This window comes from Myotis nattereri (assembly GCF_964212035.1).
Source record: "Myotis nattereri genome assembly, chromosome: 8".
NCBI lineage: Eukaryota > Metazoa > Chordata > Mammalia > Chiroptera > Vespertilionidae > Myotis > Myotis nattereri.
The window spans coordinates 32,946,296-33,177,319 of NC_138083.1; the positions used below are offsets into that span (position 1 = coordinate 32,946,296).

General features: G+C 47.0%; 5 protein-coding genes, 2 long non-coding RNA genes and 1 pseudogene across 11 annotated transcripts; 7 read left to right on the forward strand and 1 right to left on the reverse strand.

Annotated features, from left to right (window-relative positions):
• Positions 1-380: 380 nt before the first annotated feature.
• On the forward strand, positions 381-12,847 carry SCRT2 (scratch family transcriptional repressor 2; the record flags this gene model as incomplete). Its single annotated transcript, XM_081096423.1, has 2 exons — positions 381-513; positions 12,054-12,847. 2 exons carry the CDS (start codon positions 381-383, stop codon positions 12,845-12,847), a joined length of 927 nt encoding a protein of 308 aa, XP_080952549.1.
• Positions 12,848-19,999: 7,152 nt separating this feature from the next.
• On the forward strand, positions 20,000-26,203 carry SRXN1 (sulfiredoxin 1). The gene is made up of 2 exons (XM_081097989.1): positions 20,000-21,763; positions 24,956-26,203. The coding sequence occupies exons 1-2, from the start codon at positions 21,491-21,493 to the stop codon at positions 25,157-25,159; spliced, it is 477 nt and encodes a 158-aa protein (XP_080954115.1). The 5' UTR covers positions 20,000-21,490; the 3' UTR covers positions 25,160-26,203.
• Positions 26,204-60,870: 34,667 nt separating this feature from the next.
• On the forward strand, positions 60,871-66,581 carry TCF15 (transcription factor 15). Its single transcript, XM_081096852.1, has 2 exons — positions 60,871-61,455; positions 66,144-66,581. The coding sequence occupies exons 1-2, from the start codon at positions 60,937-60,939 to the stop codon at positions 66,216-66,218; spliced, it is 594 nt and encodes a 197-aa protein (XP_080952978.1). The 5' UTR covers positions 60,871-60,936; the 3' UTR covers positions 66,219-66,581.
• Positions 61,780-123,588, reverse strand: LOC308523154. Its single transcript, XR_013996302.1, has 4 exons — positions 122,990-123,588; positions 102,087-102,169; positions 68,594-68,678; positions 61,780-63,431 (listed from the first exon to the last, which is right to left on the reverse strand). It is a non-coding gene; the product is annotated as an uncharacterized lncRNA (long non-coding RNA).
• A 17-nt stretch (positions 123,589-123,605) lies between these two features.
• On the forward strand, positions 123,606-184,870 carry CSNK2A1 (casein kinase 2 alpha 1). 2 transcript variants are annotated; one of them, XM_081096859.1, is made up of 14 exons: positions 123,606-123,745; positions 151,887-151,948; positions 156,544-156,759; positions 159,939-160,050; positions 162,343-162,444; positions 162,959-163,009; positions 164,274-164,333; positions 166,017-166,100; positions 172,036-172,146; positions 175,222-175,323; positions 177,232-177,332; positions 178,536-178,684; positions 180,010-180,096; positions 181,965-184,870. In XM_081096859.1, the coding sequence occupies exons 3-14, from the start codon at positions 156,659-156,661 to the stop codon at positions 182,078-182,080; spliced, it is 1,176 nt and encodes a 391-aa protein (XP_080952985.1). In that variant the 5' UTR covers positions 123,606-123,745; positions 151,887-151,948; positions 156,544-156,658; the 3' UTR covers positions 182,081-184,870. The 2 variants fall into 2 exon arrangements, with proteins under 2 accessions (XP_080952985.1, XP_080952984.1); XM_081096858.1 differs by lacking the exon at positions 151,887-151,948 and having other exon boundaries at positions 123,654-123,745.
• Positions 184,871-186,384: 1,514 nt separating this feature from the next.
• On the forward strand, positions 186,385-190,482 carry LOC308523159. Its single transcript, XR_013996303.1, has 2 exons — positions 186,385-189,053; positions 189,238-190,482. It is a non-coding gene; the product is annotated as an uncharacterized lncRNA (long non-coding RNA).
• A 4,513-nt stretch (positions 190,483-194,995) lies between these two features.
• Positions 194,996-229,384, forward strand: TBC1D20 (TBC1 domain family member 20). 3 transcript variants are annotated; one of them, XM_081096855.1, is made up of 8 exons: positions 195,040-195,198; positions 202,056-202,241; positions 206,019-206,099; positions 221,689-221,875; positions 222,031-222,132; positions 223,903-224,044; positions 225,014-225,201; positions 225,475-229,384. In XM_081096855.1, the coding sequence occupies exons 1-8, from the start codon at positions 195,129-195,131 to the stop codon at positions 225,725-225,727; spliced, it is 1,209 nt and encodes a 402-aa protein (XP_080952981.1). In that variant the 5' UTR covers positions 195,040-195,128; the 3' UTR covers positions 225,728-229,384. The 3 variants fall into 3 exon arrangements, with proteins under 3 accessions (XP_080952982.1, XP_080952981.1, XP_080952983.1); XM_081096857.1 differs by having other exon boundaries at positions 195,057-195,655; XM_081096856.1 differs by lacking the exon at positions 206,019-206,099 and having other exon boundaries at positions 194,996-195,198.
• LOC308523615 (rho-related GTP-binding protein RhoN-like) lies at positions 207,039-207,829 on the forward strand (annotated as a pseudogene). The gene is made up of 2 exons: positions 207,039-207,060; positions 207,130-207,829. The product of its transcript is annotated as a rho-related GTP-binding protein RhoN-like (transcript).
• Positions 229,385-231,024: the final 1,640 nt, after the last annotated feature.

Below are 231,024 nucleotides of genomic sequence, written 5' to 3' on the forward strand. Positions count from 1 at the left end.
AGGGGAACGTGTGCGGAGCGATTGTCCTGGGGGACATTTGATGGATTAGAGCGCTGAACAGTTCCATTGCTAGGGGACCACCTGATCTCCTCCAGCTTGCGTCCCATATAAAGCCGGCCGCCGGAGTGCTGAGCACAGCTCCAGCACCGCCTGTCTCCGCGCCACCGCCGCCAAGCCCGAGCGGGAGCCCGAGCCGAGCCGAGCCGCGCCGCGCCGGGGCCGCCGCCACTGGGGCCGGCTCCGCGCTGCTGCCGGCCCGCCCGCCCGCTGGGAGCTGTCCAGTGCTGAAACCCTGCGCAGACAGCCAATCGCGCCCGGCTGGCCGCCTCCCCCACCCGGCCACCACGCAGGTGCCCCCGCCGAGCCCCGCCAGTCGAACCATGCCGCGTTCCTTCCTGGTAAAGAAGATCAAAGGGGACGGCTTCCAGTGCAGCGGGGTGCCGGCCCCCACTTACCACCCCTTGGAGACCGCCTACGTGCTGCCTGGAGCCCGGGGGCCGCCCGGGGACAACGGTGAGTGGGACCCGGCGGGGTTGGGGGGGGACGCGGGGGGGGGAAGGACGGTAGAGAGGAGGGGGTTCGGGCTCTCCCCAACTCGGGCTACAAGGAGGGTTGCGCGCAGAGGGGAACCCCGGGAGGAGACTTCCCGTGCGGTGTGCGCCTCTGGGGCTTCCAGAGGACCGGGGCGGGTGGGGCAGGAGCTAGGTCTGTACAAAGGGAAAGTCGCAGGGTCGGCCCATCCCCATGACACGCGCCAGACCGGACTTTGAAAGTTGTGGCCCTAGAAGGGGCGAGAGTGAGGGGTGGTGAGAGAAAGGAGAGAAAGGGACGCCCATGAAGGGCTAATGCTGGGGAGCTAATGCACAAGGCGGTCTGAGGTTCCCCTCTCCCTGGTTGAGTGAAGGAAACTGGCTGCCTGAGTGTGGTCCCCTCCGGGAAGGTAAGCTACCAGTCTCTGGGGTGATGGGGTTGGCTCCCTGGGGATAGCTGGGGGCGACCTCCTCTTCCCTTTAAACCTGCTCCCCCTGGCGATGCCAGACAAGTGTTCTCAGGCCCCTCTCTCAGCAACTCTTTTGTTACCCTCAGCCACATGCCTGCCAACGGGCAGGGCCTGTCCTGGGGACTGCAAAAAAGAGGGGATTTCTAGGAGGGGTTCCCCCAAAGTGGCTCCTGGGCCCCTGGGCAGCACTCCCTCCCCACTCCAGCTCCTCACCCTCCTCCAGAGGCAGCCCTGCTGCTCCTTGTAAGTCCCCCACCCCCAACACAGTCCATCTCTTCTCAGAGCAAGTTCCTGCAGGAACAAGGGTTTGGGGGACAAGAGAGGTCATTCAGGCTCAGAAGAGGGTGATCTCTGAAGGCTGTGGGGAAGAACCAGAGACTGCTTCTGTGGCCCCTATCCCCAATCAAGGGGATCACAAAACCGGTCTCTGCTGATGGCTCCACCAGGGCAGGTGTCTGAAGAAGAGGCAATCAGAAATCTGGCAATCAGAAATCTGACATCACATGTGGCATGAGCTTTGGTGTATCTGTGTGTGTGTGTGTGTGTGTGAGAGAGAGAGAGAGAGAGAGAGAGAGAGAGAGAGAGAGAGAGAGAAGAAAGGGCTGAGGATAAGGGGGGAAGCTGGTCCGGCAAAAGCAGGAGCCCAGGAGGGTGGGAGCTCCTGCTTTGGGGATTTCCAAGCACTTCACCCACATTCCATCACTATGCCAAGCCAGGTAGCAAGAGGGCGCTGGGTAAAGGGCTCTGTGACCTCATCAAGGTCAAAGAAATTAGGGAGTGTTCAGGAATATAGCGACAGTCCCTCAGCCCCTGGCCTCACTTAGACTGCCAAGAGAACCAACCCCCTTTCTTATTGCCCACATACTCCTTATTATACTGTCTTCTTTTCTTGACCCCAGGGCCTCTTGGGGTCCAGGACAGAAGCCAAGAGATGTGGCTGGGCTTGGCTGAGTGCTGGCAGGACAGAGGGTGGACCTGGGGCCATGCCAGGGCTAGGGAGTGTGTGTGCTGGGAGCTAGGTAGAAACTGAAATGTCTGCAAGACTGCAAGGTGGATCCCATGGGGGACTGACAAAAGCCCTGGGCTCCCATGGGAGGTGCCCTTGGTTCTGTCTCCAGGCCAGGCGAGGAAACCCAAAGAAGCCCAGAGAATTTCTCACGCACAGCCAAAACTGCAAGGTTGTTCCTCAGGAGGGAGGCAGGAGTGCCTTGCCTTGAATTCAGTCCTAAAGAGCTTACAATGAGCCCCTGAGTGAGTGGTGGAGAGCAGGATCAGGGCAAAGCCATCAGCAGCGGTGTTCCTGTGGCGGTTCTAGAACCACCTCTATCTTTGGCCCTTTCCCCAAAGGGCTCCAGACCACCTCCCTGGCCTGCAGGGAATCCCAAAACTGTCCTGATAGCCTGATACCTGGCCTGGAACTCTGGGAGGCCTGAGCTCTACTTCTCTGACTTGCTGTGTGACCTTGGGCAAGTGCCTTCCCTTCTCTGGTCCTCCATCTCCCCAGCAGTAAAAGAGTTTAGATAGCATGAACTAAGTATCCTTCCAAATTTGACAAGCTCAGCTTCTATGAAGGTCAAGTGTGGGAGGCACTGGAGACGCCGGGGTGAGGGTCTAACAGAATGCAGGGGGCCACTGTCAGGGATTGTATAAGGCTCTGTTTACCATCTGACGCCTGGCTGAGGGTGGCAGAGTTTTTGAGACCCGGCATTTTTCTTGGCCTCAGTCTCTGCAGCCTGCCCCATGGTGAGGACAGGCACCCTGGCCTGGCTGCCTTGGCAGTATCTGTATAGACAGTTGGTACCAGAGACCAGGGGGTAACCCCTCAAGCTGGTGCAGCCAAGGAAACACAGGGTCTACCTTATCCTGTTTTGAGGGGCCTCTCCCATCCCTGGGGTGTGGCCAGATGAGGCAGTTAGGGTTCTCTCACTCCACAGCTGGGGGTCCTTGGAGAGCCTGCCAGCTCCTAGTGGTCCGTTGTCTCAGCTCTGCCGGAAATAACCTTGCTGAGCGTTTGAGGGAAGTGTGAAAAATTGCTGAGCTGACGTTTTTCTCTCCCAGCGTGTGTAAGTGTGCTGGGTAAACAAGGAGAAAGAGAGGAGGGGGGGAGGTGAGGAGAATGAAGGAGGAAAGGAGGGAGGGAAAAGAAGGGGGGGAGAGAGAGGGAGGGAGGGAGGGAGGGAGGGAGGGGAGGGCCTGGGGCTGGAGATAGTTCCAGTTATAAGAAAGATCCTCTTACAAGCCATTCTTACAGCAAGGGCTGCAGGGTCAGGAGGAGGATGGTGGGAGGGGAATGGGGGGGAGGGGGCACTGAGGGAGGGAATGGCTATGAATGTGGAAGTCAAGGGAACCACAGCTCCTAACTGATGAAGATGCAAGACCCCAAATGAAAAAGGTGTACCCCCAGCGCCAGGAATGCCTGGGAGTGCTGGAGAATTCCTGGAGGACACACACACACACACACACACACACACACAACAATGCTCTTTTTTTGCCTTCCTGCTCCCTTCCTTTTCCGCTTCCATGGGCTAGACATAGGGTGCAGCAGGTGTCTGGTCTCCAGGCTCCCCCCAAACCACAGAACCCATAAATAGGGGAGAGGCAGCCCCCAAATGAAGAAAGCTCCAGGTTCCTCCGCAGAGCTCCCCGAAGAAGGAAGACCAGTTCTAATTTCATCATCCTCTCCAATATAATGCCTCTTTCCTCCTGCTCCTCTTGCTTCTCCACCGTTTTCTGCCTCTTTGGAGCCTTCCCTTCCCTTCCTCTCCCCTGGGTAATTCTGAGCACAGATTCATTCTGTGGGTGAGATGCCAACTCACATCCTCCTAACCCTCTCAGTACCTGTCCCTCCAGCTCCATCAAGCGCACTCCTTCACAGGCCCGGGCTCCTCTCCTGGGGGATGCTGGGGAGTCTCACCATCCCAGAAGAGACTGCTGCCTACCCTTTTGCACAGCAGCGGTCTCTGCGGACCCCAACTGAGTGTCTACCTTCCTTGGGCCTTAATTCTGCACTCCAGCTGGGCCCCAGGTCCCGTTTCCTCTGCACCCTGTCCTGGCCTTGCCGCCCCCCTCACCCCACCACACACACACACACACACTCCTTCAGAGTGCATCCGACCCAGGCAGATGAGGGATCAATGCCAATCCAATAACACAGCTGTCTGCCCTCTACAGCTACATTAAGCCTCCCCTGCTAGCAGGCTGAGGAAGCACTCCTACTTCTGTCCATGGGCTTATCTAGTTGACCGCATTACAACAGTGCCCACTTCCTCTCACTCCCTCTGATGGCGCCGGGAAGTCGCTCCAGGCAAGGCCTGGGAGCCCGGCTGAAAGGCCCCAACATGTACACCCCACACCTCAGAAAGTTCATCTGGGGAGCAGGGATACAAAAGAGCTGCCCCAATATTTTGGCAGAGGGAGCCCAGAAAAGGTTGAGGAGGTGCCCAATGACACAGAGCAGACCCATCTGGGTGTTCTTTAACCATGACTTTCCCAGGCATCTTAGTCTTGGTCCAGGTCCAAGAACCAGTCCAATGTCGAAGTCCAGATCTGAGGTCCAGATCCAATGTCCATATTCAACCTTAGGTCTAGGACTAGGCTCAAGGTCTAGGTCCAAGGTCAATGTCTAAGGTTAGAGGTCCAGTCCAAATCCATGTCCAAGTTCAAGTTTCAATGTCCAGGATCAGATCCAGGTCAATGTTCAGGGTCCAGAATCAAAATACAGGTCCAATTTTTAGCCCAAGGTCATGTCCAGGACCATTCTCAAGGCTAGCTAGGTTCAAGTCTTAGACCCATCATTAGCTTTTTCTGTGGCTTTGGACTAATCTTCCCTACCCCAGCCTCAGTTTCCCTCTCATGAAATCAAGCAGTTGAATTTGATTTGTCTCAGCTCTGACTTTCTGAGGATCCAGAAATCTGGTTTTCCTAAGAAATAGTCCGTGGGAGTGTGGAATAACAGGGCCCATGTGGGATATGAAATCTGGGGCTCATGGTTCCCCCTAAAGCAGTGGTTCTCAACCTTCCTAATGCCGCGACCCTTTAATACAGTTCCTCATCTTGTGGTGACCCCCAATTTCATTGTTACAAGTTGAACATAATTAAAGCATAGTGATTAATCACAAAAACAATATGTAATTATATATGTGTTTTCCAATGGTCTTAGGCGACCCCTGTGAAAGGGTCGTTCGACCCCCAAAAGGGTCGTGACCCACAGGTTGAGAACCACTGCCCTAAAGCCTAGGGCCAATAAGGGGTACATGAGGGGTCCATGCTGAGGCTCCCCTCTTGGAACAGTCTGTGGTTCCTGAGGGAGGGCAGGATAGTATACCAAGTCCCTATGTCAGCACAGCAATTTATACAGGGTGTCCTCAAAAAATGTATACACACTCTAACAGCTGATAGTTCAATTGAAAATGAAATTCCTTTTTATAAGCACTGCCTTTATAATTATTCAAAGTGTGTGTATACATTTTTGGGACACCCTATCTATCCCAAAGATTCCCCATGCACACACAAACACAGCGGACAAAAGACAATGAGCACACAGGAATATTAGCTCTGACCTACAGAGGCAAACCTAGAGCTAGAAGCGCCCATGACCTGCCCAAGGTCACAAGGGCATAAATGGTGGACCCTGCCACACCTCCCTGGTGGATGCTTCATCCACATTCCAGGGGCCCCACAGCCGGAAGGCCTCTCGGGGGCATGGTGAGACCGTGCTGAGAGAGATGATGCCCCCAGAACTCCTGGCCTCCTTCCCAGCTGTGGTCCCTCCTGGAGTGTCTACTGCCAGCCTTTGGGCAGGAAGGGAGGTTGGAATGGGCTCTCTGATTACACCCTTCTGGGCAGAGAGAGGGTAGGGCAGGAAGCAGGAGGCCTGGAGGGAGGGCACACATTGTGCAAGACACCTGTTCTCCAGACGGAGGCCCAGAAATGGCCTATCGGAGATTCCCTGAAGGAGCAGGAGGCTTCTCCACCAACCAGTACTGGGCAATTCAAGACCCTCAGCCACCCACTTCTATCTCCAGACCCCTTGAAAAATCTTTCCTATTGATTCCTACAGAGCTGTGGCCCTCCCTGTGGGCCACAGGAACTGGGTCACAGTAAGGAAAAAACAGAATATGGGGGATTTTGGGAGATGGAGTTGGTGGGAAGGGGCCCTGGAATCCTCTAGAAACTCCCTGGGTCTGGGTCAGGGGTCAGGGGTCAGGAGTCAGGAGCACCAGGCCCTACAGCCCTGGTCACAGTGGGCCAGACCTCACTCTGCCTCTGCTCATCTGGACTCAGAGACCCTTCCCCAATGGGCAGGTGTACCGGCTGCCAGGCCCTTGGAGGACATGGGTGTTGTATCTGGTCCAGTGCCCAGGGAACCGCTAACAAAGATGCTATAATAAGGGGAAGGGGAGGTACCAGCCCTTTGCCCAGCTCTGTGAGCAGACAGGAGAGACTATTTTTATCCCGCTTTGCTGCTGACAGACCTGGCTTTCTGCTCAGCTGGCTGGAGCTGATTCTCGAGGCCCGAGGCCCTGGCACAGCAAGAAGCAGCTCTAAATATACCCAGGCAGCAGCCCCTCCAGCCCCCTCCACCAAGCAGGGCTGGCTCTCCTCGGGAAAGCGGGCCACCTGGGAAGCTGGCCCACCACCTAGCCCTCTCTTTTTCTGCCCATCTCCAGACAGGCAAGCAGGGCTGGAAACTCCCTGGGAGAAGTTTGGGGCCCTGGGAATCTGGGAGAGACTGGGAAAAGGAGCTCTAGACCAGGAGGCAGGAGGCCAGCTTCACTCCGACTTGAATTTGCTTTGTGATCTGAGACGGGCCAAGGCCCCTCTCTGGGCCTGTTTCTGTAGAACTAGGGCACCAGAAGAAGTGACCATCATGCTCCCTAAGACACAGGCTAATTAAAGCACTGAATACAGTACCTTGAACACAGTAAGTGCTCAATAGTATTAGTCATTACTTTTATTAATTATTATTTACAAAAATTTACAAGGGGCTACAGCATTTTCTAGAACAATGGCTTCTCCTACCCCCATCACCCCAGCATCCCATCAGCCACAGGTCAACTGGTAGATATTGTTTTAAAGAATCTACCACCCCTTCTCCCCACTGATTGAAAATCTTTCCTCCCCCCAGCAGGTCTCCATGCCCACTCAGGTGTTTTGGGAAAACCACAGACTTTGAAGGGTTTCAACCCTAACACCTCCTCCAGTAACCTTGGGCAAATCCTCTCCCCTCTCTGGGCTTAATAGTGCAGTGGCCACAGGGAGGACTCAATGGGAGCTGGAATCGTAGCAGTCCTAGCCATACTTATCAGAGATTCCCCCACCCGCAGCTGGATGAGACAGTGTCTGCAGAGAATTTATTAATTCTCATAAAATTCCATTCCCACCACTCCTTTGGGTGCAGGATGTTTAAAAATGGATTCTGGACCTCCAATCTGAACTATCAAGACCCTTAGGCAGGGAAAACCAGAAGTCATTCTCAGGTGACATGCACAAGACCTCTCCACACCACCAAAGTGTTTCTGAGCCTTCCCTGCCACCCCACATGGCAGGGTGTCTCTAGTTCCAATCCCTCAAAGGGGAGAATCTGAGCCCAGCGAGGCTGCATGACATGCCCAAGGTCACAGATCTAGGGTATGAGTACACGGGCCAGGATGAACGCCAGGTCTCTTCTCCCTGGGTCCCCAGGCCCCGCTGCCTCTATAGGGACCCCAACAGGAGAGCCCTGTCTCTCCCTTTCAGCAGAGAAACCGCCAGCTCAGCCTTCTATAGTCACCTGTGGGACAGAGGAAGGCACCCCAAACCCATCCGGGCCCCCTGAACAGCGTTTAGAGCACGGCTTATAGTGTCCTAAAGAGTTCTCCAGGGTTGAGGCCCAGACAGGTGAGGTGCTTTGCCCAAGGCCACACATGTGCCCTGGGCATGTTATGTAACTACCTTGTACCTGAGACACCCATGTGTGTCTCCTCCTCTCTGGCAGATCGGAAGGATATCACCAGAAATTAAGGGATAATAATAATGAGAATAATAATAACGGTTTGAGAAGTTATTGTGTGCCAGGATTGTACTAAGGGCTTTATATGCATTAGTTCACTCAATCCTATTATGAGCTTCCTTATCCAGATGTGACATAAAAAGGTTAAATAACTTGCCAGAGATCACATAGTTAGGGAGAGGTCTGCGGATCTGAGAAGAATGAGATGGAGCTGATGGGGGTGAGGGACAGGACAATGGGCATCACTGACAGATCTATTCAGCACGATGCAGAAGATGTCTTTAGAGCATCCCAACCTTGATCCTTACAGATCAGATTCAGAGAGGTTAAACAACCTGGCCAAGGTCACAAAGCAAACCTCCTCTTACTATCTCCACCCTACCCCCACAGCCCATGCTAAACTCCATAGCTGCTGGGTGTCAGGTCTCGTCCCACAAATTCCTGTCCCAAAGGGAATTCCACATCTGTCTTTAGGCAGATGAGCAACCTTTGTTGGAGGTACCCCTATCCTCTATAATGAAAGGCTAATATGCAAATCAACCGAACAGCGGAACCACGGGTCACTATGATGCTCATTGACCACCAGGGGGCAGATGCAGGAGCTGCCCCTGGTGATCAGTGAGCTCCCACAGGGGGAGTGCCACTCAGCCAGAAGCCAGGCTCACAGCTGGAGAGCGCAGCGGCGGTAGTGGGAGCCTCTTCTGCCTCCGTGGCAGGGCTAAGGATGTCTGATGCCGGCAGTTGGACGTCCCCCGAGGGCTCCCAGACTGCAAGAGGGCGCAGGCCAGGCTGAAGGTCCCACCCCCAACAAACCCCAAGTGCACAAATTTCGTGCACCAGGCCTCTAGTTTCTATATATAAAGAGCCTCCAAGAGACAGGAGTAAGATGCTGCAGTGCTGCAGGCTGCCACCAGATGGCGATGCCTGCAGAGAGCCCAGCTTGGGTGAAAACTACTATCCATCAGTTTTCTCATCAGAACATGAGGTAGAAATCACACATCCTGGATGAGGAAACAGAGAGGAGCAGCAAGATTTATCCATGCAGATGCCAAGAAAACTGCAGCACAGAAACACCTCTGGGGAACTGTTATTATTTAACAATAATGGTCAACATGTATCGTGAGTTTACAATGTGCCAGGCACTGGGTTGGAATTCTAACTCTAAGTTACGAGCTGTGTGACCCTGGGAATGTTACTTAACTACCTGTGCCTCAGAGTCCTCATCTGTAAGATGGCAGCAACCTTAGAGTCATGAGGGTAGAATGCATTCATGTATGTAAGGCCCTTAAAATAGTGTCTGACACATAAGTACTCTAGGAGCACTGGTTATTATTTACTTTTCATTTATTGTTTACTCATGGACTGTATGAATTAGATGCCTTTATTACCCATCATTTTACAGCTAGGGAAACTGAGCACAGAGAGGTCAAGTAGTTTGTCCAAGATCACACAGCTGGGAATCGTAATGCTGAAACTCAACCCAGGCAGTCTGGCACTAAGTGTACACTTAACCAATATGCCCTCCTCCCTTCATAAGAAAACATGCAAAGCACTGGTCACATTGTCAGCAACCCCCTCCAAATAGTCTGTATTCTATCCCCATATCCAGAGAAAGGACCTAAGGCACAGAAAGATGCATGACTTACTCAAGGTAACCCAGCTAGAATCTATGCAGGGAATCAAGTCATCCCAAAACCTGGCAGACAGAACAGCCTGCAGCAGGCCCTGCTGGGCTGGCCTGGCAAACCTTTATCACCCATTCCGCAAATACTGCGTGTCCACTAGCTTTGGTCCCACTTATAGGAAGTGAACAATCCAGCCACAACCCCTTCCTCAGGGACCTCCCAAGGTATGGGAAACTGGGGAGCATGCAGTGAATTCTATTCCTTGCTCCACCCCTTAAGCAAGTACCATCACCACTCTGCACCTCAGTTTCCTTATCTGCAAAACAAGAATTTTTGTGATGATTCAATTGGTAGGTGATGGAAGTGAAGCACTTAGCCTAGATATATTAAGTGCTTAATAAATACAAGCAATTATTATTACCATCAGTAAGTACAATGGGAAAAATGCTGAAGGACAAGGGGATCTAGGAGTGCCCAACAGGTATTTAACCCAGTCTGAAACAATATTCCCTGAACATCTGGGGGCTTGATACCTGGAGTAGGAGAATCTCCAGACTGAAGGCATAAAAGAGGGGGGAATAGGATGCTGAGAGGCTATGCAAACCTCCCCCAATTAAAAAACTGCTACCACCACAGCCCTGTCTGCATCCGTCCACAGAGCCCCGCCCTACTGAGTCCACCCACACAACCCCCAATCACATCTGTGTGCAGAGGGTCATGTGCAAGCAGTTGAAGGGGACAGAGGAAACCATAAGGACACATTCTCCCTTCGGGGTTGGCAGACAGTCGGCACAGATTTCACCCTGTGACCATCCTAAATGCCAGGTGAGAGGCAAAGGGAGCTAAACTCCATTGTTCTCTGGAGTCAAAGGACAATGGAAACGTTTGGTAATTTAGTACTAGGATGACAAGTTTGTACATGTCTGCCAGAAACTCCCCTGGGAGCCCAAACCCCAGGGTCCTCGGGGAAAGTGCTAAGACCACGGTAGGCCCTGGAAGGCAGAGACAAATTGGGGTGGCCCATGCTCTTGGGACACTCCTGTGGAATCCCCTGGGAGAGCCCCAGCCTGCACACTCACCGGTCACTCAAACCCACATACACAGGATTTCCGGGACAACTCTAGAGAGGGGGGAGGAGGAGGCGGAGCTGAATTCTCACAGCGGGACATCAGATGGCCTCTAGTGGAGCAAAGTAGACTCTAGAGCAAATACAAGGAAGTCCCCTCCCTAGAGCACTTATGACAGACCATACACTTGACCCCTTAAATCCTCCAGCAACCCTGAGGTGGGGCTGGGGACTAACAGGATTGTGACTCATTCATACAACATCTACGTATCACACACCTCTTTGGAGCCAGGCACAGTCTGGGCACACAGATCCAGCCCTGGAAAGCTCATAGTCTGGTGGGGAAGGCAGACAATTAAACAGTCATCAGTGAAATCACTTTCTCAACCAAGTAAAATGCATACTTATAATAGCTAACATTTATATAGCAATTACTGTGTGCTCCCTTTCTCTCTTTCAATTTCCTTCCATGTACAATGGGGATTATAAGAGTTTCTACTTGGTAGGGTGTGTGACGATTAAATGGGTTGACATGGGTAAAGCATCAAGGCAGGACCTGGCACACAGTAAGAGCTTAATACATGTTTCTATTCATCATTTTACCCAGTACTTCCAAACCCTGGGAAGGAGTGTCCAATTATAAGCTCCACTTTGTAGATGAGGAAACAGACTCAGAGAAGCTATAGGACTGGAATGGCAAAATAATGTCAGAAGAGGGAAAGCATACACTCTTGGTTATCAGACTGCCACGGTCTGAATCTTGGCTCCATCATTTCCTAGTGGCGAGCTTGGGTGGGCAAACTTTTTGACTCGGGGGGGGGGGGGGGGGGGGCCACAATGGGTTCTTAAACTGGACCGGAGGGCCGGAACAAAAGCATGGATGGAGTGTTTGTGTGAACTAATATAATTCAAAGTAAACATCATTACATAAAAGGGTACGGTCTTTTTTTTTTTTTTTTTAGTTTTATTCATTTCAAACGGGCCGTAGTTTGCCCACGGCTGGTAGACTCTATGTGCCTCAGTTTCTCTATCTGTAAAGTGGGTGCAATAAAAAATAAGACCTTCCCTGTGTGGCTGTAAGCACTTAAGAAGCTAGTGAAAACAAAGCCAGTAGAACCGTGGGGGGCTCTGTGCTCCACGAGGGTGGGGTGGGGATTATTTTTACTGTGGCCTACACAAAAGGGTTCTGAACCTATGCAGCCTGACACCGAGGGCAAAGACGCCTGACAGCGACCACGGTCTTACCAGCCGCCACCATCTTTCCAGAGCAGTCAAGGAACGCGGAGCCGGAGAGCCTGGGCGGCGACCTGCCCCCAGGGAGAAACCCTCTTCAGCGCCTCACCTTCTCCCGCCACCTTCTCGCCCCTCCAGGTTACGCCCCGCACTGCCTTCCCCCCGCCAGCTATGATGTGGACCAGAAGCCGGGCCTGGAGCTGGCACCCGCGGAGCCTCCGTACCCGCCGGCGGCGGCGCCGGAAGAGTACAGCGACCCCGAGAGCCCGCAGTCCAGCCTGTCGGCGCGCTACTTCCGCGGGGAGGCGGCCGTGACCGACAGCTACTCCATGGACGCCTTCTTCATCTCGGACGGGCGCTCGAGGCGGCGGCGGGGCGGGGCCGGCGGGGACGCGGCGGGGCCGGGGGACACCGCGAGCGCCGGGGGGCGCGCGGGGCGCACCGGGGCGCCGGCGGGCGGCGGGCACCGGCACGCGTGCGCCGAGTGCGGCAAGACGTACGCCACGTCCTCGAACCTGAGCCGCCACAAGCAGACGCACCGCAGCCTGGACAGCCAGCAGGCGCGCAAGTGCCCGACGTGCGGCAAGGCGTACGTGTCCATGCCCGCGCTGGCCATGCACGTGCTCACGCACAACCTGCGCCACAAGTGCGGGGTGTGCGGCAAGGCCTTCTCGCGGCCCTGGCTGCTGCAGGGCCACATGCGCTCGCACACGGGCGAGAAGCCGTTCGGCTGCGCGCACTGCGGCAAGGCCTTCGCCGACCGCTCCAACCTGCGCGCGCACATGCAGACGCACTCGGCCTTCAAGCACTACCGCTGCCGCCAGTGCGACAAGAGCTTCGCGCTCAAGTCCTACCTCCACAAGCACTGCGAGGCCGCCTGCGTCAAGGGAGCCGAGCCGCCCCCGCCGCCCCCCGCCGGCCCCGCCTGCTGAGCTCCTGCCTCCTGCCCACGGCCGGAACTCGCTCTCCGCGCGCCCCGGGCCCCCCACCTGCGCCCTCTCCAACCCCCAGCTGCGTTCCCCTACCCGCGACTCTTGTGGGAACCGCGTCCCCCACCCCTCCCAGCCCGGAACTTTTCTCTCCAGCCCCAAACCCGTAACTGACTCCCGGCATTGTTTCCCCCAACGCCCACATAGTCCTTTCTGGCTTCCCAGACTCGGACCTTGACCCCCTGTCCATGCCCTCAAGGCTCCCAACTCAGGCACCAGGTCCGCGCCGCGCCTCTCCCGGGCCCCAGAGCCGGAATTTTCTCCCACCCGGACCCCAGACCCTGCACCTTTCCTCTTCTGACGTTCAGATCTTTCCTGTCGTTGCTCAGCAAAGTCCCTGTGACCATTCCTCTATTGGAGGCCCTAAGTTAAGGCCCAAACCTACCCTTGACTCACCCCTGCCGTCTGCCTTCGGTTTCCCTTCCACACTCCCAATGCCATGCGATGCGGGCCCTGCAGCCTCCAGACCACATTCAAACCCTGGGCCATTCCTCTGGCCTCTTTGCTGAGCTCCCTTGTATCCGGCCTGATCCCCTCCATACTCTGGCCTTAGGCCAGCCATTCACACACTACCACCACCCATCCACCCTCTTGGGCCTTCTAACCCCCCACCCCACCCCTACTGTCTCCAGACCCCCTCATCCCTCTAGCATCTCTCACCCCTCTGAATTCTCCTGACCTGGGGCAGACTTGAGGGTCAGTTCAGGCCCCACCCCCTCAAGTAGCCCCTCTCTTACCCCAGGACAGCCCCTCCCTGAGCTTCCAAACTCAAGCTGCCCTCTCCCCAGATTCTCTGAGCACTTTCCCCATCCCTAGGATGGCAGGTACCCCTCCTTATTTGTTGGGGGGGAGGTCTGGGGCACCTCACAAATGCCCTTCCCCTGTCTGGCTGGGCCTCTCCAGTTATTTGTGTATTTATTTATTTATCTATTTATTATTCTATTTAATCTCTTGTCCTCACCCAGGGATGGTCTGGCTTCCCCAGCTGGACTGGGAGGTCAGGGAGCCAGGCAGGGAGAGGACAGCAAAGGCCATAGAGGGCTGTCCCCCCCCCCCCCCCCCACACACACACACCCTCACCCCATCTCGGGGAGTGAGGGAGCAGCCCCACCCTCATCAGAGCCTGAACTTGCTGGGGAAGGGGACACGAAAATGGGGGGATTACGCCTGCTGACCCTCACTGGGGGTGGGAGGGGAGGTGTCAGGAGGTCCGGTCATGGGGCAGGTCCCCACCCTCCTGAGCCTTCCACTCCCACTCCAGGAGACTGGAGAGAGGAGCCTCCTCATTTGTTTCCTATTTACTCCTCTTCTCGAGGGACCCCAGGTTCCAGGGACCGACTGAGCCCCGGACCCCGCTGGGGCCTCGGTCTGCTTCGCTCCCCGGGAGGAGCGCTCCCTCCCAGCCACATCTATGCAACTCTCCCGGGCAGAGGGGCCAGGGCTGCCATTGCCCCGTTGGCCGCCACTACCTCCCCCGCCGCTCTTCGGCTTGCCCGGGTGAGGATCGAAGCACACACCTCCGCGCGCACGGGCCGGCCCGCTCTGCTTCAAGCACACACTCTGCCCCATCGCTAGGCGCCACCTCGGGGACAGCAGTCCTGGAGCCTCCAGCCCTCCGCCTCTCCCCCGAGCCTCAAGGGGGTGGTGGGGGGGGGGAACCCTGGAGCAGGGGCACTTCTCTATGGCTTCTCCACTCCCGGCCCACCCGGGAAGGGAGGCGGCAGGGATGGGGGAGGGAGAGGGTTCACAGAAGCAGTTACGGAGGGTGCTGACCCTGTAAATAGGAACTTCCGACAGCAATAATTTTCCATGCATGCTAAGCCTTTTGGCCATATTTTGTATGAGCGCTTGGCGCTCCCCCCCTCTCTCCTCCTCCCCGTCCCCTGCCCTAGACGCCCCATCCCCTCCTCACCTCCAGCAGTATTACTTGTAACGCAATTCAGGGATATTAAAGGGACTTTGGCCACTCTCCAGCGCCTCTAGCCCTTGTGATGGAGGGACAAAGGGTGGGGAGCGCTCCTGAGAGGAAACTGGGTTTTTTCCACTCCATTTCCCTCCCTGTAGCCTGACCAGCCAGTAGCTGCCACCAGGGGGCGCACACATCCAGGGGTCCCTTGACATCCTCAGTCCTAAATATTCCTCAAGTACTGGGGTCACAAACTCAGAGGGTTCAAGAACCACAATAATAACATAAGTGAATAAAGCAGGTTGCCTTAATGCGTTGTGGAATGGTGGAGCCTGTGACTAACAGGAAAGAATGTGTCTGCGCTTAAAGAAGCAATTCAAATGACACCTCCAAAACAAACTATGGGCCAGACTTGTCGCTTGACAGCCAGCTTACAGCCCCGACATTCTTCCCCACCACACGCTCTACTGCTCTGGTCAGGTTTCTGGCCAGCCCTACTGATCACACAAGCAGCAAGTGCATGCAGGCAAAAAAGCTGACTTTGGCTCAAAATTGTCCAAAAACAGTGAACTGCCCCTAGAGCTCATGAGCTACCTGTCATTAAAGGTGTTCGGGAAGATATCGGACAACCAATCCATCTTCCGTGCTGTCTTGGTGATCCTTCAAAACACAAATCTGTCCTTGCCTTAGTAGAAACTTCACTGGGGACCTCCAACACCACATCACTTAATTCCAACCCTCAACACAGACTCCTTGACAGGTGGGGCCTGTGTGCTTTGAGGGCTGGATGCCAGGCAAGCGAGTGGGGGCTGAAGGCTGGAACCCCGTCTCTCTTGAGGCTGCCTTTCAGTTTTCCTCCTTTTGTGGGCAGCGCCCTCAGTGTTAGCCCCTCATCCTGTCTGCCTTTAGTTCCTCGTGCCTATCCACCTTTCCCTTCACACACCTCTGGACAGGCAACTGCGCCCTGAGCTGCGTGCTAGGTGTCTCCAGCAGTGACAGCAGTGTGGGAACCCCCACAAAGTCTCCAATGGGATTTCGAGGGGCCCAGGCACTGCTGCCTTCCCTAGCCAACAACACACAGTCCTCTGTGGCTACTACACACACTGCTCCTGATTGGCTGTGGCATCCGTTACATCTGCTTCAGGCTCAGGGAGAAGAACCCACGCTAGATCAGCATATTATAAACATCTAATTCCTATGTCAAATCCCTTCGAAGTGGAAAGTGTTTAACGCAGGGAATTGGCTGCTGACAACGTTGTTGGAAGAGCTGAAGGCCCTCAGCTGGACCCCCGAACATCACCATAGTACTAGCCCAGCCACAACGCTGCTGCCTCTTTCACAGCCACACTGAGCCAGTCAGGAGGCTGCACAGCTGAGTTCAAGAACACAGCACAGCAGGTGAGACCCAGGGATCAAGAGGTCTCCGCCACTGCCCCTGTAACGGTCTGTCTCGCGTCTCCTACCGCCCTGGTGGCTCGACACTGGGACACTGTTAGAGGAAAGCTCAGCCCCTCCACAGCCATCCTGCCCGTAGTAACAGACAAGGCAACAAGAAAGGGTCCCTGCCCGCTCCTGCCATCCAGACCCCACAAAAGCGCACCTAACTGGCAGAACCTAACTCCCTGTCAGTACCCTTGCTGCAAGGAAGTCTGAGAAATATAGTTTTTCACTCTCCAACACAATTCACGCAGACAAGGGAGGATCTCCTTATACAGCAGCCCAAATCACTGAAGCTAAAGATTTACTAGAAGGTCAAGCTAAAAAAAAAAAAATAAAGTAAATGTACGATGAATTTTAAGTTCTTGTTAGTTATGTATATGAGAACCAGCTTTTTATAATAAAATGTCCCAAAGCTGCCCATTTTAAAAATGACTTAGCACAAACTAAGTCAAAGTCTTGGTATACATTTCTGGCTTAAATTATGAGGATTTTAAATCAAATTATAGAATATTTTTAGGTTAATGCTCAATTATGGGTACATATCATTGAAATAGAAATATTCATTACTCATTTAGTAAATAATTTGGTACTTACGTCAAGGCAAAGTCACTGCTCTCAAGTAACCCCAATCTGATGAGACCCATAAACTTGTAATTAAAATACAATGTGATACATATTATGATGGAATTAGTACAGATTGTTACAGCAGACTTATCTCTTTGGGAGGAAAGACTGTCAAGGTATAGAGAGCTGGCTCAGCTGCTTGGAACTGTGAATTTAAAAGCGAGTTTAGCCACAACTTTGACCTAAAAAGTTGATGATGCTATGTATCATGTCATTGACAGAATTCAGATTTCATACATTAAAAACTTGATTTTTAAAAAAGGTGAGAAGTTGCTTCAAGACCCCAAGGAGATGCTCAGCAGTCACTAAAGCTGCAGAAGAAAATGACAAACTTTCTGCCTAAAGTAAGTACAGGAACTTAGTGGTTGGTAGAGGGGACAAAGAGGAAATGGAGAAGAAAACAGACAGAATGGCACCAGGCAACATGGCAGAACCCTGTAAGCCAAGCTGTAGAAATGGACTTGAGCAATGAGGGGGTAGGAGAATGTGACATTCTAATGTTCCTTTTGTGGCACAGAAATTCTTTTGTCTCCCCAGAGAAGTCTTTTGCACACTCAAATGCTTGAGGTACTAGATTCTTTGTCAAAAATGAAAGAGAAGCCCTGGCCAGGTGGCTCAGTTGGTTGGAGCATCGTCCTGTACACCAAAAGGTTGCGGGTTGGAGTCCAGGTCAGGGACATACCTAGGTTGCAGGTTCAATCCCCAGTTGGGGTGTGTACGGGAGGCAACTGATCAATGTTTTCTCACATTGTTGTTTTTCTCTCTCTCTCTCTCTCTCTCTCTCTCTCTCTCTCTCTCTCTCTCTCTGTCTCTCTGTCTCTGTCTCTGTTTCTCTCTCTCCCCTTCCTCTCTCTCTAAAAATAAATAAAATTAAAGAGTAGGGGAGGGGCAGGGAACCCAGGAGAAGGATGGGGAGAATAGGTAGTTAGGGCCTTTGCTTGCAAACAACAAACAGGGACTCCAGCTGGTTTGGACAAAAAGAGAATGTATGATGTCCTGGCCCTTATTCCCTTAGTCCACCTCTGAGGTCACTATAAGCAGGCAGATTCAACCTCTGGGTCCCCAGACACTTGCTCAGTTGGAGTACAGTCAGCCCAGAAATGGCAGAGTTAACATCAGGCAACCAATGAGGGTCAGGAGTCAGTGAATAAATGCCCAGCCCTTATCCTCTGGCCCTCAGAGGGACAATGCTGATACATGATGCCTGCTGTTTCTTCTCAGAGCCCCCAGGTGTGAGCCCCAGTTTGCCCGCCAAGTTAACCTGCTCATCAGTGTGCCCTCTATTGCCACTTCTCCCTTCCCCAGTCCTTCCCGGGATCACCTCCTACAGCAGATGTGTCTTCTAAGATGGTCACAATACTTCCCACCCACAAGCTCTTTTAGCATCTTGCTACTCTACCATTAAGAAATGGAGTCTTGCCCTAGCTGGTTTGGCTCAGTGGATAGAGCATCAACCTGTGGACAGAGGGTTCCCGGGTTGGATTCCAGTCAAGGGCACATGCCCAGGTTTCAGGCTCAATCCCCAGTGGGGGGCATGCAGGAGGCAGCCAATCAATGATTCTCTCTCATCATTGATGTTTTTATCTCTCTCTCCCTCTCCTTTCCTCTCTGAAATCAATAAAAAATATATTAAAAACACCAACAACACCTGGTTTAAAGAAAGAAAAGAAAGAATGAAAGAAAGAAAGAAAGAAAGAAAGAAAGGAAGAAAGAAAGAAAGAAAGAAGAAAGAAAGAAAGAAAGAAAGAAAGAAAGAAAGAAAGAAAGAGAGTCTTTGTTCCTTCCCTTGAGCCTGGCTCATCTCCTGCAAATAGAATGCTGCAAAAATGATTCTATATGACTTCCAAGACTAGACTAGAAAGTCCATGAAGCTTCTGCCAGGTTCTCTTGAAGCAGTAGCTATTGGAAGCTAGCGCCATGCTATGAGGAAGTCCAGGCCGCATGGAGGTATTCTGGCTGACAGGCAGTACCATCTGCCAGGTGTGTAAATGAAGTCCCTTCCAGATGATTCCAGCCCCAGCTATCAAATCACCTCCCAGCTGATGGCTCAATAATTGTGGGGCTGAGGCATGGGTGTCAGTTGTACTTCCAGAGACAAAGTATGATTTGGGTACTCACAGGGGTTATATAAATATATTTTATTGATTTTTTACAGAGAGGAAGGGAGAGGGACAGAGAGCTAGAAACATCGATGAGAGAGAAACATCGATCAGCTGCCTCCTGCACACCCCCCACTGGGGATGTGCCCGCAACCAAGGTACATGCCCTTGACCGGAATCGAACCTGGGACCCTTCAGTCTGCAGGCCGACGCTCTATCTACTGAGCCAAACCGGTCAGGGCCACAGGGGTTATATTTTGATGGCCTCAGCGTTCTATGGTTTGCAAGAGACTAAGAACCCAAGATGAATGATCTTCAACAGTAAAATGGGTGTTACACAATTCACTGAGCACTTATTATGTGCATCCCCTCAATTCACACTCACAACTTTGAGTGATGGGCAGCATTACCCCACTTTGCAGAGAGTTCAGAAAGTGTCAGTAACTGGCCCATGTAGCAGCAGCCTGCCCCCCACCCCCCCACCGCCCCTCGAGTGGGTACCATTCCTACTTTTCTCCAGCTGAGAGGGGGACTGTGCATTCTCCATGCAGGTGCCAGTCAGGGTGAGAAGGACACCAAACCAGAGAAGCCTGCCTTCAACCAGATCTGGAACTGTCCCACTTCCCTGCTTTCGCTCAAGCTGATCCTGTGACTGGAATGTCCTTCATATCTACCTTTCATCCAGCAATTTCTAGTGCCAGGTACTTTTCTAAACACTTAATGTGTTATCCTCATGTACACTCCCTGGCAATCCAGGGAAGAAGCTGAGGCACAGAGAAGTGGAGTACCACCCCCACCCCCAGGCACCATAGCTAGTAGGTGGTGATAGAGCCAGGATTCAAATCCATGCCATTCAAGTGATTCCAGAGCCTACACTCTAAATCAGGGGTCCTCAAACTACGGCCCGCGGGCCACATGTAAATACAAATATTGTATTTGTTCCCGTTTTGTTTTTTTTACTTCAAAATAAGATATGTGCAGTGTGCATAGGAATTTGTTCATAGTTTTTTTTTTTTTTTTAACTATAGTCCGGCCCTCCAACGGTCTGAGGGACAGTGAACTGGCCCCCTGTTTAAAAAGTTTGAGGACCCCTGCTCTAAACCATCACCCACTTCTTCCCTCTCCCTCTCTAGGACCAAGCCAATTACCAGCCTGAATGCCCCTTGTCCAGGGAGCCTTTCCTGATACTCTCAAACTTAGCCATTCGGGATGCTCATGATAAAACCAGTCACCTTCCTTGGTTATCACTAAGTACTTGGCCGACCACTATGTACTGATTTACCCCCCACCTTGCCCTCCATCAGCCATTATCTCTGAATGCCCCCACAACCTCCCCACAACTACTTTACAGTAGAGAAGGCTGAGGATCAGAGAGGTTAAGCAACGTGCCGGAGACCACATAACTAGGGACTGGCCAGATGAGACCTGAACCCAGGCCAATCTGGCCCAAATCCTAATGTTGACAAAGATGCTGATAAATACCTGGAATTTAACCCAGGGGCCTCTGCCTACCTCTCTTTGGCCCCAGAGGACATTCGGTGCTGAACATGGGCACAAGGGGACAGAGGGCTTTAAACAGGAGAGTGGGGCTGGCAGTCAGCATGTCTGGACCTAAGTCATTATCATCGTCCTCTGAAGGCTCCGTGTCCACATCTGTAAGCAGGTGTTTGTGGCAAAGCCGCCCAGGGTTCTAGGCTCAGGTGACCTGACTTTCATTTTCACCTGCTGTACCTTGGACAAGCTGTTCAATAACCCCTAGAGGTGGGGTCAGGGTGAGATGAGACAGTGTGGAACTTCGGGGCAGTGCGCGCGCGCACACACTGTCAGCACGATCCCGGAAGGCTCCTGGTGACCCTTACTTTTGCTGAACGGAGGCAGCCAGCGGTGGGGTAGAGAGTGCACCCTACAGCCAGCCTGTCTGCATTTGAACCCTACTTCAGCCGCTTCCTAGACAAGTCACTGTGCCTCAGTTTCCTCATCTGTAAAAAGGGAATAATAATCAGACCTACCTTGCAGGATTGTTTTGAGGTTTAAGTAAGTTGTTATACATGCAAAGTGCTTAGAACAGTGTCTGACACAGCACCAGATTCGTCGTTTTACTGTTGTCTGTATTATTATCACTCGAGGGTTATAGGGTTCCGACCGCCAGACGGCCAAGTCCTGTGGGTTTTGCAGACTCATCCTTGTCCCACAGGTCCGGCCACCACTCCCCCTCGTCGCCGCCCCGGACCCCGCAGGCCTGAGTCACCGCGGGCTGTGAGTCACCCGCGCTCTCCCGCCCCACGACCTGCAGACTCACCCTGAGTCAGCCAGTCTGGGCGCTTCCACTCCCGGGACTCCGAAGGGCGGAGGGGAGCCGGCGAGGCGCCCCCAGGGGAGAGCCAGACCCCCCGCGGGTTCCACGGCGCTCAGCCAGCCGAGCCGGAGTCGGGTTTCGGGACGCCGGGACGGGACCGGACCACCGAGGGGCCGGGGGAGAAAGGCACCCTGGCCCGGGCCCCCCTCCCGCCCGCGGGAATGGTACGGACCGGCCGAGTTAAAGGTCTGGATGGGGGAGGCGGTCAGGCTGGCGGCGGTGCGATGGGGCTGCGCGCGGGAGGAGCGCTGGGTAGGGCCGGGGCGGACCGGGGGGCGCGCGAAGGACCCGAGCCCAGCGGCGGCGCGCAGGGTGGCAGTATCCACTCGGGCTGCATCGCCGCGGTGCACAACGTGCCACTGCGTGTGCTCATCCGGCCGCTGCCGTCTGTGCTGGACCCGGCCAAGGTACAGAGCCTGGTGGACACGATCCGGGTGAGGCCCCGGGGACACCGGCGGGAGGGAGGGCGCCGGTGGAGGCAGGTCGCACTGGACGCTAGAGGGGGCTGGTTCCCGGCTCCTTCCGAGCACTGCCTTGGCTGTGTGACCTTGAGCAACTGGCTGGGACTCCCTGAGCCTCGATCTCCCTTGAGCAAGTAGGGGTTGATGAAAGGATTAAAGTAACGATCGCCAGCAAATAGCACTGCGCAGGGGCCCAGGAGCAGTTGTAAGTGCCTGAGCTTCCTCATGCCAACAGCATGCGGTAGATACTTCTGTTGCCCCTCTTACAGATGAGGAAACTGAGGCACAGGAGGATGTAAGCACTTTATCAAGGTCAGAGCCTGGCCACCGCACTGTCTGTCCCCTTAAGCTGAGTTATTTCTCCACGAAGCACTTCTGTCCACCTGAGACTATATTATACATTTATTTGTGGGTGTTTTGTTGTCTGTCTGTTCCACCTCCTGTGAACTCCACAAGAGCAGGGACCATTCCCAGCACGGTGCCTGGCAGTTTATGAAGGATCTATCTAGCCCTGCGTGCTGTCACCCTGGGCCTTTGCACCGGCTTTGTACCTTGCTAGGAAAACTCTTCCGTCTCTCTTTATTATGTCTAACTCCTCCATCTTCCTGTCTCAGGGTCAGTGTCTTCCCTGACAGTCCCTGCTGGGTTAGAGGCCTCCCGTGGGCCCCTAGCCACCTGCATGCCCACCAGCAGAGTTCTGATCCCACTGGGTTTTAATGGGCTGTTTAGACACCTGTCTTCCTCGTCAGAACCATATGCTCTGTGAGGGCGAGAACCAGACCTGTCTTTGCTCACCATAGGTATTTTCTGCTATGGCTACTATACCAAAGTACCAGGAACTTAGTGGCTTAAAACAGTACAGATTTGTTCTTCTATAGTTGGAAGTCCAGAATGGGCCTCACTGGACTAAAATCAAGGTGTCAGCAGGGCTGCATTCCTTTCTGGAGTGTCTAGGGGAGATTCCATTTCCTTGCCTTCCCCAGCTTTTAGAGGCCACCACCTTCCCTGGCTCATGGCATCTTTGCTCCATCTTCAAAGCTAGCAACATCAGACCTCTTCTGCCAGAATAATCTCTCGTGTCAAGATCCTTAATTGCATCTGCCAAGACCCTTATGCCATATAAGGTAGCATATTGACAGGCTCCAGGGATTAGGATGTGGACACTTGGGGGAGCTGTTATTCTGCCCATCCACCCACCATCATGCCACTAGCACCCAGCATGGCTGCCCCTTGTTAGGGCCCCTCCACCAGGCAGGCTGTGCTTTGCGCTCTGGGTCAGCTTCTTGGCTTTCAGCAGCCCCATAGAGCAGCGGTTCTCAACCTGTGGGTCACGACCCCTTTGGCGGTCGAACGACCCTTTCACAGGGGTCGCCTAAGACCATCCTGCATATCAGATATTTACATTATGATTCATAACAGTAGCAACATTACAGTTATGAAGTAGCAAAGAAATAATTTTATGGTTGGGTCACAACATGAGGAACTGTATTTAAAGGGCCAGAACCACTGCTATAGAGTGTCTTACTCCCATTGTACCAATTAGGAACAATGCTCAGCTGCTCTTTGGAGGAGCTGAGATCCAAATTCAGGTCTGCCTGGTTCTAGAGCCCTAGCTTGTAATTGCTCGTAAGTTACTGCTTAATGATCATTTCTGGAATAAATGGATAAATGAATCCATCAAAATCTACACTAATAAGAGACAAAGATGCTAATTGACCATTCCTTTGCTATGCCCAAGCCATGCCCACCAGCCAGTCAGAGTGACTATATGCAAATTAACCCAACCAAGATGGCGGCCGGCAGCCACGGAGCTGGAGCATGCAGGAGGCTTGGTTGCCCAGGCAATGGAGGAAGCCAAGCTTCCCGCCTGCCCTGGCCGGCTGTGGCCTCCGCAAAAGGCAACAAAGTTTCAATTATAGAAGATAAATAAATCCCAGATACCTGCTTCCATCCAGCCTCCACTGGGAGCTTGGGTGGCTGGAGGCTGTGGCCAGCCTGCAAACAGCCATCAGCCCCTCACCCAGGCTGGCCAGGCACCCCAGTGGGGACCCCTACCCTGAAGGGGCTGTGGCCAGCCTGCAAACAGCCATCAGCCACTCACCCAGGCTGGCCAGGCACCCCAGCGGGACCCCCACCCTGATCCAGGACACCCTTCAGGGCAAACCAGCCAGCCCCCACCCATGCACCAGGCCTCTATCCTATATAATAAAAGGGTAATATGCAAATTGACCCTAACAGCAGAGCGACTGGGAATCACTGATCACTATGACACACACTGACCACCAGGGGGCAGACGCTCAATGCAGGAGCTGCCCCCTGGTGCCCCCTCTGCTCAGCCACAAGCCAGACTGACGGCTGCCAGTACAGCAGTGGTGGTGGGAGCCTCTCCCGCCTCCTCAGCAGCGCTAAGGATGTCCGACTGCAGCTAGGCCTGCTCCCTGCTGGCAATTGGACATCCTCTGAGGGCTCCTGGGCTGCCAGAGGGATGTCTGATTGCCAGCTTAGGCCCAATCCCCTGGGGAGCTGGCCTAAGCCAGCAGGTGGTCATCCCCCGAGGGGTCTCAGACTGCGAGAGGGCACAGGCCGGGCTGAGGGACCCTCCCAAGTGCTCAAATTTTTGTGCACCGGGCCTCTAGTAGCATAATAAGAGAGAAGCCATGGGGAGTGGTCTCCCCAGCGTGCTCTGCTCCCCACCCAGCCCTGCCTTAGGCTTTCCCCACTTAGAGGACCACCCACCCTTCAGCAGGCTGCAGGTCCATAACAGGAAGGCAAGGGCTGTGTCTGTCTCATTCCGGCTGTACCTTATTCCCAGAGTCTAGAACAGTGCCAGGTAGATATATAGTGTGTTTGTATGTATATGTAGGTATTTATGCATGTGGTGTGTTGATAAATGTTTAACAACCTGGTTTCTAGGGAGGAAAAGCCCTGCTTTGTAGTATCTGCCCATTTCCCTGGTGTAAATACTCTCACCATGGCTGAATTTCAAGTTACTAGGGTGATGACAACCAACACACAAACTTCCTGAATATTTGACAGTGTTTCTCACAAGCTAGCATGAACCAGTGTGCATACCCTGTAGGAACTCACCACAGGTTAACAAAGTCTGCTTTGCAAACTGTCAGGCATTGTTCCATGTTCACTTACCCTGTGCCCCTTTCTCTCCAGGAGAACCCAGACAGCGTCCCCCCCATTGATGTCCTCTGGATCAAAGGAGCCCAGGGTGGTGACTACTTCTACTCCTTCGGGGGCTGCCACCGTTACGCAGCTTACCAGCAGCTACAGCGAGAGACCATCCCTGCCAAGCTTGTCCAGTCCACTATCTCAGACCTAAGGGTGTACCTGGGCTCTTCCACGCCGGACTTGCAATAGCAGGCTCTTTGGCACCTGCCACCACCCCTAAAAGCCCAGAAGAAGATATACCTGGTTTCCAGTGGGCTGGGCTGTGCAGAAGGTGTAGCAGGGGAGCATTCTCTTTGCGCCTGGAGGGAGGAGGGTCTGACTGTAAGCACCCTCTTTGCTAGCTACAAGACCTTGGACTCACTACTGAATGGCAGGGGACCCAGCTCCCACTGCTGTGAAAATGGGTCATGCCTTTGCTTTTGAGGGATTATTAAGAGGATGAAATGAGAACGGAGATGGGTTTGGAGAACCGCGTGTGACTGGCTCCAGATTCCCAAGGGCAAGGATCCTTCTGCATTTTTGCCTTTGTACACCCTATTATGTGGAATACAGTTAGCTGTCAGTGAAGGAAATCAGAGGTTAACATAGAAAGGTTTGTTTTTCCACAGAGCTTCCATTTTGGAGACAGATGCCTAACGGTATTGCTTTAACAACTCAGCGAAGGTAGACCACACATCTCGGCGGTCCTTTGGTCTTTCCCTCATTGCTTGTGACTTCATGGTCACCAGATGGCTATATTCAAGGAGGAAAGTAGTGGGGGAGAAGGAAGGGCTGAGCCTGCTGGACCTGTCAACTTCTATCATTAAGTCAGACCTTTTTCAGAGGCCTTTGTCCTGCTCTCTGCCCTGCATAGTTCCACTGAGGTCTCCTGGGCCCAAACCAGCTGCCATTGTTACCCCAAGATGGGGTAAGCTAAGACAGCAGGAAACAGGATTGTCACAGTTGAGTAGACCAATCATATCCCATCTCCTGCGACTGGCACACTGCCTCTTGAAGTAAAATCAGAATCCCACTACAGCCGAAGCCGGTTTGGCTCAGTGGATAGAGCGTCGGCCTGCGGACTGAGGGGTCCCGGGTTCGATTCCGGTCAAGGGCATGTACCTGGGCTGCGGGCACATCCCCGGTGGGAGATGTGCAGGAGGCGGCTGATCGGTGTTTCTCTCCCGTCGATGTTTCTGACTCTCTGTCTCTCTCCCTTCCTCTCTGTAGAAAGATCAATAAAATATATATATTTAAAAAAAAAAAAAAAAAAAAAAAAAAAAAAAAAAAAAAGAATCCCACTACAAAGAGAGAAACGAGCAATTGTATCAGCTAGTCTTTGCTGTGTAACATACCATCCCCAAACTTAGTAGCTAAAGACAAGTCGTTTATTTACCCACAATTCTGAGGGTTGGCAGTTTGGACTGGGTGTAATCTGGACAATTCCGATGTCGCCTGGGGTCATTCCCAGGACTGTTTGCAATCAGCTGTCATCTCAGATGGATCTAGGATAGTCTAACTCACTTGTCTGTCAGTTGGCGGGCTGTTGCCTGGGTGACTAGCTCTCCTCCATGTGGCCTCTCCAGCAGGCTAGCTCAGGCTTAATCACCTGATGGCCTCAGGATTCCAAGAGAATGAGAATAGAAGCTGTGAGGCTTCTTCAGTTCTCTGCCCAGAATTGGTATAACATCACTTCTGCTAAGTTCTTTGGGTCAGAGCAAATCATAAGGCTAGCCCAGGTTCAAGGCGTGGGGAAACAGTCTATTCCTCTTAGAGAAACTGAAAATAATTTGTGGCATTTTTCATCTCTCACAAATTATTTGCATAGGCAAGTAGCAGTGTTTCTCTCTCACTCTCTTGCACAGGGCATCTCTCTGCCCTGGCTGAAGTCACTAAGACATTGTCCTGGGCCTCAAATCTCAGGGAAGAGGTGATAGGGCAGGGTGGATTTCTCCCAGGGCTGGGCTCCCTCTATGAAGGACATTTCATTATCTGCGCTGGTGGGATGGGGTAGGTCAGGTGGGACATTCCAAAGGGGCTCTGAAAGCCAAGAGTCCTGGGGGGATGGGAAGACATAGAGGAAGGGTGTAGAGTGAGGCAGGCCTTGCTCTCCCTGCCTGCCTTAGGGAGCTGGTTTGGGCCAACGGATCTTGGCCACTTGGCATTTTCAAGTCCCAGTTTCCCAAGCCCAGTAATGAAGACAATAGCTTTCCCACCCATTCCCTGTCCCAGGAAAGATGATGAAGGTGAGCAATAGAATTTAAAAAGAATGTAGTCCTAAGTGCAGTGTGATAGCCTGGATTGAATCTTGGAATAAAAAAAAGGACAGTAGTGGAAACCCTGGAACTCTAAACAAGGCCTGGATTTAGTTAATAACAACACACCAACGTCATCTCTTCACTGTAACAACTTAGTACCATGTAAGATGTTCATGTTGGGGTTGGCTGGGAACACTCTGTACTAACTTGGCAGCTTTTCTTTAAATCGAAAATCATTCCGAAATAAAAGTTTATTTAATAAAAAGAGGAGTGAATTGCTTTAGACTAATGGTTCAGTTCTCAAACTGGTTTATTAAAACAGAGTTTTTAATTCAGTAGGTCTGAGGTGGAACCTGGGAATTTGCTTTTCTTTTTATATATATATATATATATATTTTATTGATTTTTTACAGAGAGGAAGGGAGAGAGATAGAAACATCGATGAGAGAGAAACATCGATCAGCTGCCTCCTGCACATCTCCTACTGGGGATATGCCCGCAACCCAGGTACATGCCCTTGACCGGAATCGAACCTGGGACCTTTCAGTCCGCAGGCCGATGCTCTATCCTCTGAGCCAAACCGGTTTCGGCAAGGAATTTGCTTTTCTAATAAGTTCCCAGGTGCTGCTGCTGCTGCTGCTGTTCAGTGACCACAAGCTGGGAAGCACTGCTCTAGGCTGCATCAATTATTTTCAAACATGGTGACACCCCTTGTACCACCACTGGGCTGCCTCCTAGGGCATCTGTGTTCTAGGGCCAGCTTGTGCACACATTTCACTGTGACAGTGGACAAGCCCTTCCCTGGGGGCTTTTTCCAAGCTTTCAAATGGACTGTCTATCCCTAAGGTTGGTAGCAGGGTCAGGGATCTATAGACACGATTTGTAGACTATGCTGCCAGGAGGGTGCCACCATTTCAGGTGAGTAATGATCTCCTGCACCCACTGACTAGAGTGACAGAATGGTTGCCCCTTCCTGAAAGGGCTTTTCCGTCCTGCAGATAAGATTCAAGCAGGCAACGCTAGGGGCCCTGCCAGGCACTGTCTAGGGAGAGCAGAACAGTCTTGGAGTGGCAGGGGTTGGTCATTCTGAAGGAAGAGGAAGTGGGTTTTGAAGGGTGAAACCTAGTTGCTCAGTGGAGAGCGAGAGCTGCATTTCTCACTTGCGCCAGCAGGTGGCGTTGCTTTCCGGCCTGACGGAGCTAGGGAATGGGGTGGGTGGAGGAGCCTGCCTGAGAGGAGGCCCAGGGAAGCAGCGGTTCAGGCATGAGCAGGAGATTCAGCTGGGAGTTTGTAGGTTCAGATTCTCCTTATTCTGACCGCTCTTGCCTTGTGTCCTTGCACACACATCCTGATTTCTGGGGATCCTGAGCTAGCTGGTGGCTCAGCAAAGGTGGCTCCTCCTCCAAGAAGCTTCTGATTCTCTAGGCTGAGCTACATGGCTCTTTTGGGCTCCCCTGATCCAACAGTGTGTCCTCTCCCCAAACCAACCACTGCCCCCAGGAACTTGGGTTCAATGAAAGGCAGTGTGTAAGTCCCCTCACTGCCCTGGAACCAACCCTCTTCATCGTGGTGGATTTAAACACTTTTTAAAATTTTTACAAGTGACATGTGAGTATATTCACCTTTAAATCATTGAGATATTAAAATGCTAAGTAATTAAATATTTAAAAATCTAAATATTAGAGGGAACCTGAAGTCCACCATGAGGCCTAGTGTTGATTGTCCCTTGGCCCCCCTAGTTGGGACGATTACCTTCATTAATTTGGCATATACCCTTCCAGAACCTTTTCTAACTTTGTGGTAGTGCTAGTGTGTGCAAGTAAAGAATGCTTTTCTCTTATACATTGTTTTTCAGATTGCATTTTTTTCCCTGTCAGTGTGCCCTAGCCATCCACCTCACTGGGTCTTTGTTCTCCCTGAGTCTCTCTCATTCTGGTCACTTCCTCAGAGGGGCCTTCCCTGACCATAATGCCTAAAACAGCCCCTTCCCCATCTTTCTATCACCTTACTCAGTTTCATTTTCTTGGCCTTTATCACACTCCTTAAAATCACTTTCTTGTGTCTGTTTATGACTACCTCACCCACTCAGATGTAACTTCTTGAGACAGGACTTGATCTGTCTTATATATCCCTGTAGGCCCATTGCCAAAACCATGGGTAGTGCATAGTAAGTATTCAATATACACCCGTTGAATGAATAAATTCTATATAGGTTTAGCTTATTCTTTCCATTGATGCATGGCATCCCAGGGTCTGAACACAACAATGTATTAGTCATTGTCCTGTCGATGCACATTTAAGGGCTTACAGTTATTTTGCTGCTGTGAACACCTTCATCCATCACTCTCTGTGCTCTCTCACCCGTACACCTAGGAGTGGACAGTCTGGCCAACACACAGCTCAATTTGCAACTTCCAAGGTCTAGTCAATTGCTCACCAGACCGGCTGTTCCAAGTCCTCTCCCTCCAGCCGTTTGGGGGCTGCTTTCCTCCCCTACACTCCAGGCAGTACTTCTTCTTCACCTTTTTAGGGTCATGAAGACCTTTGAGAATCCTAGGAAAGCCATGAGCCCTTTCTCCAGAAATACACACACACACACACACACACACACACACACACACACACACACACTTGGGGCAATTTCTGGGGCTCCTGGACTTGATGGCCTCGCCCCACCCCCAGGGGGCCCTGTAGTGAGTGTTTAGAAGCCTAGTCATCTCATGATAAGGATGGGAACGCTGAGGCCTATGCTATGGGGTGTGAATGAATTAATAGATGGGACCTGGTTTTATGGGAGGTGGAGGAAAGTGTTCAGACCCAGGTCTGTCCCCAGTCAGAAAAAATCATCTATCAGGGGGGCAGGGAAAGGGGTTCTGGCCCTGCTGTACCCTGGAACAGCCCCCCACCCTCACCCCACCATGGTCTTCAAGGAATCCCAGGACGCAGGGCTGATAGCTCCACCTCTCAGCTCTGGCAAAAGGCAGCCCGCGGCTGGCATCCAGGGTCAGAGCAGGGAACCAGGGCGGGCTCTGACTCCCCTGGGCCAGGCACAGGGGTTCTGAGCTCCAAACCACAGGTGCTTCCTGGGTCCGACCCAGCCTTCGGGGCTCGAGTCCCGACTGTGGCGCTTCCACAGAACCGGAAGGTGGGGGCTGCTCCTTACAGAGACTCACCACCACCACCACCACCACCATCACCCTCATCGCGTCCATCCTTGACACCATCGTCTTGAGAGGCGGACAGGGCAGACATGACCTTTCCTGTGGGGCAGATGGACAAACCGCGGCCTCCAGCGGAGCAGCGCCCTGGCCCAGAGCCCCGGGGAGAGCAGCCTGGTTAATGGGCCCGCACACACCGACCCCGGCCCAGCCGCCCCGCCCGCCCTGGCGGCCCCTTCCCCGGGCCTGACCCCCGGCGCTGCCTGACAGATGACCTCAGCTGCCGCCAATCCATTGGTTCCAGCTCCCGGGGGGAGCGCAGAACAAAGCGCGCTTTGTGGCGGGGCCGTCCCCTCGGCCGGCGCGTCCGCCGCCGGGACCCCCTCCGGAACTGCGGGCGACGCCCCCGGCCGACAGCCGTGTAATGTCTTCCAGGCCGCGCAGCTCCTTGCAGAGCCCGCAGCCGCCGCCTCCCCCGGGGGCTCCCCGGCCGCCCAGGTCCCCGCGCGGCCCCCCAGGCGGCGGTGGCGCTGGCTGCCCACCTGCCCCGGCGGAGGAGGAAGCGAGAGGGCGGCGAGCACCGGCAGGTGCGGCCGCGGACAGCCTGATGCTAACCCCGGTGCCGCCCCATGGGGCGGAAAACGCTGTTGCTGCCGATGGTGCGGCTACTGTCACCGCTGTCTGTGCTGTGGCCGCTGCGATGAGTGCTGGTTTTGGGGGAGCGAGGGGGAGGCTCTTTCAGACAGACCTGGGTTTGAACGCTGGCGCTGCCCCCTGCTGGCTGCAGGCCCTGGGTCAGGGCGCCCCTGGGAACAGCCGCGTGGAAAGCAGCGTGTCCTGAGCCCCTGCTGCGTGCGGGACACCCGGTGCCTGCAGAGGGGAACTCGTCAGTCCCCGCAGCCTTAGCGGGCGGGTGTGCCCTCATGTCACAGAGGAGGGACCGCGCGCCAGCTGTCCTGAAGGCAGGTCCTCCTCTCCGGGCCTGTTTCCGTGCCTGTGAAATAGACACAAGCACAGAACTTCCCAAAGGCTGGCCACTCGCATTCAAAGTCTTATATCTTTCCAGAGGCGGACGCAGGGACTGGGAGCAGGTCCCAGGCTTGCCCAGGGACACCCAGCTGGTTCTGCCCCCAGGGGCCCCTGCCTTTTGAGGACTCTCCGAAGCTCCCATCAGGCTTGTAGGGGAGAGAGGAATAGGGGGAGGGCCTTCCCCCTGAGAGGGAAGTTTCACTATCCTGTGGTGCCTATTAGGGTTGATGGGGTGGGGGCAGGAGGAGAGAGAAGCCATGCCCAGAGAGGGGACCAAGGGGCCACAGAGAGGGCTGGGCAGGGCTGGGAGTGTCTGCCGCCACCACCCCGCCCTCCACACGCCCACACACCTCTCTTGATGTTCACTTTATAAACTGCTACCGGGCATCTGCTGTGTGCCAGGCACTGTACCAGACACCGGGCTATCAGCGTACAAAGCAGCTATAAAACTCCTATCTTCTTGACATTCACTCAGGGGCGATAGGCAGGAAGCACACACACAAAATATGTATAAAATGCAAAACACAATATCCCGTGATGAGTGCTCTTAGGGAAAAGCAGAGAAAGAGAGAGAATGAGATAGGAACTATCGATTTTGTTAAGGTGGTTGGGCCTCCCTGAGGAGAAAGCATTGATCTGAGCAGAGAGGAAAGAAGCCACATGGATTTTAGAAGGAAGTATGTTTCAAGCCGAAGGACTAGCTCATGCAAAAGCCCTGAGGTGGGAGCTGCTGGGAGTGTCCAAGAAACAGCAAAGAGGTCAGTGTGGTGGGGCAGCCCGGATAGGACAAGGGCCGGGGCTGGCAGGTGATAAGGCAGGAGAGGTGGGCACATCAACTTGGGAGGGCCTTGTAGGTGGTGAGGACTTGCCTTTTCCTCCAACTGACCTGGGAAACAGGTGAGGCTGCTGGGTGGAGAGGGACAGAGAGGGGGGAAGGGGGAGGCTGCTGGGTGGAGAGGGACAGAGAGGGGGGAAGGGGGAGGCTGCCGCTGTCGCCAAGGCCCAGGTGACGGTTGGTGGGTTGGGCCAGAGTGGCGAACAGTGATCAGAATCCAGGTGTAACTGAAGAGGAATCACGTCACCTCTTGCTCAAGGATCAAGTTTAGAAAACAATTCCAGGCTCCTCATCATCAATGCCCTGAATGACCTGCTCTTCCCCAGCTCATCCCACTCCAGCCAGGCTGGTTGCCTCTCAGATCCCAAGAGCTTTCTGACCTCAGGGCCTTTGCACTGGCTCTTGCCTCTGCTAGAACGCCCTTCCTCTGGTTCTTCTGGCTCCTTCACATTCTCCAGGACTCAGCTCAATGTCAATTCCTTAGGCTTCTCCTGCTTACCCTGTCTTTCCCTTCGTGGCTTATAATTGTATTCTTTTTTAAAAATATGTTTTATTGATTTCAGAGAGGAAGGGAGAGGGAGAGATAGAAACATCAATGACGAGAATCATTGATTGGCTGCCTCCTGCATGCCCCCTGCTAGGGATCGAGCCCACAACCTGGGCATGTGCCCTTGACCAGAATTGAAACCGGGGCCCTTCAGTTCGCAGGCCAACGCTCTATCTACTGAACCAAATCTGCTAGGGCATAATTGTATTCCTTATTTGCCTGTATACGTGTTCTTTGTCCTGCTGCCTCACCATGATGTAAGCTCTGTGTGTGCAGAACTTGGTGGACAGAGCAGCTAAGCATCTGGGATGAAGAGCCTGCAGAAGGCAGACTTGGAGAGGCAGCATTTGGGCTGTCCGCAGGTAGGGCCTGTCCCCAGGTAGGGGCTGTCCCCAGGTAGGGACTGTCCCCAGGTAGGGCCTGTCCCCAGGTAGAGGAGCACATGTGTCTGTGAAGCTGCAGAGGGCAGGGGGGCACGAGGAAACTGAACTTAATATGAGGAAGGGTCTTTCACACAGTCCTAGTGATCAGACAACGGAAGGACGATGTCATGGGGTGGTGAGGACCCTGTCACAGGTGCTTTGTAAGCTGAGATAGGACAACCCTTGATCAGGACCACCCCATGCGTTGGGCTGTGTGGGATGGACTCAGTACCATACATGCGGTAGCTACTCATTGACCTGCTCATTTACCCATTTGTTCATTCAATCTGTCTCCTGTCCGTCCATTTTTCATTAAGTCTGTGCTCCCCAAATTCACTGTGTAATAGACAACCTCATACTTTGGTCACACCCTCATGGCATCTGTACTTAATAACTTTTAAAAAAATTTTGTTTTATTGCTTAAAGTATTACAAACAGTATTACATATGTCTCCTTTTTTCCCCTCCTTGACCTTCCCCGGCCTCCCCTACCCCCAGTGTCTGTGTCCACTGGTTATGCTTATATGCATGCGTACAAGTCCTTCGGTTGATCTCTTACCCCCCTCCTCCCTGTACTTAATATCTTAAGTACATATATGTATATAACATCTTAAGTCAGCCTCGGGTGCTTGCATAACTTTATTGAGGTTTAATTAGCATACAATAAAATGCACCTATTTAAAGTGTACAGTGCAATATATTCTGACAAATATACACACCCACATAACGACCACCTCAATCAACACAGAGAGCATTTCCATCACCTGCCACAAGTGTCCTTGTGCCCCCTTTCAGTCAGCCCCCCATCACTACCCTAGTCCCCCCCAAAAAATCACTTTATCGGAAAGTGCCAAACACATATCCAGAGATTCTCCAGGACCAGTTTGCAACCCCCCAGCAATATCCAAACATACATGAAGAATCAGGATCTCTTATCACAACTAAAAAGGAGCTGACCAAGATAAAAAGTGGAAACAAAATCATATTCTCAGGATCTAGGTGGATACCATTGTCTATAGAAACTCTGAGCCCAAGACCAGCTTTTTCCAAATTAGAAAAAGAAAGAAGAGAAAGAGAAGCCCCCCAATATTAGAAAGGTGTTGTTGGCACCCCTGGGGACCTTCTGCTTAGCCCATTGGGAGGACTGGGCGATACTGAAAAAATAATGACTTTCTCACTTTGGATTTGCTGTTATTATACAGTCTCCCCCTCAGTATCCCCTACTGGTCCCAGGACCCCTGAAGACACCCAAATCCTCAGATGCCCAAGTCCTTTAAAGAAAATGGCATAGTATTTGCATGCAGCCTACAGACATCCTCCCATATCATCTCTGGATTACTTACAATTTCCTAATACAATGTAAATGCTACATAAATATGGGGTGTCCCCCAGAAGAATGTATACACACTTTAACAGCTGAGAGCTCTTACATTTTGGAAATGAGAGATATTTTAGTAAACACTGCCTTTATAATTATTCAAAGTGTGTATACGTTTTTGGGGACACCCTCCAGTTGTTATACCGTATTGTTAGGGATCAGCTTTCTTGGATTATTTTAAATCTGCATTTGGTCGAACCTGTGGATGCGGGACCCATGAATATAGACTGTTCCTTGTTGCTATTCACCCACATCCTCTTACGTCCACTTCCCACCCTCACCCAGTGACGCAGGTTCCACAGGGCAGCACCTCATCTCCTCTAACATCCACCCACTCATTCATTCATCCACATGGCAAGTGTTTATTAGCAGCTACTCTGGGCCAGCTGCTGGAGCCAGAGAGAAAAACTACATTCTGGACATTATGTCAGTTTTGAGAGGGGCATAGTGCCTGGCACACAGTAGACTCTGAACGAGAATCTGCTGAATGGGTTGCTGTGAAATGAAAGACACAAATGCCATTATCCTCCCTGATACTCTAAGCCAGGGGTGGGCAAACTTTTTGACTCGAGGGCCACAATGGGTTCTTAAACTGGACCGGAGGGCCGGAACAAAAGCATGGATGGAGTGTTTGTGTGAACTAATATAAATTCAAAGTAAACATCATTACATAAAAGGGTATGGTCTTTTATTTTTTAGTTTTATTCATTTCAAAGGGGCTGGATCCGGCCCGCGGGCCGTAGTTTGCCCACAGCTGCTCTAAGCTGTTGCTCTAACAAACTCTGCCTGGAGCAATGAAGGAAGGCTCCCCTGAGGAGGTGCCCTTTGAGCAGACACTTGACCACCCCCTTCCACTCATTCTTTTCCTCTCATTGGACAGATGGGGAAATGGAGGCATGCAGAAGTAAAGTGACTTTCTCAAGGCTGCACAGGAAAAAGAGAGGGAAATGAGAGACGGGTAGAACCCAGGACTTAGGGCCCCAGCTTGCCATTTCTCCAAGGGCTGGGCCAGGTCCAGACCAGCGGACAGCAGAGCCGGCCTGGGGCGCGAGCTCCTAGGCCCTGAGTCTGGAATCCATTTGCTCTGGCCAGCAATGTTTTCCCAGGGAGAAGCAGGAGGCCCTGGCCCTGCCCCTCCCGGCCCCACCCACCCGACCACCACCACCATCTGCTCCCTATTTATTTATTTATACTTAAGTCTCACCTCCCAACCCTGCCGGGGGCACCAAACAAACCGGCATCCCTGCAGAGAGGGAATGGGGGAGAGGGGCACCGCAGCCTGCAGCCAGGGAAGCCCAGGTCTGAGAGCTCCTTAGCACTCCTACCCCTGCAGGGCCCGCAGGGTGACTGGGCCCCTCCCCTAGGGGACCTCCTGGCCGTCGGCCTCTCTGTGCCTGTGCCTCCTCATCTGCAAAATGGGGTTAATAATAGTAGACACCTCCTGGGGTTGGTAGTGAGGATTTAGTAAAGTGCTTTGGACAGCGTCTGGCACAGACAAGTGTTTCTGTTGCACGGTGTGACCTTGAGCCACACACTCCCCTTCTCTGACTTGTTCCTTTGCTTCTGCAATGGGCAGCTAACCACAAAACCGAAGGGGCTCCAGGCCTGATGTCCTGATGCCCTGGCCGAGGGTGGACAATGGATGCCTGCCCCCTGCCTCCGGCCAATACTGCCCTCCTACAATCTCCTAATCTGCAGGGAAGGCCAAACTACACCCTCCCTGCCCCATAGGAGGCCTGGGAATCCCTCACCTCGGCCCCCTGAATTGTTGAATTGCCACCCCCTGGAAGGCTAGCGCTGGGAGGTGCTGATGTGCTGAGTGTCGCTGCCAAGACAAATCCCAGGGAACCGGCCCAGCTGCTCATTAATGATAATTAGCTCGGGTCCGTCAGCTGGGAAGGGGATGCAGGGCCCAGGCTGCTCCCGGGCCTTTGTTCTGGTGCCACCTCCACAGGCACAGCCCCCCTCCTCCCTGGCTGCAATGGATAGACCATGTGCACACACTGCTCCCCAAATTGACCCTTCCTCTGCCCCCAGCTCCCTCTGTCTGAGCCTTCACCCCCCTGGTCTGAATCTGCACCCTCTCCCATCTGAAACCCATCCTCCCTCTGTCCCTCCAGCTCCCTCTGCCCCAGCCTCTCAGAGGCACTGTCACCCTCACTAAGTCCGCCTATCTCACCGAATCCCTGTTCCCTTTGGTGCTCACCTCTCCTTTGAACCCCATTCCTCTACCCTCAACCCCTCTCTCTGCGCAGACTTCCACCCAGCCTGCCTCCCCTTCTGAGCCCATCCCACCCAACCCCCCACCCCCTCACACACCGCACGGTGCTCAGGTACCCACTGGAGATGCACATGCCATCTAAAGGCCTTAGGGATGGGGGTCACAGGGCATCCAGGCAGACCCCTGTATTTTGGGGACCATGCTGTCCTGCAGAAGCCTTTGGGAACAGATTTCTGGAAGGAGAAAGGAGGCAGAGCTGAGGGCTACCTCGAGAGGGAGTGAGCACCCATCAGCTGAGGCCTAGGGACAGCCCCGCCCCCTCCAAGATGTTAAGTTGAAGGTCTCTGCCAGCAGACAACTCAGCAGCCAGGTGCCTGTTCCAGGAGTCAGCAGGCCCGACCTGACCCCCGATTGCTTCTGAGGCGATGAGTTGGGGGCAACAGCGGGGCGGGGGGGGGGGTCCCTAACCAGAGAGGGACCCAGCAGTGGGAGTTTTAGGGGGCCACAGTGCAGACGCACCTCCCTGCCTGCTGGACCCACGTGAAGCGTGACCCCTCCTCATGTCCCAGGAACGGCTCAGGGGGAGCTCTCATCCGCCTGACGCACAGGCGGGCCGGTCTGTGCTCTCACCGAGCAGGGCTTACTGTATCCACCTTCTCTCTGCTACACCCGAGGCCTCCCAGGCCAGGGAGAGAGGAGAGGGCGGGTGAGCCCCACCCCCGTGAGAGGAAGCTGGGAGAGCAAAGGCTCCAGGGAGGGCGGGAGTGGCAGGAAAGGGGGAGAGGAGGCAGGTGTCTGTGGGATCCTCTATCCTCGCCCTCCTCAGCCCTCTATCCCCCACCCAAGTGGGCCCCTCACCCCGCCACCCCACTCTCATCTGGCCTCCATGTGCTGGGCCTGCACCTGAATACACACTCCCCAACGATCTGTCTTGGGTTGTCAGAGGATCAATGGGGCTCCCAAGGCCTGGCCCAGCAGGAAGCTGCAGGGAAGTCCCTAACAGGAGCTGGAGGGCTACGAAGAGGACCCGGGTGGGGGGGCAAGGAGAAGCCAGGCTGGGAGCAGAGCCATGAGCCTGGGTCTGGCATCTTGTTGGGGACGGTCCCAGGAAGGCCTGGATCCCCAGTGGTGAAATCTGGCGGGATCCCCAACTGGTTTCCAGGTCTGTTTGCCTTCTAAGTTTGGGGACCAGCTCCTTCCCCACTCTGGGCTCCTCAGTTGTGAATGTGAAGGGATTGCATCAGATAGATATAAGGTTCTCTAATCAGCAAGAGAGCGCTCTTTATGAGCACATAGAAAATGGTCTCTAAGCTGTTAAGTGTAAGGTGAAGGTCTTCTCCTCTATATCTTATAGTGGCCACCAAGACGCCTCTCGGAAGCTGAATCTGAAGTCACCCGGAATTGATCTAAAGGTTTTACCATGAAAATGGGAAGTGGAGGCCAAAGTAAGGAAGCTATTCTCAGCCATTCTTAATACAATTTTTTGTTGAGGGCTTACTGTGTTCCAGGCCCTCTGCTAGGTGTGTGGTGGGGGAGAGACTGGGGAGAAAACCCACTACTACCCCTGCCCTCATGGGACTTCTTCTCCAGCTCAAGAAAAGAAACAGATAACTAAATATTGACCAAGCATAGCAGGTGCTGGAAGGAAAAATAGAGGGAGTACCAATCGAGACCCACTTTGGGGGACCGTTAGGGACTGAAAGCCTGTTAGCTAGAAGGGGTGGTCAGTGATGGGATATGTGAGACTTCAAAAGAGGCTTTGTCCTGTAAAAAAACAAAACAAAACAAAATAAGAGTAGAGGGTGATTGGATGTTATCAGCACTGTTGTTTGTAATAGAAAACCCCGTAATAACCCAAATGTTCACCAACATGGAGTTCTAGATAATATACTGTGGCATCTTGATACGATGGAATACTATACAGCAGTGAAAAAGAACGGCAGCTGCATGCCTCGACACAGATGGATCTCCAAAGCACACTGTGAGAGGACAACAGCAAGTGAAATAGGATACAGAGTATAAACACAGCCATATGTAATATCTCGTGGGAATTTCTCTATGCTTTTAAGAATGAAAGACAGCCCTATATATTGTATAAGGATTTATAAGTGCATAGTAAAAGTTAAAAACATTCATGGGAATAATAAATATCAGGATAGTGGTTTCTTCAGCATAGAGAAGGGAACTGTTATTGGGGGGATACTAGGAGCCTCTGCATTAGCCATCTATCCTATGTAACAAGTAACCCCACAGCACGGTGTTTAAAAGCAACAGCAGTCATTCGTTATATCTCACCGTTTTTGAGGATCAGGAGTTGGGGAGTGGTTGAGCTGGTGGTTCTGGTCCTCAGGAGGTTACGTTCAGTGTCAGCTGGGGCTGCAGACATCTGAAGGCCTGACCAGCGCTGGAGGAGGCCTCTGCCTGCGGCCTGGATTCCATCACATGGTGACTGGATCCCGAATGTGAGCGCCGAGAGACAGACATCTGGGCAGAAGCTCCCTTCTCTTTAAGACCCGGCCTCGAGCCTCACGCCGCCACAGTCTCTTCACCAGAAGCGAGGCACTACGCCCCCAGCCCACCCTCAAAGGTGGAGGGGAGTAGACGCTGCCTTTTGAAGAAAGGAGTGTCAAAGGCTTTTTGGACATATTTTAAAACCACTACACCGTCCATTGGGTTTGAAAGGTTTTCTTTCTTCAAGTGGGTGTTGAGAACATAATATATTATTCTCTCTGTTTCTTTATGTGTTTAGAAGCACAGCAGGAGGAGGGAAGTGCAGAAGCTGAGCAGTGGTGAGTGCGGGGCAGCCGAGGAAGGCAGAGGGGTGGGCAGTGCCCAAATCACCCAAGGTCTTGTCGGCCGAGATCACATCGTGGGAAGAGCAGAGTCAGAACCCTGAGCGAGGCAGGGCGGGCGCTGCTTCCCCTCCGAGTCCCAGCGCCGGGCATCCGCCTGGCCTGGAGGAAGTCCCCAAGTGGGTGGCAATTCTTTCTCTGAACACCACTCCCAGGTACCCGCTCTTCTGAAGTCTCCCATCCACTCCTGTCCCCTGACACCTGGTTCATTTCCCCAGAAGTACCCACTTATATGAGTTCCAGGGACATTCCTCCATAGACATACCCCTTGTTCAGAAACTTACATGCAAATGCTACACTTTTATCAGACACACCCTTCTACACCACGTTCCCCCGTATCTGCACACTTCAGAGATTCTTTCATATCCGTACATGGCAAGCTTCTTCATGCTTTTTCATAGCTTCGTAGGACTTGAGCACGAGGGCATGCTGTAACTGTTTCCACCAACCCCCGATTTTTAGACATTTATCTTATTTGCCTTTGTAATTACTTTTTGAACTTCACATGTAGAGTTAAAAACAACTCCTCAGGTCATAGCAGATTATCATTGTTGACCCTGGTGTGTGCACGTGTGCTCTCTGTCTCTCTTAGGCATGTGCGCAAACACACACGCACACACACACACGCACACACACGCACACACATACACACTTTGTTTTAGTTTTCTCTCTCTGTTTCATTTATCTCATTTCCCCTTCCCATTTTATGTACCTCTGTAGACCCATTCTGATGGATTCCATGTGTGTTCTTTGATATGTTAGCTTTCTTGGAGAACATAATATGATTGTATTGTTGCTTTCTGTGTGTGCATCTTAAATTTAGTTTTGCTCTAGTGCTCATTTCCTGTTTGATGTGCATTGGGATTGTGGCCCCTAGAACTCCTTGGTTGCATCTACCTCGTTTTCCTCTCTAGTGCCCCAGCAATGGGCACCTGGGTGGTCTCTAAGTCTCTGCCACCACCACAGCACTGCCATGTCCTCCTCTGGGCCCTAGGAGAATTTTCCTGCACAAGTAGTCAAGAGTACAATTGCTGGGCCATGAGCTACATGCATTTTGCTTATATTTTGCACCACAATAAATTAACCTCAAGTTAGAGGTTAAAACAACCACTTTGTTTGTAATTTTGTAGTTAGGAATTCAGGAAGGGCTCAGCTGGGTGGCTCATCTCTGAACCATGTGGTGTCAGCTGAGACAGCCAAGGCTGGAGGTTCCCTTCCAAGATGGCTGGCTTCTTCATTCATATCTGCAGCCTTGACGCACTTAGGCCGCCCCACAACACACATACACACGCACACAGAGCATCTCATCCTAGAGGACATCTCCCCATGGCTAAAAGGACGTCTTCACAGCATGGCAGTCTCAGGATGGTTGGACTTCTTTCATGGCTAGCTTCTCCCAAGCCATCATTCAAAGAAAGAGGAAGTGGAAGCTGCTAGTCTGTTAAGACCTGGGCCTAGAAACTGACACAGCGTCACTTCTGCCGTAGTCATTGGTTAAAGCAGTCCCCGGGGTAGCCCAGATTCAGAGAACAGATACATAAACTCCCCTCTCAATGGGAGAAATGCCAGAGAATTGGCGGCCATGTTTTATACACTCTGATATATATATATTTTTTAACTTGACAGCTTGCTCTCCAGATGGCAGCTCCAATCCCCACTCCCCCAGCACTATCTCCACATCCCCACCCACACTTATCCCTATGCAGCCTGTTCAGTTCTCCCTTTACACAGAAATAAGCGTTCTTGTATATGGGTCATTCCACCCGTGTGCAAGTATAATGTAGGCTGCGTCCCGGAAGCAGACGTGCTAGGTCAAATGGTACACGCACTTGCAGTTTTGACAGATAGTGCCAACCCTTCAATAATCCCCGAGTTCCACCTCTTCATCCAGAATCTGAGTACTTCTCACCACCTCTACCCACATACCCCCTTACAAGCCACGCTCCTTCCTGGGTCCCCAGCTTCTGCCATAGTCCATTCTCCACATGCAGCCAGAGGGATCCCCTTAAAACCCAAGTCAGATTCTGTCACCCTCTGCTCAAGCCCATGATGATCTCTCATATTACTCAGTGTAAAGCTTTTTTTTGCGATGGCTCTGAAGCCCTATGTGTCGAACCTCAGTCCTTCTTCCCTCCCCTTCTCTGTCCCACCCTGGGCTCCCGGCAGGAGTTTAAACCCACCAGACACACTCCCATCTCAGGACCTGTACAGTTAACCCTTCCTCTTTCCGAAATGCTCTCTCCTGAGGTGTCTCCATGGCTTGTCCTTACTTCTTCTGTGCCTGAAATCAAACACCAGCCCTCCCCACTCGGGCTCTACTTCTGACGCTGCTTTGATTTCTTTATAACATTTCTTCTCCCCACATTCGATGTATCAAGTTGTACGTTTGCTTCTTGCATGTCTCCTCTCCAGGTTATACGCGCAGGGCGGAGGGACCCGGATGGACTTGTTTGTTGCAAATGCTCATCACCTCCATAGCACCTGGCATTAAGTAGAGGCTCTACAAATACATCTTGAATGTTTGTGGAATTCAGTCACCCACCATAGAGATGGTGCCAATCTGCACTGCCCCAGCAGTGTGTGTGGGGGCCTTGATAACGTGAATTAACCCCCACACACTGCCAGATTCCTATCCTGTAAGTTCACCCTTCCCCTGCTCAAAGACCTCAGGGACTCCCTCCTATCTTGTTTGGTACGTCTCAGCGGAACCCAAGACCTCTTCATACCAGGGCCAGGTGTTCCCCCAGCTCCGTGGAAAAAAATTTCATGGATGACATTTTCTCCATGTTAAGTTTTCCCCTATCCAGTTTTCTGAGATTATTGGTATGGACTCCCAGTTAACTAAAAAAATAAACATCATTAAGGGATAAAAGGGCTCCTGGGCTCCCAGATGATTTCTCAGTAACAATTCATTCTCTGCCATTATTAGAATAATTACCATCAATAACAGCTGACCACTATGGCAGGTTTGCTGGGTGCTACGAGTGTCCTCTGCATTCTAAATCTCTCAACAACCCTAGGAAGTCAGTGCCTCACATCAACCCCAGTTCACAGGCGCAGAGACCTAGCTCAGTGGCAGAGCTGGGATTTGGTCCTGTGCCTCCGCCCGCTAAGGGCTGGCTGGATCGCCTGTTAGACAAGGGCTTTCATGCCGTTAATTCATTCAACTTTACCGTCACACCTTGAAGCCCATACTCCTCTCATTACCATTTGCTGACAAGAAATTAAGGCGCAGTGCCCTGCTCAAGGCTGCACAAAGCTCTCTGCAGTAAATCTGCCGGCCTCACCTCCCCTGCGGTATCCAGGATGTCACAGCTTGAGCGACCGATTTACAGTGCAGGAAGGAGCAAGTCAAGGCCTCGGGGGCGCTGGGCAGGGTTCTCAGGCAGTTGCCCAGAGATCCTGTTTACTGGCAGGGCCGGAGGCAAACCAGACCAGGAAGGAGGGAGGCCCTGAGAGAGGCCCGCCCCACGTTTGCATCTTCAAAGCCTTGCCCTTGTGCTCTCCCATCCTCAGGACTCCCCAGAGGGGTAGCGAGCTGTCATTTCCATGGAATGTCCTCCAACCCTGGCTACAGTGGCTCAACCTAGCCTCTCCACTCCTGCCCTTTCCTGACCCTCATCTGCTTCCTCATCCAGACAGCCCCGTGCCTGGGCTCCTGCAGCTCATTCATTCACTCAGCAAATCAGCATTGAGTGGTTTTAGGCCCTGGGGATACAGTCAAGAATAAACATGATCCATGCCCTATTAGTTGATATTCTGGGGTCGGAAAAAGTCAATAAATAAAAACACACTGAGTAAAATGTATAGTATGTCAGGCAGTCATAAGGGCCATGGCAAAATAAAAAGTAGAGAAAGGTAAGTGGTTTGGGAGTGGGAAGGAAGGTCATGGTGTTACATAGGGTGGGCAGGCCTCAGTGGGAAGATGGCATTTGAGCAGATATGTGAACAAGATGAGGAAGTAAACCAGCAACACCTGGAAGAGGAGTGTTCCAGGCAATGGCGCACTGCCCACAGCACGTGCAAAGGTCCCGAGGCCACGTTGTGTCTGGTATATGAGGAGTAGCAAGGAAGCCAGTGTGGCTGGAGAGGAGTCAGCAGGGGAGAGGGTAGGAGACAGGAGAGAGGGGTAATGGGTGGGAGAGAAGGCAGATCACATAGGGCCTGGGGGTCATTGTAAGAATTTGGCTATTTCTCTGAGTGAGCTGGGAACCAAAGGAGGGTTTTGACTGAAGGAGGGACATGGTTTGGCCTGCACATTAGGGGGCCTCTCTGGTTGCTGTGGAGAGCACACGGCAGAGAGGAAAGCGGGGAGCTAGGGAGCCCTGTGAGGAGACGGTTGCAAGAATCCTGGCAAGAAATGAAGGTGATTTGCCCAGGTTGGTAGCACTGTTTCAGTTACTATTTGTGTGTCATAAACTCCCCCCCAAATTCAGTGGCTTAAAGGAACAACTATTTCATTATGCTCATGACCTCAGCCCCGGCATGGTGGGGCTGGCTTGCCTCTGCCGCCTGGTGTCTTGAGCCTCAGAGGGGAAGACTAGGCTGGATTTGGCTCCGTAGCTGAAGGCTAGAAGCATCCAGGCCCCTGGAGTGGGGTGACTTGAAGACTAGGGCTGCCAGCAGGAGCACCTACACATGACTCTAGAGCCCGTGTGGCCTAAGTAAGCGTCCTCAAGGCATGCAGCTCGGAGCACGTGGGCTCGTTACAGGGCAGCTCGGGGCTTCAGGAACCAGCGTCCCAGTGAACCAGGTGATGCTGCACCCCTCTATGACGCGGCCTCAGACGTCACAGAGCTGCTCTGCCATAAAGCAGTCACAGCCCACCCAGACTCCAGTGGGAGGAACGTGGCCACGTTCACAAACGGCCACAGCACTCAGCATCTTCAAGGCCAATTGAAAGTTCCTTGCATTGGCTGGCGCAGGAGGACCAGGGGGGAATCAGAAGCGGCCCTGCTCACCCCGGCTCACAGCCCAGTGACCAACACAGTTATCTCCCGGGGGTGTGGGCAGCCGAGAGGAGGCCCAGCCTGGCGTGGCCAGTCAGGGCCGGCTTCCTGGAGGGGGTCATGCTGAGCTGAGTCTTAAAGGGTGAGGGGTCAGTCAAGAGACGTGGAAGAGACCAGCCCAGGACAAGGAGAGTTAGGAATGCTCACACTGGGAGGCCGGGGAGTGAGTGCTTGCGAGGTGGATTCTGGCATCGACGGCCTGGGTTTGAATCCTGCCCTCCCCTGCCAGGGGCCGACATCGGGCAGCCGCCTCACCTCTGTGAGCCTCCGTTTATTGTAAAATAGGAGTGATAGTCATTGCACTATCACTGGAGGGAAGGCATGCCAGGTGCCTGCAAGATAGAAGGAACCTCAGACTTTCACCTCTGACTAGGAAATGACAGATGGTGGCCATCTCATGCAGGGTGCTCAGATGAGAAAACAGGCAGAGGCCTGCCCGGTGCCACCTAACACAGAAGGGGAGGACCTGAATCACACCCCATTCGCCTGCCTGCCCCATTGCCCCTCACCGTATTCTCTCCCACCTTGCCCCACAAGTTCATTTGGGGGAGGGGGTGTCACTTCTTCCTTGCCTGTGTCCCCATCCGAAAAATCCCATGAAGCCTCCAGAGGGGATCGCCTGGCCCAGAGGTGGGGCCTTGAAGACGGGGGTGGTCTGTGCCCGGACAAGGGCTCCCCGCTGCCTGCCTGCTCCATGTTCCGTTCAGCAGGAATTCCTCCGTTCAGCATGCAGTTCCGGTGGGTTTTATGGGCCAGCCGCAGCAGACACACGGAGAAGAAAAAACATCCCTCTGGAGCCCTGCGCAGCTCTCAGAACCTGATTTCCGCTCCGCCGGAAGGAGGCTGGGCTGCTTTAACCCTCTGCGGGAGGGACCAGGGGGTCTGACTGTAGATCCTCCGAGCTCCCTGTCCTGCCTGCCCACCACACAGGCTCCCTTCCTTCCCCAGTGGCGCCTACTCTGCCCCCACCCACCCCAGGGCTCAGCCTCCCCGTCCCTTTACTGCCTCAAAGGCTCCAGACCCTTTGGAACCATCAGCAGAGCATATGTGTATACTGTGTGACAGGCATCTTGTAAACCTGGGCTGGTGGGCAATCCTGGGAGCAAGGTGGGAAAAGACATGGGCATGAGAAGGAAAGCGGGGAGCCAGGGAGCCTGTGAGGAGACGGTTGCAAGAATCCTGGCAAGAAATGAGGGTGTTCTCAGACAGAAATGGGCCTGAGCCTGGTCAGTGTGGCTTAGTGGTTGAGCATCAACCTATGAACAGGGAGGTCATGATTCAATTCCCAGTCAGGGCACATGCCGGGGTTGATCCCCAGTAGGGAGCGCGCAGAGGCAGCCGATCAATGATTCTTTCTCATCATTGATGTTTCTATCTCTCTTTCTTTCTCTGAAATCAAATATATATATATATATATATATATATATATATATATATATATATATATATAATTTAAATGTTGTTTTAAAAAAAGAAAGAAATGAGCCTGAGATCCAGCTTTGCCTGCTCTAGTTTGTAAGATCTTGGGCAAAGTCTCTTAACCTGGCTGGGTCTGAGTTTCCTCATCTGTAAAATGGGCTTAATAATTGGCTCTATCCCATAGGATTGTTGTAGAGTCAACGAGATCAGATGTGTCAAGTGTTTAGTGTGTAGCCCTTGACAAATAATAGTTGTTGCTACTATTATTGCTATAGTAGCCCCCCCTTATCTGAGGGGGTACTTTTCAAGACCACCAGTGGATGCCGGAAACCGAGATAGTACTATTTTTCCCTGTACATATTTACCGCTTTACTTAAAGGAAGCACTTTGGTCTTCTCGGGCATATCCAAACTGCCGGCATCACTACTCTTGCACGCTGGGGCCACGTAAAATAAGATCCACGTGATCACAAGCACGATGAACCCGTGACAGTGGATCTGATCACCAAGACAGCTACTGAGTGACTAAAGGGTGGGGATGCATGGAGCATGGAGACGCCGGAGGGGGCCTGAGTCACGTCCCGGCTGGGACAAAGCCGGATATTGAGAATTTCATCACACTGTTCATAATGGGCTGCAATTTAAAACCTACAAATACTTGACTTCTGGAATTTTCCCTGTGTATTTTCAGACGGCAGTTGACTAGAGCAACTGAAACCGCAGGAGGTGAAACCGCAGATAAGGGGATGACTGTACAGTGGGGCCTTGACTTACGAGTGTCCCGACTAACGAGTTTTTCAAGATACAAGCCGTCTGTCGGCCGATTTTTTGCTTTGAGTTGCAAACTAAAATTCGGGTTACGAGCCAGCTTCAGATACCCCACCGCTAGTTGGCGCAGCGAACGTCACAGTGAACGCCACAACATCAGCCCAGCATCACGTGTCTCACTCATTCACTTTTTGATTTGACATACGAGTAATTTGAGTTACGAGCTCCGTCACGGAACGAATTAAACTCCTAAGTCGCCGAAACCGGTTTGGCTCAGCGGATAGAGCATCGGCCTGCGGACTGAAGGGTCCCAGGTTTGATTCTGGTCAAGGGCATGTACCTGGGTTGCGGGCACATCCCCAGTGGGGGGTGTGCAGGAGGCAGCTGATCGATGTTTCTCTCTCATCGATGTTTCTAACTCTCTATCTCTCTCCCTTCCTCTCTGTAAAAAATCAATAAAATATATTTAAAAAATAAAATAAACTCCTAAGTCAAGGCCCCACTGTATTCCTTCCCACCACAGACCTGACTGGGAAGGCGTCATCACCCACGTGTTACAAATGAGAAAAGCGAGGCTCTTGAACTGCTTTATGCCTTTACCTGCGTGTGCCTCCCTTTCTCCAATATTCATCAAGACTGTGAGACCTAAACTTATTAAATAATACAGCCAATTCTTATAACTCACAGATTCCATATTTGTGAATTTGCCTACTCGCTAAAATTTATTTGTAAGGCCAGATGAACGCTTGCCCGCGCTTCCACCGATTGGTGCAGTGATGAACATTTTGAGTCTCCGGACACGCATGTTCCCAGCTGAGGTGGATCGAGCTGACGTCCTGCCCTCTCATTGCTGCTCTCAGAGTGTCAACAAGGGTTCTTTTTGTGAACTATTTGGAGCCACACTTCAGAAATGTTTGTGCTTTTTGTTGGTTAAATGGCCCCCAGGCAGAGTGCCGAGTGCAGTCTAGTGTTCCTAAGCTCAGAAGCCTGGGATGCCCCGGCCAGGGTGGCTCCGTTGATTGGACATCGTCCTGCACACCTAAAGGCTGCCCTTTGGATTCCGGTCAGGACACATGCTGGGTTTCAGGCTCGATCCCCCGTAGGGGGCGTGCAGGAGGCAGCCAATCGATATTTTGCTCACACATCAATGTTTCTCTTTCCCTCCCTCTCCCTTCCTCTCTCTCTCTGAAAAATCAATAAAAAGATTTTTCAAAAAAGAAGACTGTGATGCACCAGATGGGGAAAATATGAGTGTCGAAAAGCTTTGTTCAGGTGTGTGTTGCCATCTTGTTGGCCATGAGCTCAATGTTAAAGAATCAACAGTTTATATCCAAACGGTATCTTTAAACAGAAACACACATTTAAAAAAAGGCTATGTATTGATCGGTTGACAAAAATGTTGTGACCAGAGGCTCACAGGAAACGAGTGCTGTCTTTTCCCCAGGAGTAATGGTTCGGTATTTGCTAATTCAATGTTTGCAGTGGCTTTACAGAACATAATTACAATGACTAATTTAAAAAACTCCATTTTCAGGGTTTTGGTACTTTCAGGTGGGAAGGTAATGTTTAGGAGGCATTGCAGTGAGCTACAGTTACAATTAGTGTAGCTGTGGGACAAATTACCCCACAAATTGGTGTCTTAAATGACCATTTTCTTAGGCTCCCAAATTCTATACTTCAGAAATCACAGTAACAGGCATAGCAGGGAAGGCTGTTCGATGCTCCCTGGTGTCTGAGGTTTCAACTGGGAACACTCAAAGGTGGGGGTGAGTTAACAGCTGGGGCAGGAATCAGATGAAGGCATCTTCACTCACTTATCTGTCTCCTGGGCTCGGAGAGGAAGAATAGTACAACCGATCCGAAGCACCTTCGCGTGGCCGGGGCCTCCTCACAGCATGGCGGCCTCAGGGCATTTGAACTTGTTACATGGCAACTCTGATCTCCAAGCAAGAGGATTCCAGTGAACAAGATAGACGCTACATCACTTTATTATTATTATTATTATTATCATCATCATCATTATTATTATTTTGGTTCATCTTCATCTGAGGATATTTCCTCCATTGATTTTTAGAGAGTGACAGGGAGAGAAGGAGGGGGGAGAAAGAGAAAGAGAGAGAAAGAAACATCAATGTGAGAAAGACACATCGACTGGCTGCCTCCTGCACATGCCCTGACCAGGGTCAGAAATTGAACCTGTGACTCCTCAGTGCATGGGCTGATGCTCTAACCACTGAGAACACCGGCCAGGGCTGCATCACCTTTTCTCATCCAGTTTCAGAAGTCACAGAGGGTCACTTCTGCCGAATTCAACAAGCCAAAGCAGCCACAAACCTGCCCAGACTCAAGGGGAGGGACATAGACCTCAGCTCTTAAAGGGAAGAATGGGGGTCATGTTTTTAAAGCACCATAGCTATTATTAACACAGACTTAGAAAAATTAGAGATTTTCTTTTATTAATTTGAGAGAGAGAGAGAGAGAGAGAGAGAGAGAAACATCACTTTGTTGTCCCACTTATTTATGCATTCATTGGTTGCTTCTAGTATGTACCCTGACTAGAGATTGAACCCACAACCTTGACTCTGCCCCTCTCCTAGCTTAACACCTCAGAGCCCTAATTTCCCTTTCTGCAACATGATGATAATCCTAGGATGGTGAGGCTGCAACGAGACAATGCGTGTGAGGCAATGTTAGTTCAGTGCCTGGCACACAGGGCACTACAGATGATAATGGTTCGAGCATTATTAGGAGGCCTGGATGTACTGATAACAGCTTGCATTTGACTGTATATAACAGAAACCCAATATGGCGGCTTCACCAAATAGGAGAGTCCTCCCCCCGCTCCCCCAAGAGATCAGGGGCCAGTGTGGCTGCTCAAGGAGAACATCGGATCGGGGACCCAGCTGCTCTGGCGTCTCACTCTGCCCTCCTGAGCATGTGATTTTTGTCCTCATGGCATCAAGATGGCTGCTACACCAGGAACTGCATCTCCACTGCAGGCAGAAAGAAAGTGAAGGTAAAGGGCAAAGCCTTCTCAGGAGACGGCCATTTCATCTGAGGAAGTGGACCCTCCATAGGAACTTCAATCTTCATCTCATTGGCCAGAATGAGCCACGTGGCTGCCCTCCCTGCAACGAAGGCTGAGAAGGGAAATGTTTACAGTTAGACCAACTGATCCCCTAGACCAGCGGTTCTCAACCTGTGGGTCGCGGCCCCTTTGGGGGTCGAACGACCCTTTCACAGGGGTTGCCTAAGACCATCAGAAAACACATATATAATTACATATTGTTTTTGTGATTAATCACTATGCTTTAATTATGTTCAATTTGTAACAATGAAAATACATCATGCATATCAGATATTTCCATTACGATTCATAACAGTAACAAAATTACAGTTATGAAGTAGCAACGAAAATAATTTTATGGTTGGGGTCAACACAACATGAGGAACTGTATTAAAGGGTCGCGGCATCAGGAAGGTTGAGAACCACTGCCCTAGACAAATTGGGGTTCTGTTGTTTGGGGGATATTGTGTAGATGAACAATAGGGTCTGATCTCACTCTTCTCTAAAATCCTATTGTCTGAGCTGAGCTCCAAACCAGGAACTGGGGGTAGCATGATCTGCCGATGTCTGGGTTCTCCGGGTTCCCAATTTGCACTCCCACACTGTCTAGTGTGCAGAGGGAGGAAAATTGCCCATGGGCACAAGGCAGCCGCTGAGCGTTAGATAGGGGCCCTACCCCTGACAGTCAACCTTAGAGATTTTCAACAGGACTTCTCCAAAGGACTCCTTAAACAGCAGTTTCATTTAGCATCATCTTGATCGTCTACATCATCTTGGTGACTCCGTATAACTGGTATTAGGGCCAACCTAAGCCAAGTGGGTACCAGGGCAGGCTTAACTATCTTAGCACTTCTTTCCATTTGATAGTCTTTAAGCATCAGCCCAGTGTTTCTTTAAAGCAGTGGTTCTCAACCTTCCTAATGCCGCGACCCTTTAATACAGTTCCTCATGCTGTGGTGACCCCCAATTTCATTGTTACAAATTGAACATAATTAAAGCATAGTGATTAATCACAAAAACAATACGTAATTATATATGTGTTTTCCGATGGTCTTAGGCAACCCCTGTGAAAGGGTCGTTCGACCCCCCGCAAAGGGGCCGCGACCCACAGGTTGAGAACCGCTGCTTTCGAGGGATGAAACTGAAGGAGGGCCCCCACGGCAGCATCAGCTTCCTCTCTATGGTGGAGCAATTCTGCGATGGCCCTGAACTTGCATCTCCTAGTGGGGCCAACCTGAGCCAAGTGGGTACTTGTGCAGGCTCAACAAAACCAGCACTGCAGCTACCAGGGGTGGGCAAACTTTTTGACTCGAGGGTCACAATGGGTTCTTAAACTGGACCGGAGGGCCGGAACAAAAGCATGGATGGAATGTTTGTGTGAACTAATATAAATTCAAAGTAAACATCATTACATAAAAGGGTACGGTCTTTTTTTTTTTTTTTTTTAGTTTTATTCATTTCAAACGGACCGGATCCGGCCCGCGGGCCGTAGTTTGCCCACGGCTGAGCTAGACTCATGCTCCCTGGAGCAGAGTTTTGGGAGCATGTAAGCTTAAACTATCATGGAAAGGCTCTTCCCTCTTCATACCCACCACAAGCAACTCATCAAAGAAGTCCCATCCATTCCCTAGCTGTGTGGCCTTAGGCAAGTTACTAAATCTCTCTGTTCCTTCATCTACTTAGCTCGTGGGGCTGCTCTGAGAGAAAATGCATACAAGTGCTTAGAAGAGTGCCTAGCACAGAGTAATCCCTTAATTATATTATTCTTTCCATTTACATTGCACTTCCCCTAATAGGAATGCCAGAAAACACATTTTATCCCAACTGTTACATTCCCAGTGATTTTTTAGAGTCCCTTAGACTGTAAGGCTTAGAGAGTGGGGCTCTGGGAAAATGCCTGGAAGTACCCCTCTTAGCCCAGCTCTGCCTGGTCACCAGCGCCCTCCTGCCCACTCCCCCCTCGCTCGTAGCAAACGTGCTGTCAAGAAAGAATGGAACCCACGCACACTGAGGTGGATGTCACTGATAACAGCTTGGAGAAATGTCTGCTCACCTGTTTTCTCTATTAGATGTCTGGACCAGGATGGGGGTGGGAGCTTGAGTGGGAGGATCTATGGTCAAAGAGCCTAGAATATGCAGATTGGAATAAAGCCTACGGAGTTGTTTTTTTTTGCTGCAGGATTCCTTTAACATGCTAATGTCCCTCAACTTTCTAGAAGGAGGGTGCAGAATGCAGCTTCCCAGGCTTTTTTGTTTTTATCCTGGGACCCTGGCCATCTCCCAGAACAAGAGTTCCCAGCAATTCAAAGACACCAGCCCCATGTGGTGGGAACCATGTGAGTGAAGTCAAGTCAATAGAGCTTTTCTCACTAACCTGAACAGAACAGAACACAAAACCTTTCTCTCTGTATGAAAGCTCTAAATGTTTACTTAACACACTCATCCAACAGATATTTCTGGGTGCTTATTATGTGCCGGGTGCTGACCTGGGTCGCGATCTTGTTCTCTAAGAACTGCTATGGGATGAGGCAAGTGGGGAAAATTGCTGTCAGGCCAACGTCTGCTTCCATCACTTTCTGGGTGTGCGACCTTGAGGAAAGCTCTGGTAAGGATTAGGTAAAGATAACAGCCAACGCTTAGACAGCACATAACATGTTCCTGAAGTCTTACAAACGGTAAGACTTCAATCTTCCCAATAACCCTATACAGGCTCTATTATGATCCCTGTTTTACAGACAAGGAAACTGAGGCACAGAGAAATTCAATAAATTTCCCAACATCACTTGGCTGGTAAGTGGCAGAGCTGAACCTAAGCTGTCTGGCTCCCGAATCTCTAACTGAGCCCTGTGACCCTGTGTTATGTCCAGAGATAACACCTGCGGTGGCTAGCAACATCGCCATTGTTTCCCGATACCCATTTTTCCTTCTGTGCTAATGGAAACCTAATGTTCGGCTGGTTGTGAGGCCGTGTGCGATGGAGACTACGTTTGTCAGCTTCCTTTCCAGGACAGCATAGTCAGAGGACACGGTCTGGCCCATGGGGCACGGGCAGACGTGAGACTGTAACTCGCAGACAGGTGTCCTCAAAGGGTGAAGTGGGCCCTTCCTTTTTCTGCCTCTTCCTCCTTTTGGCCAGTTGGAAGGCAGACCGGATGGCTCCAGCAGCCACATTGGTCCATGAGACAACCTAGGGAGTGGAAGCCACATATGGTGGAGCAAAAAGATAGACAGAGCCCGGGTCCCTGACACCACCTGCTTTCGTTACCTAATGTTGTTTGACAAAATACCCTAAACGTAGGGCCTTACAACACCAATGATATCTTTATCTTTCTTAGTTATTTTTCGCAGTTCCCGTGGGTCAGAAATTCAGGGTCCATATCCAAGGAGGCTTACTTACATGGTTGGTAGGTTGGTGCTGGCTGTAGGCTGGGGACCTCGGTTCCCCTTTCCATAGACCTCTCCACGGGACAACTTGAGTGTCCTCATGTCATGGTGGCTGCTATCCCCAGAGTGAGTGACTCAAGAGAACGGGCAGAAGCTCAATGCCTTTCTCAGTTGGGTTCGGGAGTCGCACGCTGTGACTGCTGCCATATTCTTTTGGTCACAGTCAGATCTGATTCAGAGGGGCCTATGCAGGGAGGTGAACACCAGGAGACAGGATCATTGAGGGCTACCTGGGAGGCTGGCTACCACACCAGATCGGCCATGCTTGCAAACACCTTGCATGTGAGCGAGAAATACTTATCTTGCTGAACTTAAGGTTATGATTACATATCTATGAGTCCTGGACAAAAAAAGTAGGCCTTCAATACGTTCTAACTATTTTGGTCTTTTTCTCCAAGTAGATTGAGGTGTAGGACTGATGTGTCCCCTCATCTGCACACACACATGCACACACGTACCACCACCATCTCGGTTTGGTACAAAGTAGGTGTAGGCGGCTGTGTATTAGCCTTTGAATTCAGTCAATCAGTCAGTCCACAAGTATTCATTATTGCCCACAGTGTGCCAGGCTCTGGTCTCGGGTTCTGGAATACATTCCCTACCTTTAGAGAATGCACAGTCTAGTGGAGGAGGCAACACAATGAGATGGAAAACAACCCATTTCTCTGTCACTAGAGAAATGCAGATTAAAACAGGAGATCAGATGATTCCAGTGCCAGGGATGATGTGGGGAAAGCGGTCTCTCATGCCCAGCTGTGGGCATGTGGGCTGCAGCAGTCACCCCAGCGTGCAGGCAGACGGCGCTTAGCCTAAGCATAAATCTTCTTCCTGCCCAGGAATCCTGCCCTTGGGTGCACATCCCAGAAACACACACAGGAGTCCATGAAAGTCACGAAGCAGAAGTTCACAGCTTTGCCTGGGGACGCGGGAGCTGGAAGTAGCCACAGTGTCCATCACTAAAGGAATGGAAAGAGGAGACATGGGGAATTTATGTGCGCGCGCCATGCACACTGAGCAACAGTTAGAAGCAATGGACTCCAGTTAGACTCAGCTCACTGAGCACAGTGTTGAGTAACCAAAATAACAAAAAAAAACAGGTCTATAGAAACGACCATTTGCACAAATTTATAAACCACTCACACAAATCAGCACTATATACAGTGGGGCCTTGACTTACAAGTGTCCTGACTAACGAGTTTTTCGAGATACGAGCCGTCTCTCAGCCAATTTTTTGCTTTGAGTTGCGAGCTAAAATTCGGGTTACAAGCCAGCTTCAGATACCCCACCGCTAGTTGGCACAGCGAACGTCACAGTGAACGCCAAAACATCAGCCCAGCATTTCAATTCATTGTAATGGTGAAAATTGATTTGACATACGAGTAATTTGAGTTACGAGCTCTGTCACGGAACGAATTAAACTCGTAAGTCAAGGCCCCACTGTATTTTATAAGGATACATATTAATTTAAAGACAGGTATCAAAAATATTTGAGTGAGCCCAAAATAGTCAACACAATATTAAAGGATATCAAAGTTACAGGACTAATGCTACCCAACCTCAAGAGGTACTGTAAAGCTATAATACTGGCGAGAAGATAAGCAAATAGGACAATGGCCTGGAACAGAAAGCCCAGAAATAGACCCCCATAAATATTGTCAACTGGCCTTTGACAAGGGAGTAAATGCAACACAATGGAGCAAAAATAGTCTCTTCAACAAATAGTGCTGGAGCAACTGGGCACCCATAAGCAGGCACATGAATCTAGACACAGACTTTACACCCTTCACGAAAATTAACTCAAAATGGGTCATAGACCTAAATGTAAAATGCAAAACTATAAAGTTCCTGAAAGATAACATAGGAGAGAAACTATGGTTTTGACTTTTAAGGTACATCAAAAACATGACCCATGAAAGAAATAATTGATAAGCTGGACTTCACTAAAATTTAAAACCTCTGTTCTGCATAAGACAATATAAAGAGAATTAGGCCCAGACAGCATGGCTCAGTGGTTGAGCAATGACCTATGAACCAGGAGGTCACGGTTCGATTCCCAGTTGGGGCACATGCCAAGGTTGCAGGCTCAGTCCCCAGTGTGGGGCGTGCAGGAGGCAGCCGATCAATGATTCTCTCTCATCGTTGATGTTTCTCTTTCTCCTTCTCCCTCTCTGAAATCAATTAAAATATATATATATTTTATATATATATATATATATATATATATATATAAATGTTTAAACAAAAATAAAGAGAATTAGAAGGCAAGCCACAGATTAGGAGAATATATTTGCAAAAGACACATCTGGTAAAGGACTGTTATCCAAAATAATCAAAGAACACTTAAAATGCAACAATAAGAAAACAAACAACCCAATTATAAAATAAGCCAGAGACCTTAACAGACACCTCACCAAAGGAGATATACAGATGGCAAATAAGCATTTGAAAAGATGCTCCACATCATACATCATCAGGGAAATGCAAATTAAGGAGAGATACCACCACACACCTATTAGAATGGCCAAAATCCGGAACATGACGACACCAAACCCCAGCGAGGATGTGGAGCAACAGGAGCTCTCCTCTATTGCTGGCGGGAATGTGAAATGGTACAGCCACTTTAGAAGACAATTTGTGATTTCTTAAAAATGAAACATACTCTGCCCTAGCCATTGTGGCTCAGTGGATAGAGTGTTGGCCCGTGGACTGAAGGGTCCCGGGTTCAATTCTGGTCAAGGACACATACCTCGGTTGCAGGCTCAAAACCCAGCCCCAGTCAGGGCACATGCGGGAGGCAACCAATCAATGTGTCTCTCTCACATCGATGTTTCTCTCTGTGTCTCCCCCTGTCTTCCACTCTCTCTAAAGAAATCAATGGAAAAAATATCCTCAGGTGAGGATTCACAAACAAAACAAATAAAATAAAATAAATAAAACTAAACATATTCTTATCACATGATCTAGCAATCACATGCCAAAGGAGTTATGTCCACACAAAAACCTGCATACAGACGTTTACTGCAGCCTTATTCATAACTGTCAAAACTTGGAAGCAACAAAGCTACGATCCAGTAGGTGAATGGATTAATAAGTTGTGGTACATCCAGTCAATGGAATATTACTTAGCACTAAAAATAAATGAGCTATCAAGCTCTGAAAAGACATAAAGGAAGCTTAAATACATATTACTAAGTGAAAGAAGTCAATCTGAAAAGGCTCCACACTATGATTTTAACTCTAGGATATTCTGGAAAAGGCAAGACTATGGAGACAAAACGATCAGTGGTTGCAGGGATGGGGGTACGTAAACAGGCAGAGCACAGAGGACTTTTAGGGTATTTGATGGGTATATGTCAGAATACATTTGTCCAAACCCATAGGATGTACAATATCTAGAGTGAACCATAATGCAAACTATGGATTCTGGGTGATAATGATGTGTCAAGGTAGGTTCATCAATCCTATATAGTAAAAGGCTAATATGCAAATTGACCTAACAGCAGAATGACCAGTTGCTGTCCTGTGCACTGACCACCAGGGGTCAGATGCTCAATGCAGGAGCTGCCCCCTGGTGGTCAGTGTGCTCCCACAGAGGGAGCGCTGCTCAGCCAGAAGCCAGGCTCCTGGCTGGCGAGCACAGTGGTGGTGGCAGGAGCCTCTCCCACCTCCACAGCAGCGCTAAGGATGTCTGGGAGCAGGCCTAAGCTGGCAGTTGGACATCCCCGGAGGGCTCCCGGACTGCGAGAGGGCTGGGCTGAAGCCCCCCCCCCCCCAGTACACAAATCTCGTGCACCAGGCCTCTAGTTGTAATATATGTATCACTCTGGTGAGTGAGTGATGTTAATACTGGAGAGGCTATTCATGTGTGGGGGCAGGAGGCATGTAGGACATCTCTGTACCTTCTCAATTTTGTTGTAAACCAAGCAGCTCTAAAAAAACAAAGTAGTAAAAATATTGGAGTGGGTACCCTGTAGGGGATAGAAAATGGAAGTGGGGAATCAGGGATGAAGGGAGAGAAGTCAAAATAAAATGAGATCAACACTACGAGACTGCACCAAAGTTGGAGAAGAGAAGCAAAATTGAGAGGTGGCACTGAACTTTGGCTGAGGAGGGTTGTCTGGTCAGACCTGAAGGGACAGGCACTGCAGGCAGGGAGGACAACTGGGCAAAGGCTCAGTGATGTGCAAAGCTGATGCCTCAGAGCAGCGGTTCTCAACCTGTGGGTCGCGACCCCTTTGGGGGTCGAATGACCCTTTCACAGGGGTCGCCTAAGACCATCCTGCATATCAGATATTTACATTACAAGTCATAACAGTAGCAACATTACAGTTATGAAGTAGCAATGAAAATAATTTTATGGTTGGGTCACAACATGAGAAATTGTATTTAAAGGGCCAGAAGGTTGAGAACCACTGCCTCAGAGGAACTCCAAATATTTCAGCGGGACTGAAGCCCAGGGTGCCCTGGTTAGAAAGGCAGGTCCTCCTCTTCCCTGATGGACTCCTACTCAGCCCTCACACACCTCTGGGCTGCCTGAGAGGTCATGGGGTTGGGGAAGGAGACCAACTGACCTGAGCTCCTCCACTGGCCCACTGTGTGACCTCAGGCAAGTCACTTTCCCTCTCGGAACCTCAGTTTCTTCATCTGTAAAATGGGCATAAAAACAATACCTACCTCAGAAGATTGTAATGGGAAGGGAGTAAGATGAGCAAAATACAAAGCCCTTGCCCCGTGAAGCTTGCATTCTAGTGAACAAATAAATTTGTAGTATGTTCACTTCCATAGTCCCAGAACCGAGAACTGTGCTGGGGAAATAGTAGGTGCTCAATTAATAGTTGTGAATGAATGAGTGAAAGCAGTGAAAAAACGCTCTAGAAAGAAGTAAAGCGGGGTAAAGGGGTGAAGGAGAGCCATAGGCAGGGTGCTGGGAGACGGAAGGGACAGTTGCTGTTTTAGTCCCAGTGGTCAGGGAAGGCCTCCCGAGGAGACGAGATTGGAGGGAAGACTGGAAAAAAGGGAATAAGATATGGAGTTATCTGGAAAAAGGGCATGCCAGGCAGAGGTGAGCTCCAGGGTCAGTGAGGAGGCCATTGTGCCTGGAGCAGAGGACAGGAGCTGAAGCCTCCTGTGTGGGTGAGCTGAGAATGTGACAGGACCCCCACCCCACTCCCAGGAACAAAGCCTACAACAGAGTCAAAGCTGCCCCTCAGCTGCCCTCACACACCACCACAAGCTCCTCTCAGACCGTGAGCGCTTGTGGGGGTCAGGCCCTGGCGTTTTTGGCAGAAACTCAGGGAGCCATCGCCAGCCCTACTAAAGGGTACCATTTTTCAGTTTTCAGAGCAGGAAACTGAGACTTTAAGAAGCAGCTAGCCTTGGGCCGGAACCGTCTCTCTGATGCCAGACCCTGGCTTGCTCCAACCACATTGTCCTGAAATTCTTTGTTTACAACTTGCCTTCCCCTCTGGGCTGCAGCAGGCCAGGCTCAGTCTCATTCATGATTTTATTTTACTCCCGGGGTCCCATGTGTCAAAACCTGCTGGTGGAGCAAATGAATGAATGAGCCTACCAAGTCTGCCCCCTCCCGCCTTCCTTCAGGGCCAAGTTCACGCCCTGTTTGGCTTCTCCCATCAAGCTGGAAAGAGAGGGGGCTGGACAGAGGAATTTCAAGCCACCTGAAGGCGAAGAACTGAAGAGAGGGGGCCAAGGGGGGAGAAAGCGAAAGTGAAGGGAGCCGGGAGCCCCTGTAAGGAGGCGCAGACAGGGAAGGAAATCTCCCGGTCATAATTCATGGCTCAGGAAGCAGCAGCCTGGCCTGGGGCTGCATGTGGGACTGGCCCTGTGGAGAGGGGGCTGTGCAACCTCCTTCTCCGCCTCAGTAAAGCCCAGCCTGGCCAAGGTCATGGTCAAACGAAGGGGTAGGGGGAGCCAGGTGTGGGAACAGACTTTTCTTCAGACACTGGAGCCTGAAGACTTCAGGGGCTGCTCTCCCAGCAGCCAAGGGACACCCTCCAGCCCCACCTCCCATGCTGGCCTGGGTCAAGGAAGTCGGTAAAGCACAAGGCAGGGCTGGGAGGCATCTTCAAGAAAGGAAGGAAAATGGAGCCAGAAAGTACCTTGAAGCCTTTCCACTCCACTCCCTGCACTCTCTCTGGCACGTGAGCTGCCATTAGAGCTGAAGAGAAAGTTATTGTCCAGGCCAAGTGGATGCAGTCTTGGCCAGTCCCCAGGACAGAGCTGGGAAGGGGGCATGAGTGACACAGGGACCTCAGACATCATCAGCTCAGTAACTCTTCCCAGCGTCTCTGAGGAGGAAGACGTGTCAGACTGGACAATCTAAGGTTTCCTGAAGGAAGGAAGGCAAGAGGGAAGATAGCGTGTGTGTGTGTGTGTGTGTGTGTGTGTGTGTGTGTGTGTGTGTGATGGGGGTGGGGGGCAGGAAATTGACATTCCAAGCAGATGAACCTGCCTGGGTTAAAGGTGGGAGGTATGTATACAAGTCAGGGGGGGGGGGGGTCTGCAGCTGTCCAAGGTGTGACTGTGAGGAGAGAGGGAGAGAAACTTGCATTTGATTCTAGGGATGGGTGGAAAGGTGGGGGATATAGGGCCCCCGTTCACCACTTGTAAGACTAAAGACCAGAGCTCTTATCTGGAAATCAGGGGTACTCACCCACGACCTCAGTGAGGAGCACAAAAGATCAGTAAAGTGGTGCCAGACACCAGTAGGACCTCAACCAAAATGTCACCTCTGTAAAAGGCAAAGAGTTTGTTTTGTGTAAATCTGTATCCTCAGACTTTAAACCATGCCTGACACATAGGAGGGACCTAAGACATATTTATTGAATGAATAAATGAATGAATGGAGCTACTGGTGGTTTTGTTCTTGCTTTGCTTTGGTTTTGTTGTTTTTCTGTCCTCGGGGATGTGACACCTTATTTGGAAAGATTATAGTGTTTCTCCACGTGTTCTCCACGACATCACCATCGTGGACGTACAGCAAATTCCTGGGCCCCGGTCCAGACCTGCTGGGTCAGAATGGGAGGAATCAGGCATCTGTACTGTCAAAATCCCTTCTCCCCTTTCCCAATTCTTACGCAAGGAAGTTTCAGAACCACAGAATTAGAATTTGAGGGCACAAAAACCTGCGTTGCTTTCTCCCAGCGCCCCTACCGAACGAGGAAACTGAAGCCCAGCGAGAAGGGGCCAGTTCGCAATCTCTGCAGGTTTAGGATGCGGATAACAAGTCCGTTTTGCGCACATGCCACCCGATCCATCCAGACTCCCGGCATTGGCCCGGCTCGCCCGCGGGGACCGGGAGCTTTCAGGGCGGGCCACCAGCTCCCGGGACGCTTTCAACCTGGGGAACGGGGGCGGCGGGCGAGTCGCCATTGGCCGGGGCACAGCGGGCGCGTCCTCATTGGCCAGGAAGGAGCCCACCCGCTCGGGCCGGGGCGGCCGCGTGGTTGGCCCCTCCCTCGGCTATAAGGCGGCGGCCGGCGGGGCCGTGGGAGCGCGCGGGAGCGCACGACGGGGCGCGGCCGAGGTTGGGACGCAGCGCTCGGAGGGACGCGGCCCGGTGCCCATGGCGTTCGCGCTGCTGCGCCCCGTCGGCGCGCACGTGCTGTACCCGGACGTGCGGCTGCTGAGCGAGGACGAGGAGAACCGCAGCGAGAGCGACGCCTCCGACCAGTCATTTGGCTGTTGCGAGGGCCTGGAGGCGGCGCGGCGCGGCCCGGGCCCCGGGGGCGGCCGGCGAGCGGGCGGCGGCGCGGGCCCGGTGGTGGTGGTGCGACAGCGGCAGGCAGCCAACGCGCGGGAGCGGGACCGCACGCAGAGCGTGAACACGGCCTTCACAGCGCTCCGCACGCTCATCCCCACTGAGCCGGTGGACCGCAAGTTGTCCAAGATCGAGACCTTGCGCCTGGCGTCCAGCTACATCGCGCACCTGGCCAACGTGCTGCTGCTGGGCGACGCGGCGGACGACGGGCAGCCCTGCTTCCGAGCGGCCGGCAGTGCCAAGAGCGCGGTCCCCGCCGGCTCCGACGGTGGCCGCCAGCCACGCTCCATCTGCACCTTCTGCCTCAGCAACCAGCGCAAGGGGGTGAGTGCGCGGCCAAGTGCGGGCGGGCGGTCATGGGGGTCAGGGCTTCTTACGGAGCAAAAGCGGGCCGGAGACCCCCGTGAACGTGGAGTTCGTGGGGCGTGTGGTCCTCCAAGCCCAGGGTTTGGTATGGAACAGAACCAACCACTTGCTTAATGTCTCCCGGTCAGAAGGGGTGCAGGAAAGCCCAGAGCACACGCAGGCTTGAGAACAGAGATCTTCAACATTTCCATCTCATGGCACACATAAGCTAATTACCAAAACATATATATTTTTTGTTGATCTGACCAAATTTTGATTCATTCACACCAGACAGCTATTGTTGTGTTGGCTGTTGTCATTTTAAAAATATTTTTGTTGTTGTTGACTTCAAAGAGGAAGGGAGAGGGAGAGAGAGAGAGGAATATCAGTAACGAGAGGGAATCATTGATTGGCCACCTCCTGCACGCACCACACTGGGGATGGAGCAACCTGGGTCTATGCCCTGACCAGGAATCTAACCATGACCTCCTGGTTCATAGGTCAGTGTTCAACCACTGAGCCACGCCAGCCAGGCCTGTTATTTTTTGACAATCTAAAAGGAAAGAGATCAGTGCCTCTGATTAATTAGTCAGGTATTGCATTAAAAATTCATCCAAGGACACCGCCCCCCCCCCGCCACCCAAAGGTGTGCTAGGAAGAGGGCATGAGGAAATAATAACAAAGGCCATCGTTTATTGAGCTCTTCCTATGTACCAGATGCTTTCCTGATTTATTTTTTTTACCTTCACAAGAACTTCATCAGGCTGGTAGTGATCCTGCCTGTGAGGCTGTGAGGCAGGGATGCCAGCACTTACGCAGCTGGGAAGCCAGAAGGCAGATTCTGAGCTTGCCTGAGCTGCCCTGACCTTGCAACAGTTGTCTCCTATCCAGAGACCTGATCCAGGGCAGGTGACTGAGAAGGGGATGCATACCTGCAACCAAGAGCCCGCGGTGCCCAGCTGATGAGCAGTAGCAGTGAAGACGGGGGTTTCCTGGGGGCACCCAACCCCAAAAGGGATGCACTGTTGGGCGAGGGCACTGTGGACTCGGCTTGGCCGAGCTGGAATTAAGTTCCTCTGCTCGGTCCTGGGTAAGGATGAGAAGCAGGCTGGTGGTGATGAATGGGGCTGGGTAGCAGCAGAGGTTGCCAGGGGGCTCTCATGGCTAAAAGCTAGTTCTCCTCCTGCCCAGGCCCCAAGGAGCCTGCTTCATCCCCAGCCTTTCCCCTTTCTGACCTGGGCTATTCTTGCATTAAGGACTCTGGTCTGTGTGACAAGTCTGGAGCCCCGCTGCTACCATGTACATCTGGGGAAATGGAGGCTGAGAATGGCCCATCGCCTTTTCAAAAGTGAAAGGGCAAGGAGTCAGGCCTCCGAGTTCCCCAGTCTTTGATTCTCATGGCTGCCCTACAGTGTCCTGGCCTCCAACCACCTCTTCTGGCTCACCAGACTCCCATTCTGGCCTCCAACCCCATGGCGGCCTCAGTTTCCCTGAGGGTCCCTGCTGCTCTCAGCTGTGGGCCCCAGTCAGTGCTTCCGACTGAGTTGGGAAGTTGGAGTGGGCCTTCAAAAGCCAGCCTGGGTGTGGAGGGCCCTCCGTGATACTCCCTGACTGCCTTTCACGCTGCTGTGTCCCGTCGTCGTTCAGCAAACCTTAACTACCCGACAGCCGCCTTTTGTCAGCTCTGAGAACATTCCCAAAGAGGCAGGCTGTGGACCCTCACTCACCAGTCAGGACTCCTGGTGTGGTGTCAGGGCCAAGGGCAAGGAGATGAGGACAGGGATGCTGCGGCCTGAGGGTGGGGAGGGGGAGAGACAACAGGACTGTCAGAGCCCAGAGGTAGCCCACAACCAGTGGGCTCCGTTCCTGGTGGACGCCTGGGAATGAAGTCAAGCAGATGAGGGAGTACGGACAGGTGTTCTGGAAGCAGGGCACAGCACGAGTTGGAGCCAGACCTAGAGAAGGAACAGGGAAGACGTTGAAGGTGGTGGAACAGAGAGGAGAGGCAGAGACTGGCCAGTGACAGCGGTCTTGCTGAGCATTGATCTGCTGTGCTAAGCACTTGTCACGGGTTATCACTCCTTGGCAGCCTGAAAAGGAGGTGCTCTGGTTATCCACACCTGCTTAGAGGTGCTGTCACTGGTTCATATACACGGCCCATGATGGAGCCAGGATTCGAACTCAGGCCTGGGTGATTGGGACGTGGAAAAAGTTAGTGTGGGAGGGCCTGTAACTGCAGGCCTAGGGGAAAAGGTGTGTCTATCATGCGCCCATCGTAGGTAAGTTGGTCTCAGGTCTGTCCCACAGGTCATGAACCCTTGCCTGGGTCTGGCTGCTTCCTTGGGATCTGTTACAGGACCAAGAACCCAGCCAAATTTGGCTACAGAAAGCATGCTCTCAACTCCACAGGCTCCTCTGGGAATAGGTGAAAGGGGCCATCCTGGCCAGCTTTGGCCCCTCAAAGATTTGATTGGAAGGAAACGGCCTGTCTTAGGGAACTCCTGGAGGCTCCCTACTGAGCTTTGGGGGGGGCCAGAGAGCTCTAAGACTCCAGACCCTATCCCTTCACTGGCTGGTCTGGTGTTGAGGTCACCATGGAAACAGTTCCAACAGTTCCCTGGAGGCCTTCTGTGGTAGAAGTAACAGTTGTGAGATAGAAAGGGAGTTCTTGTCTCTATGCTGTTTCCCCTTTTATCACCTAGGGGGTGAGGGTGGGATAGGACTGTCTTATAAGGCCCTCCCCAGTTGATGGTCTCAGCTATGGAGCAGAAGTGGCACCAAAGGCTTTAGGGTGAGGAGGTGCCATTACCAGCTGATGTTGATAATACTTGTGAACATTGAACACTTACTGTGTTCCTGACACTGCTTAGGGCTTTATCAGGGTTAATGTGTGTAGTCGGCACAGTAACTCCACTTTACACATGGGGAACAGAGGCTCAATGAGGTGAAGTCACTTGTCTGAGGTCCAACAGGTAGCCCAAGGCATAGCAGAGGTTGAAGCTCAGATCTGTCTCACTGGAACCCACTTCCTCACCACGGTGCTTCCCAGAGCCCTTGGCGCTGAGTTCCTAAGAGACACAGAAGCTAGGCCTAGTCAGGGCCTCTTCAAGTGCTTTTGGCAGTTCACGAGCTTCTTCCACAGCTGCATTGGCAAGTAGAGCAATTTTGTCCCCATTTCATAGATGAAGAAACTGAGGTTCAGTCCCAGCATTCTCATGGGACTGAGGTCTCTCGGTGACCACCAGACTCGGGGTGGAGGTGGCTCTTCCTGAAGACGTAGATGAAAGGGTGGGAGGCTGGTTTTCCATCCCCCATCCTCAACACTAAACCCTCCTACCCCATCCCCCCTTCTCCGACACTCCTGCCAGAGTTTGTCTGAGAAGCCCAAGCCCCAGGCTCTGCTGGGACTGTGGCCTCAGCCCTCAAAATAGCCCTGCCTGTGAATGAACACGCTGTCCCTGGGCCCAGAGAGCCTCAAGGGAGGCTTGGCTCACATCTGGATGGATCTGCCCCAACCTGGGCCCAAGGGCGGAGGGGAACAGGGGGCAGAGCTCCCAGATGGTCAGCTCTTTCTCTAGATGCCTGAGAAAGATGCCTGTCCCATCACCTCCTAGTGAAGCACAGAGGGTGAGAATGTACAGTGGGATTTCAGACACCATCACGTCCTGGAAACAAGACAGACTGTTGGACAACATGCATTTCCAGCCCAGCTCTTTTACCAACTGGCTGGGTGCCTCTGGGCCAGTCACTCAACAGCTGGGGACCTTTAATGTCCGTGATCTCGCTGGCTTTACAGTGAGGATGAAACCCACGTGTCAGACCTCAGGATATTGGGTAGAAAATGCCGCTGTGGGGTGAAGGGCTGGTGGCCCCAGTGCTGCTACCATTAGCTCGTCTCCCAATGGTTACCACTGATTCAAGCAACACCACTCGGCACCTGCTACATGCCAGGTCCTGGGCTGGAACTGGGGTCACAGAATGAAGAACATTCCCCGAGCTCCCAGCCTGATGGAGACAAAGAGAAACCCAGTCATCCCCCTTCTGAGATATCCTGGTGAAATGTCCCCGGAAAGGCAGGAAGTGCTAGCCAGTTGCAGGAATAGAGAAACCTTCCCAGGGAGACAGGAGCAGAGAGCATATTTCCTGGCAGAGGGAACACACTGAATGAAGGCTGGGAGGAGGAATCCATAGTCTCCTTTTGAGGTCAATGAGTAAGCCATTGGGCATATAGCCAGGCACTGGGGATAACATCACTGTGGGTTTTGTTTTGCCCTTTAATGTAAAATATTTAAATGTATTGGATTCTTTTTAAAAAGCAACTGACCACGTAGGGAAGAAATGAGGAAGGTAAAAATGCCTCTCCCATTCCGTCTCCCCACCATCAAATTCCTCTTCTCTGAGGAAATCTATTAGCAATTTCTTATGTGCCCTTCTCTCTCTTGACATTTCAGCACACAGGTTTCTGTGTGCTTTTGTCCTTAAATAATGTTATCTCGACATCATTCCACAGCAGTTCATAAAAAGTTTCTTCTGCCTTATGCTGCAGAAAACTTTATCGCGTGGCTGTGATGTATTTTTTAAGTCCCGTATTACTGGACGCAGAGGTTAGTTCCCGCGTTCATTGTGATCTGATCCAGCTTCCTAACACTTCTTTCTCCCTCCTGTAGAGCGGCCGTCGTGACCTGGGAGGCAGCTGCTTGAAGGTGAGGGGGGTGGCCCCCCTGCGAGTGCCACGGAGATGAGCCTGGACCCCGGTGGCATTTGCTCCAAGCAGGACCTGGAGAAGGAAGCCAGAGGCCAGCCACCGGTTGACCAGGGGAGAGGACCCCAGGAGCCGATCCTACCCCTGGATTGTATAGGGACCAGAGGACAATGGCTTGGGCCCGTGACCCTTTGGACAGGCCCCCTGGGACATCTCTACCCCCCCGTGGAGAGCTGTGAAGACCCATCCAGCTGGCTCCAGCCCTGGCTGGTCAAAGACAAGGCAGAACTTTTGGAAAAACAGATTGTTGGTGACAGAGGGTGTGTGCATGAGTGAGTATGTAAATGTGTGTGTGTGTGAGTGAGAGAGAGAGAATTGGTGCGTTTAAATAAAAGGTATTTTTAAATAAAGGATGTTCTGAAGTGAGGAAGGGAAGGGTCTGGGGACATCGGCGGTCAGAGGTGACCCTTCTCCTGGACCTTGGCAGAGGCACCGATGTCACCAGTGCTGCCCTGTGCCCTGGAGGGATGGGCTGGGAGAATGCAGGAAGACCCCAGAAGTCGGGGTAACTAAACTTTCCTCAGAGTCTTCTTGAATACCTGTTGTGGTTGGTAAAGAAATCTTAATTGTATTCATTTTTGAATAAGGAATATATTCATTCATATGGTTCAAAATTCAAAAGGTACAAGAAGGTATATAGTGAATACAAAGATTGTCAGTGCCAAAGGGTATCTCCAGCAGATACCTATCCACCTACCACTTCTCTCTGCAAGCAGCCTCAGCCACCAGTTGATACCCATTTCCCGTGAATAACCAAGCAAATGCAGGGAAAAAATACCTTTTTTCTTCCACTCTTTATACAAACGGTAGCATGTTACACATGCTTTCTGCTCCTTGCTTTTTTGTTTTGTTTTCATCTAACTTGGCTGTCATCTCAAATCAGATCACAGAGGTAAAGGGTCCCCTTATTCCTTTAGTGACTGCTTATTGCACTTTATGAATGTACGATGCAGGCATACCTCGGTGATATTGCACATTCGGTTCCAGACCACCACAATAAAGCAAGTATCGCGACAAAGCGCGTCGTCATCTTTTTGCTGGTGGAAGGTTTTTGCCTTAAAAAAACATCTGTGAAGCGCTATAAAGTGAGGTTAATACAGCGAGGTATGCCTGTACTTGAACCCATCTCCTATTCCTGTCTTGACAAACAGCTGTGTAGGCACGCAGTTTTCCACGTGTACTAAAAGGAGGTATTCTTACCCGTTTTGAGATTGGAGGAATTATGGTGCCTAAAGGTGCATGGCTGGCATGTGGCAGGGTGACAATGTGAGATCTGTCCACCTTTAAAGCCCCTCCCCTGCTGGAGACGCCCCAGATGCAGTGCCAGCTCCTGTGACCCCAGTTCTCCCAGCAGCCCCGGGAGGTGGAGGCTGGTGTTTCCCCATTTCACAGGTCCGGCTGAGACCGGGATGGGGACAGCTGGCCAGTGGAGCCCAGAGTTCTTGGCTCTCCAGCTGAGGCTCTGTCCCTGTGCGGCCAGGATCAGAGAAGCCAGGAGGCAGAGGAGCTGGGAGAGGCTGCAGAGCCAGGCAGCGCCCTCTCCTAAAGGTATGCTCATATGCCTATTGTTTATATTTATTTAGCAAACACTTTCATTGTTTACCCACTGAAGTCTGGCTCCAAAGTCCATGCTCATATCCTCTCTGCCACCCCCTACTTGCCCTCTCTGCCTGAGCCTGAAGTGAGCTGCCCTTTTTGTAGATCAACAAACACTACCCAGCACCCTCACTGTGCCAGACACCACAGGACAGCTGCCTCACAGACAAACCAAGACCCCAGGAGACCAAAGGGGTCGCTGGAGTTGCCAGTTCAGGCTGGAGGAGGCCACGAAACCACTACATGTAATCCCTTTGGTATAAGGAGTAGAGGAAGGAGGGCCCCAAGGGGCCTGCGTCCTGCCCAGGATAGCTTTCCAAGTGCCCTCTACCTTGCTTCCCCAGTGTTCCAGGGACACTAATGTTCCCATCCAGTTGCGCTTCCCCCTGCGGGAGCTAATTAGGAAAGCACATTGCACTCCCTGCGCATACCCGGGTCCAGGTCCAGGCAGCCCCTGGCAAAGCCACAGGAAAAGGACTGTGACCTCGTCAATGGCAGGAAACCTGGGAGTGGGGAGCAGAGCAGGCACTTGGGTGCTCTGGGCTGGAGGCCCACTGTTGCCACCAGATTTGCTGGGTGACCTCAGAAAAGTTGCTTGACCCCTCTGGGACTCCTTGGCCTGATCTCTAACCAGCAAAAAACAGATGGGACAAAATGATAAGTATTTGTTTTGCCTTGTCAGATAGTTTCAATAGACCATTTATACCCTGGGCAAATAATTCAAATTGTCCCTAATAATATGCAGTGAAAAGTACTTACTCCCTCAGGCTCCTTCCCAAAGGCAACTGCTCTCTGGCCGTTTCCTGTGTGTCCTTCCGGAAAGGCTCTATACCGATGACTGTTTCTGAAAGAGTATTTGTAGGTTTTTATTGTAAAAAGAAAAAAAAAATCAAATGCTACAAGACCCTAGAGCAGCGGTTCTCAACCTGTGGGTCGTGACCCCTTTGGCAGTCGAACGACCCTTTCACAGGGGTCGCCTAAGACCATCCTGCATATCAGATATTTACATTACGATTCATAACAGTAGCAACATTACAGTTATGAAGTAGCAACGAAAATAATTTTATGGTTGGGTCACAACATGAGGAACTGTATTTAAAGGGCCAGAAGGTTGAGAACCACCGCCCTAGAGCTATCACCCATCCCAAAGGTAAGCAGTTAACACTAATCCTGCAGAGTTTTTGTGAAACATACACAATCATTCACAGCATATTCAGTTAAAACTTTCTATCAAAGTGTATCATGCAGGCAGGAAAGTGCACATGCCATTAAAGATACAGTGCGGCGAGTTTTCACAAGCTGTGGCACCTGTACACCCAGCATGCACATCCAGGAATGCTGTCCACAGCATCCCAGGGGCCCCGCTTGCACTCCTCTGCTCAGACTGGGTTCTTTACATTGTATTTCCTTTGAAGTAGATAATACATTTGCGGAGTTCACAGTTCAGAAGACACAATAGAGAATGAACTTCCCTCCCACCCACTCAGTTCCAACTCTCAGGGGGAATTACTTAACCAGGGTCTTGGGGATTCCCGGCCAGATAGTCTTTACAGATACACCCAAGTCAAAATTTTTTTTTTCACACAAGTTACAACATTTTACACACTGTCCTACTTTTTTCTTAACAATACATCTTGGAGACGCTTCAGTGTTAAAAGGGCTGCTTCACACTTTTTCCCAGCTGCATACTGTTCCACTCTGCACATTGCGCAGCTTGCTATCTTCCTTGAGTTCCTGGGTAAGAGACAGTTAATGTCTACGAGCCTTTGTGTGCAGCAAGGCCAGCCCAACACATGTGGCTTGAGAGAGGACAGCTGCGGACCACGACCTCTGGGGGCCATTTGGCTAACACCCCTGCCCCCAACACACACTTTTTGCCTTCAGGATAGGCCAGCCCAGCCAGGCTCCTCCAGGCTCCCTGAGTGAGGGTATTTTAGAGCCAGAGGAATAAAGGAGCTCAGGGAAAAGAAACTCAGGGTGGAGGGAGTGGATGACCAACTTCAGCCACGTCAGTGGGACCCTGAAGAGGAGGCTGCAAATGCCAGGTCACATCTTCCACTCCGACGAGGGGCATTAGCATGAGCAAGAATGATCTAGAGTTCATCATTTTACAATGAGGAGACTTAGCCAAGACAGAGGAAGCAACCTGCTGGGCCTCCGGGAACTCGGGTCTCCCTCCTGTAAGGGAGTACACAGGGCTCCCTTCCCTAAGTCCACAACTGCACGTAGGAAGGCCTCACAGATCGCTCATGGCAATGGGGAAACCAAAGCCCAGAGAAGGACAGCAATGGGCCATGGTCACACAGCATTTGGAGCTGAGCAGAGCTAAGAATGCAGGGCCCCTTCCTCCAGACCAGGGCTTCTCCACCTCATTTAATTCCCCTCATTGGCCCAAGCCACTTCCATTTTATTAGGCTCCTATTAGATTAAACACACACACACACACACACACACACACACACACACACGCACACACGCAAAACAGAATTCTGAAAACTGGCATATTTGGCAAGTTAACTCTTAAACACCCATACACAGTCACAAGTACAATGCATTACCATGAGAACGTTAAGTCGAGGATTCACAAACACATTAGGACATCCATGTAAAGTTGTACGTCTTTATTCAATCCTGTCTGCGGGTTTTCCTTCATGTGGACATGACATCAAAAATCTAAACCTGGACAGCAAAATGCATTACATGCCCTGGACTAGATCCTGTACGGCAGCGAGAAATTGCTATAGAGAACATTATTGGGTAGTTGACAAAATTGAGATCAGAACAATAGATGAAAGTCTGTTCAATGTTACATTTTCTGAATTTGCTAATAGTATGACTATGTAAGAAGGTCTCCTTGTGCTTAGGAAATACACCCTGAAGTATTATGAAGGGGTAGAGGAACGTGATGGAGGTGACGTACTCTCAAATGGTTCAGAAAAAAAAAGGTGTAAGAGCAGGATAAAGCAAATATGACCCACGGTTAAAACTTGTTGAATCCAGGTAAAGAGTATATGGGAGTTCCCTGTATGACTTTTGTCACTTCTCTGTATGTGTATAAATGATTGCAGAATGAAGAGTTGAGGTCGAGATTTTGGCCCGAGCGGATGTAAGGCCTGCCAGATGGTGTCCTGGCCCCCTCTGACTCTTCCTCACCTCAGCTGCTCCAACAGAGGATGGAAAATACCCCCAGTGGACCCAGGCACCCCTGCCCATGACTCTCAGGCCCCTGTGCCCTTTGAGAGGCTAAGGTGTTCCCAGCCCCCAAGCCTCCTGCCACCATGATTTATGTCCCTGTGAGCCTCAGCAGCTGTGAGCCCGGGTCCCACCAGGCAGCCTGCTGAGGGGGGCCAACTTTTGCTTCTCAGCGTGTCTAATTCAGACCAGACTTACAGGCCCCATGGGCCTGGGATCAGGCTCCCAGGGGGCCAGGGTCAGAGGGCAGGCCAGCAGGGCTTGGAAACCCAGGAGGCACTGAGGGTGAACTGGCTGAAAGGCAGGAGACCTGGCCTGGTCTAGCTTGGCCTCTGCTCCTGTGTGACCTGGGGTGGGTGTCTGCCCATCTCTGGGCCTTGGGTTTCCTCATCTCGGTACAGCCTGCACATGGTGGACCAGAAGGACTTTGTAAACTGGGACAGACTGGCCTTGTAGGAGGGAAGGCTGGTAAAATTTAGGAGTTGATTTTTTTTTCCCCCCCTGAATGCCCAGATCCTCAAAGGGTGGAAAAATGCCTAACTTTTTGAGGGCCTCCTATGTGTCAGTCCTTGGTCTTCCCACTTTACTAAGTTAATTAATACAGGCTATTCAACAAGTTTGTACATTATTGCCCTATTTTATAGATGAGGAAACAGGCCCAGGGAGGTTAAAAAACATGCCGAGGGTCACTTGGTGGCTAATAAGCAAATGAATTTGAACCAGGTAATCTGGCTGCAGAGCCCTACTGGGCTCTCAACCACAGCCCTACACATCTTCATCTAGTCCTATAAGGGCCCGAGCAAACGTGCGCTTCCAGAACAAGACAGGAAAGGGCATCCTCAGCTTGGCTCTTTACCCCAATCCCTCGCCCAGAGGAGCCAGGACCCAGCTGCACCAAGGGCATCAGAGTCTGGGATGGTCCAGGAAGAGGCACCTCCCATGGGCTCCCCAGTATTGTGGACACTCCCAGGACTAGAGAGGCTCACACACAGGTTCTTAGAGAGTCTAAACGGAAGGGCCTCTGAAGTTTATCTCCTCAGAGCCCTTTAGTCACCGGTGGGGACACTGAGGCGCAGAGCAGGTGAGGGGGTATCCCCAACATCGCCCAGAGAGTCAGAGGAGAGCCAGAACCAGACTCCACTGTCCCAGTCATTGCCTGGTGACACGTCCCAGGGCAGCAATGAGGATGAGAGTAAGTGATCTTGATGTGACTCACTAGTCAGAGACATCGCTCTACGTACACACACAGTGGCCTCAATCTTGCAACAGAATGCTCATTTCACAGCCTCGAGAAACAAGCCCAAGCTAGGCTATGGCGAAGCTGTGATCGAACCCAGGGGGTCTGGTTCCAGATGCCATCACCTGAACCACAGCAGGAAGGCACAGGATAGAGTATGACTTCACAGAGCAACTTCAGGTGGTGGGTCAGCCTGTCAGTCAGTCAGTCAGTCAGTCAGTCAGTCAACAAACACATTGACCTGCTCGTGAACCATGCAAGGCTCTAAGGATGATCAGAGAATAAGACAGATGTGGTGCTTGCCCTGGGCAGGCCACACTCTCTCAGAAAATCAAGGTCTGAGCAGATAATAAAAATGTGATGGGTGCCCGGATACACCAAGGTTGCAGGTTGATTCCCCGTTCAGGGCACGTATAAGAAACAGCCAATGAATGCATAAATAAGAGGAAGAACAAATCTCTCTCTCTCTCTCTCTCTCTCTCTCTCTCTCTCTCTCTCTCTCTCTCTCTCATTAATTAAAAAAAAATTTAAAAACAAAAATAAATGTGACGGGTGCTTCCAATGCCCACGGGCATGTGTGAGCAGGAGCGAGGAAGCGGAGAAATTATGCTTCGGAGGCAAGAGAAGGGAGGCTTTGCCGAGTGTGAAAGGTTCTGCAAAGTTGTCCAGCCCACCCTGCATCAGATGGCCGATGGGACACCTGCGGGTCCCTGGATCTCCCTGGAATGTAACCTGATAATCCCTGGCATCTATCTATCCTCTGAGCAGCTCCGTGGAGCAGTCAAAGCAAGGCAAGCTTTGGAGAGTAGCAACAACCTCGCCTGACTGAGCACCGCCCCTGTGCCAGGCACTGTTTGAGCCCTGTCCCTCGGCTACCCCGCCCCAACCCAGTGAAACATGGCTCCCCAAGGTCCCACTGCCACTGCGTGACAAGCCTGGATGTGGACCAGGTACGCAGGTTCCAGAGTCCCCAGCCTCACCTCCCTCCTCTACTGCCCCCCTGCTACATGCCGAGGTTCCAAGGCAGGATGCAACTGTCCCAGATCACAGAGCCCCTGCCCACCACACCCTCTGGCTGCCATCATGCTGAGCATCCCCAGTGCCTCCCCCAGTGCCAGCACCGAGTGGGTGCTTCGCAGATACCTGCCAAAGGACCCAGAGGCATCATGCTGTCTCATCCTGCACACCACCCTGCAGAGTCGATTTTACCCATTTCACAGATGGGGATCAGAAAGGAGCAGTTAAACCTCGAACCCAGCTCTGCGGTTCCTCTGTCTGCAGAAAACCCACGCCGTCTGCAAGCTCAGAAGACACTGGCAACGGGCCTTTAACCATAGAGGAGAGAGGGATGGGCCCAGAGCTCAGGGAGGAAAATAGGCGCTGACCAGTTGGGAACTTCGTGGGAATGTCTCTCACCCCCCAACCCCATCCCACCCCAATCTGTCCCCCAGGCAGCAGCCAGGGCAGGGCGATGAAGGGGTCAGGGAGGCAGGCCATGGATTCCCAAGGAGGACATCCCCTCCTGCCCCTGTGGGATGGCCAAGGAGCCACCCAGGAGCTGGGCCTGTCTTGCTCTTGCTATCCTCATTCTTCTCCTGGAGGCAGCCTCCCCTCCACCCCTCGCCCACCCTCCCCCGCCTCTCCTCCCCACTCAGCCCAGGCCCACCACCTCCTCCGCCCCCGGCTCTCAGAAAGCCCTGGAAAGGCTGCTTTCTTTGAGACAGGAAGGTGTCCTCAAGTCTCAGGAAGGAAAAACAGTCAAGCTGAACCCACCAAGACCGTCTCCAAGGGGCCGGGGCTGGCGCCTGGCCAGGACTGACATCACCTGGGAACTGCCGGAGCCGCAGCTGCAACACGCCTCCTGGGGGGACGCGCTTTTGCTATTTAAAATAATAATAATAATAAAAAAAACATTTCCAGTCTGGTGTTTTTAAATGTGCTTTTTATAGTGGGCCCTGCAGTGTGGGTGTGTTGGTGTCCCCCCTCTTCTTTCTCCTCACGTCCTGACTTTCACACCACGGCAATGTAGCCTTTCACCAATTCCAGCGAATTCCTGGGAATTCGGGGTGGAACCTCCTGCCAGTGTCTGGCCCACCCCCTCAGATGATCTCTTATCTATCTATCTAGATATATTTAATTTTAATTTATAGAAAAATATCAAAACTATTTGCTCACGGTAGCTCACGGTAACAAATTCAAAAGGTACCTAAGAGCATCAGGCAAAAGTGCGTCTCTCCCTGCCTCTCAGGCAACCCTTCTTTTACCCAGTGCTTACTATGTGCCAGGCACTCTTCTAAGCAATTATCTAATATTAACTCATTTAATCTTCATAAAAAGCATATGAGTAGGGTTTCCATTGGCGGCTGTCTTGTGAATATTGCTTGAGATATTCTATGTATATAGAAGCAAATCTAGATCTATGGCCTTTCCCAATCTCTCGCTTTAAAAACACAAATAGATGCTTTTTATATACCCTGGTCTGCACTTTGCTTCTTCTTCTTCTTTTTTTTTTTTCTTTGTTAATCCTCACCCGAGGATATTTTTTTCATTGATTTTTGGAGAGCGTGAAAGGGAGGAAAGAGGCGGGGGAGAGAGAGAAACATTGATGTAAGAGAGACACAACTGGTTGCCTCCCGCACACACCCCGACCAGCACCAAGGATCGAACCTGCAACCCAGGTATGTGCCCTTAACCAGGAATCAAACCTAAGACCCTTTGGTGTGAGGACTGATGCTCTAAACACTTAGCATACTGGCCAGGACTGCTTCATTTTAAAAAATATAATGGAATGATTCCACGTTGGTGCATACAGAGGTCGCCCATTCACCTTCATAGCTGCATATTATTCCCTTATAAGGGAGGATGTACCATAACATAATTAAGGTGTCCACTATTGGTGGACATGAAGGATGCTTCCAATCATTTTTTTATTTTTATTGAATTTATTAGGGTGACATTGGTTAATAAAATTATATTACATTGTTTCAGGTGTACAATTCTGTAATACATAATTTATATATTGGATTGTGTGTTTACCACCCTAAGTAAAGTCTCCTTTCCCCCCTTTTACTCTTTTCTTCCTCCTCCCACCCCATTTCCCTCTGGTAATCACCATACTGTTGTTGTCTATGGCCAATGTTTTCTCTTAGGAATAATGCAGCAATGAATAGACAGAGTGATTTTCTAAAAGCATGGACCTCATCAGTCCACTATTTAAAAACTCTCCATCCTTCTCCTTTGTATGCAGAGGGGCATCTGAAATGGAGGGTATCAAGAATCCCTCCGAGACTCTGATGAAAGCTCCCCAAATGAACCTGCTCCCCAAAAGAAGCTCATGTACAATTGGCCTTCACGTGAGGTTCAGGGACCCCTGGGAACCCCACTCATGGAGGCAATAATGCCTATACACCTCCCCCAGCTGTAAGGTGTGGCCATGGCTTTGAACGGGGCAGTTTGGACTGACAGCTCTTCTGCTTCAGAGTTACAAGGCCTTGGGAAAATGGCTTAATCGCACCAGAGCTCAGTTTTCTCATCTCTAAAATGGGGCTAATTATGGCAGCTTCCTCCTAGGATTGTGAAAAATAGATTGGACTCAGACTCTGAAGTGTTTAGCCTGGCACACAGCAAGTCCTCAGCCTAGATTGGCTGGCGGTGATTCTGACTGTGGTGGTGGTGGTGGTGACCATAGTGGTAGTGGCAGTGGTGGTGGGATTATTCTTATAAGATAAATTCCAAACTCATTCATTTATTCAACAAACTAGTAGCCCGGTGCATGAAATTCATGCACATTAAAAGGGAATTAATTGCTCTAACCAGTTTGGCTCAGTGGATAGAGCATCGGCCTGCGGACTCAAGGGTCCCGGGTTCGATTCCAGTCAAGGGCATGTACCTTGGTTGCGGGCACATACCCAGTAGGGAGTGTGCAAGAGGCAGCTGATCGATGTTTCTCTCTCATTGATGTTTCTAACTCTCTATCCCTCTCCCTTCCTCTCTGTAAAAAATCAATAAAATATATTTTTTTTAAAAAAGGGAATTAATTAGCAGAGATATTTTAATATTGCTATTTGCTCTTTCTCTATAATAGAAGTGTGAGAGATGAAAGGAAATTAGTAAAATGTATATAAAAATAACATATAAATTTATTAATAAACAAACAGTAACAAAAGGATATAACAACAGAGGCATGATATAAAAACGACAAAAACATGATATGAAAACAACAAAAACATGATATAAAAACAACAGTGATGCAAACAATGACTGATAAAGTGATTAAACTTATTCTAATATCTCCCTGTACACCACATTAAGAGTGAAAACACTTTCAGAGTGCTTGACTAATTTCCCTTGTAATGAAGTACTTAGAACTTTAACTGTAACATCACATGCTCTTCAAACTTGAGAGAAAGCAACATGTGCAAAAACGGGTTCAGGTAGAAATATGCCTACTTTGTCTAGAGTTTGTCCTTGTGATTTATGAATAGTCATCACAAATGCTGGCATCACAGGAAACTGTCATCGAATCAATTTAAATGGGAGGCTAGTGTCAGATGGGGACAAATAAATTCTTGGAATCAGAACAGCCTCTCCCTCTGCAGATCCTGTTAATACTTCAGCTTCAATAATGTTAGGTCGTAATCTTTTGATAATAAATCTGGTACCATTACAAAGACCCCATTTACTATTGAGATCTCTCAATAGCATGATGATTGCATCTACTTTCAATTTTAATTTATGACACGGCATTCCCGAAGGAGTAATACTATTAAGAAATTCGATGGGAAAATTTTCCTTTTCAGCATCATCTGTGGAATCAATGGAATCATCACTCAAATATGTGTGAAAATCTCCATCGAGTATATCCAAATTTTCTTCATTTAATTTTGAACATGCTCATTTTTTGGACAAAGAATTGCACATTTAGATATATTTTTAATATCTATAGCAGTGGTTCTCAACCTTGGCTGCACATTAGAATCACCTGGGAATCTTTTTAAAATCCTGATTCCTGGGCCTCATCCTCCTGAAATTGTTTCTTTGTTATGGGGTGGGGCCACAACGTTAGTAACAAAGAAACAGAATTAAAACTTTATTGTGGGGAGTCGCTACAGTGTTTTGGACAGGTTCAAGCCTTGGACTGATGAGAGGGCACAGTCCTCTCATTGCCACATGCAAGTCCCAGCTTGGAGGGCAGGGCCCTCCTGGCACAATTATAGCCAACAGCTATAGTTGTAAGCTTGAACCTATGGTCCAAACACATGGCTCCACGTGCCTGAGTGATGTAGGCTTGATAGAGTTCAGGTGCATGTAGTTGAGTAGGATTGAAACCCAGGAGAATGTTGTAAACATCTTGGTCACACCCTTACTTTGCCTCGTGGCAAATCTGCAATAAAATAAAGACACGGCTGTGGGCATGGTCGCTGTCTCTCAGAGAAGCAGCATCCCACCGAGACCCGGATTTCATTCTCTTGTCTGTCTTTTCTAAGCCTTTCAGCTGCCCCTACTCAGGTTCACCCTTGGCCGTGCTGGCATGGCACACTTCATAAAGATATGCCTCCAGCTCCCAGGGCGGGTTCCTACCTCAAACCCCGCCCTTATAGGAAACAGCTCTGGGGAAACAGCTCGGGGGAGGGTGCAGCCATTGCCAAGATAACCCCTGCAGGACTGACTTCCTTCCACTTGGTCACGGCGGTTCTCGATGTGATGAACACCACCCAGGGTTTTTATAAAAGTAGATATTTATTGAGAACACACTGTAGACAGGGACTTGGGAAGGACTACTTCACTAAGGGAAGGACTACTCAGAGGTGCAGGTGGAAAGCCCCTGGTGACCAAGGTGAGGGCTGGCTGGGGGTTGGCCCAGAGGCTGGTTGGAGGCCACTCGGGTCATCCATGTAAAAATGATGACCTCAACTAGGTAACAGTCATGAAGGCAGGCAAAAGAGGGCAGCAGCCAGCAGAGATATACAGGAAGCAGAGGTGAAATAAATACCTCAGTGGAGTGTGGGAGAGAGGGAAGAGTTGAGTAAAAAGGGTCAGTTCATGTCCCTCCCCTGCTCAATCCTGCAAAGGCTTCCCATCACTCTTACAATAAAATGGAAGGTTCTCTCGTGGGGTGCCAATCTCTACTGCCCTTATCACCTCATCTCCCTCCCACTCCCCTTGCTTTCTGAGCTCCAGGCACACCAGCCTCCTAGCAGTTCCTGGAACACACCAGGCCCATTGCCATCTGCCTAGAATGCTCTCCCCTCACCTACCTTGCTAATTCCCTTCATTCAAATCTCTGCTCAAATACCACCTTCTCAAGGAGGCCTGCCCTGACCACCCAAGCTAGAACAACACTCCTCCACCAATCTTTTGTTTTGTGTGTGGTAACATATATGTAACATAAAATTTTAACCATTTTTAAGTGTACATTTCCATGGCATTAAGTACATCCACAATGTGGTGCAACCATTTTCATCATCCCAAACAGCTTTCCACCAATCTTCATCCCCTTGTCTTAGTTTTTCTTCATAAGTCATTACTGACTCTATGATACTTATTTATCTAGTTATCTTGTTTACTGCCTGTCTCCTTTGACTAGAATGGAAACTATAAGAGGACTAGGACTTTGCCTGTGTTGTCCACTGCTTTCTCACCAGCCCTTCAAGAGTGCCAGGCACATAGTAGGTGCTTCATAAATGATTGTGGATAACTTAACCGATGAAGGAAGGAGGATGCAGGCAAAGGAATAGACTGATTTTCTGCACAATTCAGGCACATCCCTCTCTGCCAGTCCCTTTCCCACCACTTCTCTACCCTCCCCCTCTTCCCAGCCACACTGACTGTGCCCGCCCTTGCAGGTTCCACTGCCAAGCCTTTGCCCAAGCTGCTCCCCTCACTGGAAATATTGTTTCTTCTTCATGCATCAAAATCTTCTTCATTTATCAATACCCTACTCAAGTCCTACCCCTATCAGAAAGGATTTCCAGCCAATTCTTCACCACCCCAACTACTTTCCTTTTCCAACATTCCCACGTGTTTCTACCTGGAATTGGCCAGTTCTCTTTTGGTTGTAAGTGACAGAAATCCAGCTCAAAGTGGCTAAAGGAGAGAAAAAAAAAAAGATAAGTGATTGGTTTCCAGAACTGACTTCAGGACACTGATTTTATGGCTGAACGCAGATGATCTTAGGACATCATTAGAACTGTCTCGATGTCAGCTTCATTCTCAGAGAGCCTCCCCTCTGTTAGAGACAACGATAGCTGCCACAACTCTGGATCACAGCTATCCTTTTAGAAACTCCTTTGGAGTGGGCCATCTTCCTAGGAGTTCCAGCAAAAGTCCTAGGGAAGGCCCCCATTGGCCTGACTTGGGCCATGTGTCCAACTTTATGCCAATCCCTATGGCCAGAGGAATGAAGCATTCTGATTGGCCAGGCCTGGTCATGTGGCCACCTTTGATGTGGATGTGGGGTTTGCCTGGCCTGAGCTACAACAAGCAAGAGTGGGGGAGGGATGGTTTCCCAAAAGAAAACAGGGAAATGAACACTCTGCAGGCAAAAACCCTAGATGTCATTAGCAATGTCTTTGTTGGAGCACTTGCCACACTGCCTCCAGGAACTTGAATTATTTGTGTAGGATGTGTCTTTCCCCTGAGTCCCCTTGGGGCAAAGTCCAGCACCCAGTGCAGGATCTAGCACATTCTCAGTGCTTGATGAAACCCAACGTGCTTCTCTCATCTCTGTCAGGGCCCAGGCCCTTTTTGCCCTCCGGCTGTGACTTGGCCAGCTTTGGAGGACCCAGTGGAGTGGCAAGGCCGATGAGAGTGCACACGATCTCTGGCCCTTGCCCAACCCCTCTGGCACAGGTTGTCCCCACCACAGAGGGACCAGGCAGTCCAGTTCTCAGTCCGTGTCATTAGTCTGCCCTTGAGAAAGTCCCTTCCCCTCAGTAAGCCTCAGTGGTCTCTTCTGTTAAGCAGGGGCTGGGAGAAGCATTTGATCTGAGAGGCATTTCATCCTTTTCAGCCCATCACATTTCTCTTTATTATTCTTTTCATGTCTGGGTACCACCTGTGCTGCCAGTTACATAACATGTTCTTCTTTAAACGGACCCTCTTTTAAAAACATAAAAATATTCATTTCAAAAGGGAACTTTAGATCCCTCCATAAATGGAAAACCAGTATCCCGTGCCATAAATAGAAGGTAACCATAAAAATAAGTACAATGAAAACAAAACAATGTCATTAAATTCTTGCCAAATCCGGCTGCCTGCAGAAGGCTCCGAGGTGGAGGCTGGCTCGCTGCTAAAAAGGGAAGTAAGTGTTAAGAGAGGTGTTAAAAACACACCAGCATTCAAGGGAGACTTTCTCCTTCAGAACAAGTTGAAGGAGAAATGGAAAGGGAGGAAGGCTCTCGCTCTGGGCTTTGCTGCTCTTTAGTTGGGTGGGGCTCCACCCAGCAGCAGCTCAGGCAGAGCCCATGGCACCAGCCCTCTCCTAGGAAACAGTGAGCCTTGCTGTCTCTTCCCATGGAGGGGCTGTGCCTCCCCTCCACGCAGGCCAGGTGGGAGGTCAGAGCCCCAGCCAGGATGAAGCCCAAGTCTGGGCCTCTGATTCAAGTTTCAGGATAAATGAGAGACGGATAGACAAATCCCTACCAGCTCAGTCCTAACTACCCTCACCAAGCACAGCCTTGGGCAATAACAATACATTTTTTTCATTTGCATAAATTTGCTTGAAGAAACTCTGGAACGATCAGAAACTAATAAAAGTGGTGGGAACCAGGAGTGAGAATGAGACTTTCATAATGTCTTTATTTATATATTTTAAACTGTATGAATATATATGGTTTAAATATACTCCATTTTTAAATAATAAAGATAAATATTTGTTAGTCTGTTGTGTAAGCAGACTTGATGTTAGGCACTGTGAGTTCATTCATTCATTCATTCCTTTCATTTATTTACTCTCTTATAAACTAATCGATTCAATGAGCATCAGCACAAACCACTGAGGTTTTATTTGTTCATTGTTCATTTACTCAGTCAACTAATGTTTATCAGACTCTCTGACTTTGTTCACTTTGTGGGGATACATTGGTGGTAACTCCTGTTCTCAAGGAACTAACAGTGTAAAGGGGGAAGCAGGGGGCCTGACAGACAAGTGAGCCCCACAACTTGTGCTGTAGAATCTTGTACATTCTTCTGGGTCGGGGGTAGGGTGCGGTGAGGGAAAGTCAGGAGTAGCAAGGGTGAGGCTGGACAGCTCATGGGGCCACATCAGGAAGCCTGGTCACCAGGGAGAGGAGTTCAGGCATTATGCAGCAGGAAATGGGAGGAGGGGGCTGTCTTTGATGCTGAGATAAATCCCACCTCATACCTGCCCACTCCCACAAAATGCCTCTCAGTCCAGCATTCTCTTCATTTCCAGGGCCATCTTTCTTTACATATATATATATATTTATTATTATTACTACTACTACTACTAGAGGCCCAGTGCATGAAATTCATGCATGGGAGGGGGGGTCCCTCAGCCTGGCCTGCACTGTCTCCAATCCAGGACCCCTCATGCAGTCGGACATCCCTCTCACAATCCGGGACCACTGGCTCCTAACCACTCACCTGCCTGCCTACCTGATTGCCCCTAACCACTCTGCATGCCTGCCTAATCACCCCTAACTACTCTCCCCTGCCGGCCTGATTGCCCCTAACTGCTCTCCCCTGACGGCCTGATCGCCCCTAACCGCCTCTGCCTCAGCCCCCGCCACCGTGGCTTTGTCCAGAAGAATGTCCAGAAGACGTCTGGTCTGATTAGCATATTACCCTTTTATTAGTATAGATTTGAGAGAGAGAGAGAGAAAGGAGAGGGAGAGAGGGAGAGAAACATCAATGAGAGAGAAACATCAATGGGCTGCCTCTTGCATGCCCACCACCAGGGATAGAGCCTACAACCCAGGCATGTGCCCCAACCAGGAATCGAACCAGCGACCTCTTGGTACATGGGACATCTCTCAACCAACTGAACTACACTGGCCAGAGCATCTGGGCCATCTTTCATGTCTGCTGTCAGCTTTTGCCCAAATAACTTCTATAGCCTACTTGCTAGTCTCATTCCTCTATTTTGTCCCCCTCCAGTTTACAGCTGTCAGAGTTCTCTTTTGAAACTTAAAATCTGACACAGTCACTCCACAGTTTAAACCCTGTAATATCTTGCTCCTAGAATAAAATCCAAACTCCTTACTGTGGCCCACAGTGTGTTGTATGAGCCAGCCCCTGTCAACATCGCTGGCCTCATCTACCAAACTCTCCCTCAGTCACTGTGCTTTGGTCACTGGCACCTTTACTGGTCCTTAGATACACCAAACTCTTCTCTGCCTTGGGGCCTTTGTGCATTCTGCCCTGTCTGCTTGGGATGCCAGCTTCTTCTCATTCTCCAGGTTTCGTCTTAAATATCACCTTCTCAGGAAAGTCTTGCATGATTTCAAACAGGGATCAGCAAACAATACCCATATCCCAAATCTAGCCTACCACCTGTTTTTATAAATAAAGTTTTATTGGAACACAGCCATGCCCATTCATTTCCATATTGCCTACTAGTATGGTTGCTATCCCACAATGGCAGAGCTGAGAGTGGTAACAGAGACTAGATATCCCTCAAAGCCTAAGATACTTACTGTCTGGTCCCTTACAAAGTTTGCTGACCCCTAATCTAAAGCAATTCTCTCTTCCCAAGTTTATTGTATCACTACACTTACTGATTTCATGGCACTTACAACAATCTGTAATCATTTTGGTTGCTGCTGTTGTTGTGTGTTGTCTCAAAGAAAATTCAGAGACAAAAGCATTTAGAAATCAAACAAAAATTTACCTGAAAAGGAGTTTCACAAGAGGATCCGGCTTTCAGAACAATAAATCACCAAATGAAAACTATAACAGATACTTCGAGGGGGAAAATTACTGAGGGTTAGCCTGTCCAAGGTAGGAGAGACAGCAATTTTCTCACCTGATTTTTATATCTGCAAAGGTAATTACATGTTTTCAGATTGGGTTTTGCAGACATGAAATAAAGTCGTTTTTGTTGGGGAGTGAGTAACTCACAGGAAAGGCCCAAGACTTCATTTATTTGGGGATTTAGAGCTAGACAGAAGAGCCCTGGTTTTTCTCAGGGTACAAAGTGCTTTTATAATCTGATTTTAGACAAAAATGGCAAAGACTCAGTTTGGCTTCCAGAAGTTGTGTGTTCCCCAGCCCTCCACCCCACTATTAGAACATAAGGCAACATTATAACCTTCCCCCTGAGGGAGATACTGTGTCTGTATGGCTTACCTCTGTGTTACCAATACCTAGCACAGGTCTGACTCATATCAGGGAAAATTGTAAAAGACTTGAAATAGGAAAAAAAGCCCACAAAGATCACCAGATATCCTATGGAATGCTATACCTTGTCATCACCACATCTCAGGTCGTCTGATTCTGTGACAATCATGCCTTTCTAATATATATTGTTTATTGATTTCAGTGAGTAAGGGAGAGGGAGAGAGAGATAGAAATGATGAGAGAAAAATCATTAATCGGCTGCCTCCTGCACACCCCACACTGAGGATCCAGCCTGAAACACTAGCCAGGAATCAAACTGTTCATAGGTTGATGCTCAACCACTGAGCCACAAAAGCCAGGAAATTATGCCTTTATCTTCGATGCATCATACATCTCCGTAGATTGTAACAAGGCTGATAGCAATACAAATAATTCTTGTCCATAGAGATGCAAATACATTTTATCTGCTTGAGGTGTAAGTGATTCTCCCCACCCCCGGTCCTCTTGAAAGGAAATCATTTTGCATCTTTAGCAAATTAATTTCAGCATTCTTCATTGTGTGTGTGTGTGTGTCTGTGTGATTCCCTTATAAGTTAATGATTTTAATAAAAACTCTGACACGTGTTCATTTTATATTTGAACAAGAGGCATGATTTAACTCTTAAAAAATGATCTTCTATCATCTCTCTTGTTAAATACTGGTGTAATGAATGCTGGAATTAATACTGAATATGCTCTCAGAGCATCCTGTGCTTCTTTGTAGGGCTGATTTAATAATTTAGTAATTATAGTTATTCATGCATTTATTTTTGTATATCTGTCTCTATTGACCATAAGCTTCCTGAGGGCAAGGACCTTGTCTGACTTGCTTGCCACTGTGCCTCCAGAGACTAGCATGGTAACTCCTGACACATATGATTATACATACGTAAGTATGTAAGTAGATTGTTCGCATGTATATATACACACACACACACATCCTATCTAATAAAAGAGAAACATGGTAATTAGCCATACATCCACTACCCTTCCCATTGGCTAATTAGGGCGATATGCAAATTAACTGCCAGCCAAGATGGCGGCCAGCAGCCAGGCAGCTTGAAGCGAACATGAGGCTTGCTTGCTTCAGTGACGGAGGACTCCAACGTTCCCCGCCTGCCTTGCCGGCCTCTGAACTTGCAGTTTGAAACATTGTTACAAATATAGAAGATAAACAAAATCCCAGAAACCTGCTTTCAGCCAGCCGGGATCCCAGAGCTGGAGTTGAAACAGTGTTTCGATTATAGAACCCAAACAAACCAGATACCTGATTTCAGCAGTGGAGGCCTAAGAGCTGGAGCCAAGCCTCAGAGCTAAAGCTGGCCCAGAGTGAAAAAAAATAAAAGAAAAAAAGGAACGGTTGGGAGCTTCAGTCACCCCCAGCCTGAAAACAGCCCTCAGCCCCTCACCCAGACTGGCCAGGCACCCCAGTGGGGACCCCCACACTGAAGGGTGTGTGACAAGCTGCAAACAGCCATCATCCCCTCATCCAGGCTGGCCAGGAACCCCAGTGGGGAACCCCACCCTGATCCAGGACACCCTTCAGGGAAAACCAGCCGGCCCCCACCCATGCACCAGGCCTCTATCCTATATAGTAAAAGGGTAATATGCCTCCCAGCACCAGGATCAGAGGAGCCACGAGGCCTCCCGGCACCGGGATCAGCGTGACAGGGGGCAGCGCCCAAACCCCCTGATCACCCTGCGGCTCTGTGTGTGACAGGGGGCGGGGCCACAACCTCCCTGTCGGCCCTGCTCTGTTCCTGACCACCGGGGAAGGCGCCCCAACCCTCTGATCAGCCCTGCTCTGTGCCTGATAGGGGGGAGCTCCCCAACCCGCTGATCGCCCTGCGGCTCTGTGTGTGACAGGGTGCGGCGCCCCAACCCCCTGATTGGCCCTGCTCTGTGTGTGACAGGGTAGAGCCATAACCTCCCCATCAGCCCTGCCTTGAGTGTGACAGGGTGCGGCGCCCCAACCCCCTGATCCACCCTGCTCTGTGTGTGACAGGGGGTGGTACCCCAACTCCCCTATTGGCCCTACTCTGTGAGTGACAGGGGGGAGCTCCTCAACCCCCTGATGGGCCCTGCTCTGTGCGTGACAGGGGGGAGCTCCCCAACCCCCTGATGGGCCCTGCTCTGTGAGTGACAGGGCGGAGTGCCCCAACGCCCTGATTGGCCCTGCTCTGTGCGTGACAGGGGGTGGCGCCGCAACCTCCCCATCGACCCTGCCTTGAGTGTGACAGGAGGCGGTGCCCCAACCCCCCAATCGGCCCTACCCTGAGCATGACTGAGGGTGGCATCATAACCTCCTGATCCGCCCTGCTCTGTGCATGACAGGGGGCGGTGCCCCAACTCCCCAATCAGCCCTGCTCTGAGCCCGACCAGGGGCTGCACCTAGGGATTGGGCCTGCCCTCTGCCACCCAGGGAGCAGGCCTAAGCCAGCAGGTCGTTATCTCCTGAGGGGTCCCAGACTGCAAGAGGGCACAGGCCAGGCTGAGGGACCCCCCTCCCCACCTGAGTGCACAAATTTTTGTGCACCAGGCCTCTAGTGTGTGTGTGTATATATATATATATATATATATATATATATACTAGAGACCCCGTGCATGGATTCATGCACTGGTGGGGGACGTGACCTGCGGGGATTGACCAGCTGTGGGAGCACCGCTCATCCCGGTCAGTCAAGCAGCTGTGGACCCACCCTCTGAGCAGCTGCAAATTATATATATATATTTTAGAGGCCCGGTGCACAAATTCATGCACTGGTGGGGTCCAGCTGGCCCACCCTGATGGGGGCCATTAGGGGTGGGCCAGCCGGGGCGAGGGGCCGTGGGCAGTTTGCTGGCCAGCCCCAACCCCCGATCAGGGTCCAGATGCCCGCTCAGGGGCGGGGCTGGCCAGGGGGAAGGGCTGCAGGCATTCCAGTCATTCCGCCTTTTGGTCAATTTGCATATTAACCTTTTATTATATAGGAGATAGAGAGGGAAGGAGCGGGCTATGTGTTGCCCAGTTTAGAACAGACCTGGACACCTCTTTGAAGCCCCCAGTACAAAACGAAATCCTTTCCGGAAAAAGGACTCAAATTATTCTGGGACAGATTGAATAATTAGAGGAGGAAGGAAGGGGAGAGAGAGAGAGAGAGAGAGAGAGAGAGAGAGAGAGAGAGAGAGAGAGAGAGAGAAGACGAGAGGTGGAAGGAAGAGAGAGAAGGAAGGAAAAAAGGAAGAGAGAGAGGGAAAGAGGGAGGGAGGGAGGAAGTAGGGAGAAAGGAAGTAGGGAGGGAAGGAAGGAAGGAAGGAAGGAAGGAAGGAAGGAAGGAAGGAAGGAAGGAAGGAAAGAAGGAAGGAAGGAAGGGAGGAAAGAAGGAAGGAAGGAAGGAAACCACTGATGGTTTTCTCTGACAGGAATGGGCCCATGGTGTTCAAAACAAACACCTCCCCATACCCCCCAACTTTAGGCACCATTTATCCTCACCAATGAGATAAGAGTGGGCTGTTCAGCATCCACTGAGGGAAGAGCTGTGGTTACTAAGCCATCCTCCCCCACCTCCATGCTGCTCCCGCCGTTCCAGGCTCCTCTATGCCCCTTTACCCAGTCCAGCCCTCTTGCCAGGCACCTTCCTGTGTCTCTCCAGTGAAGCTGGCTGCCTCCCAGAGGCCCGGCCTGACCTTCTATCCTCTCCGCTTTGGTCATCACCAGCAAAAGCCCTCTCACCCACTTGTTCTGATTCCATCAAATCATCAATCTGAGAAGTCCTCTCTGTAAGTCTGAGCTAGAAGCTGTCAGGGACATCAGGGTGATTAAAATAACCCCCTGCCCTCAGGGAACTTGCAGTCTAGTGGGAGAGAGGCTATCTTTCCCTATGGAGTCTTCACACTGTGGACACTACTGGTGCCCACACATCTTCTCGTCTCTGCCAGAGATCACTCGTTGCCTCTCATATTCATTCTCCCTTTCTCCTTTAGAAATAAAACTTCTGACTTTTATCCAAACACTTAGCCACATAGAATAAAGACTACATTTCCCAGCCTCCCCTTTGCATCTAGTTATAGCTATGTGACTAAATTCTGACCAGTGGTATGTGGACAGAAGTGATGTGAGCATCTTTTAATTCATGGCTGCCCCTTGCCTTTCCCCCTGCTCACAGGCGGCAGGTCTAGACATGGGGAGTCATCTGACCAGGGCAACACCCTAGAGGTGGCAGAACTATAAGAAAGAAGAAGCCTGGGACCCCAACTGTATCTTGCTAGTTCTGAATGATTTACACCCAAACTTGAGAAAAATAAAATTCTATCTTCTTTGTGCTATTATTACTTTGGATTTGGGTTAGAATATGTGAACTTATATATTTTTTTAATTGGTCACCCATTTTCTTTGCAACAGAATTTAAGCAAGAGCAAACTTTTTTGAGAGCCTACTATGTGCCAGGCACTGTTTAAGAGTCTGGGATACAGAAAAAACTCTCCAATGTGATGGAGAATACAACTTACTAAATGAATAAATGTATCTAAGTAATGTATGATTCTCTCTTTTCTTCTGCCTCTCCTCCTTCCCTATTCATGCTCCATGCTCAGTGACTAGCATAACCATATACAATGCCCAATGAATAATGAGAGAAAGGCATGAAAAAGATGTAGAATTTGTTGCCACATGAACTATATTTAAGTCCCAGCTTAACCTCACAGAAGCTCAGTTTCCTCATCTGGAAAATGGGGATAAAAGTAGTAACTACTTGGGTTTCTGGGGGGCAGGGCAATATGAGGTAATGCATGGAAGGCTTACAGACAGTGTTTAACACATAGTCAGTGCTCAATAAAACATGGCTGCTAGAGTAGTAACAATATTAATTACCTGAGTAAAGGTGACAAGCACATACTAGGGGTCTCTCTTTTGATCCAACGTTACCTAAGAAGCTAAACCTAAGTTTTTCTCACCTCACCCCTTCCCTATCTTTCTTCCCCCTCCCAAGGCCAGTCTCTCCTTCCCTTTGTCACATCCATGCCAGTCCTAGGGCTTCTGCTGTCACCTCCCCCTGAATGGAGAGCCAAAGTCTAGAAGAATCCCCTGCTCTACTCAATCTACAGCCAGATCCTGCAGCAGCAGCATTCTTCCACAGCTTCGAGGTGGGTTCTTTGGCTTACATGTACTCCCAGATTTGGGAAATGGAAACGGGGCTAGTCCAAGAGGCTGGAGGCCTGGTTGCAAGTCTCTGTCCCGTTGCTAACTCTCAGTATAGTTGTGCAGAGTCACTTCCCCATCTTAGGACTCAGTTTCCCCCTCCCCACACACAAAAACACCAGTGAAATTCTCCTCATCCCTCTAGACCCAGCTCAACTGCCACCCCTTTGTGAACCTTCCCCTGATTCCCAGGTAGGTGGTGGCTCTTTTCTCTGTGTTCTCCCCCACGGTACATGATGCAATCATTCCTCTATTATAGCAGCCATCACCTTGTATATAACTCTTGGCTTGTCTGTCTTTCCCTACTAGACTCTGAACCACTTGAGGACACATTGTAATTTATTTAGTCTGTATCCCTAGTACAGTTTACATAGCAGGTGATATGAAGCACATGAATGAATGACTGGATTGATACTTATAGACAGATGATAAAATGGCTAGATGAATTGTATGTGGTTATTTAGATAGATGTCAGATGCATAGACAATGATAGATGTGGCTAATAAATGATAGATATTTAGGGAAGAGGTGAATGAGGGATGGATAGTGAATGGAAGAGGAATGAATGAAGAAATTGGTGAATTGATGATTGGTTTGTGAATGATAGATATGAAAAAAATGAATGAGGAATATATGTTGGATGGATGGATGAGTGATAAATAGATGGATAGATGCATGAAGAATGAAAGGATAAAGATTAATGAATGCAGACAAGATGGTAAATGGCTATTAATGACTAGTGAATGGTAGACAGATGAATGATGGATAGATAATAAATAGATAGATGGAATAATGATGGCTGGGTGAGTGGCCTGCTGAATGGATGTATGGATTATAAATAGATTGATGAGGGATGAATATAGAATAGATGATAGGTAGATGGATAATGGTTTGGTGGTGAATGCATGATGATGGATAAGGAAGAGATGATGGGTGAAGAATGAATGGACATTTGGCTAGATGGATGGTGAATGAATGATGAATGAATTGTTGCTGTTTAAATTAATGTAAGAAAAATGGGTAGGTAATAGCTGGATAGATTGCTGGATGATATGTGAACAGTCGTGAATAGATGTGTGTGTTACTATAGATATTCTTTGAGGATCCTTCTAGCCCTGATATTTTGTGAGTCCACTCTCTAGGGAAAGAACTGACACTGATATTTGATGAGGTTCCAGAGCCAGGCATCTTCACATGTGCTTGACTTATGTCATCTCAATGCTCACTGCAACAACACTGCAAGCCTGGTCTTGTTATGCACACCTTACACATGAGGAAAATAAGGCTCCGGGGAGGAAGCGATCTTCCCAAGCCTGACTCCGCTTTGCTTCTTTGTCAGTTTTCTCCTTCTTCCTCTAGTGGTACCTCCTCCTCTCTGCTAACAGTTTTACACGTCCCTGCACCATTCATGGCTTGCCTCATCCAAGAGCCTCTCCACACGCTGGCCCTCAGGGATCTCTCTATTCCACACTTGAGACCTGCTAGTCTGCCCTTCTCTGCCTTTCACTTGGTTCCCACCATGATTCACAATCTTCAGCAAAACAAACATAACAGTGGTTTGGTGGTGAATGCATGGTGGTGATAACAACAGCCCTAAAGGTAGTTACTGTTATCCTCATTTTAAAGGTGAGGAAGTCAAGACTCAGAGATGTACAGTGACTTGACCAAGATCACCAGCTAGTTAGTGATGAAGATGGGGATGTAACGTTGGTCTGTTCAATCCCAAAGTCTGCATCTTAAATCTTAATGTCATATTTCCTCTTGGCTACTGTGATGTTGGGTTACCCATATTTGTTTAAGTGTGTATGCCCGTGTATCTGTGTCTCGTCTCTCCAGATTGGAATAGAGATGCTTTATCACGCTTTTCCTGAACTCCCTTCTGTGTCATAGACTGGGAAGAGCCACAGAATATCAGTGCAGAAAGAGGCACCATGGACATCCTGAAGTTCAACCCCTTCAGGGTCCCAGTGAGATCACCAGGGCTCAGAAAAGGGATACAAAATGCTCAAGGCCATTTGGAGGCTGGGCTAGGATCTGAACCTGAGCCTTGAGCCTTGGTGCTCAGCAAAAATTTATTTATGAAATTGTGGAACTGCTGGACTGGTGCTAAGAATAGTAATAATTAAAAAATGTGAAGCAGATATAACTGTCAGCCCACACCCAAAATAGCCTCCATTCAACTGGGTAGTAGAAACTTAACTTTGGTCACTTCCAAGTGCCTTCTTTCTCTTTACTCCCCTCAGGTCACTATTCTCCCCGCCCCCCCCCCCGCCCCCCGCCCCCTGCAACACACACACACACACACAAACACACTTCCTTATGTGTGCAGAAAGGTTCCTGGTCCAGGGGCCTGCACACCCACTCGGACATCTAGGTTTGTAGGTTCCTTAGTTTTGACCTGGAGTAAGGCCCTGGGTCTTGCTCTCCAATCCCTCAAGATGGTCCAAGGTTTCTGTATTCTCTCTTCAGGGCCACACATCAGTATCTACATGCTCCATAGCTTCCTATATCTGACCCTCTGTATTACTTGGGATGCTAATTCAATTCTTGTAACACAGGCCAAACTAACTGTGTTCTAAGAGATAGAAGTTGATTTCTCTCATTAACCAGTAGAGGGTAAGTAGTCCAACCTGATACAGTCCCATGGTGTCAGAAACCGAGGCTTTCTCCATTTTGTTGCTCTGACATCCTTCACATGTAGCTTGTGGACTTAGATGGCTTCCCAAGCCTCTACCACCATGTCAAATTCTAGCTGGCAGGAAGGGGAGAATTTCTGCCATTTAAAGAATGTCCCACCCTAGCCAGTTTGGCTCAGTGGATAGAGCGTCAGCCTGTGGACCAAAGAGTCCCAGATTCGATTCCAGTCAAGGGTATGTACCTTGGTTGCAGGCTCCTCCCCGGCCTGGGCCCTGGTAGAGGTTCTTGCAGGCGGCAACCAATCAACGTGTTTCTCTTACATCAATATTTCTTTTTGTCGTTCCCTCTCTCTTCTACTCTCTCTAAAAATCAATGGAAAAATAGCCTTGGGTGAAGATTAACCCTCCCCACCTCAAAAAAAAGAATGTCCCTTTTTCCTTTAAATACATGGCCCAGCCGAAGCCGGTTTGGCTCAGTGGAAAGAGCGTCGCCCTGCGGACTGAAAGGTCCCGGGTTTGATTCCGGTCAAGGGCATGTACCTTGGTTGCGGGCACATTCCCAGTGGGAGATGTGCAAGAGGCAGCTGATCCATGTTTCTCTCTCATCGATGTTTCTGACTCTCGATCTCTCTCCCTTCCTCTCTATAAAAAAATCAATAAAATATATTTGAGAAAAATAAATAAATAAATAGATGACCCATAAATTGCACGCACCATTGGGTTTATATACACATCCTTTGTCAGAACCTGGTCATGTGGCCACATATAACTGCAAGGGAGATGTAGTCTTCAGCTGTGTGGCCATCTGCAGCTACAGAAGGGGAAGTCAGATCATTGCATGACTACTAAATATCTCTGCTACACTTCCCTTATCCCCAGATAATTTTTATCTCATTTCCTAAACAGGAAAAACCAATTTGACTCATTTATTCTTCTTACTCTACTAGCTATGGCAGAAATTGCATACCCTCAAATTACTCAGGGCTTTGACTAAATTTTCATGACTTTGCAATCCAAAAGCTTTGGCCTTTGGGACTCAGAAAGTAATTTCTCCCATTTCTGTCCATTTCTGTCCTCTATAAGGTAAGGGAGGCCACTAACAAACAGGGGAGAGGTAAGGTGCACTGACAAACACAGGAGATGCCTTCAGTGTTACAAATATTTTACAGCTACAACTACAACTCAGACACCTCCCCTTCCTGCTAAGTCTTTTGGTGGTTTCCTTAGACTCTTAGTTTTGGCTTAAATTAAGACTCCTCAAAGAGGCATTCTCTGCTACCCTACTTTTTCCTTCATAACAGACATCACAATATGTAAGTGAATTCACATGAGCCTAGTGAGATTTAAAAAGTCTTTAAGGTCAAAGTATAGACTTGGGTGGGGCTTTTCCCAGTGGATGCCAATGAGGGGAGACATGCTGGAGGACCAGATGGGTGCTACAGCTTGACAAATACCAGTCACAGACTCCTCTCCCTTCCCCCAACCAATACTAAGATGTCCCCACCATCCAGGACTAAAAACCCAGAAAAAAAGGGAGGAAGGGGAAAGCTTGACTCATTCAATCATGTTCAAATCTGAAATGACTGGGTTGTTTTGTTTTGTTTTGTTTCTAGATTTGATTGAATTTTGCCTTTTCTGGCATCAGGAAAAATAGGAGCTCAGGAGAAGCAAAATTCAGTTATAAAAAATGGAATGTTACATTTCTTGCATATTTGAGTCATGGCTGATAGGTGTGTTTTGGCCATATTAGAATTCTGGAACCACAGATGGGTTAACTTATGAAAACTTGTAATCACAGAGTTAATATATTCAGTCTAAGAATCATAAACTCTATTCAGAAAGAACATTAGAGATTGTCTTAGTTTGGGTTCTCCTAAAAGTAGAGCCTGAGACCAGGATTTGGGTACTAGTAGCCCAGGAAGCCAGAGGAATCTGAGAGAGCGGGATAAGGAAAGGGAGGAAAAGCAATAAAGTAAGTTACCGAGCCAGTTTCCAATATGCCAACCAGTGCCCTATCTTTTCTAAAAATTGATTGATTGATGAGAGAGAGAGAGAGAGAGAGAGAGAGAGAGAGAGAGAGAGAGATCAATTTGTTGTTCCACTCACACCTATGCATTCATTAGTTGATCCTTATCTGTGCCCTAACCAGGGATAGAACCCACAACCTTGGCATATCAGGATGATGTGCTAACCAACTGAACTACCTGGCCAGGACTTAGTGCCCTATCTCATTCAGACTCCTGAGCTACCAATGGATAAAAAAAGACTGAGAAACTTATCCACCAACTCCCATCCTCCAGGGATTAAGGTTTTCCTAGGGTGGATCCTGGTTGAGAGAGTTCTCAAGGTTTCAGAGAAGCCAAAAGACTGCCAGGCACTTGAAATGAGACGCTGTCTGTGTGCTGGAAGTATCCACAGTAGCTCCAGCTAAAGTTAGCAGTGGGTTAAGGGAATGAGGAGTGGGACCAATAACAAGCAATGATCCAGTTTTACCCCAAATAAGAATTCCCTTCTAAAGGTCTGGACTAGAAGTCACAGGATGCATCAGTCTGTGTGGATTTATTTGGTTCCATTAGCACCTTGTTAAAATGAAATTGAAATCTAAAGGCCTTTAGGAGGCTCATGCAGTTTTCATTTTGTCCTAGGCCCCACCACTCCCTATTGCTCACATGCCTTCAGATTTCTGTTACCTGCCTGGCCCCCAGAAGCATTTGACTTTGAGGCCCCTGCACAGCACATCTCATTGGCTACAGGGTCCTTCAGATCTTTGTCTCACATCTGTATCTTCAGCTCCTGACACACAGCCTGGCCCATGATAAATGTTTCATAAATGTTTGCCAGAGAATGTAGCCTCTGCTTGCATTTTTCCCTGCCTGGGAGCTCACTCCTTTCAAAGCTGCCTGTTGTATTGTCTGCTACCTGCCCCCAACCCCCTACTGACCGGCCCCCAGGCATTCCCAGTAGGGACTGGGGGGGGTGAAACTCCCTGCTTGGGGTGAGCAGCAGGTTAATTTCCTCCTGGAGCTTCCCTCAGCAAACAATGAGACAATGGCCAGCCGGAGGTGGCCTGCGTAAGACTGCGGAGAAGGGGAAGTTGTAATCTGTGCTTGAAGCCAGCAGGCGGCAAAGGGGCGAGAAAAGCAGCCTGAGCCAGACCGGGCCCTCCACCCAGCCAGCCCCTGGGACTTCGGCAGGGCCCCAACCTGAAGGTCACCTGAGTCGCCCTTGAGGAAAACAGCCACAAACCACCATCCTCGAGGAGAAAACACGGATGGGTGGGGCTCACCCTACTACCCCCTCCCTGTCCAAATGGTCCTATTTCCTCTTCACATAACCCCATCTGCCTACCTTCTGGGCCCTGCTGGCAGGGAGATATCCCCAGACAAGACAGACACCATCTGATGCTGTCTGGCCTTGGGGCATGTTACTTAACTTCCCTGCACTTTATCTGTAAACAGGGAATAATACCACCTCCTTCCTCTGCTTATCAAGAGGATTGTCAAGCGGATTCCGGATTCCGTCCCTCCGTTTATGCGCATTTATTGAGCATCTGCTATGTGCAGGCGCTGGCTATGTTGGATGTTGTGGATACAATGTCCCTGCCCTCGTGGAACACCGTTGCAACATGGAGAGAGTCAATAACCAGGCAATTGCCCCAGGGCATGAAATCACACCAGTGACAGGTGTCAGAGGAGAGCAGGCAGCACCATTATGGCCAGGCAACACAGGACCCTAGGCTGCAGATTGATGTGGGCTTCCTCTAGGAAGAGGCAGCTAAACTGAGTTAAACAGGGAGTGGAAGTTGACTAGGCCAAGGGGAAAGGGCCCAGGGAGGCAACGCAAAGGCCTGGATGTCGGAGCAAAGAGTGACACCATCCCACTGGCTTTCCGATAATGCGTGGAGGTGCTCAGCACAGCGCCCAAGCCGGTGGGCTCCCACCTCAACAGAGGGGTCCTGTCTAAGTACCTCATGCACGACAAACTGCTGCTTCCCCAAACCTCCTCACACTGCAAGGGCTGAGACTTGCTATACCCACCTCACAGATGAGGAAACTGAGGCTCAAGGTAGGGGAGAGAGAGAGGTGAGTGAGCACAGCAGATGGGTCCCAGCTTCCTCTGGGGAAGGGTCAGCGATTGGCAGGACATTCTGAGATCACAGAGAAACTCAGGAGGACCCCCCTCCTCCCACACACACACACATCTCAGAGTAGTTTCTTGCCCCGCTCCCCATGCCCCATGGGCTCCCCTAAATCCAGCTCTGTACCCAGAAAGGAAAGAAAAGAGGACTACAGATAACTGAGAGATATACCCAACCCAGGACATAACCCCACATGTCCAAAAGAGCTGAGCAGCCTCGCCCAGAGCCATACCCACACCCGGGCTCAAAACCAGCCTGTGGCTCTGCGCCTCCCCCAAGAGACTGGCTGCACGCCACGGAGTCTCCCAGAAAGAGCAGCTCCCACCACGGAGAGCGGTAGCTGTGCCCTTCTGGGTCCTTCCTCTTAGCTACCCAGTGCTATGAGCCCCACCTTACTGAGGAGGAAACTGAGGGATGAAGAGGGAAGCCTCCTGCCCATGGTCCAAGAGCCGACAAGGAGCTGTGCCAGGTTCCAAGCTGATTGGCCTCACAGCTGGTGCTCCACATCCCCACCTCCTGCAGGAGCCCCTGGTGGCTCACTTTACAGACCGCGTCACTGCACGCTCAGAGCCCTCTGTGGCTTCCCGTGAGTCAAGGTAAGTCCTTGCCTTGGCTCAGCCTCTCTGCTCATCTCCCACTCGGCACAGCCTTCCCTTCTCTCACTCGCTCCCACCTCGTTGCACCCTGCTTTGTATTTCCCCACAGGCCTCATCTCTGCCTGACCACCTAGGCGGCATTTATTTGTCTGCTGTTTGTCTGTGAGCCCAAGAAGGCAGCGTGGACTTGGTTTCTTGTTCACAGCTAAGCCCCAGTGCTTGCCCAACGGTAAGTGCTCAACAGGTATTTGTCACATGAATGAATGAAGAAAGGCCGAAAGGTCTCCAGTCTCACTCCAGCCCCCACTACATCCGAAACCTGCATCCTCAACTCCCCCCAAACACCCCACTTGCTGATACCAGTCTTTTGGGTTCAGGAAAAGCCCAAGCACAGCCAGCTCCTCACTGACTGGCCAGCCACCAGCCTTGGCAGGTCCTGATCACAAGCCCCTCTAAGGATGGAGGAAGCCAGAGCTCAACGAGAACATGTGGCTTATCCAAGGTCACAGAGCCCCAAAGGTCACAGAGCCCCAATTCCCTGGGGGGAACATCTCACTCCCCCATCACTAGAGCGGGGGGGGGGGGCCTCTGCTCGGAGGCCCAAAGGAATGGGAATATGGAGGCTTCAGCTCACCCACTTGCTCCAGAGAACCCAGTTATGTTGGGGGGCAGGGTGTCACTCTGCTGCCAGCAGCTCCCTCCTTGCAGCACTGGGACTCCAGCTCCACGTGTTCCAGGAAATCCAGGCCACATTTCCCTCCAGGAGCCACCGCCCAAAGGGACCCTCTGGGGAGAGACAGAGCATTTTTAAGGAAAAGGGGGGGAAAGGTGGGAGGTCTGGGAGAAAGAGTCACCAAAAAAAAATAATAATAAGATACTGTGGCTGGGCCAGGAATGTGCCTGGGTGAACCAGAGCCAAGCCTCCTGTCACATCCACAGCTGTGCCGGCCAGGGTGGGGTGCAGGGCGCAGGCGGGGCCGGGTCACTCTCAGGACAGGACACCAGCTGCCAACCTGCTCCTGGCAGGCAGGCTGGCTCCCTGCCTCCCGCCTGGGGGGGGGGGTGGTAATGGGAGGAGAGCTGGGCAAGCACCTGGGACAGAAGTCAGGGCTCCGGGTTCTGCTACCCCAGCCCATTCACCAGCCTGGACCTCAGTTTCCCCATCTGTGCAATGACAAGATTTGGAGAAATGCTACAACAGGGTGACTTTTCAATAAGAGACCAGTTGAATAAAAGCAGGGAAAGGGACAGCTACACTTTTTAGCAGGGTTTGACCTGGGGTCCCAAACTCAGGGACTCTGTGAACTTGGATAGAAGAAATAACAACTTCATAGTCAGCAGCCTCTAACTGAAATTCAGCATTTCCTTCAAGTATGCATGTGGATCATGAGCCACAGCAGGGTTAGCAGTGGCCTTGTCACAACAGAAGCTGAAGGCGCTTTTGTATGATAACAGTGGTTGCAGACACCTCCACAAATCATTGATGCTCCCCAAGACCCGGGCCCTGCATCCATACCGTTTATTTTGTGTGCTATTAAAGGAATTCAGCTTTTACTGCATCACTAACCCTTGTTACTGTTGCAGTAATAGCATTTCAATATAGTGGGTTTCCTAAAATATAATCATACACTTTACTTTATGTGCTTAAAAAAAGGAATATAAGAAGGGGTCCAAAAAAAAAAAAAAAAGAAGGGGTCCAACCTGTCACCAGATGTCACCAGATGGCTCACTTTACAGACCGCGTCACTGCACGCTCAGAGCCCTCTGTGGCTTCCCGTGAGTCAAGGTAAGTCCTTGCCTTGGCTCAGCCTCTCTGCTCATCTCCCACTCGGCACAGCCTTCCCTTCTCTCACTTGCTCCCACCTCGTTGCACCCTGCTTTGTATTTCCCCACAGGCCTCATCTCTGCCTGAAAGGGGTATACGACACCAAAACCTAAAAATCCCCTCTTTATATGCAGCCATTTATATTTTTAAATGGGGAAGTTCTCTGTATACTGACTTGGAACAATGTCAAAACACAGTGCTAAGAGCAGTCAGAAAAGCAGGATACACCAGTGTCTGTGTAAGAACCAGGCGGGTGCCTAGGTTCACCTGATGCAGGGACCCCTAAACCATAGCAGTGGTCATCCCCAGGGCCTGAGCGCCCTCAATCCCTGCAGCTCTGCCTTTCTTCCATGCACGTATATATTCAGGGAGAGTCGAGATTCTGGAAGGTGGCTGTGCCTGAGAGGAAACAGATTTTGAATCTTCCCAAATTCCCACATCCAAACAGACAAAGCAACTAGGTTGCAAACCAAAACCAATGGACAAGATTTAGGACAAAACTAGGTGACAAGGTGTCCCCACAAATCCCAAAATCCATGTGGGTAGAGACAAACCTGCACATTATTAAGGTTTGTGTGGGAGAACACTCCCACCGTGAGCATTTATTTGTTTGGGGGACACACACAGTCTCTGCCCCAGGATCCAGGAGTAGTGGGGAACACAGACAATCACAGAAACATGTGAGAAGAGTAATTCTAAGAGTTTGAGACTCTGAACATGTATAAAGGAACCCATGTTTGAAATATTTCATTGCTAAAAAAAAAAAAAAAAAAGAGCAAAGGAAGAAAGAAGGTGAGAAAGAGGCCGGTAGACGTTAAACAGACATGCTGGTAACTCCTCCTCTGCAGGCCCAGACCAGTGGCATCTTAGGGCAGCTGTTCACACACACAGGCTCCAGGGGAGCTGCCCAGCCCCCAGTTCAGAACTCAATGCCCACTACCCAGCATCTTCCTTTTTGATGAATCATGTGTTTGTGGACTAAAAGGCAAGGTTATCCCAGCCAGGAAGTCCTTAGAGTCATCAGCGTGGAGGCAGCCCCTTAAAGCGGAAAAAACAGCCCTCAGAGGCTCGAAACACAGGTTCGAGTCCCAGACCGGTCACATAATTCACGGCGTGATCTCACACTGGTCTCAGAGGTGCAGAGAGAAGGCAGCTGCCAGGGCTCACCCATAAACCTGCAGATGCTTCTAGACACCCAGGTGGAGGAAATCAGAAGCCCCTGGCAGCCACTAAAGGTAGGGGTGAGGATGAAGCCAGGTCTGTGCCCTCTCTCCTTGGTTTCTCCAAATACTCAGGCAGCACCACCCTCCGGGCAGGACAAGAACAGTGCACTCGGGACCCAGCCACACTCCTGTTCACTCTAGAGCAACCCCAGCAGGAGGTATCCTTATCCCCGTTTTACAGATGAGGAAACTGAGGCTTAGAGAAGGGAGGAAGGCCCCAATGTGCTCTGACCTGGGTCTCTTGTGGGGGCCCTCACCCCTGGGACAGCTCTGTGCTGGCAATCCTGACCTCCACCAAGCCTGGAGGCCCACTCAGGGGTGTGGCTGTCTCCCTGTGAGCAGAGCTATTTTTAGTGTCGGCAGCAGGGGCTAAGGGCCAAAGCCAGGAGTGACAATGGGGGGAAGGGGGTGGGGCTGCTGGCGGCCGCCCCCGCACCCAAACAGCCGCCCCATTTCCTCGAGGAACCAGGCCATGCACAATACAAGGAAAGCCGAATGGGGAGCGGCTGGGGGTTCCTGGGGGAGGGGGGGCTGACCTGGCCCATCAGGGCAGCTGGGGGCTATGAGGGGGACTCCAAACCAGGGGGAAATGGACCATTAGTCCAGCTGCCTGGTCCCGACAGAAGTGATCGTTCATGCTCCACTCACTCCCATACACACACACTCACATTCATTCTCTTTCACACATACACACACTTTCTTAATCTCTCACTCAGTCATTCTCATACAATAATCATACTCATTCTCACACACTCATTCACCGACACTGACATATTCACATTCATTCTCTCTCACACTCACTCATTCTCACACACTCATCTCTTACATATATTCTCTCTCTCTCTCTCTCTCTCACACACACACACACATACACACACATACATGAGTCTTTTATTAATTCCTAGGCCAGGGCATGGTCTAATCCAGCCTAGAGGCTAAGAACTGGGCCCCGGGGACTCAATGAAATGAGATTCCCAAGCAGGAATTGATTTGGGGACCAGATGAGAAATGTTGTCATGAGCACCCCAGACATTTTACCAGGGTCCTGGCCTCTTTGGGGAGGGACGTCCCTGCTGGGGAGGTTCCAAGCCTGGGGCTGGGACTCTCAGACAAGGGAGGGCTATGTGACAGGAACAGGAAGGTGGTCCCCCATAGCCTGGTAGCAAGGGCTCCTTCCTTGCTCCTCTACAAGGGGAATTCCAGTTTTGCCTGGGCAAGAGCCCTGAACTGAACTTGATATCTGAGGTTCCCCTATGTTATCCCATGGCTTAGGGTAGGAGAAGGCTTCTCCCTCTTCCCCATCCCTGCTCTGCCAGCCACCGCAGGCTGAACTCTGGCTAATGCCTCCTCTCCATCCCACCTCTACACCCTTTTGTGTGCCATGCCCCATGCCAGGGTGCCCTCCTCTGTCTCCTGTTCTCCCACCACCATTAAAGCTCTGAGAACAAGAACAGTGATATTCTTGTTTGCCATCACATCCCCAAAACCAAGCAAGTGCCTGACACATAGTAGATGCTCAATAAATACCTGTGGCATGAAATCCTTGCCTCTTCCTGGAGGCCTCTTCTCCTCCCCAAACCATGGACAAATTATCTCATTGGGCCTTCTCAACTGCCCGGTGAGGCAGACATATTCATTCCCATTTTAGGGAGGAGGAAACTGAGACTGGAGAGGGAATGTGGCTGGCTGAGGATCACACAATGGGTAGCAGCCTAGGCAGGACTTATATCCTCAAACGCCCATACCCACCCCTGGCCCTCATCAGCTCTGGGAGTGAGTCCACAGAGGAGAGAAGATGGCAGAGCTTTACTAAGAGAGTAATCAAGGCTGGCAAGAGTGGGGTTTGCTTGTTTTAGGGTGGTCCACCCCAAGAGTGAGAGCTTCTTCCGCCCCCCCAGGACCCACTCAGAGCTGGGCTCTCCTTCGCATGGGTGAAGCTGTAGCCAAGGATCAGGAAGGAAAGGTAGAGGATTTTTGGACACGTACTGAAGGCAGACTCTGCACCACATAAAAAATTACCCATTGGAGGTGTTTAAGCAATATTTGGGGAATACTCCTAGGCAATAAAAAGAAGCAAACTACTGATACAACAACATGGGTGAATCTCAGAGACATTAAGACTAATGAAGAGCCAGGCACAAAACAGTACATGCTGTCTGATTCCATTTATATGAAATTCTAGGAGAGGCAAAACCAAGAGATAGTGACAGACATCAAATAAACGGTGGCCTGGGCCCAGGAGACGGGTTGGTGGGTGAGGGGCACAGGTATTTGGGAGTGATGGAAATGATCTGGTCCTGATTGGGTGGTGGTTACACAGGGTGTACATTTGTCAAAACCCATGGAAAGAGACACACTTAAGATGGATAACCTTAAGTACCTCTGATGTTATGTTAATAACATCCTGATACAATTGTTTTTAAAAATTAGCACCATGCTCTCAACTTTGAGAATCTATCATCACTTACCAGTCAGTCTGTGTTCTCTGGTAATGGAGGGTGCCTCCTTCCAGATGGTTTGTAAGTCCCAACATGTGAGGTTGCATTTAGAAACCTGCCAAACTTATTTCCAGGAGCAGAATGCTGCGAAGCAAACGCAGGCTGCTGTTTACTGAGCACATACTGTTCATGGATAACTCACTTCCCCCAGCACCCAATGAAGTGGGTGTTCATACTATCTCCCCTTCACAGAAAAGGAGAAAGGTGGAGGGAGAGGGGTCTTGCTCAAGATCACACAGCTGGCAGGTGGGAGAAAGGGGATTTGAACTCAGCCTGCCTCCAGGGGGTCACTGTTCCACCTTCCAGATGGTTCCCTCTTTTCTGGCCTCAAATGCTCCCCATCCCTTCCATAAACAAAATCCCAGCAGGGGCGCAGGCATGCCCTCCTTACCTGGGAATGCCGGAACTGTAGCCAGCTTGTTCCACTTCCTGGCTGTGTGATCTGGGACAAGTGCCTCTACCTGCCATGTTCATCTGTAAAATAAGGGGAAAACACTACTTACCTTTAATGGGTACGAGGTTTTCTTTTGGTGATAAAGTGTTTTGAAACCAGACAGAGGTGGTGGTTGTACATCGTGAATGCACTAAATGCCACTGAACTGTCAACTTTAAATGGTTAATTTGTGTTATTAAATTTTGACTCAATAAAAAAGAAAAAAGGGGAAAAGAGATCATCTGTGTAGATATCAATGGACAAGTACATTAAGAAAAAACTACCTACCTTAAAAGTTATAGTGAGGATTCAAAGAACAGCAAACATCAAGCATTTAGAATAATGCCAGACTAGCAATAAGCATGCAAGACATTGGTATTTTCTTTCATATTTAGTGGCCCCCAATTGTCGGCCAAGCTGCCACGGTGGATGCCCAGCGGCTGCACAAGCCCCCCGGGGCTCCCTGCCTCAGCCCATGTTCTCCTGTCTGCCCTCCATCTCCCATCACTCACTTCACTCACTTGTGCCCATCCACACTGGCCTCTCGGCCTTTCGCCCTCCCCCTTGCTGAGCAGGCTCCTGCTACAGGGCCTTTGCACTGGCTGTTTCCTCGGCCTGAACACTCTTCTCCAGACTCACACAGCTGCGTCCTCACTTCCTTCAGCTCTTTGCTGAAATGTCACCTCTTCAGCAAGGTCCTCCTTGACCACCCTCAGAAAACAGCTCTGCTCCAGCCACTCACCATCCCCTCACTGGCTTTACAGTCTCATGTGAGATGGTACACTGATTTGTTCATTGTGTTTTGTTCATCTCCCCATGAGATTGGCAGCTCCTTGAAGAGGGACGTTGTTTCCTGCTGGGAGCCCAGCCTGGCACATGGTGAGCCCTCCATAGATAGTTGTGGAAGGAAGGAAGGAGGAAGGAAGGAAGGAAGGAAGGAAGGAAGGAGCGAGGGAGGGAGGGAGGGAGGGAGGGAGGGAGGAAGGAAGGAAGGAAGGAAGGAAGGAGGGAGGGAGGGAGGGAGGGAGGGAGGGAGGAAGGAAGGAAGGAAGGAAGGAAGGGAGAAAGGAAGGAAGGGAGGGAGGGAGGAAGGAAGGAAGGAGGAAGGAAGGGAGGGAGGGAGGGAGGGAGGGAGGGAGGAAGGAAGAGAGGGAAGAAGGCCCCAGATAGTGGCCATCTGGTCATTCAGCTGGGCTCAAATGTGTGAGTCACCAAGGACAGGGACCCTGGGCTTGCCTCAGTATTGCTTAGCACATGGGGCATCTGTTGAGAAAAAAAGACCTCTACTCCGTTCAGGGTCCTGCCACCTGTAAGAGACTGGCCTGCCCCCACAACACCCCAGCCCTGTTTCAGTTTTACTTCCTCCCCTTACAGCTGTTCCTTCCACCTCCCAGCCTCTTCCATTCCTCCTCATCTGGTCCCTAGAACATCTCCTTGGGCCTTTGTCTTTCCCCTCAGCTGCTCTAGGGGGAAGTTAGATACCTTCCTTCATCCTCTCCTTCCCCACCTTTCTGGGCTGGATCGAAAGCCTCCCCCTCAGGCTCAGCACCCACTCCAGCCACTCCCCTCACCTCCAGCAATTTCCAGGGAACAGATGTGGAGAACAGTGGACAGGCAGATGTGGTCAGAGGAGCCTCAGGTCCCTCCCCAGGTCAGTTTGCTGTGTAACTCATATCTCCACTCAGAGGCCAGCTGTGGAACTAGGCTATTTGTGCTCCAAATCCAGCGCTACCACTTGCCAGCTGTGTAGCCTTAGGCAAGTCACTCAACCTCTCTGTGCCTCAGAATTTATCTTAGCACAAGGGTGCAAGGCAATAATGCAGAAGGGCTTTGTAAACTGCAAAGCCCTAAACACCACTGGCTGTGTATTTGTGCTATTTCTGACCCAAGGAGCCCAGAACTGAAGGACAACCTCCCAGTGGCCCTAAGCTATTGCAGATGTTATTTGCCATCATCCTTATTACATGATCGATAACATCCTCAGGTTTCACAAAGGCCACAGTCAAGGGTCCATTAACTTTAAGACAGGGGTAAAGTCCCAGAGAACACTCTAGAATAGCACACTTCCAGTGAAACTCACCATCCCGCAGGGGCCTCACAATAATCCCAAACAGGGAAGAGTCATTACTATTCCATTTTACAGATTTGTAAGCTCAGGCTGCCTCCCTTAAGCCCAAGCTTTATTGTTGTTCCTGCCTGGCAGACTGGAGTCCTTGTCCAGCCCCCCATACCTGCACCCACCCTACCGCCCTGGGGACTCCTTTGAGCTCCCCCCCAACTCCTGTTTAGCAATACCTCTCCCCGGTTTTCCCAGGCACTTGCCTATTCTCCCAGAATCCTTCTGATCCCAGCCAGCCTGGCAGTGGTCAATGCCAGATCAACCTCACTTTTCCTCCAGATTCCGAACAAGATCAACTGCATTTCCCCTCCTGGTTCCAAAATGAGGCAGGCTGGCAGCACTGAGCACTGCGGGGGAAGGGGCCGCGCAGGCCTAGATTTGTTTGTAAACATTAGCAACAGCTACTACATCCGATAGGTTCTTGTTCCTATCTTAAAATGCAGTGCAGAGGAATTGGGTGAGCAACTTGCCTGAGGTCACATAGCTAGGGAGAGTGAGAGCCAGAGTTGAAACTCAGGTCTATTTGACTCCAAAATGCTTGACATCAGCCTTCGAAGTCACTGACATTGGGTGACTTCATTTCCAGCTCTTCCCCTAAGACTCCTCATCTCTAACAGTGAAAGAGTAATACTTTATTGGATTTGTTGAGTTGAGAGAATTAACTTGGATGAGTTTGTAAAGTGCCCAGAATAGCACAGGGCACCTGGATGTGGCTGGGGGCTCTGTGGTCAGGCCAACCAAGGGTTAAGTCCCAGCTTTTGCCTGTGGAGACAATTACTCTACCTCTCTGAGCTTCACTAGACCCATGTGGACAACAGACACCATCAGCCCCTCTCTCAAAGATGGTGCTGGTCCCAAAAGCTAATTTTCTGAAAGTTAGAAACATGGCTCTCATACCAATAAGAAGTGAGCACATGCCAAAATCATATGTGATTCATTGGTATTACCCCGTCAGCAGTGAAGCTGCTTCTAAAAGTGTTAGAGAGTCTGAAAGGTTTATAGCTAACCGAAGACAAAATGCTGAAACAGGATTGCAAAGTGAAACTGGTTAATGTCCTGCAGGACCAAACAAATGTAACCTTTGGGGTGATCTTTTCTACTGGAGACAAATGATTTGCAACTTAAATCTACAAGTGAGCCCATAACTTTCCTGAGTTTGGGCCCCAATACATAAGGAAATGACAAGTCAAACAAATATCTGTCCCCCTAGAGAGTTACTTAACTAACCCTGGAGTGGGTCTGTTAGACAATGGTACTCAAAGAACATGCAGTTCTCCTTTTGTTTTATTTCCAAGTTTGGGATTTTTTTAAAACCTGAGAATGCAATGCAATAATGGAAGAACTTTAAAGTGCTGAATGCCTCTTGGCTTGTTATTTGGGTAGCATCTCTGCCCAACAACCCAGAACTTTGAGCAGCAATCCCTATGCTCATCAAATGAGGTGGACAGGGAGCTAGGAACACTCAAAAGAATGCAAAACAAACAAACAAAAAGAATGCAAAACTATTTGCAAGCATGGTCTCATTCATCTTGATTTCCTTCCAGAGAACTCTGAGTTCAGGCCTGGGATTAGCATGAGGTGATGCCTCACATCACACAATCCATAAGTCTCCTTTCCACGGAGTCCCTGCTCACCTAATGACATCGTATCTAATAAAAGAGAAACATGGTAATTGGTGTACGACCGCTACCCTTCCCATTGGCTAATCAGGGCGATATGCAAATTAGCTGCCAGCCAAGATGGCGGCTGGCAGCCAGGCAGCTTAAACTGAACATGAGGCTTGCTTGCTTCAGTGACTGAGGACTCCGACGTTCCCCACCTGCCTTGCTGGCCTCTGAGCCTGCAGTTTGAACATTGTAACAAATATAGAAGCTACACAAAACCCCAGAAACCTGCTTTCAGCAAGCAGGGATCTCAGAGCTGGAGTTGATACAGAGTTTTGATTATAGAACCTAAACAAACCAGATACCTACTTTCAGCAGCTGAGGCCTCAGAGCAGGAGCCAAGCCTCAGAGCTAAAGCTGGCCCAGAATAAAAAAAAAAAAAAGAAAAAAGAAAAAAGGAGCAGTTGGGAGCTTCAGTCCCAGCCTGAAAACAGCCCTCAGCCCCTCACCCAGACTGGCCAGGCACCCCAGTGGGGACCCCCACACTGATCCAGGACACCCTTCAGGGCAAACCAGCCAACCCCACCCATGCACCAGGCCTCTATCCTATATAGTAAAGGGGTAATATGCCTCCCAGCACCAGGATCAGCGGAGCCGCAAGGCCTCCCGGCACCGGGATCAGCATGACAGTGGGCAGCGCCCAAACCCCCTGATCGACCTGCGGCTCTGTGTGTGACAGGGGCCGGGGCCACAACCTCCCTATCGGCCCTCCTCTATTCCTGACAGGGAAAGCACCCCAACCCCCTGATCGGCCCTGCTCTGTGCCTGATAGGGGGGAGCTCCCCAACCCGCTGATCGCCCTGCGGCTCTGTGTGTGACAGGGTGCGGTGCCCCAACCTCCCCACCCCACGGGCCCTACTCTGTGTGTGACGGGGTAGAGCCATAACCTCCACATTGGCCCTGCCCTGAGTGTGAGAGTGGCGGCGCCCCAACCCCTTGATCCGCTCTGCTCTGTGCGTGACAGGGTGGAGCTCCCCAACCCCCTGATGGGCCCTGCTCTATGCATGACAGGGGGTGGCGCCGCAACCTCCCCATCGACCCTGCCTTGAGTGTGACAGGGGGCGGTGCCCCAACCCCCCAATCGGCCCTACCCTGAGCATGACTGAGGGTGGCAGCGCAACCTCCCAATCCGCCCTGCTCTGTGCATGACAGGGGGCGGCGCCCCAACTCCCCAATTGGCCCTGCTCTGAGCCCAACCAGGGGCTGCACCTAGGGATTAGGCCTGCTCTCTGCCACCCTGGAGCAGGCCTAAGCCAGCAGGTCGTTATCTCCCGAGGGGTCCCAGACTGCAAGAGGGCACAGGCCGGGCTGAGCGACTCCCCCCTCCCCCCCCAGTGCACAAATTTTTGTTCACCGGGCCTCTAGTTAGTTAATAAATTTTATAGGTTTCAGGTGTACAATTCCATAATCCATCATCTGTGTACTGTATTGTGTTCACCATCTCAAGTCTCCTTCCATCTCTATTTATTCCCCCTTTCCCCTCCTTTTTTTAACAATTTTTTTTTATTGATTTCAGAGAGGAAGGGAGAGGGAGAGAGAGAAACATCAATGAGAGAAAATCATTGATTGGCTGCCTCCTGCACGCCCCCTACTGGGGATGGAGCCCAAGACCCGGTAATGTGCACTGACGGAGAATTGAACCAGGACCTCCTGATTCATAGGTCGATGCTAAACCACAGAGCCGGTGGGCCCCCCTATACCCTCTTCTACTTCGCCCACCCCCTTTTCCCTCTGGCAATTACCATATTGTTATCTGTGTCAATGAGGTTTTTTGTTTGCTTAAGCCCTTCATCTTTTTTTGTCATTTATTCAACCATTATTTTCTGGGTGTCTACCTGCTGCCAAGCACTGTCCTGGGCATTTGGGGTAAAGCACAAAACAAGACAGACATAGTCACTGCCTTTAAGGGCCTAAAGTCTAAACAAGAGACAGATGATTGGTTAACTAAGGTAGAGGCTAAATAATCAAAATCACCACAAGCTCTAAGAAGGAAAAGAACAGGATGAACATGAGCAGGGCTGCCAGCCTCAGAGAGCGGCCGGAGAAGACTCCCTGAAGAGGTGACATTCCAGCTGAGACGTGAGGAATGAGAGGATGCCAGCCAATGGAAAAGCTGGGGGAAAGGCATCCCAGGTGGGAGGTCCAGCATATGCAAAGGTCCTGATGCAAGATGAGGCTTCAAGGAACGTTGTGGCCATAGTTTGGCAACTGGCAGGAGATGAGTTGAGGGAAGAAAGCAGGACCTGAATCATGGTGGGAATGAGGGGAAGGGATCTGCAAGAGACCTAGATGTAATTCTAAATATGATGGGAAGATATGGAGCATTTTGGTCAGACACCATTGTAACCCAACTGTGTTTCTACCCTGGGGTCTTTTACAGTGGGGTCCCTGCACCAGCAGCATCAACATCACCTGGAACTTTTTGTTAATGCAGATTCTTGGGCCCCGCCCCAGAACTACAGATCAGACCTTCTGAAGGTGGAGTCCATCCACTGGTGTTTTAACAAGCCCTCCCGATGATCTGATGATGTTTGGAAACCACCACTCTGGAATCAATAATCCACCAGTTAGTAACACAACCTAGAGTCGCCACCTGGTGGCACTTTATGGGAACTACAGCCTCACTGCTGCTTCCACCGCCAGCCCTTTTTGACACTTCCCACTGAAAGGACCCAGACCAGGGTCATGGACAGAAGGATGGCTTTAGAGCAGTGATGGCGAACCTATGACACGCGTGTCAGAGGTAACACGCGAACTCATTTTTTTGGTTGATTTTTCTTTGTTAAATGGCATTTAAATATATAAAATATCAAAAATATAAGTCTTTGTTTTACTATGGTTGCAAATATCAAAAAATTTCTATATGTGACATGGCACCAGAGTTAAGTTAGGGTTTTTCAAAATGCTGACACACCGAGCTCAAAAGGTTCGCCATCATTTCTTTAGAGTGTGTCTACTTTCTCACATGCAAGAACATACAACATGGGAGGGCTTCAATAACTTCAAGCTTCCTCCTGCTATGCTTAGAATAAAACCCAGATTCCTTACACAGTTGCTCTGTCCTAACTTCCTCTCTCCTCTCACACACTCCCTGTCAGCCACACTGGCATCCTTGCTGTTTCTCAGATACACCAAGCATGTTCTTACCTCAAGGTTTTGTTATTTGCTGTTCTTTCTGCCTGGAATGCTCTTACTCCACACTTGCATGGCTTGCTCCTTCTCTCATTCAGATTCCTTTCAAATGCCATCTCCTCTGGGAAGCCTTCCATGACTGCACTCACTATGGAGCTCTTGCCCTACTGTCTTTCTGTCTGTGACCCTGTTTTCTTTGTTTAAGCAGAATTTTTATTACAGAAAAGCTCTCTGCAGCAGGGAGGGACCTGAACTGATGGCCCCTTTTTCTTCATTCTTGGCATTATCTTATATATTTATTTGACTTTTGTCTATCCTCCTTATGAGACCATGAGTTTCAATAAGGCAGGGATGTTTACCTCTTTTGTTCACTGTTGTAACCCCAGTACAAACAGTAGGTGCTCAATAGATATTGTCTGAATGAATAAATATACTCAGTGAGGCAAGTATTACCACCCTCTTTCCCACCAGTGAGGAAACTGAAGCCCAGTGAAGTGATCTGACTCACTCAAGTTCACACAATGAGTAAGTGGCTGGGGTCCAGATTTGAAGTAGGGATTCTGGAAACGGAAGGGTGAGCCGTGTCCACACTGGCACCCTGAGGTTCCTGAGGCTGGGGAGAGTTTTCAATCAAGCAACCACATCACCGTCACCCAAGATCAGCAAGCAGGTGGCTGTGAGTTCTGAAGGATGTTCTTCATGTAAAGGGGCAGAGGGCAAGGTCTAGATCCTAAGTGGGGCAGTACCACCCGGAGCTGGGCAGTCCCCAGTGATTGCCCCAGGCATCCAGCGGGAGGGGAGCAGGGGTGCAGACATCCCCCAAATGAGTCCCAAGTCCTGTGTGGTATTCAGTTCCCTTTAGTAATTGGCATAGATGAAACCCTGTTTTTAGTTATCTGAGCCTGGGACCAAATTCTATTTCACACACAAACACTATGTGTGTGGGGGGTTTTGTTTTGTTCATTTTTACTAGACTTTATTTTTTATAACAGTTTTAGGTTTATAGAAAAATTATGCAGAAATGACAGAGTACCTCATTCTCCCTCTTCCCAACACACACAGTTTTTCCTATTACTAATACTTTAGGATACCTTTGTTACAAATGAAGGATAAATGCTGATGCATTATTAACTAAAATCCATAGTTTATATTAAGGCTCGCTCTTGGTGTTGCACAGCTCTATGGATTTTGAAAAATGCACAATGCGCCCGGCCAGTGTTGCTTAGTGGTTGAGTGTTGACCTATGAAGCATGAGGTCACGGTTTAATTCCTGGCCAGGACACAGGCCAGGGGTTGCAGCCTCAATCCCCAGTGGGGGGCGTGAAGGAGGCAGCTGATCAATGATTCTCTCATCATTGATGTTTCTCTCTCTCCCTCTTCCTTCCTCTCTGAAATCAATTAAAAAATATTTTTTTAAAAAATGCATGTCCTGTATTTATCATTACAGTATCACACAGAAGTCCACTGCCCAAAAAATGCCCTCTGCTCCATCTATTCATCCCTCCTCCCTCCCCAAATCCTTGGCAACCATTGCCTTTTTTATTGTCTCTATAATTTTGCCTTTCCCAGCATAGAGTGTATTTGCTTGGTTTTAATGTATAGTGACCCTCCCAGGAAAGTGACCTCCACATAAGTTGGAACCAGACCGGGTCACGTTTGGTTCAGGACTTTACCTAGAACTGCTCGCATTTTGGAGGATCACTGCCATGATGAGGTCGTGGTGTTTGAGTTACCAGAGCTCCTGATTCAGCCCGCAGATTCACGGTGATTCCACAAAAACCATAACCTCCCAACTACTTTGTAATGTTTCCTATGTATTTTGCTCAAATATTTACATAGTAATTTATTCTAAACTAATTTCACTTTTTCTTTTATATTACAAGTAGGATATTATTTATGTTGAAAATTATGTGTCAGTAGGTTATATCATCCAGGAATTTCATTTTGGAAAAGAAGCATTGCAACTGTTGTTAAAAGGAACAACTGGGAACGCTGGGTCCCCTGGGTTTCAACCCATAATTATACTGCATGACAATCACAATGGCAGCAAGCATTCAAAAGGCACTGTGCTGGGCCAGTGACTTCTGTGTACAACTCATTATATCCTTACAGTTCCCCGGCCAGGTGCTACATGGTGTGTAGTGTCATCCCATTTCACAGAGGGGAAAGCTGAGGCTCAGACAGAATAATGTCCCTGAGTGGGACTGGATATGGAATTCCAGCCCATGCTCCTAACAACCCAGCATCCAGCCCTGGATTTCCTGGGCCTCCTGGAAAGACCGTGTTGGGTGAGCTGAATCTCTCCAAGCCTGCAAGGCCCCCGGAAGAGCACATGGGGGAACTGAGAGATCAAGAGCACAGGTTCTGGCCTGGGTTCCAATCTTGGCTATGACACTTACTCTGAGTGACACTGGGACAGTAACGCCCCCTCTCTGAGGCTCAGTTTGCTCATCTGTAAAATAGGGGTGATGTCACCAAAGTGTGGTAGGTACTATCTTTTTCCATGTTACCAAGGCAGAAACTATGGCTCATAGAGGGGAAGTGGCCTGCCCAGTGTTAGATGGAGAGTGATTCAATGGTCCTCTAAGGACATGCCCCCTTCGCCGGGTAAGGTCCCCGTGGACCTTATCAATTCTATATCACAGGTCACCAGGAAAAGGTCAGGGGTCACCTTCCCTGGCCACCTATCCCCCAATCCAACCACCTACTTGTTACCCCACAGGGAAGAAGTCTCTGAGAGCCCCAAGACCGGGAGAGCTGGAAGAGGGGTGCTGTCCCTGGAAGCACTGGGACTCAGTTTCCCTGTGGTGAACTCCAAGTCCTAAAGTGATGCATTCCTCTTCATTGCCACCACTTCCTTCTCATGTAGACACTCCTTTCCTCCTCCCTTCCTACCCAGCAGCCAGAGATCTCTCATAAATGTAAACTCATATAAAGTCACTCCCTTGCTTAACCCTTCCATGGCTCCCTATTGTCCTTAAGCTACACTTCTCTACCTGGTGCACAGGAACGTGCCCACTCCTCCTATCTCATTTCCCACAATGCTGCCTCCACTCCTCACTCGCCACGTATGTTCAGGGCACATTGGGCTCTCCCATGGGCCCTTCATGCGCCAGCACGTTCCTGACTTACGACCTGTGCCCATGTGCTTCTCCTCCTTGGTCAGCTCATAAACAACTCACTCCTTCCCCTCACCAGGCCAACCCCTCCTCCCTCCCTCCACTAGGCCAGCTTTTCCTGTTATGCTCTCTCATACCCCACCCACTGGTCTCTCCTAGCAATAACCCCAGTTTCCAACGATAGATTCATCTAATTATCTTCTCCCCACTTGATTGAGCTGCACTGGGACCCTGCTCTGTTTCCTTCTGCATACTGAGAACCGTGAGAAGTGTCTGCCCCCAAGTAGGCACTCTGGAGAAACTACGGACTGGCAGACTAAAAGACCACACAGAGGAGAGATGGCCCATCTCCTCCACCAGGTGGACTAAGACATACAATACAACTTGAAAGAAAGGAAAAAATGGGAAAATGGAAGGCAGAGGTAATCCCAGGCACAATTCAATTCACTGTTCAGCATGCCTAGATGTGCCAGACGCCAGGCCATGCACTGGGAACAGTGTATGTGTGCCACACTACCTGGACTCAGAGCCCAACTCACTACTCACTAGCTGTGGAAGTTTAGGTAAGTCACTAAACCTCTCGGAACCTGGGGTCTCTAACTATCAAATGGAAGAAGTGGAGAAGTTGCTTCATTACAGAAAACCCATGCCTTAGGGCATTAGGACTTACTATGCCCTTGAAACCCCAGTGGAACCAGCAATTCTGTTTGGTTACTATTGCTGAATCACACACCACTCCAATACTTAGTGGCTTAAAACAACCACTTTTTCCTTCACTGGTGTGTGAATCAGAAACATTGGAAAGGACCAGTTGGGTAGGTCTTTGTTAGAGTCAGATGTTGGCCAGGCCTGTGATTATTTGAAGGCTCAATGGCTGGCTATTGACTGCGGGCACCAACCTGTCATATTCGTTACCTGCGCCCATCCACCCACCCCCGCCATTACCTGAATTTCTAGCCTATCACCTTCTATCTTTCCAGCTCACTCTCTCCAGTACCCCAATTCCCACAATCCTTCAGTCCCACTGAGACCTCTGATTCATTGAGCCTACCACCTTCCCCCTCATGTCCTCACCTCCCTCCTCCCTGCTTAAAGCCCCTGGGGTGTCATTATCCTCAAGCACTGCGCACTCCTAAGAGAGGCCCCTGCTCCCCTCTGGTGGAACACCCAATGGCTGATACCAACTCTCTGTCCTTCTGTGCTTATTCCCCCGCAGTGCAATGTGGTTGAAGAACAACACACCCCATGTGGACTGGTCTCACTTTACTTACCTGACTGCTAAGCCCAATGGGCCTTCAGTACACTGCAGTTCCCTTGGCCCATTTCTTCTCCCCAGGCAATTCCTTCCTATCTTCTCCTCAAACCTCCATCACCTTCTCTCCCATTCTTAGTCTGAGCTGAGGATCTTGCTTCCTATTTCACAGGGAAAATTCTAGCAATCAGAAAATACTTTCACAAGCTTTTATTTATAAACTAGGGGCCCGGTGCACAAAAATTTGTGCACTGGGGGGGGGGTGTCCCCTCAGCCCAGCCTGTGCCCTCTCTCAGTCTGGGACCCCTCAGGGTATGACCACCTGCTGGCTTAGGCCGGCTCCCCAGGGGATTGGGCCTAAGATGGCAATCAGACATCCTTCTGGCAGCCCGGCAGCCCTCGGGGGATGTCCACTTGCCAGTGGGGAGCAGACCTAAGCTGCAGTCAGACATCCTTAGCACTGCTGAGGAGGCAGGAGAGGCTCCCACCACCGCTGTACTGGCAGCCATCAGCCTGGCTTGTGGCTGAGCAGAGCTCCCCGATGTGGGAACACACTGACCACCAGAGGGCAGCTCCTGCATTGAGCGTCTGCCCCCCTGGTGGTCAGTGTGTGTCATAGTGACCAGTCATTCCCAGTCTTTTTGCTGTTAGGGTCAGTTTGCATATTACCCTTTTACTATATAGGATAGAGGCCTGGAGCACAGGTGGAGGCCAGCTGGTTTGGCTTGAAGGGTGTCCCGGATCAGGGTGGGGGTCCCGCTTGGGTGCCTGGGCAGCCTGGGTGAGGGGCTGATGGCTGTTTGCAGCTGGTCACACCCCCTTCAGGGTGGGGGTCCCCACTGGGGTGCCTGGCCAGTCTGGGTGAGGGGCTGAGGGCTGTTTTCAGGCTGGCAGGCGACTGAATCTCCCAGCCTCTCCTTTTTTTTTCTTAATTCTGGGATTTATTTACCTTCTATAATTGAAACATTGTTGCCGTCACTGGCACTCTCAGCTCTGAGGCCACAGCCGTCCGGCTGAAACCAGGTATTTGGGGTTTGTTTAGCTTCTATAATTGAAACTTTGTTGCTTCTGGAGCTCAGAGCCGGGCCTCGGCAGGCGGGGAACCTTGGCTTCCTCCATCACTGGAGCAAGCAAGCCCCTTGCTCGCTTCAGCTGCATGGCTGCTGGTCGCCATCTTTGTTGGCAGTTAATTTGCATATCGCCCTGATTAGCCAATGGGAAGTGTAGTGGAGGTATGGTTAATTACCCTTTTTGTCTTTTATTAGATAGGAAGGATACTCTGCCCCAAGCCGTGGTCCCATCTGTGTATAGCTCCCATCTTTCTCTGTCTTCTCCCTCTGGCATCATCATCATTTCCAATCTACTGAATCATTCTCATCAACATAAAAATAAACTATTATGTCTGCATTGAAGTAACTTCTCCTAACCCGACTCTGCTCTCCACCTACCACCCCATCCTCAGTCCTAAAGCAAAACCCCTCAAAAAGTTGTCTGTACCCACTGCCTCAGTGTCTCTACTTGCTCTCCTTCCATTACAGAAAAGGTACAAAAATAGTACAAAAAATACCCAAATATCAATCACCCAGATTTTACCATCTTTGGTTTATCCTTCTCTTTCTTCCCTCCTCCTCAACTCTTATAGAGTAAGTTGTAGACGTGAGTCCTTTATCCCTAAAACCAGTGTGTATTTCCTAAAAGCAGGGACATTCTCTTACAATAACCAAGATCAAGAATTTTTACACTGATACAATATTATTATCTAACTAGAGGCCCGGTGCACAAAAATTTGTGCACTCGGGGGGAATGGGAGTCCCTCAGCCTGGCCTGTGCCCTCTCGCAGTCTGGGACCCCTTGGGAGATAACGCCCTGCTAGCTTAGGCCTGCTCCCGGGTGGCAGAGGGCAGGCCCAATCCCTAGGTGCAGCCCCTGGTCAGGCTCAGAGCAGGGCCGATTGGGGAGTTGGGGCGCCACCCCTGTCATGCACAGAGCAGGGCGGATCGGGAGGCTGCGATGCCACCCTCAATCACGCTCAGGGTAGGGCCGATTGGGGGGTTGGGGCACCGCCCCGTCACACTCAAGGCAGGGTCAATGGGGAGGTTGCGGCGCCACCCCGTCACGCACAGAGCAGGGCCAATCCTGGGGTTGGGGCGCTGCCCCATGTCATGCACAGAACAGGGCACATCAGGGGGGTTGGGGCTCCTTACCCTGTCACGCACAGAGCAGGGTCGATCAGAGGGTTGGGGAGCTCCCCCCGTCACGCACAGAGCAGGGCCCATCAGGGGGGTTGGGGAGCTCCCCCCTGTCACGCACAGAGCAGGGTCGATCTGGGGGTGGGGGAGCTCTCCCCTGTCACACACAGAGCAGGGCCCATCAGGGGGTTGAGGAGCTCCCCCCTGTCACTCACAGAGTAGGGCCGATAGGGGAGTTGGGGCACTTCCCCCTGTCACACACAGAGCAGGGCGGATCAGGGGGTTGGAGCACCGCCCTCTATCACCCACAGAGCAGGGCCGATCAGGGGGTTGGGGCGCCGCCACTGTCACACTCAGGGCAGGGCTGATGGGGAAGTTATGGCTCTACCCCATCACACACAGAGTAGGGCCCATGGGGGGGGGGGGGGGTTGGGGCACCGTCCTCTATCATCCACAGAGCAGGGCTGATCAGGGGGTTGGGGCGCCTTCCCCTGTCACGAACAGAGCAGGGTGGATAGGGAGGTTGTGGCCCCAGCCCGTCACACACAGAGCCGCAGGGCGATCAGGGGGTTTGGGCACTGCCCCCTGTTACGCTGATCCCGGTGCCAGGAGGCCTCTCGGCTCCACTCATCTTGGTTCTGGGAGGCCTCGCGGCTCCACTGATCCCGGTGCTGGGAGGCATATTACCCTTTTACTATACAGGATAGAGGCCTGGTGCATGAGTGGGGCTGGCTGGTTTTCCCTGAAGGGTGTCCTGGATCAGGGTGGGGGTCCCCACTGGGGTGCCTGGCCAGCCTGGATGAGGGGATGATGGCTGTTTGTAGCTGGTCACACACCCTTCAGGGTGGGGGTCCCTACTGGGGTGCCTGGCCAGCCTGGGTGAGGGGATGATGGCTGTTTGTAGCTGGTCACACACCCTTCAGGATGGGGGTCCCCACTGGGGTGCCTGGCCAGTCTGGGTGAGGGGCTGAGGGCTGAAGCTCCCAACTGCTCCTTTTTTTCTTTTCTTTTTTTATTCTGGGCCAGCTTTAGCTCTGGCTCCATCTCTGAGGCCTCTGCTGCTGAAAGCAGGTATCTGGTTTGTTTGGGTTCTATAATCGAAACAATGTATAACTCCAGCTCTGAGATCCCGGCTTGCTAAAAGCAGGTTTCTGGGGTTTTGTTTAGCTTCTATATTTGTTACAATGTTTCAAACTGCAGGCTCAGAGGCCGGCAAGTCAGGCAGGGAACGTTGGTTTTCTCCGTCACTGAAGCAAGCAAGCCTCATGTTAGTTTCAAGCTGCCTGGCTGCCAGCCGCCATCTTGGCTGGCAGTTAATTTGCATATCGCCCTGATTAGCCAATGGGAAGGGTAGCGGTCGTACGCTAATTACCACGTTTCTCTTTTATTAGATAGGATATAGAGACCTTACTCAAATTTCACCAATCGTTCCACTACTATCCTTTATAGGCAATGAAAAACCAATGTTTCCTGGTCCAGGATCTCACACTGTATTAAGTTCTTGTGTCTCTTTGGTCTCCTTAATCTAGAACTGCTCCTCAGTCATTCTTTGTCATCCATGATCTCGACATTTTTGAAGAGTACAAGCCGGCTACCATTTTGTAGAAATACCCTTCAATTTGGGTTCATTAATCAGTTAAGCATTATCTGGCAGAAATACCACTGAAGGGATGCTGTGTCCTTCTCAGGAGGAACATGATGTCAACTTGCCCCATTAATGGTGAGGCTCCCTTTGACCAGTTGGTTGATTTGTCTGCTGGGTTTCTTCACTGTAAAGTTACCATTTTACTCTTTGTAATTAATAACTATCTTGTGTACAGAGGCAGAGCATCATCGAACATACTGTCAAACTACAGCAGGAATGCCGAGGAAGGTTGGGGGGCTGGGGGAGGGGAGGGTAAGAGGTCAACCGAAGGACTAGTATGCATGCATATAAGCATAACCAATGGACACAAGACACTGGGGGATAGGGGAGGCCAGGGAAATGTCAAGCAGGGGGAAAAAAGGAGATATATGTAATACTGTTTGTAATACTTTAAGCAATAAAACAAAATTTTTTAAAAAAGTAAAAGAAAAAAAAAAGAGAAACTAAAAAGAACTGTCCCATTTACCATTGCAACAAAAAAAATTAAGATACCTAGGAATAACCTTAACTAAAAAGTTAAAAGACCTGTACTCAGAAAACTACAGGATATTGAAAAAACAAATAGAGGAAGATATAAACAAATGGAAGAATATATCATGTTCTTGCATTGGTAGAATCAACATCATTAAAATGTTCATACTACCCAAAGCAATCTATAGATTCAATGCAATCCCTACTAAAATACCAATGGCACATTTCACAGATCTAGAACAAACTCTCCAAAAATTCATCTGGAATAAAAAAAGACACTGAATAGCCGCAGCAATCCTGAGAAAGAAGAACAAAGTTGGAGGGATCACAATATCAGATATCAAGCAATATTACAAAACCACTGTTCTCAAAACTGCTTGGTATTGGCACAAGAAACAACATATAGACCAATTGTATAGAATAGAGAAGCCAGAAATCACCCAAACCACTATGCTCAATTAATATTTGACAAGAGGCAAGAGCATGCAATGGAGTCAAGACAGTCTCTTCAATAAATGGTGCTGGGAAAATTGGACAGATATGTGCAAAAAAATGAAACTAGACCACCAACTGACACTACAAACAAAATAAACTCAAAATGGATAAAGGACTTAAACCTAATACAGAAAACCATAAAAATCTTAGAAGAATCCATAGACAGCAAAAAATATCAGACCTATGTCATAGCAATATCTTTACTGATACATTTCCTGGAAACTAAGGATAAAATTAACAAATGGCACTACTTCAAAATAAAAAGCTTCTGCACAGCAAAAGAAACCTTCAACCAAACAACAAGAAAGCCCACTGCATGGGAGAACATATTTGCCAATTATATCTCTGGTAAGGGTTTAATCTCCAAAATTTATAGGGAACTCATGCAACTTAACAAAAGGAAGATAAACAATCCAATCAAAAAATGGGCAAAGGACCTAAATAGACACTTTACAAAAGAGGACATACAGAAGGCCGAGAGACATATGAAAACATGCTCAAAGTCACTAATCATCTGAGAGATGCAGATCAAAAAGACAATGAGATACATCACACACCTATCTGAATGTCTATCATCAACAAATCAACAAATGACAAGTGCTGGCGAGAATGACAAGTGCTGGTGGGAATGCAGACTGGTGCAGCCACTGTGAAAAACAGTATGGAGATTCCTCAAAAATGTTATTCCCATTTGATCCAGCAAACCCACTTCTACGAAAATATCCCAAGAAATCTGAAACACCAATCAGGAAGGCTACATGCACCCCTACTTTCATAGCAGCACAATTTACAATAGTTAAGATTTGGAAACAGCCTAATCGCCTATCAGCAGATGAGTGATTTAAATCAGTGATACATTTACACAGTGGAATACTATGCAGCTGTATAAAAGAAGGAACTCTTACCATTTGCAACAGCATGGATGGACCTGGAGAGCATTATGCTAAGTGAAATAGGCCAGTTGGAGAAAGATACATATCACATGATCTCACTCATTTGTGGAATATAATGAACAACATAAAGTGATAAACAAAAATAGAGCCAGAGTCATAGAAGCATCGAACAGACCATCCAACGTAAGAGGGAAGACCGGGGAGATGGGGGTAAGAGATCAACCAAAGGACTTGAATGCATGCATATGAGCATAACCAATGGACACAGATAGTATGGGGGTGAAAGCATGTGCTGGGGCGTGGGAGTGGCTGGGGAGAGGACAATGGGGGGGGGGGGAGACTTATGTAATACTTTAAACAATAAAGAAGTTAAAAAATTTTAAAAAAGTAACTATCTTGTGAGAACTCTAAGACTATGCAAATATCCTGTTTCTCCTCAAAGTTTAATCTACTACTGATTGAAACATCTATGAATGAATCTCCCCTGAAACAATTATTACTATGGTGGCTGCTAAACAGTGATTTTCTAATTCTTACTCGTCTAGATTTTAGGTGACTTTATGCTCTTAAAAAGAGATTTCCTTTTCCTTTCTGTCTTTCTGTATTTAAATCCTCTACTCTCTCTTAACCCCACTCCAATCAGGCTTTTGCTCCCACCATTCTCCTTAAACTCTTTCCTTCCCAACAACGCCCTCCACTTTGCTAATTCAGTTTTCGATTCTCATCTTTTTCTTTTTTATTTTTATTCCTCACCCAAGGATATTTTTCCATTGATTTTTAGAGAAAGTGGGAGAAAGAGGGAAAGACAGAAACAGATTGCCTCCTGCATGCGCCCCGACCATGGCCCAGGCCAGGGAGAAGCCTGCAACTGAGGTATGTGCCCTTGACCAGAATCAAACCTGGGATCCTTCCACCCGCAGGCCAATGCTCTATCCACTGAGCCAAACTAGCTAGGGCAAGATTCTCATCTTCTTGACCTCTCAGCAGCATTTGACACAGATCACCAGCTCTCCCCCTTTGAACTGTTTTCCTTACTGGTCCCAAGGACACACTCCTAGCTGCTCTGCCTCAGACTCCTTTCTTATCTCTTAATGATGGAGTCTCAGTCCTTGGTCCTCTTCTCTTCTCTGTCTATGCTCACTCCCTTGGAGATCTTACCCAGTTGCATGGCTTTAAAAACCATTTCTACAACGAGGACTCCTGTGTTAATCTACTTGGGCTGCCAGAGCAGACTGGGTGGCTTAAAAACAGAAATTTAGCCCTAGCCAGTTGCTCAGTGGTTAGAACGTTGGCCCAAGGACCAAAGGGTCACGGGTTTGATCCCCATCCCCAGTCAGGGGGTAAGGGGGTAGGAAGGCAACCAATTGATGTTTCTCTCTCACATCGATGTTTCTCTCTCTCCTCTCCCCCCTCCCTCCACTCTCTCTGAAAAAAAAAAAAAAATCAATGGAAAAAATATCCTCACTCCTTGAGTGAAGACTAAAAATAGTAGTAACAATAATAAAACAAAACAAAAAATAATAAATACATTTTTTAAAATAATCCTATGGCACTTCTGAGCCTAGGCCTCAAGAGAGGCCTTGCTGCTTTTGTTCTCTCCCTTTTGGAGGTCATCCTGTAAGGAAGCCTGAGCTAGCTTGCTGAAGAAGCCACGCGAAGAACCAAGGCACTCCAGCCACAAACCCAGTGGCCAGATCTCTGAATGAGGCCATATATGACCAGCCAGCCTGTCACCTTGCTGACGGCAAGGGCAGGAGTAAGCCCAGACAAGACCATGTGCAACAGAAAAGAGCTATCCTAGTTGAGACATGTCCAAACTGCTAAACCATACAAATAAGCAAATAATGATTGTTGGCTTAAGCCACTCTGTTTTGGGATGATTTGTTAAGCAGCAATACGAAGCTGATACATTTAGGCTCTCAGTGCAGTGACCCAGGTTGAAATGCCAAGTTCCATCTCTGGCGTATGATCTTGGGCACGTCCTGTAATCTCGCTGAACCTGTTTCCTCATCTGTACAATGGGATACTTTTAGTTTCTACCTCCTCAGGCTGATGTGAGGATTAAATGAGATGATGAACATTCAGTGTATGGCATAGGGCAAGCACTGTCAACATTTTAACTGTGGTTGTTGCTGTTGTTGTTTGAAGGAAGTCTAGCTTGATACTTGCTATGGAGGCCGTCAGAAAGAGTAAATGTGAAAGATAACTGAGCTCGTCTTTAGAGGCTCCATAACTAGTGGATGTTGGAGACTGGGGGCTTCTTGGGACCAGAGACCTAGATCAGGCTAGCCTGGGAGATGGCAGGGGTTGGGTCTCAACTGTGTCCTACTTGGTACAAAGCGGCTGTATGTGTGTGCCTGGTGAGCCCTATGAGTGAGGTCACGGATGGAGGCTGGAATTGGGTGGAAGAATGAACAATAATGCGCTAGGAGGGGCTGAGATCATAGGAAGGTGTGAGGGCTAAATCTTGGGAATACCCACACTCTGTGAAATTACCTATTTAAAAAAAATATTTTTATTGATTTCAGAGAGGGAGAGCGAGAGATAGAAATATCAATGATGAGAGAGAATCATTGATCAGCTGCCTCCTGTACGCCTCCCACTGGGGATCGAGCCTACAACCCCGGCATGTGCCCTGACCTGCAAATGAAAGGTGACACTCAACCACTGAACCACATTGGCCAGGCTGAAATTACTTTTTTTATTCTTCTGTTTACCTGTGCATAATCTGTTTCTCACTTTAGAAGGTGTGCTCCATAAGGAACTGGTATCAGTCTTGCTCATGCACCTTACACAATGTCTGGTTCATAGCAAGTTGAGTAAGAGCTGAATAAATGTGAACGAAGGTGGGGAAAAGGGAGCCACGAAAGCCAAAAAGACGTGGTCGGAGAGCTAAGTGGAAGGCTAGTCATTTCCTGAAAGAGGGCTTCACAGGAACATTGGGATCAACTTCTCTAACCTCCTCAGTTCACAGTTGGGGAAGCAGAGGCCCAGAGAGGACGAATGACCAGCCTGAGGACACCCATGACTGCAGATTCCCCGCCAATGAGATCAAATGCCACAGACCTGCCTGACAATGAGGCACAGAAAAGTCACGGCCACCTCCCTGAGGCCATCACTGTAGGTCAGCAGCTGCCGCCACCCCCATCCCATCCCATCCCATCCCATCCCATCCCATCCCATTCCACGGGGGCGAAAATTGTCTCTCTGGGAGCAGAGGTGCCAGTAAGCTAAACTGCCAATGGAGGGCTGGAGCCGGCAGGCAGCTCCGGGTAACAGCTGGTAACACCAAAATAACCCGGCCTCATCGCCTTGCTCCAGCCCTCACACCTCTGCCCCCTCAGAGGCGAGCCGAACACGAATTCCTCAGTAACACTCCACACACCAGCTTTCAGCAGGGCCTGCAGGAGGCGGGGGTGGTCATGAGACGCAGCCCTGTCCACCGGGGGCTCACAGTCTATGATGGAGCAGGCAGCTGGGCACCCGTCGGGCTGCTAAATGATGGTGCCTAGGTCTTGGGGAGCTCAAGAGAGGGAAGATCCTCGGAGAAAAGGACCCCTGAATTACTTTAATGAATGTTAGCCAGTCCAGGAGGTAACAGTAACCGAAAGGACCTGCCAGTGAGAAGGGAGGGAAGCAAAACAGATACATTTCAGGAATGGGGGGGGGGGGGGCAGAAATGGAGGTACAAAGGGGGCTGGATGGGTTGTCCAAATGATGTTGGAACATGGACGTCAAGAGGAGAGATTTGCTGTTTTTGGTGTACAGAGAGCCTCGGGGATTTTTAACCCAGGTTGGCACTGCAGAAAGTGCCCTGTGGCTGCTTTGGGGAGGTGGCCCGGACAAGAACAGGGGTGGGGTGGGGTGAGGGTGTAGACCGACCCGAGAACGCACTACTCCGGATGGGCAGCTCAGCCAGGGCTCCTACGGGAAGCGGGATGAGGTCTCCGTGTCCAGAAGGCCGGCATCACCCCCTCCTCGGCTCCGGTGCCACACCATCCCGGGTCCAACTTCCGCTCGCTAGTTCCGGACTCGAAGTTGGAGCAGACAAAAATGTACCGCCGGAACCTTCCTCCCAGACGAGGGGCCCGAGCAGGAGACTTCAACTTCCAAAATGCCCCGCTCCTCAGCTCCGCAGGTCGCGCATGCTTCTTTCCAAGCGAGGCGGGCCGGCTGGCAGACGGACGGGCCGCGTCAGCGGGCGGAGTGCGGGAAACCCGGCGGCCGCCATCTTGGCTGGGTCAAACCAATTGGGCGCTCAGCGGGAGGCTCGCGTTGTCTCTCTCGCCAGTTCTTAGAGGTACTGGAATCAAACGCGCTAATCATTGCAAGTCCCTTTATCATGCTTTACCTTGAAAACTCCTTCCATTTTGCACCCCCGTCCGGAAAGGAACCCCAGGGTACAATAGGACAGCCCAGCACGGCGGCACTCGGCACGGTTCCGCTGGGGGCGGGGCCTGAAGCCGTCCCGCCCCGCCTCCTGGCAGAGCGGGTTTCCGCTTCCGGCGGTGGCGGGAGCAGCCTCGCTCTGGTCCCTGCGGCTGGCGGCCGAGCCGTGTGTCTCCTCCTCCGCCGCCGCCATATTGTCTGTGTGAGGAGAGGGGAGCGCGGCCGCGGGCGCTGCCGCTTCCACCACAGGTACAGTGGGAGCCGCCAGGCGAGGCTGCCGGGCGGGGGAGGTTGGCCCAGAAGAGGGCAGCCGGGCGCGGCCGCCCCTGGGGCCTCCAGCGGGCTCCAGAGTGCCCTTCGCCTTCCCCTGCCCCCCCTCTCCACACACACCAGCCGAGGCGCCTGCAACCCACCGGGGAGGCCCGGGGCCACCCCCCAACCCGGGGCGGGGGGGCGGGGGGGGCGAGACGTGAGGGCAGAGGCTGATGTGAAGGTGGGGACTAGCCTTCGGGAGCCCAGCTTATTCGGGGAAAGAGGACTTCACTGAGGCGGGGACTAGGGGTAACTTGGGAGGAGGGGGTCCCCCAGGAGGAAGGGAGCTTGCGGGGTGGGGCCGCAGGGGGATGCTGGGGCCGGTGCCTAGGGGAGTGGTGCCTCCGGGGAAGGGCGGAGCGGAGCAGCTGGGGAGCGGGGGGGCCTTCGCAGGGTCCCTGTGGGCGAGGCCGGGCTTCGCACCTGCAGGCTGGGCTGCAAGGCGGGGGGACCCCGGGCGCGGCCGCCGGGGAGAAAGGGGAGGGCGAGGACCGCGAAGCGGGCGGCCCGGGTTGGAGCTGGAGTGACGGGTAGTTGGGAGCCTGGTGGCAGCGGAGAGAGAAGCGGAGTGGAAGGCTGGCTGCGGGGATACCTATCCGTGTGTGACCTTTTGAAAGCGCAGGACTTTTCCTGCGTCCCCGTCCCTCCTTCCCCCTCCCCCGGCGTCGGAACATTTTTAGCCGAGGCAGGTGATGGGTGGAGCTTCTGTAGTTTGTTTTTGGGAAGCAAAGTCAGGGTCAGAAGTTGCTTCGAGGTGGCGGGCTCATGGGAGAAGACTCGGTTACCTTGCAGCCGCCGAGTTCTGGGAGGAGGGTGTGTGGGGCGCGGAGGGGGAAAGGAAGCTGGAAAGGGAAGGTGCTGCTTCGCGGCGGGCAGCCCCCGGTGGCGAGGGCCGAAGGCCCCGTGCCCGTGTCGGTGTGACAGCTGCGGACGGTGCTGCCGCCGTCCAGTCCTCTCCTATCGGTAAATTGGGGTGAGGATATTCTCTAGATCGCCAGTTTATGGTGAAGAGTGCCAAGTGCTTACCACAGTGCCAGTAAGTGCTGGATAGCTCTTTCCTGTCACTGTTATTAAAAAATAGCCCTTACTGTCACTGTTATTAAAAGGGACCAGCTGGTATATTTGGTTCCAAGTAAAACTTAATAGTCAGGAACCTTAACAGTAGGTAAGGCTTCAGAACATTACCTTTGTATTTGCTGCAGTGTTTTTGTTTCCTTGTAAGTCTTCTCGGTTAACGGAACGGGCTTGTTGGACCTGGGGATGAAAGGTCAGGACCAATACTAGTCCTCCCGCAGGTCATTTTATTTTTATTTTTTTAAATATATTGTATTGATTTTTGTTTTTACAGAGAGGAAGGGAGAGGAATAGAGAGTTAGAAACATAGATGGGAGAGAAACATTGATCAGCCGCCTCCTGCACTCTCCCTACTGGGAATGTGCCCGCAACCAAGGTACATGCCCTTGACCAGAATCGAATCTGGGACCCTTGAGTCCGCAGGCTGACGCTCTATCCATTGAGCCAAACCGGTCAGGGCTCCCGCAGGTCATTTTAAAAAGTTCACCTGCAGCCCAGCCAGCGTAGCTCAGTGGTTGAGTGGCAACCAATGGACCAGGAGGTCATGGTTCGATTCCCGGTCAGGGCACACGCCCGGGTTGGGCGCTCAGTCCCGTGTGGGGCCTGCAGGCGGCAGCCGATCAATGATTCCCTCATCATTGACGTTTCTATCTCTCTCCCTCTCCCTTCCTCTCAGAAATCAATTATATTTTTTTTTTTCCTAAAGTTCATCTGCAGTTTACCTGGGAAGGTTTGTCCTGTGACTTTGAAATCGATGAATTTTCATTTCTGTTGGAGGAGGGTATATGACTTGTAAAAGGAACAAAAGGATTGTAAGTTTCCTTAGATTGATTCATTAACTGATTACAAAGTTAGGTCACCCTGGGGCAACTATGCCTAGTTATGTCCTTTTGTACTGAATACAGTAGAGAAGAGAAGCACACATTTGGGGGTGGGGGGCGCATTGTGTTATTTTCTGCATAATGGGTTCATTAATTGCCTTGTATTGGGGATGAAGCAAGTGTCACTTTCTTTCCCACAGTGTATTTTTTAGCTTTCCTGTCATCTAGCCACCCTCTTCAGGGTGAGGCTTTGATTTTACTGTTGTCTCTGTCTCTGAACATACACCTTTACATACTCCTTTGGAGAAAGGAGAATTTTTCTTTAGGAATTGAGTTTAAAGCCTTACATAGGGTTTGAGTTTGTAGTAGGCAGAATGGCCCCTCCCCAAATAAGATGTTCATTCTGTAATCCCCAGAATCTTTACATATGTAACATGATAAAGGGGACTTTGCAGATGTAATTGGGGTTAAAATAGGAAGATTGTCCTAGATTTTGTGGGTAGGCCCAGTCTAAAAGCAGAGAACTTTCTGTAGCTGGGAGTTAAAAAAGAGGTGGGTCAGAAGCAAATTGGGAGAGGGACCCCATTTGCTGTTGCTAGAGGGGGCCACTGGGAAACCATGAGAAGGGATGTGGGTGGCCTCTAGTAGCAAAGACCAGCTCTGGCTGACAGCCAGCAAGGAAAGGAAACCTCAGTTGTACAGCCACAAGGAGCTGAAGTTAACAGTTCTACATGAGCTTTGAAATAGATTCTTCCCCAGAGTTTCGGGCAAGGAATACACCTTGATTTTGGCCTTGTGAGACCCTAAACAGGAAACAGCCAAGTTCATCCAACTTCTGACCTGCAGAAACGGTGAGATAATAAATTTCTGTTGTTTTAAGCCTCTACGTTTGTGGTAATTAGTTGTGGCAGCATTCTCACACTAGTATAGATTTTGGTACCAGGAGTTGGGGTACTGTTATCTAAAAATGTGGAAGGGGCAGTGGAGGCCAGAAATCAACCAACCTTCCTTCCTTCCTTCCTTCCTTCCTTCCTTCCTTCCTTCCTTCCTTCCTCCCTCCCTCCCTCCCTCCCTCCCTCCCTCCCTCCCTCCCTCCCTCCCTCTCTCCCTCCTTCCCTCCCTCCTTTTCAATAGAAACATCAATGATGAGAGAGAATCATTGATTGGCTGCATGCAGGAGGCAGCTATGCCCTCCTGCATACCCTCCATTGGGGATCAAGCCCGCAACCCAGGCATGTGCCCTTGAATGGAATTGAACCCGGGACGCTTCAGTCTGCAGGCTGATGATCTATCCACTAAGCCAAACTGGGCAGGACCAGAAAATTTTTGAGGAATATGGTAGAAAAGACTTAGAAGAATAGATTGTTGCTAGAAATATGGATGTAATGCCTTTGTTAATGAGGGCTCGGGTGGAAGTGGGATATGCGTTCATTGGAGACTGGAGGAAAAAGGATCCTTGTCACAAAGTGGCAAATATGCTTAAGAACTGTGTCCTGTGGTTATGTGGAAAAGACAACTTACTGTGATAAACATGGATATTTGGCTGAGGAGATTTCCACGGAAGAGTCTTAAACGTGCACCCTGGTTTGTTTGTGGATCTGAGTCTGACTAGTGGAGTGAACCTTTGTGAAATTCATGTAAAGCCTTCTGGGTTCTTGAGAATTTATACTAGCAGAAACAGCTTGGCTTGAAAGAGAGTAGGAAATTAAAGAGGACTGTGAACCCAATGCTACTAGCAAAAAGCAGGCTGGTAAAACTACTCAGGTATAAATGCTGGTTTTCATTAAAAAAAAAAAGAAGAAGGGCGCAGAGACCTGAATGCCACTGAGGATTTTTCTCTGGTTTGGAAATGGAATGAATGGAGTTAGCTCAGATTTTGAAACTGCTTTGGACCAATGGATCTGTTTTCTCTTATATTTTCCCTGTTCAGATAGAATGTCTATAACTGGTGCCCTATCCCTGACCCCCATTGCATGTTGGGAGCAGATAACTTTTTTTTAAGGAATTGTACACCAGGGATTGTAGTTAATGTATTATACCTAGAGCCTCATTATACCTAATTTAGATTATGAGTTTTGAGACTTTATGTTGGGAGGCAAGAGGGTGGGTGTAGTAGATAGAATGACACTCCCCTACCCCCAAAGATGTTCATAACCTCATCCCTGGATTCTGGATTACAGTAACATGTGGCAAAGGGACTTTGCAGAAAGGAAATTATTCTGTTGCAGATTATCCTGTTTTTTCTGGGTGGGGATTATTTTCTAGAGAACAAAGGCAGCAAAGATTATTCTATAAAGTGATTTGGTCCTGGAAGACTTTACAGAATAATGGGGTTGAGTGGAACCTATGCCTCTTTTTTTTTTTTTTTTTTTTTTAATCCTCACCAGAGGATATTTTTCCATTGATTTTTTTTTTTTTTTTTTTTAAGAGAGAGAGGGAAAGACAGAGAGAATTTCAATGTGAGAGAAACACATCGATCGGTTGCCTCCTGCATGTGCCTTGACCAGGGCCCAATCCAGGGAGGAGTCTGCAACCGAGGTAGTTGTCCTTGACTGGAATCAAACCCAGGACCCTTTGGTCCTCAGGCCAACTCTATCCACTGAGCCAAACTGGCTAGGGCTTTATGCTTCTTTCTTAATATTTAAGTGTCCTGTTACTGCCTTTATATGCAATTTGGAAGGACTACATGACGAGCTTGGTTAAATGTAGATTCTAGAGCTACAGGCCATTTTAGTAGGATTTCTATAAATTGGTGATTCTTCCATGCCTATAATAAACTTCTTGGGTAAATGGCACAATTTTGTCATTAATTTTTATTGGCTGAATAAAGCAATGAGTTTATGTGACAACCTTTTAAAGACTTAATTTCATATTTTTTAGAGGAGATAGAAATGGGTAATTGTTTTTATGAATTGATAGCCACCTATACGTACAGTGTCTGTTTGTTTTTTCACACCTCCCGTCCCAATCCAAAGATGTTGTAAGGTTGTTTCTCCCTGTCATTGTTATTTGAGTTTAAGAGTCAGAGTTGAGGATCATACTTGCAGAGTGGACTTACAGTTTTTAAGAAAAAGTACTGTTTTTTGCTCTTCAACAGTATCCTATTGATTAGATTCATAAAATGACTCTACTGAGGAAGACTTCAGAGGATGGAGGAATTTTGTTTTGTTTTGAGTTAGTTACCTAATTACAGTGTGATTACAAAATCAGCATTTCAGGGTATGAGTGACTTCTGAGATTATTTGTTGGACTTTTAGCTTTAGAAGAAAAGAAATTGGGCCACATGAAGGTTAAGTGGTTCAACCAAGTATCTTAGCCCTAGAGCTGGCCTAGGATCCTGGTCCAGGCAGTGGAGATTCATGGCTTCTGAACTACATCACGTCCTTGAATAATGTAGTGTTTTGTTTTGTTTTGTTTTGTTTTGTTTTGTTTTGTTTTGTTAGAAGCTTGATGAGATACCATAGGAATTTAACTCTTGTTTATATCGATTAGCCTGTGACAAAATTGGTTTCCTTATACTTATAAACGACATTAAGTGAAGACTTACTATATAGCTCTGTGCACCCCTCCCTGCATTGTACTTTTTCTAGATTTTACCTTGGAAAGGTTATCTCTGTGCCTCAGTTTCCCCATGGGGTCATTGTGAGTATTCAGATTATGCATGTAACACATCTATATATATAAAAGCCTAAGTGACCATTCTACTGGTAGCTATGACACGCACTGACCACCAGGGGGCAGGTGCTCAACACACAGGTATGGAAATGTGGAACAGACTGATGAATCTCAGGGGCGGGGAGGGTGGGAAGAGATTAACCAAAGATCTTATATGCATCCTAGAGGACTGGTGCTCAGATTTGTGTACCAGTGGGGTCCCTCAGCCTGGCCTGCGGGGATCAGGCTGAATCCGTGCGCCAGGCCTCTGACATCCCCTGAGGGGTCCCAGATTGCGAGAGGGCGCAGGCCAGGCTGAGGGACCCCACTGGTGCCTCTAGTTTAGCATAATACTTAACATAATAAGTGCCCAAAAGATATTGACTGTTAAAACACTTATGGTTCTTATTTTGACAACTATATGACATTTGCATAAATTACAGTACAAGCTGTATAAGTTCAAAAATTGATAACTGATATGATTTGCATTGGATTAGGTAAGGACTTAGAATTTTAAAGTAATAATGCTTGTGATACTTGATTTAAAGTGACAAACTGGATTTGATCCTTGGTCTAACACAATTCATTGGGTGAACTGGACCAAGTTCATTTCACAAGAGTATTAGTGTGTTTATACACCTAAATTACTTTGAACTCTTAAGGTGGATAATTTCAAAAGTAGAGTATCATTTAATTGTTTCTTAATAGAAATCTAGGCCACCTAGCTTTTCAAATGAAGAAATTCCTCTAGGATTATTAAGAAACTGCTGTCATTGTAACAAAGCATATATTTACATTGGGTTATAGGCCATTGGCAGTTTTTCTTAAATATTTGGTGTGCTCCAGGGTAGATATCAGCAGACTTAGTTGTTGACCAAAAATTTTTTTTTTTCATATTGTAGAAATTAAGGATTAAGTCTTTAAAAGTTTTAGGTAAATGAATTCACACTGTCATTCTAGGAGTGGCATTTCACTGGTTTCTACAAATTCTGTGTCTTAAACATAAGAAACCTACTTAGGAACCGTTACTATGGTAGGCAAGCTTTTTTTTTACATTAGTGATAATAGTGTTTTCTTGCATTGAAAATAATCGTGTTATCTGATGTGAGTGTTTTAAGGTTCAGTACCAGGGTATTCTTAGAATAATCTTTAAATACCTTTATATTGGCCACTGTTTGTCTTTTCACACTTTTTGATTTTGTGGATTTTTCTGACAGGTTTTTATTAGCTGAAACATTTTAATCTGCTTGAAAAAGTGAACACTAGAAATTTTTCTGAATTTATGACTAATACAGTAACAGGCATTTCTCAGTTTTAGTTATTTCATTAATGTTCTACAAAATTTAGGAAAGCAACCCTGTTAAAAATGAATGGGTAAATTATTTTCCTAAAGAAATGAACCATAGCATATTATAAAGTACAAAATAGTCATTTTGGGCTATTGACTTTATAACCAGTCAAAAGATGTTACTCATTCAACAGACCCTCAGTGCCTACTACATTTCAGATAGATGCTGTGCTAAGGATCTCTAGATTGTCTCTATCCTCAAGCTTACAACTGAGGACATTATGTAATGATGCATATATCATTCTGCAATTTAGTAGCTTTCTGAGATGTTTTCTTATGAAAATTTCTGTTGGCTTTCCTCAGACTTGGGGAAAGTTCAATTGTATAGTTTCTGAAATAGCTACAGAAATTTGGGGGTAGGGAGTTCAGACTTTCTCATTCTTGAACATTGCTTGTCGGGGAGCAACAGGATTGTTGGAATGAGACAGACCAAGTCTGGGGACTGTTACTTTACATCTCTCAAGCCTAGATTTTTGTCATCTAAACAATTTAGATAACTACCTTGAACAACTTAATTATTAACCTGTAAAATGGGGGTTAGTAGTACTTGTGAGGGTTAATAACTAAAGCAGCAGATAAATTTATCTCAGGGTTACTGTGAGGATTAAAGGAGATAATTTATGAAGTTCTGGGCACCTGACTAATATGAGTTCTTTCCCTTTTCTGTCAGTGAAATCAATGTGTTCAATGTCAGTGTTGCTACTCTTTATTCTTTATTTTCATTTTCTGCTGCCAGTAGTTCTTATTTTTTAATGAGGCCTTTTGACCTGTACTTCCTGTTTCTGGTCTGGCCAGCTTAATGGGTGAGGTACTGAATTGTTGCTGTTGATAGGTGGGCCGGTATGTAACTCAAGCTTGGTGTAGATGCCTCAGTTACTCATATACAGTGCAAATTGTGAGAATGGTTCTTTAGTCTTCATGAATATAGGATTCTCTTGCTTCTAGATAGAGAAGGGATGCCCATCTCAGACTTGGGGTACGTTCAAAGTTTGCTCGCCTTATAGACTTGTGAACCTGGATTAGAGGTCTTATTTGTCAGTGGTCCTTTGATTATAGTTTGGGAATTACTTATGCATTGTATGTTAGGGATATGTTTGAAGAATTGTATCCTGCATTGACATCTTCTGTATGCCCTGTTCTCTTAGGCTATGCGCTAATTTGCTTTCTTATTTGCTTTGTATTCTTAAATAATACACTCCTTAGATAGAGAAGGAACCTGTCTTTATCAGTAGTTTAAAGTAGTTAACATGTTCTATGTATTTATGACTATATAACATGAAAACAAATAGCCATCTGCCTTGGAATTTTTCTTCCTGAGCAGAGGGGTTCAGATCTGGCCTCAGCCACTTAGTAGTCCTATGACTTGGCAGGTTTAACCTCTGGACATGTTTATTTCTAAAATGGGAGTGTGTATCTCATACCAGGCCAGGCTACTAGAGGCATTTAAATGATAGCAGTAATTATTACATATGTAAATACTGGATTATATTTAAGTTACTCTGGGTCTCAAATGAAGTTTTCTTTTAGTTCCAGAGAGTTGTGGCCAGTGGAATAAAGTGTCAGTTGTGACTTTATTTTGTTTTTGTTGCCTGGTAAAAATAATACAGTGATATCTTTGCCCATCATCCTATATAATCCTATATAATAAAAGCCTAATATGCAAATTGACTGAAAGGCAGAGTGACCAGGGGCGGGGCCAGCCAAGGTGGGTGCCAGCAGGCAGAGGGAGGGGACAGTGATGGGGGGGGGGGGGGCAGGGGCGGCCTCTTGCTGGCCAGCGCCATCCCCCTATCAGCCCGCAGGTCGCCTCCCACAGAGGGATGCCAGACTGTGGCTTAGGCCTGCGCCCGCCCCCCCGCAGCCATCAGTCGGACATCCCCCGAGAGCTCCTAGTCTGTGAGAGGGCACAGGCTGGGCTGAAGAACACAACACCCCCACCCCCACCCCCACCATCACCCACATGAAATTCATGCACGGGTATGGTTCCTAGGCCTGGCTTGCGATCAGGGCCATCTTCCCCAGCAGCTGGCCCCGCCCCCCACCACTACCCACCCTGGAACCGCTCGCCATCAGGCAATCAGAGCCTGCTGGCCTGGAGGAGGGATCGAGAGGTTGGCTGTTCCTGCCCGCTTGCTGGCCCCACCTCCCCGCCATGGGTTGCCCTCTGTGTGCGGGGCGGGGGCCTTGGCCTGGCACCACCGGAGTCCGTCTCTACTCACCCCGGTTCCCCAGTTGCCATTGGGCAATCGGAGCCTGCCATCCAGGGTAAGGGACCGAGAGGTTGGCCAGTAGACCCCAATCAGGGCCTGCAGGCTGGGGGCAGCTCCTGCATTAAGCATCTGTCCCCTGGTGGTCAGTGCATGTCATAGCAACTGGTCCTTCCAACATTTGATCAATTTGCATATTACCCTTTTATTTTATAGGATTATTGGAGACAATACTGGACTTTAGACTTTTGTCAAGTGTTTGAGTTAGAACTATATTAATTCATATCAAACTGCTTGGGTTTCCTTACAATACTTCCCTTCATTGGAAGACTTGCCACTGTTCCTATGTTATTTATGTTACATTGGCTCTTTGATCCTTTTCTGGTTTAAAGGTGGAGAAATAAAATTCACAGAGGGCTTGAATGTTATTTGTTACTCCATACACGCTGGTCGTTTTATAGAAATGCTTGAGTGTTTTGCCTCTTAAAATAAGAATGTTGTAAATTTTGTAGATGGGAATAAAAACAGAATCCTCAGTGATATGTTAGGATTATAATGTCTTAAAAATCCTGTAATTTTACACAAGCAGTAGCTTAATGAGTTACCAGGTCTTACTGTGAATGCTTATATTCTGAATTCAGCTCCTTTGCAGGACTGGGGGGCGGGGGCGGGAAGGAGGAGAAACAAACCTATACTCTGGCTTTGAACAGGTTGTTTCTCTGTGCACTTGGAATCTTGAGATTTAAAGGTCAGAGTGGGTTGGGGAACTGTCAAGGAGCTAATTGTTAACCATTTTTACCTGTTTTCCCTATTTAAGAAACAAAAACACCACTATTTATATTGCATTAGTTTGATGGATGAGAGAGAATGTTGTTGGCCATGATTACCACCTTAAGATGAGACAAGAAAAGAGAACCATTATAAAGTGGAAGAAAAAGATAATTTCATTTAATGTTAACATTCATTTTTACCACTAACTTATTCTTTTGGCTTATTCTTCCAAGATAGGGATAAAAGGTTTAGTTTGTGTTTGTTGTTTTTGTGGGGGCTTTTTGTGCCAGTTACCTCCAAATATGTGATCTCCCAGAAGAGATGGTTGCTCATTAGTGTCATATCTGGACTATACTTGAAATAAGGGGAGTTATGAAATAATTTTTTCAACCTGTGTGGGTTTTGACTAATCTGTGATCTCTCTAGATCAGTTGTTCTCAACCTTCCTAATACCTCAACCCTTTAATACAGTTCCTCATGTTGTGGTGACCCCAATTTCATTGTTACAAATTGAACATAATTAAAGCATAGTGATTAATAACAAAAACAGTATGTGGTTATATATGTGTTTTCCGATGGTTTTAGGTGACCCCTGTGAAAGGGTCGTTCAACCTCCAAAGGGGTCGCGGCCCACAGGTTGAGAACCACTGCTGAGGTGATTTGAACCAGAATTTTGAGCCACTGTACTGTATCAGGAAGAATAACAGATGTGTGGAGATACTGGTCCCCTCAGTCCTCTGGCCATTTGTCTGGGATACAGGGCATCTAAGTCAATGATCTTAGGTCTGAAAGTCTTGATCATTTATCCTAGTGTTCTACACAGATATTATGTTCTCTTTGTATTTTGACTTTTTAAAAGGCTGTAAGCACTAATTTAGAAAGTTCAGTAATGGTATCTTAATAATTTTAAGATTTAAGAGGTCACCAATCTTAAAATAATTGTGACTTATAAGTTCAGAAAAAAAACATTTTAAAGTATCTCTCTGGCTCTCAAGAAATTCCCTTTCCACATATAGTTCAAGGGATATACTTAAAAATGTAAGCTCTGGCTGGGTAGCTTATTTAGTTAAAGCATCATCCGGATACCCAAAGGTTTCAGGTTCGATCCCTGGTCAGAGTACATACAAGAAGCAACCAATGAATGAATGTATAAATAAGTGAAACAAATCAATGTTTCTCTTTTTCTCTCATCAATTTAAAAAATGTAAGACACTAAATGATTTAAGTTTGGACACTTATATTTTTTAAGCAGTAATGTAAAGCAAAAATAAAGTTTCCTTGTGTAAACCGATGTCCTCACCTGATTGATTCTGAATGCCACTGTATCTTTTCCGAGGCTGACATTTTGTTAATCATTCATCAAGCTTGGGGCTCATGCTGGAACATAAATTGAAGCCTAGGATACATTGTCATCTTCTCTGCCTTTAGGAAAGAATGAGGTATACTTAGTTTGAGAAATTTAATTGTTTAATATTTGTGTAAATTGTCAAGTTAACCTTTTTAAATTAATATTAAACATTGTTAAAGATGTACATTTCCTTTTGTCTAACTCAGTGATTCTTAAATCTTTTGTAGTTTACAGATTTCCTCTGAGCCTGTAATAAAAGCTCAAGTACCTGCACCTGCTTTTTGGTATATACTTTTCTTTTTTTAATCCTCACCCGAGGATATTTTTCCATTGATTTTTAGGGAGATTGGAAGAGAGGGAAAGACAGAGAGAAACATCTATGTGAGAGAAGCACATCGATTGGTAGCCCCCTGCACAAGCCCCAACCAGGGCCCAGGCTGGGAAGGAGCCTGCAACAAAGGCACAAACCCTTGACCGGAATCGAACCTGGGACCCTTTAGTTCACAGGCCTATGCTCTATCCATTGAGCCAAACTGGCTAGGGCTTGGTTTATACTTTTAAGGAGTTCATGGACCTCTGATCTCATTAATAAACTCCATTTTCAGTGTTATAATTTATTTTGTCCAAATAATAGTTTCCCCTCTTAATTTTTTAAGTATTTCAACACTTGCTTGATTTATCACTTGTCACGGCGTTATTCTTTCAACAAGTACTTCTGGATCATCTTGTACATGACAGTGGTAGAGACTCTTGGGGATACCGTTTTCTATCCTTGGAGCTTTGTGTAGCTAGATGGATGTGTAAATAGTACAATGGCAGTGCTCAATGAAGAGGTAAGCAGAGTGCTGTTAGAATATGTACAGAGAAGAGGTCTTGACCATTAGAATTTTTCTGTAAATCCATGGTCAGTTCTGTATTTCTTAATTGACAAAACGCATATTGTAAACTAATCCAAGATTTTTTTTGAAGTTCTAATTGGACTAATAGTGGAAACTAAATCAAGGAGCAAATAGTCTTAAATTGAGAACTTAAATGTGTTTGCCATTGCATGTGATAATGCTATATTTAGTATAGAGCAGGGATTGCTAACACAAATAACCACAGGAGTTGGGCCAGTAAGCTAAATTAACAGAGTTGTCCAGGTTTACCTGTGTCATCTCCAGTGGATGACATACCTTTAGAGCCCACTGCTGGTGGGTACACACAGCTCAGTACATCAGAGTGATTTTGTCAGTGCAGGAATGCAGAATTATTGTTACCAGATAATCCTACTACCTTCTCTTTTTCTTTTGAGAAACCGAAGGTTGAAATTTTTTAGTGTCAGCAATTAAGTCACAATTAAAAATAATTTCTTACAAAACATTTTTTAAGTATATTTTTTATTGGTTTCAGAGAGAAAGGGAGAGAGAGAGATAAAAACATCAACAGTGAGAGAATCATTGATCTGCTGCCTCCTGCATGCCCCACACTGGGGATTGAGCCCGCAGCCTGAGCATATGCCCTGACTGGGAATTGAACCGTGACCTCCTGGTTCATAGGTCAACGCTCAGCCACTGAGTCACGCAGGCCAGGCTATTACAAAACGGTTTTTTTTGTTGTTGTTTTTTTTTTAAATATATTTTATTGATTTTTTACAGAGAGGAAGGGAGAGGGATAGAGAGTTAGAAACATCGATGAAAGAGAAACATCGATCAGCTGCCTCCTGCATACCCCCCACTGGGGATGTGCCTGCAACCAAGGTACATGCCCTTGACTGGAATCGAACCAGGGACCCTTGAGTCCGCAGGCCGACGCTTTATCCACTGAGCCAAACCAGTCAGGGCGCAAAACGTTTTAGCACAAAATTTAACTTAATAACTGATCCAGGATAGGAAAATCCATAGGATTAGTGGTTGTTGGGAGTAGTGACTGCTATGTGGTATTGGGTTATTTTGGGGGGGGTGATGGAAATATTCTGGAATCAGATAGTGGTGGTGATTGCACATTGTGAATATACTAAAAACCACTAAATTGTGCACTTTAAAATGATGAATTTTATGTTATGTGGATTTTACCTCAGTTTTTAAAATTGAGATAAAACATACTGTGAGCCAAATAGGACATAAATGTTTGCTGTAGAGCAGAATGAATAGACTGTGAATCTAGACATAATACTTTTAAATCATCTCTCTGTGACATTGTAGCGATTACTCCGATTTGCCTTTTGTGAAATGGGAAGACTATTACCTAGGTCTTGGACTTGTTAGGTTTAAAAGTGATCAATATAAATCCCAAGAAGCAGTGACTGACTCATCATAAGCATTCACATACCTTTGTATTTAGAAGCCAGCCAATGTTTGCTGCCCTCCATTCCAGCCTGCTTTTTGTTAGCAAGTCTAGGACAACACGCCCTTTTAGTTATTGCGTACCCATCATCTGCAGAAGTATGGTTGTCTCTTTTGTAACCTACCTCTGGACAGTAAAGGAGGAAGTAGGAGAGAGTAGTATTCCTTATATTTTGCAGTTTCTTCACTGTAATCAGATGGGTGAAATGACAGATCCAAGGTCATATTTGTTGTTAGTGGTTCCAAGGTTAATGCCTTTCAGGAACAGTACTGAATTGTTTCTGTAGCTCTAACAAGGATTGTTGGGCACTGTGCTCATCACATGGATAAATCACACAGCCTCATAAAAGGGTAAATGGAGCCGTATGGCTCCAAAGAAGCATCTCCTACATATTAACTCTTTTCATATCTGTTTGGGAAGTGGTAGTATGACTTTGATCTCTGGTATTAGTTATGGGTGTGAAAACATTTATATGTAAGACTGAAGAGCATCTTTAAAATCAGCTGTAAATCCAAGTATCCATTGTACAGCTAAACTTTTTTAAAAATATATTTTTATTGATTTCAGAGAAGAAAGGAGAGAGGGGAGAGAGAGAAACATCAATGATGAGAATCACTGATCGCTTGCCTCCTGCACGCCTCCTACTGGGTATCGAACCTGGGACCCTTCAGTCCACAGGCCAATGCTCTATCCACTGAGCCAAACCAGCTAGGGCTAAACTGCTTTTCTTAATTTTGAACAGGAGAAGGTCTATATGCAAGCAAGGTTAATTTTTGCCAAAATATTGTTTACTACTGTCTTGATAATTCAGTTCTTCAAACATTTATGAAACACCATGCTAGGCACTGTGATAAATACAGGGTGTATATCAAGAGAAATAAGTCAGGGTCCAGGTCTTGAGTTACCTGCTGAGAGAGAAATGTATAAATAAATTACATGTGATAATGTAATAAACTAGTGGCCCGGTGCATGAAATTCAGGGGGGGGGTCCCTCAGCCCGGCCTACACCCTCTCCAATCTGGGACCCCTCGTGGGATGTCCGACTGCCAGTTTAGGTCCAATCCCTGTGGATATGTAGATATTTGGAAGTGTTTTTAGCTTCTGAGGAAGTGCTTGATTTATTTTGGAGAGGTGTGCGCAAAGGCTTCATTGTGGATGCAAAACTGATTCTTGAAGAATGAATAGGAGTTCCCCCAGCAAGCAGTATTGGTGGAGAGCAGTGTAAAGGCATGGGGCCGAGGAGTATGTTCAGTACTCATTTGCTTAACATTTACAAAGTTTGTTACTTTTTGGAAGTGTTAAGCTGTACAGTAAAAAGACATTAGGATAGAACAGGTTATAGTGATATCCAGTTACAGTACTGATTGGACTGGGTATGGGACTCTAGGGTTTTCATTTTTATGTGTCAGTTTTGGTAAGTCTTTCCTCTAGGAATTTCAGATTTACTGGCATAAAGTTGTTCATGTTTTCCTATGCTTAAATTTAATTTTTACAATTAATATACAGTAAAATTGACTTCTCTTTGTGTTTTCAATTCTATGAAATTTAACACAAACATAGATTCAAGTGACCACATCACAACCAGGACACAGAACCCTTGGTAGTCACACCAAGTCTCCCACCCCTATTTGTCAACATTATTGCCTCCTTCACTCAGCATATTGCTTTTGATATTCATTGAAGTTGTATCAATGGTTAGTTCCTTTTTATTGCTTAAACTAGAGGCCCGGTGCACAAAAATTTGTGCACTCGGGGGGAAGGGGGGTGTCCCTCAGCCCGGCCTGTGCCCTCTAGCAGTCTGGGACCCCTCGGGAGATAACGACCTGCTGGCTTAGGCCTGCTCCCGGGTGGCAGAGGGCAGGCCCAATCCCTAGGTGCAGCCCCTGGTCGGGCTCAGAGCAGGGCCGATTGGGGATTTGGGGCACCGCCCCCTGTCACACTCAAGGCAGGGTCGATGGGGAGGTTGCGGCGCCACCCCCTGTCACGCACAGAGCAGGGCCAATCCGGGGGTTGGGGCACTGCCCCCTGTCACACAGAGCAGGGCCCATCAGGGGGGTTGGGGCTCCGTACCCTGTCACGCACAGAGCAGGGCCAATCAGGGGGTTGAGGAGCTCCCCCCTGTCACTTACAGAGTAGGTCCGATAGGGAAGTTGGGGCTCCGTACCCTGTCACACACAGAGCAGGGCGGATCAGTGGGTTGGGGCGCCGCCCTCTATCACCCACAGAGCAGGGCCGATCAGGGGGTTCGGGCGCCGCCACTGTCACACTCAGGGCAGGGCTGATGGGGAGGTTATGGCTCTACACCGTCACACACAGAGCAAGGGCCCGGGGGGGGGGGTGTTGGGGTGCTGCACCCTGTCACACAGAGCCGCAGGGCGATCAGGGGGTTTGGGCGCTGCCCCCTGTCATGCTGATCCCGGTGCTGGGAGGCATATTACCCTTTTACTATATAGGGTAGAGGCCTGGTGCATGGGTGGGTACCAGCTCGTTTGCCCTGAAGGGTGCCCTGGATCAGGGTGGGGGTCCCCACTGGGGTGCCTGGCCAGTCTGGGTGAGGGGCTGAGGGCTGTTTTCAGGCTGGGTGTGACTGAACTCCCAAACGCTCCTTTTTTCCTTTTTTTATTCTGGGCCAGCTTTTGCTTGAGGCTTGGCTCCAGCTCTTAGGCCTCCACTCCTGAAAGTAGGTTCCTGGCCTTTGCATACAATGTTGCGAATCTGCTGGCTGAAGTCCGGCGGTATTTGTTACAATGTTTGAAACTGCAGGCTCAGAGGCCTGCAGCCGCAGGCGGGGAACGTTGGTTTCCTCCGTCACTGAGGCAAGCAAGCCTCATGTTAGTTTCAAGCTGCCTGGCTGCTGACCGCCATCTTGGCTGGCAGTTAATTTGCATATCTCGCTGATTAGCCAATGAAAAGGGTAGCGGTCATACGCCAATTACCATGTTTCTCTTTTATTAGTGTAGATAGTATTCCATTGTATAGATGGACCACAATTATCCATTTACTTAACATTCTTTGATTATGAATAAAGCTTCTATAAATTAGCTGTATAGGCTTTTATGAACATAAGTTTTTATTTTTCTAGGGTAAGTAGCTATAAGTGGGATTGCTGAGTCATATGAAAAATATAATTTTAACTTTATAAGAAACTGCCAAACTGTTTTCTAAGGTGACTTACTATATCATGTTGCACTCCCACCAGGAGTGAATTACGTAGTTTATATTACTTTGAATCCTCCTCAACTTTACTGTCAGCTTTTTTTGTTTTTTAATTTTAGCCATTTTAATTGATCTGTAGTGTATCTTAATTTTTATTTTAATTAAACTTCCCTAATGACTAAAATTATTGTGCCGAACCGGTTTGGCTCAGTGGATAGAGCGTCCGCCTGCATACTGAAGGGTTCCGGGTTCGATTCGGTCAAGGGCATGTACCTTGGTTGAGGGCACATCCCCAGTGGGGGGCGTGCAGGAGGCAGCTGATCGATCTCTCTCATCAATGTTTCTGGCTCTCTATCCCTCTCCCTTCTTCTCTGTAAAAAATCAATAAAATATTTAAAAAAATATTGTGCATCTTTTCATGCTTATTTATATATTTTTGTTAAGCATCTTAATATTTTTTGCTCATTGTTTGTTTTATTGGTACAGGTCCTTTTTTAATACAAGTTGTGTGGTTTAAGTTGAAGTTCATGATTTTGCAAATGGATGTCTAAGTTTTCCAAAACCATTTGTAAAAAAAAAACAAAAAAAAACTATCCTTTTTCCATTGAACTGCCTTTGTACCTGCGTCAAAAATAAATTAGCTATTATTTGTTTGGATCTATTTCTATATTCTTCATTCTGTTCTTTTGGTCTGTTAGCCCTTTGCCAATATCACACTATTTTAATAACTAGCTTTGTAATAAAAGTCTTAAAATTAGTGTTATTCCTCCAGCTTTATTTTTTTATTTTTTAAAACTGTTTTGGTTACTCTAGTTCATTTGGATTTCTTTTTTAATCCAGTCTCTGATAGTCTTTGTCTTTTACCTGGATAATTTATTTCATTTATATTTAACATAATTAGCCATATTTCTGTTTAACTTTTCCCTGTGTGTCTTATGTTCTGTAGTTCTTTATCTACCATTCTTTTGGATTCTTTTTATCACTTCATTCCCCCAAACTCTTTTCTAGTTTGGAAATATATGGTATTTTTGTTCTGTAAGTAAATACCATCGTGGATATTATAAATTAGAGGCATAATATATCACAGTCTAATATTAATAGTCAATGTTTATTTAACATTTCCATAAATTTTTCTCTTTTATGCTCCTTATTTTCTCTTTCAATTCAAACTTTCTTTTTTTAATTGTTTTATTGCTTAAAGTATTATAAAGAGTATTATATATGTCTCCTTTTTTTTTTCTCCCCTTGACTCTCCCCTATCCTCCCATACCCCCCAGTGTCTTGTGTCCATTGGTTATGCTCGTATGCATGCATACAAGTCCTTTGGTTGATCTCTTACTCGCACCCCCACCCCCCAACCCTCCCCAGCCTTCCCGCTGTAGTTTGACAGTCTGTTCGATGTTGCTCTGCCTCTGTATCTATTTTTGCTCATCAGTTTATGTCTTAATTATCTATAAATGAGTGAGATCATGTGGTATTTTTCTTTCATTGACTGGCTTATTTCACTTAGCATAATGCTCTCCAGTTTCATCCATGCTGTCGCAAATGGTAAGAATTCCTTCTTTTTTACAGCAGCATAGTATTCCATCATGTAGATGTACCACAGTTTTCTAATCCATTCATCTGCTGATGGGCACTTAGGCTGTTTCCAGATCTTAGCTATGGTGAATTGTGCTGCTATGAACATAGGGGTGCATATATCCCTTCTGATTGGTGTGTCTGATTTTTTGGGATATATTCCTAGAAGTGGTATCACTGGGTCAAATGGAAGTTCCATTTTTAGCTTTTTGAGGTATTGTCTTCCATAGTGGCTGCAACAGTCTACATTCCCACCAGCAGTGCACGAGTGTTCCTTTTTCTCCACATCCTCTCCAGCACTTGTCGTTTGTTGATTTGTTGATGATAGCCATTCTGACAGGTGTGAGATGGTACCTCATTGTTGTTTTGATTTGCATTTCTTGGATGATTAGTGACTTTGAGCATGTTTTCATATGTCTCTTGGCTTTCTGAATGTCCTCTTTTGAAAAGTGTCTGTTTAGGTCCTTTGCCAATATTTTGATTGTTTATCTTTTGTTAAGTTGTATGAGTTCCCTATAAATGTTGGAGATTAAACCCTTATCGGTGATAACATTGGCAAATATGTTTACCCACGCAGTGGGCTTTCTTGTTTTGTTGATGGTTTCTTTTGCTGCGCAGAAGCTTTTTATTTTGATGTAGTCCCATTTGTTTATTTTCTCTTTAGTTTCCAATGACCTAGGAGCTGTATCAGTGAAGAAATTGCTTCGGCATATGTCTGAGATTTTGTTGCCTATGGATTCCTCTAGTATTTTTATGGTTTCCCGTCTTACATTTAAGTCCTTTATCCATTTTGAGTTTATTTTTGTGTATGGTGTAAGTTGGTGGTCTAGTTTCATTTTCTTGCATGTATCTGTCCAATTTTCCCAACACCATTTATTGAAGAGACTGTCTTGACTCCATTGTATGATCTTACCTCCTTTGTCAAATATTAATTGAGCATATTGGTTTGGGCCAATTTCTGGGCTCTCTATTCTATTCCATTGGTCTATATGTCTGTTCTTGTGCCAGTACCAGGCAGTTTTTAGAACAGTGGCTTTGTAATGCAGCTTGATATCTGGTATTGAGATCTCACCTACTTTGTTCTCCTTTCTCAGGATCGCTGAAGCTATTCTGGATCTTTTTTTTATTCCAGATGAATTTTTGGAGCGTTCGTTCTAGATCTGTGAAATATGCCATTGGTATTTTTATGGGAAGTGTGTTGAATTTATAGATTGCTTTGGGTATTATGGACATTTTAATGATGTTGATTCTACCAATCCAAGAACATGGTATGTTCTTCCATCTGTTTATGTCTTCCTCTATCTCTTTTTTCAACATCCTGTAGTTTTCTGAGTAGAGGTCTTTTACCTCTTTAGTTAAGTTTATTCCTAGGTATCTTAATTTTTTTGGTGTGATGGTAAGTGGGATTGCTTTTTTAGTCTCTCTTTCTGTAAGTTCACTATTGGTGTATAGAAATGCCATAGATTTCTTGGCATTAATTTTGTATCCTGCTACATTGCCAAATTCATTTATTAAGTCTAATAGTTTTTTCATGGAGTCTTTAGGGATTTTTATGTATAATATCATGTCATCTGCGAATAAAGACAGTTTTACTTCTTTTCCAATTTGGATGCCTTTTATTTCTTCTTGTCTAATTGCAATGGCTAATAAATACTTCTAGTACTATGTCGAACAGGAGTGGTGAGAGTGGGCATCCCTGTCTTGTTCCTGTTCTTAGGGGAAATCGTTTTAGTTTTTGTCCATTGAGTATGATGTTGGCTGTGGGTTTGTCATATATGGCTTTTATTATGTTGAGGTATGATACTTCAATTCAAACTTTCTAAGTGGGATTATGTTCTTTCTTTACAGATATTTACTGGATATAGAATTTAATTTGGCAGGTTTCTTTCCTAAGCGCACTACATTATTAAACTGTTCTTGGCTTCATTGTTGCTTTTGGAAAAATCAACTACTATTCTCATATTGCTCCTTTGAATGTAATCTGTCTTTTCTGCTTGGTTTTCAGATTTCTCCTTGTCTCTGGTTTTTCGGCTTGCTTGTAATTATATGTTTAGTTATGGATTTCTTTTTATTTATCTTGTTTGTAGTTTGTTGGTTTCTGGAATGTGACTATCTGGTTGCTCCTGGGAAATTCTCAACTGTTACTTATTCGATTATTGCCTTTGTCCTGTCCGGTTTTCTCCTTTTCTTCTAGTACCAATTAAAAGTATATCAAACCTCTCACTCTATTATTCCTCTCATTTTTTTCATAGTTTTGACTTATCTGCTACATTGTGAATAATTTCTAGCCTGTTTTTTAAAGTGTCCTGTTCCCTACAAATATTCTGAAATATTTCTTATTCCTATAAGCATAATTGTTTCATAGTTTGAGTCTGACAAGATCAAAGGTCTCTGTGGCCTTTTCTGTTGTCTCTTCTTTTTCTGTCAGTTTTTACTTTGGAGTTTTTCCTTCAATGCCTAGTTATCTTTTATTATAACTGGATGTTGTATTTGTTTCTTTTTTTTTTCTTTTTTTTTTTAAATTCTCATCCGAGGATATTTTTTCATTGATTTCTTTCTTTTTTTCTTTTTTAGAGAGAGTAGAAGGGAAGGGGAGAAGACAGAGAGAGAAACATCAGTGTGAGAGGGACACATTGATTGCCTTCCATACAAGCCCCGACCAGGGCCTGAGATGGAGCCTGCAACAGAGGTACAGCCCTTGACTGGAATCAAATCCAGGATGCTTCAGTCTGAGGGCCAACGCTCTAGCCACTGAGCCAAACTGGCTAGGGCTTGATGTTGTATTTGAAAAGTTATTTGTAAGAATCATTTGAGGCCCATACTTTGCAAGGAACTTTTCTCCACAGAGAGCTTATTCATATCAGATATCTAAGTATTACTGGTCCAGGGACCACCTTAAAACAAGCTTCAGATCTGATAGTCCCTCCATTGGGTCATAATTCTTCTCTGGATCTACTCACCCCATCCCCTTCACTCTCATCCTAAGGTAATAACCCTGAAATCTCAGCCTATTATGGAGAGATTCTCCAATTAGACTCTTTACCTTGTGAGGGCGCTGGGCTTTGGTTTCTGTCAGAACAAAATTCTAATTTTTAGGGATCAACAGACCCTTTGGGCTTGCTTGCTTGCTTCTCTGAGTTCTCATTTTCTCTTCTTTTACTTATATGTTTTATTTAAGAATGAGAGACAGAAAAAGGAAGAGGGACAAAGAAAGGGGAGGGGTTGTGTGTTTAGGAAGGTTGACCCAAATAACCTATCCCACCATTACTAAAAACAGGAATATTATCTGAAAAATTCTTGCTTTCTTTGAAAACTGACAAGCTCTAATCACATTTTCAGGGATCTACACTCCCCTAGTTATTTGTCCTTTCGAAGCATTTTGCTCTGTGGCCTCTGCAGTAAAAGTGATTTGTATATAAGGAGCGGAGAAAGGAAGAGAATGAGATTTGAATTGTAATAATTTTGAATTAATGATTCTATTTTCTTTTAGGCACACATAGTAACAGTCAAGTAGGGTACACCAGTATTCTCCAAATCAGATATAAAAGGGTTGCTGATCCAATGTACTTCTTATAGGAATTAACGAGATGTTCCAGCCTTTGGAAATTTTAGGGTCAAAATTACAGGTCTTTAAAATTCTTAACTTGCTTGAAGTATTGTTCGTTACAATATCTTGTTTTAGTGTTCTTCACCTGAATATTTCCTGTGCATTCTTCAAAACTAAGCTTAGGTGTATTTCCCTGACAGCTTTTCCCAAAATATTGAGGTACTCCATAAATATTTATTAGATGAATGATAATGGGTTGCAGGGCGACTTAAATTCCTTTCAGTGGCTTCAGAGTACCCTGACTTAATTATTTCAAGTGCTGATCACTTGGGGTTGTAATGGTTTGTTTTCCTTGTTCTGGGAGTTAAAGAATCCCTTTCTGGTAACAGGCAAACATTTCCTGGTACATAGTAAATGCTTACTGATGAACATTCTGCTCTTGATTTAAAAGGAGGAGAGTATTGGAAATTAAGGGCAATGGTGGAATTTGAAACAAATGTTCTAGATAATACTAACTAATGCTTTTTTGTGTTCATATCGCCTTCTAAGCAGTGCCACTTTTTCTTTTAATAGTAGTTTACATTAGAGTTCACTCTTGGTGTTGTACATTGTATGGGATTGGACAGATGTATGATGGCACATGTATCTACCATTTTAGTGTCATACACAATAGTTTCACTGCCCTACAAATCCTCTGTGTCCTACCTATTCATCCTTCCCTCCTCCCAACCCCTGACAACCCCTAATTTTTTTATTGTCTCCTAAGTTTTGTCTTTTCCAGAAAGTCATATAGTTGGAATCATACAGTTTGTAGCCTTTTCAGATTGGCTTTGTTCACTTAGTAATAAGCACTTAAGTTCCACCATGTCAGCCAGGAAAAGAAAAGCAGTGCCACTTTTGAAAGGGGAAAAGGTAAGTTTATGTAACTCAATATTTGTCTGCTTCAACAACAAAGCACAAGCACATATGTAGTTATGCTCTCCCTGAATTTGTGTCTCTCTTACCAGTATGTGCTGCCTGATTGCTAGGAAGAATTCATTCTCTGTAGCAATGCTTAAAAGGTGTTGTTTTCCTCATACAACTGCTTTTCCTCGCAACAGTCAGTCCTAAATCATGCTGACAGTGCAATAATAAGCACATTCCTCATTCTTTGCCATAGAAATCTTTGTCCTATCTGGATGGTTATGAGATCTTGTTTATCCACTATGGTTGATCAAGGAGTGGCAAGAGGCTTTGTGTTGCAGGGTTGTTGTTTTTTAGATAGAGACCCTAATAGATAGTAGGGTTACAAGAACTAATAAAATTGTATTACAGTTTGAAAATGAAGTTAACTTTTTAACTTTAAAGTTCCAGAATAATTTTTACAGCTCTAATACTAGAATATTAATGTATAAAAGTATATTAGAACAAATGACCAATCAGACTTGTGCATTTTTCTGATATTAGATAGACCATTTATTAGACCTCTAATTTTCTTTTTTATTGCCAGATTGAAAAAAAAAATCACATGGAATAGAAAAGATTAAAGGGAAACACACTGGCTAAGAAGGGCAAGAGAAGTTTTTATTGAAATTAATTAGTTCTATTACATTCCATTTGTGTCAGTAAACTTCTGATTTTGGCAGTGTATGTTTTAGCCTTATTGTTTAATGGAGTTTTTATTTCCTTGCATTTTATAAAGAATTAGAGGCCTGGTGCATGGATTCGTGCACAGGTAGGGTCTCTCAGTCTAGCCTGTGCCCTCTTGCAATCTTGGACCCCTTGGGGGATGTAGTAGTGCCAAAGTGGCAGGCGGCCAGTGAGGAGCCCCGGCCGGGCGCAGCTCTGCTGCCACTCATCCCAGCCTTGCTGTGCCTGCCACCTCCGCTGCTCGGTAGTGCTGCTGCGGCAGCAGGAGAGGCTCCTGCCACCACAGCTGCACTCGCCAGCCATGAACCCAGCTTCTGGCTGAGCAGGAGTGCCTGACCACCAGGGACAGCTCCTGCCCCTTGGTGGTTAGTGCGTGTCATAGCTACTGGTAATTCAGGCGTAACAGTCACTTAGACTTACACACACACACACACACACACACACACACACACACAGTAGAGGCCCAGTGCACAAATTCGTGCATGGGTGAGGTCCCTTGCCCTGGCCAGCGATTGGGGCCAATTGGGGCCCTCTCTCCCAGTCCTGATTGGGGCTGGCCGGGTAGCGGGGGAGGAACTGCAGGAGGTTGGGTGGCCACAGGATGTTGGCCGTGGGAGTGCACTGACAACCAGGGGGCAGTTCCTGCATTGAGCATCTGCCCCCTGATGGTCAGTGCACGTCGTAGCTACTGGCCCATTGTCCAGTTGTCTGGTTGTCCGGTCATAATGGTCACTTAGGCATATATATATATATATCCCAGTGCACGGGTGGGGTTTCGCCAGCTCACCCCAATTGGAGGCTGATCAGGCCGGCTAGGGGGACCAGCCCTGGGCGTTTGACTGGCCTTGTCCCTGGTCAAACTCCCGGTTGAGGGGACAATTTGCATATTAGCCTTTTATTATATAGGACTAGAGGCCCGGTGCACAAAAATTTGTGCACTGGGGGGGGGGGGTCCCTCAGCCTGGCCTGTGCCCTCTCGCAGTCTGGGACCCCTCAGGAGATAACGACCTGCTGGCTTAGGCCTGCTCCCGGGTGGCAGAGGGCAGGCCCAATCCCTAGGTGCAGCCCCTGGTCGGGCTCAGAGCAGGGCCGATTGGGGAGTTGGGGCGCCGCCCCGGCATGCACAGAGCAGGGCGGATCGGGAGGTTGCGATGCCACCCTCAGTCATGCTCAGGGTAGGGCCCATTGGGGGGTTGGGGCACCGCCCCCTGTCACACTCAAGGCAGGGTCGATGGGGAGGTTGCGGCGCCACCCCCTGTCACGCACAGAGCAGGGCCAATCAGGGGGTTGGGGAGCTCCCCCCTGTCACTCACAGAGCAGGGCCCATCAGGGGGGTTGGGGCTCCGTACCCTGTCACACACAGAGTAGGGCCAATCAGGGGGTTGGGGAGCTCCCCTCTGTCACGCACAGAGCAGGGCCCATCAGGGGGTGGGGGAGCTCCCCCCTGTCACTCACAGAGTAGGGCCAATAGGGGAGTTGGGGCACCGCACCCTGTCACACTCAGGGCAGGGCCGATGGGGAGGTTATGGCTCTACTCCATCACACACAGAGCAGGGCCTGTGGCGGGGGGGTGGGGGGGGGGCGGGTTGGGCGCCGCACCCTGTCACACACAGAGCAGGGCCGATCAGGGGGTTGGGGCGCCGCAGCCTGTCACACACAGAGCCGCAGGGCAATCGGGGTTGGGGAACTCCCCACTATCAGGCACAGAGCAGGGCTGATCAGGGGATTGGGGTGCCTTCCCCTGTCACAAACAGAGCAGGGCGGATAGGGAGGTTGTGGCCCTGCCCCCTGTCACACACAGAGCCACAGGTCGATCAGGGGATTTGGGCGCTGCCCCCTGTCATGATGATCCCGGTGCCAGGAGGCCTCGCGGCTCCGCTGATCCCAGTGCTGGGAGGCATATTACCCTTTTACTATATAGGATAGAGGCCTGGTGCATGGGTAGGGGCCGGCTGGTTTGCCCTGAAGGGTGTCCCGGATCAGGGTGGGGGTCCCCACTGGGGTGCCTGGCCAGCCTGGATGAGGGGATGATGGCTGTTTGCAGCTGGTCACACATCCTTCAGGGTGGGGGTCCCCACTGGGGTGCCTGGCCAGTCTGGGTGAGGGGCTGAGGGCTGTTTTCAGTCTGGCGGGTGACTGAAGCTCCCAACCGCTCCTGTTTTTCTTTTTTTTTTTATTCTGGGCCAGCTTTAGCTCTGAGGCTCCAGCTCTTAGGCCTCCGCTGCTGAAAGCAGGTTTCTGGCCTTTGTTTACCTTCTGTATTTGAAACAATGTTGCAATCCTGCTGGCTGAAGCCCTGCGACTAAAGCAGGTTTCTGGGGTTTTGTTTAGCTTCTATATTTGTAACATAGTTGCTTAGAGTTGCAGCTCAGAGGCCGGCAGCGGCAGGCGGGAAACGTTGGAGTCCTCAGTCACTGAAGCAAGCAAGCCTCATGTTCGCTTTCAACTGCCTGGCTGTCGGCCGCCATCTTGGCTGGCAGTTAATTTGCATATTGCCCTGATTAGCCAATGGGAAGGGTAGCATTCGTACGCTAATTACCATGTTTCTCTTTTATTAGATAGGAAGGATGATAGATAGGTCAAGCAGAGCCATGGAAGTGGTTATAGGTGTGGTCTGACTTCAGTAGGGAAAATGTTGTTGACAAGATAATATTTCATAGTTGATTATAATTGGCTTCTGTTAGGTTAAACATTAAACAAACAAAAGTTACCCATGTCTTCAGAATTAATCTGGTGGCTTTTTAGATAGAAATAGTGGTATGTTAGATTTTCTTAAGGTATATGGTACATGTGTTATGAACAATAAGTAGGAGAATTGACCTTCAGAGTATCCAGAACTTAGGCACTTCTCCAAATTTCCAAAGAACTATTTAAAAAATTGCTAAAATAAAGTTTCTCCAGTATTCTCTTAATTATTGAGGTGGGGGCAAATTTTAATTGTGGCCCTGTTTTTTAGTAAAAGAGGCTGTAATATTGGGAGGGAGAGAGAGCAAAGGGAGCAATTTCTCAAGAACCCTTGTTGGTCTTTTAGTTCCCCCTAACTGTGCACCAGATGATCAGAAGTTTTTGGGGCACCCTGCCTTTTGGAGGCACCTGCTTTTTCTTTTTTCTTTTTCCTTAAATATATTTTTATTGATTTCAGAGAGTAAGGGAGAGGGAGAGAGATAGAAACATCAGTGATGAGAGAGAATCATTGATTGGCTGCCTCCTGCCTGCCCCACACTGGGGATCAAGCTAGCAACCCGGAAATGTGCCCTTACTGGGAATTGAACCATGAATTCCTGGTTCATTGGTCGATGCTCAACCACTGAACAACACCAGCCTGGCATCATTTTATTTTTTAAATAAATCAAGCCCAGCTGGCTACTGTAAAGTAACAAGGTAAATTAGACATGGATCTTGACTTCAGGGAGCAACAGGTCTAATAGAGAAATTAAGATTTGTATAAAAGGTTTAGAACGTGGTAAGTTCTATATACGCATGAAGAGAATTGAACCTTGGGAGGTAAGCCAACTTGGATTTGATCCCATTTTTACGGGATATTCTATCAAGCTACTAAGCTTACTTACCAGTAGGTTGGAGAAAGAAATGCCCGTCTCATGGAATTGCTGGGGAGGGTTAGATAATTTAAAGCTGAGACGCTTTTTCAGCTCCAGACTTGTAATATCTAAGTTCCAGTCCAGTATCCTTTTTAATGTTTCAAAACCATTTTCACCTTAAGTCCAAGACTTGACTTTGTGAGTTCACTTCCAAGGTGTTTTCTGTTTTCATGAAGCATCAGCAGTCTAGCCAGAAATCTAAACTCACCTCCCACTCCTTACCCCATTATCCAGTCCATCCAGAGGTGTTTTGTTGTTGTTTATTTTAGAGATAGGGAGGGAGAGAAAGAGAAGCATCAATGTGAGAGAGAAACCTTGATCTGTTGCCTCCCATACATGCCCCGAACCCACAACCTGGGTATGTGGCCTGATTGGAAATCAAACCTAGGACCCATTGGTGCACTGGACGATGCTCCAACCAACTGAGCCATACCGGCCAGGGCCAGAGATATTGTTTTTACACCATAATTTTTTGTTCCTCGTTAGTCCACATATCTCCATTGCTACCACCATTGGTCAGTCTTCCATTATCTCTCTCACATCGGTGACTATTAGCAGCCTTTTTGTCCCTAAATCTAATCTCTGCCTGTCCCATACCTGTATAGAACAAACTTCAAAAATGTATATGAATCACCTTTCTGCCTAAAGCTCTGATGAATTTCCATTATCCTTAGTCTGCAGATAAAGACATATGTGTCTCACTCTGTTCTGTCTTGCTCATTATTCTATTTCCAAGGCCTAGCATGGTACTTTTTCATAGTAAATGCTCATATATTTAAGGGATGAACAATGGAAGGGATGTATGGAAGAATCAAATAATTGAGAATTGTATGCTATCCTTGTATTTCCTTCATGTTAGGCTGCATGTGAATCTACATACATGTCTACCAAGATATGAGCAAAATACTATTTCTGAATAAAATAATGTTTATCTTTGATGACTTCTCTTTCCTATCTTTTCACATCCCCACTCTATCTCCATCTCATTACCTTCCTTCTTTGCACCATTTTATTTATCTAGAGTTCAAGAACCCTGTTATCTTCTCCCCATATATTTAATGAAGGCCAACCATTGAAATTCATGTGAGTGACTCTTACTATAAGCAAATTATTTGGTATGCATGACAGTAAAGTGAAGTTTTTTGGGGGGCACTGTAAAATACATAGTTGCCCTCCCAGTGGAGAGTCAAATCCACTAGTTCATAAATTAGATTTCAGCTAATAATGAGGCACAAAGCTGCAAGGGTCAAACAAGTACTTGAGAATCTCAAGAGTTTCATTAGTGAATAGTCTTGCTCTGCTCATCACAGAGAATGCCAAGGGTTTAAGAGAGCAGCAGAAGACTGGGTGGTTGTGATTCATAGGCTAGTAAATGGGAGTTGGGGAATATTTTTCACATGAATCGGGTGGTTTCTAGGGAGAAATGAAGTCTCATTTTGTAATGTCATGTTCACCCATGAGCTGGCCCTGAGAAGCTGGGAATTAACCACTGCTGCTATAATTTTTGTATTTTATGGAAAACTAAAGAAAAGAAAACTAGAAATGAAGACTGTAGCCTTTTTAAAAAAATTTTTTTTAGAGAGAGAAACATTGATGTGAAAAACATTGATCTGTTAACTCAGGTAAGTGCCCCAATCAAGAATAGAATCTGCAACCTCTTGGTGTACGGGATTGCGCTCCAACTACTTGAGCCACCTGGCCAGGGTGAAAACTAGCTTTTTAAAGATAGGTTTCTTCTTACTAGTTTTCACTGAGGAACTGTGGCATATTAATAATCTCTATATATGAAACCCTAAGCAACCGGTCGCTATGATGCCCGCTGACCACCAAGGGGCAGACACTCAACGCAGTAGCTGCCCCCTGATAGTCAGTGAGCTCCCACAGCAGGAGCGCCGCTCAGCTGACCGACAGGGTGCCAGACACCAGGCTTATGGCTGGTGAGCGCAGCTGCGGTAGCGCAAGCCTCTCCCACCCTCTCCCACCGCAGCAGGGCTGGGATGAGCAGGAGCAGGGCTCAGGCTTCTCCCCAGCCGCCTGCCGCTTCATGCACTACTACATCTCATAGCCTGGGTCCTGGATTGCGAGAAGGCGCAGGCCAGGCTGAGAGACCCCACCAGTGCATGAATCCGTGCACTGGGCCTCTAGTTTAATAATTTACATGTGTTTGGTGTTCCTGAGCCCTTTCTGGGAGCTATCTCCTTTGATCTTCTCTTCAGTCAGCAAGTGCAGTTAGACAGGTTTTGTTAAGTGATGAATCAACGCTGGAAGAAACCCAGTAGCCAATTAGGGATTTGAAACCAGGACTCTACTGTTTCATCACGCTATTGCATCTAATCCCTGTTAATAAATTTGTGTTGATTTTACAAACTTCTAAAGCTGAGAGCAGAAAGAAGTTAAGGCTTTGCGATCAACAGATGCCTGTAAAGCAGTGGTTCTCAACCTGTGGGTCGCGACCCCTTTCGGGTCGAATGACCTTTTCACGGGGGTCGCCTAAGACCATTGGAAAACATATAATTACATATTGTTTCTGTGATTAATCACTATACTTTAATTATGTTCAATTTGTAACAGTGAAATTGGGGGTCACCACAACATGAGGAACTGTATTAAAGGGTCGCGGCATTAGGAAGGTTGAGAACCACTGCATATGGAGACTGAAGAGAAAAATTGTTTTTATCAGATAAGATGCTAAGAATTTAATAGTTTAGTATCATTTTATTAAAAGTCATAAATACCTGGGTACAGTGTTTCTGTTGGTTTCAGCTGTTGCCTATACTGCTTTAGCTGTTTGCAGGTGTGCACACATTCACACCTTTACCCATTTTCCTAGTGTCTCACTGTTGTCAATGCAGTCATCTAGCCACACAAAAAAGCCAGCACTCCCACAGCACAAAGGACCCGGTTTCTTGGGAAGAACAAAAGTTACAATAAAAGTGTCTGCTTTCTGGGTTTGTGTTTTTTTGCTAGTATGGAAGGTGTGTGTGTTTTTTACACTTAACCAATATTAGGTAAAGATAGATTACTATAATCTGGTTGTTTTATAAAACCAAAGAAATAAATACTTGGAAATAATTTTTAAAACTGTTTTGGTTCACTTTTTAAAAATTATTTGAACAATTTTGTTGTTGTTTGGCCATTTGAATTTATACTCATGGGGCTCCAGAGTATCACTGGTTGTCACATTTCCCAGTACAGCATTAATCCCCACCCCAGTCTCTTGCTCATCCTCTGAAAGCTTTAAGCCATTAAACCATGTGTATAAGGAGACATCTTTTCTGGCTTATCTCCAGCTTAAATACAACATTGGAAAAACATAGTTGTCATAAATGGGTCTCAGAGCTCTCAAGTAGGCATAGTTGTAAACAGTTGGCATTCATTAAGTTATTGAATCCTCTCCACAAACCTATGATGTAATTACAGTGATGCCTATTTTATAGTCTGGATGAATGTCAGTTCCTCCAGCTCTGTGTCCTTTGGCAAGTCACTTAACCTTTCTTTACTTCAATTTCCTCATCTGTAAAATGGAGATGATAACTTTCTCACCATTTATGTGGTGAGGGTTAAATGAAATCCACGTAAAGCACATAGTGAATGCTTGCAGAGTTAGCTATTGTTATCTAATTAGTGTATATGATTGATGGCAAGAGAAATCACTGTCACAAGAATCAAGTTTGGTTTCTGGCCCTCGCTTTTCTATTAAGTAGCTATGGGATTATAGGTCAATTTTCCACAGTTTCCTTATACAGATTTTATTTTAACCTTTTATTTGGAAGTAACTTCAAATTTACAAAAAAGATAGTACAGATATGACACTGAAAAGTATACACAACAAGAGCATACCCAGTCTACCATCTAAATTACAGTTTTGTCATTTGATCTTCATAGTATTGTGTGTGTGTTTTAAATATATATTTTTATTGATTTCAGAGGGGAAGGGAGAAGGGAGAGAGAGAGAAAAATCAATAATGAGAGAGAATCATTGATCGGCTGCCTCCTGCACACCCCACACTGGGGATCGAGCCCACCCAGGCATGTGCCTTTGACTGGTATCGAACCTGGGACCCTTCAGTCCACAGGCTGACACTCTATCCACTGAGCCAAACAAGCTGAGGGCCATAGTATTGTTTTTTAACAGCATTTCTCTCTCCCTCCTCCCCTCCAGTACAGGATAGGGTAGGACATTGTATTTAGTTGTCATGTCTTTTTAGCCTTTCTTTGTCTTTTATAATATTTACATTTTTTAAGAGCACGGTATATCCATCCCTCTGTTTGTTTATGGGTTTTGTTTTATTTGTTTGTTTATTTGTAGAGAGGGAGAGAGAGATAAAAACATCAATGATGAGAGATAATCATTAATCAGCTGCCTCCTGCACACCCCCAACTAGACATCAAGTCCACAACCCGGGCATGTGCCCTGACCAAAATCAAACTGTGGCCCTCACCAGTTTGGCTCAGTGGATAGAGCGTCAGCCTGTGGACTGAAGGGTCCCAGGTTTGATTCCGGTCAAGGGCACATGCCTGGGGTGTGGGCTAGATCCCCAGTGGGGAGCTTGCAAGAAGCAGCCAATAAATGATTCTCTCTCATTCATTTTTCTATCTCCCTCTCCTTTCCTCTCTGAAATTAGTGGGGAAAAAATATTTTAACAACAACAAAAAAAGAATCGAACTGTGACCTCCTGGTTCATGGGTTGACATTCAACCACTGAGCCACACCAGCTGGGCACTCGCCCCACCCCCTTTTAATAGAATCTTCCTCATTTTCTGTTTGTCCAGTGTTTCCTTATAATTAGATCAAAGTTATGCAGTCTTGGACAGAAAACTGCATAGGTGGTGATGTGTCCACAGGTTATGACCGCTGGAGACTCAATGCATTTTTAATAAAATGCAGAGTAACAGGAATCAACAAATGCTATAGGAATCTCAGAACAATCAGGGAAGACATCATGAAGGGGACTTAGTTTACCAGTTTGTTTGTATTTCTAAAATTTCACGGATTTTTCTCTCAAATTTGCATTAGTTCATCCAATATATGTTAATGTTTACTATCAGTTTTTATTAAGCTTACACCTGTATTAAGTAAATAAAAAGGATATTACTGATTTTATTTTTAAATTTAATGAACTAAAGTATACATTTCAAATGGTGATCAAGGATGTACTGATTATTACATAAAGTTCCCCAAATGATTTGGATTAATGTAAAATGACATTGAACTTTGATGTGTGAGAACAGTCTTTATTTCTTTCCTTCCTTATTTCATCAAATATTAGAGTCAGACTGGTGGTTTATATTCTTGGCTTTGTCACCACTCTAGAGCCTTTTATCATCCCTACTTGAGCTGTAGAAAACTGCTGAAAGGAAAGTACTGTTCTTGCCAACATTTTCTATAGAATGTATAAATAGTAGTAATGCTGATGGGTCTGTCCTCAATGCCATGTTTCCCTTCCAGGCTATCCAGACTTTAGGTGAGGAGGTAACAAACTACTTTGCAGGATAGGGAATAGGGCTGAAAAACAGGTTTGGTTTTGTTCTGTGTTAAGGGAAACACTGTGACACAGTTCGGATATATTCATTGGTTTAGCAGGAACTATATTTAAGGCCATTGTTGTAAGGTAATTTTTCTTCCTATATGCTTTTAAAAAGTAATTCCTTGGCCTTTGTGCATTTTGTTTCTGCAGTTTGAAGAAAACAGTTCTGAAACAAAGTCTTACCCCACCCTACAGCTGCCTCTGAACACAGTGACTGCCAGATCTCCAAACATCAAGATCAGCTTTGTTCGCCAACCTGTCTGACATGTCGGGACCCGTGCCAAGCAGGGCCAGAGTTTACACAGATGTTAATACGCACAGACCCCGAGAATACTGGGATTACGAGTCACATGTGGTGGAATGGGGGTAATTGTTTCCTTTTATTTCACTATATTCACCCAAAGGGCTGACTCATGGATTTGTAGAGTAATTTATGTCAGGCAACCTCTCTGGCTGAGCATTTGTAAACCTCAAGATAGAAGTCCGATTTGTGTTTTCTTCTGCAATGAAGAACCAAGGTATTGCTTTGACAAATTAACAATTTTGATGAGCTTATCATTTAAGAATCATTTCAGTCTTTTTCTTACTCTTTGATTTATATATTCTGTGTACGAAGCTGATAACAAAGAGTTACCTATCAACTTGCCTCAGCTAAGGGCTTTGTGGTTAGGTGAGAATTAAAACTTAAGAGATTTTGAAAAGACTAAACTCTTACATAAAGTGTTTTTGAGGTCAGAGAATGTTGTCCCATGATGATTCTGAAGAATGAAAGGTGTCCTCTTTCTAATGAGAATCAAAATTAAACACTTGCCCTTATCATAAGACTAGACATGTGTAACATGGAATTCAGCCCAAATTCCATCTTGAACAGTTGCACTCTGCCGGAACAGCAGCGTTTGCTCTCTTAATTCTCTTTGCAGTTTCATTTGGATGTTTGCATTTCTTGTCCTAACATGGTATGTGTTTTATTCATCAGGCTATACTTTGTGATAAAAAGCTTTTTGACATTCAAATGCAAAAGAAAACTATTTGAAAACTCATAAAGCTACAGCTCCCATATGCTATAATTTATATCTATCCACATGTGATGTCCATAGCCTGTAAATGGATAAATATACCCTCCGAAAATTGTGGGTGTATTTAATCATGATTGGGTTGTGAATCTTAACAGTTAAGTACATTGCTTCTGCACAAGGAGACATAGTGTACTTTAAAGATATACTGTCCAGAACCAGTGGTACAATACCAGTAAATGTTATCTATAATAATAAGAGTAATATGCTAATTAGACCAGACATCATTCCAGATGTCCTTCCTGACAAAACCAGGGCTGGAGGGAAGCCAGCCTGGGTCCCAGGTGCCTGCCTGTGGCTGGAGGAGGGAAGCCCGGGTTCTGGGTGCCAGAGGGAAGCCGGTCCCAGCAGCTAGGGGAAGGAAGGCCTACTCTTGCACGAATTTTTCATGCATCGGGCCTCTAGTTATTGATAATCTAACAATTCTCCTAATGTCAGGCTTTGGGCTCTAGGGATGCCTCTCCGTTTTACAGAAATTCAACTACTGTATTCAAATTTAGTGCTCTACACTTAGTTCTGCTAAAATAGCACTATTGAGTTTTTGGTATGGTCCTATTCACATGCTTGCTTTTATTTTCTACTAGGGCCCCAGGGCACAAATTTGTGCACCTTGAAAGGAACTGTGGGCCGTGAGGCTCCAGTGGGCACAGGGGTGGGTCTCAGCCCATCCTCCACACCCCTGCCCAGCCCCTCCCACAGCGGCCCCAGGTCCCCTGTCTGCCCGCAGCCCCACTCCCGCCAGCCCCGCTTGTACCCGCTGATGGCACGGAGCGATTGGGGCCGGTGCCATCAGTGGGTGCAAGCAGCTGCCCCGATCGCCCCTAAGGAGCAGGGGGAGTTGGAGAAGCCCTCAGGGGTGATCAGGGCTGACACCGGGCCCCGGCAACGAGTGCGAGCAGCAGCTCCAGCGCCAGCAGCAGGTCCGAGCGCTGGGAGCAAAGAATTTTGAGTAACCACCAGAGGCTCGCCTCAATGACAGTCACCACCCCCACTTAGTCTGGCACCCCCACTCACCTGCTCCACCATTCTGCCACGGCCAAGGCCCACCATGTTCCCCACTCTGCCGCCTGCTGCCCATGCCCCCTGGTGGTCAGCGCACGTCATAGCGACCAGTTCCGCCATTCAGTTCATTTGCATAGTAGCCTTTTATTACATAGGCTACCTTCCCACAGGAGGGGATCTCAATCAGAACTAAAGCTTCCTTTCCCTAGACCTGCCATGATTATTATGTTGTTCATTGTCCTTACTTCCTTTTGCCTTTTCTGTTGATTTACTTTCTTTTTAGTTGCTTGAGGAAAATTAATGGCTGATTTTTGACATGTTAGAGTCTCAGTGTCTCCAGCAGAAATAAATAGAATGTAGACGTTACTAAAAGGACTGTGTCATTCTTTAGAGCAAAGTGTTCTAAATTGTAAGCAGGGGCAGAGAGAAAATGTTAGCGTTTTTGTTGTGGTTTTTTTTTTTTACCTCTGATATTATTTAGTGGTCATGAAATAAATATGGGTAAAATAGAGGAAGGGACCTCCCAACTATGGTTCATGATCTATAATATAGTTTGCAAAACTCCATTATATGGACTGTCCTCAGGGCTTGCCTAGGAGAACAAGTAGGAAGTCAAGCCTATATATTTGAAAGCCACTTACCTACAAAGAAGCCCATTCAAAATAGGCTGCTCCCAAAATGTGGCTGAATTGAAATATTCTTGTAATGTGTATTTACTTCCTGCTAAATGCCAGCAGTGGGCCAGGCACTAGGAGACTGGAATATGTAAAAATTATCTCTAAGGGAAAGCTTTTGTTGTTATAGCAAGCATGTATAATGAATCCTAATACAAGCTAGCTATGTGTCCTATGCCAATATAGATGTAAACAATTTTGGGTTTGAAAGAATAATTGAAAGGATTTGGAATGCGCCCATTTTCAATTGGCCCAATTAAAATAAAGAAAATGATTTGGGAATTATTTGAAACTAGAGGCCTGATGCATGAAAAATGGTGCAAAGGGCTTGGCCCTGGCTGCAGCCCCAGCTGCCACCTCGGCCCCATCCCCCCACCCACTAGTCGTTCCCAAAGGTCATTCCACCATCTGGTCTAATTAGCATACTAGCTCTTTATTCTATAGGATTATTGTATAGGATACCTCATATTTCTTTTTTTAATTTTTTTTTATTGATTTTTTACAGAGAGGAAGGGAGAGAGATAGAGAGTTAGAAACATTGGTGAAAGAGAAACACTGATCAGCTGCCTCCTGCACGTCTCCTACTGGGGATGTGCCCACAACCCAGGTACATGCCCTTGACCAGAACCGAACCTGGGACCTTTCAGTCCGCAGGCTGACGCTCTATCCACTGAGCCAAACCGGTTCCGGCCCTCATATTTCTTTTACTCTTACTGCTAATAAATTTTATAAGTTGAATTAGTGCTTGATAAGTTGAACTTTTAAAATCATTGTGACTTTGGCTCTTTGTTTACAGAAATCAAGATGATTACCAGCTGGTTAGAAAATTAGGCCGGGGTAAATATAGTGAAGTATTTGAAGCCATCAACATCACAAATAATGAAAAAGTTGTTGTTAAAATTCTCAAGGTGAGTAAAAAAGAGAGAGATTGTAATTTCAGAGGTATTTGGAATTTAGATTTGTTTTAAGTAATAGTGATGCCTTTTTTAAAGTAGCATTTGAAAGGGCATTTGGAGTACTTTAACACTTTATTTTATTTTGCTATCTGAAATCAATAGAGATTATCTTCATTTGACAGATCAGAAAACTAAAGCAAGAGAAGTGATTGGCTCCAGTCATACAGCTATATTGTGGCAGAGGAAGGGCCTAAAGGTTTAGTCCTCTCTCTAAGCCTAATACTGATTTGATTTCCTAATACTGAGTTCCTCTGTTTTTAATTCTATTTCATGCTTTTGTTTTCAATAAATTGTTACCTCTACAGTGTAAGGATGAAGAGTCACAAATGCAGGCCTTTAGAGGTTAGGCAGATGACATGCAGCTAGTCTGATGTAAATGCCCATGATTAGAGGAAATGAGTGATGGGTGCTGTAGTAGTGCAAGACCATCATTGCTTGATACTCCTTTGCAGAAAGAAACTATAAAGATTTATATACATATATGAATTCTCCTGATTTTTATATGTTGGCTTAGTTTAAAAAAAAAAAAAAACAAAAAAACACTATAGATTCGGATTCAGCAGATGTAGGTGGACCCTGGGAATCTGTGTATTAAAAAAATCCAGGTTATGGATCATCAAAGTTGAATAACCACTGATCTCATTAATGAAGAGTTTATATATGCTTAAAATAATTTCTGAGAATTGTATGCAGTATGTCGGTAGTCTGAGGTGACTGACACCCTGGGAAAGAGCTGCAGGTCAGTACAGCGGGCATGGGTCACATGTGGCTATTGAGCATTTTAAGTATGGCTGGTCCAAACTGAAATATGCTATAAGGATAAAATATACTAGATTTCAAAGGCTTAGTAAAATAAATATATCTATACTGCTCATTAGTAATTTTTTATATTGATTTACATGTTAAAATAAGATTTTGAATATATTTTGTTAAATATTTTATTAAAATTAATTTTGTCTATTTTTTTAAATATGTTTTTATTGCTTTTTAGAAAGAGAGGAAGGGAGAGGGATAGAAACATGGATGAGAGAGAAACATCATCAATCCTGCCCCCCTCGCCCCCACATACACATACACAGGGGATTGAACCTGCAACCTGGATACGTGCTCTGACCTGGAATTGAACCGGCAGCTTCTTGGTTCCTGGGTCAGTGCTCAACCGCTGAGCTACACCGGCCGGGCTGTTTCTTTATCTTTTTTTAACATGGGTACTAGAACATTTAGAATACACATGTGGTTGGCATTATATTTCTTTTGGACCAGCACTGTTTTAGACTACTTATGAGGAAGGCTTTGTGGAGATGGTGCAGTTGGACCAAAGCCCTCCTCAGAAAAATGAAAAAGATTCTGTCCCAGAGAAGATGTGGAAATGATGAGTGAGGACAAAAGAATATGGAAGTATATTCAGGGACTCTGCAGAGTGGTCTTTTTAGAATAGAGAGATGAGTTCATTTTATAGGAATACTGGTCATAAGGCTAGCTAGATACTATCCCAGTAATACTCTGAGATCTCATATATTTCACTTGATTCTTATAACAATCTTATGAGATAAGTACTCTTGTTGATCATTTTTCCCAGATGAAGGCTTAGAGAGGTCATGTAACTTACCCATAGGCATACAGCCAGCAGGTCATGAAAATAGGATTTACCTTAGGCATTTTTTACTCCTAGGCCCACATTTAACCCACAAGTTTATGCTGCACAAAGATGGTTTGGCCGTTCTTTTTTTTTTTTTTTTTAATTGTTTTATTGCTTAAAGTATTACAAAGGGTATTACATATGTGTCCTTTTTTTCCCCGATTTGGCCGTTCTTGATGTTGGTACTGTTCCCCCAACCTCTGTTGGGTGTTTATTTATAGACTTAGAGGATGGAATAGAAAAAGTCTGTTTCATTCTAATTGGTAAAAAGATTTTTCAAGATTACCATTTATAGTATTAGTATTACCATTTATAATCCTAGTTTGTATAGTTGTAAAGAGTTAACATTTTAAGACTGATGATTGGAATTAAATGCTAATTCTGCAGAGGTCTAATCTTTGGAATGGAAATCTTTTTTCTTTAAATTCAACATTTGCTAAGTAACCCACAGAATGCCTGTCATAGGGCTAGGAGAAGGGGATTGAGAGATGAATCTGACACATTTCCTTCTTTCAAGGAGCTCATAAATATGTATGTATTACATTATCTGTTGAAATAGCCTGAAATACTTTATTTCACTGATGTTTGAACTTTTACTCTTTCAGCCAGTAAAGAAGAAGAAAATTAAGCGTGAAATAAAGATTTTGGAGAATTTGCGAGGCGGTCCCAACATCATCACACTGGCAGACATTGTAAAAGACCCTGTGGTAAGTATAGTATGTGCTGGCAAGGCCCACCAGGGCTGAGGTGGTGTTTGACTCAGAGCACAGCTGGCCTCTCTCTGTTCCCCCCTCTACTGTTAAGTCCTGCTATAAAAGTGCTTAATCAGTTAATAGCATTTAACCAGTTTGGGTCTTTCTTTCAAAGAGACCTCCACCCACAGACTATTTCTTATTCTTCTAGGATAAGAGACTGATAGCACTGGAAACTGAAATGTGTTAATCCATTTTGCAAACTCAGGTCCGATGCCGATGGGCGATGGGCGCATTGTCGGGCTGCCTAGAGCCTGGTGAGACTTCAGCTCCATGTCTTCTGTTTGAAATCCATCCCAAAAATGACCTAAGTGTGGTGATCAGAGAGGGGGGAGGGCTTGTAGCAATAGAGGGATTCTTACTACTGAGGCGAGGACTGCCAAATTCACCACGTAGCATCCGCAAACATTGTGCTCATTAAAGCTGCCAGGGCTTTTGCTAATGTGTGTTTTCTTTTTCTTTTCCCTAGTCACGAACTCCTGCCTTGGTTTTTGAACATGTAAACAACACAGACTTCAAGGTATAAGATATAACCAATCTTTTCAAGCTGTTGGGTTTTCAGACTACATAGAAAACCTTTTAGGGATATTAGTATTAGAAGAACTTCCTTCCAACTTACTTAAAAGAGCTTTTCATCTTCACAGTGTTAAATTATAAGATAGAAATACTGCTGTACAAACTGCCACTTTCCACATCTTGGCATTTTACATTTCTATTTGTTGTGTGCTCTCTTTAATAACCAAATACATTTACTTTTCACCACCTTTACCATTCATTTAAGTTTCCCCTGATGTCAAACGTAATGAAAGCAATAACACATGTTCAGTCAAGATCTGTCCGTGGGCATTTTACTTTGAAATGGCAGTGTTCAAGGAGGAATGTGTTGTGTATGAAAAGCAAAGTCTTCTTATACCTTAGGATTCCTCTGGGTTAGGGTGGTGTAAATTCTGCTACGACACATACCTCTACAACTGATCTCTGACTTTCCGCCCATCCAGCGGCCTACTTCAAACAATTCTCAGTTCTAGTACAAAAAAAAATACAGACACACTCTTCAGTTTCAAATTGTAAGGTATTTGACTCGCCTTTGAACCAATTCAGTATGAAGAATTTTAGGTATCAATAAATGGGTGAATTCTTTTGCTGAAATAAGGAAAAAAGGAACTGTTTTAGAAACAGAGCAGTAACTTCAAAGAAAACGTCAGATGATGTCACTAACCATTTAATGACATGTGCATGTGCATGTGTTGTTTTTTTGTTTTTTTAAAGACCATAACTCTTTGGAAGCTGGAAAGGATACATAACAGTTGTTCAGAGTTTATTTCAAATTGGGAGAGGAATAATTCTGTTAAGTTGGCTTGACAGATTTGGCAGCGAGCCATCTGCATGCTCACTGGTGATCTGCAGATGAGGTAGTTTCCTACTAAGGAGGCTGTGTATTTGCCAAAATGCCTTTTTTGAGAAGGTCTGGAGGTAAATGAAAAGCAAAATTAATTGCAAATGTATATCAATGCATATTAGATAAACTGGTATATTCCCAACATTGAATTTTAGCTTCAGAAATACAAGTTAAGTAATTCTTGACTTTTGCATATAGAGTTAAAGACTCAGCGTATCTCTTTAAAGGGAATGTTATGTTGAAGAAGTAGAGACTGGTGTAGATACAGATCTTGGAATGATGGCAAATGAGCCAAGTCTTGGTTTGAATTACTACAAATGAGGATGAGAAATTGCCTTCCGTTAGCACTATTTCATGGCTCAAATGTTGCATTTGTCTTTAACAGCAATTATACCAGACGTTAACAGACTATGATATTCGGTTTTACATGTATGAGATTCTGAAGGTAAGGGAACTTTGAATACTAAATACTTTTAGATTGATCTTACCTTTGTTAAATAACTCAAATGACTATACAAAAGCTAGTGAATTAACTTTTAAAATATGTTGAAAGAAGGGGCCTTTTCATGTAAGTTTTTAATAAGTTAATAGCATCAGAACTCTTCTGCTAATGTAAAGGGTATGGAATAGGGCAGCCGTGGGCAAACTACGGCCCGTGGGCCAGATCCGGCCCATTTGAAATGAATAAAACTAAAAAACAAAAAAAGACCGTACCCTTTTATGTAATGATGTTTACTTTGAATTTATATTAGTTCACACAAACACTCCATCCATGCTTTTGTTCCGGCCCTCCGGTCCAGTTTAAGAACCCATTGTGGCCCTCGAGTCAAAAAGTTTGCCCACCCCTGGAATAGGGTCTAGTAGGAATATAATTTAGAATCGTTTGGAAAGGGTATTTAGAAGAGAGCTGGGGCCCCATAAATATTTGTAATCTCAATTTTGCTCTTATGAAAGTTAACAGTTAAATTGTTCAAACTTGTAAAAATATCTCCAGATGTGTTGGCTTCTGGTATACTTTATTTCACTTAAAATTGAACAAGTAAAACAAGAAACTTCCTCAGCTGTCAAAGGGTTGTTGTTTTAAGATTACATAAATCACTGCTTAGAGATTGCTGATTTAGAGTGGACTTTGACTTCTAAAGTGGGATCACCAAATTATCTTCCTCCTAGTAGTCACAAGATCAACTTTATATATGAGAAAATTGCTAAGAGTTGGCTAAAGTTTCTTATTAAATGAGGGTTGATGTAAAGCCTTTATTTGAACCTTAGAAGTACCTTGACGATGCCAGTAGAGATATTTGATCTTCCCATTGGTTCATGCAGTCTTGTGGCAAGCAGGACTTTGAAGTTAAGGATATGCCGACTAGTCCTAGGAACCATAGGAACTCAAGTTGCCCTTTAAAAAGGACAAGAATTTGGCCAATGACATCAGCTGATCTAAAAGCCAGGATTAGCAAATCCCAAAGGTTGTACCACTCAGTTCACCTTAGTTTGAGTTTGGACATGGTTTTCAAATTAGATTTGATGTCATAAATCAGGAGTTAGCAAGCATCAGTACAGGGATAAACAGTAAAAATTTTGGCCTTGTGTTCCATAGGGTCTTTCTCAAGCTACTACTCAGCTCTGTTGTCATACGAAAGCGGCTACAGACAACATGCAAATAGGTGTGGCTGTGTTCCAGTAAAATAAACATTCACAAAAACAGGCATCAGGCAATATATGGGCCATGGACCTCTACTGTAAACACTTAGCTGCTAAAGAATTATTGTTCTTTGAAGAACACTTTGTAGTATACATCAGTTTTCTTCTTTTGAGGGGCCTATGCTTATGAAAATAATCCAGGCTTTATATAAGGGAGAAAAATTGGAAGTGATGCAATTGGTGTCACTTTGGGTCTTTTTGTAAAGAAAGGATGTTGTAACAACTGTGTAAGAACAGAACTTGAAGTTCAGAGGCCATGAGTTTGACTTTAGGGTCTTGAGCAAGTCTGAGAAATAGCTGTGAGAATGCTTGTCCGAGGGGTGTTTTGAGACTAGAAAGAAAACTGTAGAGGAAAAGTAAAAGGCTTTAACTAGAAAATCACTCTTATGCAAGCTTTTGTTTTTGTTTTTACCTATTTCTCTTACAGGCCCTGGATTATTGTCATAGCATGGGAATTATGCACAGAGATGTGAAGCCCCATAATGTCATGATTGATCATGAGCACAGAAAGGTAATGTGATAGACTGACAAATCTTTTCCTGCCTGATAGAGTGAACAGCCCATCCTCAACACTTTATCCCTAGCATCTGTTACAGTCCCTGGTACCTATTAGGCACTTGACACATATTTGGTGAATGAATAAATTAACTAATCAGAATGTTTAAACCTTTATTCATATTCCTAATGATACTATCAAGAAGGACTCCCTGGCCAATGTAGTCCAGTGGATAGAGCATTAGCTCCTGCACTAAAGGGTCACAGGTTCAATTCCTGGTCATGGGCACGTACGTGGGTTGCAGGTTCCATTCCTGGCACCAGTCTGGAAGTATGCGGGAGGCAAACAATTGATGTGTCTCTCTCACATTGATGTTTTCTCTGTGTCTCTCTCCCTCTCCTGTCTCTCTCCCTCTCCCTTCCACTCTCAAAAAAAAAAACAATGAAAAAAATATCCTCAGGTGAGGATTAACAACAACAAAAAGAATACTGTCAAGAAGGAAACATTAGAATAGTGGGCAAATCAGTTTTGGGCATAGAACACTACTTCTGGTTTTATTTATTGAATAACTAGTATCTGGGAAACTCCTTTCTTGTTTGCTTCCTCTCTCTTACCTGTACAACAGGTATAATAATATTTGCTCTGCATGCCACTAGGTTAATGTGAGAATTAAGTGTGCACAGTTGTGAAGTAGATGAAATATTTAGCAAGTACAAGTGCTATTAATGAGAGTTCTACTGAACTCATGCTTTATAATATTTCAGTTTTGTAAGATAACCAAGCGTACCTTTTGTAGGTAGTGATGACTCTCTGTTGTAGACTTTGGAGATGTACAGGATTTGTTCATTCAACTAAATTTTTTAGGCAGGGGATATATGCTTGAAGCAGATAGTAAAAAATTCTTGTCCATAAGGAGCTTGCCTTTGCAGGTATGCTGGTAGGCCAGAAAGTTAAAAGTGATGTGGAAGAGCAATAAGTCAGGACTAGGAAAGAGCAGGGGATGTTGTGGTTTTAAACAAGGGGTAAAGGGAAGATTTCATTGGGAAGATGACATTTAAAGAACACTTGAGGGCATCAGCCATGCAACCTTAGGAAGAAGTATGTCCCAGGTAGAGGATGCAAAGTTCTGAGACAAAAATGTGCCTGGCTTGTTGGAATAGTGGCAAGGATATACAGTTGAGACAGGGAGTGGGAGTGGGATGAGAGAGATAAAGAAAGCCAGGTCATGTAAAACCTTAAATAAATATTGTCAGAACTTTTCTCTAAAGATGCAGAGCTTTTGCAGGGTTTGCGGAAAGGGTGGACAAGCTCTCACTCGGCATTTTTAAAGTTTACTACACATCTATTAGAACAATTTAAAAAACAGCACAATACCAAATGCTGGCAAGGATGCAGAAAAATTCAATCTCTTATACATTGTTGGTGGGAATGTAAAGTGGCACAGCCATTTTGGAAATTGCCAGCCTATTGTTTTATAGTCTGTTGGTTTCTTTAAAAGCTAAACAAACAGCGCCAGGTGGAGTGGGTCAGTTGGTTGAGCATCATCCCGTTCCCTGGAAGGTTACCGGTTCAATTCCAGGTCAGGGCACATGCCCAGTTTGTGTTTTCGGTCCCCAATGTTTTCTCTCTCACATCGATATTTCTCTCTTTCCCTTCAATTCTCTCTAAAATCAATTTTAAAGAAAAGACATATTACAAATACAAATACAAATGTGTGTAAACAAACATGCTTACCAAACAATCCAGCAGGGTCTTTTATTCCAGAGAAGCCAAACCTTAGGTCTGCATAAAAACCTGTATATGAATGCAGCTTTATTCCTAATAGTTGAAAATTAGGCCCTAGCTGGTTTGGCTCAATGGATAGAGCATTGGCCTGTAGCCCAAAGGGTCCCGGGTTCGATTCCAGTCAAGGGCAGGTAGCTTGGTTTCAGGCTTCTCCTGGGCCCTGGTCAGGGCACATGCAGGAGTCGGTCAATCGATGTGTTTCTCTCATATCGATGTTTCTGTCTTTCCCTCTTTATTAATTTGAAAAGACTATTTTTTTAAAAAAAAAAGAAAATTGAAAGGCTAATGTCCTTCAGTGAGTGAATGTTTAATCAAACAGGTATATCTATATCATGTAGTCTTATTACTGAATAGTATTACTCAGGAGTATAAAGGAATGAACTATTACTGATAATGCAACAACTTGGTTGGATCTCATGCTGCGTGGGAGTAAAAAAGTTGTGCTGATTTTTCCATTTATAATACATTCTCAAAGTCATAGAGCTAGAGAATAGGGGTTACCAGGGGTTAGAAAGTGGAAAAGTAATAGCAAAAGGGACATCTGTGATGATGGAATAGTTCTGTATCTTATGGTAGGAGTTACCCGAATCTACACATGATAAAATTACATAGAACTACACACACACATACACACACACACACACAAACATGTAAAACTAGTGAATAATCAGGTCTGTCTGTGGACTGTGCCAATGTCAGTTTCCTGGTTTTGAGTTATACCATTAGGAAATGTAAAGTTGGGTGAAGGGTACACAGAATTCGCAATTTACTATAAATTTATAATAATTTTAAAAATATAAAGCATTTAAAAGGGATCATTCTGGCCCTAGCCAGTTTGTCTCAGTGGATAGAGCATCAGCCTGTGGACTGAAGGGTCCCAGGTTCAATTCTGGCCAAGGGCATATGCCCAGGTTGTGGGCTCGATCCCCAGTAAGGGGTGTGCAGGAGGCAGCCAATCAATGATATTCTCTCATCGATGTTTCTATCCCTCCCTCTCCCATCCTCCCAGAAATCAATAAAGATATACTTTTAAAAAAATAATAAAAGGGATCATTCTGGTTGTGTAGAGAATAGAGGGCAAGAGTGAAAGCAGCTTGACAAGTTAGAAGAAGAGGCTACTGCAGTACATCAGACAAGAGATGGTGGTGGCATGAACCAGGGCAGTAGCAGTGGAAGTGATGATGGTGGTCAGAATATGAGCCAACAAGATTTGTTGACAGATTAGATAGATGTTGAGTGTAAGGGAGACAAGAGTCCAGGGTAAAGGCAGAGGCTGTGGGAGAAGGGGAATAATTAGGTTTAGCTCTGAGATGTTTGCTAGGTGATCAGAGAGGCAGAGATAGCTGGTAGAAGATATGGGCTTGAGGAGCGGTCGCCAACCTTTCGGACCTCATCAGTGGTCTGTGGACCACCAGTTGGCGACCGCTGAGCTAGAGGGTATAAGTAAGAAACGCTGATATGCTGTGTGTGAAACCATGGGTCCAGAAATATTCATCTGGGAATACTTGTTGCTAAAAAAAAAAAAGCTCAGGGATAGCTCTGAAGCACTTTTTTTAAGGGGTTGGAGAGAAAGACTGTAAAAATAATTATACTTCCCTGGCTGGTTTGGCTCAATGGATAGAGTGTCGGCCTGAGGACTGAGGGGTCCCAGGTTCGATTCCAGTCAAGGGCATGTACCTTGGTTGCGGACACATCCCCGGGAGGAGGGGTGTGCAGGAGGCAGCTGATCGATGTTTCTCTCTCATCGATGTTTCTAACTCTCTATCCCTCTCCCTTCCTCTCTGTTAAAAAAAAAAAAAAAAAATCAAAATATATATTTTTTAAAAAAATATACTTTCATACCTTTTGTTGTAATTCCCATTGTTCACCAAAACAACGAAGACACTGTACCTAGCTAACAGTGACAAATTAGTCATACTCTAGTACCCACAATTCAAATCATGCTTATGTTTTACACAATGGGAAAATAAGATTGCCTCTTGACTGTGCTAGTACTTTTTCCACTTTCAGGATACATTTTGGTAAAAGGCCATTTTGTATAGCTTTTCTCTTACTTCATTCACTAGTTTAAGTTTAAAAAAATTGGCTCTCAAAAGAAATTTCAATCGTTGTATTGTTGATATTTGGCTCTGTTGACTAATGAGTTGGCCGACCACTGATGTTAGAGCATCATCCTGATATGTCAAGGTTGCGGGTTTCATCCCCAGTCATAGCACATAAAAGAAGCAACCAATGAATGCATAAATAAGTGGAACAACAAATTTCTCCCTCCCCTTCTCTCCCTCTTTTTCAGCACCCCCCCAAAAAAATATTTTTAAAGATTTGTGGGTTCTATTAAAGCAATATATTTGAGGTTCAGGGAGGGACTAAAGGCAATGGTTGGTCGTACTTGATAATTAGAAAAGACTTCAGTGAGGACCTAACTTAACCAATAGGAGTCTAGGAAAAGCCTAAACATTCTACTCAGCTGAGCAGTTTAAGAAATTTGCAGAAACCACAAAATGAAATTGTTTTTCAGTGGGTCTCCCTGGAGCACAAGAATTAAGTCATGAGAACTATCTGTCAAGCTAAACAGGGTTTTCCAAAAAGTTCGATTTTCATTTTAAATACAGGGGTTGGCAAAACTAGGTTTACAGTTGTGGGTATGTGAATCACAGTTTATTCCTGTATTATTTATTCTTGTATTACATTTTTCCATATGAAAACTGTAAATCTACTTTTGACGTTCCCCCTTCCACCCACCCCCCATATAATAGGTAGTCACTGAAGGGGTTTTAATTTAAAGTGACATGGCTGGTATCTTCCTAGATAATAAAAGGCTAATATGCAAATTGACCAAACGATGATTGACCAATCACTATGATGCTTACTGACCACCAGGAGTCAGACGCTCAATTCAAGAGTTGGCCCCTGGTGGTCAGTGCATACTCACAAGGGGAGCACCACTCAGCCAGAAGCTGGGCTCATGGCTGGTGAGCGCAGCGGCAGTGGCAGGACCTCGCCCGCCTCCACGGCAGCGCTAAGGATGTCTGACTCACATGAGTTCGACATCCCCCAAGGGCTCCCAGACCGTGAGAGGGTGCAGGCCGGGCTGAGGGACGACCCCACCCCCCAAGTGCACAAATTTCGTGCACAGGGCCTCTCGTCTATGTATATAAAAGCCTAACTGGCTGTTACGATGGAACAGCCGGTCACAATGACGTGCACTTTCCACCAGGGGGCAGACGCTTACCACAGGAGCTGCTGCAGGCCCCCATCACCCAATCGGTGCAGGGCTCTGGGTTGGGACGGGGTACTGGGGGGTGGGTGGCAGCAACCAACCTCCTGTGGCACCTGGGCGGGGGGCTTCGACCTCTCGCCAGCTACCTGGGGGCAGGGTTGACAGAGGTGCAGTGAAAATGCGGGATGTCCACTAAGCTTGCTTGAACTCCCCCTGCTACCCTCCCCTGGGAAAGTCCCCGCACTCAGGTTCTGGGCACCCACGAGGAGCCCGCCCTGCACCCGCGCAGCCTCTTCCTGGTGAGCCATGCCACAGAGGCCAGTCAGGCTCCCCATAGTTTCGCGCAGGAGCCGGTCTGCGAGGCCTGCCAGAGGAGAGCGCACTGCCCACCCACCTTCTGTGTGGCACCACTGGGCAGCCCAGAGGCCCACGCTACGCCCCGGCCCATGGTGTCTGGGCATGCTCACTACATCTTCACGTAGGGACTTGGGCACCGTGACTCAGGTGGAGGAGGGTGCACAGGGGCCTGGTGGCCCAGGTACTGCCCAGGACCCAAAGGTCAGCTGGGACCTGCCCTTCCACGCCAGACACTCGCACTTCAATCGCCAACCGGGCCTGGGGACCGCACCTATGCATGAATGTCGTGCACTGGGCCTCTAGTTTTTAAGAGTACCCTAAAGGCAATGTAGCAGTGGTTCTCAACTTACCTAATGCCGCGACCCTTTAATACAGTTCCTCATGTTGTGGTTACCCCCACCCATAAAATTGTTTTTGTTGCTACTTCATAACTGTAATTTTGCTACTGTTATGAATTGTAATGTAAATATCTGATATGCAGAATGTATTTTCATTGTTCGCAACCCACAGGTTGAGAACCGCTGCAATGTACGGAATAGCTTGGAAAATAAAGTCCTTATAATTTATTCTATCTTTTTTTTCTTTCAGCTACGGCTAATAGACTGGGGTTTAGCTGAATTTTACCATCCTGGCCAAGAATATAATGTCCGAGTTGCTTCTCGATACTTCAAAGGTCCTGAGCTACTTGTAGACTATCAGGTGAGAAGAGAACGGCAAATAAAATTTCTGTCTTAGCTCTGGTCAGTGTCGCTCAGTAATTACAGCGTCAGCCCAAAACCAAAGGGTGGCATGTTTGATTCCTGGTCAAGGGAACTTACCTGGGTTGCAGGTTTGATCCCTAGCCCAGGTCAAGGCATGCGCAAGAGGCAACTAATCAGTGTGTGTGTGTGTGTGTGTGTGTGTGTGTGTGTGTGTGTGTGTGTCTCTTTTTCTCCGCCCCTCCCTCCCTTCCACTCTCTCTAATATGGAAAAAAATATCCTCAATTGAGAATTAACAAGAAAGTTTCTGTTCTATGCTTATTTTGTACATAATTTGCAAAAATTCTCATTTTGAGTAGGTTACTTATACATGTCCATGGCTGTCCCTTTTACACAAATGTAAAATATGAATTACCTCAGTTCGTCTACTGTAATTTATGTTTTTATTCTCATAATGTCCATAGAATATGAATAGATCTTCATTTGATCCTAACTGAAGAAAAAGTACACCAAAGATAACCTTTTCTATTTAGAAACTCCAGAGAATAGGTTTAACCAACCTAAGGACTAAACTACAAAATGCTCTCAAGACTTTCATAAATTGTATCTATCTACACTAATAAAAAACAAAGATGCTAATTGACCGTACCTTCACTATGTCCTAACCACACCCACCAGCCAATCAGAGCGACTATATGCAAATTAACCCAACCAAGATGATGGCCAGCAGCCACGGAGCTGGAGCAAGCAGGAGGCTTGGTTGCCCAGGCGGCTGTGGCCTCTGCTCATGGCAACAAAGTTTCAGTTATAGAAGATAAATAAAGCCCAGATACTTGCTTCCAGCCAGCCTCCACTGGGAGGTTGGGTGGCTGGGGGCCGTGGCCACGTCCCCTCCCTGAAGGGGGTGTGGCCAGCCTGAAAACGGCCCTGAGCCCCTCACCCAGGCTGGCCAGGCACCCCAATGGGACCCCACCCTGATCCAGGACACCCTTCAGGGCAAACCAGCCGGCCCCCACTCATACACCAGGACTCTATCGTATTTAATAAAAGGGTAATATGCAAATTGACCCTAACAGCAGAACGACTAGGAATGACTGGTCACTATGACACACTGACCACCAGCGGGCAGATGCTCAATGCAGGAGCTTTCCCCTGGTGGTAGTTGCGCTCCCACAGGGGGAGCTCTGCTCAGCCACTAGCCAGACTGATGGCTGCCAGTACAGCAGTGGTGGTCGGAGCCTCTCCCACCTCCTCAGCAGCGCTAAGGATGTCCAACTGCAGCTTAGGCCTGCTCCCCACTGGCAAGTGGACATCCCCCGAGGGCTTCCGAGCTGCCAGAGGGATGTCTGACTGCCAGCTTAGGCCCAATCCCCCATGGAGAGGGCCTAAGCCAGCAGGTGGTCATTCCCCCGAGGGGTCCCAGACTGTTAGAGGGCACAGGCCACGATGAGGGACCCACCCCGCCCCCCCGAGTGCACAAATTTTTGTGCACCTGGCCTCTGGTATATATATTTAAACCCAGCAACCAGAACACCAGAATGACTGGAACCACCGGTAGCTATGACGCCCACTGCAGCTGGCCAATCGGCCTGATAGGGAGTGGGGCCAGCCTGCCAACCACCAGCGGCCCCTTCTAGTGGTTGGCAAACTGGGGTTTGTGAGCCACATGCAGCTCTTTGGCCCCTTGAGTGTGGCTCTTCCACAAAATACCGACTTCTGCATATGTGCCACAAAGTTTCAATCGCACTGTACATGCGCACCCGCACGTGGTTTGTAGAAGAGCCACACCCAAGTGGCCAAAGAGCCGCATGTGGCTTGCAAGCCACAGTTTGCCGACCACTGCCTTAGCCGGCCCCACCCCTGATCGGCCCCCATCCGAGCGGGACAGCTGGACCCCACCTGTGCATGAATTTGTGCACCAGGCCTCCAGTTCTATATATAAAGACCTTCTCTTTACTGAAAAAGCACTCTTCTAGACTGGACAAAAATCATGCACCTATGGATGAGGACAGTGGGTGGGGAGTGAGGGTGGAGGGTGGGGTAGGAACTGGAAGGAGGGGAGTTATGGGGGAGGAAAAAAAGAGGAACAAATGTAATAATCTGAACAATATAGATTTAATAAAAATAAAAAAAAGCCCTCTTCTCACAGAAACAAAATCCTTAGGAGTACCTTTCATGCCCAGTCCTCCCAGATGTTATCAGATACCTTAAAAAGTTAAGACTGTCCTAGAAATTATTTTTCTAGGATCTTGAGGATATAACCCTGAGTTTGAACATTTTGTGCATAAAAATATTCTTTCTTTTTTTTTAAATATATTTTATTGATTTTTTTACAGAGAGGAAGGGAGAGGGATAGAGAGTTAGAAACATCGATGAGGGAGAAACATCGATCAGCTGCCTCCTGCACGCTCCCCACTGGGGATGCGACCGCAACCAAGGCACATGCCCTTGACCAGAATCGAACCCGGGACCCTTGAGTCCACAGGCCGATGCTCTATCCACTGAGCCAAACCGTTTAGAGCAAAATATTCTTTCTTTTAAAAAAAAAAAGTATTGCTTTTTTTGAGAAATAATGATTTTTGTTCCACTTATTCATGCACTCAGTGATTGATTCTTATATGTGCCCTGACTAGGGATTGAACCCACAACCTTGGCATATCAGGATGATGCTATAATCAACAAAGCAACCTGACCAGGGCCAAAAATATTCTTTATGATATTATTTATAATTATTTGTATTATTAAACAAAACATTATCCTATTATAGGGAAATTAAAGATTAAATTCTGAAACATTTATGCAATAAAATAATGTTAACATCAAAAGGTTTCCAGAAGCTAACAACTTGAGATGTTTTTATGTGAGTGAAAAAGGTAATTCAAGATAGTATGTACAGGTTGTTTTAAAATGGGGGAAATGCATAGAAGAAAAAATTGAAAAAATATATATAAAGATGTTATTGGTTTTTGGACATTTTAGTGATCTTTTTTTAAAATAGTAATTTTTTATTTGGAAAGTACAAGATAATTTATTCTTATTTCATTTATAACTTACTTTTTTTTAACTTCAATGCAGATGTACGATTATAGTTTGGATATGTGGAGTTTGGGCTGTATGCTGGCAAGTATGATTTTTCGGAAGGAGCCATTTTTTCATGGACATGACAATTACGATCAGGTGATACATGTTGTTCTCATTAGGCAACTTACTGGGCTAACCTAGTGATGATGAGATCTAGCTACTTAGTAGAAACTGTGGTGGATTTTGCTAAAATATAGATGCCCATCCCAATCTTTTAGAGTGAGACCCTAGAATAATTTTCAATTCATGGCTTATTCAGTCAGCCCAACATTGATCCTCATATTGGTGTTTTGGGAGCTACCGTCTAGCCTTTTGAGATCACTGAGTATTCCCCCTAGTCTTTTGATTTGTTTGCTTGTTTTATTGTAAATTATACATGTAAAATAGGACATTACCTTAGAATCCTTTAATGTGAGTTTTCAGTAAAGTTGGGAATATTTTCTTCAACATGTTGATTTATATATGGTATTTCTATGATCCTTTTGTCTCTTTTTTAATATTTATTTTAGGAAGAGAGAGGGAGAGAGATAGAAACATTAATGATGAAAGAGAATCATTGATTGGCCGCCTCCTGCACGCCCCCCCCACTGGGGGCCGAACCCGCAACCCTGGATATGTGCCCTTGACCGGAATCGAACCTGGGACCCTTTGGTCCACAGGCCGACGCTCTATTCACTGAGCCAAACCAGCTAGGGCTCCTTTTGTATCTTTATATGGATTGAGTTGGTGTATGTCAGAAGTATAGACGATGTTTTTTAAACTAGCTCCACTTCCCCTTGAAGATCAGTTAAAATCAAAAGTCTTTATAAGGCGCCATGCAGTGTTGGAGAAGACTTCTTTTTTTTTTTCTTTTTCTTTTTAAATATATTTTATTGATTTTTCACAGAGATGAAGGGAGAGGGATAGAGAGTTATAAACATCGATGAGAGAGAAACATCGATCAGCTACCTCCTGCACACACTCTACTGGGGATGTGCCCGCAACCAAGGTATATGCCCTTCACTGGAATTAAACCTGGGACCCTTGAGTCCGCAGGCTGACGCTCTATCCACTGAGCCAAATCAGTTAGGGCTTTCTTTTCTTTTCTTTTCTTTTCTTTTTTTTCTTTCTTTCTTTCTTTCTTTCTTTCTTTCTTTCTTTCTTTCTTTCTTTCTTTCTTCCTTTCTTTTTCTTTCTTTCTTTTTTTCTTTCTTTCCTTCTTTCTTTCTTTCTCTCTTTCTTTTCTTTCTTTTTTCTTTCTTTCTCTCTTTCTTTCTTTCTCTCTTTCTTTCTCTCTTTCTCTCTCTCTTTCTCTTTCTCTCTTTCTCTCTTTCTCTCTTTCTTTCTTTCAAGTTTAGTCTAGCCCTGACCTGTGTGGCTAAGTGGTTGAGCGTCCATCCAGGCACTAAGAGGTCACTGGTTCAGTTTCCAGTCAGGGCACATGCTGGATTTGGGGTTCAATCCAAACCCAGGGGGCATGCAAGAGGCAACTGATCAATAATGTTTCTCTCATCGGTGTTTCTATCTCTCCCTTCCCCTTCCTCTTTCTATAAAAAGTCAATAAAAGTACTAAGAAAAAAGATTAGTCCAGCCTCTCAAATAGTTCATAGTCTAGTAAGGGACTCAAACATACAAGGAAATAAGTTACAGTTATAAATGTCAGAATAGAAACAGACAAGGTACAAAAGGCAGTTGTGGAAGGGGAGTGTCCCAAAAGAAGTGACACCCTTAGCTGGGTTGTGAGGGTACAAACGTAAGACTTCATCTGGGAGACGTTTCAAGGGAAAGGAACCCGGTTATATCATTGTTTGTTTTTTCTTTTTTTACACCATCACATTGAGTTCTGATTTAGAGAGTTTTGTTTGGAAATTATTCCTACGCTACACAGGAATCTGAAGTAAATTGAGTGTATGTTCATACCTTGTAGCCACGATGATCCCTTGCTGTTAATCCTATCATGGATGTTTGTTGATTTAATCTTGTAACATGATTGTTGTGTGGGTTTTTGTCTTTCTTCAATCCTAGTTGGTGAGGATAGCCAAGGTTCTGGGGACAGAAGATTTATATGACTATATTGACAAATACAACATTGAATTAGATCCACGTTTCAATGATATCTTGGGCAGGTGAGTCATAAAACAAAATCTATGCATCAAAAAATAGTTATGACCCTGGCCAGTGTGGCTCAGTTGGTTTGGCGTCATCCTGCGCACTGAAAAGTTGCCGGTTTGATTACTGGTCAGGGCACATACCAGATTGCAGGCTTGATTCCCTGGTGGGGGGCGTACAGGAGGCAGGTGATCGATGTTTTGTTCTCACATTGATTTTTCTCTCCCTCTCACTTTCTCTCTCTAAAAACCAATAAAATGTATTTCTTTAAAACTATTTTAAAAAAATAGTTACATCCTCTTTGCCAGCACTGCTAAAGTATCACTGGTCCTGTACTACAGGGTGCTGCTTGGGTGACCCTGTGATAAAAATCACTGGATTGACTGGCAGTTTTCCCAAATTCACTTACAGGACAGGTGTGGAGATTATTGTCAGAGGATTCCTGTAAAAGTAATGAAATGTAGATTCTAATAGAAGGGCTATAGTTGACTTAGCTTCTCCAAATGACAAAACCCTCTACAGCGGTTCTCAACCTGTGGGTCGCGACCCCTTTGGCGGTCGAACGACCCTTTCACAGGGGTCGCCTAAGACCATCCTGCATATCAGATATTTACATTACGATTCATAACAGTAGCAACATTACAATTATGAAGTAGCAACAAAAATAATTTCATGGTTGGATCACAACATGAGGAACTGTATTTAAAGGGCCAGAAGGTTGAGAATCACTGCAAGAGAAATAAATAGTAATTGGAAATGTATGTTTCAAGACTAATGTGCAGACAGACAATGAACAGACTCTGAAAATAGTGGCTAGGCACAATACTAATTCATTCACCACTTACCAGGAGGTGGACTTTCCTGATGCAAAGGCAGAGATGCCAGGAATGTGTGAGGGGATGGGAAAGAGGCCTGGTTAGACCAGCCACCTGACCCTCCTTGCTGTGCAGAAGTATTCAGTATTGTAAAGGAACATGAATTATGGTTTATAAAATTGTGAGCACCCAGATTTCTCTTTTGTGCAACACTGCTGTTTTCAGCCCCTCCGGTTAGCTTGGTTGTCTCCCCAGTGATAGAGTGCTATAAAACTGCTCTCTTGAGTTTTGATTTCTTTTTGCTAGTGTCTGGGCTCCTAATCACTAAGGAAAATTTAGGAGTGAAATAAATGTTGGGCTTCTCTGCCCCTTGTTCATTTCTCGTTACCCCTTTTGGCTCTGCAGACACTCCCGTAAGCGATGGGAACGCTTTGTCCACAGTGAAAACCAGCACCTTGTCAGCCCTGAGGCCTTGGATTTCCTGGACAAGCTGCTGCGATATGACCACCAGTCACGGCTCACTGCAAGAGAAGCCATGGAACACCCCTATTTCTGTGAGTCCAACTGTTCAATCCATAGAGCCTGTGCAGGCCTGCCCAGCAGACTGTACAAGACAAAGGAAAATATATGCTGTGAAGAAAACTGTGGACCCATGGTCCCACCAGAAGAGAGTTGGAATCCCAGCTCTGCTTAGCCTATGGCAAAGTTATTTCACCCACAGTGATCCTTGTTTTCTTCAAATGAGGACAGTGATGGCAACTGTCCTAGAGAATTGTTGGAAGGATTCTTGTCTGACAGTACTTAATACATGATTGTTCCTAAAAAAACTGCTTTTCTTACTGTGTTAGTGACTCTTCTCAGAGGTTAGCTAATAATGAACTAGAGGCCCAGTGCATGGATTCCTGTACTGGCGGGTGGGGTCCCTCCACCTGGCCTGTGGGGATCGGGCCAAAACTGGCTCTCCAACATCCCCCGAGGGGTCCCAGATTGTGAGAGGACACTTTTCTGGTGACACACCCCAGAACCAGGCTCCCTCCTCTCTGGTTCCAGGTGTGTCACTCTAGAGCCGAGCTGCCAAGTCACCACAGCTTGCAGCTCCTGCGTTGAGCATCTGCCTCCTGGTGGTCAGTTCACGTCATAGCTACTGGTTGGACGGTCGGATGGTCGCTTAGGCTTTTATATAGATAGCCCTAAATCTGTCCTGTCTCTGGTTATAATTTATTGGAGAGCCAAGGAAGCTTCAAAATATTAACTGTATGAACACTTTGACTTAGGTTTGTGATATAGCTAACTGTGCTGTCCTGGGTGAAAATGTCAATTAGTCAGTTAGACCCACTCCATCTCCACTGTGATGTTAGCTTCAACATTGGATTATTCCTTGGAGTGGTTTTGTAGTGAACTGATTATGTGGTTGCCCAGTCTCCTGTATCTGAAGAAGAATGACCTGAAGTCTATGGTAATAGCACTAATTTGCACAAGCTATAACTTTGGCCTATTTGGTACCATGCTTAACCACTTGAGTTGTGGGTTGCAGTAAGATCATTTCACTCTGCTAATATATCACTCTAGGCTAGATTAGATTGTATTATCTTATTCAACCCTAACAGGATCAGTTTTGTTTTAAATTAGATCTACCATGGATAATTACCTCATCTTCCTACCATTTAATTTTAGAGGTTGCCTTTACTAGTTTGACAGGAAAGATAATTCTATTTTCTATTACTTATCTAATTCATGGTGAAGACAAGGCATTTGCCACCTTAAGTTCTTCTGGGAATTATATGGAATATAAATAAGATTGAAAGCATGAACGTGACTGCTTTAAGATCATTAGTAATCGTTAAGCATAATAGAACTTAACATTTTTGTCTTTTTCTAGACACTGTTGTGAAGGACCAGGCTCGAATGGGCTCATCTAGCATGCCAGGAGGCAGTACGCCTGTCAGCAGCGCCAATATGATGACAGGTCAGTTCATTAGTGAATTTTTCTTTTCTTTTTTTAAAGCAGTAGAAGTCAATTATTCTTCCTTATTTGTGTTTTTGTGGCCTGATTTGGTCCCTGTTGTGACCTGATTTCTTGTGAACCTCCTCTTCTCTCTGTTATGATTACCTTATTGATATTGATATACTAACCTGTGCAGCTCTCTCCACGAGGCTTCAGGATGCTTTTGACATCTGATATACCTCAGTGACACTACTTTGAGTAGGCTATCAACAGGCTCTTCTAGGAATCCCCAAGTGTGTCAGAGGGACATGAATGTCCCAACAAGCCATGAAAAATAAAAGGTGATCCTTTTATCTCACAGTTTAGAGTGACAGTAGTTGACATGGTCCTCAGAAATGAGATTAAGAAATTGGGGAGATTTGACTCCTGGTGTGGGAACCAAAAAGAAAAAAGAAATTGGGGAGAGAAGGTATGGGGTTTGCACATGGGGTGTATATTAGTAAAAGAATCGTTCTTTGATTTTTTTTTTCCCCCGAAGCAATTACCATGTACCTAATAAATTGTAAATATGAAATTATTTTTCCGTATTGTTGAATCACTACGATTTAGAGCAAATTTTTGTACAGAGTACACAATTATTCTAAAGAAATTATAGGCCCATATTGTGAGAATTATACATATAGGCAGATCCACGTGGGTACATTTGTAGTGAGGTCCTTGACTCAGACACCCTCGAAGAATTACTGTTAATGAGCTAGCTGCCTTCTAGAATTTATCACCTGGGAATCTTGCCTATGTGCAAAATGATGCATGTCCGAGGTCGTAGCCTTATTTGTAATAGCAAGATACTGAAAACAGCTCTCAGTAGGGAACTGTCAAATCAATTATGGGACATCCATTCAGTGGAATGCTATGCAGCCAGAGAAAAGAATGAGTGTTTCGTGTTCTTTTCTAGCTCCAACTCCAAGATAATGTGAAAATAAAATAAGCAAGGTGCAGAGCCATGTCCAAGACCAGGAGTGGGCAAAAGTATATAATCACATTTCTATATATGGTATCCATATGAATATTCTGATAAAATTGTGTTACTGTATATGCATAAAATATTTCTAGAAGGATATACTCTAGAAATGGTGCCATAGTGACAGGGCAGGGGAGGTTTATTCACTGTATATTCTTTTGAACTTCCTCAAAGTTTTAGCTTAGAGGTGGGAAGTGCTCCTTTCTCCACTAAAAATAACTTTTTTTTTTGAAATTTTAGCTGGCAGTGTGATTTAAGCACATGAGTTTTTACTCTAGCCCTCTGCTGTTCAGTATGGTGATAACTAGCCACAGGTGGCTATTTAAATTAAGCAAAATTTAATAAATGTTAAAAAACAAAACAAAAAAAACAGTTTCGTAGTTACACTAGCCACATTTCAAGTGCTCAGTAGCTACATGTGGTTAGTGGCCACTAGGTTAGCACAGATTATAGAACAGGAAATTTGCACAGTCCCCCCATAGATAGGCCTGGGTTGGAACCCAAGCATAGTTGCCAACTTTACTAGCTGTTTACCTTTGGTCAAACTGCTTAAACTCTCCAAGCATGGATTTCTTTACCTCCTAAATTAATTAGAACTTGCCATTTTAATTTGTGAGGATTTAATTTGAAATCAGTTTAATTTGTAAAAATCTGGCAAAGGAGATGCCTTTAATAAAGAGAATTTTTTTGTGTGTGAAATATAATGAACAACATAAACTGATGAACAAGAATAGATCCAGAGACATAGATGTATCGAACAGACCAAGAGAATTATTTGTGTGTCACTTTTGTGACAGGGGCTATGGAAACTGGTGACTAAGCTTTCCATGGTTGGTGTCTCAGACTTACCCTCATCTGTTTCTTTCAGGGATTTCTTCAGTGCCAACCCCTTCACCCCTCGGACCTCTGGCAGGCTCACCAGTGATTGCTGCTGCCAACCCCCTCGGGATGCCTGTTCCGGCTGCCGCTGGCGCTCAGCAATAAAGGCCCCTTCTATCTCCTGAGGCCTGAGCAGAGGTGGGGGAGTCCACTCTCTCCTTGATGCAGCTTGCGCCTGGCGGGGAGGGTGAAATACTTAAGAAGCACCGTGTCTGAACCGTTGCTTGTGGATTTATAGTAGTTCAGTCATAAAAAAAGAATTACAATAGGCTGATTTTCTTTTTTTTTTTTTTCTTTCTTTCTTTTTTTTTAACTCGAACTTTTCATTACTCAGGGGATTCCCTGAAAAATTACCTGCAAGTGGAATATTTCACGGACAAATTTTTTTCTCCCCTTCCAAATTCAGTTCCTCATCACTAAAACACAAAGACAAACCAGCCTCAATTCCTGCTGCTGCATTTGGGTGGAGATTTCTTCCCATGCCATTGTTCACCCACCATCCCACACTTTGGGGCAGGGGGCTTGTATCTCATGCTCTTTTCCAGAGATTACAAAAATGTAGCTTCTTCAAGGGAGGTGGGAAGGAAGGAGGGAGGACCCAATCTATAAAAGCAGTGTACTGCTCGTCATTTACATCACTTTATTCCCAAAGTGCTTCAGTGGGGTTATCCTGGTGAATCTAGTGGAAATATGTCTTAATTATAGTTACATTGAGATGCTGAAAAATCTACCCGAAGTGCTGACAGGTCCTGAAAATTTCTGTTCAGTCTGAATCATGTCTTACTGACCTGACCCTAAATCCAACTCATTCATAAGTTTAGTTTAAAACTTCAATAACCTTCCCTCCCAGGCTCTTTACCTTGGTCCTCTCCCCTCTTGTCTCCCAGCATACTCTATAGTTGGAAGGAGACTTGGCCATTTTGAATTCAGTTAGCTACTGGGTATAATTTATTGCTTTTTACAAAAGAAAACAAACATTATCTATATAGGTTTTATGTTAAGAACGCTTTAAGAGCTAATGGGAGATGTGGCCACACTTTCATTTTAAGCTTTCCACTTTCTTTCCCTCGTATCTTCCCCTTTCTTCACATGCCATTCAGTGAGAAGGCCTGCCCCTCAGTCTTGTAAATGTATCTGAGAGGTAGGAGCAGAACCACTGTCTCCAGTGAAACTGAAATGGTAGACCTGTAATTGTGGGGAAACTATAAACTCTTGTTACAGCCCTGCCACCCTTTGCTGTGTGTATATATATAATACTTTGTCCTTCATATGTGAAAGATCCAGTGTTGGAATTCTTTGGTGTAAATAAACGTTTGGTTTTATTTATCAAGGTTAGATTTAAGTTCCCTGTGTAAAGGTCTCGCTGGGTGGGTGTCTCACGTTCACATCTGAGGGGCCTGCAGCCCTGTACCGTGGAGGCTTCCTAAGGCCACCATTTTTATACACCCCTCATTTGACCCATGGTACCGGGCAGGGCAGAGAGGCCTTAAAAAAGCACCACAAGCCAAAGCGTCTCTGGGGATTAAGGATCCTTTGCCATAAAATTCACTTTGTGTCTCAGCAGTGCAGGGATTGGGGATGGAAAAGTCGCCAGTTTTGTGTGTTTGTGTGTATGTAAAGTGGATTTTCCACTGTAATCCAACCACCTAAGTTTATCAGGTGCTTCACTGAGGAAGCCTAGTTTTTTAAGCACAATAGCAAAACCATCAGCTCTGTATCTTCTGTTAATTTAATTACAGTAGCTGCTTGTGGGGACTAGGAAAAATTCTTCCAACATATTTTAAGGCCTAAAATCTTAGTTCCCCATTCTCCTACCTTTATAGATTCATAAGCCTTTCTCATCTGGGCATCATAGATAAATGTAATTATTTGAGGAGTTGAATCTAATGAACTTAATCTAACTTTGTAACCCAAATTGGCTCTAGTAACTTACTTTATCAAGGTGATGGCTTTAGTGAGTATAATGATGAACTTTAGAGAAAGCTAAAGCCTCCTTGTGTAATGCTTCTCAACCACAGGGAGAACACTCTGTGTGGCAGGTGGTTTTCTTTCTTGTGGCCACTTACAGTGGATATTTATTGTTCTTGACCCTTTTATGCCCTAGAATGCTGTGTGGGTTACCATGTTGAATTTGTGCAGAAGCTAAAAGCACCGGATGTGCCAGAGATGGAATTTGTGATTACGTTTGCACTGGATTGTGATTTGAACAGGACACTATGACTAATAAATTCTTTCTTTTTAGGTGGGGAGGAGGGTTGTTGTAAATCAAGACTTCACATCCTACCCTTGTAGCTCAGAGAATCTAGGTGTAGCAGAGGCTGATGTGAGGAGCTGCAGGCAGCTGAACCTCCTAACACGCATCAGACCTTGCAAGAAACTGAAGGTAAATGGAGAGGACTCTGAAATGCCACCCAAGAGCCTTTTAAAAGAAACCAACTTTTTTAAATGCTAATTAAGGAGTCACTGCAAAAGCATGAAAAAAAAGACCCAATTGGGTGGGTGGGGGGGCAAGGGTTTACAGAGTAACAACTTCTTTGTTGTAAATTACCTCATCTGTATACCTTGTATTGGGACACTTTATTTCTCAGCACTACCTGTGTCTGCATTGATCAGATTGCAGGAGATGGAATGCCAATATAAGACAGTTGTGTTGGCAGTTACTCTAAAAGGTTTTTTAGTATTTTTTAACTTTGTTTGAAGTGGGCTTTCCCCTCTCCTCCCCTTTTTTTTTTTTTTAAGTTTGAAGTCCGAAGTTCCCCCTCTCCCCCTTGATTTATTGGTTGTAATTGTATTGTAATTGGTATAACTAAAACATAACTGTGCTGGGAAGAAGTTGTGCCATGAAGGTCTTTAAATTTTTTTTTTTAATAAAAACATTTAAACAAATGAAATGTCCCTACAGCCTGAGCAGTATGCTTCTCCAACCGACACCGTATGTGATAGATGACTTAGTTCTCATGTACTTTGAATTTAATATTGAGTTTATAGGGATGTGAAGTGGGATGGATGACTTAAGATTGGTTGAGGAGCACTAAAGTCTGGGAGTTTTTGACATTGAGATACAGTGAAAGAGAGTGTGATGTTGCTAACCAGGACTGGTTTCATTCCTGCCCTTGTCACGCACTTGGCTACTTGGCAGATTACTTAACTTCTGAATCGGTTTCATCATCTATAAAATGGGGCCACTGCTTCCTTGGAATTGAATCAGTGTAGATGTCAAGTATTAATGCACCTATTAGGCCCTTCTAAACCTAGTTTCCTTGACCCCCTGTTATGGAGGATTAGTCCTTGGTCCTGACTTTGCTAGTAATTTCACTATACAATCTCCTCTGGAACTCTCCAGACCTCTGTGTGTGTTCAGTCAGGAGGAGACTAGGTGAGTTGTCTTCTGAGTTCCTTTTCAGCTCTGACATTGATTTTAGAAAGTTTGAATGATTCTTAAGTGAAAAGGTCCATGGAGACAGCTTGTTCACAGCAGAGGAGACCAGTGTTCAATGAATGGCAATAAGCCCTGTGGAAGGTGATTACCCCAGTCCCTGAGACAAATTGGCAAAGTCTCGATGCCTGGAATGAAGGTGTGCTGGTGAGCACATACTTGGCAGCTCCGATCAAAACTATCAAGAGGGCTGGTAAAAGAGATGAAACTGGGTTTTACTTACTTATCAATGCCAAATAAGTAAATTTTACAAAGTATATACTTGAATTGCCTTTTATTCTTTCTCATTTATAGTTTTTAAAAATTAGTTTCCTTTAAATCTTCACTGCATACTATCTTATGGCATCTACATCTTATCAATATTTGGAGTTGAGAAGTGTGTTTTAAATAAAGTAGTCATTGTGTAATATCTTAAAACTGAAATGTCTAACATGAACTTTACTTTCTAACATTCCAATTTTTTACATGATAAATATAGGAAGATAAATTGTTAGAGTGGGCCTGTTAGAGACAGGAATATATTTTGTAAAATTTGATTTTCAGGGTATGGCTAATTATTATAGCCTTAAAGTAGTGCAGAAAATTTGAGATTGGTTGACATACTTGGGAATGTTAATTTTCTCTCGATCTTTAAATTTCATCTTGTTTCACCTGTTGTCAAGTGTGGTTATAATTAATACTGACTGTTTGAGCATCTCTTGAAAAATCTAGTTTTGTCATAACTGCCTAAAGATTCCCACCAGCAAATTCTCTCCTAAGACTAGAGTTGGGTTTGAGTAGTTGTTTAATCATTAGTCTTTATCTGCCTCCCTACTGGTAATTCCTCCTCCCTGTGCCTCAGCTTTAGGAACTGTATAGCCTATACTCAGTGACATGCATGCTAGGAAGGCTGTCTTCCAGGGCCTTTTCCTCCTTAAGGAAAAAGTTAGCCAAAGGCTTTGAACTAAAGTAGTCCCTAGTTCACTCCTCAAAATGGGTCTGAAAACCTTAATGTCAGCTGATGCTCCACCCTATCTAAAGTGTCTCCCTGTTCCTCCCACTGCCTTCACTACCGCTATCCCATTGCCCTTTTTCTTAACCTCACCCAAGGATATTTTTTCCATGGCTTTTTAAGTGTCATTGGAAGGGAGGAAAGAGAAGGAAGAGAAAGAAGACAGAGAGAGAGACAGACAGACAGACAGACAGACATCCATTGTTTGTCTCCCACACGAGACCCAACTGGGACTGGGGATTGAACCTGCAACCCAGATACATGCCCTTGACCAAGACCCTTTGGTATGAGGGTCAACAGTCTAACCACTGAGTACACCAACCAGGGCAACACCTGCACTTTTATGGTATTATTTTGATTGATTGACTTATTGTCTGTCTCCTCACCTGCATATAAACTCCCTGATGATCTTGTACGTCTTACTAATCTGTGCTTAATTATAAAACCTTTTTTTCTTTAAAGTGGGCCATTATCCCTCAGTATTGAAGATGGTTGACTGGAGTAGCACAAGGACAATGCTTAGCACCACACCAGACTCATAGTAGATGCTCAATAAATGGTAATTTCATCCTCTATTCTCACCTCCACCTTACCCCTCCCCACCACACAAAAAGTTAATAAAAGTGCTGTTGCATAAAGAGCATCACAAGGTCAGTAGAAACTTGACCTGAGGCTTGCAACTGTAATTATGAGCCACAAACCCCAGACTGAATTAACATAAGAAAAGGTTTCTTTAATGAGTGGTTGGTGAAATTATAAGTGACTGGAGGCTAAACAATGATCCTGACCAGATTATGTACAGAAAATGATGCCACATCTAAAGAGATGGCTGTAAAGTGGCTGTAAAGTGTCTTATGCTAGAAAGGGGAAATATGCATACATTAAACGTGACAGGTTCTCAACAAATGCAGGTCAAGGGTCTAATTTGAATTGCCTTGTTCCCACCCTCTGCAATTTCCCTCTAAGATTCTATCTGTCTCCTCTGAATTTTTAAATTTTCTACTAAAAGCCAAATATTCTTGCACTATAGCAAACTGCTATCTGGATTTGCCTCTCTGTGGCTATATTCACCAGGGATTCTTACTGGCCTTACTGTAAGAAGCTCTCCCCAGGTACCTCTATATGGGAGTTTATAGGATGGCCAATCTGTTTATTGGAGAAGTTCCTAAGGTGATTGGGTATTTCTGAGTCAGCTTCATTCTTACATCACCTGCTTTGGCAGTGTTTTCTTGGCTCCTCTAAAAAGGAAAAGCAACAGCAGCTGGTAAGTGGTTCCCCGATCCCACCCTGTGAGTCAGAGTCAAACATTTGTAGGCTTAACTAAAAAGGCAGGACCTTGCTTCTGTGTATTGAGCAGTTCTATGAAGGAATCCAAATAGCCACAGCTCACATCTCATGTATACCTCATTCTGTTTCTCATTCACCCACTCAGCTTCTCAACCCAGGGTTCCTTATGTACTCACCTGTAAGATGCCTTTCAACAAACTGTTGTTGTTGTTCATGAGAATCAATCCTGTGGGGTAATGTGTGCTTTTCAAATGCAAAAGCAGGAAATGAAATTGTGTATGAGGAATCATTTCATCTGTGTAAAAAACAAAAAACAAAACCAGGGTTAAAAATCAGATTGCCCAGTCAAAATTGTAGTCAGCTAACTCCTCCTGCTCCAAATATTGAGGATGCTGACTAAAATTAACGTAATTTACTTTCAAATAAATAGCCAATTTCAAGGAAAGAAATGGAAATTCCTGGGTGACAGAAACAAATTCAGAATTCATCCTGAAGGTAAGTGGATGTTGAAGTCACAGTGGCCCCCTAAGACACCAGGCTTGCAAACAGATGAGCCTTTGGGGATAGGGTTAGAATGCCCCCAGGGAGATAGGAGACAACCTCTGGGCTTTTCAAGGTGGAAACTGAAACAATCCCCTGGCACTTGAAAGGGCTGTTGCTAGAAAAAAAGGATTGGAAGAAAACAAAATATTAATTGTGGTTGCCTTGGGGTTGAGGTTAAAATAGATGTCACAGAAAAACAGTAGGAGAAAGGAGTCCTGAGCTCTTAGGGAAGGGAAAATAGTCAGGGAGTCCTTCCCAGAGTAGGGGCTGCTGGAGCTGGCTAAGAGGCCCACCCTTAGCAATTCAACCTGCCAGGGCCAGCACCTGAGATTTGAACCCATTTCTCCGGGCTTAGTTCTGCTTCCTGGAATGCTTTTGCATACCTGTGCTGCCAGGAATCCTGTTCAGGTTTCTAGCCAGTCAATACAGATAAACTTTTTTCTTTCTCTTGCTTTTGCTCTGTGGTCCTTGGCACAAAAATGTTTATCCTCAGAAATTTCTAGATCAGCAGATCTAGGTTCAACTGATCTAAACTAGGCTCAGCCAAGCAGCTGTACTTCAGGTTGAGGAAGATTGGCTGGGCTGAGCAACTATGTTGATTGGATTCAGGTTTGTTCCATGTGGGGGAGGCTCCTTCTGAGTCCCATGCTGAAGTTGCAGCAGCTACCCAAGGCATGATCTTTTTTTTTTAATCCTCACCAAGGTTTTGTTTTTACTAATCCTTAGAGAAAGAGGAAGGCGGGGGAGAGAGAAACATGATCAATTGCCTCCCCTACACAACCCAACTGGGGATCAAACCTGCAGCCTTTTGGTGTAAAGCAGTGGTTCTCAGCCTTGACTGCACATTAGAATCACCTGGGAATCTTTTTAAAATCCTGATTTCTGGGCCTCATCCTGCGGAAATTCTGTTTCTTTGTTACTAATGTTGTGGCCCCACCCCATAACAAAGAAACAGAATTTCCAGAGGATGAGGCCCAGAAATCAGGATTTTAAAACGATTCCCAGGTGATTCTAATGTGCAGCCAAGGTTGAGAATCACTGGAAGGCATGCTCTTGTGGATTGCTGGAGCACAAGAGGCCAAATGAAATCACGTGGGCAAAGAAATACTTGGAGGAATAAATTTGGGTATTTTCCAAAATTAACAGACACCATACCATAGATCCAAGAAACTCAACACCAAGCAGAATAAATTTGTACACAAAAGGTATATCATGTTCAAAATGCTTACACAGAAAATCTTAACAGGCAACCCAGGGAATAAAGTGGCACATACAGAGGATACTTAAGAATTACCAGACACCATTCAAGCTAGAAGACAATGGAATGGCTTTAATGCTGAGAGAAAAAAACAAACGCAGAATCCTATGAGCAGTACAAACAACTTTCAAAAAAGGAAAAATAAAGCCTTTGTCAGATAAAAACTGAGGAAATAGATTGCCAGAAGACCTATAAGAAATACTACAGGAAGGTCTCCAGGCATAAGGAATATGATATCAGACAAATTTAGATCTATACAACAAAATTAAGAATACTGGAAGTGGGCCCTAGCCAGTTTGGCTCAGTGGATAGAGCACTGGCCTACAGACCAAAAGGTCCTGGGTTCAATTCCAGTCAAGGGCATGTACCTTGGTTGCAGGCTCCCGGCCCTGGTCAGGGCTCATGCAGGAGGCATCCAATGATGTGTTTCTCTCACATTGATGTTTCTGTCTTACTCTCTCTTCCACTCTTTCTAAAAATCAATGGAAAAAATGTCCTCAGGTGAGGATTAAAAAAAGAATACTGGGAGTGGGCTAAATGAAAATTTTTAATTACCTTTAACTGAAGTCTAAAGTATGAAGTCGGCAAACTTTCTGTTAAGGAACAGATAAGTATTCTAGGTTTTGCAGGTCATGATCTCTACTGCAACCACTCTACTGTTGTAGCATAAATAAAAGCAGTCTTAGGCAATAGGCAAATGAGCATGGCTGTTTCAATAAAACTTTATTTTTGGACAGATTTAAATTTCATATTTTATGTGCCACTAATCTTTTGACTTTTTTCTCATTTAAAATTGTAAAAGGCCATAGAATGTCAAGCAGTGGGCTGGTTTTGGTTTGTGAATGGACCATCCTTTGCTAACCCCTGGTCTAAAGCAAAAATATTAGCAATGAATTGTGTGTTTATAGCATATGGATAAACGAATTGTAAAACCATACGATGAAATGTTGAGCAATAAAAAGAAATAAACTTGATACATGCAGCAACATGGATTAGTCTTAAAATAATTTTTTTGACTGAAAGCCATACCGAAAAGACTACATTCTGTATGATTCCATCCATTTAAAATTCTAGAAAATGCAAACTATAGCCACAAAACATAGTTAAGTGGTTGTCTGCAAGTGTGGGGTGGGGAAAGCAATAGTAGGAGATGGGGAAACAGGATTTTAAAAGAAAATAAAAGTATGATAACATGAAGACTAGAAGGAAGGAAATGGGAATCTACTGTCGAAGGCAAACTGATTAAAGATGCGTGTTGTAAATCCTAGGGCAATCATTAAAATCTTTGACCTACAAGGCTCCATCCCTGGCTCAATGGTAGAGCATAAGATTGAGCCCTAATGCCCTGACTGGTTTGGCTCAGTGGATAGAGCGTCGGCCTGTGGACTGAAGGGTCGCAGGTTCGATTCCCGTCAAGTGCATGTACCTTGGTTGTGGGCACATCCCCAGTAGGGGTGTGCAGGAGGCAGCTGATCGATGTTTCTCTCCCATCGATGCTTCTAACTATCTCTCTCCCTTCCTCTCTGTAAAAAATCAGTAAAATATATTTTTTTTAAAAAAAGATTGAGCCCTAACCAATGGCCACATGGTGACTACAGTGACTGGTTCAGTCTAGGCAGGTGGCAGAAGACAAACACTCTTCTTAGAAATGCTGAGACAAAGAATTTAAGGTATTCAGTCTGATGTAGAAAGTATGGTGAGACCAGGCTGTCAGGTTCGTATGTGGGGTTGTCATTCAGTCAGCATGAAGAGGTGGGTAGCTGAGAGGTGGAGATGGTGAGGGGATGCAGAAGGGCAAAAACTTCAGTTACATGAGCCAATAAATCTTTGCCTGGGCTTTTTGGGGTGAGATTTTTCAGTCGCTTGCTGTGTAACAAAATACCACAAGTTTAATTATCTTGGTTTTGCAGTGCCAGGTATCCAAGTGTGGGTTAGACAGGTCCTTTACTCAGGTCTCACCAGGCTAAAATCAAGTCAGACAAGGCTGTGATCTCAACTGAGGCTCCATGCCCTCTTCCAAACTTACTGTTGGCCAAATTTAGTTTCTTTTGGTATAGGACTGAGGCCCTCCACTCCTAGAAGCTGCCCGCTATACACTGTTTGGCCTTCTCCACAACATGGAAGTTCATTTCTTAAAAAGCAATAGGAGAATCGCTGCTTTGAATTCCTTCAGAGAAGGCCCCCAACTTCTTTTAAATGAATCATCTGATTAGGTCTACCCAGGTCAAACTCCCTTTTTAGGGATCCTGGTTTTATCTGCAGAATCCCTTCATCTTTGTCTTACAACATCACCTAATCACAAGAGTAAAATCCCATCATATTCACAAGTGCTGCCCACACTCAAGGGGAAGAGGATATGTCACAGACGAGCACGGGTTTGGTATTCCATAAACAGTTATATGGATAAGTAAAGGTGACTCTTATACTGGAAATGAAGATTAAAGTAGGTGACATCAAAGAGCACATTCAGTGCTAAAAATATTTAATTCCACCCTGCCGACTTCATCCCGTCCAAACTCCCGAGAGATCCTGCGTAAGCTGCTCCGGCACACATCTCTGCCCTCACTAGTGTCAGGGTCCACTTTCTCTTTATACTGTGCTGTAAGAACACTAAAGCACAGTTTCTAGACTGATTTGCTTTCTCTTAGCTTCATGATAGTGCCTGTGCTATTTTCTCAGCTAAAATGCTCTTCCCTACACCAACTGACTGACTGCTACCCAACCCTCTGTAAAAACTTAGAAATTTTCCTTCATCACCCCTCTGTGTGGTTTGGGCTTCTACAACCCTCTAAGCTTCTTCCCACCCCCGCCCAGAACTTTTCACCTTTTATAGTTGAAGAGGCCATCTCCCTAACCTGAGCTGTCCAGGAAGGCAGAGAAGAAAGCTTCATTATGTTGGGTCCTAGCACTGGCCTGGACTGGTTAATGTCCATGAATATTTGTTGAGCAAACAAATGGGTTCAGTAATCTACATGTTTGTGATTTGGGATCTTCCAAGATACATGTGCTTCCTGGTGTCCTTGGCCCCATGGCAGACCGGCCCAGCAGGCTCTGGCTTACCTACAGGCTCCAAGCTCGTGTAACAGCAATGGAAATGACCATCACAATGCTTGAGTAGGCTCATTTCTGTTGACTCAGGAAGGCTTTTTAAAATTCCCATCTCACCCGGCCAGTGTTGCTCAGTGTTTGAGCACTGACTCATGAACCAGGAGGTCACTGTTCTATACCCCATCAGGGCACATGCTCCGGTTTGCAGGCTCAATCCCCGGTAGGTGGTGTAACAGGAGGCAGACAACTAATGATTCTCATTATTGGTGTTTCTCTTCCTCTCTCTGAAATCATTTTTTTAATATACACTTTATATAAATAAATGGTAATTCATTATTTTAAACAATTCTCATTTGCCACTTAGATCTCCTTTCAAAGAGAATGAGCATTAGGAATTACAAGGCAAAATGACTGATCATGCTGACATATAGAGTTCCATGGTAATGAACTGCAATTAGACAATGTGCTGCACACAAGGTGGGTATCAGCCTGGGACAGGAATTGGTTATCTCCATTCATCTTGCTAAGCATCTGACAGTTGCTTGACCCTCTCTCTTTTCCCTGAGAGCCAGTCACCTTCTTGTGTTACAGAGAATGAGAGCTGGCCCAAGCCTCACAATAACAACATACTGCTTAGCCCTAGAATTGTGATGATGGGGAGGAGAGCAGGTCCTTGTCCCATCATTACTATAGGCAAGAATCCACTGGCCAGCACAGTAACAAAGAAATAAATACCCCAAATTGCTTGAGTGTATTACTCCCAAATTGGAACGACAATTCTTTAGGACAGTGGTTCTCAACCTTCCTAATGCCGCAAACCTTTAATACAGTTCCTCATGTTGTGGTGACCCCCAACCATAAAATTATTTTCGTTGCTACTTCATAACTGTAATTTTGCTACTGTTATGAATCATAATGTAAATATCTGATATGCAGGATGTATTTTCATTGTTACAAATTGAACATAATTAAAGCATAGTGATTAATCACAAAAACAATATGTAATTATATATGTGTTTTCCGATGGTCTTAGGCGACCCCTGTGAAAGGGTCGTTCGACCCCCAAAGGGGTCGCGACCCACAGGTTAAGAACTGCTGCTTTAGGACAATAAGCATCTTTTAACCTCAACTACAATTTAGAATCACAACTAGAAATGTTTTAAACTCGCAGAGCTAATATTTTTTGCATTAAGCAATCTATGCAAAAATGTGATGCTTTAAATTCTTATAATATTTAAGATAATTTTGGAAATTCTAACAGATTCTTGTACTGATTACAAACATATTTGAATAATAGATTTGACTTGTGATTTTAAGTCGAAGTCTTATTAAATTTGTATTGATACATTTAAAAGAACTCATGACTTAACATATAAGTTTATTTCATTCACAAGAATTACATAAAATCCCAAAAGGCTTTGTTAGAAAATTGTGATACTTAAAAAGAAAAGTGAATTATTAAATTTATAAGTGCAATGTCAAATCTTCAAAAGGAATTTAATCAAGTTTATTAATGGGACCAATGATGTGATTGTTAAAATGACTAGACTTATGAATGGAATTGTAAAATTTGTTCGTTGAAATTAAGAAAACTCGATTTGGGGATTTCTAATTTTAATAAATTGAATATTCATTTTAAAAATCAAGTTAACCTCAAAGTAATCGTTTCTGCTTGTGAAACCTACCCAGAGGACCTTTTAAAAAAATGACTTGTAATGGTAGATAGACCCTGGAATTTGAATTGAACATGAAAGCAAGGGAGGCCAGGAGTAAACCCAGGGGGCTGGGTGTCTGGAGAGAATAACGAGCTGTTTGGTAGGGGTCACCCCGCAACCAGAATCCAGGGAACTTGAGGTGTGTGGCAGTTTCTGGCCTCGACAATAGGGGTGTGACCGAGGGAATGCGTCGCCAATTGGAGAGAAAGCACTGTCATTGGAGATGAGAAAGTGGTCAAAGATCTGATAAGACATGTTCATCTTGGATGAGTGGCCAGGTTTGTGCAGCTCCAAGGGGGACACTGGTCACATAATCGTCTGTGAAAGGCGCCTCCTGGCGCTGTGCAGTGAACAGCCTGCGGAACCACATAACATGGTTCTGATCAAGGCCTGAAGTCGCCAGGTATGACAGGAGTGTGTGTGTGGGTGAGATAGAAGGTAAGATCCTTGTAAGCAAAAACACGAGCTTTTCATTGTGAAGTAGGTACTATATGCGTGGTAGTATTCTCAGCACTTTCCCAATAACTGAGTTAGTACTCTCATTATTATCAGCATCACTTTACAAATAAGAAAAGCAAAATAAATGACAAAATCTGGTCCGGACGCACTTGCTCTATATACTTCTGGCGGAGCTCTCCCGGGCGCTCCCCGCGCTCTTGGCTCAGAGCGCCTGTGCGCCTGCCCGCCCGGGAGGCGGGCGCTCGTTCTGGCGTCGCGAACGGTCACGTGCCGGTACGGGGGCGGGGCCCGTGCGCAGATGCCGAGGCGCCTGCGCGCAGCGGGCTACCGAGCCGGGCCTGCCGGGAAGTGCGGGCGCGTTTTCTCTCGGCTCCGCCACCAGCCGGGGCTCGGGCCCGTGCCCGGGCCCCCGGGACATGGCCTCTCCAACTGCGCAGGGAGACGTCCCCACCTCCAGTCACTGGGACGACGGCGCGGAGACGGCAGGTACGGAAGCCGGCCGGGGCGTCGAGGGGTGGCCTGCGAGGACAGCCCGAGGGACAGGGGCGACCCAAGGCGACGGGGACAGCTGTCGGCGGAGCGGGTCCCGGCGCCAGCGGCGCTCGACGGGCCACCTGGGTGCGCCCAAAACCGAGGGCCGGGCCGGGCCGGGCCGGGCCGGAGTCGGGACGGCGGGGAGGAAAAGGCCGAAGGGAAGGAGAGCCTAGTATAGGGGCCCACGGGCGCGGGGACCAGAGGAGCCATGGTGGCAGAGCCGCATCCCCTGTAGGGAGGGCGGCGGGACTCGGCCCCGGCGCATCTGAACGGAGGAATCGGGTCTGAGAACTGGGCTCAGCCTCCGCCCGGCCCGAAGCTGTCCGGCCACGTCCACAGACTCCTGCCACCTCCCTGGTTGTAGGGCAGGTGCTCAGACCTCAGCGATCGCCGCCTTGACTTCCGTGGTGTGAGTGGACACAGAATTCTTTTCATTGCCATACTATCCAGTCCTTTTAAAGTGCACCGTTCAGTGGTTCTTAGCACTTTCACAGGGTTGTACGATCATCCCCCCTGTCTAATTCCAGAACATTAATATTCCAAGGAGAAAGCCCACTCCCCAGTCTCCACGGTTCCTGGCAGACACTCATCGACTTTATGTCTCAAGCCTGTCCTACCTGTCTTAATGTTCTTTAATTGTGTAAAAAGCTATTTTCTATTTTTTATACTGTTTCACCCTAAGCCATTATTTCTATGAAATCATGGGTTCATTGTGCATTGTTTTCAAATATGTTTGACATATTAAGATCGGACTGTTAAAAGTAGTCATGTTTATTCTGTACCAAGTAGAATAATCTCTTTTTCCTCTGGGGAAAATAATTAGCTTTCCCACTTTTTGGTGGCAGCCATAGTAGAACCAGTTGACATATTCAACCCACATATTATGATGAAGCACCTGGTATCCACATCTTGTTTCTCTGGGCTCGTTTCCTGTCGTCCCCCTTTTCTCCTCCTCTAGTCCCGGATGGAAGTGGAGCTCACTCATCGTATTACTTCCCTGGGCCCTTTGGCCTTGTAACCCTTTGATGGTGTGTGACATCTGTCTTCATGGCATAATAGTCCGTGCCCCGAGTGGTGCAGGTCTTGTGACCTGTTGTAGTGCAATTGTTTTGAGAGACTACCTCCCAGTTTCCTTCATTTTATTTCTCTGGATGCATGGGAAGAACTTGGAAATCAGAGTATTTTTATTTTGTTTTGTTTCGTGGGTTTTTTTCCTTTTTGTTTCTGTTGTGGTTTTAATCATATTGGAGAATTGACAGTTTTTAACACTGGAAGCTCTCGTTTGTAGAGTTCATGGTTTATGCTCTAGAATATTTTTCTGCATTGTTGAGGTAAAGCAGTCTTTCTTAATGCACACTTGTTTTTATGTTTCAGTAATGAATCTCTTCTAACTCTGGTACTGTTTGTTGAAACTAAATAGGGCCTCCAAAAACAAAGGCTACTATGTTATATTTAGATTTTAATAGGAACCTTACTCAGAAAAAGTAAGGTTTTCTTCTCCCACTGTCTTTCTCCAGTACAGATATGAAGTTCAAGCATAAAATTTTAAGTTAATTTTCTTTTTTTGTTTTTAATTAATTTCAGAGAGGGAGAGAGAGAGAAACATCAATGATGAGAGAGAATCATTCATCGGCTGCCTCCTGCGTGCCCCCTACTGGGGATCAAGCCTGCAACCCAGGCATGTGCCCTTGACTGGAATTGAACCTGGGACCTTTCAGTCCTCAGGCCGATGCTCTGTCCACTGAGCGAAACCGGCTAGGGCAGTGGTCGGCAAACTGCGGCTCGGCAAACTGCAGCTCACGAGCCACATGCGGCTCTTTGGCCCCTTGAGTGTGGCTCTTCCACAAAATACCGACTTCTGCGCATGGGCCACGAAGTTTCAATCGCACTGTCCGTGCGCGCCTGCATGTGGTATTTTGTGGTATTTTATGGAAGAGCCACACTCAAGGGGCCAAAGAGCCGCATGTGGCTCGAGAGCCGCAGTTTGCCGACCACGGGGCTAGGGCTTAAGTTAATTTTCAATGTCAACATCAGGAGTTCAAGGAGGGTCAGGGCAATGTCTGTCTGAGGGGATGGATCTCTCTCTCCCTCTCTCTCTGTTTGGTTCTTTCATTGTTTGATTAAGGCTAACATTGCTTAGTTTGAGTTTAACCTCTAAAGACTGCAAAGCTTTCTTGATGTGCAAGCTTAAACCAAATAAGTATGGAATTTTGTACTCTCACATAAGATTCCGTTATTAAGTATGTAGACCTTTTACCTGATGTAAGCCATTAATGTGTATTTTGCTGTTATGGAAAAACTTTAGAGGAATCATAGCTAGTGTTCACCTTCAGTCCTTGTCCTTTCCCTATATATCCAGTTCCCAAGCCAGGTGTTTTTGGAGATAACCTGTTGCTCTGAGGAGGCAGGAATCTTCACCTGGGTTCTGTAGCCAGACTTGGGAAATATTTGAAACAATAACAGGCTCATCCATCTTTTATCTGAACTGTTAAGAACCGCTGCTTCAGTGCCCTTATTAGAGAGCAGGCCAAGTAGTACCTCTTATCATTTTTTCCTGTGTTGAATGAATTGCTTTTCAGGCATCGAGGATTTATTTATAGTAGTGTCTTATATTTTGCAGCCAATTGTAGAATAATCATTTCATTCTGTAGTGGTTATCGTAGCCAAGATCTCTTACTGTAAAGGAATTTGGAAAGTCTCAACTTTGGAATATGTAATACATCTCTCTTATTAGGGGCGCAAAAAGGAACTGGAGAAGAAAGGATTCGGGAATTGGGATTACATATGTACTACTTCCTGATGAAATGTGGACTTTTATCCCAAGTCCAATATGAGCATTCTGGAGTCAGGACGTGCGTGTCCCACCCCAAAATCCATATATAAAATGTATCTAAAGGAGATAGTAGGCATTAATTTTTTTATTTTCCTGAGCATCCCAAGAATAGTTCTGTAATTTTTCTCTGTGATGAAGAGGATACATGTAAATTAGTTTCAGTTGAGACTCTGCTAACCTTTTTTTCCTCTTTGTGTAATCTAGCAGTGGACCTTATCATTTTATAATTTATACATTTCTAGCTTACGTGAGTTTTCTGTTTTCTCTTCCCTTTTTATGTCACAATGAGAGTTTATACATTAGGTGCAATAAATGGTTGTGGGGTGGGCGCGCACTTAAGAGTGCCTTCCTTAGATTAAGTGCCATTAATACTTAATCACTCAGCTGTGGGATTGAGGAAGGTGATATTGGGGCCTGAACAGACCCCACATTTGAGCAGCATCCTACTCTGGGAAGTACCAGTAGCTTTAGAAAAAGGCCAAAGAGTCTACAGTCATTGCTGCATAACAGTTTCAGTCATTGATGGACTGCATATACAAAGTCTACCGTCTAGGTTTGTGTAAGTGCCCCCTGTGATGCTCACACAACAACGAAATTGCCTAACAACACACTTCTCAGAACGTATCCCCGTTGTTAATTAGCACATGACTGTGTTTAGAGTTGTGCAGTAAGCATATTCTTAACAGTAGTATGGGCAGAATTATGTCATTTCTTATAGGCCAGTGTTTCCAAAGGAACAATAGCTAAGCTAGCTTTTTATTCTATTCTGTGCACACTGTGTTCCCACCGAGCACCAAAACCCAGAAGGTAGTAGTAAATTCTGTGATGCAGGATTAAAAATGGAGTTGGAACTGTGTTGAGAAAACTAAGTACAGGAGCTGTGGTTTGGGCCTAGAAATAGTAAAAATTCTGGCAGATTACTTACGCAAACCTAAGAGAAATCCAGGTGATTGCAAGCAGTGTTATTTCCTTCAAGACACAAGCAAGGATTTTCCTTCCCCCAGATTGCTGAGTGAATAGCTTACTTGGAAAGAGGGGCAGGGTGACTGTATGTCTAAACAAACGAAGGAAATTTTTCCACACTCCTCGTAAGTAGGTTAACAAGATTTCTAAAGTCAGTTTATCTCGAACAGTATTCATATTACCATTTAATTGTTCTTAATTTGTGATGTGTAGAAAATACAAGGAAACTCTTAAGTAAAAAAAAAAAAATTACAGGCTATTTTGTACTTTATATTCTTTGTTGGAAATTAATTCAGCTCCTTCTCATATTTTTAAATAAAAAGTCTTCTCACCCTCACTGGTTTGACTCAGTGGACAGAGTGTTGGCCTGTGGACTCAAGGGCCCCAGGTTCGATTCCAGTTGGGGACACATGCCCGGGTTGTGGGCTCCATCCTCATCGAAGGGTATGCAGGAGGCAGCTGATCAGTGATTCTCTCATCATTGATGTTTCTGTTTCTCTCTCCCTCTCTCTTCCTCTCTGAAATCAATAAAAAATATATATATTTTTAAAAAGTCTTCTCTGTGTCTTGTTTATCTATGGTCCCTCTTTGAAAACATACAGCCTTCTCTTCCAAAGGATGGCCCCTCGACCCTGTCTTTCCTGAGTGTAGGATAAATCCAGCCCACACTCTTCCGTAAGCTACATTTTTTGCAGTCCTTCAAGCCTCTGTCCTCTTCTTTTACCAATACTTCAGCCTCAGAATTACCTCTGTGTTTTCTGGACATGATGTGTCTTTCATGTAAAAAGGTCTTTGCACATACTCCTCTCCCTTCAACCACTCTTCCATGTGCCATTTTCTTTAAGAAGATACCAGATATATTCTTGGCAAAGCCTTTCCTGATTGCATGAGAAGTAGTCATTCTTTCCTCAGGAGTTTCATAATTCTGTTATATCATGTATAATAATTGTACCCTTCCCTACTGTGAGCCTCTCAAGTGCTGGGAAGGAGTCAAATTAATCTTTATCCTTAGTACAGTGCTTACTATAAATAGATGTTCATTAAATGATAGGCTGATAAGTGTATGGACTAATGGACAAGTGGATAGATGGACAAATGGATGGATACACTTAAGCCAAGAGCATGAAGCACCTTGTAAATAAACATTTAACTAGTTAGGTGCCATACTGACAGAGGAAATTGGGACATAATTGTTATGATTTCTAGATAGAGTAACCCTTTAATTTAGCATCCAAGCTGGGACATTTTTGAAAGTACAGATAGCAGGAGGGATTTGCTATGAACAGTTATGCCATAATTATAGGTGTGAGCCAGGAATCTCTCAAACCTGAAAGAGATGATCACTCTACTAGGTTACCAGGGAAAAGAACATTCTAGACAGGAGAACAGGTTTACGTAGGTGAAAAGTGACCTGTATTATTTTCCTGTCTGCACCTTCAATTGCATGTGACTCTAAGGCAGTTAATTTATGTCACAGCTCTCGTAGGTAGGTAACCATGATCATTAGGTACCAGCTTTCATTTGTGTTAATAATGTGGAGCTTTGTCATGGAAACAATTTGTAGACTGTTGGCTCAGAATAGAAAATTATTGAGGAAGACTGCTTCTTTAGAAAGTGTCCCTTCTGAACCTAATCTGCCTGCCATTAATCTTCTCTAAAGCCTAGCCTACTTTCTAGTGTTTATCTCCCCCCTTATATTACTCCAGTGCCTTACACCTAATATATGCTACATAAATATTTTCAATGATCTGTTTACTGTTAAAGGAAAGGGCCTTGTGTTTCCTGTCTCCAAGCTTTTTTCTCCTCTCTGCCTCTCTTCCCAGCCTCTTGAAATCCTCCTTTTCCTGTTTTTTAAAATATGTTAACTTTATATTTTTTTAAGTTCTCACCTGAAAACATGCTTTTATTGGTTTTAGAAAGAGAGGAAGGGAGAGAGAAAGAAACATCAATCAGCTGCCTCCTGCAGGCGCCTGACTGGGGATAGAACCCACAACCTGGGTATGTGACCTAACCGGAAGTTGAACCTACGACGTTTCAGTGTACAGGATGGTGCTCTGAACAACTGAGCTACGTGGCCAGGGCCCGCCTTTTCCTTTGTAAATTATACTCTTTGCTGATGCTTTCTCAGTTTAGTCTGACTCACAACATTCTCTGAGCTCTTGGTGTATACACATTCCTTTTTTTAGGGGGGGCGGGGGGCAATTACAGTGCATTTCTTTGTGGCATCTCTTTTATGGTGTCTTGTTTAACTTTTGTTGTGTTTGCTGTTCTTAAAATTAGACATTCTGCCTGAAAACTCTAAAAGCCTATTACTCCATTACTTTAAATAGAATATTTATAACATGGTTAACATTGACCAAAAATTCTCAACCAATTTCCTAAAAAGACAATTAAACACAGTAAAATGCCTATGTATAAATAACAAACTATCACATGAGGATGTAAGATGCTTAAAACATAACTTTCAGATCACAGTAATTAATATGGTTTTTAAAAAACAGTTGTTTTGTGTGTAGCATCATGCCTCTCTTACCACCCACACTGGAGACCCAAGTATATACCCTTTGACATTCTGATTTTGAAAATATTTCTGTGATTTCGATATTTTATCAGTAACTAGGAATTTTTGTGGTTTTGTTTTAAAATATATTACTGAATTTTGGTGGCATGTATATACATTTTTCCTCTATAAACAACAGGAAAAATATTAAGAGATATATATTAAGAAAGAACAGGCATTCTATTAGGAAAACATTAACAGTAACAGTTAGATATGCCTGAATTTACTGAACATTTATTATAATTTCTTACTGATCACTTACATGGCATACCTCCTTAGTGTTTTGTACATAATGTGCTAATTAAATATCTGTAGGTTGGCTTTAAATATACCTACCTGTACCTCAGACCAGATAAGGAGATTGAGCCCTGAGTAGAAAATGTACACATGCTGAATATGTGCCTTAATGCCCCTCCAACCCCTGAGTGTGTGTGTGTTTGTTTGTTTTTGCAGGCTTTAACGCCAAAAGGAAAAAGAAAGTGGCAAAGATATACCAGGCTCTGAACAGTGATCCCACTGATGTGGCTGCCCTTAGACGCATGGCTATTAGCGAGGGAGGGCTCCTAACTGATGAGATGAGACGAAAAGTGTGGCCCAAGCTCCTCAATGTCAACATCAATGACCCACCTCCTGTATCAGGTAAGATGGGGAGTACTATGAGGGGAGCTTATTTAGGAGGCAAGGAAAAAAGAATTTCAGAATCTTTGATTTTTATGCAAATGTCAAACCAAGAGTAGATGAGTAAATCTAAAGCATTGGGAATATGATTGGTCCAACTCTGAAAATAAGGCCAAACTAATAAGTAGAATTTTATTCAAAAATGGAATGAGCTTTTATTGGCTAGGTAGAGAAGTTTATTAAAAACGTATATTTCAACCCAGCCCCTGTGGTTCTGTGGTTGAGTTTTGACCCAAGAACCAGGAGATCAGGCTCAATTCCTGGTCAGGGCACATGCCCAGATTTTGGGCTCAATCCCCAGTAGGGGTCGTGCAGGAAGCAGCCAATCAATGATTCTCATTGATGTTTCTATCCCTCTCTCCCTCTCCCTTTCTCTCTCTGAAATCAATTAAAACAGCGGTTCTCAACCTGTGGGTCGCCACCCCTTTGGCGGTCGAACAACACTTTCACGGGGGTCGCCTAAGACAATTCTGCAATCAGATATTTACATTACGATTCATAACAGTAGCAACATTATAGTTATGAAGTAGCAACAAAAATAATTTTATGCTTTGGTCACAACATGAGGAACTATATTTAAAGGGCCAGAAGGTTGAGAACCACTGGATTAAAACATCCCTAGCTGGTTTGGTTCAGTGGATAGAGCATTGGCCTGTGGACCAAAGGGTCCCGGATTCGATTCCGATCAAGGGCATGTACCTTGGTTATAGGCTCCTCCCTGGCCTGGGCCCTAGTTGGGGTTTGTGCAGGAAGCAACCAATTGATGTGTTTTTCTCACATTGATGTTTCTCTCTGTCTTTCCCTTTCTCTCCCACTCTCCTTAAAAATCAATGGAAAAATTCCTCAGGTGAGGATTAATAGTAACAACAAAAAATAATGTATTTTTTTAAAAATGCATATTTCAGTCCATATTTACTTAGAGATGGGTTGTAGGAATCTGTATTTTAATAAGCACTCCACCTAATTCTGATGTACATGGACTACATTTTTGAGAAACAGGCTATGGGGAAAAATAATATCTTTTTTTAAAAAAACACAAAAGCGCTAGCTGGTTTGGCTCAGTGGATAGAGCGTCAGCCTACAGAGTGAAGGCTCCCGGGTTTGATTTTGGTCAAGGGCACATGTCCAGGTTGCTGACTCAATCCCCGGTAGGGGGTATGTAGGAGACAGCTGTTCAGTGATTCTCTCTCATCATTAATGTTTCTATCTCTCACTCTCCCTTCCTCTCTGAAATCAATAAAAATACATTTTTTAAAAAAACACAAAAGAATTTTTATTGGGAAATATCATCCTCATTTTGGATTATAAAATTCTGTAGTTCTGTGAAAAGCTATAACTTTAACTAATCTGCAAGGCCTGTGTGGTATAAGGAGTTCCTTGGAATATAGTGTAGAATACTGATAAAAGCACTACAGAACAATGAACCCATTTTGTCATTCACTCAACAAACATTTATTGCTTTATTGCTATGTTTGGCAAAAGTCCGGCTCTTGGGGATTCTTTCACTCATTTGGCAGATATTAGTTGTGCTCCTGTTGTGTGCCAGATACTGGAGACAATTAAAACAGCCTCTGCCAGTAAAAGTTCACAGTGTCATAGTGCAGCCGAGTAGGTGTTAAGTTGCCACTTGTTTAATCTTTGAAGCTGGCTGCCTCAGAGCAGTAAGCCTTTTGTTGGAAGAGAAAGGCATTACCATGTTCACACTCTGAATCCTGAGATGGTGTTCTTCTATCAGATTTCAGATTTCCCCGATCTTTATAAGATGAAGTTTGTGTGGGGAAGTTTTGCACAGGCTCCTCTGTTAGCTTTTGATTTCGGTTTGTGAAGGAAATGTAGACTTGCTACACAACACTCAGTTTGGCTTGAGGGAAATGTGCACTTGTTATCCTATCTAATAAAAGAGAAACATGGTAATTAGCCGTACATCCGCTACCTTTCCCATTGGCTAATCAGGGCGATATGCAAATTAACTGCCAGCCAAGATGGCGGCCGGCAGCCAGGCTACTGACACGAACAGGAGGCTGGCTTGCTTCAGTGACGGAGGACTCCAACGTTCCCCGCCTGCCGCTGCTGGGCTCTGAGCTGCTAAGAAACATTGTTACAAATATAGAAGCTAAACAAAACCCCAGAAACCTGTTTTCAGTCAGCCAGGATCTCAGAGCTGGAGTCGCAACAAAGTTTCAAATACAGAAAGTAAACAAAGCCAGAAACCTGCTTTCAGCAGCAAGGTCTCACAGCTAAAGCCGGCTCTCAGCTCCAGTGACAGCCATAAATCCAAGAATTAAAAAAAAAAAAAAAGGAAAAAAGGAGCAGTTGGGAGCTTCAGTCACCTGCCAGCCTGAAAACGGCCCTCAGCCCCTCACCCAGGCTGGCCAGGCACCCCAGTGGGGACCCCCACCCTGATCCAGGACACCCTTCAGGGCAAACCAGCCAGCCCCCACCCGTGCACCAGGCCTCTATCCTATATAGGAAAAGGGTAATATGCCTCCCAGCACCGGGATCAGCGGAGCCGCGAGGCCTCCTGGCTCCTGGAGCAGCGTGACAGGGGGCAGCGCCCAAACCCCCTGATCGCCCTGCGGCTCTGTGTGTGACGGGGCAGGGCCACAACCTCCCATCCACCCTGCTCTGTTCGTGATGAGAAGGCACCCCAACCCCCTGATCAGCCCTGCTCTGTGCCTGATAGGGGGGAGCGCCCCAACCCCCTGATCGGCCGGCTCTGTATGTGACAGGGGTGGCACCACAACCCCCTGATCTGCCCTGCTCTGTGCGTGACAGGGGGTGGTGCTGCAACCTCCCCATCGACCCTGCCTAGAGTGTGACCGGGCGGCGCCCCAACCCCCCAGTCGGCCCTACCTTGAGCGTGACTAAGGGTGGCATCGCAACCTCCTGATCCGCCCTGCTCTGTGCGTGACGGGGCAGCGCCCCAACTCCCCAATCGGCCCTGCTCTGAGCCCGACCAGGGGCAGGCACCTGGGATTGGGCCTGCCCTCTGCCACCTGGGAGCAGGCCTAAGCCAGCAGGTCGTTATCTCCCGAGGGGTCCCAGACTGCGAGAGGGCACAAGTGGGGCTGAGGGACACCGCCCCCCCCCCCCCCGCCAGTGCACAAATTTTTATGCACCGGGCCTCTAGTATATATATATAACAGCTAGAGACCGCCTCCTTACATTCACACTGTATTGGGCTTATCACCTGGACTGAAATACAATGTCCTATTTGCAGTGTGTTAGCTTTAGAATTTCTGGGTCAAGGGAAGTTAGGTTCTCCTTTATAGGAGTTTATCTTAATACTCCTTTCTGAACAGCTTAGTGCTTCCTAGACTTTACAGATGTTAGAGTTTTTTCAGTGGTCTATGGTTTCCACATTTATGATCTGATTTGATCCTTACAGTAACCTGAGAAGTATATTATCGAAGGGAACAATGCCATTTTTATAGATGTGGACTTTGAAATCCAGAGCAGTTCCCCAGCAATGTCACAGGAGGCCCCTGGCCTCCTGACTTCTCTGCAGCTTTTCCACCTAACTCTGTTACCTCCTGGACAATGAGGTCCTTCCTCTTAGGTCACAAGACTGCATGTTTGGAACTAAACCTATCTCCAATTGTTGTATTTTGAGTCATGTTCTTTTCAGGAAAATGCAGGAGTACGTCCTCCTGGCCTTTGGTGTCATACCACAATATTTTGTTCCTGATCTGGCTTCTCAGGCATTCCTACAATGACATGTTCCTTTTCCTCCAATAGGGAAAAACCTACGACAGATGAGCAAGGACTACCAACAAGTGCTGCTGGATGTCAGGCGGTCCTTACGGCGGTTTCCTCCTGGTGAGAAGCTCTCTCTGTCTGTCTTGTTATATGGAGGTTTCTGTCCCAGTTGCACTTATTTTCTTGTGTTGATGCTTGCCAGTCCCAGGGAGTTTCCATCCCAGCACACAGTATGACCTAATATCTATTCCCATTCTGCTGAGTCATTCTTTAATTTACTCCATCACACTCAGACCCCCACTGAAAGCCTGAGCCAAAATAATTTCTCTTGGCCTAGAAGTGGTAAATGAGAGAAGTTTCTTCCCCCCTTTCAGAGCTACAGAAGAGGCTTCATAGAGATTGCTAGAGCCATCAGTCTGGCTTTAAAGAGCAGGTTGGTTTAAAAGTGGGCATTAACAAGAACTTTTTTTTTTTTTTTTTCAAATTCTTATTGATTTCAGAGAGGAAGGGAGAGGGAAAGAGAGAGAGAAACTTCAATGATGAGAGAGAATCATTGATTGGCTGTCTCTTGCACACCCCCCACTAGGGATCGAGCCTGCAACTCGGGCATGTGCCCTGACCAGGAATCAAACCATGACCTGGTTCATAGGTCGATGTTCAACTGCTGAGCCACGTTGGCCAGACTAACAAGAACTTTTAACATCTTCTTTGATTAGATTTATAAATAGTGATATCTTGCATATATGTGTATTGAGGTCCTTGGACTAGAAGGGAGGCCATTCTCTGCATGTTAAAAGAGTTTATTCCTAAAATTGCCTCCCCATTCCAGGAAGAATGAGAAGAATGACCATTGTCTTCATTTTCACAATGAAGGCAATTGGGCAACCAACCGCATGCTTATGTTCTGTTTCTCTTCCTTTGCAACTCCACCTTTAGGTCCATGAAGAGAAGAGAATTGCTAACAGAAAATCAGTTGCCATGGCAAATCAGTGTGTCCCAAGAAATTTTAAGGGGTTGGGGATGCAGCAGGGGGCGCAGTAGTCTGGGTGGAGGCTTAGCATGGTCCTAGAGATGTGGAGATGCCGGTGTCTGCAGTGAGGCCTGGGAGGTGGAGCTGTGCCAGGTACGGCTCTGGACCATGTTGGGGCAGACCTGCTGTTGCACCATCATGTTGGGGGATTTGGGGAGTGTGGCAAGACGGCGCTCCTTCGGGTGTTTGCCAAGGACACCTATCCTGGGAGTTATGTCCCCACCATGTTTGAGAATTACACTGTGAGTTTTGAGATAGACAGGTGCGCATTGAGATCAACTTGTGGGATACTTCAGGTTCCTCTTACTGTGATATTGTCTGGCCCTGGCTTCTCCTGATTCAGACGCGGTGCTCATCTGCTTCCACAGCCGACCAGAAACACTGGACAGTGTCCTCAAGAAGTGACAGGGAGACTCAGGAATTTTGCCCCAGTGCCAAGGTTGTGCTGGTTGGCTGTAAACTGGACGTGTGGACTGACCTGACCACACTGAGGAAGCTGTCCAATCAGTGGCTTATCTCTGTTACACATGAGCAGGGCACTGCGCTTGCCAAGCAGGTGGGGATCGTGTCCTACATTGAGTGCTCTTCCCAGTCCTCTGAGCACATGTCAGGGATGTCTTCCATGTGAGGACTCACACCTGGGACTGCAGCAGTCTGCTCAGCTGGCAGAAAAGCCAGACTGTGGGACAGGAACAGAGGCGAGATATACAAGAATCGAGCCAAGTGTTGCAACCTCATGTGCATGGCCAGGGAGGAACAGAGTGTCAGGAGGGGTGGTGAAGGGCACAATTGTTCCTCTGCCCGCGCCTTGGCTTCCTGACCTCCTGACTCTGGCTGGAACTTCAGGGCAGGCTGAATGAGCAATTCTCTTAGGCAAGGGACCCAGAGGCAGAAAGGGTGCCACCATTCCCCATATCTTCATACCCTCCTCTCCATAAGAAGCTGAGGGAGCTAGCAGGGCAGGCATCTGGGCCCGGAGCTGGGATAGGGCGGGGGCGTAGGAGAAGCTGGCATCAAGCAGTGACCTTGGTTGAGTCTCAGTATATGAAGGGTGCCTTCCCTCCCCACCCCCAGTCTCCATATCCGGGTTCAGGCTTCCTTCCCTAAGGAAAGTGTCCATTCCATGACCTTCCCTTTTCCTCTCCTCTCACTTCTACAGCTGTTCTCACTCAACCTCCAGGCAACATGCACTAATTAAAAAGCAAGTTGAGCCGAAACCGGTTTGGCTCAGTGGATAGAGCGTCGGCCTGCGGACTGAAAGGTCCCAGGTTCGATTCCGGTCAAGGGCATGTACCTGGGTTGCGGACACATCCGCAGTAGGAGATGTGCAGGAGGCAGCTGATCGATTTTTCTCTCTCATCGATGTTTCTAACTCTCTATCTCTCTCCCTTCCTCTCTGTAAAAAATCAATAAAATATATTTAAAAAAATAAAAATAAAAATAAAAAATATTAAAAAGCAAGTTGAAAAGCCCCTCCCCTGTAAATCCACCAGCCCTAGCTCCTCCCTCTTCCCCCAATAGCCCACAAATAAAGCCCATGTCCATGGCAGGGGAGGAGGATTATTTTTTAACGTGCAATAACTGACTATTTAGTCAGGGCCACTGATCTCTTTTTTTCTTAGCATGTCAAATTTTAAAATGACAACAGCTGATACAACAAAAGCCATCTGGTGTGAATAGTCAAAATTATACCTATTTTTATGGGGGTGGGGTGACAGGTCAGCAAAAAATACAAAATATTTTAGTGATGCCTTTAGCAGAATTTTAATAATTAGTTTATGTGTGCCATGAGGTAAAAAAGATTGAAAATCACTGCTAAACCCATTGCTTCACTCTTCTGAAACCATGCTTTGGCTTGGATTTTGTGTTAAAGAAAGCTCTCTTTCCTGCTTACATCTTTGCTCCCTGGAGGGCTTCTTTTCTCATGTAGCCAGTGGCCTCCCAATTTGGTTTTTAATGTTTATTTTATTTATTTGCTTATTTATTTTTATTGAGGTACTAGAGGCCCGGGGCACAAAATTTGTGCACGACGGAGGTTAGGGACGTTCCTCAGACCAGCCTGCGCCCTCTCACAATCCGGGACCCCTTGGGTAGGGTCTCTAGGCCTGGCTAGTAATCAGGGCCTATTGGGGCTTTCCTTCCCCCGGCTGCCAGCTGCCAGCAGCTGGCCCCACCCCCGCCGCTGCAGCTGCTTGCCATCTGTGCTGCGCTGCTCCCCCGCCACCTTTGCCTCCCTCTGTGGGCGACAGGCATGCAGTGCAATCGGTGCAATCACTTGGCTGGCCTGTGCCTCCCTCTGTGGGGCAATCGATCGCAGGGCCCCCAGATAGATTGCTCCACAGAGGGAGGCCCTGCCCACCTGGCCAGGGCTCTGCAAATCAATCGCTGTGCAGAGGGTGACCTGGGCCTCCCTCTGCAGGGTGATCGCAGAGCCCCCCCGCCCCCCGATTGCCCCAGTGGCCTGGGCCTCCCTCTTTGGGGTGACCTTGGGGCGATGGCAGGGCCCTCCCAATCAATCGCATCGTGCCCGCCTTGGCTGGCCTGGTGTCAGTGTTTGTCATAGCGTGGTCTTCCAGAAGGTCATCTGGATGGTTGTTCTGCTGTTTGGTCATTCGGTCGATATGCATATTACGCTTTTATTATTATAGATAGATAATTGGCATATAACAATATATTAGTTTCAGGTGTACAACATGATGATTCAGTATTTGTATATATCCAACTTGGTTTTAATGAAAACATATGCCCATAGTCCAATCCCCATTTCCTTATCCTGTTACTTTGATTCTTTTTTTGTGTGGGGGGTTTGGTTTTTTTAAAATATATTTTTATTGATTTCAGAGAGGAAGGGAGAGGGAGAGAGAGATACAAACATCAGTGATGAGAGAGAATCATTGATTGGCTGCCTCTGGCGTGCACCACAGTGGGGATCGAGCCTGCAACCCAGACATGTGCCCTGACCGGAAATCAAACCATGACCTCCTGGTTCATAGGTTGATGTTCAACCACTGAGCCATGCCAGCTGGGCTTATTTGTGTGTTTTTAAAAAATAACTTTAATTTAGGTTTTTATGTTGAAGATCAACTTTTTAAAAAGAAATCTACAGTGACGTTTATTTAAAAAAAAATTTAAATTTTTAATTGCAGTTTACATTTAATATTAGTTTCAGGTATACAGCATAGTTAGACATTTATATAACTTACAAAGTAATTTCCCTGATAAGTCTAGTACTCACCTAGCACCATACGTAATTATTACAATAGTAGAGGCCCGGTGCACAAAAATTTGTGCACTCGGGGGTGATGGAGGGGGTCCCTCAGCCCGGCCTGTGCCCTCTCACAGTTTGGGACCCCTCGGGAGATAATGACCTGCTGGCTTAGGCCTGCTCCCTGGTGGCAGAGGGCAGGCCCAATCCCTAGGTGCAGCCTCTGATCAGGCTCAGAGCAGGGCCGATTGGGGAGTTGGGGCGCCGCCCCCAGTCATACACAGAGCAGGGCGATCAGGAGGTTGTGATTCTACCCTCTGTCACGCTCAGGGTAGGGCCGATTGGGAGGTTGGGGCATCATCCCCTGTCACACTCAAGGCAGGGTCGATGGGGAGGTTGCGGCGCCACCCCCTGTCATGCACAGAGCAGGGCCCATCAGGGGGGTTGGGGCTCTGTACCCTGTCACGCACAGAGCAGGGCCGATCAGGGGGTTGGGGCGCCGCCACTCTCACACTCAGGGCAGGGCCGATGGGGAGGTTATGGCTCTACCCTGTCACACACAGAGCAGGGCCCGTGGCGGGGGGGCGCGGGTTGGGGTGCCGCACCCTGTCACACACAGAGCTGCAGGGCGATTAGAGGTTGGAGAGCTCCCCCGTATCAGGCACAGAGCAGGGCTGATCAGGAGGTTGAGGCACCTTCCCCTATCACAAACAGAGCAGGGGGGATAGGGAGGTTGTGACCCCGCCCCCTGTCACACACAGCTGCAGGGCGATCAGGGGGTTTGGCGCCGCCCCCTGTCACGCTGATCCCGGTGCCGGGAGGCCTCTCGGCTCCGCTGATCCTGGTGCTGGGAGGCATATTACCCTTTTACTATATAGGATAGAGGCCTGGTGCATGGGTGGGGCTGGCTGGTTTGCCCTGAAGGGTGTCCTGGATCAGGGTGGGGTTCCCCACTGGGGTGCCTGGCCAGCCTGGGTGAGGGGATGATGGCTGTTTGCAGCTGGTCACACCCCCTTCAGGGTAGGGGTCCCCACTGGAGTGCCTGGCCAGCCTGGGTGAGGGGCTTAGGGCTGTTTGCAGCTGGTCACACACCCTTCAGGGTGTCGGTCCCCACTGGGGACCTGGCCAGTCTGGGTGAGGGGCTGAGGGCTGTTTTCAGGCTGGTGGGTGACGGAAGCTCCCAACCGCTCCTTTTTTTCTTTTTTTAATTCTGGGCCAGCTTTAGCTCTGAGGCTCCAGCTCTTAGGCCTCTGCTGCTGAAAGTAGGTATCTGGTTCGTTTCGGTTCGAAACAATTTATAACTCCAGCTCTAAGATCCCAGCTCGCTGAAAGCTGGTTTCCGGGTGTTTTTTTTTTAGCTTCTATATTTGTTAAAATGTTTCAAACTGCAGGCTCAGAGGCCTGCAAGGCAGGCGGGGAACGTTGGTTTCCTCCATCACTGAAGCAAGCAAGCCTCATGTTACTTTCAAGCTGCCTGGCTGCCAGCTGCCATCTTGGCTAACAGTTAATTTGCATATCGCCCTGATTAGCCAATGGGAAGGGTAGCGGTCGTACACCAATTACCATGTTTCTCTTTTATTAGATAGGATTACTGACTATATTCCTTAAGCTATACTTTACATCCCTGTACTATTTTGTAACTACCAATTTGTACTTCTTTTTTTAAAAAAATATATTTTATTGATTTTGTACAGCGAGGAAGGGAGAGGGACAGAGAGCCAGAAACATCCATCAGCTGCCTCCCGCACACCCCCCACCGGGGATATGTCCACAACCAAGGCACATGCCCCTGACCGGAATCGAACCCGGCACCCTTCAGTACGCAGGCCAACGCTCCATCCACTGAGCCAAACCGGTCAGGGCAAATTTGTACTTCTTAATCCCTTCATTTTTTCCCTAGCTCCCTGGTAATCCTCCCATCTGGTAAACATCAGTTTGTTCTCTATGAGTCTATTTTTATTGTTTATTTAATTTTGTTTTTTGTTTTTCTTTGGATTCTACATATAAGTGAAATCATGTGGTATTTGTATTTCTCTGTCTGATTTATTTCACTACGCATAATACCCAACATGATCCATGTTCTTGCAAATGGTAAGATTTCACATTCTTTTGTTATGGCCAAGTAATATTCCATTGTATATATACCCCATATTTTCTTTATCCAATTGCTTTGGACATTTAGGTTGCTTCCAAATCTTGGCTTTTATATATGAAATGCCCTTCCTTGTCGCTTATTATAGCCTTTGTTTTAAAGTCTATTTTGTCTGATATAACTATTGCTACCCCCAGCTGTTTTTTATTTCCATTTGCATTAAGTATCTTTTTCCATCCCTTTACTTTCAGTCTCTGTGTGTCTTTTTTAAAAATTTCTTTTGTTAATAATTCTTTATTCTTGGAAGTATTACATATGTCCTCCTCCCCCCCCCCCATTGACCCCTTCAAACCCCCCCATGTGTCTTTTTAAAAAAAATACAATAAAGAGAAGAAGGGGGAAAGAGAGAGAGTGAGAGAGAGAAACATTGATGAGAGAGAAACATCAACTACCTCCTGCATGCCTCCTACTGGGGATCAAGCCTGCAACTCTGGGCATGTCCCTGCCTGGGAATCAAACCAGCAACTTCCTGGTGCATGGGATGACGCTCAACCAACTGAGCCACACTGGCTGGACTCTGTGTCTTTTGCTCTAAAGTGGGTTTTTGTTGGTAGCATATGTATGGATCTTGTTTTCTTCTCCATTCAGCCACCCTGTCATTTGATTAGAGCATTTAATCCATTTACATTAAAGTAAATGTAAATGGATTAAATGTTCCAAATGACATAAGTATATAGTTTTAATAAATGATGGGTATATAGTTATTGCTAATTTATTATTCATACTTTTGGTCTCTTTTTCACTCTCTTAAAGAAGTTCCTTTAACATCTATAATAATCTATAATGATAAAAGCATAATATGCAAATCGACTGGACAGCTGAACAGCGGAATGACCATCTAGACAACTTTCCGGATGAAACCGGGGCTCCAAGGGCCGGCCGAGGCAGCTGGGGCTGCAAAGGCCTACTATTGTGTGAATTTCGTGCATCAGGCCTCTAGTTTCTTATAATACAGCTTTGGTGGTGATGACCAGCTTTATCTTTTTCTTTTCTGGGAAGCTGTTTATTTCTTCAGTTCTAAATGATAGCCTGTGCAGTAGAGAAATCTTGGTTATAGGTCCTTGCTTTTCATCACTTTGAATATTTCATGCCAATACTTTCTAGCATGGAAATTTTTTGTTGAGAAATCAGCTGACAGTCTTATGAGAGCTCACTTATATGTAACTAACTGCTTTTCTCTTGCTACTTTTTAAATTTTTATTGATTGATTTTTATTTATTCTTAATTTTTTAAAATTAAGAATGAGAGAGAGAGAGGGGACCAGCAAGACAGAGAGAGAGAAATACCAGTTTGTTGTTCCACTTATTTATGCATTCGTTGGTTGCTTCTTGTATGTGTCCTGACCAGGGATCGAACCTGTAACCTTGGTGTATCGAGACAATCCTCTAACCAACTGACCTACCTGGCCAGAGGTAGCTCAGTTAGTGTTTTTTGTTGTTGTTGTTAATGCTCACCTGAGGATATTGATTTTTAAAGAGAGTGGAAGGAAAAGGGAAAGACAGAGAGAGAAACATCAATGTGAGAGAGATGCATCAATTGGTTGGGATTGAATTTGCAACCAAGCTACCTGCCCTTGACTGGAACCGAACCTGAGACCCTTCCGTCTGCAGGCCAATGCCATATCCACTGAGCCATACCTGCTAAGGCTTTCTTGCTACTTTTAAGATTCTCTGTCTTTAATCTTTAGCATTTTAATTATGATCTGTTTTGGTGTGAACCTCTTTGGGTTCATCTTGTTTGGGACTCTTCGTACTTTTTGGACTTGCATGTCTATTTCCTTCACCAGGTTAGGGAAGTTTTTTGTCATTTTTCCAAATAGGTTCTCAATTCTTTGTTCTCTCTCTTCTCCTTCTGGTACCACTATGGTATGAATGTTGTTATGGTTGAACTATCACCATTTAAAAAAAAATTTTTTTTTCTGTTCTGATTGGGTGTTTTCTACTTGTTTTCCAAATCGCTGATTTTATGCTCGGCTTCATTTAGTCTGCTGTTGATTCCATCTAATTCTTCACTTTTGACTGTTCCTTTTTTATGGTTTTTATCTCTTTGTGAAGTTCTCACTGTGTTTATCTATTGTTTACCTAAGTCATTGAGCATCCTTATAACCAGTGTTTTGAACTCTGTATCTAGTAAATTGTTTGCCTTCATTTTGTTTAGTTTTTTTCCTGGAGTTTTGTCCTGTTCTTTTATTTAGGATATGTTTCTTTGTTTCTTCATTTTGGCTGCCTCTCTATGTTTGTTTCTGTGTATTAGGAAGATTTGCTATATCTCCCAGTCTTGGAGAGTGAGTGGCTTTATATAGTAGTGCCCCATGGGGCCCAAGGTTCACACTCCCTGGTCATCTGAGCCAGGTGCTCCAGTGGTGTCCCTTTTGTCAGCTGAGTGTGTCCCTCTGTGGTAGTTGGCCCTTGACTACTGTTAGCACATCAGTGGGTGGGATTGATCCTCAGGCTGGCTGACTGTGAGGACTGTCTGTGAGTATAGCAGATGAGCCATTGTGCAGGGGCTCACCCCACAGAGCAGGATGCAGTTTAGTGTGGCTCTGGTGCCTGCCAAGTCTATCTTTGGGTGTGTCATTTGTGGAGCTAATTGGGTGGTGCTCTTATGTGGTCTGAAGCTGGCCACTGGCCACTGGGTGTGTTGGTTCTGGGGCCTCTGGGGAGGAGCTCTGGCACAAGCTGAAGTCTGCCACTGCCTGCGCTCAGTTCAGGGTCACCTGGTAGTAGCTATAAAGTGACCTGTGGTTGCTGGACTAGGAGGTACCTAAGAGATGCTGCAAACTGATGCCAGCTGCCACTAGTGCCAGAGCCCACTTAGCCAGAGGGACCGGGCACACCGAGACCATGGCTGCTTAATGGAGGTTTGTGGGCCTTTGAGAGGTTTTAGGAAAGTCTGCAGCCTGGGCTGAGATCAGTAGCTTGTGAGGAAGAGCTGCTGAAAGAGGTTGGGGCTGATACACAGGTTGGGTGGGGCAGTCAGCGTCTCCCGATCCTGCTGCTTTGGATGAGACCACCTCGTACAGATGCCGCCCATATTTTCCCCCTAAGAACCCTTTATCCTCTTCTATTTATGTAACATCAGCCTGAGGTATTCTTTCTGTAGGCTGAACTTTCCATGTGGTTTCATATTCCTTTTGCATTCATGTTCTCCTTAGCTTAGCTGAGTACTCTTCTATTGAAAATTCAAATGGGGTTTAATGTTTTCTATTATTACTTTTATGACTTAACCTAGTCATAGTACTTGATTTACTTCGTTTTCTTTTTTGTTTATCTTTTACAATATTCCCTTTTGAAAAGGGGTGGGGTAAATATAGGCAAGAGATGAGGTTTGGTTTCACCTTAAACCTTCCATTCAGTTTAGTCTGGGCCCTTACATTAACTGTTTTCTCTCACAGCAACTCTTTAACTGAAAAAGCTAATGGTATAGGAAAACTGTGCTGTGTGCCATTCTTCTAAAGCAGTTCACAAGGTCAAGATTTGGTCTTTTTTTTTTTTTTTTAATATATTTTATTGATTTTTCACAGAAAAGAAGGGAGAGAGATAGAAAGTTAGAAACATCGATGAGAGAGAAACATCGATCAGCTGCCTCCTGCACATCTCCTACTGGGGATGTGCCCGCAACCCAGGCACATGCCCCTGACCGGAATCGAACCTGGGACCTTTCAGTCCGCAGGCCGACGCTCTATCCACTGAGCCAAACCGGTTTCGGCAAGATTTGGTCTTTTTATACTAAAAGTCAGGTGAGCTAAGGAACCACACTGACCACTGCCAGAACCAGCTGCATGCTCAGAAAGAGCTCCCAAGAAGGCTCCCTTTTTCCAGCCACATCTTTGGAGCAAGGAGATCAATATTTCCTATATTTAGTTTGCTTTAGTAGGGAACATGCAATTAAGTCTTTTTTTATTTTTATATGATTTCATACCTACAGAAAGTTACAAAAATAGGATAATTTCCCATATACCTTTACCCATTTTTCTTATATGTTAGTATCATTATATTTGCTTTCTCTCTTTCTCCATATACACACATATAAGTTATTTTTATTTTTTTTAAATAATTCTTTATTGTTGAAGGTATTACATATGCCCCCTTTTTTCTCCCATTGACCCCCTCCAGCCTCCAATTCCCCACCCCCACCCCAGGCCTTCAGCACCCAATTGTCTGTGTCCATGGTTTATGCATATATGAATACAATGTCTTTGGTTGATTACCGCCCGCCCACCTACCCTCCCCCGCCTCTGAGATTCCCACTCTGTTCCATGCTTCCATGTCTCTGGATCCACTCCATTAATCAGTTTATTTTGTTAATTAGATTCCACATAGGAGTGAGGTCATGTGATACTTGTCTTTGACTGACTTATTTCACTTAGCATCATACTCTCCAGGTCCCATCATGCTGTCTCAAGAGATCCTTTTTTACTGCTGCATAGTATTCCATGGTATAAATGTACCATAGGTTTTTAATCCACTCATCTGCTGATGGACACTTGGGCTGTTTCCAGATCTTAGCTATTGTAAATTGTGCTGTTATGAACATAGGGGTGCATCCATTCTTTCTGACTGGTGTTTCAGATTTCTTTCTTTTTTTTTTTTTTTAATAAATCTTTATTATTCAGATTATTACAGTTGTTCCTCTTTTTTCCCCCCCATAGCTCCCCTCCACCCGGTTTCCACCCCACCCCACCCCATGCCCTTACCCTCCCACTGTCCTCATCCATAGGTGTACGATTTTTGTCCAATCTCTTCCTGCACCGCCCACACCCCCTTCCCCCCATGAATTGTCAGTCCACTCCCTTTCTATGCCCCTGATTCTATTCTATTTACCAGTTTATTCTGTTCGTCAGATTTTTTATTCACTTGATTTTTAGATTCACTTGTTGATAGATATGTATTTGTTGTCACTTTGTTGTTCATAATTTTTATCTTTACCTTTTTCTTCTTCTTCCTCTTAAAGAATACCCTTCAGCATTTCATATAATACTGGTTTGGTGGTGATGAACTCCTTTAACTTTTTCTTATCTGTGAAGCTCTTTATCTGACCTTCAATTCTGAATGAAAGCTTTGCTGGGTAGAGTAATCTTGGTTGTAGGTTCTTGGTATTCATCACTTTGAATATTTCTTGCCACTCCCTTCTGGCCTGCATAGTTTCTGTTGAGAAATCAGCTGACAATCGTATGGGTATTCTCTTGTAGGTAACTAACTGTTTTTCTCTTGCTGCTTTTAAGATTCTTTCTTTGTCTTTTGCCCTTGTCATTTTATTTTATTTTATTTTATTTTATTTTTTATTTATTTTTTTTAAATATATTCCATTGATTTTCTACAGAGAGGAAGGGAGAGAGAGAGAGTCAGAAACATCGATGAGAGAGAAACATCGATCAGCTGCCTCCTGCACATCTCCCACTGGGGATGTGCCCGCAACCAAGGTACATGCCCTTGACCCGAATCGAACCTGGGACCCTTCAGTCTGCAGGCCGATGCTCTATCCACTGAGCCAAACCGGTTTTGGCGTCATTTTAATTATAATGTGTCTTGGTGTGGTCCTCTTTGGATTCCTTTTGTTTGGGGTTCTCTGCGCTTCTTGGACTTGTAAGTCTATTTCTTTCACCAGGTAGGGGAGGTTTTCTGTCATTATTTCTTCAAATAGGTTTTCAGTATCTTGTTCTCTCTTCTTCTGGCACCCCCATAATTCGGATGTTGGTACACCTGAACTTGTCCCAGAGGCTCCTTACACTATCTTCATATTTTTGGATTCTTTTTGCTTTTTTTCTTTTTGCTTTTCCGGTTGGGTGTTTTTTGCTTCTTCGTATTTCAAATCTTTGACTTGATTCTTGGGATCCTCTAGTCTGCTGTTGGATCTCTTTATATTATTCTTTATTTCAGTCCATGTATGCTTAATTTCTAATTGGTCCTTTTTCATATCCTTGAGGGTCTCACTAAATTTCTCAGAGGTTTCTAGAAGATTCTTGAGTAACCTTATAACCGTGGTTTTGAACTCTATATCCAGTAGTTTGCTTTCCTCCATTTCTTTCATTTGTGACATGTTTCTTTGTCTCCGCATTTTGGTTGCTTCCCTGTGTTGATAGAGTGGCTTTGTGTGCTAGGTGTCCTATAGGGCCCAGTGGCTCAGGCTTCCTAATTACCTGTGGTGGACACTCTTGGTGCACCCCTTTGTGGGCTGTGTGCATAGTCTTGTTGTAATTAAGCCTTGATTGCTGTTGGTATCATTGGAAGGAGTTGACCTCCAGGTCAGTTGGCTGTGAGAACTAGTTGTGTCTACAATGGGAGAACTGCTGTGCTGGAGACACCTTTATGGGGTAGGACTTGCTTCAGTGGGGCTTTGGCGCTCACTGCGTCTGCCTCCTGAGTGTGTCCCTTATGGATCTTAGGAGTTGTAATCTGGTATGGTCCCAATCTGACCACTGGATACACAGGCTCTTGGATCTCCAAGGAGTTGCAAAGTCAGCCACTGCCTGAGGCCACCCAGCAGGAGCTACAGAGAGATCTGCGGATTCCTCCTCTTTGTTTGGGGTGTGGAGGTGCTCAGATGAGGTGCAACTGTGAAGCAATGCAGGCTGCCTTCTTTTGGAAGCTCTGGGGCTCTTTGACCCAGCTGCAATTTGTTAGGTTTTAGATTGTAAAAGGCCAGGCCATTCATATGCAAAAGCCTCTGTGCACAGCTTGGATGGGTTTTAAATTGGGTGGGACAGGGCCTCTGGGAATCACCAGGGTGGAGCAGACAGCAATGGCTGCCAGTCTGCCCTGTCCCAGAGAGGTCCCGGTGTCTCTGTGTCCCGGGGCCCTGTGCAGGAACAGTGATCACTGCAGGCACCTCTGTGAGAAAGCCACCCTCATATTCCAGCAGATGCCAGATAGTCCATTTTTTCCTGGTGTGAGTCTGGGTCCCCAGAGTCTCACCCGGAACTGGAGTTCAGAGCAGTTGGGAGCTTGTATCTCCCTCCCGATTGAAAAGGACAACAGCATACCCAGTTGCCAGCCCGTTTCTGTGCCCACCTCCGTACCTCTGCCCTTCTGCACCTCAGCACCTCAGCACCTCCTGCCAGTCTCAGTGCGCTTTTCTCTTTCCTTCTACAGTGGGGCCTTCACTTATGAGTCTAATTCGTTCCGTGACGGAGCTCGTAACTCAGATTACTCGTATGTCAAATCATTAAAGTGAACGAGTGAGATACGTGATGCTGGGCTGATGTTGTGGCGTTCACTGTGACGTTCGCTGCGCCAACTAGCGGTGGGGTATCTGAAGCTGGCTCGTAACCCGAATTTTAGCTCGCAACTCAAAGCAAAAAATCGGCTGAGAGACGGCTCGTATCTTGAAAAACTCGTTAGTCAGGACACTCGTAAGTCAAGGCCCCACTGTAGTTGTATAGCGTCCACTCAGCCAGTCTTCCCGTGGCTCTGGATGATATCTGTCTGTCTTTTAGTTGTAGTTTTGATATAGTCGTGCGAGGCAGCAAGTTTAGGTGTTTACCTATGCCGCCATCTTGGTTGTTCTGGTGTTTCAGATTTCTTAGAATATATTCCTAGAAGTGGGATCACTCGGTGAATTGGCAGTTCCACATTTAATTTTTTGAGGAAACTCCATACTGTTTTCCATAATGTCTGCACCAGTGTGCATTTCCACTAGCAGTGCACTAGGGTTCCCTTTTCTCTTTTTTTTTTAAATATATTTTATTGATTTTTTACAGAGAAGAAGGGAGAGGGATAGAGAGTTAGAAACATCGATGAGAGAGATTGATCAGCTGCCTCCTGCACGCCCCCCAGTGGGGATGTGCCCGCAACCAAGGTACATGCCCTTGACCAGAATCGAACCTGGGACCTTTGAGTCCGCAGGCCGACGCTCTATCCACTGAGCAAGACCGATTCAGCTAGGGTTCCCTTTTCTCCACATCCTCACCAACACTTGTTATTTATTGATTTGTTCATGGTAACCATTCTGACAGGTGTGAGGTGATACCTCATTGTTGTTTTAATTTGCATTTCTGATGATCAGTGACTTTGAGCATTTTTTCATATGGCTCTTGGCCATCTGTATGTCCCCTTTGGAGAAGTATCTATTTAGGTCCTTTGCCCATTTTTTAATTGGATTGTTTGTCTTCCTTTTGTTAAGTTGTATGAGTTCCTTTTATATTTTGGATATTAACACTTTATCAGATGTATCATTGCCAAATATGTTCTCCCATACGGTGGGCTCACACACACATAAGTTGCTTTCTGAATTATTTAAGAATAAATTAGAGACATGGTGTCCCTTTGTTTCTACATATTTCAGGGTGTAGTTCCTAAAAAACAGGGTTCATATATAATCACAGTACATTTATCAAAATCAGTAACAATATTAAAAAATACTGCTGTCTAACCTACAGATTTTATTCAGATTTCATCATTTATATCAGTTATGTCCTTTATAGGGAAAGGAAATATAAATTCATGCATTTTCCATTCAGGTACCATATCTCTTTAGCCTGATATAACCTGGAATAGTTTATTTATATTTTATGACAGTCCAGTTATTTATTGATTTCAGAGAGGAAGGGAGAGGGAGGGAGAGATAGAAACATCAATGATGATAATCATTGATTGGCTGCCTCTGCACGCCCCACACTGAGGGTCGAGCCCACAACCCGGGCATGTGCCCTGACCAGAAATTGATCCGTGACCTCCTGGTCCATAGATCCACGCTCAACCACTGAGCCATGCCGGCTGAGCAACAGGCCAGTTATTTTATAAAATTTCCCTTAATTTGAGCTTGGTATTTCCTCAATGTTTAGGTCAGTACATTATTTCGTGTGTTTTGTTTGTTTGTTTGTTGTTTTGTTTTTTAATCTTCACCAGAGGATATTTTTCCATTGATTTTTAGAGAGCAATTGTAAGGGAGAGAGGGAGGGGAGAGGGGAGAGGGAGGGAGGGAGGAAGGGAGGAAAATGTGAAAGACACACATCAGCTGGTTGCCTCCAACCAAAGCACATGCCAGGGCAGTTTATACATTCTTGATAGGAATACCCCAGGAGTGATGCTGCGTTTTCAGTACATCAGGAGAGACATGCTGTCAAATAGTCACACTTCTGGCCTTGTGAACAGTGGTGGCTTAGTTAAGAAGGTGGCTGGACTCCCACTGTAAGGTTGCTAGTTGGTGGCTCTTTTCTGTATGTCACATATTTTATATGTGTGTGGATCTAGAAATGTGTTACTAAGATGCAAATTTTCTTTTATTAAGTACTTTATCTGAAAATCCATTGCTGTCCATATTCCTAACCTCTGTGTTACTAGGCTGCTTGCCATACTTAAGTGCATCTCTCCTCCCCACCCAGGCATGCCAAAAGAACAGAGAGAAGGGCTCCAGGAAGAACTGATCGACATCATCCTTCTCGTCTTGGAGCGCAACCCTCAGCTGCATTACTACCAGGGCTACCATGACATTGTGGTCACATTTCTGCTGGTGGTAGGAGAGAGTCTGGCAACATCCCTGGTAGAAAAAGTATCTACCCACCACCTCAGGTACCAGCACAGAGGGATATACGAGACTGGGCATCACTTCCCAAACTCCTCAGCCCATTCTCTAATCAGTGTTTTCAATGGTTTTAGCTCCGTTTCATTCTCACCCTTACCTCAGTGTTTGGTCTGATCATACTCATTGAATTATCTCCCTCTAGGGATTTCATGGATCCAACAATGGACAACACCAAACATATATTAAACTATCTAATGCCCATCATTGACCAGGTGAATCCAGAACTCCATGACTTCATGCAGAGGTATATATGTATCTATATTATGGGTACACATACACACACACCCCTTCAACTTTTCTCTAGCCTTTATTTCTTCCTCACAAGTCTAGCTCATCATTATCTTACTAGAGGCCCAGTGCACGAATCCGTGCATCGATGGGGTCCCTCAGCCTGGCCTACGCCCTCTCACAGTCTAAGACCCCTCAGGGGATGTCAGACTGCCGGTTTTGGCCCTGTAGGGATCAGGCAGTTCGACATCCCCCAAGGAATATAGTAGAGTACAAAGCCGCAGGCGGCCAGGGAGGAGCTCAAGCCCCAGACCGGGCACCATGCCACACCTGCTCATCCCAGCTCCACTGTGTCTGCCACCGCCACCATCACAGCTGCGCTTACCACCTTGAGCCTGGCATCTGGTGCCCGTCAGCCAGCTGAGCGGCGCTCCCACTGTAGGAACACACTGACCACCAACGGGCAGCTCCTGTGTTGAGCGTCTGCCCCCCGGTGGTCAGTGCACGTCATAGTAACCGGTTGATCAGTCATTCGGTCACTTAGACTTTCAGATAGATGGATGATAGATATAGATACTGATTTTCTGAGTTTTCTTTTGTTTAAAAGATATTTTTATTGATTTCAGAGAGGAAGGGAGAGGGAGAAAGATAGAAACATCAATGATGAGAGAGAATCATTAATTATTCACTGCCCCACACTGGGGATTGAGCCCGCATCCCGGGCATGTGCCCTGACCAGGAATCAAACCATAACCTCCTGGTTCATAGACCGACACTCAACCACTGAACCATGCTGGCCGGGCCTGAATTATTCTCTCTAGTTAACCAGCAAGCTGGATAATTCCGTTCTGTACACAGTCTTGGAGCACATTTGGGTGCCTGCTCTTTTGGGGATACAAGAGATGTGACAGCTCATTCCTTTAAGGAGTTACATCTAGAGGGAGTAGGTGGACAAGTTAAGTATGCCAAGATAGACTTTGAGGTCATTGCCACAAGAGAAGTGCGGAGTCCTGTAGGATCCAGAGGTAAGAAAAACAAGGCCATGTGTGGGCGGTGATATTTACCAAGTACCAAGGAGAAGAAATATTTCTTTGCAAATTTCATATGATTTTTATTTCTCTTCTGTTTAGTTGGAAATTTGTCCTTGGCCAATGCCTGACTTTTTTAAAAAATTTATTTGATTGATTTTTAGAAAGAGAGAAAGGGAGAGAAACATCGCTTTGTTGTTCCACTTACCTATGCGTTCATTGGTTGATTTTTGTGTGTGTCATGACGGGGATCGAACCTGCAGCCTCGGTGTATGGAGACAACGCTCTAACCGACTAAGCAACCCGGCCAGGACCTTTTCCTTTCACATAAGAGCTATGTCTTAACATGTTTCAGTCACCACATGTTAACTAAAAAATTCATAGAGTTGTTTTCAAGCCTGAGAATATGTACCTGTGCCCCGCAAAAGAGCATGACTTTTTCAGAAGGAAAATTATGGTATAGTTTCCTGCAAATAGGTACTTTTTGTCCCTGTAGTAGACATTTGTTGGTCATTAGAGCAACTAGTGAAGTAAGGCAATCAGGAACCTATTGTAGTATTAATATCCTGATGAGGGCTACAATTTAAAGACTTCGTGTTTTTTTGAGGAGAAAATGCTGAATTCCTAGGTGGCTGAATTTCCCATAAAGTGCATTTCCCAAATGCTTCCTTCTCATCGCACTGGGGACAAAGAGGGCCCAGGAAAAGGGAAGGGATGACTTAGCAGGGAACCTGACGTCTGCATTTCCTTGTTTCTAGTGCTGAGGTCGGGACCATCTTTGCCCTCAGCTGGCTCATCACCTGGTTTGGGCACGTCCTGTCCGACTTCAGACACGTGGTGCGGTTATACGACTTCTTCCTGGCCTGCCACCCCCTGATGCCCATTTACTTCGCAGCTGTGGTAGGTGCGGGCCATAAGCCAGCAGCTAGGGTCACATCACCCGTTCCAGCTTGATCATTTTGCCTAAAGGGCAACCTGGTGGTTATGGAAAGATGCAGAGACAGCATTTCCCAGGCTGGTGTGCCTGGACACCATTTTGTACAATGGGAATGGGAATGTCATGGGGGAAAAAATGTTCTGTGTAACACTAAGGTTGGGAAATGTTGGTTAAATGAAGATAAACAGATTTGTTTATTACGAGACTAGAGGCCCGCTGCACAAAATTTGTGCAAAGAGCTCGGCCCTCACAGCCCTCGCAGCCTTGGCCAGCCCTTGCAGCCCCAGCTTTGTCCAGAAGGTCGTTCGGCTGTTTGGTCTAATTAGCATATTAGCTCTTTATTATATAGGATTCTTCTGAACATTTAAAGTGCTCCCCCACACTTGAATTCTGTGTTCTTGTTGTCATCTTCTGGAATGAGTGCAAATTGCCAACTTTGGGTTTAAGGAAAGACAGGCTGTGGTATTGTGATAGAAAATTGAGATGGTTTGGGGGTGCTCCAGTTATGAGAGGGCCTGAATCATTGGGGTAGTGTGGGGGCGGGGGGAAGGTGTGGGCTCACGGGCACTCTTCGTTGTTCTTTAATGAGAGCAAGACCATTCTTTCTACTGTTTGAACCATTATTTTCTGTGCTGGCACTCCAGGAATCTTCCAGGAATCCCTCTCCTCTTCTTCCTCCTAAAAGAATCTCCTTCATTTAAAGGTCAGTCTTTCACATGAGAGGGTAGAAGTTTGCCTCCAACAGGAAGACCCTGCCCAGTAGGAAGAGCACTCAGACGTGTCCACTATATGTCCTAGATGGATACAGGAGTTTGCCGAACATTTGGTGTGAGCCCTGTCACCAGTGTAAATTCATCTCTAAGGAGAATGAAATGCACATGGCCAAGACCTTGTATGTTCTGGTCCCTGATGGAAGGCCTTGCTCTCCACAGATCGTGTTGTATCGAGAAGAGGAAGTCCTGGACTGTGACTGTGACATGGCCTCGGTTCACCACCTGTTGTCCCAGATCCCCCAGGACCTGCCCTATGAGATGCTGATCAGCAGAGCCGGAGACCTTTTTGTTCAGTTTCCCCCGTCTAGACTTGCTTGGGAAGCAGCTGCCCAACAGGAAGCCAACAAGTGAGTGGACCCACGCCACTGGGTGGGGGTGGGAGGTGTTTGTTAGTGAGCAGAAGTGATGGAAGATGGTGTCTGGTCTGGACAGGGCTGGGGATGTTTCCAGAGTTCCAAGCTTGTGCCAGCGGAATCCCTACTTCAGTCTTGATGGGTCTTTATCAAGAAGAGTTTCTGAGCAGTGGACGGCTCTGCCCTCAGCCTGTGTAATCTAGTTTTTCTTTCCTTCCTTCTCTGTTTCTTGCATATTATTCCTTTTTCCTGTCTCCTTTTCTCCAGAACGGCAGCCTCTACCTTCAAAGACTTTGAGCTGGCATCCACCCAGCAGAGGCCGGACATGGTACTGCGGCAGCGGTTTCGGGGACTGCGGACTGAGAATCGGACAAAAGACGTCCTGACCAAACCAAGGACCAACCGCCTTGTGAAACTGGCGGTGATGGGGCTGACGGTGGCACTTGGAGCAGCCGCTCTGGCTGTGGTGAAAAGTGCCCTGGAGTGGGCCCCTAAGTTCCAGCTGCAGCTGTTCCCCTAAATGCCAGAGAAGATTCTCCCTCTGGCATTACGTGAAGGTCTCGCCCTTCCATGGAAGGATGGGGAGGGGTGGGATGTCCTTTATTAAAAGGGTTTCTGTCAAGGGTTTTGTATTCCTACCACCCTCCCTGCCACTCCATGGTTTGCCTTTGCTTCAGAGGCCAGTAGCAGAACCTGTGTGGCCCTGGGCACTTGGGGCCTGGCACAGAGCTCTCCTCCCTCACAGTGGCTTCGGGGTGCTCTCACTGCCTCCTCTTGTGTTGGAGGAAGTGGGGTTTTAGCTCCCAGCTGCCTTTGGAACCTGCTGGGCCTTGTCTCTGGGACCTTTTGGCTGCTGCCTAGTAGTAAGCTGGACCTTTGAATGCCCGCCTCACAGCTCCTCCTGTTGTCTGCTTTGGCCAAAGAAGTCGGACAGTAGAATGAAGGCAAGGGGGCAGAGAAGGTAGCCCAGGAATAAGATTGGCCCCTGTTAAGAGCAGCTCTATTAGCTGGTCAGAAAGCAAAGAGACAGATGGGAACTAGGTTACTGGGTAACTCCTACTGCTTTTCAGTCTAGAAATCACAGTATTTTCAGACAAACAGGAAGGAATGTTAAATTGTAGGGCCCAGACATAGACTGGTTTTGCCTACCTTTTTTTTTTTTTAATCCTCACCCGAGGATATTTTTCCATTGATTTTTAGAGAGAGTGGAAGAGAGGGAAAGACAAAGAAATATCAATGTGAGAGAAACACATCGCTTGGTTGCCTCCTGCATGTGCCCTGACCAGGGCCCGGGCTGGGGAGCAGCCTGCAACCAAGGTACGTGCCCTTGATTGGAATGGAGCCCGGGACCCTCTGGTCTGCAGGCTGATGCTCTGTCTACTGAGCCAGACCAGCTAAGGCAGGGCTTTTTTATTTTTAGTCCTCACTCTGAGGATATGTTCCTTGACTCTAGGGAGAGAGGAATGGAGAAGGAGTGAAACATCAATGTGAGAGAAACATCAATAGGTTGCCTCCCTCACTCGCCTTGACTGGGGATCAAACCCGCAACCTAGGTGTGTGCCCTGACCGGGAATCGAATCTGTAACCCCTTTGGTGCACGGGATGATGCTCCAACCAACTGAACAACCCAGCCTGACTTGTCTGCCTTTTATTTTTTCCACCTATTCTCTTCCACAAGCCACACAAAGTTGCTTTTAAAAAGATACTTTTATTACTATTTTTAGAATTATGTAATAACCAATATATAAAGCAGCCTTGCTTTAAAAATAATAGTTCCTTCTTGGAAAAAAATAGTTCCCATCGGAAGGATGAGCTGCTGTTTGGAAACTGGCCCACACTCCCAAAGTGCCCTCCTGGTGTCTCCCTTTCCCGTTTCCCTCAGATCACCTGTCCAGTCCAAACAGGCACCGACTCACTACCGTGGCTTCGTTTTGGGGTTTGACTTATCTCCCTCACTGCGGTCTCTCCTTCCCGGTTGGAAATGTCAGTGGAGACGTTCGGCACCCAGAAAGGGACAGGCTGCAGCCTGAAGGGCGGCAGGAGCCGGAACAGGCCGCTCCTCTCCTCACTGTGGCCTGAGGGAGCAGCCCTGGACAGCTTTTCCTGTGAGCCACGCCAGCTGTTGTAGACAAGCTCCGGCTTGGAAAAAAGTGCCTTTTGCTTTAGAGAATCGGGGTGTATAGTGTGAAGCAGCCATGCACTTGTACTCTCATGGTCTCTCCAGCACTGTTCTGTCTTGACAAGTGTTTTAATGTGAACATGCCAGAAGCACTCTAGCCACTCCGCTCAGACCTCCCCTCCTTCCCGTGTGCAGAGTGGAGGGCATGCAGCGTGCCAGGCAGCTGGCAAGCCCAGAGACATTAGGAGAGGCGTCTAGACTAAGTTACGCTCAGCACTTTAGAACCAAAAAAGCTCAGTGATGGGTCATTCTCCATAGCAGGAGTCCCACCTCGGGTGAGTGTGGTGTGGATGGATTAATCCAGAAAGTGGAAGATACATCAAGACAAAGGAAATTCAGGACCCAGAGGTGATGATGTGACAGATCCTCCCCGTCTTCTCCCTCAGCAAGTTTGTCCTCTTGTTACAAATGGACAGCAGCAGCAGCACCTCCTGCCACAGCACTCGGGCCTGTCTAATACTGAAGGAATTGATGGGGAGAGGGAAGGGGTGCACACGATCAGGGTCCCACGGCCACAGCTTTTTGGAATCCAGGAAGCAAGTGGCATTTGCTTCAGTTGTGGCCTAAGAAGGAACAAGTTCATTTGTGTGATAAGCTTTGCTGACATCAGGATTCACCTTGTCGATGAGAAGAAACCATTATCTTTTTACCTTCAGGTGGTTTACTATTCTGTAAAGAATATCTGTAAATACTTTGTACAGAGCCATGTATGAAATACACAGCCATATGTGGTTACTAATCTCTCTGTCCTTCTGTCCTGTCTGCCACTTGGTAGGAGTAGATGCTGGTCTTAGACAAATGGCTTGATGCTCCCCGCCTTCCACCCCAGCCGGGGACTGTGCTCTGGTCTCTGGACTCCGGGTCAGCCTTGAGTTGCCTGGAGAGCTGGGATGATACCTGCAAGTCCTCTTTCTATTTCACCTGCAATGAGTATGATCTGCACACTCCGGCCGCGGCTAGGTGACCCTGGTTAGTGGAGCAGCAGAAGTGTGGGGTGTGAGCTGGGCAATCTTGACTTTTTCACACTGATCTGGGATGCCCTCGTTTCCAAAGGCGGACACTCGGGTTTGGAACCTAACCAGAGCCTAGTGGACATAACTTTGCCTCCACGTGTAATTCCTGTCCCAGAGGAGTTGTGAGCGCTTTTTCTTGCCAAGCTTTTCCAACATGACACTCCCAGCAGTTGAGTATTGGGAACCAGAACAGTTGCCAAGTGCCTGTTGCCACCATCCTGTGGATAGGCTGATCACAGGCAAGAATCCATGTTGCCTGGGATGTTTATTGATGTTTATTAATATTTCCCTGTCCCAGATGGGGGGAGGGGAGAGTGCCCAAGGCTGAACAGCATCACAGCCCCCTGACCTTGTCCCAGCACTGTAGCCAGCTGCCCATGCTGCCCCCCGACCTGACACAGAGAATGCAGAGCTGGGACACAGGTCAGGACCCTGTGGCCTCTGGGAGCTCACACCGGAGTTGCATTGAAGGAACAGTTTGTTTGGGTGGCAGATTCACTAGCAGTTTCATGGGAATTGAGTGTAAAAAGTAGAATTTTGAAAATGGGAACATTGAAGGAAAGGTGTACATTGTATGAGAAATATTTGTGTTTTTTCCGTTTCCCTAAAATTCTTGGAATTTCCTGATAGGAGTATCTTTTGTGCTTCATGATTCCCTTGCAGTCCCACCTGAGTTTATGCTAACAAGATGGCTCACAGTGGGACTGCTAGATGTTCTCAGAATGGGGCAGGTCCCCGAAAGGCCAAAGTGATGAGTGGGGACTTTTGGCCCCATCCCCTGGCCTCCTAGGAGGAGAGGAAAGGCTGGAGATTGAACTCCACAACTTTGATTCAGATTCTAGGAGCTGCTGGGTTGGTGAACGCATCAAAATGCTGGGAGGGACTGCATTTTCCAACATAAACCCTCTCCCCATACCTTCTCTATTCATTTTTTCCATCGAGCCATTTCTGAGTTAAATCCTTTATTAAAAATCGGTAAACACGTGTTTTCCTGAGTTCTGTGAGCACTACTAGCAAATGATTGAATCTGAGGGGGAGTGGTAGGAACCCCTGAATTTGAAGTTGTCCAGGAAGAAGTGTGGGTAGCCTGGGCACCGCTTGCGGTTGGCATCTGAAGTGGGGCAGTCTGGTGGGACTGAGCCCTATAATTTGTGGGATCTGACATTAACCAGGTAGTGTCAGGATTGAATTGTTGGACGCCCGTTGGTGCTGGAGGATTGGAGAAGTGCAAGGCTGAGGGGAAAGAAGTATGAAAATAACAGCCGAGTGAAGGGTGTGGGTGTCTGCAGACAGCACAGCCCAAGAGGACCGGAGCTTGGGGTCTGTGGATGGAGAGGGCAGTGGCAGGGGCAGGTCCTTAGGGTTCAGGTCTGGGACAACTTTGAGCTGTGGAGGAGCGTGGGACTCTAGGTCCGTGGTCGGCAAACTGCGGCTCGCGAGCCACATACGGCTCTTTGGCCCCTTGAGTGTGGCTCTTCCACAAAATACCACGTGCGAGCGTGCACATACAGTGCGATTGAAACTTCGTGGCCCATGCACAGAAGTCGGTATTTTGTGGAAGAGCCGCACTCAAGGGGCCAAAGAGCCGCATGTGGCTCACGAGCCGCAGTTTGCCGACCACTGCTCTAGGTGATTTGGGGTTGAGGATGGGCCCAAAACTGGGTCCAGAGAGAATTATTGGTAGCATCATGACAAGTGTGTTACTTCATGGCAGTTTGAGCTGCTGCAAGTTCAACATCTGTGAGACTCATTGTCAATAACAGTAAGATAGGGATAGTCCCATCTCACATGGACGGTAATGAAATGATGTTTGGGAAAATGCTTTACAAACTGCGAGGTCATGCCAGTGTTTTGATTCCATTTTGGTGAACAGTTTCAGAGTAAATGCCTTTAGCCAGCCCTGCGCATGGGACCCACGTTCGTTCAGAGATTAAGTGGCGACTAAAAGGAATAGGCCAAAGGCTTTTGCCAAATCGAACCAAGAGATGATGGGCCTGAGGCTCAGCCTGACTGTCCTTTCCCTGCCCTGCTGTCCTTCGTGTTTTCTCTGGCTCCTGCTGCCTCTTTTCCTGTCTTCACAAAGGCCCTCAACTTGCAGGCAGTATTTTCCCCGGACTTGCATATGGTTGGGATTTGCCCAGGAGCCTCTGTGAGCCAGCAAGGCTGTGGGCTTGCCTCCAGCTTCCTGCTTTTGAGCGAGTGGCTTTTATGCCAGCCCAACACTAGAGGTAGACACGTGCAGCTCTGACATGGGCTGTGGCACGTCCTCCACTCCTGCCCATAGCAGCAGCAGCAGCTCTTTATCTGAGCAGTGGGCTTCCACTTGCCTTTTCCTGTCCGGGAGACAAAGATTGTCACACAAATATATTTGGGGCCTCCTGCTGCTCCTTGGGGAGGTAATTTAAGTCTAAAGCTCATGGGGCTTGGTTTCAAGTCTGCTCTGGCCAGTTGGCAATGGATTCTCAAGAGCTGGGGCCTGGGCCTGGGGTGGCCCCTTGGAAGAGGATGGCACTTCCCCTTGACCCTGCAAGAGAGAGCACTTGTGAACCTCACCCCCTGGTACACTGAGTGTGGCACTGGAGGCTAGAACCCTGGGGCTGCCCTGACCCATTTTGGCTGCAGCAG

Excerpts from the sequence above, each read along its gene's own strand:
- SRXN1 (XM_081097989.1), top strand. The coding sequence starts at position 21,491 with ATGGTACGGACCGGCCGAGTTAAAGGTCTGGATGGGGGAGGCGGTCAG. Across the intron at positions 21,764-24,955 it reads GCCTGGTGGACACGATCCGG|GAGAACCCAGACAGCGTCCC; the intron begins GTGAGGCCCCGG and ends CTTTCTCTCCAG.
- TCF15 (XM_081096852.1), top strand. The coding sequence starts at position 60,937 with ATGGCGTTCGCGCTGCTGCGCCCCGTCGGCGCGCACGTGCTGTACCCG. Across the intron at positions 61,456-66,143 it reads TCAGCAACCAGCGCAAGGGG|AGCGGCCGTCGTGACCTGGG; the intron begins GTGAGTGCGCGG and ends TCCCTCCTGTAG.
- CSNK2A1 (XM_081096859.1), top strand. The coding sequence starts at position 156,659 with ATGTCGGGACCCGTGCCAAGCAGGGCCAGAGTTTACACAGATGTTAAT. Across the intron at positions 175,324-177,231 it reads GACATGACAATTACGATCAG|TTGGTGAGGATAGCCAAGGT; the intron begins GTGATACATGTT and ends CTTCAATCCTAG. Across the intron at positions 180,097-181,964 it reads CAGCGCCAATATGATGACAG|GGATTTCTTCAGTGCCAACC; the intron begins GTCAGTTCATTA and ends TGTTTCTTTCAG.
- TBC1D20 (XM_081096855.1), top strand. The coding sequence starts at position 195,129 with ATGGCCTCTCCAACTGCGCAGGGAGACGTCCCCACCTCCAGTCACTGG. Across the intron at positions 202,242-206,018 it reads TGACCCACCTCCTGTATCAG|GGAAAAACCTACGACAGATG; the intron begins GTAAGATGGGGA and ends TTCCTCCAATAG. Across the intron at positions 221,876-222,030 it reads GTATCTACCCACCACCTCAG|GGATTTCATGGATCCAACAA; the intron begins GTACCAGCACAG and ends ATCTCCCTCTAG.